Raw genomic sequence first — 288358 nt, 5'->3', positions numbered from 1 at the left:
GCACCTTCATGTGGTCATTGGCAGCATCGCATCTGACAGGCTACTTTGTTTAGAGAATCACAAATAATTGAATTTGTGAATGCTAAAGCCGCAAATACAGGGGGATGGGGGGGAGACCTTTACAAGATCCATTATCTGAAATCCTTGGGTGCGAGCATATTTCTGTTTTGGGGATTTTACAGTTTTGGGAATTATAATGGTAAGTCAGCCCTCCAACCTTTTCTGCTTCTCACTGCCACCCTGAGTGGAATCTGCTGCTCTTGGAAATAGGAGACTGGGCTAGAGGGGCCACTTGTCTGACCCAATAGGACTGTTTTATGAACTAGCAGGCAAGCCCTTCTCCCCTGCTGGGCACGGGCAGGTGAACACTGCAACAAGCCCTTCACCTTCTCTCTCCCTCCCCACACCGAGGCACCCTCCATGCTGGATGCTATCCCTGGCCAAACAAGGCTCCTTGGTGCTGTGGTATTCTTCCATTTAGGGGAGATTCTGTGTTCACTCAGAATCTCACAGATGGTAGATTCACCCCATTGACTCCTTAGCCAAGCATATACACCAAATGTCTAAACCTGCAATTCCTCTCATACTAAGCAGGATTACTATCACAATAACACATCATCAGTAGGGTAAAACTAATGTCTCATGATTATCTAACCCAGCTCACATTCCCTATTAGTGGGTGAACAATCCAATGCTTGGTGAATTCTGTTTCACAAGGATAATCAGAAAGATTGAGGCCCCACTCTGTATTCATATTGAAAATCATGATCAAGCAATCTTTTGCCCTTCTGCTCCGTGGGGAAGTTTCTGTCCTCCCTGAGCTTGCCTTAGGACACCTGTGTTATGGTTTGACAGATGTACCACAAGCCCATAGTGGAAATGTCCAATACAGACTGGTGGACTCAGATGTATTTCAAAAAGATCCTTTAATTCATCAAAAAGTAACTCAATAACTCGACATGTACATGTTTCGGCCAAGATGGCCTGCCTCAGGAGTCTCACAAATCACGTAGTTGATGCAAACAGATTGGTCCACATAAAGGCATCCACTCAAGTCGTGGGTACAAAACTATGGATAATTGGAAGCTCCGTACTGAATGCTAGAGCTTCCAATTATCCATAGTTTTGTACCCACGACTTGAGTGGATGCCTTTATGTGCCCTCATTCCTAGGCCTGCCTAAGGTCTCCTAAGGCCACTTCCAGGCGAAGCCACACCCAAACCTGGCCTTAGGCGAGGTGGGTAGGCCTACGCACCATCCTGGGCTCCCAGAAGTGCCTACAATGTAGGCGGCCTTCCTCAGGATGGTTTTATTTTTTAAATGTGTGTCCTGATTGGTTGGTTAGGCAGCAGTAGGTCACCTACAATTGGAACATCATTTATAGAATTTGCCCCTAAGCGCATTAGCGCATGCAATCACATTAGCATATGCTAACTGCACCCATTAAATTCTTATGGACATCTTTAGTGGTTAACATGAACTAACGTAATTGCAAATGCTAATGCACTTAACACCCTTTCATGAACTTCCCCCCTTAGTGCCAGTTTCCATGCTCAACTCTGAGTGCCAGACTTACGCCTGCTGAAACCTGGCATAAAACTCAGAACCCAAGTTGGGCATAGAGTTCCATTATTCTGTAGCATTATGCACAACATTTTGGAAAGCTCATGACCCACCCATGCCCTTCCCCTAGCCATGCCCCCTTTTGGGTTGAACGATATGGGATTTAAGCACCTCGCGTTAGAGAATAGCATGAAGCCAGATGCACATACAAATCTTAATTGGTGCCATGTAACATCAATAATTGATTCTTATCATCCAGTTGTCCAATTAAGTTGTGTGTGCATCTCAGCAGCACCTTCAAATTTGCGTGCCCAAATCTTGGTGCCACATATAGAATCTGGAGGTATGTGTATAGTTTTATCAGCAAGGAGTAGAAGTGTTTCTGGAAGTGGCAAAAGGGGAAGAGTGGCCTAGGGATTAGAGCTACTGTCTCAGCACCCTGAGGTTGTGAGTTCAATCCCAGCCTGCTCCCTGTGACTCTGGGTAAATCACCTAATCCCTCCATTGCCCCACATACCACAGTCAGAATATGAGCTTGCCACGACACCTAGGGAAAATACTTAAAAGTACCTGATTTGGGTGAATCTCTTCATGAAAAGGCAGTTAACAAATAAATACTGTAGTTGTACATTTCCAAAATCACCCATGCCATTTTCAACAGGTGTAAATTTGGGTTGGCGTATGTGGTTACTTCTTTCCTTAAGCAGTTTACCAAACTGAATGTACTCGAGCACTTTCACTTTGAAGATAGATGCAAAAAAGCTAGAGGAAAAGAGACCCCCCCTTCCCCAGGGACTATGCAGCAATGCAGACAGTGTAAAAAGTACTACCCTCACAGAGACTATTGGGCTCATTTAATAATTTAATGTATTGATTGAGAAAGTCAGATTAAATCAATTTCTGCACAAGGTCACAGCCCAAAGCTTCTGAAGGATAGTACAGTTTAGACTAGAGAGTAAAACAGTAATGAAAAAAACGAGTTCCCATCCCCTGGCTGCCCACACAATATTTCCCCTATCCCCATGCATTCGGCCCACATTCCCATCCCATTCCCATATAGAAAGATTTTCATGACCCAACCCTATCCCCACTAATTTAAGCACAGAAATAAGACACTTAGGGCTCCTTTTACTAAGCTGCGTTAGGGCTTTAACGCACAGAATAGCGCACACTACAATGCCACGCGCGCTAGATGCTAATGCCAGCATTAAGCTGGCATTAGTTCTAGCCATGTAGCGCGGGGCTAGCGCGCGGCAATCTTCTGCGTGCGCTAAAAACACTAGCGAACCTTACTAAAAGGAACCCCTAGTTTGAAGAAAATAAAAACTGTTTAGCTATCAAGAAAAATACTGATTATATATAGTTCAGCATGTCCTAAAATTTATATAAAATAAGAGTCTCTCAACTGTTTCAGGCTTCTTTGTACATTTATAGAAAGTCCTTTTAGATGGTTACTGGAACAGCTCAAAGATATTTTGTAAAAGTGAAATGCCAGGGGGGGGAGGGGTGATCTGCCCCGGGTGCAGGGAGCTCAGGGGTGCTGGAGTGGTTGCGGATCTATGATCCGGCTGTGCACGGCTGTTGACTCCGCCAGCCCCCACCCCTTCTGATGTCAACTGCCTGTTCCAGGGCAGAGGACCCACAGAGTCTACAGCCGTGGGGGGTGCTTTGGTCAGAGGAAGGAGTGCTCCACCCTGGGTTCCCGCTCTGCCAGGTACACCACTGCTTTGTATGACTTGGTTTAAGCCAAACTATTTTGTTGCTCTGCCAAAATATTCTCAAAATTTTCCCACATCATAAAGTAGCTGTTCTTCCAAGTCAGTGCACTGGCATTTTGGAGGTGTAACTGCTTTAACAATTCTCATCTCCTTGGTAAAACCATGATCATTATTACCATTGCCATGATAATACCATGCAGATCTCCCCCTCCCATCCCTTTGGGAATTACCATGGCTACCATGAAATTACTGTTTTTCTCATTACCATGCCACACTCTAAATGCCATACTCTAAACTATGCCACTCTCTAAATCAGGTGTATTTACAACCTTTCCTGGAGATCCCTAGACAGACGGTTTTCAGAATATCCACAATGAATATGCATGAGATAGCAATGCATGTATTTCCTCCATCATATGTGAATTTATCTCTTTCATATTCACGTCTGGTATCCTGAAGGTTCCCCTGGAAAAAGTGTAGCCTCTGGGGCTTTTCTGCACCATTCGTGTTGGTGCTGGAAAAATCCTCACAGACACAGCCAATTAGAGCACAAATTATGTATGCAGTGACATCACCTGTCACTGGCAGAACTACAGCTCTGATGATCTCTCTACCATTTCCTTTAGTTTAGTTTATTTCAGGCTTGATATATTTTATTTATTCAATCGTCCATACCAGGGATCTCAAAGTCCCTCCTTGAGGGCCGCAATCCAGTCGGGTTTTCAGGATTTCCCCAATGAATATGCATTGAAAGCAGTGCATGCGCATAGATCTCATGCACATTCATTGGGGAAATCCTGAAAACCCAACTGGATTGCGGCCCTCAAGGAGGGACTTTGAGACCCCTGTAATCTATACCATTCTCCCAGGGGAGCTCAAAATGGTTTGTATGAATGTATTCAGGTACTCAAGCATTTTTCCCTGTCTGTCCATGAGGACTCACAATCTATCAAATATTAGGGTTACCAGAATTTTGGATTTACCCGGATATGTCCTCTTTTAGATGACTGTCCAGGCGTCTGGAAGGCTTTTCATAACCCGGCACTTTGTCCGGGTTTTTGAAAACAGCTTCGAGCTCGGGGCTGCATTGGGAGGGCATCTGCGCATGCATGGATGCAACGGGTGATGTCACGCAAGCGTGTGACTAGGGTTACCGGACGTCCAGATTTCCCCTGGACACGTCCTCCTTTTGAGGACATATCCAGGAGGTCTGGACGGCTTTTTAAAACCAGGCATTTTGTCAGGGTTTTGCAAAGCTTCCAACAAATCGCCGTCGGGCTTGAGGGCATCTGTGCATACGTGGATGCCCTCCTGCCCGACAAGAGCAGGCAGCATGGGGTGGGGTTAGGGAGGAATTGGGGGCAGGACTGAAGCATAACGTGGCAGGGATGGGTGGAACTGGGTGGGCCTGGGGGTGGGTTTAGGGCAGGAGTGTCAAAGTCCCTCCTCGAGGGCCGCAATCCAGTTGGGTTTTCAGAATTTCCCCAATGAATATGCATAAACAAAATACTCAAATAAGAGCTATGTTTCACACTGCTTCTTATGCTTATAAATAATTCATCATTTATTATAACTAGTGTTTAAGCCCGTTACATTAACGGGTGCTAGAATATATGTCTGTCTGTCTTTCTTTCTTTCTGTCTCTCTCCCTGCCCCTGTCTCTTTCTTCCTTTCTTTCTGTCTCTCTCCCTCCCGCTGTCTGTCATTCTTTCTGTCTCTCTCCCTGGCTCCCTTTGTCTGTCTGTGTTTCTGTCTCTCTGTCTCTCTCCCTGCCCCTGTCTCTTTCTTCCTTTCTTTCTGTCTCTCTCCCTCCTGCTATCTTTCTTTCTTTCTCTCTCTCTCCTGCCCCCTGTCTGTCTCTCTCTCTCTCTCTCTCTGGACCCTGTCTGTCTTTCTTTCTGTCTGTCTGTCTGCCTGGCCCCCTTTGTCTGTCTATCTTTCTTTCTGTCTGTTTCTCTCCCTGGCCCCCTGTCTGTCTCTCTCCCTGCCCGCTGTCTTTTGCTGTCGAGCGCTGCCTACCTGTCTTTCTGTCTCTCTCTGCAGCCCCCTGCCTGCCTGCCTTTCTTTGTCTTTCTCCTTGGCCCCCCTTCTGCCTCTCCCCCCAAAGCAAACCAAGTTTGCTCCCTGGCCCCATTTCCCTCCCCACCACTTCCCTGTGCAGCAGCAGCATTCCGTCCCCCTCCATTTCCCTGTGCAGCAGCAGCAGCATGCCGTCCCCCTCCATTTCCCTGTGCAGCAGCAACATTTCCCTCCCCCCACCCCAATTCCCTGTGCAGTAGCATTTCTGTTTGTTTCTGGCCGGCTCCCTTACCCTTGCCAAAGTTATTTTTGAGTTTAAAGCTGCCGCGGTGGCTCCTCTCACAATCCACGCCTGCGTCGGAAGCTTACTCTCTGACGTGACATCAGAGACGCTACCGACGCAGGTGCAGCTCATGAGAGGAGCTGCCGCGGCGGCTTTGAACTTAAAAATAACTTCAGCAAGGGTAAAGGAGCCGGCCAGACCGCGGGCCGCAGAATACCTCCCTGGGGGACCGCGAGTTTGACACCGCTGTTAGACGGAGTGTGCGTGGACGGGGGGAGTCGCCTCTGTGCATCCCTGCTTAAGGTACCTCCGCATACGCAGAAGAAACCACCGCTGACTCCTTCTACTGCGCATGCGAAGCCATGAAGTTACAGAGCACGGATCACGCAGGTAGGAGTGTGCATATGCGCTTAGTGTTATTATTACTGATATAGCACCATCAAAACCTTTAAAACATATTATAACATTGTTTCATACTAAACATACGCTCAATTATTCTCCCAAACAGTGAAGCTCCTCCAATCTATCCAACACCTAGAAAAAGTTAAAATTCATGAAAATTTCATCCTTTCAATAAAACAGTGTTCAGTGCCTAATCTTATCTGTATCAATTCTCAATTATCTTCTGCATGCCGTTGTCTACTGGTTTTGCCTCCACTTTCATTCAATCAAACAAGATCCTGGAATTGGAAACAGAAATAAGGAATGCCGACCTGGATGTGGTGGCGATATCCGAGACCTGGCTCACAGACTCCCACGGGTGGGACATGGTCATACCGGGTTACAACTTGCTTCGCCGGGACAGGGAGGGCAGAATGGCAGGAGGTGTAGCATTATATACTAAAGATGACATTAAGGTCACCAGAATCTCAGATGTCCAGTATACTGGGGAATCCCTTTGGGTTAATTTGGCCAGAGGGAAGGACAAATGCTTGTATCTTGGCGTAATTTACAAACCCCCAAGACAACTTGATGACCTGGATATGGAAATAATCAGAGATATAGAAAATATCACCTTGCGTGGGGACACAGTATTGCTAGGTGACTTCAACATGCCTGATGTGAATTGGGTTACACTTACCTCTGCTTCCGACAGCAGCAGGAGGCTATTAAACTCTATGAAAGGAGCAAGACTCAGGCAACTGGTGTTGGAACCAACAAGGGATCAGGCAATACTGGACCTGATACTTACCAATGGAGAAAGTGTCACAGAGGTCTCGGTGGGCGACACATTGGCCTCCAGTGACCACAGCATGGTATGGTTCAATCTCAGGAAAGGTTTCACTAAATCTACCACACTGACCAAGGTCCTCAAATTCAAGGACACAAATTTCAAAGAAATGGGAGACTTCGTTCACCAGGCGCTACAAAGCCAAGCAGAAACTGATAATGTGGAAGAAATGTGGTCGACTTTGAAAGCAACCATACAAGAAGCAACAAACTGCTATGTTAAATCAGTAAGTAAACGGCGAAGGAACAATAAGCCACAGTGGTTTACTGCGGAGATCTCAGACCTCATCAAGGAGAAGAAAAAAGCATTCATCTTTTATAAACAATCGGGGAAGCAGGACTCTAGAGCAGACTACCTGACCAAATCAAAAGCCGTCAAAACAGCAGTCAGGGAGGCTAAATTCCACATGGAGGAGTCTCTGGCAAAGAACATCCAGAAGGGAGATAAATCCTTCTTCAGGTATATCAGTGATAGAAGAAAAAACTCAGGCGGGATTGTACGTCTTAGGAATCCAGACGGAGACTATGTGGAAAAGGATTTGGAAAAAGCCCAACTATTAAATGAATACTTCTGCTCAGTCTTCACCCGAGAAGCGCCGGGGCTCGGCCCTCAGCTACAGACAAGGGTTGGCTCAGTTGACCCGTTTAGTAACTTTGAGTTTACGCCCAGTAGTGTCTACGGTGAGCTGTCAAAGCTCAAGGTTAACAAAGCAATGGGGCCGGACAACCTGCACCCCAGGGTGCTGAGGGAGCTGAGTGATGTCTTGGCGGAGCCACTGTCCACGCTCTTCAACCTCTCCCTTAGTGCAGGCAGCGTTCCGTTGGACTGGAGGACGGCTAACGTCATTCCACTCCACAAGAAAGGCTCAAAGATGGAGACAGCAAACTACAGACCAGTGAGTCTAACATCGATAGTGAGCAAACTAATGGAAACTCTAATCAAACACCAATTGGATAAGATCCTGGATGAGGAGAATCTACGGGATCCCCGACAACATGGATTTACTAAGGGGAGATCATGCCAATCCAACCTGATCAGCTTCTTTGATTGGGGACGGGGAAGCTGGATATTGGGGAGTCCCTGGACATCGTGTACCTGGACTTTAGCAAAGCATTCGATAGCGTACCACACCGCAGGTTGCTGAGCAAGATGAGTTCTATAGGATTAGGTGACACATTGACGCAATGGGTTGGGAACTGGCTTGGAGGTAGGCTTCAAAGGTGGTGAACGGCACCCCCTCCGAAATGACGGAGGTGATCAGTGGAGTGCCACAGGGCTCAGTCTTGGGCCCAATCCTATTCAACATCTTTATAAGGGTCTTGGCAGAAGGGCTTCGAGGTAAAATAACATTATTCGCCGATGATGCCAAACTAAGTAATGTAGTGGGCAAATGCACAACAGACGAAGATTCAATGCCCGACAACATGATGCACGACCTACTCCTACTGGAGCGATGGTCTAGGACATGGCAACTCAACTTCAATGCCAAAAAATGCAAAGTTATGCACCTGGCAGCCAAAATCCATGTAAGTCTTATACCCTTAATGGCGAGATCCTAGCAAAAACGGTAGCAGAACGAGACCTGGGGGTAATCGTCAGTGAGGACATGAAGTCTGCCAATCAAGTGGAGCAGGCTTCGTCCAAGGCAAGACAAATCATGGGCTGCATACGAAGGGGTTTCGTCAGTCGTAAGGCAGAAGTCATTATGCCATTGTATAGATCCATGGTGAGGCCCCACCTGGAATACTGTGTGCAATTCTGGAGGCCGCATTATCGCAAGGATGTGCTGAGACTGGAGTCGGTGCAGAGAATGGCCACCCAGATGGTCTCGGGACTCAAGGATCTTCCATACGAAGAACGGCTTGACAAATTACAGCTATACTCGCTCGAGGAGCGCAGAGAGAGGGGAGACATGATCGAGACGTTCAAGTATCTTATGGGCCGCATCGAGGCAGAGGAAGATATCTTCTTTTTCAAGGGTCCCAAGACAACAAGAGGGCATCCGTGGAAAATCAAGGGCGGGAAACTACGAGGTGACACCAGGAAATTCTTTTTCACTGAAAGAGTGGTTGATCGCTGGAATAGTCTTCCACTACAGGTGATTGAGGCCAGCAGCGTGCCTGATTTTAAGGCCAAATGGGATCGGCACATGGGATCTATTCACAGGGCAAAGGTAGGGGAGGGACATTAGGGTGGGCAGACTAGATGGGCCGTGGCCCTTATCTGCCATCTATTTCTATGTTTCTATGATCTTTGAGAACATTTTAGCTCGACACAGTTCTGTGTTTCACCCTAAGGCTTCATCAGGAGCTTAAAACTGAAACTGGCTCCACTTCATCAGTTTCTGCAATATATAAAATTACCTTCACCCATAAACTATAATATACACTAAATAAAATTAAATCTATAATAAATCTTTAACCCCAGTCATATAACATCATCCCTGACATTTCATCATATATTGTTTGCTGGCCTCAACCAGGACTGAGAACTCCAAATCCAATTAAAACATTGTATGCAAATAGATCTCATGCATATTCATTGGGGAAATCCTGAAAACCCAACTGGATTGCGGCCCTTGAGGAGGGATTTTGTCAGGGGTGTCAAAGTCCCTCCACGAGGGCTTTCAGGATTTCCCCAGTCAATATGCATGAGATCTATTAGCATACAATGAAAGCAGTGCATGCAAATAGATCTCATGCATATTCATTGGGGAAATCCTGAAAAACCTCGACTGGATTGCAGCCCTTGAGGAGGAACTTTGACACCCCTAAGGCCCCGCCCACAGGAGGGGCCTAAGACAACTGGGCCGATTCTGGTTGGCCCAGGCCCCTCAAGCCCCACCTGTGGGCAGGATTTGAGCCGCCTGGGCCAATTGGGCCTGTTGGACGAACGGGCTTGGCAACCATCTGTCCAACCAACTATTTTTAAGGTACGGGAAGGGGGGTGGGGGGGTCGTGGGTTCAGCGGGGGGGGACACGGGTCAGCGGGGGGGATGATCGGGGGTTCGGGGAGGGCGGTCATGGGGGGTTGCGTCGAGGGCAGGAGGGCTTGTGATCCCTCCTGCCCGTATTTTAGTGGGGGGTGGGGGTTAGGGGATATTGCCGGGCCAGGAGGGCTTGGGCTCCCTCCTGGCCCCATCGGATTCAGCGGGGGGGGGGGGGGTGTTGGGGATCGCAGGGCAAGGGGGCTTGGGCTCCCTCTTGCCCCGAACGTAGTCGGGGGTTCGGGGTGCTGTGGGCCAGAAGGGCTTGGGCTCCCTCCTGGCCCCATCGGACTCGGCGGGGGGGGGGGGGTGTTGGGGATTGCAGGGTAAGGGGGCTTGGGCTCCCTCTTGCCCCGAACGTAGTTGGGGGTTCGGGGTGCTGTGGGCCAGGAGGGCTTGGGTTCCCTCATGCCCAGATCATTGTAGGGGGGGGGGAGATTCTGTATCCGGTGTTGTTTTTGACAGACACCAGTTTACAGAAGGACTGGCTCCTCCTTCGCCTAAAAGTCCTTGTTTTGGGCGTTTGTGACTTAGGATTTTTGTAGGTTGATTATATGGTGTAAGTTTAGACGTAGTGGTGGTCTGGGCGTTTAAACAGCTGAACGTAGAGGCAGGCCATTATCAAAAAAAAACCTCCCTTTGGATGTTTTTTTGATAATGGACATTTTCCCTGCTTCTATTTTCAACGTTTAAGACCTTAGGCCAAAAGGGGACTTAGACGGTTTTTTTTATTATGCCCCTCCACCTGCATAAAATCCAAGGAACAGGTATTCTCAACCAGGATTGACATTGGTAAAACAAATTAGGTAAGTCTAAATGGAAAGGCTAACATAAAAAGGTTTTAAGAAGAGGCTGAAAAAAAAAAAGTTTGATCAGAGTAGGGGAGAGCATTCCAAATAATACGGGCTATGCAGAAAAAAAGTTGAATGAAAGAGTAAAGGACTCAGTTACGATACATTAATGACCGGAGGATTTTTCCTTGGAGAGAATTTTGCAGGGCTACGAAGCCTAGAACACAATTCAAGCCTTTGATCTCTTGGTTATCCCTCCTGCCAGGACCCTCACAGCTAGGATGGTCCTCAGATCTAATGCCTTAAGAGCTAAAGCAGCACAGAAATTGTTAACTGGGTTCTTCCTTGCAGTGAATCTTAAAAATAGCTGACAATAAAATGAAAGCTGTCAAGTTACTGTCATAGAAACATAGAAAATTGACGGCAGAAAAGGGCCTTAGCCCATCAAGTCTGCCCACACCAATGACCCACTCCCTGACTTTTATTCCCCTAGAGATCCCACGTGAATATCCCATTTTCTCTTAAAATCTGACACGTTGTTGGCCTCAATCACCTGCTGAGGTAGCTCGTTCCAATGATCGATTACCCTTTCGGTGAAGAAGTACTTCCTGGTATCACCATGAAATTTCCCTCCCCTGACTTTCAGCGAGTGCCCTCTTGTAACCGAGGGCCCTGTAAGACAGAAGATAGCATCTTTGACCTCTATACGTCCCGTAATATACTTAAAGGTCTCAATCATGTCTCCCCTCTCTCTTCGTTCTTCCAGCGAGTACATCCGCAGTTTTTTTAGCCTTTCTTCGTACGTGAGTTCCCTGAGCCCCAAGACCATCCTGGTAGCCATTCGCTGAACCGACTCAATTCTCAACACATCTTTCCGGTAGTGCGGTCTCCAGAATTGAACACAATACTCCAGATGAGGTCTCACCATGGATCTGTACAACGGCATTATGACTTCAAGTTTTCTGCTGTCAAAACCCCTACGGATGCAGCCCATCATTTGTCTTGCCTTGGACGAAGCCTTCTCCACCTGATTGTCAGCCTTCATATCATCACTAATGATCACTCCTAAATCACGTTCTGCCTTGGTCCTGGACAAGGTTTCACCATTTAGTGTGTAAGTTCTGTGTGGATTTTTTTTACCTAGGTGCATCACTTTACATTTTTTAGCATTGAAGCTTAGCTGCCAAGTTGACGACCACTGTTCCAGCTGCCGTAGGTCCTGCGTCATAATGTCAGGCACACTGCTTTTACCTACTATGTTGCATAGTTTGGCGGCGTCGGCAAACAGTGATACTTTTCCTCTAAGCCCTTGGGTCATATCTCCTATGAATAAATTGAATAGAATCGGCCCTAAGACGGAGCCCTGTGGTACTCCACTTGTCACTGCTGACGTTTTGGAGGGGGTACCATTTACCATCACCCTTTGAAGCCTACCGCTTAGCCAATCCCTAACCCATGTAATGAGTGTATCCCCTAATCCCATAGATTTTAGTTTGTTTAACAGCCTGCGGTGTGGGACGCTATCAAAAGCTTTGCTGAAGTCCAAATAAATCACGTCCAGGGACTCCCCAGCATCCAGATGACTAGTCACCCAGTCAAAGAAGTCAATCAGATTAGATTGGCAGGACCTTCCCCTGGTAAATCCGTGTTGGTGTGGATCACTTAGATTTTCTTCGTCTAGTATTTGGTCGAGTTCCTGTTTGATCAGTGTTTCCATGAGTTTGCACACTATGGATGTGAGAATCACCGGTCTGTAATTTTCTGTTTCTGTTCTGCAGCCCTTTTTGTGGAGTGGAATTACGTTAGCTGTTTTCCAGTCCAGGGGTACTCTTCCCGTGCGCATGGAAAGATTGAAGAGCACGGATAGTGGTTCAGCTAGAACTTCACACAGCTCTCTGAGCACCCTGGGGTGTAGATTGTCTGGTCCCATGGCTTTGTCTACTTTGAGTCTTGAAAGTTCGTAGTAGACGCTACTGGGTGTAAACTCAAAATCTTGAAACAGGTCTTTTTGACTGTCTCTTATCTGTAGTTGCGGACCAGCTCCCGGTGCTTCACAGGTGAATACTGAGCAGAAGTATTCGTTTAGTAGTTCTGCCTTGGTAGAATCAGATTCCGCGTAGTTTCCATCTGACTGCCTAAGGCGCTCTATCCCATCCTTGTTTCTCTTCCTGTTGCTAATGTACCTGAAGAAGGATTTATCCCCTTTTTTAATGTTCCGTGCTAGATCTTCTTCTGTTCGTAGTTTGGCCTCCCTGACTGCCTTTTTGACAGCTTTCGATCTGACCAGATAGTCTTCCCTTGCCTCCCTCTTCCCAAGATGTTTGTAGGTGATAAATGCTTCTTGTTTCTTTTTAATGAGGTCCGAAATTTCCTTGCTGAACCATTGTGGTCTTTTGTTTCTCCGGCGTTTGCTTACTGTATTAATGTAGCGGTTAGTTGCTTCGTTCAGGATGGATTTCAGATTTGACCACATAGTTTCCGGATTGTCAGTTTCTGCATGGTTTTGCAGCTCTTGATGGACAAAGTCTCTCATGTGGTCGAAGTCTGCGCCCCTAAATTTGAGGACCCTCGTTGCTGTGTTTGATTTAGAGAAGCCTTTCCTGAGGTTGAGCCATACCATGTTGTGGTCACTGGAGGCCAACGTGTCTCCTACTGATACCTCTGAGACACTGTCTCCATTGGTGAGTACCAGGTCCAGTATTGTCTGTTCCCTTGTGGGCTCTAATACCATTTGTTTGAGTTGTGCACCCTTAATGGAGGTTAATATTCTTCTGCTACCACTCGTAATCGTGGAGAGTGTGTTCCAATCTGCATCTGGCATATTGAAGTCCCCTAACAGTACTGTGTCACCACGCAAAGTGATGTTCTCTATGTCTTCAATCAATTCCTTGTCTTTTTCTTCCTGTTGTCTTGGGGGTCTGTATACCACACCGAGGTAAAGGCATTTTTCATTCCCTCTGGCCAGGTTTACCCAAAGTGATTCCCCTGTGTATCTAACCTCTGTGATTCTGGTAGTTTTTATATTATCCTTAGTGTATAGTACTACCCCCCTCCTAACTTGCCCTCTCTGTCCCGACGAAGTAGATTGTAGCCTGGTATAACCATATCCCACCCATGCGAGTCTGTGAACCAGGTCTCGGATATCGCTACTACGTCAAGGTCAGCATTCCTTATCTCTGTTTCTAGTTCCAGGATTTTGTTGCCCAAGCTGTGTGCGTTAACATACATAGCTCTCCAAACCTGTGAAGAGATGTCTGTCCCTTTTAGTGTGGTTCCTATTTTTTTGTGTATACTATGGGTACTTACCCTAGGCTCAGAAGTATGGGTGCTACTTGCTTCCCCAGGGTGGATCCTTGTTGTTCTGGAATGTGTGTATGTACCCTCCCCCAACTTACCTAGTTTAAAGCCTTCCGAAGTAGGCGGGCTAGTCGATGTCCAAATACTTTCTTTCCTTTCTTGGTCAGGTGTAGTCCGTCAGGTCCCTGTAGTCCTTGTAGCGCCTCTCCGTGGTCCAGGAATCCTGTCCTGCAGGTTGGGTAAACCAGGGGCACAGGGGAACCCCTACCCACTTAATAGAATTAGGAAGAGAGGACGAAAGCTGCTGTATTTTACTGGCTTAGCCTTCAGCTAAGTATTTTACCCAAGGCTAAGGAAAGGAACCCTCACACCATCATAACAATGCCCTGCCCTGGCAGATCACAGAGGACACCAGCTTAACTTCAGGCAGGGGACTGGGTAAAATGCAAACCTCGTGAACCTCGCAGATCCTAACCGCACGGCTTAAAAATCTGCTCATCTCGAAGGTGAGCAGGATCCGTGAGTCCGCAAGAGTTAAAACAAGGATTTCGGCAGACCCCTCATCACGACTGCTTTCTTTAAGGCCGTGCACTTTAGCTCCGTGGGATCCTCTGGGCCTCCAGGTAGAAGGCATTTGGGACACTGGAGTATAAAAAAAGCTGGGCACCACAAAAGGGAGAACTAGGGTGAGACTCCAGTATTCAGTACCAGCAATCCCAACCAACAGAAAACAAGCCAGCAAAGGTAGAAGTTAGAAAGAGGATCTTGTGGACCCCACAGAACTAAAAGCGCATTGCCTTAAAAAGAAAGCGGTCGTGGCATGGGTTCCACAAAGGATCCTCATTTTTTAACATCTGTGAACCTGACTGATCTTGTTCACTCTACAGACCCATGTTTTAACTTCTGCAGACCTCATGGATCCCACTGGAGAGGGTTTAAGGTAAGGATATGCGGGGTGAGCAGGATCTGTGAGGTCCACGGGATTTAAAACAAGGGTCCGTGAACAGGACCCATGAGGTTTGCAGGAGTTAAAAACAAGGATCCCTGTGGGTCCCCCGCCACATCCACTTTCTTTTTAAGGCCATGCGCTTTCAGTTCTGCGGGGTCCGTAAGATCCTTTTTCTAACTTCTACCTTTGCTGGCTTCTTTTCTGTTGGTAGTTGGGATTGCTGGTACTGAATACTGGAGTCTCACCCTAGTTTTCCCTTTTGTTGTGCCCAGATTTTCTGCACCCCAGTGTCCCAAATGCATACTACCTGGAGGCCCCACAGATCCAAAGTAGCTAAAGTGCATGGCAAAAAGAAAGCAGCTGTGACATGGGGTCCATAGAGATCCTCATTGTAACTCCCGCAGACCTCACGGATCCTGCTCACCCCCCAGATGAGATTTTTAAGGGCATGCAGTTAAGATCTGTGAGGTCCGCATTTTACCTAGTCCCTTCAAGCATCAGGAGACACACCATTTATAGACTTCCAGGTACAAGAGAGATCATCAAAATCATGTGATTGTGGTTCTGTTATCTAATATAATAAAGAGCTAGCCGCGCATGCGCAGTCCTATTTGCGTGTTCCGTGCGCTGTAGGTCTGTGGCCGTAGGACTGCGCATGCGCCAGTCCCCAGCTTTACTTCTCTCTGACTACGGACCCACAAAGCCACCACCGCGACTCCTCTCTCATCTTCCGACGCAACTGCAGCTCATGAGAGGAGCCGCGGGGGCGCCTTTGAAAACGGCTCCCTTCTCCGAGTGCCCACCCCCTCCTCCTTTTTTTGCGATCCATCGAGCGGCTCCCCAGCCTTCTTCCACCACCTACCGAGCCCCCAGCCCTGTTTTCAGCTCCTTCTGCACGGGCCCAAAACAAAAAAGGAACCGCGACTCTTCCCCACCCGAAACACTATGCCGGCTCCTCACAAAACCAAAACTCCCACGCAGCCGAACTTGCAATATCGCACGGGAGCCCCAGCTCGATCCACTCCTCCAGACCGACGATGCACACAACTTGAACCACACGCCCGAACTCACAGCCAAACGGCGTATGCGCCAGTTAGCTGCATCGCGCGACAGGAGCGACTCTGGCAGCGGATGGCGGGAGGAGGGCTCATGGTCCTGCCGCTCCTGTTTACAGCAGCCTGCACGTCGCCGCCTCCCCCCCTCCCGCAACAACCGCTACCGCTCCTGTTCTTCCCCTCCCTCCAGTCACCGCTGCCATTCCTATTTAAAACGGCCTGCTGAGGTTCGCGGCCGGCTGTAGCGAACCTCGCAGGCCGCTCTCCACGTGGTAGCACGTTCCCTCTGACGCGATCGCGTCAGAAGGAACATGCTACTGAGGTGAACAGCGGCCTGCGAGGTTCGCTACAGCCGGCCGCGAACCTCAGCAGGCCGTTTTAAATAGGAATGGCAGCGGTGACTGGAGGGAGGGGGAAGAGGAAAAAGAAGGGCCATGGAGCAGGCAAGAAAGGGGGCTGTTTTGGTGGGAGGGTTGTGCAGATAGCAATCATGGGGGGGGGGGCGAACAGAAAGGGGCCATGGAGCAGGCATTGCAGAACAGGGGGAGAGGGAAAGGAGGCTGCTTTGGGGGAGGGGTGTGCTGGGGGCCACGGAGCAGTTAGGCATTGCAGAACAGGGGGAGATGGAAAGGGGGCTGCTTTGGCAATCAGGGGGGCCAGGGAGACAGACAGAAAGAAAGACGGACAGACAGGGGACCAGGGAGAGACACAGACACAAATAATGACAGACAGACAGCATCCAAGGAGAGAGAGACAAATAAAAAAAAACCCAGACATACAGACATCTATTCTGGGCGGCGGGAGGAAGGCAGTATGGAGTGCTGCTGGGAGGAGGACTTCGAGCCGCACAAGCCTGTCCCCAAAGCCCCTGCGGAGAGTTGGGCCAACTTCTCCTTCCTCACCGACGCCAAAGAAGCTGCAGGCCCCGCTCCCTGTCGCGCTCTGAGCACTCACGATTGGCTGAAGGGTGTCATGCCAATGCTGCAGGTACAGGGGGATGCTTTTGTTGCAGAAGTGTGCTGGGGGGTAGACAGCTTTGCTCGCGGGGGGAGGGGGAAGACACAAGGGGGTTAGGGAGAGGGAAAGGGGTATGCTGGGGGCAGACAGCTTTGCTCTGGGGGCGGGGGAATGACACAAGGACACAGACACAAAGAATGACACACACGGGGCCAGAGAGACAGCCAGTGTCCAAGGAGAGAAAAACAAATAAACATAGACAGACAGCGGCCAAGGGGAGAGAGAGAAAGAAAGACAGACACACACATCTATTCTAGCACCCGTTAATGTAACGGGCTTAAAGACTAGTTATACTATAATTGTACTCTGTGTGACTCACTCACCATGACACCCCACTCCTTGACCCTTCCGCCAAGCATCCATTTCCCTCTTGAAGCACCCCTGAAATTTCAAGTTCATCCATCCCTCTCTTGAATGCCCTACTATTAAAAACATCCCTCTGGAAGGCCAATGAAAGTGCATATACTCCAGGACTACTACAATAGTCTACCCAGGCCTACATGAAGATTGCCTCTTCCAGTCCAGAATCTTCACCTCTTCCCTCACTGCCAATCAGGTTTAACCTCTCTCTCTTCAAAGTTTACTCCCTACCATGCTCCTTTACTTATTCAGGCAATGGCAGCAAGAACAGAATTAAAGAGGAACATTAAAGTGCCCCATGAAGACTTCCAGTGCCTAGGTGTAGCATGGCTCCACCAGTATCCTGGTCCCCCAAAGGATATCAGGGGACTAGGTAAAGGAGCACCACAAGGAGGGAGCTTTTAGGGGAGATGTGTCAGCATGGGAGGAGACTGGTGAAGAATTATGAGGGTGAATTGCAGACAATCCCTGAAAATTGTGAACATCAGCTAGCCACCTTGAGGAGCACAGGAAGGAGAAAAAGATGATGGCCAAACAGCAGAGGAAATGAACAGGATATAATTTTGTTGTGTCTACTTCCCTTCCCTTCCCTTCCCTGAGCAGCTACACCTTGGCCCAGGACAGAAACTGGAGAAGGCCTCAAAGCCCACTTTCAGGCCACACTTCCTTCACCTTGAGGCAGGCTTGGAGCTCCCCTGTGGCATGGAAGCCTAGAACAATTGCCCTGGTTGACACCTTGGCCCTGCCTTCATGTGTCTTCTTGATTTTGGACACTTCCCCCCTTCCACTTGTCTCCATTAGGATCTATCTCAAATACTTCCTTAAATATTATATTATTGACCCAAAATAATAAAGAGAATTAAGAAAAAAAAAAAACACAAATCTTAAAAATAACTAACACTCCATGACAAACCGTAAAGAAATAAACAAAAAAGTAAAAAACCCAACACAGACCGAACCACCATTGCAACATATTTCATCGGAAAGGGGTGAAGGTTCACTGAAAGGAAGGCAAGGAAAGCTGGTGAATCTGATAAACTGTCAGATGTGTTATAATGAACATGCTAATGCTTCCAGAAAACAGACTTTCTGTTATTAACTGTTCCCATGTCCCTTCCTGTCTGGTATCTCTTCTTCTCCAGATGGCATTATTACAGTACATAAAAACACTCAGGAGACTTGACTCTTCCAGAAGAAGTTTGAAGTTTCCTACCTTTCTTTTGTGCTTGAATTCAGATTATAAGTCTGCATTAATTCAGGCCTGTCTTCATAAAATTAATGTAAAAAAAAAAAAACCAACAACCTGCAAGAAAGAAATTAAACCGAATAGGAAGGCATCACCCAAAGCTGCCAAACAAAACAAAACCTACAGAAAAATAAAAATGTTTAAAGCCATTGATGACCTTCTGAAATCTACAATTTTCCTTTCATAAACTGTCAGGTGAAAACAAGTCTGATTTTATTTTTTTTATTTAAAGCCAGACACCTCACTGGGGGGAAAAAAAATCCAAACCACCTTGGGATGCTATGCCTGATAATTTTCTACCGAAAATTATGCATACCAGGAGAACTTAACTGCATTTATGACCTGTTACCAACAACTTCTGGGAATGAAATACAAGTCATCTGGCTCACACTGAAATCCAGGAGGGGGAGAAAAAGAAAGAAGGGGAAAATGCAGTAAAACCTCCAGAATTAATCACATTAAACCACTGACATTTGGAAAAGAAGCAGCCTGGCAGTTACCACTCTACTATCAGGAGCTGTGCTGAAGGTCACTGTGCTGGAAGCATAGGTGTGTGTATTTTCAGCATCTCTCCTGCTTTTTCCATCTTAGGATGGCTTGTGCTTTGCATTTTCTATTTACATTCTCCGTGCATTTATGAATCACAGGTTCAACAAATATTGTTTTCTGCAACATAATCAGAACAAATATATCATAAACATCTCATAAAATTTAAAAATATAAAATTTTAAAATTGCCTGTGGTCTGCATAAGACAATGTCAGCCTTGCAAAACACTATTGGATGAAAGTTAACCGGACTGGTCCTGCACAATCTTGTGTTTAGGGTTTTACATCCTCAAACCCAAATCAGACAAGGGAGGATGAAACGGCAAAAACAATTTTGGTTTTAAAAATTGAATTTTTTTTTCTAATATCTAAGGTTTTAACTAGCTCATTGATAAAGTTCAGCCTAGAAATCCATTATTACGTCAGCTTTGGAAAACTTTGGACTGTTAGCACCAGGCAATTTATCCCAAGATTTTTTTTTATGACCCCCAAAAGAATGTGTCATCCTTCTGGAACACAAGATAGAGAGCCATTCATTTCCCATGTGGCAGTCGGTCACATGTCTAGCCATTCTCCCCAGCATAATAGAGTCATACAAGGACAAGAGGCCTTAGACTAGCAATAATTACCCTACAGTCTTAATGTTCTGGAATGCTATGCCCGGAAGGCAGCAAAATGTGCCATTAGACACCAAAATCACGAGTTTCTTTTTGAATTTTTTTCCTATATGACTGTAAGGAATCCATGTACTAATGTGATCTAACATTGGATGTCAATACACATAAAGGGGTGTTTAACATGCACATTAAGGCCTAAATTCTAAAATCAGCACCCAAAAAAGTGCTATTCTTAAAGCTGCACTTAAAATTAGGCATGATTTATAGCACTTACACCTTGGAAGTGCAACTATATTTATTTATTTATTTTATTTTAAAAATAAAACATGCATAACCAGCATAGAACTAACACACAAATAAATAAATACTTCTAAAATATTTACAATCAGAATCTCAATTCAATCAAGAGAATACCTCCACAAACAAAAGCTGTCTTCAGTAGTTTCCCAAGTTCTCAAATATCAGAAAACAGCCCCATCTGCCCTATTAACATACTCCACATTAAAGCATATGCTACTGATATTATAGATGAACACATAATAGCATCTATAACTAAATCTGAAGCATTTACAACCAGAATCGTAATTCACACAAGAATAGGGTTACCAGATTTTGAGTCAATCAGGGCCTTCAGCTCCTTCCAGTGCATCCAAAGATGCACTGGGAGGGGGAAGCCCCATCATTTGCAGCACACGACCCTGTAGGCAGGAGAGAGTGAGCTTCCCTCTTGCCATTCGTTCTTCCGAAGGTACAGGGGGTTCCGGGGATATGGGAGGGGGGCCCAGGAATGTCAGGATGTCAGGGGGAGGGCTGTAGGGCTCCGCAGCTCAGCTGATTCTGAGAGGGGGCATCCCCATCAGCTGAACCGCCAAGAATCTCTGAAACTGGTTCAGCTGATTGGAATTCCTTCTGCCACAATCAGCTGATGGAAAGCCTATGGGGTTTTTTTTTCCGCTCTTTGGATGGTGGGAGGGAGTCGTGACCACTGGGGGAGTAAGGGGAGGGGGGGGGTCATGCCTTAAATCCTCCAGTGGTCAGTTTGGGCACCTTTGTGGAACTTAGACGCAACTCAAACAGATCTAACTGCTAGCATCTAAGTTCCCTCTAGGAAAGCTTTGATTATGGCTGGGTTACAGCCCGCCCGATTCCCGCCCATAACATACCTCTCAAAATGCCCCTTTGCTCTCTCTCAAAATGCCCCTTTGCTTAGAAGTGCTGCTGCACATCCAGAAAGTTGGTTTTGATTATCGGCACTTGGACGTCCCTGCTATTAGGATGTCCAAGTGCCGACTTGGGCTGGTTTTTTAACTTTCTAAAGTTTTGATTGTGAGCCCCATTATCACTGGAATAAGAACATCCATAGATAAATTAAAATATAAAAATATGCAAATAAGTATAAGATATACAAACAAACATTTAGTACAACAAGAACTAAAGTGATATCATGGTGTGCCTTCCATAATTTTAATCTAATGTTGCTTGGTAAACTATGCCTAATGAACCCAACATTGCTGTTGGGACCACAATATCTAGATAGAATCAATTGTTTTTACAAATGTCTCCAAAATATTATAAAAAAGGGAAAGTTCACTCAGCTGTTTTACATACGTTACTCCTCTCCAAAAGTCACTTCATTGGCTTCCCATCCGTTTCCAAATACAATTCAAACTTTTCTTACTGATCTACAAATGCACTCACTGAGCTGCGCCTCACTGTCTCTCTTCACATCTCCCCTATGATCCCTCCCCCCCCCCCCCCGTGAGCTCCGCTAAGCTGGTAAGTCCCTCCTATCTGTGCCCTTCTCTTCAACTGCCAACTCCAGAGTGATTCCATCTCTTCTACACCATATGCTTGGAACAAGCTGCCCGAATCCCTATGGCGGGCTCCGTCTCTGGCAGTGTTCAAGGCCCGTTTAAAAGCCCACCTTTTTGAGAGTGCTTTTGACTCCTAACTCCTCTCACCTTGGGTTCTGCAACCCCTACCCTCTATGTCTGTCCAAGTTAGATGGTAAGCTCTTCCGAGCAGGGACTATCTATAAATGTCCAAATGTACAGCGCTACATATAGCTTTCAGCGCTATATAAGTGATAAGTAGTAGTAGTAGTAACAGCAGAAAAAATTGATTAAAAAAAAAAAATACATTATAGGACCTTTCTAAATCTGAACCCATCAAACACATACCTGCAGCCATTTATTGGCTGTATGAACAGGACCAGAAGGGGAAAGAATGTCTTTGGACACCGACTAGCCCGCCTACTTCGTAGGGCTTTAAACTAGGTAAGTTGGGGGAGGGTACCCACTCACGTGCTGGCGCAAGTAACCAACTTGGAGAAGTAAGTTGCCAATCCATTTCTGAGTCCGAGGTAAATACACACTGCATTTCCGAGTCAGAGGTAAGTACACACATTGCAAAAAGTATTATAGGAGTCAAATTAGCTCAAGCAGGAATATCTACACAGAAACATAGCAAACATAAGGTATGTACGTTAATGCCCACAGTTTGGGCAATAAGATTCTGGAAATAGAGACGGAAATGAGGAACGCTGACCTAGATGTGGTGGCGATATCTGAGACTTGGTTCACGGACTCCCATGGGTGGGATATGGCTATACCAGGATACAACTTACTTCGGCGGGACAGAGAGGGCAAAATGGGAGGAGGGGTAGCACTGTACACTAAAGAGGACAAAGTTACCAAAATCGCAGATGTCAAGTACACCGGGGAATCCCTCTGGGTGAATTTGGCTAGGGGGAAGGACAAATGCCTGTATCTTGGTGTAGTATACAGACCTCCAAGACAACAGGAGGACATGGATATAGAATTAGTCAAAGACATTGAGAATATCACTTTGCATGGAGACACAGTATTGTTAGGAGACTTCAATATGCCTGATGTGGATTGGAACAATGTTTCCGCTACGACCAGCGGCAGCAGGAAGCTATTAACCTCTATAAAGGGAGCGAGACTCAGACAAATGGTATTAGAGCCCACTAGGGATCGGGCAATACTAGACCTAATACTCACCAACGGAGAAAGTGTCACAGATGTCTCGGTAGGTGATACGTTGGCCTCCAGTGACCACAACATGATATGGTTCAACCTCAGGAAAGGTTTCACTAAGTCAAGCACATCAATCAAGGTCCTCAACTTTAAGGGCACAAACTTCGAAAGCATGGGAGATTTTGTCCATTGGGCACTGCAAAACTATGCCAAAACAGATAATGTAGAGGTAATGTGGTCAACTCTGAAATCAACCTTACACGAAGCTATGTCAAATCAGTAAGTAAATGGCGAAGAAACAATAGACCACAGTGGTTCTCTGCGGAGATCTCAGACCTCATAAAAAAGAAGAAAAGAGCGTTCATCCTCTACAAACAATCAGGGAAGCGAGAATCCAAGGAAGACTATCTGGCAAAGTCAAAAGCGGTCAAAACGGCAGTCAGGGAGGTCAAACTCCGAATGGAGGAGAACCTTGCGAAGAACATCAAGAAGGGCAATAAATCCTTCTTCCGGTATATTAGTGACAGAAAAAGAAACACAGATGGGATAGTACGCCTTAGGAAACCCGACAGGAACTAAGTAGAATCGGACTCCGACAAAGCCAAACTTTTAAATGAATACTTCTGCTCGGTCTTTACTTGCGAGTCGCCGGGATCCGGCCCTCAGCTGCCGACGAGGGAAAACTTGGAAGACCCGTTTCAAAATTTCGAGTTTACGCCCAGCAGTGTCTACGAGGAGTTATCAAGACTCAAGGTGAACAAAGTTATGGGACTGGACAAACTACACCCCAGGGTGCTCAGGGAGTTGAATGACGTCCTAGCGGAACCGTTATCCGCGCTCTTCAATCTTTCCCTAAGTACAGGAAGAGTCCTGTTGGATTGGAAAATGGCTAACGTCATTCCACTCCACAAAAAGGGATGCAGGACGGAGGCTGAGAATTATAGACCGGTGAGTCCCACATCGATAGTGAGTAAACTTATGGAAACACTAATCAAACGCCAATTGGATACGATCCTGAACGAGGAGAATCTACGAGATCCCCATCAACATGGTTTTATGAAGGGAAGGTCCTGCCAATCAAATCTGATCAGCTTCTTTGACTGGGTAACAAGAAAGCTGGATATAGGGGAGTCCCTGGACGTCGTGTACTTGGACTTCAGCAAAGCGTTTGATAGCGTCCCACACCGCAGGTTATTGAGCAAGATGGGTTCGATGGGACTGGGTGAAACATTAACCGCATGGGTTAGGGACTGGCTTAGAGGTAGACTTCAGAGGGTAGTGGTAAACAGTACCCTCTCTGATACGAAGGATGGTGATCAGCGGAGTGCCGCAGGGCTCGGTCTTGGGCCCGATCCTATTTAACATCTTCATAAGAGACTTGGCTGAGGGGCTTCGAGATAAAATTACATTATTCGCCGATGACGCCAAACTATGCAACATAGTAGGCAACCGCACAACAGATAAAAGCACAGTGCCCGACAAAAGCTCAATGCCCGACAGTATGACACAGGACCTACTCCTGCTGCAGCATTGGTCAAAGACTTGGCAACTAAGTTTCAATGCCACAAAATGCAAGGTCATGCACCTTGGCGGCAAAAATCCATGCAGGACTTACACCCTAAATGGTGAGATCCTAGCAAGGACTGTAGCAGAACGTGACTTGGGAGTAATCATTAGTGAAGACATGAAGACTGCCAATCAAGTGGATGACCAGGGCTAGACAAATCATGGGCCGTATCCGTAGAAGTTTCATCAGCCGTAAGCCCAAGGTCATAATGCCGTTGTACAGATCCATGGTGAGACCCCATCTGGAATACTGTGTACAATTCTGGAGGCCGCATTATCAAAAAGATGTGCGGAGAGTTGAGTCGATTCAGCGAATGGCCACCAGGATGGTCTCAGGTCTCAAAGATTTCCCGTATGAGGAACGACTGGGTAAGTTGCAGCTATACTCACTCGAGGAACGCAGAGAGAGGGGAGACATGATTGAGACGTTCAAATATGTCACAGGCCGTATCGAGGTGGAAGAGGATCTCTTTTTCCTTAAAGGACCCACGGCAAAAAGAGGGCATCCATTGAAAATCAGGGATGGGAAATTTCATGGCGACACCAGAAAATATTTCTTCACCGAAAGGGTGGTTGATCGCTGGAATAATCTTCCACAACAGGTAATTGAGGCCAGCAGCGTGCCAGATTTTAAGAAAAGATGGGATTGGCATGTGGGATCTCTTCATGGAGGTAGTTAGGGGGTGGGCCATTAGTGTGGGCAGACTAGATGGGCCGTGGCCCTTTTCTGCCATCATGTTCTATGTTTCTATGAACATTGGATTTTATACTACCTAACAACTGCCAAAGCAGTGAGAAGCAAGACGAAAAAGCACTGCTATTAAAATTATTACTATCCAAGCAAAGTGTTCCACACACCAGTGCTGCTGCAGATACAACACTTATAACCCTCACCCTCATGCATTTATTTTCAAAAAAGAAAAATCGCACACGTAGCAGATGGACTTTTTTCATGGCAAAATGTCCAAGTTGTAATTTCTGGAACTCAGATTTGAGATAGTTTTCTCCACAGTTTGTCTAAATCACAAGGGTCGTGTTGGTGGCATGTTTTGGGTGAAATATTGGTGGGCCCAGAAATAGATATTTTTCAGGGATAATGGAAAAAGATAAAAATGCTTGGGGGAAAAAATTGGCACGTTGTTATCTGGACCTTTTTCATTCACGACTAAGGGCCTCTTCTATTAAACTGTGCTAGCAGTTTCTAGCACAGGGAGCCACGTTGAATGGCCCCCGCTGCTCCCGATGCTCATAGAGTTCCTATGAGCGTTGCAAGCAGCACGGGCCATTCAGCTTGGCTCTCTGAGCTAAAAACTGCTGGCGCAGTTTAATAGAAGAGGGGGGGGGGGGGTAAGTCACAAAAAGGTGCCCTAACTTACCAGCTGACTGTTGGAAGGATTAAGGCCTGATCCCCTCCTTAATCCCCCAGTGGCTACTAACCCCCTCATATGCTCCAAAGATGTGACACTGATAGCACATACTAGGCTCTGTGACAACTTCAGATATTATGGCCAATCCTATTGGAGCAGCAAGTTAGTCTCAGGAGTAGGCTAGTGGTTAGTGCAGTGGACTCAGGTCCATATTCAACTCTAACTAGTACACTTGCAGTAGAAATTGTGAGCATTCCAAACCCCCAAAATACCAACTATACCTACAGACCAGAGGGCTTTTGTAGTGGTGTAAGAACATAAGAATAGCCTTACTAGGTCAGACCAATAGTCCATCAAGCCCAGTAGCCCATCCTCATGGTGGCCAATCCAGATACCTAGTACCTGGCCAAAATCAAAGGCGTACCAACATTCCAACATCTCAAAGAATAGCAAGATTCTGGAACTCCCAATGAGAGCAACACTCCAGAGCTGAGATTGAGATAACATAACATAACTTTATTTTTCTATACCACCACAAAGATGTCATAATGCCTCATTCCACAGTGCCTCAGAGCCAGCCTTATCAGTGATGTTACAATGGTTTAATTGTCCTATACTTGACTCATGTAAGAACATAAGAATAGCCATACTGGGTCAGACCAATGGTCTATCTAGCCCAGTAGCCGGTTCTCCCGGTGGAATCCAGGTCCCTAGTAACTGGCCAAAACCCAAGGAGTAGCAACATTTCATGCTACCGATCCAGGGCAAGCAGTGGCTTCCCCCATGGGTAAAGTTAGGTACAGTGTTTTGGGGGGGCTCACAATACAAAGCAAGGGTGTTAAGGTGGGATGTGTACCTGGGTCCCTTTATGTAAAGCCTACTGCAATGACCACTAGGATGTCTGTGTGGCCAGTTTACTAAGAATGGTGCCACACAGCCAAAATCAAAACCTTTCTCTTTAAAGATGCCTTCAACACCTAAGGTTAGACTCCTTTAGCAGAGATTGATCAGCGCTTCAGTGGAGACTGGCAAATGCTTCTTCCTCCCCCCCCCCCCCCAACCTTTTCTTTTATTTTTATCTCAATGCAATTTTACTTCTTAGTGTCCTTTTCCTAATGGGCAATGTTAGTGTATGTTGGTCCTTAAAACCCAGCTATATTATTTTATTGTATTTTATACTGCTTTTATTTCTTTTTTAGTTATATTTTACTACAGAACTTATTGTGTAAACTGTTTAGTTATTGTTTGATAGATAATATATCAAATGATTAATAAACTTGGAAACTTTGATCCCTGTGGCTTGTCTTTGTGGGTTTTTTTCAATGGTACCTATAGAAATATGTACTGAGCACAAAACATCTGGATAATAGCAATTTTCAAAACAAACAAACAAACAAAAAAGGCATTTTCCAGCTCCAAAAAATTGCTATGTGGTCTATTAAAATTAGGGAAAATCCGTGGAAATGTTTTAACAAAGACACATGGTGCTGGAATTGAGAACCATTCTAGCTGAGCTGGAAGAAAGGCGAAGTACCAGACCCCCCTCCCCCCCCCCCCAATATAACAGTTGTCTTATGCAGATTCCCATTAGAACCATTTTCAGTAATTTAGTTACTTGTCAAACATATTTTAAACAGGTGGTCTTGCCATTTGCCTCTTCTTTATAGATAATTATGAGCAACAAAATGATTTAGCGGTTATGTCTGACTTTTTCTCCCACACCGAAATCAAATAATGTTGCTACGACAAAAAATAAATGAAAGCAAACCTACTGTATGTAGCCTGCACTGAACATTGAATTTGATGTGCAGTTTGTTCTGGTGCACATTGCTTAGAAAAGCTGTCTTTATGCTAAAAAAAGCACCAAAACTGTCAATGAGAAAATAAGCATATCAAAGTTATGCCATACAGCATAATAATAATAATGTAGATGTGTCTGCCTGCAGAATCCCTCATCCGTTAGCATTGCAAATGCAATACTGTATTTATTTGTCAATTGTACTCTGCCAATAAAAAAGATAGTAAGTACGGATGTATAAACAAATACATTACAACACAAACCATGTTTTGCAGGGAAGAGGAGGTTGAGCAGGAGGAAGAAATCCTAACTTTTAAATGTTGCAAGGAAAAATGGTACTAGACGCCAAGGAAATGACTGGGGTGCCGTTTTCTGAGAGACCTCCATGTGGATTTTGATTACACTTTACTGGGACAGTTTTCAGACACCAAATCTACCGAGGCCTAATATTCCAATGCCTGAAATTGATTAGATTATGCCCAGAAATTTTGCCCCAGGACTATAAAATAAATTATTTACATTGTCCAACGTGACACGGACAAGAGGACATGGTTTGAAGCTAAGGGGGGACAAGTCCAGGACAAATGTCAGGAAGTTCTGCTTCACGCAGCGAGTGGTAGACGCCTGGAATGCTCTCCCAAAGGAGGTTATTAAGGAATCCACTGTGCTAGGATTCAAGGCAAATTAGATGCACATCTCCTTATGAGAGGCATAGAGGGATATACCTGAAACTACATCAGGTGTATACCTGACTGTGCCTCCGCGTGTGCGGATCGCCGGACTCGATGGACCATGGGTCTGATCCGGAGATGGCAGTTCTTATGTTCTTATGACTATTCTAGAGCCCCATGGGTAGATTTTCCTCACTCAGATTACAACTGGATGCAGGACAATTTCCTGCTATGAATGTAGCATGCTAGCATCAACAAACTGTACAATCTCTCCCTCCCCAAACAATCCCTTACAGAATCCTTCTAGCTGCTAGCAAACTCAGTTCATAGCAAACCTCATGGCTGAAAAGTATCTGTCCCCCTCCCTCCAATCTCAACCCAACACAAGTGTCTCTATCTTCTTTCTTCCTTTCTGAACCATTACTTACCCTTCAAATATCTCAGTCAAAAAGCTGGTAATCCATGGCGCCATTTGGAATTTGATGCATCTAGGGTAAGATAGATACATTCTTCCTCCTGCTGCCAATTCTTTGACAAGGACCATTCAATAGTAAAATAAAGGCAGGGGGCAGGAATACTAGGGCAGTAAAGTTCTGGTTTTGGGTTGTGGGTTGGTGGGAGGGATCTTCACCAGTCAAATCTTGTATGGGGTGAGGGCTCGGGGAAGGTTTTGCCAGCAGTTAAGGAAACAGCTCAGCTTAGTGGAAACAGTGGTAGTATCTGCATCATTTTCAACGGCTTGAGGCTCTGATAATTACTGATAGCCATTTGAAAAGGTTAGCCATTTGTTTACAGTTTGTACAGGATCAGATTGTGAGTTACTGTACCAACCACGGATCCTTATTGGAGGAGCCATGGGAAGTGATAAGACTGAAAAAGAATTCCTGGTATATACATAATGTACCACAACTTGAGGTGTGGTTTATAATGGATCCGAAAGCTTACACGCAGACTATCCAGCACCTACCCCCGTCCGCTCCCCCACCAAAAGACCAGAGCCTCGGATAAATGAATCAAAAGAGATGATGGATCGAGAGACTTAACCCCTTCACACAAGTATACATCTTTTATTTGGCTGGATTCGTTTGAATGCAGCTCACCGGTCTCTTTTGAGAGGCATGCCAGGCGCTTGGCATTGCCTCGTGGGTGCTTTGTGCAAGTAATTGGGCTGCATTCGGATGTGATGTGTGGGGACTGCTGCAGCACCAGTGGACACGGGCTCTGGCAGGTGAATCCCTCTCCTGCCAGGTAAATGGTACTTAGTTCACATGTGAAGTAATAACAGGGCAACTCACTGGAACAGGGTTTCTTGCTTCCCAGAGCATTTAGGGAATGTGGCTTCAATCCATAATCTACAGCTACAAGACCTTTCCTGACTTAGAGCTGACTTTATTAAACATTGAAGCAACAATTAAGAAAGCATTAAACTTTTTTTTCTTATCGCAATCATTGGTTAAACAATCATTGGCTCTAAACAAGCAGGAGGCATGCAATTTGGGGGAAGGTGTAAAACAAGGATCTCGTGGACCCTTGAGGTGGGATCTGTGAGGTCCGCAGGAGTTAAAAGGGGGATCTGTGGCGTGAGGTCTGCAGGAGTTAAAACAAAGTTCCCCAAAGACCCCATGCCATGGACACTTTCTTTTTAAGGCCATGCGCTTTAGATCCATGGGATCCTCATTTTACCAACTCCCCGTATATACATGTAAATTGTGCCTGTATATCTTGAAAAGCAAATATTCCGACTAAACCAAGTCTTGGAGTGTCTACATTTTAGTTAGCTAAATATAGCCACCAAATGAACAATGGAATTTATATGTAGTAACTCTTCAAGTGAAAATTGCCTGCAGTTAGATACTTTTGAAAACTTATTCCTAGATTAGAACAGTCTAAAATAGAAGTGGAAGGTAGATATCTTCCCAATGTAAGACAGAAGACAAAAAAGGTAATAAATACATGAAGAAGTGTTTGAAGATGGAACAATGGGAGATGTTTGAGAAATATATATTTTTAGTGTAATGAATTTAACAACATAAGAAATGTGGGTCCCTTTAACTAAAGGGTATTATAATCTAGGCTTAGCATGTTATAGCTCAGGCTTTATTGCGCACTAAGTTCAGATTCAGTACGGCCATTTCTAAAAATAGTTCCCTTTTTTTTTCAGGCCATGCATTAGTGCATATTGCCTGCAAAACATTAACAGAAGAGCACCTACGACTCCTCTTATTGAGGATGGTGGCGCTATGGTGTTAATGGTAAGGTATGGCCAACCTTTCTAAAACCTTGGGGAGTGTGCAGGGAACATTTGTTGGTATATGCAAACATAAAAAGAAATATAAACCTTTATATATGTAAACAAGAGTATGTGGCAAGCAGATGAACAATAAAACTATGAATAATGAGGGGTAAGAGAAACAACATAAAATATGTGAGTTTTTGCTGGGTTTTCAATAAGAATTCAGGTAATAAAAGTTGAATTAGAAACTAAAAATTGTAGAGGCAGATATTCAGAGCTTTGTCTTATAACCACAAGACTTTTTGTCCCTTCTTTACTTCTTGTTCTTAGCTCTGGACATGTGAGCTGAATCCAGTTTTTCTGTTTTTGCTCTTTGTTGCTTCCCCTTTGCTATTTTAATGCTTTAGCTTTATATTTAGTTAGATTTCAGAGTTAAAGAGCCTTGTTTATTTACTAAGATTGTGTTGTATGAATTATCTAATCTAATCTAATCTTCTATTTGTGCGTCGCACATACCTATTCAGGCTCAAGGTGACTTACAAAGGGAAGGAAAGAGAGAGATGGGGAGAGGGGGGAGGAGGGAAAGGAAAGGCAAGGAGGAGAGAGTGGGAAATTGAAGAGAAAGAAGGATATCAGGAGACTTTGGGGCTCATAATCGAAAGGGAAAAACGTCCAAAAACCGGCCTAAGTCGGCACTTGGACGAACATTTCCCAAATACGTCCAAGTGTCGATAATAAAAATGGGTTTTAGACATATTTCTAAACGACCTAGGCCTACATAGTGCCGCTGAATGACCAAAGCTAAATGGGGCGATTTGGGAGGAGTGTCGAGGGCGGGAGTTGGGCGGGATGAGAGCCGGCTTAGACTTTGTCGTAAAGCATGTATAACCGATACAGGCTGGGATCGACGGAACTTGGACGTTGTGACTTAGAGCATGTAAAACATGGTCTAAGTCACAAAATGCCACCTAAAGTCACCAGATAAGCACTGCAAACACATAAAACAGACCCCTACACACTACTGCAATGATCACCTACCTCCCCACCCCCATAAAAATATTAATCACACCTTTAAAATTCAGCCTCCAGACCATCATCACCTGGGCGCTTGGCATAGGAAAGCCTAGTCGTCCAGCACAGAGGCGGCTTAAGTCGTCTTGGGGGTAGGTTAGGGATAGAGAAGAGGACCCATGCCCATAAGCCTCTGTAATCACTGCATTGATACTTAAACATGTGCACTCCCCTATACACCCCAAACCCTTTTTTACTGGCATATAAGTGGTTCCTGCAGCCATAAGGGCTATTAGGGTGGAAGATAAGTAGGTCTAGGGGATTCTGGTGGTGGTTTTGGGGCTCACCATGACCTATAAGGGAGCTGTAATAAGGAGAAGACATGGCACCCTTTTTGTGAAGTTCACAGCAGTACCCTGTAAGGTAGGTGCCATGTCTGGGTGTTCAGTCCATCACTTTGCAGACCCCTCCCACGTCCAATAGGGCTTGTTCTAGGCGTTTTTGACTTGGACGAAAAGTTAGACGAAAATGTGGTATAAAGATGGACGCTTTAGCGACTTGGACGATCAGACTGGCAGGATGTATAGTTAGACGATTTTCGAAATAAAAAAAATTTTGGACGTATTTTTCGAAAATGTGTCCTAGGCTGTTTTTTACTTTGGACGACTTGCGACTTAGACGAAAATGGACTTAAGACGTCCCTTTCGATTATGCCCCTCTTTGTATGTATGCAGAAAGAATGCATATATGTAGGAATTGGAAAATATTGTATGCAACATTTAAACAGGGTTATAAAAAAAATTTGTTTTACTGTTCTTAGACTTTAAAAGAGTGATGTAAGAACAATTTGGCAGAGGGCCATTTTTATATTTATTACACAGGCATTACTTGCAGAAGGCTGAAAGGAGCCTTCTGTGCCCTGTATACTGTACTAAGACACAACTAAAAAAAAAAGCAGGATTAATTTTGGCATTAAATTTCAGAGTATACCATATTGTGACTCTTTATATTTTATAGGGTTATTATTGTAATATCAATCATTTAAGTTTAATGGAGGAAGCTGCGGTTATTTAAACTTAATTGTATTATATAGAACAGGGGAGCCCAAAAGGTTGATCGTGATTGACCAATAGATCACAAAAGCAATACGAGTTGATTACGGAGCCCATCCTGGGCTCTGCGATACTCGTGTTGCCTTTGCATTCTTTTCTTCCTGCTTCCCCGATGCCAAGCCAGGCAGGTACAAGCGCTGGGCACACAGCCTTTCCCCCCTCCCCCCGATATAAATTCTGACATCAGAGAGGAAGTTCTGGGCCAGCCAGGTAGCAATTGGCTGGCTCAAAACTTCCTCTCCAACATCAGAATTGACGTAGAGGGGAAGGCGTGTGGGCCCGGTGCTTGGCCTGGCATCAGGGAAGCAGGGAGAAATGTGAAATTTTGTTTTTTGTTGCTTAATATCCTTTCTGTACAACTTTTATACTTGGTATGTATATATAAAATCAATCAATAAATAATAATAATAAAAAAAGAAATATTGGATTTACAGTCAGAAGAAAGAAGTGCAACCAGAGACTCATGAAATCACCAGACAGCAAAGGTAGGAAAAATGATTTTATTTTAAATTTAGCGATCAAAATGTGTCCAAATTTATATCTGCTGTCTATATTTTGCACTATGGCCCCCTTGTACTAAACCGCGATAGCGGTTTTTAGGTCAGGGAGTCTATGAGTGTCAGGAGCAGCGCAGGGCATTCAGCGCAGCTCCCTGTGCTAAAAACCACTATCATGGTTTAGTAAATTGCCCCGCGCGCTAGCCGCTACCACCTCCTTTTGAGCAGGTGGTAGATTTTCGGCTAGCATACGCTATAACGTGCGCTAATCTGGTGCGTGCGTTAAAAATGCTAGCGCATCTTTGTAAAAGGAGCCCTATAAGTACCACGTTTGAAATACCATCTCAGGCCAAACTGCCTTTGGTTATCTAGAGCAGTTCCCCTGTACTGAATTACTTTAAAACGCAGTCAAACCTCGGTTTGTGAGTACCGTCATCGCTCCCCCCCCCCCCCCCCCGCTTGCAAAGGCCCCCTCGCTACCACTGCCCCCCCTCCCCGCCTGAACAACTTAAACTTACCTCCCCCCCGTCTAGCACAGGCACAGATCGTGTGCCTAGAAGATCTTCCGGCTTCCGCTTCTGCCTGCCTGCCTGCCTTGAGCAAGCATCTGCGCATGCTCAAGGACTTCTAATTCTCCCTCTCGCCGAGAATCTCAGTGAGAGAGAGAATCAGAAGTCCTTGAGCATGCGCAGATGCATGCTCAAGGCAGGCAGGCAGAAGCGGAAGATCTTCTAGGCACACGATCTGTGCCTGCGCTAGACGGGGGGGGGGGGGGTAAGTTTAAGTTGTTCGGGCGGGGGGGTGCCAGTTGGAGCGAGGGGGCCTTTGCGAGCGGGGGGGAGCGATGCCGGTTATCGGGGGGGGGGGGGGGGGAACGTATCAAAGCGAATTATAGAATTATTTTCTATGGGGAAATTCAATTTGATAAACGAGCATTTTGGATTACGAGCATGCTCCTGGAACGGATTATGCTCGTAATCCAAGGTACCACTGTACTACTTTGGTGTACTTTTATTATTATTTTTCAGAACGCACACTGATACTGTTTTTTTGTGCTTCACTTAAGATCAGTACACAAGAACTATTCTTCTTATATATACATTTTCTGTTAGTTTTTGTGTGGTAGTGGTAATTGACAGGGCCACTGAAGTTAATTGAATAATAAAAAAAAAATTAGGGCTGCACGTCGATTATTCGTGATTATGCGATTAAAAATTTTAATTGTGATTAAAGAGTCCATCCCCCCGCCTCACATTATGCAATTAAAAATTTTAATTGTGATTAAAGCGCCCAACCCCCCCCCTCACATTTCCTTCTATACTCGTACATTGGCAAATATAGACAGAAGAAGTAAATTCTCAGAACCGACATGTTTTAATTACTAAAATGAAAATAAATCATTTTTTCTTACCTTTGTTGCCTGGTGATTTTAAAGATGGAACAAAATGATTAGAAAAATAAAATCACCAAGCAACAAGGGTAAGAACAATTGATTTATTTTCATTTTAGTAATTAAAGCATATTGGTTCTGAGAATTTACTTCTGCTGTCTACATTTGCCACTGTATGAGTATAGAAGGAAATGTGAGGGGAGATGCTTTATGCAATTAAAATTTTTGATTGCGATTAATTACAATTGATCAATGTGCAGCCCTAAAAAAATTAAATTAAAATTTAGGCGTAGAATTCTACATGGTACCTAGTGACACCTAAGTGGAGGCACCTTCCAATGCCTAATGATACCTACCTGAAAAGTAGGTGTGGTTAGGGGGTGGAGAAGAGGTGTGGTTGACTTAGGCAGCGCTAGGCATCCCAGTTAGGTGCCGGTAAATTAGGCCCGATAAAACTGGGTCTAATACATGGGGCTGCTGAAAAGTTCTCATCCCAACCAACAAAGTTGGGGCAGTCTCCATTGAGAGTTATACATTTATTCCAATGATTTTCCCCTTTTTTTGTTCCGTTGGAAAAACATGGAACAAAAAAAGTGGCAAATTGCTAGACTAAGGGCTCCTTTTACGAAGGTGCGCTAGCGGTTTATTGCACGCACTGGATTAGCAAACGCTAGCTGAAAATCTACTGCCTGCTCAAAAGGAGGTGGTAGCAGCTAGCATGCGTAGCAATTTAGCGCGCGCTATTCCGCGCGTTAAGGCCCTAGCGCACCTTTGTAAAAGGAGCCCTATGTGTGTAGCCCTCGATGGAGGCTGCTCAACTTTGCTGGATGGGCTGAGAACTTTTCAGCAGCCCCTCATATAATAACGCCTACCTCAAGGATACCTAGTGACAAATAAGCACGCCAATGCGCCAGTAGGCGAGATTCCATAAATGGCACCTAGTGGTTGATTGACAATCACGCTGAGCAGTGCCTACATTGTAGGTGCTGTTAAGTGCCATTTAGAGAATCAGAAATCGTGCCTAACTTTCGGCACAGCCATTTACACCAACTGAAACGGTGTAAATCCTTATGCCTAAATTAGGTACGGATCCCCCTTATTCTGTAACTATGGGCGTAATTTGCAGGAACGCCCCCAATTCACCCATGACTCTCCCATTCCTGCATCCCCTTTTGGACCCATATGTAAAATTTGGTCCAGCACCTAAATTTATGCGCATAAATTTTAATTAAATACAAATGGCACCAATAATTTCTTGTTAAGAGCCCAATTATTGGTGATAATTGGCTCATTATTCAATTAAATTGCCTGCGCAAGTTGGGCACAAAGAATTTTTAGCGCTTTTTTTGTGTCACAAATCTTCCATGTAGGGATATAGTCAATTACATCTTTCAGTCAAGATGTTTAAAGTGAGGATATCAAACCTGGAATCTAATATTTAAGGCCACAAGATATGAAAATTAGCTAGTTTCTTATTGAATGAATATTTATAATGGATGCCCAGTAACTCAAATCTGCTTGTGGATCTGAGGATTAAAATTGAAACACTCCTGGTTTTAAGCTTCATTAACTTGTCTTATGCTTTTATGCTGACCTGCTTTTACTGTCAGTAATTTTGCATTCGTGCAGATTTCCCATGAATATGAATATGATCCCAGGGTCACGATTATGCACTAGTGTCTCAGAGGTACTTGCAGTGTGTGCCTCTGTGAAACAGAGTTTTGTGTCCTGGTTAGATCACAGAATACCTAGGCTAAAAGTATGATGGGTGAGGAATTGATTTCCCCATATGGAATATCAGGGAAGAAGTTATTAAAGCATTTAATTTATGACTTTTTGCAAGGTGAGTTATATTTGGATACAAGAGTATTTTCCCTGTTTCTAGTGGACTCACAACCTAAGTTTGGACCTGAGGCACTGGAAAGTTAAGTAACTTGTCCTTCACAAGGAGCAACATGGGATTTGAACTAAGCCCCTCTGGTTCTCTACCCACTGCTCAAGACATTAAGATACTTCTCTACTTCTGAGGCAACAATGCTATTACCTAGAAAGGCTTGAGAGGGAACAATGGCGCAGTAAGGGGCGGGGCGGGTGGTCCACCCCAGGCGCCATCTTGGTGAGGGCACCATCACCCCTCCTCACCACTCCCCCCACCCGCTACTACCCACTTCTCACCCCACCCCCTCCCACCTTACCTTTAACTCTTCGAAGGTGCCAGCAGCAACTCCAACCTGCTGCTCACGCCAGCATCAGCTCTCCTTCTGATATCACTTCCAGGTCCCACACCTAGGAAGTGAAATCAGAGGGCGAGCCGATGTGGGTAGCAAATTGGTGATGCTGCTCACTTTGGGAAAGTTAAAGAGGTACAGGGGAAGGGAAGGGGCATGTGTGTGCGACAGGAGGGGGGGCAGGAAAGGAGCAACAGAGCAGAGAAGAGGATGGGGAAGGGCGCCACCACCCAGGGCACCTCATTCTCGCTAAGCCATTGAGAGGGAAACTTGTCTTTGTTGCCCAAAGATTCCATCCCAACCACTTTTGAAGGTAAAAAAAAAATGAAGGTTTGAAAGTGCAGGGAACTTTTGAAAAAAAAAAGGTCACCAACAAGATAGCCACTGTCAAGAAATTCACACCTAAAATTGTTATTTAAACAAAGTGCAAAAACGGCAATTTGGGGATTTTTATGAGGGAGACCCAGGGACACATGCAAGGACCCTCAAAATCCTGTTTTTCAGACACCCCTCGATTCACCTCAGTGGCTGTAAGACCCTTACTCACTGTGCCCTGTGTTGGTAATGTGCTGCAGCCTGCCTTAGCTCTTTTACAATAGCTGGAAATGAGAAGAATCACTGCCTCAATCTGGAAATGACTCTCCAACGCTGATCTTCGGGCTGCCAGTCAGACATGATGCCTAACTGCACCTCCACCCTAGTAGACCGAAGGGCGTGTGAACAAAGAAGTATCTTTCTGAGGATTGTTTGCATGTTTATTTTATCATATGTCTATTTTATTATGTATTTGTTTTATCATAAATACTCACGTATGTAAATTATGTAAACCGCTTAGTTTTAAACAGTATACAAATTTTTTAAATAAATAAATAGGGAAGCAAAAAGCAGCCGGCACCCCACGAGACACTACGGATGCCAAACAGCCTGCCCTCGAACCCCTACAAAGCAGTAGATGAGGATGAAAAGCAGGGAAGACCCAAGCTCCAAAAGGGGGTTGCGGACGATTTGCCTCGGGTACCATCTTGGTGGCAGCACCAGCACCCATCCTCCTCTTCACCTCCCCACTACTTCACACTCCTCCCCCTGCTGCACACGTGCCTTTACTTCACACACACACACATAGTACCTCTAGCTGTTTGTTGGTGCAAGCAGCAACTCCAACCTGCTGCTGGCGCCATCAGCTCTCCCTATGAAGGCACTTCTGGATCCCGCGCCTAGGAACTGATGTCAGAGGAAGAGCCCATGTGGGCAGCAAGTTGGTGATGCTGCTCATGCCAAGAAAGTTAAAGAGGTATGGAGAAAGAGGGCTCTATGGGGGGGGGGCACCACCACCCCGGCACCTCTCACCCTCACTACTCCACTGTGTCTACTCTTTCCTTCTTCATTTCCTGTGCCACCCTCAGCACTTCTCCCCCCTTTCTATAGTAATTCAAAGACAGGAATCCTATCTGACCAACACAGGTGCTCTCCTCTGCTCCCTGCTATTAGCCCATTACTCAGATATTCCTTAGCCAGACAATAAGCTGCAGAGGAGTCAGGACCAATAGTTTAGGAGCCACCAACCTTCAGTCCTGCTTTCCCCTGCAGCCTATTGGCTGGCTGATGAATGTCTAACCAATGATGTCTCCTAAGCTACTGCTTCCTTTGCAGCTAATTGGCTAGCTACGGAATGTCTGAACAATGGGCTGCAGGGGGAGCCGTAGCTATAGGCACACTGCCTTCCTAATTTCCTCTGCAGCTCTGAATCGGGAAGATTATAGCTATGATGTCTGGGCAATGTTGGAAAGAATATTGGGGGGTGCTCTAACATCCACACCACCTACAGAGCTGGTCCTAATGCCCAAAATCAAGCACAAATCCAACCCCTACCAGTTTTGTCAATGGAATCAAGTTTCAAGTTTATTATGTATTTGATATCTCACCTATCATTATGCCTAGGTGGTTTACCATAGGTAAAGCAGAGTTATAAATATAGGGATTAAAAATAAAACCAACACACTGGGACATATAAGCAAGAGACACAAAAGGGGGGAATGGGAAGGAGAGAAAATTAAATTAAAAAGAGAGAAAGGAGAAGAGAAAAAAAAATACAGAGAGCTTACACACAGGAAGAGGAACGGGTGAAGTACTTCACTACCTAGGAACGAAGAATTCCTACAGAGCAAAGGTGGCCTTAAATAGAAAGGTCTTTAAATTCGTCCCATATTAGGGTAAGGAGATTTCATTCCTGATATGGCTTGGAAGCGCCATAAAGTAGGGGGCTACAACAGAAAAGATTGTTTTACCTTACAAAATACCCAGTCCTCCAAAGGTTCGCTCATACTCTGCATCTTCAGACAAATTCATTACCATATAAGCAGGCAGAAATGGGGAGGGGGGGAGTGCAAGCCCCAAGCACACAAGTTAAAATAGCAGACTTCTGTGACTGTATTGTACTTCACGCAATTGTAAAAGTGCCAGACTAGCAGAAAAGCAAACATCAGACACTGTACGATCACACTACTTTTCCTAACAACAGTAGCAGCTTGTGAAACTTTCTGTTTTCTGATTCACTGAAATCCATAAGGAACAGATGAATTTCCAGAGATTGGGGAACATGATGAAAATGTTCTTGAACTGATTTGATCACAAAGAGTTTGCAAAACAGTGTCAGGAGTCAGATATAAGTGAACTGCAAATAGTTGCCCCCTCGTTTACTAAGGCGCTCTAGCCGATTTACCGCGCTCTAAACGCTAACGTTAGCATTCGGCGTGCCTTAGTAAAAAGACCCCTTTGCGCGTTAAATCTACAATCACGTTTCAAGTAGAGTTCCAGTTATCAAGTGCAGCTTGGTCTCTGCTGATTCCTTGATAAGTGATGAGGTAGTGGCCGAGTGTGGTGATAGAACCCAAGAAAGTGATCCTTTGGCCTACCGGATCATATCCGGCCCCAGCCTACACCCAGCTCAAGAGAAAAGGAAACTTTTCTTTTTGTAAGCCCTGGTCGTGGATCTCCAACCCAAAGAGCTAGCAGTGTGTGAGTGAGACTAGGGTCAGACGATGTTTCAATTGGCCATTTCCAAGTTTGCCTCATTGATTGTATTTACTCATATTTTATATTCGGTCGTTTTACTATTGTCATGCAGTTAACAGAATTGTAAGTTTCATGTTAAATTGTTCCTGCTGTACACCACAGGGTAATAAATCCCAATAAAGAAATAAGAAATAAAATAAGGTGGAATTTCATTGAGAAAAAAGGAAACTGAGTCACTATTGGGGGCAAAAATTTGACAGATTTTCTTTATTCTGACCTCAGAATAACAAGCTGTTCACAAAATGCACTTAAATCTGGCACTGAAATTAATCAGAACTTAAAACAGATCATATCCCACCTCAGATATTTACGACTCATTCATTTTTAACTATTTCAATTGTGTTGTTTTTGTACAACCTTTTTCAAGTATGTTTCACTGTAGGCATTGAGGGTAATTCCATTGTTTGTCTCATCCATATGTGCCTGTATGTTTGTTTCCATATGTGTGAATATACTGTATGTATACAGACTTACAGGAGTAGTGAGGTGGCAGGAAGGTCAGGCTCCACACACACGCACACACACTTGAAGGTCAGCAGCAATGATAGTGATGGTAGCAAAGAAAGTCATTGTCGCACAGCCTCCAACCCTCGCCGATGAGGAGATGGTAGTGAATTAAATGAGGGGAGGGTGAGGAAAAAAGGAAAGAGAAGGAAGGACGGGAAGAGTATGAGGGGGAGGAAAAAGAAAAGGGAAGAAGAGAAAGAAAGATGATAGAAAGGCTGATTCATCCCCTATCCACATACACACACAGCTACTTTCTGGAGCTCAGAGCTACCTTCCCCCCTCCACGCACATGCCCTCCGGCCAAATCATACACAACTCCCTGTTCACATTCCCCACATACACACAACATTTCTCACATATAAAACACCCCTTTGCATGCACTCCCTGTGCAAGCACCCTCTCCACAACGAACAGCCTGCCACTCACAACCCTTCTCTCCCAATAAATGCAGCTGGCTTAATGTTTAATGTATGTCTCAGTATTAATCTGAGGCTGACAGCTTATTCTCTTCTACTGTACGCTCCTTTCTGATCACAATCCCTGCATTTGAACACTCGTCACCCCCAGCCATTCCACTGCCACTCAAATCCCACCACTTGCATACCACCCCCCCTTCCCCCAGGCATTTTACCTCACCAATCACACACCAGTAACCCCAACCACTCCACCCTGTGACCCACACTCCACCACCCCAGCTACTCTACTGCACCACTTGTACCCAACTAACCCTAGCCACTCTACTCCGCCACTCACACACCACCACACCAGCTGCTCCACCTTTTCACTCACAGGGTACCACCACTGACCACTCGCACACCATAACCTTCAGCCACTCTATCCCACTACGTACACCCCCTTCCCCAGACACTCTACCCCACCACTTGCACAGGGCCACCCCACAACTCGCCCAGCACTCACTATCTGTGCAATCACATAGTCACACCGAAGCCATCCACTCACACAGCAAAATGAGATTTTGTACAAAGCTTAGAGCGGTGTATCACAAAGATTCCAGATGTGCCGTGAGATGCCAGCCAGAGTGTAGGAGAGGCAATGGCGCCAACTGACTGCTTACAGTACGTGCCTCTCATGGTGAGAGGCACATCCGACAGTCAGCTGGCACTAGCACCTCTCCTACTCTCCGGCAGCTCTCCTCCTCCAGCACCCCCCAACGGCGTAGAAGTAGCAGGCTCTGTGCATGCACGCATGTCAATGTGTTGATGTCATGCATGCATAGGGTTACCAGATTATACATGAGTAAAATCCGGACATATGGCCCTGCAACCTCAGTTCCGTCCAGTTCCACTCAGCCCTGCTCAGTTCTGCTCCAGCCTCACCTCTAAACCTCCTCTTCTCCAGCTCGGATCTGTATTTGGAGAGCCTCCGAGCATGCGCAGGTGTGACGCTATGACACACGCATGCGTGCATAAGAACATAAGACATAAGTTTTTCCAATCTCTCAGCGTATGAAAGGCTTTCCATCCCCTTAATCAGTCGTGTCGCTCTCCTCTGAACTCTCTCGAGTAACGCCATATCCTTCTTAAGGTACGGTGACCAATACAGGACGCAGTACTCAAGACGTGGACGCACCATTGCCCGATACAGCGGCAGGATAACTTCTTTCGTTCTGGTTGTAATACCCTTCTTGATTATACCTAGCATTCTATTCGCTCTCTTAGCGGCAGTTGCGCACTGTGCCGTCGGCTTCATTGTCATGTCCACCATCACCCCCAAGTCCCTCTCCAGACATAGCTCAAGCTCAAAGCTTTTCAAAACCCAGACAAGTTTGAAAAGCCGTCCGGACGCCTGGACAGTCCTCTGAAAAGAGGACATGTCCTGGTAAATCCAGACGTCTGATAACCTTATGCATGCATGTAACATCATTGCGTCAACGTCCACACGTTTCCGGATGCCCTGCAGCCGCGGTACTGAGTTTAGTGTGCCGCGGCTTCAAAATGTTTGCGGGGGAAACTGGCTTAGAGGAAGTAAATTTGAAATGATTCTTTCTGTTTTGCCCCCACCTCTGAAAACACATGGGGACCATGTGTCAGGGCAAACAGTAAAACTTATCCTGCAAAGCAGCACGGTGGCTTTCCGAGCTGGAAATTATGTTGCTGCCCATTTTCATTCTATGCATCTGTACTGCAATATGAAAAAAATGACACATAAAATTTAAATCATCCTGAAATCGTTTTGATGCTAAGGGCAGTATATTAAAAAATAGAAATTTAAATAGACTCTAAGGAGTGAATGCTATAAGCGGGCGCTTCCTTTTAGGCAACCTGATGCTGCACAGTAACCCACAAATTCTGTACATGGTGCCATAGGTGGTGAATGCAAATTAGTGTGCATGGCAAATCTGCATGCAAAATTTGTGTTTAACAACCTAATCAGCGCCAGTAATTAGCAATTAACACCTAATAATTGATACTAATTAGCGCTAATTAGAGTTTACATGCACAATTTTCTTGGCATATTCTATAAAGTGATGTGCATAAATTCTAGTGCATGAAGCTCAAAGGAGGCACATGGGCATGGGAGGAGCATGAGTGGATCATGGGCATTCCTAAAGGTTAGGCACAGTGTTATAGAACGCGCCTGATCCACGCACAACTTAGGTGCAGGCATTTAGGCCTGGTTTTTCTTGGCCTAAACAGGTGTACCTAAATGTTATGCCGTGTATAACTGGTAAGTGTGATTCTATATATTTAATAATAATAATAACAACAGTTTATATGCCGCAGGACCGTGAAGTTCTAAGCGGTTTACAATGATTATAAATGTTACAGATTGAGTAGTACTAACAGAGTTGAAGTTTAGCGATCAGTTGTGGGGAAAGATTGTGCATCTGCCTACGTACTTTAGGAACAGATATGTTTTTAGGTGTTTCCTGAATTCCCCATAGGTATTCGCAAGCATGAGTAATTGTTTCAGATCTTTACCCCATAATGCTGACTGATATGAGAAGAGATGTTGATGATGTCTTTTAAATTTACATCCTCTAACCGGTGGGGAAATGAAATTCATGTTTGAGCTTCTCATATGTTGATTGGTTGAAAAAGAGAAAAGGTCAGATATATATATCTGGGGGCTAGGCCGAAAAGTACCTTAAAGCAGAAACAACCGAACTTAAACTTTACACAAGCCTCCATCGGCAACCAGTACAGGAGTCGGTAGGAAGGAGTTACGTGATCGAACTTCTTCAGCCCAAAAATCAGCCTGGCCGCCGCATTTTGCGCCAGTTGTAATCGCTGCGAGTTCTTCTGGGTAATTGCCAGATAGGCGATATTGCAATAGTCAAGTTGGCTTAGTATAAGGGATTGTACCTTCATAGTAGATTGGATAGGGTAACTAAGTTTGTTGATGTGCAGCGATGTTTTAGTATCTAGTGGGTGTGGCGAGGCTACGAAAAATTTTGTTTTTTTATGAAGCCTTTTATAGAATCACACTAAATGCCATGCTGATTTTTGGTTCCATTTATAGAATTTGGCCCTAAGCACATATTCTATAAGGGCATCTGGGTGCCCAGTTTCTGTTATAGAATACTAAATTAGAAACATAGAAACATAGAAATTGACGGCAGATAAGGGCCACGGCCCATCCAGTCTGCCCACCCTAATGACCCTCCCCTGCCTTTACTTTGCGAATAGATCCCACGTGTCGATCCCATTTGGCCTTAAAATCAGGCACGCTGCTGGCCTCAATCACCTGAAGTGGAAGATCATTCCAGCGATCAACCACCCTTTCGGTGAAAAAGAATTTCCTGGTGTCACCACACAGTTTCCCGCCTCTGATTTTCCACGGATGCCCTCTTGTTGCCGTGGGACCCTTGAAAAAGAAGATATCCTCCTCTGCATCGATGCGGCCCGTGAGATACTTGAACGTCTCGATCATGTCTCCCCTCTCTCTGCGCTCCTCGAGTGAGTATAGCTGTAATTTATCTAACCGTTAGCACACTTTCCATTTCAGTGCCCGCAGTTACATCGGCTGTAAACCTGGTGTAACTTTAGATGTCCAAATGCATCAAAGGTACAACTGGGAGGTCCGCCCATGTAACCCCATGCTCTGCTCATGTACACACCCCTTGCAGTTCTGAGCCCTTATAGCATTTACACAGATAAGTTCTACTTTACCTTGCATTTATGCATACAGAAGATGTGTAACTCAGTATTGTAACCACGTGGAGGGGACGGGGTCAGGTGCCTGGGCCCCCATATTGTGGACTGAGGCCCCCTCCAAAATTGTAACACCTGTGGAGTGGCTGGAAGGGATGCATAAGCACTGCCAGCCAAAGTGGTCTGCTAACTGTGCTCCCTCCCATGCTGCCAGAGCAGCGCAGAAGTTGGCGGTCTGCTTCAAATGCTGACAAAATCATTCTGGCACATGCTCAGTTCAGCAGCATTAACTGAGCATGTGCAGAAGTACTGGCATCAGCATCTGAAGCACATCACTGACTTATCAGCTGCTTCTGCTACTGGAGTTTGGCCATCCCCACCAGTAAAGGTAGGATTTAATGCCACCAGGGATGGGTGGGCAAGAGATGAGACAAAATGCATGCCCCCTTTCCATTCTGAGCCACCTCCCTCCCCCCCCCCAAAAAAAAATGGACTTCTGCCTTTGCCCCTGGTGTAATTGTGAGCCCCCGGCCTAGTTATTTAATTGCCCTTCATTCTATTCTAGATTTATAAAAACATTTTCTTAAGTAAAAAAAAAAATTCTCTACCTAAGCTTGCAACCATATTTGAAAAAACATAGGGGAGGGCTTCCAAAATTCAAGGGTTATCTTACAAAGCTGTCCTCGGTGCGGCAGAGCTGTGGGACTCCCCTCTGGTTAAAGGTTCAGAGGATAAAATCATTTCTCAGCCTTTGGCCAGTATCAGAGTCACTGGTACAGCTCCTTTTAAAGAGTGCTGCATTCCCTGAATTACCCATTCCCTCTCATTCCGTTTGAGGAGGCACATTTAGAACCTCATGTAAACCCACAGTGTTCTAGGCTGCACAGGGCATTCACCGTAATAAACAAGCCCCATTATTTTCAAAGCAGAGGATGAAAGCAAATAGATTAAATCAGGAAAGGTTGTTTATGAGAAATTGGCTTCCATCGGTCACAGAGCAATGGCAAGGAAGGTCTTCTGACTGTGTGCCGTTACACAGTCAAAGGTTAATTTATAGCCATTGGCAGCTCTCCTCGGGTTATTTTTAGTCAGTGGTCAAAAATCTTTTAAGCAAGAGTGGGCAATATTTAACAAGTGACACGGAGATTAGGTTGCAAGGAAAGAAAAAATATTAATGTCAGCATTGTAATCAATGTTTTCCAGCATAACAAAGAAAAGATATGTGCAAGCCAGAAGTACTGTACAGGACTGTTCAATATCCTGTATGATCAATGTTTGCCCGGTGCTACCTCCTGTTTCACTAGAGATTATATAGTTCCAGTATCACACACATTTTTTTTTCCAGAAAATGAACTGAAGAGCAGGGCTAAAGGGTGTGATTTTTGAAAATCCATCTTGTTCCTACAGCTCACTGGCTTGTTGCTGCAGGTCCACATTCTTGGGCTGTATCACACGTGTAAGGACCAACAATACGAGTATTTGATAGCCAGAACGCATCATATAGCCTTCAAATCTGACTATGAAGTTAAGATCTCTGCATATTATTTCTACCACTAGGGGCAGGAGCCAGATGACATGAACATTCAAAGAAGGTTACACAAGATCTGATATTCAAAAGCATTTATCCACTATCACCTAAAACCTATAATCCTGCAGGCCCATTTTTGCACTCAGGACCCGATTCTACATATGTAGAATCGCCGCACCCGATTAGTGCGGCGATAAACGCGATTCTCTAAAAGTTAGGCGCTCCATACAGAATTGTGCTTAGCTATGCCTAAGCGGTGTTAGACATTGCTAGTCATCCTTTTAAGCACAATGGGCCAGATTCTGTATAGGACGCCCAGTTTCAGAAGCCGCCTAAGCTGCTTTTGAGAATCATACATGGGCGTCCAATATAGAATTGCATCTGTCCTCACAGAGAGATGCCTAAGCCCACCTAACACCATGATTATCTAACATGCGTCCATGTCACAGACGCCGGTTAAAGAATTGGGTTGCCGCTGAGCTGATTAAGGCAAAGGAATCTCCCTGCCACAATGTAGCAGCAGGGAACCCGCTCCCCTCCCCAAATAGACTACCAGCAGGAGGGATGCCCAATCCCTCCTGCTGGACCCCCCGTAGCTATCTCCCCTATCCCCGAACATCCACGGCAGGAGGAGTGCCCAATTTCTCCTGCCGCTGCCACCCCAAGACATCCCCAGACAGAACAGTGCCCAGTTCCTCCTGCCAGAAACCCCACCCTGAGACATCCCCCAGCAGGAAGGATGTCCAGTCCCTCCTGCTGGAAACCCCCACCTGCCTGACATATCTCCCAGGAGGAATGCCCACTCCCTCCTACCGGAACCCCCCTACCCCCGAGATATCAACCCGCCCACCCCCCTGACATATCCCCCCACAGGAGGGATGCCTAGTCCCTCCTGCCGGAAACCCTCCACCCCCCAAGCCCACCTGGACCCCCCCCAAGTTCCTTATTGAGTTAGCCAGTGGGAGGGATGCTTACTCCCTCCAGCCGGCAGGCCCGCCTCTGCTGAATGGTGGGCCTTTCCCTTCCCAGTGCATTGTGGGAAGCACTGGGGAGGGACCTAAGGCCCTGATTGGCCCAGGAGCTTAAGACCCCTCCCATAGGAGGTTCCTTAGGCACCTGTGTCAACTGGAATCTTAGGCCTCTCTCACAGTGCATTCTGGGATGCATTGGGAGTGGCCTAATATTCTGATTGGTCAGATCCTGTAGGCCACTCCCTTGGGGGGGGTTGCTTCTGGCAGGAGGGCCTGGGCATCCCTCCTGCTGGGAGATGTCTTGGGATGATTGTGACAGGAGGAATTGGGCACTCCTCCTGCCATGGACATTCGGGGTTGGGGGGGCAGCTTCACAGGTTTCAGCAGGAGGGACTTGGCATCCCTCCTGCCAGTAGTCTTTGTGGCGTGGAGGGCACGGATTCCCTGCCGCGACTGCTAATCTGATTACAGCAGGGAGATTCACGGCCGTAATCAGATCAGAAGCCACTTCTATCTGAAATGTAGACCAGCATTTTGCTGTCCTACATTTGTGGCCCTAGGGAGATGCCTAGGGCCACCTAAGCTCGCCTAAGGCCACTTCCGGGCAAGACCATGCCCATGCCTAGCCTTAGGCGAGCTTAGACAGCCCTATACACCTCCCTAGGCTTGTGAAAATGTCTACAATATAGACAACCCTCCTCGGAGCTTTTTTTTTTTTTACATGCATCCCGATTGGCTGGCTAGACAGCGGTAGGATGCCTACCACCGCCTACAATCGGGACGCCATTTATAGAATTTGCCCCAATGTGTTTATGCTGGGGTTTTCTTGGCCTAAATGCCTATGCCAAAGTTTGCATGCACAACGGTGCCAAAGTCAAAAACAAGTGCCTAACTCAAAAACACATTCACAATCCACCCCCTAACCATGCCTACTTTTAACTATGCACTTTGGACTAGGCACACACAACTTTGTGGAAGGTGCCTACCAAGTTAGGTGTCTAACTTTCAATTAAGTCCAATTAACACCAATTATAAGATGTTAATTATTGGCATCTATTTAGCCTATTAATTTAGGCAGACTTTATAGAATTTGGGAGTTAGCATGTAAAATTGTGCAAGTTATAAAAAACTGTCTTTATACGCGGATCTTAATTGTTAAATTACGTAGTAATTGGCATCAACAATCGATAATTAATTTTAATTGGGTTTAATTGGCATTAATTTGGACTATGGACTTGGTGTTCTGTAACCGTAGTGCATGAGTCCTTTAGCTCGCAGTTGCTAGGGGGAGTGGACATAGAAGGGGTATGGGTGCGTCAGGAGCATGCTTAGCACTGTAGCCTTAAGGTTATGCCTCAAGGAAAGCAAACAAAATGTTGGGTATCATTAAGAAGGGTATCACGATCAGAAAAAAGGAAGTCATCCTGCCACTGTATCGTGCTATGGTGCGCCCGCACCTGGAGTACTGTGTTCAATTCTGGTCGCCGTACCTCAAGAAGGACATAGAGGTACTTGAGAGAGTTCAAAGAAGAGCAACTAAGCTAATAAAGGGCATGGAGGACCTCTCATATACTGACAGACTGAAAAGGCTAGGGCTTTTTTCCCTGGAAAAGCGGAGACTTAGAGGAGACATGATAGAAACCTTCAAGATCATGAAGGGCATAGAAAAAATAGACAGGGACAGATTTTTCAAATTAAGGGGATCAATAAGTACAAGGGGGCACTCAGAGAAATTGAAAGGGGAGAAGTTTAGAACAAACGCTAGGAAGTTCTTTTTCACACAGAGGGTGGTGGATACATGGAACGCGCTACCGGAGGATGTGATAAACAGGAGCACGCTACAGGGGTTCAAAGAAGCTTTGGATAGGTACTTGGAAGACAAAGGGATTGAGGGGTACAGATAAGAGTAGAGGTAGATTATAGGGATGGGATTAGAGGTAAGTTATAAAATTAATCAGGGATCACTGTTCAGGCACTAGGCCTGATGGGCCGCCGCGGGAGCGGACCGCTGAGCAAGATGGACCTCTGGTCTGACTCAGCGGGGGCAACTTCTTATGTTCTTCTTATGTTTTTATATTATCAACTGTGTGCCTGACAGCAGACAAGGCGCAAACACTTCCAGCAGCCACTGAGCTAGCTTAAAGGCCCACGACTAAATTTCGGCACGTAACTGCAGACTTAGACTAGTAATCGAGAACAGCAGTTATGCTATACTAAAATTTTTCTCTTAGCGCACACACTTTAGGAACCAAATTGTAGGCCAATCGTCTGAGGTGTGGCTCGCTGGTAGAGCTGCTGCCTCTTCACCCAGAGGTTGTGAGATCAAATCCAAGTGCTGCTCCTTGTGACCCCTGGGCAAGTCACTTCATCCTCCAGTGCCCACCACTTTAAATGTCGGCTTTGAATTGCCAAAGCTACCAAATAGCAGTATACAAGTTCCGTTCGCTTCCCCTAATTAGTCAATTTTCTAACTGGGTGCCAATATTGAGGTTCCAGTTGTACAAATGATGTACAAAGGTGGGTATACTCCTAAGCACTTAAATGGCAGCAAAACCTCTAAGCATAAGTGTCATAGCGGGGGTTGGGGGGGGGCATTCACATGGGCACAGCATGCCTATTATATCATTAGCTTTGTAAACCGCTTAATACTTACATACTAGCGGTATTTCAAATTCAATAAATATAATATAATAATGCCACTTACACATTCCATGAACAGAATATGTAAGTTACATCTACCATTGCCACATTTAGACATCTGCAGTTACGTCACATCTATGACTGGTATAACTAGGGCCGGATTCAGTAAATGGCGCCGAATATTAGGTGCCAGAGAGATCATATTCTGTAAAGGGCTCTCTGCGCCAAGCACCATTTATAGAAAATAGTTCTTAGCTCCAAATCCCTGTGACCAGCTTTGGGTGCGCGGACTTACAGCAAATGAAAACCTAGTGCAAGTTCGGGTGTGCAAATTGAACTCGCAACCCTGGAATTCTATAAAATCTATGCCTAAATTCTGGGAACACCCCTGACCTGCCTCTCTTGGATGGCACGTGAGCCTAGTTCAGCGCACAACAATAATAGATTAGTGTGCAGGCAGAAGCACATATTAATAATTGCCAATTTGGTGTTAACTGACTCATTTTCTAATTATTTTGCACACACATCTCAGGATTGCATGCAAAATTAGGCAACCTGTATAGAATCCAAAGGCTATAGATTTTAGGTGGCTCAATACCAGATTGCACTAGCATCCTACTGTATATCAGAATCTGGACACCCAAATGCCATTATCACCATGTGCCCACCTATACAAATAAATGCCCTATCTGTGACTTTTCAGCAGCACTATTCAGATAGCACTGGGGCACAGCAAGGGTGGAACATGGACATTCTGCATTTCTCTATCCATGTTAACAAATGGCTTTTCTAGCCACTGCTATCTGTTAAAACCAGCAGCAGTCGCCGCTGTCCACATATATTCAGTGCTGAATATTTGTAACCAGGTCAATATTCTAATGCTGTGATTAGCAATTGATTTATTTTTTAATGCTGCAGACCATGGTGCTTAAATATAATGCATGGGGTGGTGAAGGTCACTGGTTTTGTGGACAGCAGTAATATTCAGCCACTATCCATACAACTATGTAGTTTAAATTAGGACAGCCTAATTTAAACTACCAAATATATTTAAATGCGATGACAAGAATTTTAGGGGAAAATCCCACTAAACACAGCATTTACATACTGACTCAATAGAGTGTAGGGTATCATATAAAGAATATACTGAAATCTGCCAATATATTATCAACACTCATAAGATACACTTAATTCAGCTCTCAGCATATAATGCCATCTCTGGAATGTAGCTCCTGTTTGAAAGAAAATGCATCTACAAGAACTCAACTGTCCTACATCTCTGCACTGCCTTCATGCCCCACCCCACATATGTCTTCATCCATCACCAATTCCCTGCTCCTGGCTCCTATCCATCCATCTTCTATCCATTATTTCACCCAGCTAAAAGGGTTCTTCCAGCTGCAGTGCCACACACACATAAGCTGAGCAAAAGTCTCTCAAGATCACTGCTTCCCTTCCTCATTCACCCTCTGTTCCTGCCTTTATCCTTCTTGCTTTTCTATTTTCTCTCTTTTTTTCCCTTTCTTTATGTAAAGTTCATTTCTGACATGAGCACTGCAGTGTTCGGCCCCTGCCTTCCATCTGTGCACTGCTGGGATGGGCTCATGGCAGGTCAGAAGAGTGCACCCATCAGTGAAGAGCTGATGAATGCCTGCTGTTCACTGAGTTAATTGAGTTTTCAATTTACAGTGCGAAAAACTGAGCCCACCATATATAAAGCCAATGCAGGAATGTAGCTTCTGGCTGAAAGAAATTGGTAAAACTGTTAGAGTGGCACTCAAAAAAGTCCATTCTGCCCATTGCTCCTACATACCAAACATGCTGTCAAATATCCAACATTAGAGAAGAGCCTGAGAAGAACTGGAGGAAGGAGAATAAAAGGACGGAGAACTAGAGAAAAAGAAAAGGAGAAAATGTGTCCTATTTTAGTAATACAGGTCTCATAACAGGGGCTTCCTTAATTCTTTGCCAGGTTGGTTGAATTAATAATCTGAATTCATAATTCAGTCTGAGGAGGACAAAGCATGGCATGTGTGCCAAAACCAGTCCAGGGACTCCTTTCTTCCAGCCCACAGGGCCCTTCCCCTTCCTGGTGCATCCTGGGAGGGGCCTGAGACTCTGATTGGCCCAGGTTGTTTAAGGTCCCTCCTATGGGTGGGGCCTTATGCGTCTGGGCCAAACAGAGTCTCAGACCCCTCCCCGGTGCCATACTTGGTCAGACCAATGGTCCATCAAGCCCATCTGTTCCCTACAGTGGTTACTAGTACCTAGCAGAAACCCAAATAGTAGCAACATTATATGTTACTGATCTCAGGGTAAAATAGTGGCTTCCCTCATTGGCTAGTTCATATTTCCAGCCCCTAATACACAAAATCATTTTAGGCATGTCTGTCTCAATATCAGACAATGGACTTTTCCTTCAAGAACTTATTCAAACCTTTTTCAAACCCAGCTATGCTGACTGCTGTTACCACATTCTCTGGCAACGAGTTCCAGAGCTTAATTATTTATTGAATGAAAAAATATTTCCTATTTGTTTCAAAGGTATTTCCATGTAACTTCATTGAGTGACCCCTGGTTTTTATACTTTTTGAAAGAGTAAAAAAAATCAATTCACTTTTACCCATTCCATACCACTCAGGATTTTGTAGACCTTAATCATGTCCTCCCTCAACTGTCTCTTTTCAAAGATAAAGAGCCCCAACCTCTTTAGTCTTTCCTCATATCACAGGCGTTTCATCGCCTTTATCATCTTGGCTGCTCTTCTTTGATCCTTTTCTATATCTTTTTTTTTTAGCTACAACGTCCCGAATTGAACGTAATACTCAAGGTAAGGTCATACCATAGAGCAGGGGTAGGGAACTCCGGTCCTCAAGAGCCGTATTCCAGTCGGGTTTTCAGGATTTCCCCAATGAATATGCATTGAAAGCAGTGCATGCAAATAGATCTCATGCATATTCATTGGGGAAATCCTGAAAACCCAACTGGAATACGGCTCTCGAGGACCGGAGGTCCCTACCCCTGCCATAGAGCAATACAGAGGCGTTATAATATTTTTGGTCTTATTTACCATCCTTTTCCTAATAATTCGTAGCATTAAGAACATAAGCAGTGCCTCTGCTGGGTCAGACTGGAGGTCCATTGCGCCCAGCAGTCTGCTCACGCGGTAGCCCATCAGGTCCAGGACCTATATAATAATCCTCTATCTATACACTTCTATCCCCTTTTCCTTCAGGAAATCATCTAATCCCTTCTTGAAACCCAATAGCGTACTCTGTCCTATCACACCCTCTGGAAGCGCATTCCAGGTGTCCACCACCCTTTGGGTGAAGAAGAACTTCCTAGCATTGGTTCTGAATTCTGTTTGCTTTTTTTGCCGGCTGCCTCGTACACATTTGTAACCTGCTGCCATGCTTAGTATTAGCTGCTACAACATCCCTGGGCTGCTTTGAAGAGATTAGTTTGGAGAGAGGGAGACCTGAGGAGATAGGAGAGGTCTGTTCAAGAAGAAAGGGACAAAGGAGTGGAAGCAAGCAGACACTGAGGGAAGATGCAGATTTAAGGGGCCTGGAGATTGGAGCCATATGGAATGGGAGAGGAAGTGGGGCGGGGCATATCTACTACTCGATGCAGATTACTGGCAGATAGGGGGCTCTTTCATTAAGCTGTGCTAAGAAATAGGTCAGCATGTCCTCATGCAGGTCTTCCCCCTGCATTAACTCATTTCTTTCACAGCTGTAAAAAATCTTTTTTTTGTATTTGTTTCATTTATGGCCATGATCTAATGTTACAAGAAAAAAATGAAGCAAACTACAATCACATATACTTAATGAATATAATGAAATACAGTATAAATATATACACATACAATAATAATCTAATATCAAAGCTGAATACACAAATCCAAGCCCAGAACCGTTCACCCGTTGTAAAAAAATGCACAAGTACAATCATCCATAAAAAGTGTATACACCAATAAAAGATATTGGATTAATGCTTTGATATTAGATTATTATTTTATGTGTATATATTTATATTCATTATATTCATTAAGTATATGTGATTGTAGTTTGCTTCATTTTTTTCTTGTATTTATCAAAGTATTGAAGCAACCAATGATAGCTGGTTTCCTACGTATATAATTTCATGATCTAATGTTATCATTATTTCATGGCTATTAAAAGAAATCAATGTGGGAGCCCCTCCCCACCTCCTTATTTTGGAAGACAGTAAGGGCTCCTGTGTTAGGCCTGCATTAACCAGTTAGCATACACTAATCTAATCTAATCCAGAATTTCTTTAATGGCAATTCTGCAGAACAAGTTCAAGGTGATTTAAAAGATAAGAGGCCCGTGCAACATCATGGGGAAAAGTTACATCACATAGAAGGAGAAGATAGAACTGGTACAAAAGGGAGAGAGTTACAAGGGAGGGCATTGTTGCACGAGGGGGGGGGCAGGTACAATACATTTCAGAGGAGACTCAGGTAGCATCAGAAAAGTTTCAACATATTGAATTAGCATTAGCTAACTGGTTACTACTTCCATGCCGACTCTCCGCTCCCGACATGCGCCTTTACAAAAATGACAAAAATAAATGTTGCCTGCTTAGTGTACATATATGCTAAAAGTAACATAGGATGCTCTAGTGCAGGGGTGTCCAATGTCGGTCCTCGAGGGCCGCAATCCAGTCGGGTTTTCAGGATTTCCCCAATGAATATGTATGAGATCTATTAGCATGCACTGCTTTCATTGTATGCTAATAGATCTCATACATATTCAATTGGGGAAATCCTGAAAACCCGACTGGATTGCGGCCCTCGAGGACCGACATTGGACACCCCTGTTCTAGTGTAACCTGTGTTAAGCCATTTTTGCTGCATTAGTGCAATTTAATGCCTAACATGGCAGAGTAAAAAGGCCCCTATATTGACAGTTTAAAATGGTTCTGCCAGCCAACATCCTCCCTTAATTGAAACACCAAATTGGCTATCCTTCCTTGGCCTCTAGGTCCTCACATCTTTCTCAGGTCTTGGCTATGGTCTCTAGGTATATCGCTGGTTTTCCTGTACATTAATCCATCAGGATCACGGTGTCCTATTCTCACAGGCAGAGTTTTGGTGAGCACTTGCTTACATGCTACAACCCAGCAAAAACCAGTGTAATCTGGGAGAAAAGGCTAAAGAAGGGCAGCAAAGGGTTAAGAAGTCATATTGGTTGTGAGAGAAAGGGACAAATTCTGAATTATAACCACATTTGTATTTATTTATACCCCGCCTTTCCCAAGGCAGGCCACAATAGAGTACATACACAAATAGAATCACATACAGTACAACAAATCGAACATGAATAAAACAAAACATTGATAATGTAAAGCCTCCTAAAATTGCAAAGAGGCTACCAGTGCCTCGCATCAAAAAAAACTATAAATCAAGTCCCATGTTTCATCTTACAGAAGAGGTGTTTCTTCAACATTTTCTTAAAACTACTCAAACGTATTCGCTGTCGTAAATATCCCGGAAGCTTATTCCACTCCCGAGGACCCACACACGAAAACATGCTAGCTCTAGACCAGGGGTGTCCAACCTGCGGCCCAAGGGCCGCCTGCAGCCCCGTGAAGGTTTTTGTGTGGCTCCGGTCGAGGGCGATGCAATGTTTTCCTCTGCTGCCCCTGGGTGTTTACTGTCTTGCCGGCTCCCTCCTCTGTCTTGCTGCAGCGTTTGCGCATTTGTGCGGCCCCAGAAACATTTTTTTCAGCCAATGCGGCCCAGGGAAGCCAAAAGGTTGGACACCCCTGCTCTAGACAAAGCTTGCCGCAACAGTTTATTGTCGGAATGTGTAGGACGTCGTGAGTCACCGAGCGCAACGTGCGCTGTGGTTCATATGGCAGAATGCTATCCATCAAATGCTCCAGTGCCTTACTGTGTATACAAAGATGGACCAAAAACAACCCCACTGTGGAGTGGCGATGTTCCTGAAATGTATTTGAATGCTTAATTGATAAATGTCAATATTGTACTTGATTTAAGATTTGAAATGAATAAAGATTTAAAAAAAAAAAAAAAGAAATATTTTTTTTTTTTTTTTTTAATTTTCTTCTCTATGGATCTCCTAGGGTCAATTTTTTTTTTTGGTTGTATACAAAGATGCACCATGACCAGTATTTTATAAAGGATTCGGTGTTCTAATTTTAACCAAAACAAAAGATAGATAGAATTCTGTCACATAATCATTCTTTCTTAATTGAAACAGAGTTCGAACAATCGTGCTCTGGGCTACCTGCAGCGCACTCAGTGCTGATGCAGGTATACCCAGAAGCACCAAGTTTCAAGTTTATTAAGTTTTAATATGCCGACCATCGACGGGCACCTGGCCGGTTTACAACGTTAAAAATAAAAGGTTAATGCTTGGGTCTTAGCAATACATTTAATAAAGTATGGAGACCATCGACTGCATTTGTTAACATATAATAATAGAGTGGGGTGGGGGGAGGGGAGGGGAAAGTATTTGGAACAGTTTAAAAATATTTAAATATAATAATATTATAATAAATAATATGATTTAATATATTAATAATTGGGAGGATGGGGAAAATGGATGTTTTCTTTAATAATGTATGTAATATGGTGTATTTTATGCAATCTGTTAAAATTATATTAATTGTAATACACTGTCAAAGCTTGAAAATTAATAAAGAATTAAAAAAAAAGAAAGGTTAAAAATAAATCATTATAAAAAAGGGGGAGGTGTAAACATTAATTAGTCAAATTACAAGTACAAACGTGAGCTTGAGGATAAAGGGAAAGGAAAGTTAATAAATACATTGATAAGAAGGAAACAACAATTTAAAAGGGAGGGAAGGTGGGGGAAGGATATAACATCAGGGGAGGGGATTGCAGTAGTCTAGGCATGATAACACTAAACTCTGCAAGATAGTCCTAAACATAGAGACAGACAAATATGGGCGCAAACTGTTCAAGTCGCAATTAAAAAAAAAAATACCTTTTTTACCACTGCACATACCGTTTTCACGAAAATAAGCCCTAGCATGATTTTTAAAGATGCTCCTAATATAAGCCCTACCCAAAAAATAGTTAAGATCAACCCCCGAAGTTTTTTCCCCCCCCCCCCCCGAATGTCCTCAACACTCCCTGGCTCCATCCCTGCCCGATTTGCCAAAAAAAATCAGACTCGTTGATTCAGCAAACCCCCCCCCCACCCTGGCAAGACCTGAACATACCTCTGCATCCGAGGCCTCCTAAAGCAGCTGTGGTGGCAGCACTCTGAACGGGCTGCTTCACGGCCATCCCCGCTGGAGCCTTCCCTCTGTTGCATCATTGAGCGCTGCCGCCGCTGCTGTTCTTGGAGGCCTCAGAGCGGAGGAATATGACAGTCTCACAGTGAGAGGGTGGGGGTTCTGCTGCACAGGGGGAATGCAGGGAGGGATAGAAAGATACTGCACAAGGAGATGGGTGAGAAAGAAGGAAAGATGCTACACATTAGGGGGGAGAAAGGAAAGAGGAAGAATTGGAGTGGGATAGAGGAGAGGAAGGGGAGAGATGATTGTTTGTACATAAAAAAAAAAATAAGACATCCCCCCCGAAAATAAGCCCTTAATGCATTTTTTGGACCCAAGGGGGGGGGAGTGTGATGTAGTGGTTAAAGCTACAGCTTCAGCCCCTTGCTCCTTGTGACCCTGGGGAAGTTACTTTATCCCCCCATTGGCCCAGGTATATTAAAATAGATTGTGAGCCCAAAAGACAGACAGAGAAAAATGCTTGAGTACCTGAAATTCATGTAAACCATCTGAGCCCTGGGATGAACGGTATTGAAAATTGAATGAATGAATGAATGAATAGATGAATAAAATTAATATGACACTGTCTTATTTTCGGGGAAACACGGTACATGCCCCCTGAACATCAGACAAGACGCATTTGGGGGCGGAGTAATACCACGCGCTAAAACATTAGCCGCTACCCGCCTCCTCTTGAGAGGCAGTAGTTTTTAGGCCAGAGCGGGAGTTACCGCATGATGAAAAGTCATGCGTGTTAACCTCGCTAGCGCGTCTTGATAAAGGAGCCTAAAGGCTCCTTTTACAAAGGCGCGGGTAGCGGTTTAATGAGCGTAATACCACACGCTAAACCGCCAGCCACGCTAGCCGCTACCACCTCCTCTTGAGCAGGCGGTAGTTTTTAGGCCAGCGCGGGGGTTAGCGCATGATGAAAAGTCATGCGCGTTAAACCCGCTAGCGTGGCTTTCTAAAAGGAGCTCTAAGTTCCTTTGGCTAGGACCCACAATTGACCCATGTTACACTCCAAGGATTACAGTAGATGACACAGACTTTCCACTACAACTACAATCCCGAAACTTAGGAGTAGAAATTGGTGATCCCCTATCCATGAAGAGCCATGTACAATCAATAATAAAATAATCTTTTCTTGTGATGAGAAAGCTAAGAATCCATCAAAAATACTTTGAAACCTCTTAGTACAAACCTAATCCTATCTCGACTAGACTACTGTAATGTAGCACTAGTTCTTTGCTCTAACACAGGGGTTCCCATGCTTTTTTGGCTTCTGAGCTACTTTTAAAATGACCAAGCCAAAATGATTTACAAACAATAAAATAAAAAAACACAAAGCATACTGTACACAGAGAAAATGTTAATTATCATTTTTTCAAAGAGGTCAGGGCAGATGACTTTAAAATATGCAATGGACACCTCAGTAACAGCTATACAAAATAGACAAATATACCCCTCCTTTTTGTTAAACCGCGCATAGTGGTTTTTAGTGCAGGGAGCTGCACTGAATGCCCCGCACTGCTCTCGACGCTCATAGGCTCCTTGCCGCTAAAATCCCCTACTGCGGTTCTAGTAAACGGGGCCATAATGCAAAATATAGACAGCAGATATAAAGTCTCAAACGGACACCATTTTTGATCACTAAATTGAAAATAAAATCATTTTTCCTACCTTTGCTGTCTGATGATTTCATGAGTTTCAGATTGCACTTTATTCTTCTGACTCTGCATCTAGTATTTCTTCCCTTCTTTCTGCCTTCTGCATGCTTCGTTTCCTCCAGACCTCATTCCATTCCCCAGCCAACATCTCTGTCCATCCATGAGTCCAACTTTTTCTTCCTCTCTCCCTGCCCCCTTCCCTTTCTTTCTTTTTGTCTGTCTCCCAGCCCCTTTCTTTCTTTCTCTCTCTGTCTGTCTTTCTGTGTCCCTGCCCCTTTCTTACTTTCTTTCTTTGTCTTTCTTTCTGTCTCCCTTCCACCCTTTCTTTCTTTCTGCCTCCCTGTCTTTTCTGTCTCTCTGTCTGTCTGTCTCCCCTTTCTTTCTCTCCATGACACTGTCGGGGATCGTCTGCGAACAGGCCCCCAAGCCACCGCCGACTTCTGGGAACACTGCCGACTTCTGGGAACAATACCAACTTCTGGGCCCCCAAGCCACCGCAGATGCCGCTGTGGCAGAGTTCTTCATTTTCCAGCAGCCTTCTCCCTAACTTCAATTCTGACGTTGGAGAGGATGTTCCGGGCCAGCCAGGCAGTGATTGGCTGGCCCGGAACTTTCTCTCCGATGTCAGAATTGACATCGAGGAGAACTCTTCTGCAGGAAGTGCTTGGGGCCTGCAGTAGGGGACATCGGGGAGAGGAAGGCTGATCGGCCCGGTAGATCGCGAAGGCAACGCGAGTCTATCACGGAGCCAGGATGGGCTCCACAATCGACTCGCATTGCCTTCGAGATCAACCGGTCGATCGCGATCGACGTATTGGGCACCCCTGCTCTAAAACATTGCTATTGTGTCAACAACTATGCAGCAACAAGACTCATATATGGACTATGGAAATCAGAACACTTTCAGTCCTACTATATGAAACTACATTGGCTGCCCATATCCACAAGGATCAAGTTTAAATTCGGTGCCATTGCCTTTAAGATCTTGACAGGCAAAGCCCCCAACTACCTAACAGTTGGTCATCCTATTCCTGGGCGCCCCCAACAGATATTCCACCAGAAATCTTTTCCACTTAATCTTTTCCCAGCCTGCAACAATATAAAATCTACCAGACAAATTACCTTATCCATTCAATATCAATTAGCAAAATGCTGGAACCACTATCTCAGATTCAGAAAACTTTTAAAAGCATTTCTGTACCAAGACAGGGAGCTAACCCTGAAGTAACTGAAATGGTAATTGTAAAAGCATATTTCTAGACGACTGCCTAATGTAACTCCTGGGACATAACGATGAACCAACAATGACCTACTTGTTGTAACTATGTATTTGTAACTTGACCTAACTGCATTAGTAACTTCTGATCTACCTGTACTAGCAACTCTATTAAATGTCCATGTCAAACTGTCCATTGTAACTTCCTGGGTATCTGACCCAACCTCTTATTATGTAATCAGACCTTGAACTGAATAGGTAAAGGCAGAATAGAAAACCTGATTAACATAACGTAACATAACATACGAAAAGCCAGTGAAGAAAATGGAAAGCAGAGTGAAGAAAGAAGAGAAAGGAGATGGGATAAAGAAATTGAAACATGGTGAGTGGACGGTTTTATCTACAGTAAATTTACCGTCATCTTTTTTTTCAGTAGCCTCTTGTAAATGCCTCATTTATTGATGCTGTAACTGAGAACACAGTACCAACTCTACATTTATAAATGTGCATCTGTGATAGAGGTCAGTGAGGTGTCCTTACTCTCCCTTCTGTCTACACAAGGTCCCCTCTACCCATAATGCTGATTCAGTTAATGAGAAGTAGACGTATCTACATATCAGAGCAGGACAAGGCCCTGCCAATGTGAGATTTCTGGAATATGTTATTCTCATTTAAAATGATGGTTGTAAATTTCACAGGAACTGTCAGTAAAAGTTAAATAAAGGTTGTGTGATGGTCAAATGTCTTCAAATACTGCAAATATAATCTATGTATCTATTATAATCAACAAATTCTAAATTAACATCTTAGAAGTCTGTTATTTTTTTTTTTTTGGGTGGAGCAAAAAATGTAAGGACCCTTTTACTAAACTGCGGTACAACTGGGACTAACTGACCCCGATATTAAGTCCACGGGAGGCAGCCTGGCTATCTCCTACAGGCCGCAGCAATCTCCAGATATTCAGGCTGGGGCCACATACGGTGTCTGGTGTTTAATATCCTGGTCAAAGTTCACCGCCTTGGACCTAGCCAAGCTGATATTCAGCAGCCAGCCCACTAAGGCAAAACAGTAAAAGATAGATCTACTTCTTAGATGGTCTATCTAGCTGCTAGCCTTAGCCGTCCAGCCGCTGAATATTTGCTGTGACCAGTTATGTCACCGACCAATCTGGCAAGTGGGAGATAACTGGCTATATCCCTCTAAATATTGGGGTTTAGCGAGCCAAATGGCATTTAACCAGCTGGGAGCTAGTCTCAGTTAGAGCGCTGGTCTTTGACCAGAGGGCCGCCGCGTGAGCGGACTAATGGGCACGATGGACCACTGGTCTCACCCAGCAGCGGCAATTCTTATGTTCTTATGTACGGGAGCAGAGAGGAGGAGAGGCCAGGTACTTCGAACTGGATTGGCCAATATTGGAAACAAGACACTGGGCTAGATGGACCATCGGTCTGACCCGGTACGGCTTTTCGTAAAACATGTTGTCTGTTCTTGAGCACCAACCCCACATTAAGGGCTTAACGTCCTTTAGTAAAATGGCCCCTTATTATAGTCTACTAGTGTGTTCCAAAGGTTTCTTTTGGTTCTGTGTCCCAGATCCTGTTTCTGCTTTACATAAATATGATCGTAAATTGTTCACCTGTAATCTTTAAGAAGACATGAGAAAAGTAGCATACCCCTCCCCCCACCTTTTACAAAAACCGCAGCACAGTTTTTAGCACCAGGTGTGGCAGGGACAGCTCGGACACTCATGGAATTCCTACGAGCGTCAGAGCTGTTACTGCACGGCCAGTGCTAAAAAACCGCGTTACAGTTTTATTTTAAAAAAAGGGGGTGGTGGATAATATGGTATTCATAATACATTTGCAAATACCATTTTCTCTTTCTTCTAGAAAACTGATAATGTCCATAATAAATTCACTGTACGCCTGTAAAATCCTTTGCTTCTTATTTAAAAATGCATTCAAAAGCCATCTGCCTCATGATAAACACCACAAAGAAAGCCAATGCAAAACGAAAAGAAATGCGGTTTTAAAGCGAAAGTTAAAGTCAAGCAAAAATGTTAAATTCAGATGGAATAAAATTCTGCTTAGCATTCCTGTGCCCGTCTATGACTGAGTATGTGGATTATTCAGCTTACATTTTCCTATATTGGGATATTGGACTACGACTACTACTATTTATCATTTCTATAGCGCTGCAAGGCGTATGCGGCGCTGTATATTTAGCATGCAATAAACAAACATAAAAACAACTTATAGACTCGCGTTAGAATTAAGTTTACACTTGTATTTTTATCTCTTCCTGACGACGCTAACTCAAAACTCGAGTCGAAGGGAGGCTTTTTGATTCTATATACACGGGGACTTTAAAGGGTGTTATTGAAGTGGATACAAGTGCGGGAGATTTTCGATCTACCGCCTTCTTATTTCATCTTGAAGATAAGTGAATTATTAATCGTGCTTATGTGCATTTATCATTGAAAGTTATTTTTCATCAAGAGTTGAAGGCTGGATATAAGGGATGTTTAAAAGTGCTATGATGATCCCTTAATACGACCGGCGCTTGTACTTTCATTAGTACGTTGAAGCACTTCTTGGTTGGTGACTGAACACTTTAATTTGCACACGTTGCACTTTATAGAAATTTTTAATTGTTCTGTTGGAAATACTATGTAAGTATCAACTTGTGGAGTATTTTTTTAGTGTACAGTACACATTTTAACACATATATTATATTAAATAACTCCTTAGTAAATTGAGTTCTTTTAACGTATATTTATTCCTGTGCCTAATTTTTTTTGCTCACCTCCACATTTTGCACAACATGGACCAAAACAGGTGAACATTTTTTAGGAAAATCCTAGGCTTCAAAGTTTCTTATTCTGAAAAATTCAAACAAAAAAGACATAAAGCAGAGCAAAATAGCAGAAGAGATGCAACCAGTCAAACACTGAAGAATAAGGGCTCCTTTTACTAAGGTGCGCTAGCGTTTTTAGGGCGCGCTGAAGATTAGCATGCGCTAAAACCGCTGCTTAGTAAAAGGAGCCCTAAGAGTAGCCACAAAAACAGAATCCAACCTACAGAGCTGGAGCAACAGTGTCCAGTCCATTAGCCACGAAAGAGGAGAACTCAAGCCAGTCACAGCAAAGGAGAAATTAGAGGAAGGCAGCAACAACCCATCCTATACCACAGATCCAGACTGAAGACGAGACAGAGTGAAAGAGAAGCAAAGGAAAAATAAGGGATGTGGAAGATTACTCCTGAGCCTATCACCCTATCACCTTCATCCTATACCCTCTCATTCCGGAGCTTCATATCAAAATGAAAGAGGCTCAACTCAAGCACACATTTATCATGTAGGTAATTAATCATCACTATCATATATGTTCTCTCCCGCCGTTCCATTAAACTATACATATTGAGAGATCTTTAAGTCTGTCTCCATACGCCTTATGATAGAAACATAGAAACATGAAACAGTTGTACGTGGTATATAAATTTTTTAATAAATAAATGATGGTAGATAAAGGACAAATGAGCCATCTAGTCTGCCCATCCGCAGTAACCATTATCTCTTCCTCATCCGGAAGACTATTCCACACATCTACCACCCTTTCTGTTAAAAAGTATTTCCTTAGATTACTCCTGAGCCTATTACCTCTCAACTTCATCCTATGCCCTCTCATTCCAGAGGGCATGAAGGAGACTCAACCCACATGCATTTACGCCATGTAGGTATTTAAACGCCTTTCCTCCAAAGTATACATATTGAGATTAGAGAATGACATGGGGGAAAAAAATCTGTCCTCGTCACTGCTCCGGCCCACCATCCCTTTCACCGCCCCGTCACCACCATTCCCTTCACCGCCCCGTCACTGTCACCATCATCCCCTTCACCGCCCCATCACCGTCACTGCCATCCCATTCACCCGCAGCATCCATAGAAGCCTCAGTACTGCAATATTTAGCTTATTCCTTCCTTATAAATCAAAGTTCTGGCTACTGAACTGGAGAAAGAGATGTTCAGCTGGCAGGGCTTTGTTTATAAATTTTTATCAACACAACTAATATACTACTTTATCCTAAAGCAAAAAAAAAAAAAAAAGAAATATAATTTTTTTTTTTCTACCTTTGTTGCCTGGTTTCTGCTTTCCTCATCTTCTCATTCAATTCCTTCCATCCACTATCTCTCTTCTCTCTGCATCTTCCATTTGCTCTGTTACTGTGCCTCTCCCTTTCTACCCCCCCCATCCAAATTGGTCTGACACCCATCTTCATCCCTCTGCTCTCCTATAGTCTGGCATCTCTGTCTTCTTCACTGCCAGCATCTTTTCCCCACTCTCTCTTCCCCATTTCCCTTCAGCGTCTCTCTCCCCACTCTCTCTTCCCCATTTCCCTTCAGCGTCTTCTCCCCACTGTCTTCCCATGTCCTTTCAGCATCCTTCTCCGCACTCTGTTTTTCCCCATGTCCTTTCAGCGTCCTTCTCCCCACTTTGTCTTCCCCATGTCCCTTCAGTGTCTTTTCCCCACTCTGTCTTCCCCATTTCCCTTCAGCATCTGTTTCTCTCCACTGTGTTTTCCCCATTTCCATTCAGTGTCTGTTCCTCTCCACTCCACCTTTCCTCCCTTTCTCCCTCCCTGCCCCTTACCTTCGTGGCGCTTTCACTCCCCCCCCCTGCAGTGAGAACACCTCTTAGCCACATCCACTATGCACCCGCGCCCCCCCTCCCAGGCAACAGGCCCGGTCCGACAGGCAGAAGGAGTGTTTCCTGCTTGCAGCGCACAACTGTGCCGACAAACCTCCCTGTCCTTTACCTTCGTGGCCAGCGATTTCTAAACTGCCTTCTTATAAGAGCCGGAGCGTTGAAGTTGCATATGGCTGCCGGAAAGGTCATCTCTGATGCAACTTCCAGTTCTTCTGTCGCGCACATAAGTCCTTCACCCCCTAAATCAGTGTTTCTCAAACTTTCTCAAGCCGGGGCACACTAAAAGTAGTAGCCACGGCTCGAGGCACCTGGAAGTGCATGGATGTCACCGTGATGACATCATATGCATGCATGACATCATCATGTTAACATCCGCACATGCTTAGAGGTCCTTCAGATGGGCCCTGAGACGCCAGTAGGGGGTGCCAGCAGGAAAGAGGGCCAGAGAGAAGGAGAGGCGCTGGCACCGGCTGATTGCCTACAGCTGTGTTTCTCAACTACTTTGAGCTAAGTACCTTCTAAATCTAATAAATATCAACTGAGTACCCCAACCACAGACTTGCCAAGCTCCGCCCTAGCTCTGCCCCAGATCCCACCCCCTTTACTAATTGTAAATGCAATTTTTTTCCATTCATTTTTCATATACACACAATATACACAGCAGATATAAATTCTCAAAATTGGCACATTTCAATCACTATATTGAAAATAAAATCGGGAGGCCATGGGGGGAGCCGGAGGATGCTGGAGAGAAGGGGGAAACACGCAGGCCTTCGTCAAATTGGGCAGGTCAGATGGCAGGTGCCTCTTTTCCTCCTCAGTGTGCCACGGCACACTTGGAATCTCAGGAGGCACATAGTTTGTGATACATTGCCCTAAAATGTTCCTTTCCTTCAGGTTTTTGCAGCCCAAATGTATGACCTTGCTCTTCTTAGCATTAATTTAAGCGTTTGTTATAGTTTATCTTTTATGTTTTAAAATTCAATAAAGATACTTGAACAAACAAAGTAATATTACTTTACAGAAAACTAGAATCTTGAATAGCCCAAAAAATATTAAATTGCATAGTTGAGTTTATTTTTTTGCAGACAAGTAGTACAAAACTTTTTTATGGACTGGTCCCTGCAGCAAAATTTCTCTAAAGCAGAACCTGTAGAAATGTTGATAGACAGTGCACCTTACTATAGATAGAACCAGCTGTTACAGCAGAAAACTGCAGTTAGAAAAGGCCCTCGTTTTAGTTAAAAAAAAGTGTTTTGGGGGGGGGGGTGGAGGAACAGAGATAGGGCTGGGAGAAAGAAAGAGGAGAGATGTGCGAGGGAAGAGGGTCTCCACTCCAGTTTCCTCTGGAGGATGTCCCTTTGAAGACCTCCTCCCGCCCTGGACCCAATAGGAAGTGTCCGGATCAAGCAGTTCTCTGCCCCTCTTCCCCCCCCCCTCCCCTCCAGGTCACTCACTCGGAGCTCGCTCTCCGCACAGATCCAGAGCTCTCACTCCCATCGCACTCCAAGCACAGCTTCCTCGTTTGGCGATCTGCGCTGCGCGGTGGCAAACGACTTCTACTCCAGTTTCAAGCCTCCCCCTCCTGAAAGGGGTAAAACGCGGACCTCACGGATCTAAAACCGCACGTCCTTAAAAAAAATCTGAGGTCCGCGCCACTTTTAGTCTCTGGCTCTGACAGACCTCTCTGCTAATACTTATGCTTGGCACGTCGGGGCATTTCTTTGCCGGTTGGGCCAGCACAGTTCACCCTTTCATCGGGGCAGATAGGTCCAGTGCACGCTCTCGGATCCAGGTAAGCAGCTGCGCCGGGTGAGGCCGCGCAGACATCGATCCGCCAGGACACTTGCGCGCCTATCCAAAACTACTCCCGGACTCAGTTGACGTGGATTGGGATTTGTACGGGTGACTGAAAGTTGGGATGATCGGATAGACGCATAACAGGAAAGTGAAGCCGACGGGACTTTTTTTTTTTCTTTGGTAATCATTTGTGGAAACCTTGCGCAGCCGCCACAAGAGGCTGCTTCCCCACTTCCGTGTGTGTTTTCGCCTCTGGGATGAAGGAATTTTGGAGATCCACTGACGTGGTCTGTGGTGGGGTGTTTTGTTGTTTTTTTTTCTATTTCTTTTAGTATTCTACGTCAGAAATATGTGGAAGCTGTAGAAAACAGCACAACTGTAACACTTTTTTTTTTTTTTTACTAACCAAGGCTACAGTCAAGATAAATACTGGCCTCATTACTTTTAAGGGGGGAAAAATCGTAACCTGATTATAAGAGCCAAACAAAACAAAAAAAATAAGGACTGTTGTGCTTTTCCTGTCATTTTGACAAATGTAGTCAACATCCTCCCCTCAGCTCCCCCTGCCAGTGATTCTTTAAGAGCACAATGAATTGGTGCATTGATGAGTGGGTTTTTTTTTTTTGTTTTTTTTGAGAGCACACAAACTGGCAGTTTTAAGCTCTCTTGCTGCTTGATTACAGAGAAGAACACAGCCTAGATTATCTCATTTTTTCCTGTATTTTTGGAACGCGGGGGGAGAAGAAAAAAAAAAAAAAAACAAACCCTGGTGTTACAGATGCATTACGCTGGGACGTCAAATGGGGGGGGGGACTTCTTCTTATAGGTTGAGGCGTGTGCTGATCTGAAGAGAAAAAAAAAAGGGGGGGGGGAGAGAAAAGCCTTGGCTTTAGTCCCGGCTCTTTGCTCTTCCTAGAGTGAAAGCGAGGACACAGGAAGGCAGAAGGGGCTGCGCTGCTGCACTTGTCAGAGGCGCCTCCAGTGACTTTCTGGACAGTGGTCGTCAGTACCGGCAGGAAAACGCCAGCCATTTAGGAGGGACTGCTCTCCCCACATCTGGAGGGAAGGCGAGAGTTTCGGCTGCTCCTCGTTTGCGTCTTCTTTAAAAAAGATCAGGCGCCGGCTTAGCATTTGCCATGGGTCTGGTAGAAAAGGCCCCCGATTTCCTGCTTCTGGAGAGCAAAAAATCCTGTTCCACGCAAGGAAGTTGAATGGTGTTTTTTTGCCTTTGGCCAGAAACCAATGTGACAAAAAACAAAACAAAACCCACAACAACAACAACAAAAAAGCCAACAACATTTGGGCAAAGGGAACGACAAACGCGCAGCTCGACTAAAATCTGTGGATCTTACACCCGGCTATAAAGGGATTTTGGATTTTTTTTTTTTATTTACTGTTTGGAAGAGGGGGGGGTTGTGGAGCCAGAGACGTCTGTGCGTTTTTACCTGCCATGGGATTGGAGATTTCTTAGGTGTTCTGGGATCCAATTGAATCTTCCTTGCCTTTTGCGCGGAATTGGGACATATATGAGATGGAAAGGCGAGGGCTGCTTCGCGCCCTGTGTTACCTAATGCTTAACGCGCCCCTGCTCTTCAGCGTAAACGGTGAGTAGAAAACTTTCCCGCACTCTAGATCCGGCTGGAGAGGATATGTGCCCAGTTGCAAGTTTATTCGCAAAAGAACGAGAGTTGTGTGTCTAATCCGTGCAAATCCCCCCTCCCCCTCCCTCCTTTTCAACGCATGGAATGTGATAAAGCTGTCTCGTGTGTGGTATGTGTGTAGTTTTGGGGTTTTTTTTTTTTAATTTGCTGTGGTAGAAACCTTGATCCAGCCGCAACAGATAATCACAACTGAATTTAGAGGGTCTTGAATCTTTTCCAACATCGCTCAGAAATTATGAGCGCGTTATTTCGCTTCAGTGCTGCGTTTATTTCATAAGGTGACGTGTATTCTTTTAATAGTTACTCTACTCTATACCATGTATTTTCATAAACCTGGTTTTGCTTTATTTGCAGCCAGATGAGGGTTTTTTTCCCTCCATACTGTTCTTCCAGGGGAAGAAAAAAAAAAAAAGGGTTAAAGAGTCTGAGATCTCCAGCCATCTGCAGGACTTGGTTGCCACAAACGTGTGTGTGTGTGTACACAGACACACAATTGAATGATGCTCAGCATTGTCCAAATAATCTTGAAGAGAAATGTCCTCTTTATCCTCTTCTAGCATTAAAATATTGTTTATAAACTCCTGTCCTTGTCCTTATTAAGGTTTATTAAATTATCATATAACAGATGTCTTTTATCTTTGGCGTCCCTGTATTTCTGATGAATCTATTGTGACTCGAGGTAGGCTTGGGATCTCCTTGATATATCAGAACCAGGGAAGAAATTGATTTCAGGGAACCCAAGGAGAGACAAGCTGCTTCGGTTTCTGTGCGTTTTGGGATCTCAGCACCAGGGCTAGTGGAAAGTTATTTAGGCGCCCTAAATCCATTATTACCCTCCCCCCCCTCTCCCCCGGAGATCATGGTCTGTGCGTGTAATAATAAGAGCAATTTCCACATTTACCCAGGTAAATGGTTTATATAAAAATCCACCGCCTTTCCTGCAGTTAGAAGTATGTATTGAGGGTCTTTTGAGTTTGTGCAGCTATCAGGATCCATAGGTTTTGCTGTAACTGCTGCTGCTCTTTGCTGACATCCCCCTCCCCCTTTCCGAAGCTGCTATCATAGGCAATAGCCTAGTCGGACTGGGCCAGATCAGATTATACTGAAACAACTCGGCTGGTCTTTTAATCTCTCTCGTTAACCACTCCTGTGATTCTTATCTTCTCCCCTCAGCCACATTCACGGAAGTCCCCAAAGATGTGACTGTCAGGGAGGGAGATGACATTGAGATGCCGTGCGCGTTTCGGGCCAGTGGATCCACTTCATACTCTTTGGAAATCCAGTGGTGGTACCTAAAAGAGCCGGCCAGGGAACTAGCACACGAGTTAACCATCGGTGCTGGCAGCAGAAACAAGGTAACTTACCAGCTTTTTTTTGTTTGTTTTTCCAGACACACATAACCGTGTATAATATGCATGTGGACACAGGATATACTTGGCACTAACCATGTTTACCTATAGACCAGGGGTTTCCAACTCAGTCCTGTGACACAGGAAGCCAATCTAGTTTTCAAGTTATCCACACCGAATATGTATGAGATAGATTTGCACACAGTGAGGATAAAGCATGCAGATTTATTCATGCTTATACATCGTGGATATCCTGAAAACCTGACTCGCTGGGGGTATCCTGAAAACTGGGTTGAGAACCCCTTCTGTAGTCAGAAAATAGAACACATTTACTAATACAATAAGGGTAGATGCATAGGAATATGCTATAGGCTTTTGGAAAGTACACGTCTACCTGGTTTTAGTGGTGTGAGATTCATGATGAAAGGTATCTCCAGTCACTGGAAATGTGGTTTGGAAATTTCAAAGCTCTTTTTTTCAGAACTGAAACATATATTCGTTAATAGCTATGTGTTTTAGACACTAACGATATATGAATTTTTCCATTTGTAGTAACCCTGAAGAGTTAGCTGTTGTAGTAAAAAAATAAGTCATAAAGTAGGTAGCACACCGTTTTTGTGTTCTAACCTTAGCCAAAAGCAGACTGGAAAAATGCAAACAAAGCATCGTTGAACATTTCAAGTTTTGTTTAAAAAAAAAAAGACTGACTCCTGGCAAAAGCAATAGTGAAAAGCACTTTTTCACAAGCTACTGAAGAATTTCGTAGAAGCAGGTGTAATCATCGTGCCCGTAGAGTTCAGTAGAAGCTCAATAGCCTGTTGATAAAGCAGCCCCTTGGGGCTGAAAGCAAACGCCGTGTCGCTGCATTTTGGCAGGCCCCCTTGCTCCTTGCAGGGAGCAGCGGCTCTTGCTGGCATGCAGTGTTGATCTGCATATCAACAAGGTCAACCAGCTGAAATACGGAGCGCAGAAGTTTAAGGGGCTTCCTTCCAATCTTTTGAGAGACGTCTAGCTTAGAACTGGAAGCCTGGAAGGCGCTCCCTGCGGAGCTATGCCTCTAATGAGCATTCCGGTCCAGCCCTTTTGTGAGCAGTGCTGTCAGCGGGGTTCGCAAAGGGAGGGCGTAGCAGGCTGGGGGCTTAGTCGGGCCTGCTGGCTGCAAAGAAAGCAATGTCAGTCATGAAAAATGCTGAGTCCCTTTGCCAGGGATCGAGCTGTTTCTCAGGAAATGGATGGGGGTGCATCAAATCGAGAAGCGGGGGGGGGGGAAAGGGAAGGACCAGTGAATACCTAAGACTTGTTTCCCCACAATAATAATTATCTAATAAATGCATGATATGTGAAAGCCCTCCAGTTGATTGCGCCCGTTTTTGGGGTTTTTTAATTAGAAGGCAAAGATCTCATATCACAGTTCAAACTCACATAACACGCAGATAGCAAGTTACCCCAAACCTGTGCAAAATGATATATCAAACACAGTTGCAAAATAGTTGCTTATGCGGCTTCCAAACCAGGATTGTTTGCTACAAGTGCATTGTCATTGGAATAGTATTGCTGCCAGTTAATCTCTGTCTGTATTGCTTTTCAGGTAACAGCAAACAAGGATGCAACCAAAATTAGTGTAAGTGCAGATTTAAAGACGTTTTTTTCCACATGCAGAATTTTTTTTTTGTTAATTTAGTGCGGAGGGAGAGGGGGAGGAGAGAGGAGCGAAGGGAGTAATATTTCCATCTGTTTTGGAAGACCAGAACAACCAATTGTGAATCCCCTGACGATCTGGAATCACTTAAATCCATACTCATTTTGGAACTGGCATCACATTTGGCCCATCTGCATGAAGAACTGCATACCTAAGCCCAGGTTTTTGGATAGTTGTCTTGTTAGGCCTGTGACAAAACTTCTGGCTTTTGGTAATATACAGCAGCTGTCTCAGACTATTACATCAGAGTATTTGAGCTTCTTGATATTGGTAATTTGATGCACATCATGCTGGGTGAATGGAGTCCTTGTCTTCAGTTCTCTCCACTGGCTTTACACTATATAGAACCTTCCTGATCTGGTAACCCTATTTCTCTGTCTTTCTCCTCTAGTGTTTTGGTCTTGATTTTGTTAGGGCTAGAGAAGGAGAAGAAAAAAAGAATGATGTATATTTTTTTTGTTTTGCTGTTTTAGGTACATTTTTATAGCATTTAAAGATGTTTCATATTGATCCTTTGTTTGTACTGCATGTGTGTATATAATGCTGGAAGGAAAATAATAAATGTGATCACCCCCAAACATTTATATATTTATATATATATATATATATATATATATATACAGTGTTCTCCCCAGGGCCTTTCAGCCGGGCGCTCCGCCCAGCTAATTTAGATGAGCGCCCGGCTGTAATCTCGATCGCAATCCTGCTGCCGCTGCCGCCTTCTGCTCAACATTTTAAAAAAACCCTTCTCACCGGCTTGGAGATTTACCGGGCTGACTCGGCACAGCCTGAATCGCAGGAGCCTGACTTTTTTTTTTTTTAGTTTTTAACGCCAGCAAGCGACTTGAACTCGTGCTCCGGGGCTCTAACATGTGCATGCCGCTTCTCTCCGAAACCGGAAGTCACGTCCTGAGGGAGGAAGAGAAGGGAAGTCGGCATGCACACGCCCCGGAGCATGGGTTCGTTATAGGAGACAGGTCAGCTTACAACTTGCTCTTGCTTGCTTCGGGCTTTCTTCGCTGCCGGATCCTGCCTACTTTCTGTTTCCGAAAGTAGGCAGGACCCGGCAACGAGGAAGGCCCGAAGCAAGCAAGAGCAGCGAGTTGTAAGCTTCCTTCCGTTGCTGACTTATGGAAGATAGGTCAGTGATGGAAGGAAGCTTACAACTTGCCTTAGTCCAGCCCTGCACAACATGCGGCCCAAAACGGATCTCACTGCCGATATGGCTCTCACTCCGCTCTCCTTTGAAGATTAGCTCAGGAGGCAAGATTTAGCCCGAGATCAGACCAACATTAAAGGGCATCTGAGCAGATGTCCTGTTTTTCTTTACCTAAAAATACCACCTTGTCTAATGTAATCTCTGATCAGATCCTTAAGAGTGATGCAACTATGTATGCTGGACAGTCTCCTCCAGTAAACAGAGCTTTAAAGCCTGCAGCCATACAGAACCAGATGGTCAAAGGGCTCCGAAGTGTAGTATTGCCAAGGGATCTGTCTCACAAGTTTCTGCTGCTGGCAGATGTAAACACAGCACAAGAAATAGAGACTTGTGGCATTCTGTGTGGAAAGCTGATGCATAATGAATTTACTATTACCCATGTAATAGTACCAAAGCAGTCTGCTGGACCAGACTACAGTACAGTGATATGGGGAATATGGAAGAATTATTCAGTGTTCAAGATCAACATGATCTCCTCACAGAAGAAAGACGGAGAGAAAGAGAGAGGCAGATACTGAAGAGGGGGGGAGAGAAGGGAAGGAGATAGAGATTCCAGACCATGGGGTGGAGTGGCAAGGAAGGAAGGAAGGAAGGAAAGGAGAAGAGAGAGATGCAAGAGCATAGGGGAAGGGTGGAGACAAAAAATGGAGAGGGGTTGAAGCTGAAATAAATCATGTTCAAAGGAGAGAAAGGGCACAGGATATGGAGTTTACTGAAGAGACATAGAAAGAGGGAAGATACCATATGGAACAGAGAGAGGGCAGACACTGGATGGAAAAGGCAGAAAGGGTGGACAGTGGATACAAGGGGCAGAGATAGGGTGGACAGTAGATGGAAGGGGTAGAGAGAGGGTAGAGGCTGGGTGGAAGGGAGCGAGGACAAATGCTGAATAGAAAGAAGAGAGTGAAGAGAAGATGACTAAAGCAGAAACGACAAAAGGTAGAAAAAAAATATTTTTGTTGCTTTACGTAGAATCAAGTAGTATTGTAACTGTATTGATTAAAATTTATCAATAGGAAATGGAAATAAGGCAATTTTGGGAGGGAATAAACCCCTTTCCTCAGGTCAGGAAAGAATTTGGCCTCTGAAAGCTAATTGAAAAATGGATTAGTCCAATAAAATGGTATTTTCATATTTCTCATTATTTTATTTCTATTTGTTAATTTGTAAAGTGGTGACTGTTATGTAGAAGTTTTTTTCAAATTTACATCTACTGTCTTTATATTTTGCACAGTATTAGGGGACATGTGTCATTGTTTCTGTGGTGTTGCATTGTATGCAGAGTCTGGTTTCTTGGTTCAGTTTAACTTTTGACTACATATTTCTATTTTTAGTTTGTGATTATTCCATATTGGGCGAGGGTGTATCTGTGTTCTGTGTGTATGAAAAGGACATGGCTTTCTGTTAGCATCGACTACAGGATCAATTGACTGTGTAGGATCTGGTTTGTTTAGTTTTACAATGCGTGTGTTGGTGTTCTAGTGCTCACTGCAGTGTTTAAGATGCTGCCTTTTCCTAGATGCACCCTTATTGTGTGACTCATATATTTTTTTATATAGAGGAGGGGGTTGTTAAAAAAATGATTAGCACTGGCTATCATATATACTAGGTACACCACTGGATTTAATGACTCTATTCTAACTTTACTGTTGACGTAGGTGTTGTCCCCCCCAACACACAGACACACATTATAAAGAATTAAATTAAAGTTGTATTATCAAGTAGCTTTCAAAAGACATTATAAGCAAATAAAAATAAAATATTTTTAATACATTGCTAATTATTACCTGCATCTTTACCTATTCTGTTTTGCCCTAGCTCTTACTTTGCACTATAGCAAAATAAAAAAGAAGCAGATAAAGATCAATCACACAGTGCCCTTCAAGGCTCAGTAACACCTCTCCATAAATTATGTGGAAGAGGTCTGGAAGTGGGGATAGCATCTATTTCATATCCTCAGTGAGACCTCAGGAAGGAACCTAGTGATCAAAACATTATTAGAGGTGTTGTACAGCCATTTCTTGTATGATTGGATGAGCTATATTTATCTTTTTTTTTAGTTGTTTAAATTCATGCAGAAATAAATGGTTAGATTGAACCTAATGACTTCATTAACGCATTTCCCTTTTTTAAACCTCTATACTATTTGAAAGAGGGTGAATATCTAATTATTCACTTCTAGAATTGGATACTTCTTAAATTTAGTAAAAATATTATCCCAGGACAAGCAGGCATGATATTCTCACATGTGGGTGACGTCATCTACGGAGCCCCGATGCGGAAGCATTTTCAAGCAAACTTGATTGAAGATTTAAGTTTGCTCTACTGCTCCACGCATGCGTGCCTTCCTGCTCCACTAGGGGGTGCATCCCCTCGTGGTCTCCAGTTCAAAATTTTCCGCGAGCCTAGAAGACGTGTTTTTCAGGCTCTGCCCCAACTGCCTTCTAGCACCGCGATTTTTTCTTGTTTTTTCACGATTAAGTCGCTGTGCGCGAATTGCTTACCTTTTTACTTGATTCCTGCTTCGTTTTCAACGACCCGGAGGCTTCCGGGTCCCTGTGGCCGCGTGGCTAATCGAGCCGCGGCTACTTTCGATTTAATGTCCCGGCCTTTGACCGGCTTTAAAAAGTGCACCCGGTGCGAGCGGCTTCTCTCTCTCACAGACCCGCATCGCCGGTGCATCCTTTGTCTGGGGGCGACTCATCCAACCGACTCCTGCCCCCAGTGCGCTATTTTCCAAAACCGGGCCCTCCGCCGAAGAAAAGCCCGCATGGCGGATCTCTTCACCCCGGACCAACCCTCCACCTCGGCCTCGAGGTCGGCCCTGGCCTCGGCCCCGGCCTTGACCTCGGCCCCGGAAACCTCGGCATCGCCTCGAGACTCGACCCCGAAGTCCTCGGGACAACAGAAAGCCTCGGCTCCGGGTAAGTCCCCTCTTCCCTCTTCAGGTTCTGTAACAGCGAAGAAGCCAGCCTCGGGGACAACGGCGACGCATGGCGGAAGCCCCATGCTTACAGCTCCGTCTAAGCCCTCCAAGCCTTCGGGCCGTGCCTCCACCACACGGGAATACTCTGATACGAGGTCGCCCCCGGTGGAGCGCACCGAGGCAGTGGACATGCCTTCGATGCTGTCCGTGCCCGTCTTCCAGGACCTACTCCGAGCGATGATCACGTCGGAGCTGTCCGCTGCAATGGCCCAGTTCCAATCGGCCTCGACCTCGAATGTGCCAGACCAGCCTGAGCCTCACACCGAACAACCTCGAGGAAAGGTGCGCAATCCTCGCCGCATCCCATCCTCCTCGGACTCCTCGCCGAGACGCCCGAGACGTTCCCCCTCCGCGGACCGCCGAGGGGCAAAACGTCGGGCTAGAACGACAGAAACCTCGAACCGCCGTACCTCCAAGAAGGCCCGAGGTTCACCAACCCTACGAGGCCGTTCTCCCACACCTCGTACGGGACCACTAAGGGTGGCTGAGTTATCACTCTCCAACCCGCGCATCCTCCGAACTCCCCCTCGGACGTATTCTCCGAGGGAGTCCGGATCGAGGTCACCAATCCGACATCGATCGGTACCCCTAACCCCGGCATCGTCTCCGAGGGGCTCCTCGAGACGCCGAAGATCGACAACCCCGGAACACTCTCACAGTGCTTCCCCAACCTCGGAGCATGGATCAGAGCAGGAACCTCGATACTCGAGGGAAGCCTCCCTATCCTTCTCCACCCGACGAAGGCCTCGCTCCCCGACCCCGCACGGGGCCCCCGGGGACATCTCGCCCATCCTTCACTCGCTTTGTCCAAGACATGGGACACGCATTGGACTTAGACCTCCAGTCCGACTCCAGATACTCGAAGGAGTACCTGGCGGAGCTGGATATGCCATCACTGCCCAGAGAGTCCCTTCGCTTACCACCTAACCCGGTACTCCAACAGGCCTTCTTCAGGAACCTGGAGACCCCCTACATGGTCACGGCCGTACCCTCCAAAATGGAGGCCAAGTACCGCACAGTACCTTACCCGGGATTCGAGCAACCACAGCTCTCCCACCAATCGCTGCTAGTGGAATCCTCCTTGAAAAAGGCTCACCCGTCCCGGGTCTCAGCAGCGGTCCCCCCAGGCCGAGAAGGCCAAACCCTGGACAAGTTCGGCAGGATACTATACTAAAACGCAATGATGGCCTCTAGGGTGCAAAGCTACACTTTCACCTTCACATCATACCTCATTGGACTATTGAGAGCCTTTGAGACTGACCTACCGGCCTCCCGGCAGGGAACGTTCAGCCTGCTTTTAGAGTCCCTCTCCAACCTGCGCCTTCATCTATTCCACGCGGCCTACGATGGCTTCGAACTCTCCTCCAGAGAAGCAGCCTTTGCGATCGCCATGCGCCGACTAGCTTGGCTGCGCCTGGTCGACATGGACCCCAACCTACAGGACCGGTTGGCTAACCTCCCCTGCGTGGGAAAGGAATTGTTCGATGACACTATCGAGGCGGCGACAAAACGCCTCTCCGAACATGAACGCTCGTTTGCCTCCCTTGTCCGGCAAAAGCCCAAACCGCCAGCGCCCAGGCCATACAGGGCCCCTCCGCGCCGCTACCCACAAAAGTCCACCCCTGCTTTCTCGCGGCCCCCACCCAGACGTCCGCAAGCCCATCACAGGGCCATGCCCAAGTCTCAACCGCCCGCGACCACCAAACCATCCCCGTCCTTTTGACGGGACACGCGGAAGGGGGCGGGCCCCCTCCGCCATAGTCCCAGGCCGCCTTCCCATCGGAGGTCGACTCAAAGCCTTTTACCCTCGCTGGGAACAACTCACGTCGGACGCATGGGTCCTTGGCGTGATCTCATCAGGGTACTCCCTCAACTTTCGGGCCATTCCCCCGGACAATCCCCCAAGGAATTGCCCTCCCAACCGGACTCAGCTACCTCTACTCCTCTCCGAAGCTCGAGACCTGCTTCGCCTAAGAGCAGTGGAGAAGGTCCCCCCCGACCAACGGGGGAAGGGCTTCTACTCCCGTTACTTCCTGGTACCGAAAAAAACGGGAGACCTATGCCCAATACTAGACTTGAGACGCCTCAACAAATTCCTGGTACGGGAAAAGTTTCGGATGCTCTCACTGCCAACACTCTACCCCCTGATCGACGAGGGCGACTGGCTCTGCTCCCTCGATCTCAAGGAGGCGTACACACATGTCCCAGTGCACCCCGCTCACCGCAAGTTTTTGCGTTTCCAAGTAGGGGACTGGCACCTACAATACCGAGTCCTCCCCTTCGGACTAGCATCATCACCTCGGGTCTTCACCAAGTGCCTCGTGGTGGTAGCAGCAACCTTACGCTCCCAGGGCCTCCAGGTATTCCCCTACCTGGACGACTGGCTAATCAAAGCCCCGTCCAAAGAAGGGGTTATCTCAGCGACCCAACAGACTATTACCTACCTACAAAGTCTGGGGTTCGAAATAAACTTCCCAAAATCTCAACTACGCCCCTCGCAGTCCCTACAGTTCATCGGGGCCACGCTGGACACGGTTCGCCTCCGTTCCTTCCTCCCCCCTCCGCGCCTGGAGGCGTTGGTAAGTCTGAGCCGAAGGATCTCTCGGCTGACCTCAGTATCAGCCCGACAGATGATGACCCTCCTGGGCCACATGGCCTCCACCGTCCATGTCACACCCTTCGCCCGCCTCCATCTGAGAATCCCTCAATGGACCCTGGCGTCTCAATGGCGTCAAGACCGGGACCCGATCGACCACTCCGTGACAGTGACTCCTTCATTGCAACGATCGCTCCGCTGGTGGGCCGACTCTTCAAATCTTTCCAAAGGTTTGCTCTTCCTCACCCCACTCCACAGCAAGGTACTCACCACGGACTCGTCGGAGTACGCTTGGGGAGCCCATCTGGACGGCCTACGCACCCAAGGAATGTGGTCAGCACAAGACCGCCGCTGCCACATCAACGTGCTAGAACTTCGGGCCATCTACCTCGCAGCTGTAGCCTTCCAACATCTGCTCCGCGACCGAGTGGTTCTCATCCGAACCGACAATCAAGTAGCGATGTACTACGTAAACAAACAAGGGGGCACAGGGTCTTGGCCCCTTTGTCGGGAAGCCCTGCGCCTCTGGAAATGGGCAATCTCCAAAAACACCTTCCTTCGGGCGGTGTACATACAAGGAGAACAAAACTGCCTGGCGGACAGACTCAGCCGCCTCCTCCAGCCACACGAGTGGTCACTACACTCTCAGGCCCTACGAGGAGTGTTCGAACGGTGGGGGACGCCTCAAATAGACCTGTTCGCGTCCCCTCACAATCACAAGCTGCCTCTCTTCTGCTCCTGGATATACTCCCCGGACCGGCTCGAGGCCGACGCCTTCCTCCTCGATTGGGAGGGAAGGTTCCTGTACGCGTTCCCGCCGTTTCCTCTGATACTGCGGACGCTTGTCCACCTGAAAACAGTACAAGCCACCCTGATCCTGATTGCCCCTCGCTGGCCACGCCAGCCGTGGTTTTCCCTTCTACTTCAACTCAGTGTCAGAGATCCACTGCCTCTGCCTCTGTTTCCCTCTCTACTGTCACAGGGTCAGGGTTCACTGTTACATCCCAATCTTCAATCTCTTCATCTGAATGCTTGGTTTCTCTCCCCCTGACTGCTCTCCCCGTGTCTCAATCAGTCAAGGAGATATTGGAGGCCTCTAGAAAAACCTAGACGAGAACCTGCTACTCCCAAAAGTGGACCAGATTCTCAACCTGGTGCTCCTCCCACAGCCAGGACCCGGTGTCGGTCCCCGTCCCCCTGGTCCTTGACTATCTACTTCAACTATCTCATTCCGGCCTAAAGACCAACTCCATTCGAGTACACCTCAGTGCGATTGCGGCCTTTCATCAGCCCCTGGAAGGAAAAGCCCTCTCGCTCCATCCCTTAGTCACTCGCTTCATGAAGGGCCTGCTGAACGTCCACCCCCCTCTCAAACCTCCCCCGGTGGTTTGGGACCTTAACGTGGTTCTGGCTCAACTAATTAAACCTCCATTTGAGCCCCTAGACAAATGCCATCCAAAATTCCTCACTTGGAAGGTAATTTTCCTACTCGCGCTCACGTCCGCACGGCGGGTTAGTGAGCTACAAGCTCTGGTAGCGGACCCACCCTTCACGGTATTCCATCACGACAAGGTGGTACTCCGCACCCATCCAAAGTTCCTACCTAAAGTAGTGTCTGATTTCCATCTCAATCAGTCCATTGTCTTACCTGTGTTTTTTCCCAAGCCCCACTCTCACCCCGGAGAAGTGGCGCTCCACACTCTTGACTGCAAAAGAGCGTTGGCCTTTTACCTCCAACGCACTCAGCCACACCGGAAAGTCCCACAACTGTTTTTGTCCTTCGACCCAAACCGGTTAGGTCACCCAGTTTCCAAACGCACCTTGTCCAACTGGTTGGCCGATTGCATCTCCTTTTGCTACGCTCAGACTGGTCTCGCGCTGCATGGTCGAGTTACGGGACACAAAGTCCGAGCAATGGCAGCCTCCGTAGCCTTCCTCAGGTCCACACCTATTGAGGAAATCTGCAAGGCTGCCACATGGTCTTCGGTTCATACCTTCACCTCCCACTACTGTCTGGACTCCCTGTCCAGAAGCGATGGCCGGTTCGGCCAATCGGTGTTGCGAAATCTGTTTGCTTAAATTGCCAACTTCCCTCCATCCCTCTTCAGTAAGCTTGGAGGTCACCCACATGTGAGAATATCATGCCTACTTGTCCTGGGATAAAGCACAGTTACTTACCGTAACAGGTGTTATCCAGGGACAGCAGGCATATATTCTCACAACCCGCCCACCTCCCCGAGGTTGGCTTCTTGGCTAGTTAAGTGAACTGGAGACCACGAGGGGATGCACCCCCTAGTGGAGCAGGAAGGCACGCATGCGTGGAGCAGTAGAGCAAACTTAAATCTTCAATCAAGTTTGCTTGAAAATGCTTCCGCATCGGGGCTCCGTAGATGACGTCACCCACATGTGAGAATATATGCCTGCTGTCCCTGGATAACACCTGTTACGGTAAGTAACTGTGCTTTCTGGCACAAGTGTCAAACCTTAAAAAAGGAAGTCATATCGAGCATTGGAAAATAATAATAATTAACTAATAAAAATAGTATACATTTAATTTTCCCCACTACCAAATTTCCCCGCCCTGCCCCACCCGGCTACTTTTTCATGCCACCCGGCTGGAAAAAATTTCTGGGGAGAACACTGTATATATATATATATATATATATATATATATATATATATATGTATATATACATACATGTATATGTATATATATATATATATATATATACAGTGTTCTCCCCAGAAATTTTTTCCAGCCGGGTGGCATGAAAAAGTAGCCAGGTGGGGCGGGGCGGGGAAATTTGGTAGTGGGGAAAATTAAATGTATACTATTTTTATTAGTTAATTATTATTATTTTCCAATGCTCGATATGACTTCCTTTTTTAAGGTTTGACACTTGTGCCAGAATATTTTTACTAAATTTAAGAAGTATCCAATTCTAGAAGTGAATAATAAAAAGAGCCTGTAAGAGCTCTGTTTTATCCTTACTGTTTAATTTTTAAAAAAATACAAATTTCAAAAAGAGTTACCGTATTTTTCACTCCATAAGACGCACCAAGAAAAAAATTCTGAACCAAATGGTGTGCACTGTACCCTGTCCCCCTCTGGTGGTCTAGTGGTAGGTCGGAACAGGGTACAGGGCACTTCTGGTGGTGGGCATGTCTAATAGTAGGCAGTCTAATGGCAGCCAGCCAGCCAGAACCCCCCCCCCCCCGGGAACTTTTTAAATCCCTCTCTCCCTCCCTAGACAGCTGTCTCAGTATTTTTATCATCCCCCCAGGTACCTTTCTAAAACTCCCCCTTCCCCCGCAAGTACAATTTTTTTAAACCCCCCATACCATTTAAAAATCCCTCCGCCATAAGCCCCTTTTTAAAACATCCCCCACATGCCTGCTGCCGCACCTTTTTAAAACATCCCCCCCCGCAAACACCCACCGCCGCACCTTTTTAAAACATTCCCCCCCCACAAACACCTGCCGCCGTCGTACCTTGTTAAAAACATCCTGGTGGTCAATCATGATTCCTCCTCGCTAGCCATCTCCTATTTCCCTGATAGGAGCAGCGGCTCGAGCTTTCCACCTGGCCCTGCGCTGCTTTCTGATTGGTTTCCGCGGGAGTTAAAACAAGGATCTCTGCGGCAGTGACCTAGTAAGCGTGAGCGGCACCCAGGGCAATGACGCCCCTCCCCCGCATGCTCCCTTTCCCCATACCTTTTTTTTTTTTTTAACTTCTCTGGCTTGAGCAGCGTGCACACATTGGCGTCCGCTCGCCCTTTGATGTCACTTCCTAGGCGTGGGTCCTGGAAGTGATGTCAGAGAGTGCGCTAATGCTGACGCAGGCAGCAATCTCGCACTGGGGAAGTAAAAAAGGTAGGGGGAAGGCAAGAGGTGCACGTGTGCACCAAGGAAAGCAATGGGGGTGGAGTGGAACACCCCCCCACACACACACACACACACACACTGCTCCTCCCAATCCCAAACACAAAGAGAAAAAAAAATCACAGACCCCCACGGAACTAAAAGCACATGGCCTTAAAAAGAAAGTGGCGTGGCGTGGCGGGTCCCCAGGTTATCCTCGTTTTTGTAACTCCCGTGGACCTCACGGATCCCGCTGGAGGGGATAAGATGAAGATACATGGGGTGAGCGGGATCCGTGAGGTCTGTGGGAGTTAAAACAAGGATCCTTGCAGATCCCATTCCATGGCCGCTTTCTTTTTAAGGTTGTGCGGTAGACATCTGCGTGGGCCATGGAATCCTCATTTACAGGTCCATTAGAGATAAACTGCAGCTGTCAAAACCGAGGTGGGCAAGATTTTTAAGGGGGGTGTGGTTAAGATCCACGAGGTCCGCGGTTTACCCAGTCCCCTGAAATCTTAGCTTCAACTCAGGAGTGGTGTTGAATGCTTTGAGGAGAGGATTTCGTCTAAAGTTCTGACATTAAACTGCTGGTTTTTGTGTTGTTTTGGAAGCAGAAAGAAGATTGTGCAATCTGTAAGCGCTGATAGTGACATAAAAAACAACAAAACATGCGAGTCCCAGCAGAAGCGAAAGTGAAAGCCTATTTTCTGTGCTTAAAAACAGTGGCATAGCGAAGGTGAAAGGCGCCCTGGGCAGTGTTGCCCCTCCCCTGTCCTCCCCACTCTACCCCCCCCCCCCCCGCACGCTTTCCCTACCCTGTACCTCTTTTAACTTCCCTGGCACGAGCAGCATCACCAACTTGCTGCCTGCATCGGTGTCGTTTCTCCCTCTGATGTCACTTCTTAGGTGCGGGACATCAGGGGGAGAGCTGATGCTGAAGCTTGCAGGCTCCAGCCAATTTTAGCTTGGCAGTATTTTACCGCCTGATTATCAGAGCAGCTCACTGTGGTCTTTTTTAAGCTCCCCAGCAGCTTTGACTCTGCCATGCAAATGTATTACAACAAGATCATTAGTATTAAAACGGTAGTCAAATGGGCTCATTAATATTTAAATGAGCACTCTGGGTGATTCTCCAAGTGTGGCGCAAAAAATTACTGGCTGGTAAAAGCACATCTCAGGAGTGTGTTTCTGGCTGTGGCTCATGATAATACTTTTTTTAAAAATACACCATACATATAAATTATAGTAGTATAAAAGTTTGGGTGAAAATAAATCTTATAAGCTTGCATGGCAAGACACATGTGACACACGCCTATGATGTGTGCATATATTGCTCTCCAATAAGGCCTGTCCATGAAATGCATGCCTACGGCATAGCTTTTCCCAGCACATGCGCACATTTATGTCTCTTTCCGTGGGCTATTATGCGCATGTGCCAATCGCTATCAGCAGCGACTCGTCTCATGTAAATTTGGTGACCCTCCGTGAACCTCTGCAAACCTCATTTACATGTGTGGTTCTCTGAGGATGTCTCATGTTTTTGAAATTATTACATTTACGGCCATGACAGCGGCTCGGCGGATTTTGCTGGTGATATTAGAGAATCTGGCACCTAGTCTTCTGTGCTGTTGTTGTGATATGGGATTTACACTGTTGGCTTAGTACCAGAGTTTTGAGCATCACCCTCCTCCCTCTCCTTCTCCATCCCCTGCTTCAGTAGTCCACAGAACCATGGCTAAGGGCTAGATTCACTTAGCCCACTGATCAAGTTCCGACCACTTAGCAACCCCTTTGCGACTCGATTTCCCTCCTACCTGATTCACTAACCTCATTCCCGATCATCCTCTGATACACCCATGAAAATGAGGGGGAACAGCATTCAAATGTAGGCAGGCAGCGATTCACTAAAAAAAAAAAAAAAAGCAATATCGACTGGGCTGGCCGATCAGCAAACAAGCGACTGCTGGGGACCAGTCATTCAGTGATTTCCGACTGCATATCCTGCTCTGTGCCCCGAAGCCGCAATTCTCCTGCTGCCCTGCTCTTCCTCGAAGCCACGATTCTCCTGCACCCTGCTCTGCCCCGAATCTCCTGCTCTGTGCCCCGAAGCCACGATTCTCCTGCCGTCCTGCTCTGCCCCGAATCTCCTGCCCTATTCTCCTCGACTCTCCTGCCTTTCTCCGCTGTGCAAGCCTGTGGTTTTAACCCACGGATTTAAAGTGGGTTAAAACCACGTGCTCGCAAAAAGTTAAAAAAAGTTTTAAAAAAGTAAAATTTAGCTCTGCCAGGCGGTTGGGGGCGTGTTTCCTATCGCTCTCATTTGCATGAGGCGATTCTTGAATCAGCCCCCCCCAGACACAGATTGGATCTTATCCGTGCCCTTAGTGAATCTAGGCCTACGTCCTAGCTGTCTCTTCCCTTCACCTCCCCCCATGGTGAAAGTATATCTGGAAATTTGGAAATGCCACAGGAAATGTGCTACATTTTTGGTTGATGTCTCTGAGGAAATATTAGTTTTGATCTTAGATTTCAATGTTAGACATAGTGGTGGCTGCAAAAAGCCCTAAGGATTGTCATATTTAATATTTTGATCTCTCATGGAGTACATTGCAGGGATTCTTTTGAGAAACAGGAAAATTTGGAAAAAGGGGTGGGGGGTGGGAAATACCTGCACATATAGCAGACACTTGAGTGCATTTGTAGCTGAAAACGGTTAATATTAGAATCTAAAATAGACCACTATGCTGTTTTCCGCAGACCATGTCCAGTTTTGCAATTTGAAAATTATGGCTTTGAGGGCCAAAGAGGAGCAGTGTGGGAAATCACTCCTGTAACTTCCTAGTGTTTGCTATAGTAGAAAACAGTCAGGAGCAATGAGTAGTAATACATTTGGACTGCTTAAATTAAGAGAAGCTAATCTGTTCTAATAATCTGGACTGGGAAGGGCTGAGCTGCTCTTTGAGACAGGGCCAGAAATTGTCTTTATAGGCAGAAGAACTGAGTGAACTCGACCTGTCTGGTATATAAGCATTGTTAGAAGCCGAGCTGTCCTCTATACAGACAGGTGACAGAAACTAATTTGTCCCATATAGACAGAACAGAGAGGCAAATGGAACTGTCCCCTTTAGGTAGGGTTGACCAGACAGGAAGAACAAAGAGAAATTGAGTTGCATCCTTTAAGTAACGTTTAGTTGTCCCATATAGGGAGAACAGAGAGAAATGGAGCTGTTGCTTGTAAGTAGGACAGGGCTGTCCCGTATAAGCAGAACAGAGAGAAACAGAGCGCCCCCCCACTCAGTCCCTTCCCGTACCGTAGGCAGGATTAAGCTGACCACTTAGGACGGACTAAAAGATTAAACGAACTGTGTGCCTCTTCTCGAGACAGCCTGGGCTGACCCTTGTGTGTCTGTCCCTTGCAGACGGTGCGTGTCCAAGGCAATGATATCTCCCACCGGCTGCGGCTCTCAGGCGTCAGGAAGCAGGATGAGGGCTTGTATGAGTGCCGGGTGTCGGACTACAGTGACGACGAGACCCAGGAGCACAAGGCACAGGCGATGCTGCGGGTCCACTCCCGCTTCAACCCGCCCGACATGCAGGCAGCCGAGGCGGTGTCTCATATCCAGAGCAGCGGCGCCCGCAGGTTCAGCTCAGGCGGCCGCTCTACCTCCGAGCCTGCCGGCGACAAGCGGCCCAGGCCCCCGGGACCAGAGCCGGCTCCAGCCTCCACCACGGCAGCAGCCTCCTCAGCCTCCCCTCCACCAGGCAAGGCAGCGATCCTGAGGCAGCAGCACGGGTCAGGTAAGCGCTGGCTGAGTTGGGTGTGCAATGCCACCTAGTGTACACACTGGATTATTACAGAAAGGAGGGTGTGGGGCAAAAGTCTTCAAAAATCACTTGTAAAAATAAGGCTGTGCATTGGAGCTATGGAGATGAGGCTGGTTTCTGTTTGTTGTTGGGTTAAGTCTGGCAATTATAATTAAACATCTTTTAATAATAATAATAATAATATTTTTAAAAACCCCAGAGCATATAGACATGGATCTAGATACCTATAAAGATGGACCCCTTCATGATTTGCTGGTCAAGGAAAATTTCCTTTTCCAAATGCAGCCTCACACTGTCAGTTGCTATGTCACAGCTCAGACAATACTGTGAGTCAAATGACTATCTCTTCTTCACAAAATCAAATCTGGCCTTTTTTGAATTTCCAGTGTTTGAAGTTGAGAATTTGCAGACTGATTTTATTTCTTCAAAATAATTTAAGAGGACAAAAATTCCCATAGGCTTCAAGCACCTACTAAAGCAGTGCTTCTTAATCCAATCCTCCAGGCACACCCTGTCAGTCAGGTTTTCAGAATATCCACAATGAATATGCATGCGATAGATATGCATACCAAGAAGGCAATGCATGCAAATTTATCGGTGCTATCCTGAAAGCCCTACTGAGGAGTGGGTTGAGAAGCACTGTGCAGAAATAATCTTAATTATGCTTTATCATTTTCTTATCAAAGGAGTTAATCCTGCTTCATTGGCGGTGGTGCGGTCTAGTCTTGCTAATGAAGTTGGATGGCAGAGCCTTAACTTCTGGTATTATATAGCTCCTCCATCTCTACTGAAAGACCCATAAGGGACCATCCTCAGCTCATGACTCTTTTTTTTTATATACTTAGGTCTGAGTTAAAAGGCATTTGGGACCTCAAAGCATCCATTTATTCTACCCCATCAGCCTTCAAAATGTGATCAGTTAATAATATTACAGTTCTCACTGAGAATACTTTTAAAAGCTACTGTTTCAAGTTTTCTAAAGCTTGATATGTTTTTTTTCTTATTCTATAACATATGGCTATTGTGGAAGATGTGTTTCCATCTTAGACAGAGAATGTGCTGTAGTTAGAAAGTAATAAAGAATAAAAGCGTTTAAGAGGCTTAAGGCAGTGATCTTCAATGCACAGCCCCAGGACCACATGAGGCTCTCAAAGTCCTCCATTGTGGCTCTCAAACAGTGGCTGAAATGCTCCTCAAATCCTGTAAATTTGTTATTTTAAATGTTGCTCACTTGAAATAGTAACTGCAAACTGTGGCATAGTGAGGGTGAGAGGCGCCCGGAGCGCCCTCTTCTCTGCCCCCCCCCCACCTCCTTATACTCCTTCCCCGCCCCTTCCTGCCATGTAGGTGCCATTCCCTTCCCCGGTACCTCTGTAACATTCCTGGCATGAGCAGTAACCTCCAAGCTGCTGTCGCGCCAATATCAGCTCTTCCTCTGATGTCACTTCCTAGACACGGGTCCAGGAAGTGACATTAGAGGAAGAGCCGATGCTGGCGCAACAGCAGGTTGGGGGTTGCTGTTTATCACAAAAAGAAAAAAATATATAAAAGAAAAATATGGGAGAGAGAGAGAGAGGGAGGAGAAACAAATGATTAAATGACTTGGATCGTTGGAGCGAGCACTGAAATAGATGTGCGCTATAGGAGGTCCCATGATCATTTATCATCTAAGGGCTCCTTTTACAAAGGTGCGTTAGGGCCTTAACGCGCGGAATAGCGCGTGCTAGCCGCTACCGCCTCCTTTTAACCACTGTGTACTTGTTAAGCAATATAGGGTAAACACCAAAAAGCTTGGAAATGTTTTACCATTCAATAGTTACAGTCCTATAGGTAAAGCAAGTTCCTCCCTATTTACCCTGGATACTTTGGGCTCCTTTTACTAAGCTGCACTAGCGGTTTTAGTGCACGCTAGACGCTAACACCTCCATTGAGCTGGCGTTAGTTTTTCCGCGTTGCGCGGGTGGCAGCGCGCGCTAAAAATGCTACCGCAGCTTAGTAAAAGGAGCCCTAAAAGTCTGATGTTTGAGTATTCAATGATTATTTGTGCCAGATTATGAGAGTTTTTAGATATTGTTCTGGATTGTGATATAGGGTGAATAAGCAGAAAATCTTTTTTTAATATCCTGATGAAATTGTAATCGAAGTGGGTAGAAGGTCTCTGCTTAAGGTATCAAAGAAATCCATACTACCCTTTTTTTTGCTATATAAACATAGAAACATAGAAGATGACGGCAGATAAGGGCCATAGCCCATCAGGTCTGCCCACTCTACTGACCCACCCCCAAGTCTACTATCCTAGGGATCCCACTCCCGGTGACAGGTTCCCTTGGCTTAATCCTCTAAGGGATCCCACATGGGCATCCCATTTGCTCTTAAATTCTTGCACGCTGTTTGCCTCGATCACCTGCACCGGGAGCTCGTTCCAAAGATCAACCACTCTCTCGGTGAAGAAATATTTCCTGGTGTCGCCATGAAATTTCCCGCCCCTGAGTTTGAGCGGATGCCCTCTTGTGGCTGAGGGTCCTTTGAGAAAGAGAATCTCTTCTTCCATCTCGATACGGCCGGTAATATACTTAAGCGTCTCGATCATGTCTCCTCTCTCCCTACGTTCCTCGAGTGAGTACAGCTGCAGATTTTTCAGCCTTTCCTCGTACTATAGATCCTTGAGCCCTGAGACCATCCTGGTGGCCATCCGTTGCACCGACTCTACTCTCAGCACATCTTTTCGGTAGTGTGGCCTCCAGAATTGCACATATAGTACTTCATCCTGGGAGCATGAACATTTGTGACAGAGAAGCGGAGGCAGTGTATGCAAAGTTCTCTCGTACATATTCTTTATGGAGATCCTGAAAACTAGACGTTAGTTTTTCCACGTTGCGCGGGTGGCAGCGCGCGCTAAAAACGCTACCGCAGCTTAGTAAAAGGAGCCTTTTGCCACTCTGCTGGATTAAATGGCTCTTCTTTTTTTCTTGAGAACCAATAAAATACATATATGTGGTTTACATATGAACTTAGAAGACCATTCCAGGTGTATACTATCCAAGTTAAGGTAAAACTCTCCACAGTTTGAAGCAAATCTATAGTATATGGGCTGGTTTATTTCCTGAGAGAAGGAAAGTGGAACAAGTGGATTCCGTGCCTGTTAGTCTTCTAATTTTTTAATTTTATTAATTTGGATTTTACTCACTCTTTTTTCAGTACTAGCTCAAGGTGGGTTACTTTCAAATACACTACTACTACTACTATTTATCATTTCTATAGTGCTGAAAGGTGCTGTACATTTAATATAGATGGTCCCTGCTCAGAAGAGCTTACAATCTAATTTGGACAGACAAACGGGACATCTCAGGGTTGGGGAGATTTTGGTAGAGGAAATGATACAATGGGTATATGTATCTGACAGCAGTGAGTGGGAGTTAAGAGTTGAAAGCAGTTTCAAAAAAAGTGGGCTTTTAGCTTGGATTTGAATACTGCTAAAAATGGAGCATGACGTATCGAATCTGGCAGCCTGTTCCAGGCATACGGTGTGGAAAGAAAGAAGGGACAGAGTCTGGAGTTGGCAATGGAGAAGAAGGGTACAGATAAGAGGGACTTGCCCGATGAACGGAGTTCATGGGGGAGCATAGGGGGAGATAAGTGAAGTGAATTATTGGGGGGCTACAGAGTGGATGAACTTGTAAGTCAGTAAGAGGAGTTTGAACTGTATTCGGAAACGGATGGGTAGTTCCTTGATCCGGAGGGCTCACAATCTAATTTTTTACCAGGGTAATGGAGAGTTAGGTGATTTGCCCAAGATCACAAGGTACAGCAGTGAGATTTGAAGCAAGCACCCCTGGATATCATGTCTGGGGGCTCTAACCACTAAACTACTCCACTGCTCCTCCACTCTTCCTAGGGTTACCATATGGCTCCAGAAAAAGGAGGATGAATTGAGACATCCGGGTTTTACTTCCATTGCTTTTAATCCATTCTCTTTTTTTCTGGAGCCATATGGTAAGCCCAACTCTTCCAACCCTGGCTCTACCCTCAACCAGTCCAAATAAAAAGACTTTTGTGTAGACCACCAATGCTTTACCCAAACCAAAATTTACACCTGCATATTTGCATGTATAGGGTTACCATATGGCTCCAGAAAAAGGAAGATGGATTGAGACATCCGGGCTTTACTTCCATTGCTTTCAATGGCAGTAAAATCCGTATGTCTCAATCCCTCCTCCTTTTCCTGGAGCCATATTATAACCCTATACGTATCTCATGCATATTCGCAGGGCAGGAAACAGACAGCAGATCCCAGAGATCAGGATGTAGAGAGATGTAGGGATCAGAGAATCCAAAGATTGGAGAGCCAGGGAAGGAGCAGAGGAGCACAGTGGTGTCCATTTGAAGCAAAACATGTGCTTGGCCTAGAGTTGCCCAACTAACACAAGCCCAGTTGAGGAAAAACAATAATATCAAACCACACTAAACTAAACCTTAAGTTTGTATGCTGCATCATCTCCATAAAGATAGAGCTCGGCATGGTTTACAGGTAAATTCAATAAATGAGGGAAGGACATAATAAGAAATTAGAGGTTATGAAGAGGATAGCTAGCTTTACATTTAAAATAGATAGCTTTACATTTTGGAGAAAAGCCAGGTTTTCAGATGCTTTTGGAATAATTGGGATGAGCCTAGGTTCAGCAGTGGGACAGGAAGGTTATTCCAAATCTCAGTGAATTTGAAGAAAAGGGATTTCCCTAATTTACCTGCATACATGACGCCTTTTAACGAGGGGAAAGATAGTTTGAATTTGTGGGCGGATCTGGTAGTGTCAGGTCTCGAAGAATTCCAGGATAGTGGGATTAGGGGAGGAAGAATGCCATGTAGGATCTTGAATATTAGGCAGGTACATTTAAAGTGAATCCTAGAAATCATTGGAAGCCAGTGAAGTTTTGACAGAAGCGGGAAAACATGATCAAATTTACTTTTTGCGAAGATCAACCTAGCCGTAGTGTTCTGGATCCGCTGAAGTCTTTGAAGATTTTTCTTGGTTAGACTTAGATAGATGGAATTACAATAGTCCAGTCTGGAAAGAATGATTGATTGTACAAGGATAGCAAAATGTTGTTGGCGGAAGCAGGATCTCACTTTCCTCAACATGTGAAGACTAAAAAAACATTTTTTTACCAGAGAGTTGAGATGATCATTAAAGGAAAGTGTAGAGTCAATAATGATGCCCAAAACTTTGCTTGAGAATTCGATCTGCAGTGTGGGACCAGAAGGTAGTGGAATGAGAATGGGTAACTGATCTAATTTTGGGCCAAGCCAGAGTAGTTTTGTTTTGGACTCATTCAGCTTCATTTGTACAGAGAAGGCCCAGGATTGAAGTTTCGTTATGCAAGCTGTTATATTTTTGGTGAGGTTCGAATCTATTTTGAGAAGGACAAGGATGTAATCTGCATATGTAAATAGAGTTTCAAAGGGAGATAGATGGAAGAATTTCAAAGAAGACATATAAATGTTGAAAAGAATAGGGGACAGAGGTGATCCCTGGGGAACACCACATAGCTGACTCCAAGGAGAAGACATGGTTCCATTCATGTTAACAGTGTAAGAGTGGGATCGTAAAAATTTCGAGAACCAGTCTAAGAATCAATGCCTATCTCAGAAAGTTGGTAAATTAGGATATTGTGGTGGACAACATCAAAGGTCGCAGATAGATCGAATTGTAGAAGGATAGCAAACTTATTACGAGATTGAAATTGTTGGATCTTTGAAATTAAAGAGGCCAGCAGGGATTCAGTGCTGAAATTGGGTCTAAAGCCATATTGGCAAGGTAATAGAATGGAGAATCTCTCCAAGTAAGATGAGAGCTGAGTGGATATAATAGCCTCGAGCATTTTGGTCAGGAGAGAAATATTTGCTATAGGACGATAGCTGGAAGGGGAGGATGGGCCTAGATCAGCTTTTTTCAGAAGTGGGGTCAGGGCACTCTCAAAAAGTTTACAGCACATTAAACACATAAATCATGCAAAACACGTGGGGCTGTTTGAAAGATACTTATATTTTCACTGGGAATATGGCAAACGGAAACCTCCAAGCGAACAACTTAAAAGGCTTTTACAGTGAAAATTACAACAAGGTAGGAAAAAGCCTCAGATCCCCTCCTCCACCAAACCAACTGCCAAGGTTGTAAACAAGGGGAGGCTAAGCGGGGTTAAACTTAAATCACTGGCATAAAAAACATCTTCGTTTAATATTTCACTAAGGGAAAGCCTTGAGCAATGCAAAGGGGTCTCCAATTTACCAACAATTTACCGGGAAAATAAATATCTGTTGGCAACTAATGCTCAAATAGTCACAATGGAGCAATGCTCGTCTGAGTTGGAAAAAAGCAAACCACACATCCTATTGGGAAAATCTGGACCCCTAGCCCTGCCCTGCCCCCCCCCCCCCCATGCTCCCCACTGCCTGCTCTTGTCCGCCAATCGCATCGTGCAGGGTGGCTTTTCAAAACCCAGACAACGTGTTAGGTTTTGAAAAGCCATCCGGACCCCCAGACATGTCCTCAAAAGGAGGACATGCCCTGAGAAATCCAGACGTTTGTTAACCCTAGCTTGGCCTAGGTATTTGGTTCCCTCGGTGTCAGGTCAAAAGCGTGCCGGGACAAAGGCGCGCCCAGACAATTGAGCGCAGCGCAGAGGCGCACACCGCTCAAAATTACTGTTTTTAGGGCTCCGACGCACCGCATTGTGGGGGCGTTGTGGGGGGAAAAAGTTAAGTTTACAGTAAAATGTGGAGGGTTACAACCCCCAAACCCCCCCATAACGCCGGCGCGATGTCTATTAAGTAAACTGGGGGAGTTCCCCAACAAAACCCCCCCGTCGGAGCCCCTTAAAACAGTAATTTTGAACGGCGCTGCGCTCAGTTGTCCGGGCGCGCCTTTGTCTTTCGCGCCGTTGTCTATGAACCGGTTCCCTCAGCAGTGGCTAGTGTAGCCTATACCTAAATCCTGGCCTTCATATTCATTGTGGATATTCCGAAAACCCAGCTGGCTGTGGGAACATTAAGACAGGCTTGGAAAGTCCTGATACTAGGGATTACTGAATGAGGCTCGATATCACCAAATATCTTTTGATTCCTTCTTATTCCTATCTTATTTCCTATTTTTAATAATTTCAAGGCCTGATTTATTAGAAAAAATAAATCCTTTCTCTATAGAACCAACTGGGAACAGGTTCTTTAGAGATCAGCCTCCCCTCCCCTCCCCCCAATTAAATTGCTCTGTTTAACAGGTGTTTCACATTCTCTTGCATACGATGCATGCTGTCAGCTCTGTAAATCTACTTCAGTCCCCACAGTCTTGTGGTAGTTACAAACTCTAGCAGATGGTGTTCCATGCACTCAGCTCTGTCAATGGCTGACATGAAAGCACATATTTTTCAATAAGAAATGAGCAGAACATTATAGTTCCTAGGAGGGGGGGGGGGGTTGGCATTCATTGTTTGTTTTATAAATCTTCTCTAGAAAAAAATAGCTCTTTGGCCTGGATTTTGCTCTGTATCTGTGAACTGTAGGATTCATGATTTGCTCTGTATGAAGATTTCCTTTCTTCCAGCAGACCGTAAGAGGGCTTTCCAGTCCTGACTCATAGAATACTGGGCATGAAACAGCTGCTGTCTCTTGGTGACCCTGATACGCATTTTTTTTGTTGTTTAAGATTAGGAAATTAGAAGCTGATTATATTGTAGGCCTCAAAGGCATTCAGGGAGACAAAAAGGTTATGCAGACAAGAAGCTTGATTATATTGGCATAACAAAGGGAAGATTGTAAATGGGACAGGAAAGACATACTTCTCGGCAAAACAGTGTTTCTTTATTATGTTTATATCTGACAGTTGAGGGTGTAAGCATTTTATTGCTAGGGGTATCTATTCATTTGAAATGATGTCTTAAAACCAAAACAAGAAAAAAAAATGTTGGGAGTCAATGTTTAGCTCATGGGAGTCAGTCCCTCCTCGAGGGCCACAATCCAGTCGGGTTTTCAGGATTTCCCCATTGAATATGCATGAGATCTATTTGCATGCACTGCTTTCATTGTATGCTAATAGATCTCATGCATATTCATTAGGAAAATCCTGAAAACCTGATTGGATTGCGGCCCTCGAGGAGGGACTTTGACACCCCTGGATTAGCTGGTGGCACTGAGCATCTTTTTAGCCACTGCTGTCATTATTCCTGGATTTTGAATGCTGAACCGTGTTTGGTCATCTGGGTTTATGCGGCCGGCTACCTTTTTTTTGGTGAAGTGTGAAATTCAGTACTTACCTGCAAAAGCGACACCACATAAAGATAGGATTGACCTTTATGTGGTCCAATTTAACCGTTAAACCTAGGTAGTTAAATGCTGAATATCGGTACACAACCACAGAAGTACTGACTTGACCCCCCCCAGATCACCCACAAAATATCTAGTTTTGAGTTTAGTGGTTTGTGGTAATATCCAGTGGTACTAACTGGCTAAGTGCCTGCGGGTTAGCTTCAAACAATGCCCTGGAACCATTTCTGGCTGATTACATTGCTTTGAATATTGACGCTGACATTTCTGTTTTTATCCAGTGTCATTAAAAGTGCACAGTCTCTGGAAGTATGGAACTGGCAAAACTCTCCAGCCCCCCCTCCCCCATCATAATGCCAACCTCCTCATCACAATTCAACACCCCCCTCCCCCCCGAATCTTCACCAAGCCTATTTCTGAACCCTCTGTGATTTTACCCTTCCTCACCCACTGCTCCAGGTGTCAGCATCACCCCCCATGAAAGAGACAGCCAATTCTCCCCCACCCCTTAGTCCTAGCTCTTACCAGTGTTCCCGATGCTTGCACCTGAATGTAACTTGTCGTGAGGTACAACTGAAAAAGGTGTGAACTAAATCCAAAATTCCTTCCCTTCCCTAGTTGTCCTATTCATTGCCACCGAGTTCAAAATGGCACTCTTGACCCCTAGTGGTAATCTTGTGGTACTACCAGTACAGCTGAAACTGCCAAATAAGGTCATATGACAAGAGTGAGAAAGCATAGTCCCTTAATAATTACAAGCAAAAAACAAAAGGAATTGACCCCAAAATATCCACAAATAAGAAAATCCAGAGAAAACCCAAAACCTCTGTGGAGTGACGATGTTCCCAAATGGACTTTATTTGAAAGTATCAAAGTTCCAAAGGTACACGAAAATCATCCACATAAAATAATTCCATCCACATAAAAATAAATCATCCACATAAGAGCCTTAAAGGACCTAGTCCGCTAGGGATACAGGACCCAACAGGGTCCGCGTTTCGACAAAAAGTCTTCTTCAGGGGTCCCTGGGGGTCCTATAAAAGTGAGTACGTGGGAAACAATTGTGTGGTGAACCGGAAGTGAGACACTGCTTGCATTTGCAATGGAAAAGCTTTTATGTGGATGGAATTATTTTTTGTGGATGATTTTAGTGTACCTTTGGAACTTTGATACTTTCAAATAAAGTCCATTTGGGAACATCGTCACTCCACAGAGTTTTTTTGGTTTTCCCTTAATAATTACCATAAGTTGCAAAGGAACCTGAGAATAGATGGGATCACACTGGATACCTCTCTGCAGAGAGCAGTTCTCATGAAGAACATTCAACCCACATGGTAAGTGGACATTAAATACCCAACTATGAAACCGACAAATTAGTGAGTGCTGAAGATATGTTTTACATCTAAATTACTTAAAGCACATTAATGTACCGTATTTTTCGCAGTGATGGGACAATCGAGCGCCAGACACCAGCACGCCGATAATCGAGCGCTAACAATTCGGCACAAGACACAAGCGCGCCGTGGGAAAACTTAGTTTTAAAGAGCTCTGACAGGGGTGTGTGGGGGGAACCCCCCCACTTTACTGCATACTGTTTACGCTCCCCCACATTATAGAGAAAATGGAACTTTTCCCGAAAAAATTAGAAAAAGTTCCGTTTTTTCTCTATAATGGAGGGTTCAAACCCCCCAAACTGCCCCCCCCCAACAGCAGCACGAACACTATGCAGTAAAGTGGGGGGTTCCCCACTCATACCCCGCTTCGGAGCTCTTTAAAACTAAGTTTTCCCGCAGCTCGCTGGTGTCTTGCGCTGAATTGTCTGCCCTTCATTGCCGGTGTGCTGGTGTCTCGCGTGCGACTGACTATGAACCATTTTTCGCTCCATTAGATGCACTTCCCCCCCAAAAAAAAAAAAAAATTGGTGGAAATAAGGGTGCGTCTTATGGAGCGAATACTCAAACCCCCCCCCCCCCCCCCCACTCCAGTTACCTTATTTTAATTCTGATGCCCTCCCTTGCTGGACGCGGCTGCCTCTAGTGGCAGAGCAGCGCACACAGCTGCCTGCTTGGTCAGCTGACACGACTGCCTCCTCTTCCTTTCTAGAGCGGCACACAAGGCTGCCTGCCTGGTCTTGCACCATTTCTGTTCTCGCGGGAAGCGGCACGGGACCAGGCAGGCAGCCTTGTGTACTGCTCTGCTGCTCGAGAAGGAAAAAGGAAGCAGCTGCTTCAGCTGACCAGGCAGGCAGCCGTGCGCGCCGCTCTGCCATTAGAGAGGCAGCTAGAGACAGCGAGTCCTGCTTCTCACACGTGCAGCAGCTTTCCCGCAGGCCGGGCGTGAGCAGCAGCCATCGGAACTGGAAGCTGCTGAGAGTCCCGGCATGGTGGCACAGCCCTGACAAGACAGCGAGCAGCTTAATTAACAGCAGCAGCAGCGGCTGGTTATCCCAGGACAAGCAGGCAGGTATTCTCACTAGTGGGTGATGTCATCCGACAGAGCCCCGATACGGACGTCTCACAAGCATGTCTTGCTTGAAGAAACTTAGAAGTTTCGAGATGCCCACACCGCGCATGCGCCAGTGCCTTCCCGCCCGATAGACCGGGCGTGTCTCCTCAGTTCTTTTCTTTCCGCGGAGCTGAGAAGTTTTACTTCAATTCTGCGCTGACTGAATTCCCGTTTTATTGCCTTCTAATTCCGCGATTTTGGATTTCTTTTCCTCTTTTCGTGTGTTTTCTTTCTTTTATTTTTAAAAAAAATTTTTCTTCCGGCGAGTCGGCCGGTTCGGCCACGTGGCTCAGGCCCAGCTCCTTCGATCTAGCGGCGGAGCTTTTTCGGCCTATGTCCCGGCCAATCACCGGTTTTAAAAAGTGTAGCAAGTGCCAGCGCGCGATTTCGCTGACGGACCCGCATCGACGCTGCCTGAAGTGTCTTGGTCCAGAACATTTCCCAAAATCGTGCCGGCCTTGTTCTACTCTAACAGCGCGAGCGTTTAAGCGGCGCTGCCTGTTGTGGGAGTCGATGTTCAAGATGGAAGCTGCTAAAGAACCTTCGGCTTCGACTTCATCGGCCGCTTCGCCTGTCCATGCGAAACCAGCGACTGCTCCTGCGACTCCGGGCCTTTTGAAGCCGGCTTCGTTTACCCCGACGTCGGCCACGAGTTCGACGTCGGTGCCTGTCCCCATCTCCTCGGCTCAGCTACCGCCTTCCACTATTCCACCTGTGGTCATTAAAGTGCCGAAAGCTGCCAAGCAGAAGCACTCGACCACGAAGGAGCGCGAAGACCGTGCTGGAGGACCCCTTTTCGGTACGGATCCCTCCATATCGGCTTCGCTGTGGTCCCTGCTGGAAGCTCAGTTTGTCGAGCTCATGCAGACTATGGGGCCCAGATTAATCGCCTCCATCCAGGGTGACCTCCCAGTCCCGGTCCCAGGGGGCGGACCGCCCCCTCCCCCTCCTCCTCATCGATCGATCTCGTTGCTTGACGAGGAGGAGCGGCGAAGGGCGGCTGGTCTCTCGAGGCGGGCTTCCTTTAGCGATATGCCTCCTTTAGAGCCTATTACGCCTCCGCGCCATCACGGTGCCGTTCCCCCGACTGATGATCGAAGCCCTGGGCATAGTAAATCACAGGAAGAGTTCTTCCGCACTCCATACCAGGCCTGGGCTGCAACACGGGAGGCGGCCTCCATTTCGCCCCTTCGCTCTACCGCTTCCAGTCCCATACATTCACTGGAAGCTTCGGGGGACCATGCGAAGTATAGATGTTCTTGCTCTCCCTCCCGGCACCGGGAGGGGCATCGATCCAGACACTCCTCTCGGCACTCCTCGCGCCACTCGGAGGTTTTGCCACAGAAGAAGCTGCCACGTCTGGGGTACTCCTCATCGGATTTATCTCCCCAGGAGGGGCCGGAGTACGAGGAGCCATCTACCTCTTATTCTCCTTGTCGCTCCCAAGTCTCCCTGGATCCTGAGGCTTCTACTTCCTCCAGCCCGTCTCGGAGGCCGGTACTGGCGGACCAGTTGTCTTTTTCTTCCTTCCTCCGGCAAATGGCGGATGACTTGGATGTGACTTTGGACACTGGGTCTCGGTATTCTAAGGAGTATCTCGACACCATGCACTTGCCTAATCCTCCTGCGGAGTCTCTTCGACTTCCTCTGCATAAATTACTGGATCAAACATTCATGCGATGTTTCGAGACGCCGTACTCCATCCCTGCGGTCCCGAGCATATTGGATGCAAGATACCGCATTGTTCATCATAAGGGGTTTGAGGGCGCTCAACTCTCTCACCAATCCCTGCTGGTCGAGTCCTCTCTCAAGCGTTCTCATCCCTCCCAGGTCTATGCCTCTGTACCACCGGGACGAGAGGGGAGAACGATGGATAAGTTCGGTAGGAGAATCTACCAGAATTCTATGATGGCGTCTCGAGTGCTCAATTATAATTTATTTTTTCTTCATATTTGGAGTTCTTCTTGACGGTGCTCCGCAAGTTTACTCCTTACATTGATGCTCAGGCTCAATTCGAGTTCGAGGAAGTGGTAGCCTCCCTTTCCCAGCTATGTCTTCAGCTGATGCAGTCCTCGTACGATGCCTTCGAGCTCTCGGCACGTGCTGCCGCCTGTTCCGTGGCCATGCGTCGATTAGCATGGCTTCGGACAATTGACATGGATCCGAACCTCCAAGACAGACTTGCCAATGTGCCTTGTGCGGGCGCTGATTTATTCGACGAGTCTATCGAAACTGTTACCAAGAAACTTTCGGATCATGAAAAGTCTTTTCAATCTATCCTTCGGCCTAAGCCCAAGCCTCAGCAGTCTCGACCTTCTAGACCGCCTTTGATTTATCAGCGGCGCTACACCCCTCGTCAGACTCCTGCTGCGAGACAACTGGCGAAGAGACAGCCTCCCCAGAAGGCTCAGCAGAAACCTCAGCCGCCGGCTGCACCGAAGGCTACTCACCCTTTTTGACTCTCTTCCAGGGAGCATAACCGACCTCGTTCTGCATCCCCCTATTTTTCCCATCGGGGGTCGCCTCCATCATTTTTACCATCGATGGGAGGCTATTACCACCGACCTCTGGGTCCTTTCCATCGTAAGAGAAGGATACTCTCTTCATTTCCATCGGGTCCCCCCGGACCACCCTCCAAGAGAGTATCCTTCCAACTTAACGCGGACCGCCCTTCTCCTTCAGGAGGCTCAGGCTTTGCTTCGACTTCGGGCCGTCGAGCCGGTCTCGGTGGACCAGCACAACCGGGGTTTTTACTCCCGGTACTTCCTCGTCCCGAAGAAGATGGGCGACCTACGACCCATCCTGGACCTTCGAGTCCTCAACAAGTTTTTAGTAAAGGAGAGGTTTCGCATGTTGACCCTTGCTTCTCTCTACCCCCTCCTCGAGCGGAACGACTGGTTATGCTCTCTGGATCTCAAGGAGGCCTACACTCACATTCCCATTCATCCGGCCTCCCGCCAATTTCTCAGATTTCGGGTGGGACATCTACATCTGCAGTATCGAGTGCTTCCTTTCGGCCTGTCCTCGTCTCCCAGAGTCTTCACGAAGTGTCTGGTGGTGGTGGCCGCTGCACTCCGGAACAGGGGTCTTCAGGTATTTCCCTACCTCGACGACTGGCTCATCAAGGCCCCCTCTGCTCCAGAGGTCATTTCGGCGACCTTGACCACGATCTGCTTCCTGCAGAGCTTGGGCTTCGAGATCAACTTCCCCAAATCTCATCTGCAGCCTACCCAGTCCCTTCCCTTCATCGGGGCGGTACTGGACACCATTCAGCTTCGAGCATTCCTTCCTCCTCAGCGCATGGATGCTCTTTTTCATCTTTGCCAGTCTGTATCTTCTCGCCAGTCCATCTCAGAGAGACACATGATGGTCTTCCTGGGCCACATGGCCTCTACAGTCCATGTGACACCCTTTGCCAGGCTCCATCTCAGAATTCCTCAGTGGACCCTAGCTTCTCAATGGACTCAAGTGTCAGACCCGTTGACTCGACACATCATAGTCACTCCTGCTCTTCGGCAGTCTCTACTTTGGTGGATGACCTCTTCGAATCTATCCAGAGGTTTGCTGTTTCACACTCCTCCTCATCAGAAGGTTCTCACAACCGATTCCTCGGCCTATGCCTGGGGGGCTCATCTGGATGGGCTTCGCACTCAGGGATTCTGGACTAGTGCGGACCGCCTCCATCAGATCAATCTTCTGGAGCTCAGAGAAATCTTCTATGCTCTTCAAGCTTTTCAACATCTGCTTCACGACATGGTGGTCCTCATCCGCACAGACAACCAGGTCGCCATGTATTATGTAAACAAGCAGGGGGGCACGAGATCGGCCTCCCTCTGCCAGGAAGCTCTCAGAGTCTGGGATTGGGCAGTTCGCCACAATGCCTTCCTCAAAGCTGTCTACATTCAGGGGAAGGACAATGTCTTGGCAGACAACTTGAGTCGACTCCTCCAGCCTCACGAATGGACTCTCCATTCCAACCCCCTTCATCAGATCTTTGCACAATGGGGGACGCCTCAGATAGAGGCCCCCCACAACTTCAAACTGCCTCAGTTTTGCTCCAGGATTTACACTCCTCATCGCTTCGAGGCAGATGCCTTTCTGCTGGATTGGAGGAATCGATTTCTGTATGCGTTTCCTCCATTTCCTCTCATTCAAAAGACTCTGGTCAAATTGAAATCAGACCAAGCCACCATGATTCTGATAGCTCATCGGTGGCCCAGACAACCTTGGTTCTCCCTTCTGCTTCAACTCAGCAGCAGGGCACCAGTCCTTCTTCCAGTGTTTCCTTCTCTGCTTACTCAACATCAAGGATCACTGCTTCATCCCAACCTGCAGTCTCTCCACCTGACAGCTTGGTTCCTCTCAACGTAACTCCTCATCAGTTTTCTCAAGCGGTGAGGGATGTCTTAGAGGCTTCCAGGAAGCCTGCTACTCGACAATGTTACGCCCAAAAGTGGACTAGATTCTCTTCCTGGTGTATTTCCAATGCCAAGGAGCCTCAGCGAGCTTCCCTATCCTCTGTGTTGGACTATCTTCTACACCTGTCTCAGTCTGGTCTCAAGTCTACATCTGTAAGAGTCCACCTGAGTGCTATTGCGGCTTTCCATCAGCCTCTACAGGGGAAACCTCTTTCTGCTCATCCTGTGGTTTCCAGATTTATGAAAGGACTTTTCCATGTCAATCCTCCTATCAAACCTCCTCCTGTGGTTTGGGATCTCAATGTCGTCCTTTCTCAACTCATGAAGCCTCCGTTTGAACCTCTCAACAGGGCTCCACTTAAGTTTCTCACCTGGAAAGTGGTTTTTCTGGTGGCCCTCACGTCTGCTCGCAGGGTCAGTGAGCTTCAGGCCTTAGTGGCGGATCCACCTTTCACAGTATTCCATCATGACAAGGTGGTCCTCCGCACTCATCCGAAATTCCTGCCTAAAGTGGTCTCTGAATTTCATCTCAACCAATCCATTGTACTTCCAGTATTTTTTCCAAAGCCTCATTCTCATCATGGAGAATCAGCTCTTCACACTCTGGACTGTAAACGTGCTTTGGCTTTCTACCTGGATCGCACCAAGCCACACAGAACTGCTCCTCAACTTTTCGTCTCCTTTGATCCGAACAAGTTGGGACGACCTGTACGAAGCGTACCATCTCCAACTGGATGGCGGCTTGTATCTCTTCCTGCTATGCCCAGGCTGGATTATCCCTTCCTTGTAGGGTCACAGCCCATAAGGTCAGAGCAATGGCAGCCTCTGTAGCCTTCCTCAGATCGACACCAATTGAGAAGATTTGTAAGGCTGCCACTTTGTCCTCAGTTCATACCTTCACCTCTCATTATTGTCTGGATACTTTCTCCAGACGGGATGGACAGTTTGGCCAAACAGTGTTACAAAATTTATTCTCTTAAGTTGCCAACACTCCCACCATCCCATTGAGGTTAGCTTGGAGGTCACCCACTAGTGAGAATACCTGCCTGCTTGTCCTGGGATAAAGCAATGTTACTTACCGTAACAGTTGTTATCCAGGGACAGCAGGCAGCTATTCTCACGTCCCACCCACCTCCCCTGGGTTGGCTTCTCAGGCTAGCTACCTGAACTGAGGAGACACGCCTGGTCCATCAGGCGGGAAGGCACTGGCGCATGCGCGGTGCGGGCATCTCGAAACTTCTAAGTTTCTTCAAGCAAGACATGCTTGTGAGACGTCCGTATCGGGGCTCTGTCGGATGACATCACCCACTAGTGAGAATAGCTGCCTGCTGTCCCTGGATAACAACTATTACGGTAAGTAACATTGCTTTCCGGCCTCCCGCTCTCCTCCCTCCCTTCCTCCATGGTAGCACTGGATGGCACATCCAGGCCTCAGCCGCCTCCACCACTGTTCCTCTGACTCCCTTCATGTTTGCCTCAGCCCCCGCGGCAGGCGGGACATGGAGGAACGAGCCCATCAAGCTGCGCCGGAGGAACTAAAATAAGGTACGGGGGAGAGTTTGGAAGGGCCCTTCCTGCCTGCCTGCTTGCCTCGGGGGTGGGGTGCCCTGCCTGCCTGCCTTGGGGTGGGGATGAGGAGAACAGGAGGAAGGTAATGAAGTTTGACATGGGGAGGAAAAGAGACAAAGCAAAGAAATGCTGAAGGAGGAGGGAGCATAGGGACAGGAACATGGAATAATGCTGAAATGGAGAGGAATAAAGATACAGAGATGTGATACTTAATGGAAGGGGAGGAAATGGTGCACATGGATAGTGAAGAAGAGAAGAAAGATTATGCATTTTGGGGGGGCCCTGCCTGCCTGATTGTCACTAGGCCTGCCTGCCCTGTGCCTTGTCCCTGCCTATCACTAGGCCACCAGAAGGGGGACAACGTACAGAGCCTGGCAGGGAGAATTTGATTCAGAATGGGTTTTTTATCTTGTTTTCCTCCTCTAAATCTAGGGTGCATCTTATGGAGCGAAAAATATGGTATTTATATATCGGCATGCTTAAAACCTTATTTAAACAAGTTGGCTGCTATAAGTTCATTATATCATATGTCTGAATATCTCAACTTCTTCAAGCCAAGTACCCCCTAACAAATATCAACCAAGTACCCCATCCAAGTTCCACTCTAGACCTGCCCAAGCTACACCCCAGACCTGCCCAAGCTCCGCCCTAGACCCCACCCCCATAGTAGTACTAATTGTAAAGCAATTTCTTCCATTCATTTTTTATATAGTGTACACACAATATAACCTTATTAATATATAATGGTAACCACAAAATTAAAAAAACACAAAGCATACTGTACGCAGAGAAAATGTTAATTATCATTTATATTTTTTTGGGGGGGAGGGGTTTCCAAAGAGGTTAAGGCAGATGACTTTAAAATATGCAATGTTACCTCAGTATAGAAAAATAGACAAATATACTGAAAAATATAGACAGCAGATATAAATTCTCAAAACTGGCACATTTTGATCACTAAATTGAAAATAAAATCATTTTTCCTACCTTTGTTGTCTGGTGATTTCATGAGTCTTTGGTTGCACTTCCTTCTGACTGTGCATCCAATATTTCTTTGTTTCTGCCTCCTGCACGTTTCCTCTCCTCCGGACCTCATTCCCTTTACCAACCAACATCTCTCTCTGTCCCTCCATGAGTCCAACTTTTCTTCCTTTCTCCTCCACCCCTATTGGAAGCATGTCTTCCTCTCTCTCTCACTGTCCATCTGTCTTTCTCTCATTCCCTAAAGGGAGTGGGGAAAAAGAGAGAGTGAGAGATCTAGGGTGCATCTCTCCCACCCTCCTCTCCTGCTACATTCAACATTTCTCCCTTTCATCCCCCAGATTATGTGCAGCATTTTTTCACCACTGCCCACCAGCCCCATGCACATTTCTCCTTCTATCGCCCCTCTCCAGCATCATTCCACATCTCTCCCTCCACCACTATGTCCAACATTCCTCCCCCTTACATCCCCTTCAATCTGTCCCTTTGTTCTCTCTCCACCACCATATCCAACATTTCTCCCTCTCATCCTTCTATTTCCCATGCATCTCTACCTCACTCCTTTCTCTCTGTCTATGTCCAACAATTTTTCTTTCTTCCTTCCCCATGTGCTCCATCTCTTTCCCTTTCACTCACACACTCATGCCCAACAATTCTCCCTTTCTATCCCCTTCCTCCCTGCCTTCTGTGTCCCATGTTCATGCCCCTCCCTTCCTTCTGTGTCCCAAGTTCTTGCCCCCTCCCTGCCTTCCAGCCTTTGTTCCAAATTTGTGCTCTTCCCATGTCCCAATGCACTCTTTCCCCCCCCCCTCCTCCCTTTGTCCCACGATTGTTTCCTTACTTGCTCGCTCCAGGGCCACACTTGCTCCCTTCAGGGCTGCCCAGCTGGGCTGCTCCTTCCTGCCTTCGGCCATACAGGGACGTGGGCAGCGGCTTTTACATGCTGCACCTGGCTGACCCAGAAGGCTTCCGGGTCAGCCACGTGCAGTGTGCAAGAGCTGCCCGCGTCCCTGTGTGGCTGAAGGCAGGAAGCAGCAGCCCACCTGGAAGGAGGTAACTGGGATCCCCCGCTGACCTGGAAGGCTTCCTTCCAAAGTCATCTCTGACAGAGGGAAGCCTTCTGGGTCGGTTTTGGGGGAGGGATATGCAGCTGAAGAGCAGGAAGGAGGGCATGGGATCCCCGGCAATGGCCATTAAGGAGGAAGGAGGCGAGGGACCTGCGCAGTGTCATGTACCCCCAACAAGTGACTCGCGTACTGTTTGTCATATATCATATCATAAGAGGAATTCCTCTTTCAGAAAACTTATTTTACAGCTTGACCCCGTACTGGTTGTACCTGCAAGATTATTGCTAGGGGTCAAGGGTGCCATTATGAACCCAGCATAGCAATGAGCATTAGCAACATGTGGGATTCTCTCCTGCTCCCACTACAAAAGGGACCCCGATAATAGGTGGAACTGGGATCAGATACAGAGAAGATCAGCTGCCTCTTATGTGTGTGCTGACATGGGGAGTATTAGAAGAGGCCAGGGAGGTTGAGTTGGGATTAGAAGAAGATTGGGAGTATGATGGTGGGCTGGGATAGTTTACCGCAAGATTTTTTTATGGGACAAATGGCAGCCATTAATGAAAGTACAACTTTAGAAAAATAAAGCACGGTAAAAAGAACATAAAACAGGAAACTGAATGAAAGGTTATTGTTTTTGCTTACACCTGTGAAGATTAGTGTTGCAAGAGACACTAAACAGCATATCTTCTTTTCTTCAGATCTTGATTTTTTTGTATTTGAACAAAAAAAACCTCCATTAAACACTCATAATCATAAAGAGGATTAACACTAATGTAGAATAGAAGAAAACTGATTAACACACATTTATTTGGACAGCTTTAAAAGCTCAATAATGTATCCGTGATGTGGATATGATTTTTCAGAAAGAGGTATCTCATGCAGAGAATAACGGGAGGATATATAAAAATATTAACATGCTTTAAGTTAGGAGTCCTTTTATTAAGGTGTGCTAACTGATTTAGTGCATGCTAATTGCTAAGACATCCATTATATTCCTATGGGCATCTTAGCATTTAGCGCGTGCTAAATCAGTTAGCGTACCTTAATAAAAGGACCCCTTAGGGCTCCTTTTACTAAGGTGCGTTATGCTTTTTAGCGCGTGCTAACCACACGCTAAACGCTAATGCGTGTATGTTAGTCTATGGATGCGTTAGCAGCTAGCGCATGTGTAGATTTAGAGCACGTTAAGCGCTAAAACTGTTAGCGCACCTTTGTAAAACAGGGGGGCTAGTGTCTCTCAAATTGTGTGCCATGACACAGTGGTGTGCTCCAAAAGGATTCTGGGTGTGCCATGAGAGAGGAAGTGTGTGGCGCAGGGGCTAGAGCTACAGCCTCAGCCTCAGCTCCTTGTTACCCTGGGCGAGTCCCTTAATCCCTTCATTGACCCAGAAACACTAGATAGAGTTTGAGTCCACCGGGACAGATAGGGAAATATGATAAAGTACCTGAATATAAACCACTTAGGATATAGGTGGTATATAGATCTATAATAATAAAATGCTAAGCGCGCATGCGCACTCTTACCACGTGCTTCTCCGATCCCTGATCTGTCGGGCTGTGGCGGTAAGAGTGCGCATGCGCACGTCTAAGGACCGGCCAGGTAACACGCCGCGACTCCCCCCCCCCCCCTTCCGCCGCTGACCCTACCCAGCACACCACTAACACGCTATGCTGTAATGTACAGTTCCCCCGACCTTGAGAAAGTTCGGCGAAACGCATCAGGAAGGGGAATGGACTTTGAATAAGCTAAGTCTATTATTTATTTATTTATATTATATAAAATAATTGAAATAAGTAAATAGTTGGGAAATAGTACTTGGAATCATGAAGAATCCTACCACCTGTATCTATTGATAAGGGTGGATATCTGAATTCCTAAGATGTACAGTTGTAAAGAAACTGGACTAAGAAAGAATATGTTAAAAAGTAGGCATGATTATGGGTGAAGAATAGGTGTGGTTGACTTAGGCAGTTAAGTGCCCTGCATAAGCATCGCCAAATTAGGTGAGTGAAAAGCTGGCCTAATGGAGTGACGCCTGTGACTAGGATGCCTAAGTCTGCTTAGGTGTTACATGGAATGATTCTATAAACAGTGCTGTTTTATGGATTGACAACCACACCAAGCGGCCCCTACAATGTAGGATTTACACACAGGAGGGAATTCATCAATAGGCTCTAAGCCAGTGGTTCCCAACTCTATCCTGGAGGACCACCAGGCCAATTGGGTTTTCAGGCTAGCCCTAATAAATATGCATGACAGAGATTTGCATATAATGGAAGCGACAGGCATGCAAATCTGCTCCTTGCATATTCATTAGGGCTAGCCTGAAAACCCGATTGGCCTGGTGGTCCTCCAGGACAGAGTTGGGAACCACTGCTCTAAGCAATTTAGTGCACGCTAACCACGTTAGCATGCACTAAACACTAAGGGCTCCTTTTACTAAGCTGTGATAGCGGTTTTAGCGCACGCTAAATTGCCCCGTGCGCTAGATGCTAACGCCAGCATTGAGCTGGCGTTCGTTCTAGCTGCGTAGCATGGGTTTAGCATGCGCAGCAATTTTGTGCATGCTAAACACATTATCGCAGCTTAGTAAAAGGAGCCCTAAGACATCCATAGGAATATAATAGGCATCATAGCGTTTAATGCACACAAATCGTTTGCATGTGCTAAAGAGCTTAGTGCCTGTTGATATATTTTGCCCTAATTGATATTGGTGCTATTTGGCTCATTTCTCAATTAAATTGCATGTACAAATTTGGTGCACAATGTTGAGCGTCATATACAGAATCTGGGGCATAACTGCTAATTAAGATCAAATAATGCCAATTAACTCTAATTATCACTGTTAGTGACAATTGGCATTTAATTTACCAATTCACTCACTCATATAATTGGCGCTATTCTATAACTTGCGCACACAATGTATGTACAAGATTATAGGATGAGGGGGTTGACATGCTATAAATTAAAGCTCTGTCCTCGCATGGCCTTTAGGTCAGCCATGTGGGGATTTTCCAGTAATGACCTTTCTTCAAAATATTGGTGGAAATGGGCGAAATCCAAGAATGCGTAGAGAAAGCATTAAAACAGAAACTACCCTCAGAGTTACTTAGGATTCAGAGTGATTTCCTGCTTTGTCAGCAGAATGGCTGTCCGACTATTGTTAAAAGGCTCCTCTACCACTGTGAAGGGCTCTGATGACCTTGTAAGTGGGCAGCATGTTATTGTGCCAGAAGGTATAAGTCAAGATGGACAGCTAGAAAGAGGTGTTGTTCCTTTACAGAAATTGTACAGGTTTGGACATACAGAGGAAATTGAGAGAGGACATGATCAAAACATCCAAGGTACTGAAGGGAATAGACTTAGTAGATAAGGACAGATTGTTCACCCTCTCCAAGGTAGGGAGAAGAGGGAACTCTCTAAAACTGAAAGGGGATAGATTCCGTACAAACATAAGGAAGTTCATCTTCACCCAGAGAGTGGTAGAAAACTGGAACGCTCTTCTGGAGTCTTTCATAGGGGAAAACACCCTCCAGGGATTCAAGACAAAAGTTAGACAAGTTCCTGCTGAACCAGAATGTGTGCAGGTAGGGCCAGTCTCAGTTAGGGCGCTGGTCTTTGAACAGAGGACCGCCATGTGAGTGGACTGCTGGACACGATGGACCACTGGTCTGACTCAGCAGTGGCAATTCTTATGTTCTTATTGACACAGAAGACACCAGTGTAGCTTATCACCCTGAATAAACAGATGGAAGTAACATATATGATATTTTTGGTTGCCAGTATTCAGACTATTCTAGACTGTTCTATGTGTCTGTAAAGAATTGTATTCCAGAGATGGGCAACCCAAAATCTTTCCTTTCCTTTTCTTTCCTATGTTATATGCAGTATTGCTTATTTTTTCATGTTTTGGTTAGACTTCATTAATATTTTGAGGGCAATGTCATTAAGAACGTACCTTCTTGGCAAAAAGTGTACACAGGGCTGGTTTAACCTATGGACCAGGTGAGGCTCCGGTCCAGGACGCTGGCATTAAAGGGTGCCAAATGCCCAGGGCTCTAATGTCATCGGCCCATAAGTTAAGTAACCCTTCAGCTTCCCTCCTCCTCCCTCTTCTGACACTGCTGTCCTGTCCTGGCAGGGCACGGTTCATAGGCTGGCTGCCATGAGGGGGTGGAGAGCCAATGTCAGAGGAGGAAAGTGCATCATTTCCCTCCTCCGATGGTACTACTTGACACTGACGCTGGCCTGTGAAGCCGCATCCTGCCGGGAAGGAGGAGGGAACAGGCCAGGGGGTGGGGCATGAACTTAGGGGCAGGGCCTGGGCCACTTAATCTCCTGAGCCAGCCCTGTGTGTGCACTGACTGCAAAGAATGCACACTCATTCCTGAAATGTGCATGTACCGATGGTTCGCATATGCACGTATTTTGGGGAGTGTGCACTATTATTAGTGAACAAAAAAAACAACAAAATGTGTTTTTTTTCTGCTCATTTTTATTTGTTAATGACATGCAATGACATGGGATATGTCATTGTAAATAGTATCCCATCCCTTCAAACAGGGAGATATTGAAAAGAAGTTACTATACATATTCCCTGTGGCCAATGAACATTTGGTCCTCTTACAAGGGTAGTAACATAACATAACATAAAAACTCACTTGTATACTGCATATACAATTAGGTTCTATGCAGTTCACAGAGATTAGCAATACAAATGAATAAACAACCAGTATCTAGTGAAAAATCTGTCTGAACAAGCTGATAGTCTTTGTATTAGTTGGTGATATTCAGATATGTTACATACATTAGTTTAGGCCTGGCATGGGTCTAAGCTAAATGTATAGCACCAGCATGGTGACTGCATTGTATGTACATTCAGGACCACTGATTATATGAATAGCTGCAGTGAACACATGGAATAAGTTAAACACTGCGGCCGGTATTTAACTTATTCCAGTCTCAATAATAATAGTAATGAAAAATGTTTGCCTAATGGTTTAGTGCAGTGGCCTATGAACCAGGGGATCCAGGTTCAATTCCCACTGCAACTCCTTGTGACTTTGGGCAAGTCACTACAAAAGTACCTGAGGCAATGGAGAAAGTGCCTGCATATAATATGTAAACTGCTTTATTTGTACCACAGAAACTAAACTAAACTAAACCTTAAGTGTATATACCGCATCCTCTCCATGGAAGTGGAGCTCGGCATGGTTTACAAGAACTTAAAATATAAGAAGAGAAAGGAAAAGGTTTACATGAGCTTATATATAGAATGGAAGAGTAAGGGGGAAAATAGGCACAGAAAGGCGGTATATCAAAGTGCCTAATAATTTAGGGAAAGGAATTGGGACTTGTATACTGCCTTCTTGTAGTTATGCAACCACATTCAAAGCAGTTTACATACAGGCACGTCAAGCATTTTCCCTATCTATCCAAATGGGCTCACAATCTGTCTAATGCACCTGGGGCAGTGGAGGATTTAGCCCACATATATGATCAGAGATCATAGAGTCACAGAGATAAGCATGGGGTTTGAACCCAAAACTTCAGGGGGCTGGGGCTGTAGCTCTAACCACTGCACCACACTCTCCTCCAATACAATATCAGAAGTGGGCCAAGTATAGAACAATGAAGCCATTGTGACATCACTGATGAGGTTGGCTCTTAGGTATTGGTGGAATGAGGCATTATGACATCAGGGAAAGGGATTGGGACTTGTATACTGTCTCTTTGTAGTTTTACAACCACACTCAAAGCAGTTTACATACATGTACTTCAAGCATTTTCCCTATCTGTCCCGGAGGACTCACAATGTATCTAATGTACCTGGGGCAGTAGAGGATTAGGTAACTTGCATAGGGTCACAGGGAGCAGTGCAGGGTTTGAACCCACAACCACAGTGGTTAGGCTGTAACACTAACCACTGTATACTAGAAAACAAATCACTCCATTTGATCAATACACACCATCGCCAGAAAAAGTATTTTAAGGCGAAAGAAAAGCCTCAGGTATGGAGAGGTGTTCCCACTCTCTTCCACCCAAGCATCACTGGCAAAAAACCTTTGCATATAACATTACTGGCAAGTGGGAGCCTGAAAATAGTCAAAACTAACTAGAAAAACAAGCTAGTTAGGAAAGAACCAGGCTGACGATTGTTTAGTGGCTTTATATCTATATCTATATATCTCTATATATATCTTTATTCATTTTAAAGCCAAAAATAAGTGCAACATATTTTACAGACATTTTACACTTTAACAGCACTTAAAATCAGTCAAAATTATATTCTATGACAAATACATATCACCCTCCCCTCCCCCGTCTACATATCCAAAAATTGCACTCTAAATTAAAAAAATATCATCCCATCCCCCTCCCACCCAACCAGGACCTGTATTATCAAAGGGGAAAATCAACAAGCACTTCTTACAGAATTTTGTCAATGGCTCCTAAGTATCCATAAACTTCCTATAATGTCCCTGTTGTATGGCCATCATATGCTCCATTTTAAAAGTGTAACACAGAAATTCCCACCAAAAAGTATAATTTAATCGATCCCAATTTTTCCAATTCCTCAAAATAAGTTGAATAGTAACTCCTGTCTTTATAAAGAGAAGTTTGTTATTCCGAACAGATATTTGGCTTTTAGCCCTCATTAACATACCAAATAGAATGGTATCCTACATCAATTCCACTGGATTTTCCAATATCTTGTTCACTTGATCCCAGATGGATCTCCAAAATTTAAGTATCAAGGGACAATAGTACAATAGATGATCCAATGTCCCAACTTTGAGATGACAGTGCCAGCATCTGTTAGACTTGGAACTATCTAATTTCTGTAATCGAAGCAGGAGTTTGACTCTGTGAATCGATAGTCTGGAGTAGTGCTAGCCGATTCAGGAAAAAAAAATTGATTCGATTCAATTCAGTCTATTAAACTGGTTTTTCGATTCGATTTTCCTGCCCAATTGGGTGTTTTTTTCAAACATCCTGGTGGGTTTATTTTATAGCTTCTTCACCCTCTTTGCCTTCTCCTAACCACATTGGCACTGTGGTGTAAACAAAATAAAGAAACAAAAAGGACTTTTCCTCTCTCTGTTAAATCCTAGCTCACATTTGTGGTCTAACACCAATTCTGGCAGGATACACGTTTCAAATCTGACATATTGTAATCACAAATCAGAAAATAAAATTAGTTTTTCTACCTTTTGTTGTCTGGTCAATATTCAAATCTTGTTGGTCCCAGGCTCTGGTTTTCTTCTGAACTTGCTTGCCAGGGTCTCCTTCTTTTCTTCTTTCTCTGTGCTAGTCATCAATCTTCTATCTCTGTCCTCCCCTTCCATTTCCCTTTCCTCCCCCAGAGGTCTAGCATCTTTCCTTTTTTTCGTCTCCATCCATAGATCCACCTTTTCTTAACTACCCTTTCATCCAGCATCTCTCCCTTCTTCCCCATCACCCCAGGGTCCACCATCTCTCCCTTTCTTTTCCCAACTACCCTCCTATCTAGTATCTCTATCCCCCCTCCACACCATCCCTGGTGTCCAACTTCTCTCTCTTTCTGTTCCTTCCCTCCCTAAATCCCATTGTCCATCATCTCTCTCCCTCTCCTCTATTTTTAGACCCATTATTTCTTCCCCCCAGAGTCCAGCATGTGCACATCTCTTTTTAACGCCCCTTCCCTCCCTCCCTCCGTGTACTTCTATATACCAGGTCCCCCTCCCCTGAAGGTCTGTTCCCCCATGAAGGCCTACATCCTACCCCTTGAAGGCCTGCCTGTACCTCCTGAAGGCCTGTCTCCCCCTTAAAGGCCTGTCCCCCCTGAAGGCCTGCACCTCCCCCATGAAGGCCTGCCTGCCCCCCCCTCCTTTGAAGACCTGCCTGCCCTCTCCCTTGAAGGCCTGTCCCCTCCACCTTGAAGGCCTGCATGCCTGTCCCCTCTGAAGGCCTGTCCCACCCCGAAGGACTGCTCACACACAAACACCCCCGGAAGGCCTGCATGTTCCCCCTAGCCTCCTACTGGTGTCCAGCTTCCCTCCTGTCCTCCCCGCACCGTTTACCTTATAGGAGCAGCCTGCAGAGAAGATTGCGGTACTAGCGATCTTTGCAAACTGCTTCGAGCAGTTTCCTCTGCAGCGGTCTGAGCAAGGGACATCAACGCCTTTGTGAAAGCTTCAGGTTTGAAAATAATAATACATGCAAAATGACACCAGCGCAAGGTTTTTAAAATTATAACCAAGATTTATTGAATTATTGTTTCTATTTTTCCATTATTAGATCAAAAGAATCCAGCATCATTGCTTACCAATTGCGCTAATGGGAGATCGTTATAGTGGCCAAAATGCTGGCCTTCTCCTAACGGTCTCGTTTTCATATCTCATTTCATTCTATTATATAACTTTTGGTTTAGTGACATCATCAAGTTTGACACCAAAAGCATTTCCCCAAAGAGGTGGTCTTAAAAGTTTAGACAAAGGAAAATAAATCCCTCCATGTTTCCATGTTTAAAGTTTAGAACAGTACATTTGATTTCTGAATTAACATTATAACATATTCAAAAGAATTCTATAATTATTAACATGGTGCTGAGAAATGCTCAGCCCTAAAGGAAAAAACTCTTCCTAAGCTGACAGGTTCAAACTGCATAGCCTTACACAGAAACCTTACTCTGGAGGAGGAGGGGGGGTAAGTCCCCCTCTCCTCTCCCTGAAGCGTGGGCTTCCAATGCCCCCCTTCTTCCCATTCTTGAGACTGACTCTAATTACTTCCAGATGCTGCCTTAGGATTTTCCTTAGTGTTTCTTCAGGTTTAAAATATATAAAATATTAGAAATTAAGTACACACCATTCTTTCATATATCTCTCATATATCAATCATTCCTTCGTTCATTCGGGGCCCCTTGCACACATTCATACTTAATGCATTTTATCTCTTAGTTTAGGACACGTGATCTTCCTAGCCAGTCTACAGCAAGCACATGTGGTATTAATTAACACCACGCTGCTGGGAGCGGGAAAACTCAGAGGACAAAGAAGACAGAAAACTATTTACTGGCCCAAAATGGATTCCATGTAATCATGTAATCATGATTTCCACCATGATTTGGCTCAACCGCAAAGTACATAAACAGATATTATTATGCTTTCCCTTATATTAATCCTTAGTGTATTTTTCTCTGGCCTTAGCTACATTATTATTTAAATTTTTACTCACCTGTTTTTCCGTACGCTTCTATTTGGGCGTGGTCCTTAACTAACACAGAATTGTATCTAACTAGAATTACCCAGAATCATATGAAAAACTGGCGCTTTTGTAGAAAAACTTCACAAAAATACTGCACTATCATGCTCCGACATCCATTCCCATTTTCGTCCCATAACCAGCACCCCCTGCTGGCCACGAGCCACTACTCAGGTCCCGCCCCTCCTCTAATGTCAGAGGCAGGATCGCAGCGGAGGAAACAGCTGCGAAGCAGTTTGAAAAGATCACTAGTACCGCAATCTTCTCTGCAGGCTGCTCCTATAAGGTAAATGGTGCGGGGAGGCCAGGGGGGAAGCCATACGCAAAGGGGGGAAACCGGACACCAGGAGGGGGGGGGAACCGGACAGCAGCACTTTGCGACTGATCTTCCCCCCTCGCCCTCGGAAGCAGGTGCGGCAGCGGCTGGCCAGCAAGAGCAGCACTGCCGCCCCTGCTTTAGGGGGCAAGGGGGGAGGGTCAGCCAAATCGGGAAGCCGATTTTTTTTTATTTTTTTTTTAAATCAATTCGAATCGATTCACCCGAAGTGAATCGGTGAACCGATTCGAATCGTGAATCGGGCAGCACTAGTCTGGAGCGTTGGTGTCACGGCCCTGAAGCAGAGGCTTAAAAGCCATAAAACGATTGTCAGCCTGGCTCTTTTCTAACTAGTTTGTTTTTTCTAGTTAGTTTTGACTATTTTCAGGCTCCTACCTGCCAGTAATAAGTTATATGTAAAAGTTTTTCGCCAGTGATGCTTGGGTGGAAGAGAGTGGAAACACCTCTGTGTCTGAGGCTTTTCTTTCGCCTTAAAATACTTTTTCTGGCGTTAGTCTGTACTGATCAAATGGAGTGATTTGTTTTCCAATATATTGTATATTTTCCTTTTTTTTTTTTTTTTTTCGTTATTTGCGCTCTAACCACTGTGCCACACTCTCCTCCCTAAAAATTTTTAGTCTCTAAAATTCAAGTTTTTGCCACATCTTAGTAAGAGAAATGGAACTTTGTTATAGCCTGAGGCAGAATGTCGCAAAGTGCAATGAAGCGTAGATGTTAGAATTTGTTGTTTGAGTTAGTGGAATTGCTACCTCCCCGAGAGAGATAGGGGGCTTCTCCACTTCAAGACTCAAGTCATACTTCTTCTAAGCTAATGGGGACACCTCAGGCCAGAGTATGGTGTTCCAAAATAGAAGTATTTACTGAATAATATTTTCTCAAGGTAGACAGTGAATACCAACAGAATCCAAAGCAAATTCTTATTGTACAAATATAGAATGTAAATGGGTTCAGATTCTTTTCCCCACACGCTTCGGGGACGTGCTGCTTCCCTTCCATTGAACCTTGGTTTCCCACCATGTCTGTACTGGGCTCCTTGACTCCCCAGAGAAATGATCCTATTAATATTCGATACTCCTTCTGCTCAACCTCTTGTTCATATAATTTCTTCTCTACTCTCCTAGCTTTTAAACACTGGATGGATAGCTTTCTCCTTTTCTTTTTTCCTGGATTCCTAGATACTGGTTGGTTTTCTCTTCTTTCCTCCTGTATTCCAGGATTAAACATTGGTTGGGTAGCTCTCTCCGTTTTTCTTCTCGCCTCTTAAATTTCTAAGTTAACCATTAGGTCAGTAGCTCTCTCCTGAATTTCTGAATTAAGCACTGACTAGCTAATTTTCTCCTTTTTCTGTTCTCCCCTCCAGGATTCCTGGAATAGACACTGTTTTGGTTGTTCCCGCCTTTTCTTTTCTCTCATGCTGGTCCTAGATTGGGTAGCTCCTTTCTCCTGTCATAGATTGCTAGATTAAACACCGATTTGGGTTACTATCTCCTTTTCTCTCCTCCCTCATCAATTCCTACAGTAGATTAATCACCTGATGGGTAGCTCTCTCCTTTTCTCACAAATGGAAACATTCAGAAACAGCTTCAACAAATGAAAAGCCAGAAGCACCATCACAGATTCTCTTCTGGGTAGTTGTGTTTATTGCAGTGGTCCTCACTGGTCAGATCATGGAGCTCTAAAGAAGTGCCCAAAAGGTTGCCCTAGCTTTGACATAACTCCAGGCCTCTTGGTTGGTGCCCCACATCTGTGTATCTTTCCTTAGGAGCAGTCCATGGAGTATTGGGATGTAGTCTCTGAATTCCTGGTCCATTGTTTTCCGTTGATCCCATGCAAAAAGGAACCCAAGAAAATATGACGAGTTATCTTCTGCTCTGCAACCCCCCTGAGTAGTGCCTGTGCACATAGAGAACTCTCATGTGCATTGTAGGTAAACCACCTTGTATGATCATCCCGTGAAATCTTTGTGCCCACTCACAATTACACTAGATGAGATTCATTTATTTGATTTATTATTATACTAGTCTTTAAGCCCGTTACAATAACGGGTGCTAGAATAGATGTGTCTGTCTGTCTTTCTTTCTCTCTCTTTCCTTGGCTGCTTTCTGTTTGTCTGTCTTTCTTTCTTTCTGTCTCTCTTTGGCCGCTGTCTGTCTGTCTTTCTTTTTTTGCTGTCTGTCTCCTTGGCCACTGTATGTCTGTCTGTCTTTTGCTGTCTGTCTCCTTGGCCACTGTCTGTTTTGTTTTTTTTCTTTCAATCTCTCTCCCTGTCAATTATCGTGCCCCATTCTACCTTTTTTTAATCATGCGTTGTGTTGGGAAGGGCAACCGGCTGCTGGATTAGGTTAAACCGCCACTCGAAGCAAATCGCCATGCGTGCATGCACCGAACGTGCACATGTGCTGAACATGCATGCACCGCACGCTTTAAAATTTCTCTGCCGACCACGGAGCTACAGACGCACGGAGATTGAAGTGCGCATGTGCACTAAGGGTATTATTATATAGGATTATTTACACATTTGAATGCCTCAGTGCTCTAACCCCCCTCTTTAATTAAGCTGCGCTGACGAGCAGTATGAGCTAAATGCTGAGCCGCTCATCCTATTCCTATGGACAGCTCGGCAGCGCAGCTTGATTAAACGGTGGGGTGGGTGGGGGAGGAGAGGTAAGTGATATTCTGTTACATCATGATGCAGGTAACTTCTGCTAGACTGGTTACAATTTCCATGATGTCCTTTGCTCAGATCTACTGCTGGCGATTCCTTCATGAACGGCGCCATTCTCTCTTTACCTTAATATTCATTGGTTCTGCTTCTTCTTACCTGGCAGAATGCTTCGTGCAGTCTCATTGAGCTAAGGTTCAGTTCCCACTAGAGAGTTGCGCGGGGACAGAAATCCCACCCGTCCCCGCAAGGATCCTCTCCGTCCCCACCCATCCCCGTCAGGATCCTCTCCGTCCCCACCCACCCCGCAAGGAATTACCTCCATCCCCACCCTCCCCATAAAAGGCAGCAATTACTTCTGAAAGGATCATCAATTCCACAGTTTCTTTTGTGTTTGCGCTGCTGTTTTCCTTGTGGAATCTCTTTGGTGGAACCCTTTATCTGTCTTCTGTTTGGCTAATTAACTTATAAACCCCCTCTTTTACTAAGGCTGTCGTGTCCATTATATTATATGGACCAATCCTGCTTCCAAAGCCTTCCATCCCTGTGGGAGTCCCGTTGGCTCGAGGGGGGTCCCCGTGGGAGTCCGGTGGGCCAGAGGGGGGTCCCTGTGCGAATCCCATGGGTTAGGGGGGGATTCCTGCGGGACTCGCGGGATTCCCACGATCCCCGTTCCGTGCAGACCTCTAATTCCCACTTCAAGGACCCTTCTGACACTCCGTATGGCCTTAGGCAAGTTCCTTTGTCTCTTGTTGCCTGATGTACTCACTTAGATTAGAAGCACTTTAGAGAAGGAACTTATTGTAACTGAAAGCTAATAGCACCATAAAACACTTTAAAAGTTATTTGAAAAAGCTAAACAATTTTTTTTTAATCCAAAACTCCACATTTTAAATGTTGGTGTTTTGTAAATGAGCTTAATTCTTTCTTTCCTTCTCCGGGGACAGGGAGCATAAATAGCTGTCATTTCTTCACACCGCCTGTTGTGCTGTAATGCTCAAAAGTAATATGGAAAAAATACCAAAGCAGATCTTGAACAGAACGCAAGAATTCAGGATCTCAGTTCCTTCCCTGGTGGAACCTAGTCTTTCTGTAGAATCAGGAGACACGGTCTATTCAGTAACTGATTTTGTAGTCCTTCACACAGCAGTAGTAAGGAAATAACCTCTAACCTGCTCCCATATCTATTTAATGTCAGCAAACTGGATCTGAATGGGGAGGTTTTGTGTTAGGAGTTTACATTCAATCTCCGTTTGTTTCGTCTGTCAACAGTAGCTACCACGGGCTTTGATAATTAGTTCTTTTACAATTCTGCAGTCCCTCAGAAAGCTCCTCTTACAACCTTCTTCACCATGCAATGATGTCCCTGAGAGGTGGTGGTTGTGTGCTCTGAGACTCTCTTGACTCACTATGTGTACAAAGCCACTCTGCTGAAAATTAAGTTGGTGTATTGGACTGTACCAATGTGAATACAGCTAACACAGAAACTTGAGAGGGGAGGGGAATGAAAGAGGTAAGCACATCATGCCCAGTGATTCTGTAGCAGTGCTTCCTATTGACTCGTAGAAGATCTGGATTGGATTACTGAGTACAATTCCTGCTCCTGGGGTTGGCTGGGACCAGGATGCTTAAGAAGCAGTCCTGAGAGCCATGGAAGAGGGAAAAAGCAGGGAGGCTTATCCATTGTAGAACTGTGACACCTAGTGATCATGCCTAGGAAGCACATGTGAAGGGCAATTCTATATAACTAGGCCCCTTCTGTATTGACTTTTATTGTCTCTCTCTCTCTCCTATTGTAAATTGTATTTCCCCTCCCCCCCAATCCTTCTTGTCTCATTATGTCACTTAAGTCTGTTGTCTAATTTTGTTCCCCCTTGATTTTATCTGTTCATGACCTTGTACACCGCTTAGACAATCTTTTTAAGCGGTATATCAAATTTTAAATAAAACTTTGAAACTTCGATGTGCCCTTTTGAACATGTAAGTGCTCAGGAAGGTAGCACTTATTTATCTAAGTGCCCTAAGCGCTTTTCTATAAGGGTGTGCGTAAGTGATATAGCACATAAGAGCAAGGGGGCATGCTAGGGTTACCAGATATCCTTTTTTTAAATGACTGTCCTGGCATCCGGACAGCGTTTCAAAGCCCGGCACGATGTCTGGGTTTTGAAAAGCTGTTGAGATTGGGGCCGATTTTTTTGTCTTTACAAATATGGTAAGCCTCCTATGCTGATTTTTTCTTCTGTTGCTGTTATTCTTTATTCTTTCTTTCTTTCTTTCTTTATTTATTCAATTTTCTATACCGTTCTCCCAGGGGAGCTCAGAACGGTTTACATGCATTTATTCAGGTACTCAAGCAGTTTTCCCTCTCTGTCCCGGCGGGCTCACAATCTATCTAACATACCTGAGGCAATGAGGGGATTAAGTGACTGGCCCAGGGTCACAAGGAGCAGCGTGGGTTTGAACACACAACCTCAGGGTGCTGAGGCTGCACAGCTGGTGGCAGGTCTGATTGGTAACATAGCACCTTCAGAATTTGGCACCATAGGCAGTAGCCTCCGTTGCTTCTGCCAAAATCTTGGCCTGCAAACAAATTACCCCTAGTTCTGGAAATAAGGGCAGATCTATTTTGCGCATAGTCATTGTTCATATCATTAGAATCATAATCTTAACAAAGGGGGAAAAAAAGGAATAGTGCCAAATAGATCAGGACTGCAAAGGCCCAGGGGTAAATTGTGCATGCAACCAAGCAATAATTACTTCAGCCAGTTTCAGGATATTTTCTCAGGCTAGATTTTGAAGGGGGGTGATTTGTGATCACACAAGGTACAGGGGGCACCTTCCTTATACTGCTAGCATGTCTGCAGTAGGACCTCCAACTGTAGGGTTACCAGATTTTGCATCTGGTAAAGGAGAACACGTGGCCCCACCCCTTTCCACCGTCTGGCCCACCCTATTCCGCCCCATTCCACTCCCGGCCACGCCCCATTCTGCCTCCCAGCCCCAGCCCCACGCAAACCTCATCTCTTTGGGCCAGGTCTGGAATGCAGATGGGATGGGATGATGTCACAGGCACGCATCTAAGGTTACCACAGTTGGTTTCTCTGTTCTCATCACTCCAGAGCTATCAGGAAGGACTTTCTCCTCTCTTACAGACGGTACAGTACTTTGTGGAGTAGAAATCTTCATTGTTAATCCTCCTAAAGGGGAAAAATCCAATGGAGTTAAGTTCTCTGAAAGCAAGGAAAAGGATGAGGCTTCTCCTGCACTCTTTCGTTGCTGCTCACTCCAGTGGGGCACTTCCAGGCTGTGGAGGTACCGTGCGACTCTTGGGACTTAATGAAATCCCGTTTCCACTGCTGCTGTTTGCCGAGGCCTGCTACATCAAAGTGGAAGATGCAGAAGACATGGATTCAACTGGTGTCCAAAAATCATCCAGGCTCATTTGTCTAATCGGTGCTGCTTGGCTAGTCACCAAGATTCAAACTTTAGCCATTCCCTTCCTCTTACCCATGATCCAGGTAAGAGAAAACTAACCGGCAGACTTAGGCTTCGGTGGTCAGGACAGAACGGTCCAAGCAGTCTTCCTATTCAGGCGCCATCTTGAATCCATGTCCCAAGGCCTACTATTTTTGTCAGGCATTCTGTTCTTAGAACAGATTGGGCTCATAACTGCAGTGCACTTTTTTTTCTCCCAACCCTGTCTTTTCCTTTTCCCATCTTTGGAATTTAAATTTTTTTTAATTGTAATTAATCTTACTTCTTTTCCTTATATTTTGTATGTAATATATATATATATATATTGACATTGATTAACTGACTTGTTCCATCTTCCCTCCCCTTTTTATATATTTATTATATTGTGAACCGCTTAGATTTTAACTTTGGTTTTATATTTGCGGTATATCAAATAAATTGAACTTCAGCTTGAACTCCAGAAAAAGGAGGATGGATTGACACATCTGGGGTTTTTTTTCTTTCATTGAAAGTAATGGAAGTAAAACCCGGATGTCTCAGTTCATCCTCCTTTTGTCTTGAGTCATATGGTAACCCTGTCCTTAAATCCTGTATCTCCTGGCTGCCTAGAGGGATCTTATCAGCTTCTGACACACCGGGAAAGACCATGGTCTGAGCTGACTCTGATCCCGAAGGTCATGTAGCAAGTGAACTACCATATACTGTGCATATGTGTGGAAGTATGAAGAGAAATTGCACCATGACATTCTGCTTTATCTTACTTCTCAGTGCTACCACGCACGAGTTGGCAGAGAAGCTTTAGTACTAAGCACAGGGTGTGATCAAATGCCTGTACTTGTAGGCAGCCTGCCCTTGGCTTTGACTTATTGGATACTTAACACAAGATTCATCTGGGGCGTACTAGGGCAGTGCAAAAGCCTGGTAGCTCCATAGCAGAGCTTGTTTTAATCCCAGATCTGATTGGGGGAAGCAGTGGCATAGTAAGGTTAGGAGGTGCCCGGGGTGGTGGCACCCCCTCGCCCCACACCCCACACACCCTCCTCTCCACACCCCCACTCCTTCTGAGCCCCTCCTCACTCCCCATTCCACACTTGTGTTCTCCCTCCACCCGTACCTCTTAATCTTTGCCAGCACGAGTGGTTTCTGCAAGCATGCTCCTCGTGCCAGCGTTGGATTTCCCTCTGATGTCACTTCCTGGGCCCATGACCCGGAAGTAATTCAGAGGGGAACCAGGCTGGCGCAGAATATGCGCTAACGAAGATAATACAGAGGTACGGGGTGGGGGGGGGAGGGATGGCGCGAGGGTGGTGTGGTGTGACAGGGCGGGCTGGAGAGGTGCTAGCACCCCCACCGACTTGGCGCCTGGGGCAGTCCGCACCCCCGCACTCCCTTACTGGGGGGAAGGGATGTGCCATTTTTCGCTCTCATACAGGGTGCTGTCGACCATAGGACTGCCCCTGACATCAGAATTCACAAAAATATTTTTCATTGATCTGCAGGAGACAAATGGGTGCTACCTAACTGACAATATAAGAGTGCAGAAAATAATGGAGGATTATCTGGATGTGTAAATTAGTATAAAATGCCAGTGTCACAGTCTAATGGGATTGTAAAAGATTATAGGTTGTCTGCCACTATGGTGGATTATCCAGAGGGCCTAAATCAATGTGGAAATTCTCAACTAGGTTGCATGAGCTCAGTTAGCTTAAATCCTCCTGCAGCTATCAGACATTTAATGCAGTGTAAGAGATTGGTGGGACTTGAGGGGTTCTATAAAAACCACATAACCCCCATTTCATAAATTGTTTGCATGGGCCATTAATTCTTTTAGATGTGACAGATATACAACAGAAACTGTAACTGGACTGGGCAAAGCAGCAGCTCTCAGTGCTGCATTAAGAGATATTTATGCAGGAATAGATATATTCAGACCGACTGGATCAGTGGTTTTTAAGCCGCTTATAGCCAGTCAGTGACTGAATTAACCTGAGGTTCAATGCCTGGATTTGCATTGACTATCTGTGTATGTGCAATCCCCTGTAAGTTATCCAGGCACCAGCCAATATTCAGACCAGTGCCTAGTTAGTTCAGCAGATAAAGGTTGTCCTAGGTTTATCCACTTACTTCACCAGTTAGCGGATTGAATATTGCCACTGACTGGTTAAGTTCTAACTCTGCCCCTAAACTAGGGTTACCAAAAGTCCGGATTTCCGTGGACATGTCCTCCTTTTGAGCACATGTCTGGGGGTCTGGACGGCTTTTTAAAACCCAGCACTTTTGGTTTCGAAAAGCCTCCTCTAAATCGCATCGGGCACATGCGCGGATTGCCTCCTGGCTGACCAAAGCAGGCAGAGGGGGGCGGAGCTAGGATGGGACTGGGGCAGAGATGGGCAGGTCTAGGGTGTCCGGATTTTCCAATCGTAAAATCTGGCAACCCTGCCCATAACTGCCTTGGCACTAGGATGCTCACAAGCAATATTCAGAGGCACTAATCACTTAAGTTCCATTGAATATTACCAGATGGCCAGCTCAGTAGGGTTTAACTGGCAGGAACCTCTCCAGATGGGTTTATTTATTTATTGGGATTTATTAACCTCCTTTTCATGAAGAGATTCAACAAAGTGGTGTACAATTCATTGAATAGTAATAAGGTACTAAGTATTTTCCCTATCTGGCCTGGCTAGGATTACTAAATGTCCGGATTTCCCCGGGCATGTCCTCCTTTTGAGGACATATTTTGGAGTCCGAACAGCTTTTCAAAACCCGGCACTTTGTCTGGGTCCGGTTTTTGAAAAGCATCCCTAAAAATCACCGTTGGGCAAGAGGGCAACGCGATGATATCACGTGCATGCAGCAGGGGGCAGGGCTAGGGCGTTATTGGGGCATGATGGGGCAGAGATGGTAACCCTAGTCCTAGCAGACTCACAATCTAACTGTGGTACCTAGGGTGATGGGAGTGTTAATTGACTTCTGTAGAGTCACAAGGAGCAGGCTGGGATCAAAGTCACAACCTCAGGGTGCCGAGGCAGCAGCTCTACAGTAACCACTAGGCCTCTCCTCTCCTCTCTTCTGAATACTGGGCCTGCAATGTTTTGCCCTCTGACATGCTTCTTGAGTTTCTCCAGTGTTGCCAACCCATCTAATTACAGGCGAGATTTATTAAAAAGTGCTACCACATACCACCCATTAACGCAGGGGTCCCCAAAGTCCCTCCTTAAGGACCCAATCCAGTCGGGTTTTCAGGATTTCCCCAATGAATATGCATTAGATCTATGTGCATGCACTGCTTTCAATGCATATTTATTGGGGAAATCCTGAAACCCGACTGGATTCGGCCCTCAAGGAGGGTCTTTGGGGACCCCTGAATTAGGCACTCACAATTATTGATGTTTATTGGCACCAATTTAGATTGGCGTGCGCATCATGGTACGTGCTATACCAGTGTCTCGCAAACTTTTCCAGGCCGTGGCACAAACTTCTCCAGGCCTGTGGCTAGAGGGTCTCCGCGCATTTGCAGATGTTGACGCAATGACATCACGCACATGTGTGATGTCATTGCGTCGACGTTCGCACATGCGCAGAGGCCCTGAGCTTGTTAACCTTAAAATGTCTATGCCAGAAGAGAGGTGCGGAGAGCAGGAGAAGCGCCTGTGAGGAGGAGAGGCGCCGGTGCTGGCTGACTCGCCTACACGATGTGCCTATCGCAGCGCACCCGGAATCTTGCCACAGCACACAGTTTGCGATACATTGCGCTATATACTATAAAACTGTGCATTCAAATTCCATAGCATGCGCCCCAGAAGGGGTATGGCCATGGAATGGATGTGGGCAGGTTAAGGGCATTCCAGGGATTGGCACACAGTGTTATCAAATATTGCAGATATGCTCCTGAATTGGGCACCAGAAATTACACCTACTTTCAGCAAGGGTAAGTCCTGGTGCCCAGAGTTTGGCACTGGAATCGTCACTACATGCTGATGAAAATCAGATGAAGATAAAAGCATGATTTCTTTATTGTTGTTTAAGTCGATTTAGCTCATAGCTCTTTATTGGAAGCTTAATCCGAGCTACATTCTGTTACTGTTTATGTTTTCCTCCCTCCTAAGAACTTAAGATCTAAAGGCATGAAACTGAGGATGTCCATGGTTTATCCGAAATGGAGTCAATACGACCAGTGGCGTACCAAGGGAGGGGCGGTCTGCCCCGGGTGCCAGCCCTGAAGGGGTGCTCCCGGCCTGGCCGTTCAGTCCCCCCACACCCCCGAAGGACCGCTCGCCCCACTGACCTTCCTGCACCACCTGTGAAGCAGCAAGCAGCAGGATCGCGAGGTCAGCTATCCCTGAGCTGCTTGGGCGCTGCTTCCTGCGCCGCGGTCCCGCCCCTCCTCTGACATCAGAGGAGGGGCGGGAATGCGGCGCAGGAAGCAGCGCCTAAGCAGCGCAAGGATAGCTGACGTCGCGATCCTGCTGCGGCTGCTTCATAGGTGGTGCAGGAAGGTCAGTGGGGCGAGCGGTCCTTCGGGGGTAGTGGTGGTGGTGGGGACTGAACGGCAAGGCCGGGAGCATAGGTAGTGCTGCTTCATAGGTGGTGCGGGGAGGCCAGGGGGACGAGCGGTCCTTCGGGGTGGGGCGAGTGGGCAGGCAGACAGGCATTCAAGGGGGAGGGGGGTAACAGGCAGGCAGGCCTTCAAGGGGGGGGGGACAGGCCTTCGGGGGGGTGCATACCTTCAAGGGGGAGGGACAGGCCTTCAAGGGGAGGGGCAGGCAGGCCTTAAAGGGGGGACAGGTCTACAAGGGGGGACAGGTCTACAAGGGGGTGGGCAGGCCTACAAGGGGGTGGAACAGGCCTTCGGGGGGGTGCAGGCCTTCAGGGGGGGTGCAGGACTTCGGGGGGGTGCAGGCCTTCAAGGGGGGGACAGGCCTTCAAGGGGGGGGACAGGCCTTCAAGTGGGGGACAGGCCTACAAGGGGGGGGACAGGCCTACAAGAGGGTGGGACAGGCCTTCAAGGGGGGGACAGGTCTTCAGGTGGGTGCAGGCCTTCGGGGGGTGCAGACCTTCAAGGGGGGGACAGGCAGGCAGGTCTTCAAGGTGGGGGGACAGGCCTACAAGGGGGGGGGGACAGGCCTACAAGGGGTGGGACAGGCCTTCAAGGGGGGTGCAGGCCTTCAAGGGGGGACAGGCCTTTGGGGGGGACCCTGGTTTAGAAGTACACGGAGGTAAGGGGGTGTTCAAAGAGACGTGCATATGCCAAACTTTGGGGGGGGAAGAAATAATGGGTCTGAAAATAGAGGAGAGGGAAAGAGATGATGGACCATGGGATTTAGGGAGGGAAGGAACAGAAAGGGAGAGAAATTGGACACAAGGGATGGTGTGGAGGAGGGATAGAGATACTGGATAGGAGGGTAATTGGGAAAAGAAAGGGAGAGATGGTGGACTCTGGGGTGGTGGGGAAGGAGGGAGAGATGCCGGATGAAAGGGTAGTTAAGAAAAGGTGGATCTGTGGAGGGAGATGAAAAAAAGGAAAGATACCAGACTTCCTGGGGAGGGAAGGGAAATGGAAAGGGAGGGCAGAGTTGGCAGATGGATGGTTAGCACGAAGAAAGAAGGAGACCCTGGCAAGCAAGTTCTCAGAAGAAAACCAGAGCCTTGGACCAACAAGATTTGAAATATAACCAGACAACAAAAGGTAGAAAAATTAATCTTATTTTCTGTTTTGTGATTATAATATGTCAGATTTGAAATGTGTATCCTGACAGAGCTGGTGTTGGACTGCAAACGTGAGCTAGGATTTAATAGAGAGAGGAAAAGTCCTTTTTGTTTCTTTATTTTATTTACACCACAGCGCCAGTGTGGTTAGGAGAAGCCAAAGGGGGTGAAAAAGCTATAAAACCCACCAGGAGTTTTGAAAAAAATCACCCAACTGGGCAGGAAAATCAAATTGAAAAACCAATTCAATAGGCTGAATCGAATCGAAATTTTTTTTCCTGAATCTGGCAGCATTAGTTTGCGCTACTGTCTTAGACTTTAGGACCTGGGATTGGGGAGAGATGGCATCCTCAGTACTTTATAATGCAAGTGAAACGAGGATTTGGTCAGACTTTTGAAGGGTCTGCAGAAAAAAAAATATTGTATAGGCCGGGGACATGAAACAGCAGGAAATGGGAACTTTTCTTCCTTCTATTTTTGTGAATGGAAAGGCTGAGGATGTCAGAGAGTTCAGTTAAAATATGTGCTTTATAAGAATCAATAATAATGTATTTTATAAAGTTTATAGCATAGCTGGCCTACCCAGTGAGGTGTTTCTAGTGGTGGTGGTGGCAGCGTGTCAATGTGTTGAGAGGAAGAGGTGGTCTGGGAAATTCTGCTGAGCAAACTCCGGGCCCATTTCCACCCCCCAGTTAGTCCACTCCACTCAACTGGTTCACACACTGAGTGGGTCTTTGGGTGTTGTGTTGGGATCTCTTCCAGTGGTTTATCAGTATCTCCTTCTGGTCAAAGGAAGGAAACTTTGTTATCCTTAGCATTGACCTACAGAATATGTTTGTAACAGCGCTGCTTGTGTGGCATTAGGCTATGTAGTGATCGAAAGAAAAAAACAGACCTTTGCACATTTTTGCACTATATGGTGGGTGTATGAGGAGATTCACATTTCCTGCACAGCTAAGTCCATGTGAAGTTACCTTGTGCTGTATTTGGCATCTAGCAAGGTCTCTATTTGAAAGGAAAGATCTAAACTGAAAAATGAAGTGGCCAGAAGTTATGGTAAAAGCAGATAGTGTAGCTGGTTTTAAGAAAGATTTGGACAAATTCCTGGAGGAAAAGTCCATAATCTGTTATTAAGACATGAGGGAAGTGTCTGCTTGCCCTGGATCGGTAGCATGGAATGTTGCTACTCTTTGGGTTTTGACCAGGTATTAGTATCCTGGATTGGCTACCATGAGAATGGGCTACTGGGCATGATGGACCATTGGTCTGACCCAGTTAGGCTATTCTTATGTTATGTTCTCATCTGTAGGGGCCTTTGTTTTCACTTCTTATTTTAATGTATTTTTTTTCTGGGAACTTATCAGTGTTTTTTATAATGGGAACAAAAATGGAAGAGAATTAATGTGTGTGGGATGAGGGGGTAACTAATTTCTTCAGCTAAATAATTCAATCCACTTCAAACAGATATAGGAGAACTCACGCACCATTCACATACCCTCCAACCAAAAACATCAAAAGAAAAAAACTGTTCGACAACCTCCTAGCCATTCGAGCTGCAACACTCGACCCCCAACTCTACAACCAATTGACATCGACCATAGACTGCAAAACCTTCAAAAAGAAATAAAAACCCTTCTATTCAAAAAACACATAAAACCGAACTAACACAATCAGAACTGTCCCAAGCATCACCTGCAACTACTCCATATGTACTTCTGATGTCATGACAATTCAGACATAATTTATGTTATGTTATGTTTGGAATATAAGAACATTTTCACTGCCTGTTTCTATTCTGACCATTTATTCCGTTTCATGGTCATTACAAAAAATATTTTTTTACATGGGGGGGGTATCAAAAAATGATGGGCCCCGGGTGCCACATACCCTATGTACGCCACTGAATACGACATATAGCCGTCCAGGTGCTTAGAATAATAGGATTCGATTTCGCAGGTTGTGAAAGAGCAATGCATGGGGCAAATTTAATGGGGTGTTTGTACTTGTTATCTTTTTTTGTGTCTCCTTTTTTAGGAGCACTTCTAATGTTGATGCTGTTCTTTTATTATAAAACTCAATAAAACTAATGAACTTAAAATAAAAAAGATCTAAAGGCTTAATTTTAAACAGGGGTGACTAGTTTTAGACACTCACTAATTCTATAAACATACGTGCACAATTATACGTTTAGGCCCGGATTCTGTATAGTTCGCCCCCAAGCTGCGTGTGCAACTTGTTTAACAAGATAATTTACACCAATAATTAGTAATTAACACCTAATTGACACAGATTGGTACTAATTAGAAGTTATGTGCACAGCTTTCTAAGCACATTCTATAAAGTAGTACGTGTAAATTCTACTGTGTGAATCTCAAAAAAGGGACTTGGCCTGGGAAGGAACGTAGGTGGATGATAGGCACTCCTAAAAATTAGGTGCACTGTTATAGAATACGCCTGATCTGGGCACAACTTAGGCACAGGTATTTAGGCCTGGTTTTTATTGGTCTAAATGGGTGTGCCTAAATGCTAGGCATGCGTATGGCAACTAAGCGTGATTCTATGGCAAGTGCCTTTTATAGAATCACACTAAGCGCTGGCTAACACTGTTTGTAGGCACCATGTTTAGAATTTAGGGGTTAGTGTGCAAAGTTGCACAAAGAAGTTACAGAACAATAGAAGAATAGCCTTCCTGAGTCAGACCAATGGTCCCTATAGCTCAGTATCTTGTCTTCAGGGTGGCCAATCTAGGTCATAAGTATCTGGCCAAAACCCAAATAGTAGCAACATTCCAGAATCCCAAAGAGTAGCAAGATTCCAGGCAGAATCTCAAGCAGTAACAAGATTCCATGTAGAATCCCAAAGAATAGCAATATTCCATGCTACCGATCTCGGAGCGAGAAGTGGTTTCTGCCATGTCTGTCTCCAGTAGCATAGTAAGGGGGGATGCAGACCGCCCCAGGTGACAGGTGGGTGGGGCGCTGGCATCTCTCTGCCCCGCCCTACCACATCACGTCACCCTCGCGACATCCCTCCCCCTCTACCCCGTACCTCTGTATTATCTTCGTTAGCGCAAGCAACTTCTGCCTGTTGCTCACGCCAGCCTGGTTCCCCTCTGAATCACTTCCAGGTCACGGGGCCAGGAAGTGACATCAGAGGGAAATTCGATGCTGGCATGCTTCCAGAAGCCACTTGTACTGGCGAAGATTGACAGGTATGGTGTGGGAGGAGGGAGAGCACAAGTGTGGAATGGGGGCAATAAGGAGTGAGTGGGTGCGGAAAGAGTGGGGACACAGAGAGGAGGGCACGGAGGGACGCCACCGCCCCTTACTGTGTCACTGTCTGTCTCAGTAGCACAGTCTCTCTCAAACTTTTTTTTAGCTCTGGCACACTAAATGAAGCAAATGTTTATCACGGCACATTATAACTGAAATTATAAAATTGCAAAACCAACAACAAAAAAATTAAATCAGAGAGTTATTTATTTAAAGTTCTTTAAGCTATGAATTTCTTGCTGGGTTTCATCTGAAGGGTGACTATCCATGGGCAGTAGTTAGAAAATTTATCTTTGTGAGAGCCTGGATTTACAGGACTATATAAGTCTCCTCAAGGGCAGAATGGGGAGAGGCTGGACAGAACTGGGCGGGCCTGGGGGCAGGGCCATGGGTCTGGTTTTTCGTTCCCAAAAATCTGGTAACCCTACTCATATGCACCTTTAACCTGGTAGTGAGTGTGTCTGCTATGCTGCAAGGTTTATGATGCAAAGTTGGAGGTTTTTTGATGCCTATGACTGACTTTATGGCAGTACAGCAATTATTGTGATTATGACTGCCACATTACTCTGAGACTTTTTTCTCCATCCTGTTGTAGTTGCAGCAGTGGCTGTTATACATTCACTCTGAGGTTCTCCATTTTCAACAGTATTTCTTTGTTATATTATAGAATACTACAATTTATGTGCCATTTATGATGCAAGCTTCTTTGGGAGGTTTTTTTTTTTTTAGTTCTGATACATTATTTTATGTAGTATAAGATTTTATGTTACGTTTCTTTATGAACATTATAGGCCAGATTCTATAAATGGCGCCTAGCAGCCATTCGGCATGGCTGCCAATCAACCGCTAAGCGCTGTGTATGGAATCACGTCTAGTGGTGTCTAAGCAGACTTAGGCATTGCTAGGCTAGGCCTAATTTACCGGTGCCTATCTCGGATGCTTAGTGCCTCCTAACTCAACAACGCCTATTCTCTGCCCCTAACCATGCCTACTTTTAATGTGTATGTTGTTAGGTGTCAGAAGGCGCTTTGCAGAATTCCACCTCTAAGGCCTCCCCTGCCCCCCCCCCCCCCCCCAAAGCTACCTACATGCTTGCTTTGGCTAGTTTCACTTTCAAAATTAGTTACAATAAAACTACTCATATTCAGGGCTGATGCAAAGATATTAGGGCACCATTTTTAATCTAGCACTCTGGCTCCTGTTCCCTCTTGAAATGTACCTACCGACTGATTTGGCCCTGGCTCCTCCATAGATTCTAACCCAGCACTGCCCTGATTGCTCAACCCCTATGGCTTGAAGAAATAAGGTTGCTTAAAGAGCACATCAGCGCTGGGGCAGAATGTGGTGGAGCCAAAGGTGGAACTGGGCGGGGCAGGCAGAATGGGATGGGGCCATGTGTCCAGGTTTTTGCGGCCCAAAAAATGGTAACTCTATGAACCTCAAGGTTGTAAGATCTCATGAAGCATACTTAATGTGACCATACGTTCCGTTTTTAGATCCCCTGTCCCGTTGTCCCCACGCACAGCTTCAGGACGCCGAAATGTCTCGTTTTCAGAGAGAACGTCCCGAAGCTGTGCATGAGGACAATGGGACAGGTGATTGCGGAGCCTGGGCTCTCTCCCTGCTTCCCTGCTGCCGACGCAGCAACAGGGCCTGGGCAGACGAGTGCAGCGACTGCACAATGGTCGGCCCAGAAGCCTTCTCCCCGATGTCAATTCTGACGTCAGAGAGGAAGTTCCGGGCCAGCCAGGCAGCGATTGATAAAATATTGGGAGTCCTTTTTGATTCCCTCTTTCCTTTAAGAACCAAATAAATTCCTTGGTCAAGAAATGCATCTTTAGTTTGCGAATGCTGAGGAAGGTTAGGCATCTTTTTGTCACCGTCATTTTTCTATCTTAGTTCAATCTATTATATTATCTTGTCTTGATTACTGTAAAGCTATCTACCTCGGCATTACAAAAATTTGTCTTCATAAATTACAGCTAGTTCAGAATACTGCTGCGCAGCTGATCTTTTGAAAACGTAAATTTGACCATGTGACCCTCCTTTGCTTCAGAGTCTTCATTGGCTCCTGGTTCATTTTAGAATTCAATTTAAATAAATGTGCTTGTATTTCTTTTAAAATTCTTCATGGTATCTTTAATCCTCTTATTCCTTTATTTTGGAATGTTTACCAATTCTTCTATGCAAGTATCCAACAGTTTAAACTCTCCCTTCCTTCTAAAAAAGGGATTAAAGGAGTGAAGATCTTCAGTCAATCTTTGGTCTTTAAATTTTCTCAACTCTGGAATGATCTCAGAGGGTGGTGGATACATGGAACGCGCTTCCGGAGGCTGTGGTAGGCAGGGGCACGTTACAGGGCTTCAAAGAAAGTTTGGATAGGTTCCTAGAGGACAAAGAGATTGAGGGGTACAGATAGGAAGTAGAGGTAGGTTATAGAAATAGGGACCACTGCTCAGGCAATAGGCCTGATGGGCCGCCGCGGGAGCGGATCGCTGAGTGAGATGGACCTCTGGTCTGCCTCAGCGGAGGCAACTTCTTATGTTCTTATCTCCCTTTTTTTAAGGAGTTCCAGTTCATTTCAATTTTTCCATAAATCTTTAAAAACTACTCTATTTGCCAAACATTTTGAAAATTAACTCTTTTGAAATTCTGCTATTATCTTCTATTTATCATTTGTAAATCAGTCCCTGTTTATTTAATTGCAGTAAACCGAGTCGAGCCTTCTTAGAATGATGACTCGGTATACAGAATTAAGCTTTAGTTTAGTTTAGTTTAAGATATTGTGTGTACATGAAAAATGAATGGAAGAAATTGGGGGTGGGGCTAGGGCGGGATTGGGGGGCGGACTGAAAATCAGTAGATGTGTCGTTTTGATGAAAAAAATAAATGGTCACATTAAACAAACTGCTAAACTGACCTTGTGCTGAAGAAGAAACTACACTATGAAGCACCCTCCTTTTCTACGGCAGTAAAGGGCAAGCCACTGGGTTAAGTGCTATGGTAGGGCCTCGAGGAGGGAAGGAAATTAAAATACCTGTCCGCTTCCTTTTGCCAACCCTGAAATCTCAGCTGTTTATGTTTATTAAAAACTTTATATACCGCATAATAGCCATAAAAGGATCCAAGTGGTTTACAATCAATTATTTCAAAACAATTTAGAAAAGAACTCTATTCAAAAATAGAAAAAGAAGGAAATAAAGAGAAAAAGAAGAAAAATACATTTTTTTCATACTTAAAATTCTATAACAATCAAGAGGATAGATTCCGTATGAACATAAGGAAGTTCTTCTTCACCCAGAGAGTGGTAGAACACTGGAACGCTCTTCCGGACTCTATCATAAGGGAAAACACCCTCCAGGAATTCAAGACAAAGTTAGACAAGTTCCTGCTGAACCGGAATGTACATAGGTAGGGCTAGTCTCAGTTAGGGCACTGATCTTTGAGCAGAGGGCCGCCGCATGAGCAGACTGCTGGGCACGATGGACCACTGGTCTGACCCAGCAGCGGCAATTCTTATGTTAAATATCAATAATAAAATTTAACCTTATTAATACAAACTAAAAATATTCTTTAAAAAAAAAAAAAAGCAATAACTACATAGAACAGACTGCAATCCCAAGCTCGTTTCTTCAATTTGAAAAAACTAATTGAAAATAATGTGCTTTTAGATGTCTTTTAAAGTTTATATACGATTCTTCTTTCTCAAGTCTATAGGCAAATTATTCCATATCCATGGAACTAGGGAATCACCTGGTATGTCTAATGGAAACGCTAGTCCACACATACTTTGCATCTACATAGGTTAATTAACACCCACCCCAAAACATTTTTTAAAAAGATTATTAGTGTAAGTTTAAGGCTAGGTAGATAATTGGTTCATGGATTAATTCAAACAATGGCCTGTAGTTTTCTATGGTTGGAGTTGCAGTGCACAAGAAATTAGTCAGCACATTTTCATTGTGAAAAGCTTTGTTTTTTATCAACGCCTGTCAACCACTTCAGACTAAGTAGAGCCTCTGTTACCGGAAAAGACAATCAACCAAGAGCTTTTAGTCTTCAGACATCTTAGTCATGCTTATTAATAGAACAGTACTCTTTGCAGGAATTCATAATTTTTTCAAGACTTGCATATAAAGTGGAAAAACATTTTCTTTCAGGGGTAAAAGTGATCCAGGACCACTGAGAGATAAAGTCAGGCCTGGGGCAACAAACAGTCTTTCAGAGACCCCTCTGCCCCCACCCACCCACCAATCCTTCAACAATTTAGAATGGAATAACTACAACAAGTTATATAACAAATACTCTCAATCATACTGTGCCCTGGACTCATGTCCCCCAGAAATTATGAAAGCAGCTCCATTAGACTTTAAACTATCTTTGATAAATTATTTAACCAATAACCTAACCAATGGAAAATTCCCCACTAATAATGGTCATATCATAATAACCCCAATTCCAAAAAACTGCAAAGAATCATCAACATCAGTAACCAACTATAGACCAGTATTATCCATTCCATTCACTGTAAAAATCATGAAAGGATTGGTACACACCCAACTGATGGAATATCTCAACCAGTTCTCTCTTTTCCACGAAACTCAATCTGGTTTTAGGCCTCTGTTTAGCACTGAGACAGTAATTGCGGCTATCCTGGATAATTTGCGCTACTTGTTTAGTAAGGGCCTCAATGCCCTGATCATGCAATTTGACATGAGCTCTGCCTTTGACTTGGTGGACCATGGGAAACTGTTACAATGTCTAGATGTAATTGGAATCAGAGGAGAGGTATTAAACTGGTTTCAAGGTTTCCTCATATCCCGCACCTACCAAGTCAGTTTTAATTACGATCTCTCTGATACATGGAGCAACTCATCTGGCGTGCCACAGGGGTCACCATTATCCCCTCTGCTCTTCAATGTTTACATGTCCTCATTGGGTGCGCAATTGTCCCAGCTGGGGATAAAACTATTCAGCTACGCTGATGACTTCACGATAATTATCCCATTCACTACCTCTATCTCTGAAGTCACCCCCAAAGCAACAGAAGTACTAAATCTGATGGAGCAATGGATGACTGAATTCAGACTAAAGCTAAACTCAGCGAAAAGAAAATTTTTTCTAGCATCGCCACACCCACTTGACACTAAAGCATCAATGTGCATCATTAACCTTAGTTATCCCATTCAACCCACTATGAAGGTATTGAGAGTAACACTGGACCAGAGTCTGACCATGAAAGACCAGGTAGATTCCTTGATTAGAAAGATCTTTCTCACCCTCTGGAAGCTTCGGTCCATCAAAGCTTATTTTGATGTCCCATCATTTAGAATTCTGGTACAATCCCTTATACTGAGTCAACTTGACTATTGTAACATCGCCTACTTGGCACTCTCCCAGAAGAATATGCGGCGATTGCAACTGGTACAAAATGCAGCGGTTAGGCCACTTTGTGAATTGCAAAAGTTTGATCATGTAACACCTTCCTATCGACTTCTACACTGGCTGCCGATGGAGGCACGTGTGAAATTCAAATTTGGTTATTTTTGCTTCAAGGTACTTTACGGCTTAGCCCCTAAATATATAACAGACCTTTTCTCTTTCACAACCAACAGACTTAGGAGAAGCTCACATTCGAACTTTGTTTCTCCACCGGCTAGAAGCTGTAAATTTAAAAGTCATCACCAACATCTCTTCTCACATCAAGCAGCATTATAGGGTAAAGATCTGGAACAACTGCTCGTGCCTACTACTTATAGGGAATTCAGGAAACGCCTAAAAACACATCTGTTCCTGAAGTACTTAGATAACGGACCTATACAATCTTAGTCCTCACAATCTTAGTCCTCAACAAATGATCTTTAGAACTGTATTTCACTAACTCTGAACTATGTTTATTCCACTCAATCTGTAATGCCTTTTGATCATTGTAAACCGCATAGAACTTTATGGTCCTGTGGTATATAAACTGTTATTATTATTATTACTGTTATTATTATCTCTTGTAGTTTGAATGCAAATGAACTACTTGTTTGTGAAACAGTAATTTACTCAAGGCCAGTGTTAGATATGCTGGAACCCAGGGCAGATATTAAGAAGCCATCCTCCCCCCCACATACACACACAATTTTTCTCCTCCCTGCCTCCTCCCCCGATTTCCCCACCCACCAAATGCCTTTCCATCCAGTATCTCTCTCTCCCTCCCCATTACCCCTCAGTCTACCATCTATCTTTAACTTCCCAAATGCTCTCACAACCAGCATCCCTCCCTTCCTCCTCCTTCCCTCCCTCCCACCACATTTGGGTCCACCAAATACCCTCCCATCCAGCATCTCTTCCTTCATTTTAAAATCAGTTGCTTCAGGGGACTCTCACAGGTGCAGTGTTCTTCCCTTCTCTCCACCCTAGTCCAAAGCCCCCATCCTCTCACCTTTTAAAATACAAGGGGGATGCTGACACAGCAGCTGTTCTCTGGTACTACCCGTGACCTCCTCAGTGTTCTTCCTCTGCCGTGGCCCAACCAAGCAGAAACAGGAAGTTGCATCAAATGGGATGGGCCGCTGCAGAAGAAGAGCACCGAGAAGGCCACAGGCAGTGCCAGAGAATGGCTGCTGTGCCAGCAAACCTCCAGCATTATAAAAGTTTAAGGGGTCTTTGGAATGGGGTGTGAAGAAGGGAAGGACATCCCACCCACTGGACCCCCTGGAGCGGTAAGGCACAGGAAAACTGCCCTGTTTGACCCCACACCCCTCCCAAACGCCAGCCCTGAACTTAGTGCTTGGCTTCCTGCTCCTGTGCCAGATCCCCTGTTGCTTCCATACGTATGACAGAGGTTGGCCTGATCTACTGCTCCTGTGCCAGGTTAATTCTGCTCTGCCAGTCATGAGTCCTTCTTCCTGCTGCATCCCACCTATGTGGAAACAGAAAGTTACTTCACAGGAGTTAGGTCTCGACCCCTCCTCACCATCGAACTACCGCCCCATAGCAAACATCCCCCTCCTAACCAAACTGCTTGAGTCCATAGTCGCTACCCAGCTATCTTCTTATCTAGAGAGATTCTCTCCCCCTATCAACATGGCTTTAGACCCAGCTTTAGCACCGAGTCCCTCCTTGTCTCCCTAATATCAAAGGTGCAACAACTACATTCTCGAAACAAATTCACTGTTCTGTTACAATTCGACCTCTCTGCAGCTTTTGATGTCGTCCACCACGACATACTACTTTATCAACTTTCCGAGATAGGAATTGATTCCACCGTTCTTAATTGGTTTTCAAACTTCCTTCGCTCTCGCTCCTACACTGTCAACTCTAATGGAACCATGTCCACCTCTTGGTCTCCTTCTTGCGGTGTCCCTCAGGGATCACCCCTTTCCCCTATCCTTTTTAATATCTATATGTCCTCATTGAAGCTCTTCCAGCTTTCCCCCCTTGAAACAATCTACACATTCGCTGACGATATCCTTGTCCTTCTTGAAACAGACCAGAACCTCACCAACCTCCACAATAACATAACATCCTGCATAATGAGACTCCACTCCTGGTCCCTCTCGGTTCAGATGAAACTAAATGAATCAAAAACAAAAATTACTCTGGCTCGGCCCAAAGTTAGAACACCTGCCCATCCTCTTCGCACTGTCCTCAGGCACTGCCTTACACCTTGAGTTCTCAAGCAAGGTCCTTGGCATCATTATCGATTCCTCTCTCTCAACGACCACCTCAACTCCTTGACAAAATCATGCTTTTTCAGCCTCCACATGCTAAGGAAAGCAAGACCTTGCTTCCGCCAAAAACATTTTGCCGTCCTTGTCCAATCCATCATCCTCTCCAAACTTGACTATTGTAATGCCATTTACTTATGCTTAACAAAAAAAAAGCCTCCAAAGACTCCAGCTTATTCAGAACACGGCAGCCAAGCTGATCTTTGCAAAACGTAAATCTGACCACGTCTCCCCACTCCTGGCCAATCTTCACTGGCTCCCAGTGATTTCCAGAATCCAATTCAAATGCTCTTGCCTGGCTTTTAAGATTATTCACGGCATCCTTCCTTCCCTAATCCCACTTTCTTTCAACTCCCCGTGCCCTGACTCCACCAGGACCGCCCATAAATTAAAACTATCCTTCCCCTCCCTACATGGTATTCTCCACGCAGGTAAACTGGGAAAATCACTTCTTTTCAAAATCACAGGTCTCTTGAATGACCTTACTATCCCGCTGCGGAACCTGAGCTCCCTCCATTTATTCCGCAAGCAACTAAAAACCTGGCTCTTCTCTAACATGTAATTTCTTTTCCCTTACTTTTCCACTCGATTTATAAACTTATGTAAACCTTTTCCTACCCTTTTTCATTTTAAGTTCTTGTAAACCGTGCCGAGCTCTACTTCCGTGGAGATGATGCGGTATATAAACTTAAGGTTTAGTTTAGTTTAGTTTAGGTGTGGCAAGAAGAAGGACCAATGGCCTACTGCTGGATGACTTTCTTCTCTCTCTATTTCTGCTGCAACAAGTAGAGGGCGGGGGGGGGGGTGAAGGGGTGTTAAAAGTGATGTAAATATGCTGACATCACTGAAAAAAACCTTTTCTATGGAGGTCAGGCCCAGGGGAATCTTACCTCACCCTTGCTCTAAACAGGTCTTAATGGAAGAGAAAAATCTGAATCCAACAATATACTTCTCCCGAATCACCCTATTTATTAAGTAAATAAATCAATTTAATTATAGACTGCTTGATTATACAGGGAAGGCCTCAAGTCCCCGCACGCCACCAGAACAAATCTTGTGGCAGTGCTAGAAAGGGACGTTATTTCATAGGCTCAAAACCCCTGCGAATGTTAATCTTAGATTTTAGCAAAATGAGTGTTCTGAAAAATCCTTAATTGAACATATATTCAAAAAAGACAGTAAACCAGTGAACTTATCTGGCTACGCTTTGTTGCCGGGTATATGCTGCTGTGATTCGTGTGTATGATTACAGTCTCCCTTGTCCAAACCTTAAAACCAGCTTCGCTATCCGCTCTTACCACAACCTATGGCAATGCATTCCAGAGCTTAACTATTCTCTGAGTGAAAAAATATTTCCTCCTATTGGTTTTAAAAGTGTTTCCCTGTAACTTCATCAAGTGTCCCCGAGTCTTTGTCATTTTTGATGGAGTGAAAAATCAATCCACTTGTACCTGTTCTACTCCACTCAGGATGTTGTAGACTTCAATCATATCTCCCCTCAGCCATCTCTTTTCCAAGCTGAAGAGCCCTAACCTTTTTTAGTCTTTCCTCATATGAGAGGATTTCAATCCCCTTTATCATCTTGGTCTCTCTTCTATGAACCTTTTCTAGTGCTGCTATACCTTTCTTGAGATAAGGAGACCTTTATCATCTTGGCCGCTCTTCTATGAACCTTTTCTAGTGCCGCTAAACCTTTTTTGAGATAAGGAGACCAGAATTGAACGCAATACTCCCGATGAGGTCACACCATGGAGCGATACAGGGGCATTATAATATTCTTAGGACCTCTTCTATCAAACTGCACTAGCAGTTTGTATCGTGGTGAGCTGCGCTGAATGGCCCGCGCTACTCTCAATGCTCACAGAGTTCCTATGAGCGTCGGGAGCAGCGTGGGCCTTTCAACACGGTTCTTTGCGCTAAAAACTGCTAGCGCAGTTGGATAGAAGAGGCCCTTAGTCTTGTTAACCATCTCATTTTTAATAATTCCTAGCATCTCGTTTGCTTTTTTGGCCGCCGCCGCACTTTGGGCAGATGGTTTCATCATATTGTCTACAATGGCACCTAGATCCATTTCTTGGGCGCATGCTGTTGTTTTACTGGAATTAGTATCAGCCCTCCAAGAAATTCCAATTTGAGATGCACTAAAGACGCTAGTAATTTAGAGAAACCTTCCAACCATCAGGGCTGTGGAGTCGGTAGATAAATGTTCCGACTCCGACTCCTCAGTTTTTTGTACTTCAGACTCCGACTCCAGGTACCCGAAATTTTCTCCGACTCCTCGACTCCGACTCCGACTCACAGCACTGGTTAATTTTCAGATCGTTAAAATGGAATGTCAAGTTGAGAGAAATTAGCATTTTGCTTTTAATCAAGGTTCTAAGGCCGCAGAAGCTGCTCGCAACATTTGTGCTGTGTATATAGTGGGTGCTATAGCTGAAAGAATCGTTCGTGATTGGTATGCCAAGTTCAAAAATGGAGTCGGTAGATAAATATTCCGACTCCTCAGTTTTTTGTACTCCGACTCCGACTCCAGGTACCCGAAATTTCCTCCGACTCCTCGACTCCGATTCTGACTTCACAGCCCTGCCAACCATATAATTTTTCTATGGCAGTTGCTTTTGTGACCCCCACATAGTGTAAATAGTGGTGGTAGTTACTGTAACAGCAACGAGGTGGTTATGATTCTCAGGCCAGCAGTGAATGTGCAGTTTCATTTTTCAGTTTTATCAGGGAAAGACCAGCTTGGGTCAGGCATTTCATTTGTTTTCTGACACAATCTGTATAAATGCTCCCTTGGCTCATTCATTCTCATCCTTCGATTCCTGGAGATGTTCCACAGTCTTGGCTCACTCACGTCTGTGATTTCCTCTTGCTTTTGTCTCTTTTCTCTTCTTGCCCCCTTTTTTCAGATCAGGCACTGAAAGAGGATCCTCCTCCCTAGCCTTTTCAGAAAGAGCTACGCTCTTGCTTATTCACATCACTTTACCCATGTAGTAATGTTGGAAACGCATAGAGAATTTGTTAGCAATTTCAGTGGAGCTTGAAATGAAGGTGAATCCCACACAAGCCCGTATTGGAGGACAAAGGCATGCTGCCAGGGCTAATGCAACAGCATCGGGTGCCCTATGTGAAACTTAATTTGAAGCAGAGAAACATAAAAACATGATGGCAGATGGAAGCCAAATGGCCCATCCAGTCTGCCCATCTGCAGCATCCACTATCTTCTCCTCTCCCTAAGAGACCCCATTTGCCTATCCTATACTTTCTTGAATTCAGACACAGCTTTTGTCCCCACCACCTCTACCGAGAGTTTATTCCATGCATCTATCACCATTTCTATAAAAAAGTATTTTCTTAGATTACACCTGAGCCTATCACCTTTTAAGTTCATTCCATGCCCTCTCATTCCAGAGCTTCCTTCCAAATGAGATTTGCCTCATGCACATTTATGCCATGTAGGCATTTAAATATCTGTCACAGCTTTCCTCTCCCACCTTTCTTCCAGGTTATACATATTGAGATGTTCAATTCTGTCCTCATATGCCTAATGACGAAGACCACTGACCATTTTAATAGCCTTCCTCTGGACCGACTCCTTCCTGTTTATATCTTTTCAAAGGTGCGGTCTCCAGAATTGCACACAATATTCAAAATGAGATCTCAACGGAGTCTTATCCAGGGGCATCAAAACCTTCTTTATCCTACTGGCCATACCTCTCTCTATGCACCCTAGCATCCTTCTAGCTTTCACTCTCACCTTTTCAACTTGCTTGGCCCCCTTTAGATAATCACATACTATCATGCCCAAGTCCTGCTCCTCTTTCCTGCTCAAAACTTGAATGACCTCTGAAAATTATTGATGAAATAAAATTTATACTTAGGGCTCTTTTACAAAGGTGCGTTAGGGCCCTAACACGCGGAATAGCACGCGCTAGCCGCTACCGCCTCCTTAATGTTAGAAAGAAGGTAGGGAGGATGGGTTCAAGCCAGTGATGTGAATGTGAGTAAGAGAAAAGGAATGTCTTTCTCTTTGAAAGAATCCTGAATGACTGGGAGCGGGTGTTCAGTCGCCTGCTCCGAGTATCAATTGCTAGTTCTTTGGTGGAAAATGGATATAAGATGCTTTATCAATGGTACCTCACACCTCAGCGTCTTCATCTTATGTATCCTCAAGTATCTAATTTATGTTGGAGACGTTGTGGTCAGTTGGGTACCTTTCTTCACATTTGGTGGGACTGTCCGAGGGTGATACCATATTGGGATATGGTTTTTGAGATATTATCTGATATTTTAAGCATTACGCTTACTCGAACTATGGGTAGTGCTCTTTTACATCTCCCCTTGGTTCCATTGACTGTTAATGCCCATAAATTGGCCTGTTTTATTTTTACTGCTGCTCGACTTTTATTGGCAGCTTCTTGGAAGCAGTCTTTTCCTCCAGGGCGGACTCATTTATTACGAAAAATAGATTTTATTTTTCGTATGTCTAAATTGACGGCATTGACAAAGACTTGTCTTACTCCCTTTTTTTAAGGTTTGGAATCACTATATTCGGTGGTGTGAAAGTCCCTCATGACCTATGATTAGCTGTATTTTTGTTCTTATTCTTTATGTATATCTTATGTATATCTTTTAGATAAGTTAAGTTTTTTTGGGGTTTTTTTTTTATTTTGGGGTGGGATGGGGGGGGTTGATTTTGCTGTATGTGATCTTATGCATTGTACTGAAGAGTTACGGTACAACTTTATATTTCAATTTTTACTTTGGATTTGGGGGGGAGGGGTTCGGGAGAGTGTGTCTTTTTGTGAATTTTTGGATTTATATTTGCTGTACCTCTGAGCTTTTGTATTGTATTTTGAAAATCTTTTCAATAAACAAATTATAAAAAAAAAAAAAAGAAAGAATCCTGAATGGGTGAAAATTTAATACTCAGTATTCTGAGGCTTGTTCCCGTCTATAAATAGAGAGGGGGGAAAAAAGAGAAAATAAATTATCTCCAGTGTCATTTTGGTGGTTCTATATTTAATTGATTTGGTTTGTTTTGGTGGTTGTATTTAATTGATAGGTAACCATCAGGTTTTTTTCTACTTTTGTTATATAACATACCCCTCGTATGGCTATAGCTCCTTTTCAGATATGCGCTATGAAAGTTAGGCGCCTTGCCTCATAAAATAACATGCAGCTAGATGCTCAAGTAAATTCTAAGGAGTGCCAATTAACCTAAATAACTAGTTGTTAGCACCTAATTATTGACTATTCTGATCTTGTTATTCAATACATTTTTGCACATACATCTTGAAAGTCCACCTATAGTAACATAGTAAATGTCAGCAGATATAGACCAGCACGGTCTATCCAGTTTGTCCATCAATGTGGCCAGAGCTGAATCTGCTTCTTCATGATTAAAAATTAATAGACGAGTATACTTTATTTCAGTCTCTTCCTGCCAGTTTTGGGGCACAGATTATAGAAGTCTGCCTGGCACTGGTCCTACTTCCCAACTACCGGAGTTGCCCTCAAAGCCTACTCCAGCTTGGAATCTGATCTGTGTTATTACCGTGATATTACCATGTAGTTTTTAAAAATGTCCTCATTACCAAAGTAATTACTGCAGGTATTGTGGTATCACTATGGTAGCCTTTACCATTCACTATTGCCTAGTGGTTAAGCTAGCGTTCCATAGAGCATGTGTGTTTATTCCACACACCAATATACTTTTCATAGCTCTAGGTTTCTAATCGGGCTTTGATGTGAAACATTATGGATCATGTTCAACATTATTGTATGTTAGAGAGAGAGAGTGTGTGTGAGTGTGTGTGTATGGGAGTGGGGGATGGAGGCTGTAACTAATAGGAAAACAACTGCATATGTCAAAATACAAATTCATTTTCCAGGATCTGGTTTGACAGGAAGGGTTTATTTGTCAGCAAAATAGTGCAATTTGTCATCAGAGCATTTTGCAATGGCAGGCTCTTATCAGTTCTGAAGCACTTGTGTGGGCTGGCAAGTTGAACAGCTTTGGTTGTGTGGAGGGGGATGGTACCTGCGCTCTCTATAGAAACCGCTATGTTTGCAAAGGAGGTGACAGTGGTGTCACTGTGAGAAAGGACTAAGGAAACAGCTGTAGGCTTTGGCAGAAACTTGATTTGATTTCAGAGTTTACAGGTGGGTAGAAAAAAAAAGATTTTTCTGTTGGCTACTAGCAGCGTAATGCAGCAGCCAGTGGCGTAGAAAGGGGGCCCCCCCGGGTGCCATCTTGGTAGGGACGCTGACACATCTCTGCCCCCACGATACACTCACACACACCCCTCCCCCATACCTCTTTAAATCTTCACCAGGTCAAACAACTTCTCCAGCCAGCTGCTCGCGCCGGCCTGGCACCCCTCTGAAATCACTTCCTGGTTGTGAGGCAAGGAAGTGACATCAGAGGGAAAGCCAAACCTGGCGCAAGCAGCAGGCCAGAGAAGCTGCTTGCACTAGTAAACATTTAAAGAGGTATGGGGATGGCATTGGGGGGCAGGGGAGGGGGGGGCGCCACCGCTCCTGGTGCCTCCTACCCTTGCTAGGCCACTTGCAGCAGCAAGTGAAACCTTGGCCATCTTTTATTGGGTGGCCTTGAGCAGGTCACAAAGAGGGGATACAATTAGCACTGAGGAATGAGAATGAGAGGTACACACTTGCACGAAGACACTGACTAAGCCACAATTTCAACAGCAGCTCTCTTGCAACTTGCTCAACAACAGAACAGGCTCATCGTGTTGCTTCAATTTGCATATCGTTGCTGCTGCACCAGAGCTGTAAGCTATAATCAGCTACGGATGGGCAGCCAGGAAGCAAAATTTTTGAGTTCACACTCTTTTGAAAGAGGATGTGCTATTTCCAAAGAGTGTTAGTCTTTCAGAAAGAATGCACTTTTCCCCCCCCCCCCCCAAAGTGCACACATGTGCAGTAGTTTGAAGGAATGCACTATCAAGAAAATAGTGGAACCAGTGTACATTCTTTCTGTATTTTTTTTGCTCTCTTTTGTTGTGTTAACTTAATGCAGCCAAATGATAAATGGGGTTTCGCATATCATTGCATACGACAGTTCATCCCTCTTATCAACTGTTGTGGTAGTTCAAGAGGCCCTAAAGCTTAGGGTTGCCAGATTTTATATTCATAAAATCCAGACCCCCCCCTAGACCCACCCCCCAGGCCCGCCCATCCCCACCCCGTTACGCTCCAGTCCAGCCCCTAATCCCACCTTAGCCCCACCCCCGCTGCTTGCTCTGGTCAGGCATGAGAGCATCCACACATGCGCGGATGCGACGTGATAGCCTCACGCTCACTCACACGTGCGCATGATGTCATTGCGTGACATCCGCGCATGCACAGATGCCCTCTTGCCCGACACAATTTCGGGGGAAGCTGTTCAAAACCTGGACAAAGTACCGGGTTTTGAAAAGCCGTCCGACCCCCGGACATGTCCTCTTTAAAGTAGAAGATAAACTAGTCACTGAAAAGAGTGAAAGAAACGTAGGGGGTCAATAATCATACACCTCACATGCACTTTGGCCCTGATTCTACAAAAAGCACTTATTGTTAGGCACCTTGATCAGTGTGTCTAGCTGATTGAGGCGCCTAACTCAAAGACCACACAGCGATTTAAGATCCTGTTTCCATCCTCTCAAGGAGTATGTCGGAAGAGGATGTTTAACTCTACCTACGAGTTCCTAGAACCACATACCTGGAACAGTCTACCTGCCTATCTGCAATGACTAGCTTCACATTGCCTGTTCAAAAAAAAAGATTAAAGACATACCTCTTCCCCTAGTAGACTCAACTCTTCCCTCCCCCTCTTCATCCCACAGACTGCCACCCTTTAAACTAACTAGGCAATATTAAACTAGCTTATCAATAACACTATGCCACAAATTTAACCCATCTTGCTGTAAGCCGCAATCATTCCCTGTCGAAAATTGTGGGCTATAAGAAATTGTATTGTATTGTGTTGAACAGTGTCATTAAAAACCAATAAAAAAATAATAATTTTCAGGTAGACCCTACATCATGTAGACGTCTACAAGGTGCCTACCAGCGCCTAGTGGCACTTACCTGGTTGGGGGGCAGAGTTTGGGCATGGGTAGAGATGGCACCAGTATTTTAGGCCAAGGAAACCCTGGCCTAATAATTATGACGCCTAGTGGTGCCGCTAAGTGTGATTCTATAAACAACTCTAGGTGCTGTTTCTGTAGGCACCTACTGATTTAGGCACCATTTATAAAATCAGTCCCTTTTTGCTTGGTAAAGTTGACATTTCTAATCAAAGCAAACCTGAGTGCATAGTTTGATTTGATAAGTGTCAAAGATCAAAGCCCTACAGGAATTTGTTCCTGCTTTTTGTTCTTTTCCGCATCCTAAACACATCCTTATAAATGCCCCCTGACAGAAGCTATAAAACTGTATAATTTTAACTGCATCAAGATTAGGAAAATTCCAAAAGCTGACTTAACACAGATAAAAAGTCTTTTACCTGTGAAAATTGACTTTCAAAAATTGCCATACCCAGATATAAATAAATACAATAGGGTGCCGAAAAGTTCTCAGCCCACCCGACCAACTTCCTAAATTCTGAGCGTTATTTTGCCTCTGTAGCTGAAAAGAATGTTATCTTATTTTATTAAGTGCCAATTTGCAGAAACAAAATTCTCTGTTTTGACATTGTTTCAGATCATCAATTGAACCATATCCACATCATTCTCTTCGTGGTTGGGCTGAGAACTTTTCAGCACCCCCTTCATATGTGGCAGTAGAATATGATTTGTCTTTTACATTTTTTAAAAATTGTATTGTTTATATATCTGTAACCAACTTTACAAGAAATTTTGACTTGAGAAATTAGTTATCTTTTCTCAATTCTGTTTTCCCCAGTCCTCAAACATTCCCTTTTAATATGCCTTTGTTCAGCCTTCATTTCTATGGGAAAAGAATATAATCACCATATGAAATATTTTATACAGCACAGTATACAAAGAGTAGCAAAATCTCTGTAATTTAACAAATTTTTCATGCTATTTAACCCTTGCTAATCTTTGTCTCTTCTTCTGGTGAATTTCTCCAGTTTAAATTGAGTCATTCCTCACTGGAAAGTCCCTGAATTGCATATATGACACAGAGAGACATTTTTCCAGACAGATATTGAATTCAAAATAGAAAAATAAGACTCACATGTATGGCTTGTTCAACATTTTTCTATTGGGAGCTGCAAAATATGCACTGTCATATTTTGCTATATGATTCATCAAATAATGGCAAAATATTATGATGCATCATCCCCTCCCCAGCCTGCGCATACAAGTGTCATTGCACAATATGTACCTATTGTGCATTATCAGGGTGTCTCACTGAAGACACTGTTACAGAATTGCCCCCTAAGAGGGTAATTCTATAAAGGGGTATCTGTTTAGAGCCTATTCTATAATGAAAAGTATCTATTTCCCTTTGTAGAATATTAATGATGGACCCCTGGTCTGACCCAGCAGAGGCAAAGCTTATGTTCTTATGTTCTTAATGTAGCAGCACATATATGCACATATTATGTAGACCTGACCAGCCACAGAGATGGTGTAACTAGTCACACCTGGTTGGATAAGAAACACATTTAAATTATAGTATTCTATAATTATGCATGTAAGTGTATGCCCTACCCATTCTCCACCAAGACTCCACCCCATGTGCATACTCACCTTCACACTTTGGGGCCCATTCCAAGGGCACACTCACCTTCAAACTTTGGGCCCCATTCAGTTTATTTATTAGATGCCTGTGTGGAACACTGTCATAATCTTTGCTAAAATCTAAATATACCACATCTAGCGCACTCCCTCTATCCAATTCTCTGGTCACTCAGTCAAAGAAATTGATCAGATTTGTCTGACGAGACCTACCTCCAGTGAATCCATGTTGCCTCCAGTCCTGTAATCCACAGGATTCCAGAAACTTCACCATTCTCTGCTTTAAAAGCATTTCCATTAATTTACTTACCACAGAAGTCAGACTTAAGGGTCCCTACTTCTTTACTTCCACTTTTGTGGAGAGAGACCACATCCACCCTACTCTATTACTCCGGGACCGCTCCCAATTCTAGAGAAGCATTGAAAAGGTCAGCCAGAGGAGCCATCAGAACTTCCCTAAGTTCCTTCAGTAATATCAGATGTACACCATATAGCACCATCGCTTTGTCCACCTTTAGTTTAGCTAGTCCCTCACAAACACAATCATCTGAAAATCAATCAGGGTCTACCTCACCTCCATCCCTATTGTGTTTGTATTCTGGACTCCTTCTCCCGGCACTTCAGCTGAGAATACAGAACAGAAATGTTTGTTAAGCAATTCAGTCTGATCTGTATCAGCTTCTACATATTTCTCCCCTTCACCTTTGAAATGCCACTTTTGCACTTCTTTCTATCACTAATATACCTAAAAAATTGTCTTGTCTCCCCCCCCACACACACACACACACATTTTACTGTGTCAGCTATTTTTTTTCTTCCATTTGCTTTTTTTTTTTCTTTCCTGACTACTCAACCAACCTCTCTTAATCTTTCCAGATATTTTAGCCTGTCTTCCTCTTTCTGCAATCTTTTGTAGTTTATGAACGCTAACCCCTTTTTCCTACCTGTTCGGTTACTACTTTTGGGAACCAAAGAGGCCTTCTTTTCCTCTTAAGAACATAAGAACATAAGCAATGCCTCTGCTGGGTCAGACCTGAGGTCCATCATGCCCAGCAGTCCGCTCACGCGGCGGCCCAACAGGTCCAGGACCTGTGCAGTAATCCTCTATTTATACCCCTCTATCCCCTTTTCCAGCAGGAAATTGTCCAATCCTTTCTTAAACCCCTGTACTGTACTCTGCCCTATTACTCCCTCTGGAAGCGCATTCCAGGTGTCCACCACTCGTTGGGTAAAGAAGAACTTCCTAGCATTCGTTTTAAATCTGTCCCCTTTCAACTTTTCCAAGTGTCCTCTTGTTCTTTTATTTTTCGAAAGTTTGAAGAATCTGTCCTTCTCTACTCTCTCTATGCCCTTCATGATCTTATAAGTCTCTATCATATCCCCTCTAAGTCTCCTCTTCTCCAGGGAAAAGAGACCCAGTTTCTCCAATCTCTCAGCGTATGAGAGGTTTTCCATCCCTTTTATCAAACGTGTCGCTCTCCTCTGAACCCTCTCGAGTAACGCCATATCCTTCCTAAGGTACGGAGACCAATATTGGACGCAGTATTCCAGATGCGGGCGCACCATCGCCCGATACAATGGCAGGATAACTTCTTTTGTCCTTGTTGTAATACCCTTCTTGATTATGCCTAGCATTCTATTTGCTTTCTTAGCGGCTGTTGCGCACTGTGCCGTCGGCTTCATTGTCATGTCCACCATTACCCCCAAGTCCCTTTCTTGGTTGCTCTCATTCAATAATATCCCTCCCATCGTATAGTTGTACCTCGGGTTTCTGTTTCCAACATGCAATACTTTACATTTCTCAACGTTGAACTTCATCTGCCATCTCGCCGCCCATTCCCCCAATTTGTTCAAGTCCCTTTGCAATTCTTCGCATTCCTCTTTAGTCCCAGCTCCACTAAATAGTTTTGTATCGTCCGCAAATTTTATTATCTCACACTTCGTGCCTGTTTCTAGATCATTTATGAATATATTAAATAGCAGCGGCCCGAGCACTGAGCCCTGCGGAACACCACTCGTGACCCCCATCCAGTCCGAGTAGTGGCCCTTCACCCCTACCCTCTGTTTCCTACCCGCCAACCAGTTTCTGATCCATCTATGTACGTCTCCGTCCACTCCATGGTTCTTCAGTTTCCGGAGTAGACGTTCGTGAGGCACCTTGTCAAAGGCTTTTTGGAAATCAAGGTATATGATGTCTATGGGGTCTCCTCTGTCCATCCGTTTGTTAATTCCTTCGAAGAAGTGCAATAAGTTCGTTAGGCACGATCTCCCCCTGCAGAAACCATGTTGGGTTGTTTTCAAAAGTTCGTTTCTTTCCAGATGTTCATCGATGTGTTCTTTAATCAGTGCTTCCGTCAGTTTCCCCGGAACCGAAGTCAAACTCACTTACTTTTAGTTACTTTCCTTACAAAATGTTATTTTGCCCTAACAATAGCTCCTTTCAGTTTTACCCACTGCTTTCCTACTTCTTCCAGATGTTCCCATCTAGACAACAATTCCCTGATGCAATCCCCCATCTGAACAAAGTTAGTTTTTTGAAGTGTAGAATCTTTACTTTTTGAAAGAGCCCTCTCTATACAGGTACTCGTCGACTTACGACCGTAATTGGTTTCAACTGACAGGTCGTAAGTTGATCGGGGCGTAAGTCGGCCTATGTTAGACTAAGGTAAGAATACTGTATTAGACTGGGTAATGATATTGTAATCATCTTAAAGTAATATTTTATCAACATTTTCTTACTTTCTAAGTCACGCACAGCACAATCCCTTTGTGGTGAACATTCGTTGTGGCGCCTCCTCCTCTTTATATTATTACTGCTGCGTAGCGAGACTTGGGAGTGCGGGAGATTGGGGCTGCTAACAGCTGGCGGGGGAAACTATAGTAAACACGTCGTAAAGTCGAACAGTCGTAACTTGAATAGGTCGTGAGTCGACGAGTACCTGTACCTGTATTAATATTAACAATGCCAGATGATTATCCACTGTAATATCCAAAACACTTTCTCCATTTATAAGTACTAAGTCCAGTATGGCCCCGTCTTTTATTAGAGCTGCATAAGGTATCTTGTTAATAGTGAGGAAGACTGGGAGAGAAATCTCTCTGCTTCCAAGTCCCCCTGAAGTCTAGCAGTACAAACACTCAAATTTATACCCTCAACTACAGATGAGGTAATCGATCCATCTACACAGAAATCCATAGTGCCAGCAAGACATCTTTTTAGAATGCCAAACTTAATCTAAGCAAATATGCTAAAAGTCTAAAGTATAAGGGCAAAGTACGATGGAAAAAGCCTCTTATGTAGTGTTTCTCGACTCCATTTAATAATAGGCTAACATTTATAACCTGTTTTTCTTAAGGTAAACACAGCATATGATTTGCTTTTTCAAAAGAAAGCATCTCATAAATACTAGTTAGTTTCAGAGCTTCTTTCACTTCTCTTATCAAAAGGCCTTTCTTTGTCAATATAGATAAAGAAGGCTGTAGTAAACAAAGATTTTTGTGTACACAAACTGGCCGCCTTTTCACAATGTGAAGTGGAATCTGCTAAGGTAGCGTTTGTCAATAGCTCTTGCAAGACAATTTCTTACCATTTTCTAGATCCACATATCTTTGGGAGCTTTTTTTGTCCCCAGTTTTTGGATTTTTTTTTTCAGCTCATTTCATATATTAATATGAATAAAAAATATTAGCACATGTTAGAACTTTTTAATTTGAAAATATCAAATTTATGAGCATTAATCCACAGGTTAACACACATTAAATTGATTTTGCTTATAATAATGGGTCCTTTTTACTAATGCGCATGCTAAATGCTAAGATACCAATAGGAATATAATGGGTATTTCAGTTGATAATTGCCTTTTAGAATTTTTCTGACATCAGTGTATGATTTAAAGCTTGTTTCTACTTCTGAATTGATTGAATTTGTGCTCTATCCCTATTATAACAGGGACGATTAACGATGTTGTCTTGACATGTCTATGTTATATGTGACAATTGGAGGGAAACAAGATTTTATGTAAGTGATATGGAAACTGCATATTGTATGCGGTATGTAAATTTTTTAATAAATAATTAATCTTAGCATTTAGCATATGCTAATCATTACTGTGTGCTAAATCAGTTAGCACACCTTAGTAAAAGGACCCCCCCCCTTTTTTTTTTTTTTAGTTCAATAATTTTATTGAATATTATAAGAAATATACAGAAAGCAGTTCAAACACATAGAATCAGAGTAAGAGGCATTTGGTGTAGAAAAAATGCATATCTACAATCATTTGTATACAACCATGATAGTGAAAGGATCCAGAGTATTTGGAACTGCTGATGAAAGATATAGGAAAGACAGAAAAGCAAGAAGAGTGAAGTAAAAGAAGAAAGAAGTAAAAGGACCCCTAAATGTCTTAAGACGCATTTATGAACAGAGTTTGTGCTAACAAGTGCAAATTGTTTATTGCATTCAATTCTGAGAGAGTTCTTTTTCACAGAATCCTCTTTGAATTTCAATGATGTGCTCCAAGAGGCTTTCTTTAAGACCAGAATTCCTGAAGCACATTTGCCTATATTTGCCAGACTTGAGAATCCAATTCTTCAGATAGAAGCAGGTCATCTCCAATGCAGACAGAAAGTATAATGCTTATTCCATTCCCCTCCTGGACCCCATTTCCCTCTCTTTTAAGATCAGGGGACTACATTCTTTAGCCTTGGCCACTTTGGCCAGAAATGAACAAAAGAAAGAACAGGAAACTTTACATATTCTGCAAGGCATCTGCCAATGGAGAATTGGTCTACTTTAACATATATCTCAGTTTTAAACTCATGGATACATACATGTCTGAGAAGACACATCTTATTAGTAAGGTGCAGGGACTTTTAAGACCCCCCCCCCCTTGTGCAAATTACCGTCAGTGCTGGGCTGCATCCACATTCTGTTTTTAGCATCTGACCTGCTGGCTGTTATGCTCATGAATTTCAGTCTTTGCTGTTTCTTTCTCATTAGAGAACAGGTCAGCATCTTTTCAAAAGTCTAGAGCTGGAGTCAATCCAAGAACTTACAAGCGAGGTCAGGGTAGGATGCTTGCTGAAAGCAATAGCACCTTATGCTCACTGAAAAAGTAAAGTTTGCAGTGTTACCAAGTTCAAGACATAGAATGAATGGAATTGATGTTTCAAACTGGATCCTAGAAAATGGCTGCCCTTGTTCCTTCACGTCTTGTTGTACGCCTGGACATTAGAAGGGCAGTTCTATAACCTAGTTGCCCACATTTGCATGTCCTTTCTATATGGATTTACTCACGAAAGTGCAAACAGCGTACCTAAGCACTATTCTCTGCCAGCGCTCCTAACTTACATACCCTCAAATTCTATATATTGCACCTAAAAAAATGGCACTGACAAGAATGGTGGCTAGCATAATTCTCTAAAAGGCACTTGCCATGAACACCCGTATGTGTGACTAACATTTAGGCGCACTCTTGAAGGCCAGTGAAAATCATGCCTAAATACCTGTGCCTAAGTTGTGCGCAGATCAGGCATAGTCTATAACAATTCGCCTAACTTCTAAGAACACCCATAATCTGCCCGAGCTCCTCCCCTGGCCACACCCCTTTTTGAGATTCGTGCTCTTGAATTTATGTGCACTTCTTTATCAAATGTGCATTTAAAGTTTTGGGTGTAACTTCTAATTAGTTCAAATTGTTAATTGCCACTTAGTGACAATTAGCTTGTTCAACAATTAAGTTGCGTGCACAAATAGGCAGTGCGCATCAATCTGCATGCGCAATTTTAGCCGCACCATAGAGAATGTATAAATGCAAAGGGATGTCTACATGAGTGAAGCATGGGAGGAGGGGGGTGGTTCTGTGTTACACATGTAATTTTCAGAATATGTGGCTCTGCTATATTTAGGAAACCACACTTATGATGGCTTTTATTTACACTTTACACGACCTTTTGTTTTAACCTTAATTGTTTCTTTCCTATCTAAAATTGTAGTTCTCCCTTCTTATCCTATTGTACAAGTAAGTCAGTATGTCATTTATTGTCTTTAAATGTATTCGTTATTGTAAAGCTACCTTTGAACTGTAAACCACCTAGAAACTATGTATAGGCAATTTAACAAATTTTAAATAGGAACAAAAGAACATAAGAATTGCCACTGCTAGGTCAGACCAGAGGTCCTTCGTGCCCAGCAGTCCGCTCACGAGGCAGCCCTCTGGTCAAAGACCAGGGCCCTGAGACTAGCCCTACCTGCGTACGTTCCGGTTCAGCAGGAACTTGTCTAACTTTGCCTTGAATCCCTGGAGGGTGTTTTCCCCTATGACAGATTCCGGAAGTAAACTTGCATGGCTGGTATAACTGTGGGCACCTAAATACCGTGTTTCCCTGAAAATTAAGACACTGGCTTATATTAATTTGGGGCCCAAAAAAGGCACTAGGTCTTATTTTCAGGTATGTGTTATTTTTTTCATCTCTCCCGTCCTCTCCTCCACCCCAATTCTTTCTATTTCCTTTCTCTCCCCCACATGTGCAGCATCTTTCCTCCCCTCTCACCCATCCCCTTGTGCAGTATCTTTCTATCCCTCCCTCCCATCCCTTGTGCAGCAGAACCCTTACAGCTTCTATCCCTCCCTTCCATCCCTTGCAGATTTTATCCCTCCCTTCCTCTGATCCCCCGTGTAGCATCTTTCTATCCCCCCACCGCCAAAGCACACCTATCCTCCCTCTCCCAGCAGCAGCAGAGGAACACCCAGGAGATAGAAGGCCGCGAAGCAGCCTATGTAGATTACTGCTGAGTGCTGACACTGCCGGTTTGTTATAAGGTATTCCTGTCTCGCGGTTCAGATGGGAGGGAGAGATAGGTCGGGGGGGGATGCGCTGCGGCGACAGGGGGAAATGCTGCTGCTGCCGGTGACTAGGGCTTATTTTTGGGGGTAGGGCTTTTAAGACTTACCCCGAAAATCATGCTAGGGCTTATTTTCGGTGTAGGTCTTATTTTCGGGGAAACATGATATTAGCATTCCAATACCAGTTTACACTAATATCCCATAATAGAATCTGGGTGCCACTAGAGAATAGGCTGCTACTGTGCATCCTTGATGTGCCTAAATGAAGATACCCAGTTCTACAATTGCACCCAATGGTGTAGTAAGGGGGGTGGGGTGGTCCGCCCTGGGCATCATCTTGCTTGGGATGCTGAAACCACTCCTCCTCTCTGCCCCTTGAGCAAGGGACATCAACGCCTTTGTGAAAGCTTCAGGTTTGAAAATAATTATACATGCAAAATGACACCAGCGCAAGGTTTTAAAATTATAACCAAGATTTATTGAATTATTGTTTCTATTTTTCCATTATTAGATCAAAAGAACAGCATAATTGCTTACGTTGCGCTCATGGGAGATCATCATCGTGGCCAAAGGCTGGCCTTCTCACAATGGTCTCGTTTTACTAGCTCCAAAATTCCTATTATATGCTGTTGGCTTTTCGTGACATCATCATCATAATCAACCAATAACAATCCTATGGGTGGTCTTAAAGTTGGACAAAGAAACATTCCTCTACATTTAAAAGTTATACAAAGTTTTCAGAAAATTACTTTTGATTTCTGAATTAACATTAACATATTCAAAAGAATTCTACAATTATTAACAGGGTGCTGAGAAATTCTCAACCTCTCCTTAAATTGACAGTAACTTTAGTCTGGAAGAGGAAAGCTGACAGCTTCATGTTACACACAGTGATAAGCATGGGCTTCCAATGCCCCCCCTTCCTATGCTGGAGACTGAAGCAACAGTCTCTGACTCTAATTACTCCCAGATGTTGCCTCAGGATTTTCCTTAGTGTTTCTTCAGGTTTAAACTATATAAAATATTGGAAATTAAGTACACACCATTCTTTCACGTATCTTTCATACATCATTCATTCGTTCGGGGCCCCTTTCACACACAACACAATATATTACATTCATACTTAATACATGTTATATCTCAGTTTGGAATATGGAGTCTAATATGCTCTTCCTAACTGGCCTAAGCACATCTGTTATCAATTAGAACCACGAGGCTAAAGGCGGGAAGCTGAACAAAGAACCAGAGAGGACAAAGAACAGCAGGGAACCAAGATGGAGTTCTTAATATCTCTATGCATGTATGTTACGCTTTACCTAATTTCCTCTATGATCTGGCTTAATAGCAAAGTACATAAAGAGAATATTATTATTCTTTTTCTTAATATTTATCTATAGTGTGTTTTTCTGGCCTTGGCTACATCTATATTCAGATTTTTATTCACCTGTTTTTCCGTACGCTTCTATTTGGGCGCGGTCCTTAACTAACACAGATGTTTGTCTAACTAGAATTTACCCAGAATCATACGAAAAACTGGCCTTTTGTAGAAAAACTTCACACAAAAAAATACTGCACTATCATGGTCTGACATCCATTCCCATTTCCGTCCCATAACCAGCCACGAGCCACTACTCACCCCCTCCCACTCCTCCCCCTTGCCTTCCCGCATACCTTTTTAACTTCTCCAGTGCAGGCAGCATCGGCGCACTCTCTCTGACATCACTTCTGGGTCCCGCACCTAGGAGAAGTGATGTTAAAGGGCGAGCCGATATTGACGCAGGCATGCTGCTCACATCGGAGAAGTTAAAAAGGTACGGGGAACGGGATGGGGCGCAGCTGTGCGCACACGGCAGGGAGGGGCAGGGAAGAAGGTGGAGGAGGGGCACCACTTCCCCAGGCACCTCTCACCCTCACTACCCCATTGTTTGCACCATAACTGGTTACTTTTGAAGTAGCATCTAACTGATGCTTTGGAAGCTGCAGAGACCAGGAACACTTATCTACATAAAAGTTGTAAAATTTATTTCACTGTGAGCTCAACATCCGGATTAGCCACTCTTGGAAACAGGATACTGGGGCCGATGGACCTTCTATCGGTCCCAGTATGGTGATGAATAATAATAATAATCAGTTTATATACCGCAGGGCCGTGAAGTTCTATGTGGTTTACAAAAATTAAAAAAGTACAATTAAGAGGACAGTTTTAATGAAATTAGAGAAGGTTAGATAACCAAATAATTAAAAATAGTACTATAAAGATCTAAATAGTTCCTTACAAAGTCCTTGCCAGTTAGCTACCTAAGTGTTTCATGAACAAATATGTTTTTAAATGTTTCCTGAATTCCACATAGGACTCAAAGCATAATCAGATGTTCCAAATTCTTACCCCATAATGCCGCTTTATATGACAAAAAATATTGATGATGTTTTTTAAATTTACAGCCTCTAACAGGTGGGAAAACAAAATTCAAATGCGAATTTCTCTTATGTCTATTGGTTGCAAATTATATATTTAGGGGATTATATATTTAGGGGATAGACCAAACAGAGCCTTGAAGCAGAAGCAGCCAAACTTAAACTTCACCCGCGCCTCCATTGGCAACCAGTGCAGTATTCGATAGGAGGCTGTCATTATTTTTCTTGCATCTCTATATGAGCCTGGGCTAACATCATCATGTTTTGGGATCAACAAAAGTTCAGTCTGGTAGAACAGGAAAATGAAAGTGAACATGTCATATCTGCTCAGTATGTGTGATATCCAAAATAAAACAGAAGAATTTCCCCTCGGGTGCAGACGATGGGACCCTTTTATTAAGCTGCACTAGAGGTTTTTATCGCGAGCCGGTGGTGTCAATGCTCCGACGCTCATAGAATTCCTATGATCGCCGGAGCACTTACCTGGCTGGCCAGCGCTAGAAACCTGTCGCGCAGCTTGATAATAGGGGGGGTGGAATGTACGGTAAGATATAGGTCAATATTGTACAGTTATATGCTTTTGATGAGCCACTTTATACAAGAAGAGTGATTCTTAAGATCCACATTTAACCATTCTTTACTTTGACCTTGTCAGGGTGTATTTTCCATTGTAGGATGCAAGATGCCATGTTCACGGGGGCTGGGGTTACCAGATGACTCTAGGTCACATGGCACAGGTTTCTCCACTTCTGGGGTTTTTCCCCTTGCATGTGCATTCACCGAGGGCTCCCTAGGACAGCAAACAGGCCATGTCTTCAGGCATTCAGTGCATATTAATTAGGAATAGCCTGGAAATCTACTCATGTGACCATCGGTGAATGCAAGAGACTTAGGCCCTCTTTTAAAAAGGTGCGCTAAGCGTCTTAACGTGCTTTTAGCGCACGCTAAATCAATGCGTACGCTAATCGCTAATGCGTCCATAGGACAACATGCATGCGTTAGCATTTAGCGTGTGATTAACGCGTGCTAATATTTATCGCGCGATAAAAAGCATAACGCACCTTAGTAAAAGAGGGGGTTAGGTATGGGACAGTGAGGTTTAAAGTTTACTTTGATTTGATAAACTGCGTGCTATCACAGATATCAAGGCAGTGTGTATACAAAACCTAATGCTTAACTAGGAAAGGTGGTGTAAGTTATGACATTCAGTATAGGGAAGACGTGAGGGAACAGGCTTTAGAGGAGAGACTAACAGTATAATAATATATATAATAAATATATAAATAAAGAAGTATAATAATAAATATTAAACAGTTTAATCTATATATATAAAATCGGAGGTATGTATGTGTGTATGTATGTGTGTGTGTATGTGCCGCGATCACGCAAAAACGGCTTGACCGATTTGAACGAAACTTGGTATGCAGATCCCTCACTACCTGGGATGATATGTTCTGGGGGTCTCGCGGCCCACCTGCACATGTGGGCGGAGCTACAAACAGAAAATCAGGTTTCACCCATTCATGTCAATGGAAAAAATGTAAAAAGCTGCCATTCTCACAGTAATTCAAAAACGGCTTGACCGATTTGAACAAAAATTGGTATGCAGATCCCTCACTACCTGTGGTGATATGTTCTGAGGGTCTCGCAGCCCACCTGCACACATGGGCGGAGCTACAAACAGAAAATCTGATTTCACCCATTCATGTCAATGGAAAAAATGTAAAAAGCTGCCATTCTCTCTGTGACCAATTTGGACGAAACTTGGTATGCAGATCCCTCACTACCTGGGGTGATATGTTCTGGGGGTCTCGCGGCCCTCCTGCACACGTGGGCGGAGCTACAAACAGAAAATCAGATTTCCCTCACTACCTGGGGTGATATGTTCTGGGGGTCTCACGGCCCACAACTCTATTTTACTTGCTCAAGGGTGGGTTCACCCAAGAATTTATATGTTCTTGCTCCAGGAGGTGAAACTAAAATTGTTGTTTATAATCACGTTTTGCGTTAGTTGTATTGTATTCATTTTGTCAAATATTTCACTTTTTAATTTGAATATTGTACTTTTTATTAAGCTGTAAAAAAATACTTTCATTCACCACTATAAAGTATCTTTATTTGAATCCATTTACAGTGTTATTGCTATAATTAAATACCCGTGCAACGCCGGGGCATCAGCTAGTAAATAATAATAACTGTAAGTGACAATCACAAACTTAATATTTAAATTTGCATGGAAAGGGTAAAGGGTAGGAGATAAGAATAAGGGAGGGGAAAGGGTGAGGAGGCCCAACTTTAAAACAATTAGTAAAGAAATAGTACAGGTAAGGTTGCCAACTTCTTGACAGAGAAAAACCCGACACCTGCCCCATTCATGCCCTTCTCTTACCAGGGCCTTGATCTTCCTTTGTCCCACCTTATGCACTGCCTCAAGTCCCTTGCCATATATTAGAAACAAAAATTCCATATTGGCCAATCTTATTTACATACATGAAAAACGCAAGCAATAAGAAATATCGTTAATACTGTAAACATAACTTTAATATTTCAAGGACTTTTGGTTTGACACACTATAGCATTTCTTGTGAGATAAATATAAATATGATCTGCATTTAAACAAAACAAAGTAAGTCAGAATTTCTTTTGAAATTTCAACGCCAGCAAAGATGAAACAAAGCAAAGAAACAGCACTTAGTTCATGCCCGACAGGGGCATCCGTTTCACTCCCACTATCATAGTAACATAGTAAATGACGGCAGAATGGTCCATCCAGTATGACCATTAGTTATACCCATTAAAAATACATGGTTAAATTAACATTTCTTTGATATTTCTGGGTTGTCTCTAAAGTCCACCTGGTATTGTCCTAGGTTCCAAATGCTGAAGTTGCCATCCAAGCTCACTCCAGCCTATCCAACTATCCTGTTTTCAGGGGTACCAGGATGTATTTTGCTTCAGTGTTTCTGCTTCTCAAACCAAATGGCACGTCGGGCATGAGCTAAATGCTGTTTCTTTGCTTTGCTTCATTTTTGCTGGCATTGTAATTGCAAATGAAATTCTAACTTATTTTGTTTTGGGAGCTTATGGCCAATGATAGCGATAAGACCCACGTTTTGAAGTGATTTTGAATTATTTTGTCCTTCTGTGAGGTCTCTGAGGTCTTTTCTTCTAGCATCCTATTGAATTTGATTTATACCCGTTGTATCTCATTCACTTAGAGTTAAAATTTCCAGGCAACTTTGTCAAAGGTTGTTAACCTTGGAAAACTCCACAGAGAACAGGATTGGGAGTCGAGACTTTTGAGTTCCACTCAACCAGAAAGAAGCAATCACTGAGATATAACTGAAAGTACTCAAAAAACATGACTTGCCATGGATTAGACTGTAATAATCAACCAATTCAAAGGCAGCACCTAGGTCCTTTCAAACATTTGGGACTCCTTTTACAAATGCGCATTACGGCCTTAACACGTGGAATAGCCGCGCTAAATTGCCTTGTGTGCTAGCTGCTACCGCCTCCTTTTGAGCAGGCGGTAGATTTTCAGCTAGCAAGCGCTAATCTGGTGTGTGCGCTAAAATGCTTAGTGCACCTTCGTAAAAGGAGCCCTTGGTTTTCTTTCTCTTAGATTTATATTTTATCATTCATTTGCGATATTATATTCATTTAAGTCCCAAATACAGGTGTGTCTATGGTATTCACTTTGCTGTCTTTATTGCTCTTTATTCCTCGTTTGTGTTTAATTTTTTATTTCTGGTTATCTAGGTATTATACAATTTTGTTTTACTGTATGTGTATTTATGTTTATTAGATTGTTAATTTGGTTTTCTTTGTTTTGATTATGTTAGTGGCCCCTGATGTAGGTGGTTTGTCTCACCGAAACACAGTACTGTGTCAGGTCTACTTTACTTGGACTGAAATAAACAAGCTTTGTTTTATCCTGCTGGCGCCTGTGGATTGCTCATTGTCCATTCCCACTTGTTTCCATGGCTGCTCATCTCTGCCTACAGTGTCATTTAGCCTGATTCTATCACACAAACTAAGGAGATTTCTGCGCTGTAGTTTACTCTAACACATGGGTGTCCAACCTTTTGGCTTCCCTGGGCCGCATTGGCCGAAAAAAATGTTTCTGGGGCCACACAAATGCGCAAACACTGCAGCAAGACAGAAGAGGGAGCCGACAAGACAATAAACACCCGGGGGCAGCAGAGGAAAACACTGCATCGCCCTTGACCGGGGATGCACAAAATACTTCACGGGGCCGCAGGTTGGACACCCCTGCTCTAAAACCTATTTAAAATGGATAAAATGAGTTTGTTTGGTTTTTCTAAATAACCAGTTGACTCTCGAAGGACCATTTTCTCAGTAATTTTAGAAATGAAAGACAAATTGGAGATTCAGTGGTAGTCAATTGACAGATTTTTGCTACCTTCAGTAGCAAGGAAAGAGGTTTTGCGAGAGATTACTGTCTGTTAAACTTCATCTGAATAAAAGGCAGCAGTCCTTTTTTGATATAGCTTTCAATCCTTAACCCTACTCCTCTGCCCTCCAGCCCAGCCCGTTGATTACCGTATTTTCACGTAGATAACGCGCACCCGTGTAAAACGCGCACATGGGTATAGCACGCGGAAAACACAAATTTATGTACAGAAATTTTTATATACCGCGCACACCCGTATACCGCGCATGCTGCCCGACTCTCCTGTCGCCGCCCGACTCTCCTTTTGCCCACCCCGACTCTCCTCTGGCCACCCCAACTCTCCTTTCACCTGCCCCGACTCTCCTCTCCCCCTTGAAGTCCTGTCCCCACCCTGAAAGCCTGATGCCCCCCCCCGACGTCCGATTCACCCCCCCCCCCCCGCAGGATCGCTCGCACCCCCACCCTGAAGGACCACTCGCACGCACCCCCACCCTGAAGGATCGCTTGCACCCCCACAGCCTCCCGACCACCCCCCATCATGTAGAAGCTCCTACCGGTGTCCTACTGCTTCCTTTTGGCGGTCCCACCCTTTCTCTGACGTCAAGCCCTCTTGCCCCGCCAATTCCCCGACACGATTGGGGCAAGAGGGAGCTCAAGCCCTCTTGCCCCAGCCAACCGCGGCACCCCCGACACGATCGGGGCAAGAGGGAGCTCAAGCCCTCTTGCCCCCCGACTCCCCTACACGATCCAAGCCCTCCTGGCTCTGGCGACACCCCCCCCCCCCAGCTAGTTGTTCGGGCCAGGAAGGAGCCCAAACCTTCCTGGCAACGGCGACCCCCTACCCCCACCCCGCACTACATTACGGGCAGGAGGGATCCCAGGCCCTCCTGCCCTCGACGCAAACCCCCCTCCCCCCAACGACCGCCCCCCCAAGAACCTCCGACCGCCCCCCCGCCGACCCGCGACCCCCCTGGCCGACCCCCACAACACCCCCACCCCCCTTCCCCGTACCTTTGTGTAGTTGGCCGGACAGACGGGAGCCAAACCCACCTGTCCGACAGGCAACCAACAACAGAATGAGGACGGATTGGCCCATCCGTCCCAAAGCTCCGCCTACTGGTGGGGCCTAAGGCGCCTGGGCCAATCAGAATAGGCCCGGGAGCCATAGGTCACTCCTGGGGGCGGGGCCTGAGGTACATGGGCCCAACCCGACCATGTGTCCAAGGCCCCGCCCCCAGGAGGTACCTAAGGCTCCCGGGCCTATTCTGATTGGCCCAGGCGCCTTCGGCCCCACCAGTAGGCGGAGCTCTGGGACGGAAGGGCCAATCCGGCCTCATTCCGTCGTTGGCTGCCTGCCGGACAGGCGGGTTTGGCTCCCGTCTGACCGGCCAACTACACAAAGGTACGGGGAAGAGGGTGGGGGTGTCGTGGGGGTCGGCCAGGGGGGTCGCGGGTCGGTTGGGGGGGCGGTCGTTGGGGGGAGGGGGGTTTGCATCGAGGGCAGGAGGGCCTGGGATCCCTCCTGCCCGTAATGTAGTGCGGGGGTGGGGGTAGGGGGTCGCCGTGGCTAGGAGGGTTTGGGCTCCCTCCTGGCCCGAACAACTAGCGGGGGTGGTCGCCAGGGCCAGGAGGACTTGGGCTCCCTCCTGGCCCGAACAACTAGCGGGGGGGGGGGTCGCCAGAGCCAGGAGGGCTTGGGCTCCCTCCTGGCCCGATATTGTCGGGGAGTTGGGGAGTCGGCGGGGCAAGAGGGCTTGGGCTCCCTTTTGCCCCGATCGTATCAGGGAGTCGGGGGGGCAAGAGGGCTTGAGCTCCCTCTTGCCCCGATCGTGTCGGGGGTGCCGCAGTTGGCTGGGGCAAGAGGGCTTGAGCTCCCTCTTGTCCCGATCGTGTCGGGGAGTCGGGGTGTCGGTGGGGCAAGAGGGCTTGATGTCAGAGAAAGGGCGGAACCGCCGGAAGAAGCAGCGCAGGCGCAGGGCTCACAGAAGGGCCAGGACCGCCAAGAGGAAGCAGCAGGACACCGGTAGGAGCTTCTACATGATGGGGGGGTGCGTTCCGGAGGCTGTGGGGGTGCGAGCGGTCCTTCAGGCTGGGGGTGCGGGTGGGAGTGCGTGCGAGCGGTCCTTCGGGGTACGGGTGCGTGCGAGCGGTCCTTCGGGGTGGGGGTGCGAGCGGTCCTGCGGGGGGGGGGGGTGAATCGGACGTCGGGGGGGAACTATGTAAAAAAAATTTGTACAACGCGCTCACGTGCATAATGCGCAACGGTATGCGCGGTTTGTAAAAACCACGTATAACGCGTGCGTTATATGCAAGAAAATACGGTAACCATTCCACTTAACTGTATCTATGACATCTTGTTTGTCTGTTTTGGCTGTTTAGATTGTAAGCTCTCACGAACAGGGACTCTGTGCAGCGCTGCGTGAGTCTGGTAGCACTATAGAAATAATTAATAGTACTAGCAGTCCTGACTGTGAGTCCTTCACCATCCTAGAAGTAAGTGGATCAAAAGACAATCTAAATGAACTCATCAAGGATAAGGATGTTTTGCTAGTCCCTCCTGAAGGGAGGATTAGATTGCTAGCACAAATGTGGAGAATCTGAGGAAGGGTTAGAAATCAAGTTTCAAGTTTCTTTATTTTTGATATGCCGTCTATCAAACATGTGTCTAAACGATGTACAATAAAATGAGATTAAAAAGAAATAAAAAGGGATGAATTAAAAGAAATGTCTTATCAAATGTTAAAAATACTGGACAAGTTCGCACTGATGTACATGGAACGAGAGGGAAGTAGGGGAGGGAAAGTTTTTAAATACATCAAAGTAAAATAATAAAAAAGGGAGGTAAATGGAGAATGGAGACACATTAGGGAGGGGATCACTTCATGAGAAGCGTTTTGGTGTTTCAGGGCAATTCAGCGTATTATTTTTGAAGGAACTTCACGAGAAATAGGGCATTAGAAGTGAGAATTGGAACTAAAGAGTATAAGCTTCTTTAAAGAGAAAAGTCTTAAGTTTAGCTTTAAATTTTTCAAGAGAGGTTTCTAATTGAAGATCTAATGGAAGGGCATTGCACAGAGAGGGAGCGGTAACTGAGATGGATTTGCGAGTGATGTCATAGAACAATTCACGGATTGATGGTATGGAAAGTAAGTTTTGATTATTAGATCAGAAGGCCCTGGATGATGAATATGGGATCAGTAGTTTGTCAATGAATGCTGGTTGGTTGGAGTTTTTTGTTTTGAAAATGAGGAGTATTTTGTAGGTGAGGCAATGAGTGATGGGTAACCAATGTGCTTTACAAAGGAGAGGAGTGACATGGTCAAATTTTTTTACATGATAAATTAATTTAACAGCAGTATTTTGTAGGAGTTGTAAGCAACGGATTTCTTTCTGGGTTATGCCCTGATAAAGGGCATTGCAGTAGTCTATAGTCAAAATAACGAATGAATGAATCAGGATGTTGATTGAGGGAGGATCAAGAAAAGAGGAAATGGAGCGGATGAGCCTAAGCGTATGAAAACATTTCTGCGTAACTGCACTAATTTGTTGATGGAAGGTAAGGTCAGTGCCCAACATTACTACATTGAAGAAACATGGCCTCAGAATAATGGAGTTAGTGTATTAAAACGCAGTGAGAGGAAATATTGGAAATTCCTGAAAGCTCCTTACCTCCTCTTACAAGAGTGTATTACCTTCCTGCCAAGCCCCAATCCAAAGAAGAAGGAAAAATTGAGGAACCCCGGGAGAGATCATTGGACATTTCCGCAATACTGGAACAATCGGATAGAGAATTGGCTGTTCCAGCCACTCTCTTGTTGTCTGTCGCTTTGGCTCCAGACAAGGATTGGATATTAAAACTTTTCTTTAAAAATAGGTCCAAAGACTTCCTGGGACACCATATTCAGATTTTCCCCGATGTCTCTAGAGTGACTCAAAAAAGAAGGAAAGAATTTCTACTTTTAAAACCTGGAGTGACTCAAATAGGGGGTATTTTCTTTCTGAGATATCCATGTAAATGTGTGGTTAGATATTTATCATTGAAGTATATTTTTACAGAACCGTCTCAACTGATTAGTTTTCTCTCAGCGAAACGTCTTGAAAAAGGAATAACAGCGCCCATGGAAGGTTAGCTCCCCGCACTGTAGTAAGACATGGATTTTCTTTTAATTAATTTGATTTATATTTGTCCTACTCTTTAAATCTTGGATCCAATATATGGAGGACTAGTGAGTGATCAGCTAGATCATTATTACCTTATTTATCTATTTTTATTTTCAACTGAATTATGATTGTGGTATATTTTAATTTTGGAAATTTAGTTCAGTATGTTGTTTGATCTCACTTTACTGTACAAGATGTATATGCTTGGTAATATTGTAAAATTCTATAAATAAATAAAAAAAATAAATAAATAAAACGCAGTGAGAGAAAGCAAGCCCTACCATATGAAAGAAGGTGAAGGAAACAGATCAGGCAGAATTAATGTGTTTCCTCTTCCTGAAACCAGGTTTCTATGGAAAAGGATAGTTGCAAAGTTTTTTTTCGGTATTAAGAATTACTTTACTCCTTAGGGAACAATAGCATAAAATATCTACCTGTTGATGAATAGCATGACATAGACAGTGGTGGTATTGTGGCTTCTAGACTCAGAGGAGGTAAATGGAATAGACCCCAAATGATGAGTCAAGGCCGTTATGAGATGGGGCCTGCAACAGAGAATCTCAGACCCTATAGAGCAGAAATGGCACAACAGGTTCTTTAGAGGCCATGAGGGATACATTACCAAACAAACTAGAAGATGATAGTGAAAGAAGATAAGGCCCGAAGAGCTTAAAAATCTTTTGTTTTTACTCTATGTATGGTTCTGTTAGTCAAAAGAAGAGCAATTCTACATCCTAATAGTGGGGTTTTCTTTCCATCCATTATTAACTGAATTTGCTTAAAACTTGCCACAGAGGCAACAGCAATCCAAGATATAAAGAGTGGTATGAAGACCCCATAGCGTCAAAAAAAGGGGAAGGCCACTAACAATAGCATTGAAAGCCCAAGCCACCATGAGTGGGGCAAAGCAGCACAACAAAGGCACTGGGAGAGAGCGGCTCCTACATTGGCAGGAAGACTTTAAATCCTCTGGGTATGGGGCATAGAGCAACAACAGGCTTAGATTAGGGTTGAAGTTTTGTTGAGAAATTAGCTAACAGAAGAGGTGCATGAAGGAGTTTTGTTGTCTCCACAGATAGTTTTTCTCAGGAGAATTTAATGGCAAGAACCTATTTTGTCACACTGCCAGAAAGATCATATGAAAGCACTTAGAGCCCTGATTTGAAAGGAATATTGGTAAGCAGCCAAAAGGTTTATCTATACACTTCCTGTTTTACAAAGAAGGGGAGGGAATGGGGCACTTGTATACTGCCTTTTTGTGGCTTTGGCCCTTCAAAGCTGATGTTCAAAGTGGACACGGAGGATTAAGTGACATGCCAAGGGTCACAAGGAACAGCACCAGGATTTCATCTCACAACCTCTGGGTGCAGAGGCAGCAGCACAACCAGTGAGCCACATCCCTTAAGCCAGGGGTGCCCAATAGGTCGACCACGATCGACCGGTAGCTCGCCAAGGCAAAGTGAGTCGATCACCCAGCACTCACTTTGCCTTGGCGATCTATCGGGCCGATCAGTCTTCCTCTCCCCGACGTCAATTCTGCCATCGGAGAGGAACTTCGGGCCAGCCAATCGCTGCCTGGCTAGGCGGAACTTCCTCTCCGACGGCAGAATTGACGTCGGGGAGAGGAATGCTGATCGGCCCGAAGCAGGGAGAGCATGAGGCGGCATCGGTGTCGGCTTTGGGGCCTGTTATCCATTGGTGGCGTTTTGGCTCCTGTTCCCCGATGGCAGTGACAATGGCTTGGGGTAGGGCAGGGAGAAAGAAAGAAAGGTCAGGGAGAGAGGAAGTAAAAGTTGTGGGAGGGAATGAGGTGTGGAGGAGAGGAAGCAATACAGGCTGAAAGAAAGATTGGATGTACAGTCAGAAGAAGAAAGTGCAACCAGAGACTCATGAAATCACCAGACAAGGTAGGAAAAATGATTTTATTTTAAATTTAGTGATCAAAATGTGTCTGAATTTATATCTGCTGTCTATATTTTACAATATGGTCCCCTTTTACTAAACCGCAATAGTGGTATTTAGCGCAGGGAGCCTATGAGCATCGAGAGCAGCGCTGGGCATTCAGCGCAGCTCCCTGCGCTAAAAACTGCTATTGTGGTTTAGTAAAAAAGGAGGGGGTATATTTGTCTATTTTTGTATGGTTGTTACTGAGGTGACAGTGCATAGAGTCATCTGCTTTGACCTCTTTGAAAAACCCCGGAATAGGAATGATAATTAACAATTCTATGCGTACAGTGTGCGTTGTGGTTTTTTTTTATTTTATTGTTGGTAGATCATTTTGACTTGGTCATTTTTAAAGTAGCTCGCGAGTCAAAAAAGTGTGGGCACCCCTGCCTTAAGCTGCTATTGATCATTCTCAAATACAGCTTTTAAGACTATAGGGCAAATTCTGTAAGAGGCGTCTAAAGTTAAACGCCTATCTCAATTAGTAAATTGGCTTCAATTATAAGTTTTAACAAGCTCATAATTGAAACTAATATTAATTAATTGGGCAATAGACGCCTATCTTTATAGGCGCGATTCTACAAAAGATAGGCACCTATTGCATGGTGCCTAGTGGTGCATAACACTAAAGTAGACGCCACTAGGCATGATTTTCTAAAGGACGTAGGTATCTATAATGTAGGTTTTTAAAACTCTGTCCTGCATTACAGGTGCCTAAATCTTAAACCCCCCAACCCCCCCACTCTTTTTACAAAACTGTAGCTCATTTTTTAGTGCCAGCCGCAGCGGTAACTGCTCCAATGCTCATTCTGTGAACATCAGAGCTGTTACTGCCGCGGCTGGCACTAAAAAACATGCTATGGTTTTGTAAAGGGGGGGGGGGAGGTAGTTAGGCACCGGTATGTGCGACTGTGTAAAAAGTGCCTAAGCGTGATTGACATGTGCTAGGAGCTAGAAAAGGTTCAAAGAGCGACCAAGATGGTAAAAGGGATGGAACTCCTCTCGTATGAGGAAAGACTAAAACGGTTAGGGTCTCTTCAGCTTGGAAAAGAGACGGATGAGGGGAGATCTGATCAAAATCTACAAAATCCTGAGAGGAGTTGAACGGGTACAAGTGGATCGATTTTTCGCTCCGTCAAAAATTACAAAGACTAGGGGACACTCGATGAAGTTACAGGGAAACACTCTTAAAACCAATTGGCGGAAATTTGTTTTCACTCAGAGAATAGTTAAGCTCTGGAATGCGTTGCCAGAGGTTGTGGTAAGAGCGGATAGCGTGGCTGGTTTTAAGAAAGATTTGGACAATTTCCTGGAGGAAAAGTCCATAGTCTGTTATTGAGAAAGACAAGGGGGAAGCCACTGCTTGCCCTGTATCGTTAGCATGGAATATTGCTACACCTTGGGTTTTGGCCAGGTACTAGGGACTTGAATTGGTGACTGTGAGAACGGGATACCGGGCTTAATGGACCATTGGTGTGACCCAGTAAGGCTATTATTATGTTCTTAGATGCCATTTACAGAATTTCCCTCTAGGTTTCTAACATTAAAATCAGCTTTTACTTTGGAAGGTAACTTCTATATTTATGAATCCTATTACATTAGAAAAATGTTCTATTTGAGAAATCAAGTGGTTTGGGTACTTCATGATTGTTTACAGTCTTCCTTTCTAGTTTGCCTTCCTTTGTGTTAATTCAGCTGATTTATTCCTCTTGACGTGGACAGGTGTCATTTTGGTGTGGGAGGATTTCTTTTTCTCTGTTTTGTGTTTTTTTTTTCTGCCTATTCTTTAATGATTTAAAAATGTGCAATAAAAAAAAAAAATCAATAAAGAAAGAAACTGTGGCATAAAAATTTCAAGGCACCATTAGTAGGAACAACCCAAAGCAATGAGAATGAAACATTTTGGCTTCATTGTTCAGTATGTGTTGGCTCCTGCCCAAAGATTTGGCTGCAGAGGTTCAATGGGAATGTCAACATTAGACATGGCCCCAGTACCCAAAAGTGTTCTGAGATACGTGGGTACACAAAATTTACAGGCATGGTAAATGTTATCCAGGGGAGCACTAGATAGATTGGGGGCTAGGTAGTATAGCATTCGCTTCCCCAATGTACTGTGAAGGGAAGAACACCCCAAGGCATCATAGAAGCATTAAATCAGCAATCTAATAAAGACACAAAGCATTAAGAAAATTACAGTTCTAATTTTCTTTAAAAAAGGAAAATGCATGGGGCAGATTTGCATGCCTGTCACTTCCATTATATGCAAATCTCTCTCATGCATATTCATTAGGGCAATCCTGAAAACCCATCTGGCTGGTGGTCCTCCAGGACAGGGTTGGGAACCACTGCTATAGAGAAACAAAAAGTAAGCGACATGTTTGAATGTGTGAATGAAAAAAAAAAGTCAGAAACAAAATAGCAGTAATTAAAGGTTAAGGCAGAACAGATATTCACAGAAAAGAGTAGCTGTTACTTCAAAGATAGAAAAGAAAATTAGGAGCCTGTTTATGCTAGCATTCTTGTGAGATTACTCTGATCTCTTTTCCACCTCAGAGCCATAACCAGTCTACCTTCCCCAATTAGTCCATCCAGCTAGATTTCTCAAATGTCTGTAGGTCACATGGTTCTTCTGCAGGATCTAAGCCAGGGGTAGGCAATTTCGGTCTTCGAGAGCCAGAGCCAGGTCAGGTTTTCAGGATATCCACAATGAATATGTATGAGATGGATTTGCATGCACTGCCTCCTTGAGATGCAGATCTATCTCACTCATAGTTATTGTAGATATCCTGAAAACCTGACCTGTCTCTGGCTCTCGAGGACCGGAATTGCCTACCCCTGATCTAGGCCACAAAAATTGAATATGGCCAACCCTGTATTAATATTCTCTCTCAGCCTGCACTTTTGTTTTGTCCATTTTTTTGTCTGAACATGTGCACAAGAGCCATGCTTACTTCAGAACTTTTTGCACACGTGTCAGACGTACTTTCCTCTGCGTTTGGTTTACTAGCGTAAAATAAGCGTGCGTAGCATTTGCATAGAATTTCTTCTGAGCATTGCTTCATTATGTTTCTGCTTTCATTGTACATCATAAGCTTTTGTGTTATGTGCTTTAGCACTAACACAACCTAATAAGAACATAAGAATTGCCGCTGCTGGGTCAGACCAGTGGTCCATCGTGCCCAGCAGTCCGCTCACACGGCGGCCCTCTGATCAAAGACCAGTGCCCTAACTGAGACTAGCCCTACATGCGTACGTTCTGGTTCAGCAGGAACTTGTCTAACTTTGTCTTGAATCCCTGGAGGGTGTTTTCCCCCACGATAGACTCCAGAAGAGCGTTCCAGTTTTATTCCGCTCTCTGAGTGAAGAAGAACTTCCTTACGTTCATACAGAATCTATCCCCTTTCAACTTTAGAGAGTGCCCTCTCGTTCTCCCTACCTTGGAGAGGGTGAACAACCTGTCCTTATCTACTAAGTCTATTCCCTTCAGTACCTTGAATGTTTCGATCATGTCCCCTCTCAGGTTTCTCTAATCTTTCACAGTACGGCAACTCCTCCAGCCCCTTACCCATCTAAGTCGCTCTTCTCTGGACCCTTTCAAGTAGTACCGTGTCTTTCTTCATGTACGGCGACCAGTGCTGGACTCTTTGGGACTTTGGGAGGCTTAATGCAGGACATGAAGATCCTTAACACTGAAGCTCTGATCATTCAATGCCAATTAAGATGGTGTTGAAAGATATGATGCCAAAACAATTGTTAAATGCTCAACTTTGTAAGGTTTCTTCCTAAGATGGTCAATTTTATATGAAAGGCCGGTGACGATTTAACACCCGAAGTTCCCCGCTAAAGGAAAATGGTTATGCGGTGGAGGTGGTGTAACTGAGGCCTTGAATAATATGTGAATATATCACGTTAAGCTATATGAGTTTGAAACTAACTCGGAGCATACTTCATATGAACTGATTGACAACTTTGTAAGGGTAACATAAACCTAGCACGTTTTTAAAAAAAAAAAAAAATGTACTAAAAGCACGCCTTAAGGGATATAGCTTCAATCCTGTGCACTGGGAACTAGTATTTCAAGATAGGGGGTAGCTAGCGAAAATTTGTCAAAGACACCATTATCTTCATAGACACCTGAATCTCCCGAATGCACAAAAACACAATCAAATGAAAGACAGGCAACTGCTAAGGAGAAAACACGGCTCAGCTTTTCTCTCTGCTATTTCTTTCTATTCATTTACCGTTTAAGAATTGGACTTTTCAGTCACTTGAGATCTAGCTGAATGTAATTGTTTTGTGGAAGCAAGGTATTGCTTTCTCTCTCTGGAGAGAGATGAAATCCATCGTGCTAAACCACCTTTTTGATTTCAAGCTGATTAGCCCAAGAGACTTCAAAGGGCAGCTAATGAGTATGCTCTACTTTTGGGGTTAATATGTATGCTATCGAAGCGATGTTCTCGATGCTTAAATTTAGGGCATAGACTTCTAAGTGGCAATTTTGCTTACATAGCTAGTTTTCTAGTGGATATACTGTACATGCAGAAGGATAGTTCGTGAGCCCCATAGATTGGGGAAAACGGCAGCAATATGCATGCGTTTGGATGAGACTGAGAAAGCTTCTCTGTTAGACACTTAATTGGCCATGACTGCATTGCACAACCTTGACAAGCCTTCCAAAGTTGATGGTATAAGTGACACATTTCTTAAGTATTCAGATACTCTTCCTGGAAGTACGGTGAAGTAAGAGGAAGAAAATGTTATATGTAGGTTCCCTTTTCAACTTCAAGGAGCCCAAATTACCCCACAGTCCCCCGGATACTATATTATCATGTGCCAAATTTCCATGTCCACCTTTGTGTACAAATTGGAGATGCGCACACAAATAAATTGACTAATTAGTTTGGAAATTTCAATAATTGGGTGCTAACAACCAATTATTAATGGTAATTTGAAGTCCTAAATATCTGAACATACGAATAGCCATTCTGGGTCAGACCAATAGTCCATCTAGCCCAGTATCCTGTTTCCAGCAGTGGCCAATTCAAGTCACAGGTACCTGGCAAAATCCCAAATAGTAGCAACGTTCCATGCAACCAATCCCAGGGCAAGCAGTGGTTTCCTCCCTGTCTGTCTCTAAAGCTATTCTATTATGCATGGTGCCTAACTTCAATCATGCATATTTGAAAAGGGGCGTGGCCATGGGCATTTTGGAGGTATTCCAAAAAGTCATATGCAGATTCACGACAAAAAATAAATGGCAGAAATGTAAGCCTGGAAAATCCTGGCCTACATTTCCAGTGCCTATCTTTCACGGGGGTGCAACTTCTGTACAGTACTGTCACATAACTGACACGCAATCGGCAACCGCTTTTTAGGCGGCCGCCTATATTGGCACCCTATAGAGCAGGGCTGCCCAAGTCCGGCCCTCAAGATCTACTGGCAGGCCAGGATTTCAGGATATCCAAAGTGAACATGCATGAGAGAGATTTGCATACCAAGAAGGCAGTGCAAGCAAAGCTCACTCATGCATATTCATTGGGAATATCCTGAAAACCTGGCCTGCCAGTAGATCTCGAGGATCGGACTTGGACAGCCCTGCTATAGAGAATCCGGGCCTTAATAAATCCAAATAACAAATAAACCATGCACTGATTCACACACATATAATTTCTACAAGGGATGTGCTTAGGGAAAACATGTTTGATTTGTTTTTAGATTTTTCTAAATTTTTCCTGAGTGCATGTTTTTTAAAATTCTTTCAAGTATTCATATTAAAAAAAAAAATTAATGTGTTTCTAATGTGAATGACACCCAGTAATACACCCTCAGGTAATTCTTATATTTAATGAGTATTGGGAGTTCAGATTCCACCAATTCAAACGAACTGGAATGGAGTGGTGCTCTTCATAATTCCCTTTTATAATTTTTGTTCCTAGTTTTGTTCCATTTCTCACTGCTGTTGACGTTCTAAGAGAAATGGAACATGCTTTTGCTTATCCTTAGTTCCCCCGATCTTTGATAAAGCTACTCGAAACGCGTCGGGAAGGGGAACCGGAAGGACTAAAAAGATAAGTTAAATTTTAAACTACATAAGTTATAAAGAAAATTAAGTTATAAACTAGAAACAAAAATTATAAAAGGGAATTATGAAGAGCACCACTCCATTCCAGTTCGTTTGAATTGGTGGAATCTGAACTCCCAATACTCATTAAATATAAAAATTACCTGAGTGTGTATTACTGGGTGTTTTTCACTATATTGGTGTGTGAACAAAGTTAGTCTAATGTGAATGAACATCAGGAAAAAGAATAATATGAAAACAACTTGTTACTGAAACTCAACATTGATTCTGTGAGCAGGTGAACTTTAGAATCCTAAGCATTAAAAAGAGAGATTTAAATTTTACAACCCTTCCTACTCTTTTCCAATTCAGGATGGCAGTGATACGAACCCCCTCTTTTACAAAGGTGCGCTAAGCTTTTTAGTGCGCGCTAAACACTAATGCATGCATTTTATCCTATGGACGTGTTGGTGCACGCGTTGATTTAGCACACGCTAAATCTATATATATAAAATCGGAGGTATGTATGTATGTATGTGCCGCAATCACGCAAAAACGGCTTGACCGATTTGAATGAAACTTGGTATGCAGATCCCTCACTACCTGGGGTGATATGTTCTGGGGGTCTCGCGGCCCACCTGCACACGTGGGCGGAGCTACAAACAGAACATCAGATTTCACCCATTCATGTCAATGGAAAATATGTAAACAGCTGCCATTCTCACAGTAAATCAAAAACGGCTTGACCGATTTGAACGAAACTTGGTATGCAGATCCCTCACTACCTGGGGTGATATGTTCTGGGGGTCTCGCGGCCCAGCTGCACACGTGGGCGGAGCTACAAACTTAAAATCAGCTTTCACCCATTCATGTCAATGGAAAAAATGTAAAAAGCTGCCATTCTCACAGTAATTCAAAAACGGCTTGACCGATTTGCACGAAACTTGGTATGCTGATCACTCACTACCTGGGGTGATATGTTCTGGGGGTCTCGCGGCCCACCTGCACACGTGGGCGGAGCTACAAACATAAAATCACATTTCACCCATTCATGTCAATGGAAAAAATGTAAACAGCTGCCATTCTCACAGTAAATCAAAAACGGCTTGACCGATTTGAACTAAACTTGGTATGCAGATCTCTCACTACCTGGGGTGATATGTTCTGGGGCTCTCGCGGCCCACCTGCACACGTGGGCAGAGCTACAAACAGAAAATCAGATTTCACCCATTCATGTCAATGGAAAATATGTAAACAGCTGCCATTCTCACAGTAAATCAAAAACGGCTTGACCGATTTGAACGAAACTTGGTATGCAGATCCCTCACTACCTGGGGTGATATGTTCTGGGGGTCTCGCGGCCCACCTGCACACATGGGCGGAGCTACAAACAGAAAATCAGCTTTCACCCATTCATGTCAATGGAAAGGATGTAAAAAGCTGCCATTCTCACAGTAATTCCAACTATAAAACACTTTCTATGACACTATAACCACTAGGGACATCGTTTCTATTCTACCACGCACACCATACATATAGAGTTTGTATGTTCTAACTTTGTTTGTAACTGTTTCCTTCATGCACCCCAGTTCATAATGTTATTAATTACATGAGTACTCACATATGCTGAACTAGGAACACAGGTTCCATTCTGAACCGGGAAAAAACTGCATGGAGTTTCTTTTCAACCTGTGTTTCCACATATTGAGTTGTTTAAATCAATACTGAAACTTTTGGATGCCACTTATTCCAACAGATCTTCCTTTTCAGTTTAAGAGATTGCAAATTCCAGTGAGACTTGCATTCTCTATCACAATCAACAAATCACAGGGCAGACTATTACATACTGTGGAGTGGATTTAGGATCCCCCTGTTTTTCCCATGGACAACTCTATGTTGTTTGCTCAAGGGTGGGTTCACCCAAGAATTTATATGTTCTTGCTCCTGGAGGTGAAACTAAAAATGTTGTTTATAATCAAGTTTTGTGTTAGTTTTATTGTATTCATTTTGTCAAATATTTCACATTATAATTTGAATATTGTACTTTTTATAAAGCTGTTAAAAAATAATTTCATTCACCACTATAAAGTATCTTTCTTTGAATCCATTTACAGTGTTATTGCTATAATTAAATACCCGTGCAACGCCGGGTCATCAGCTAGTCATCTATATATATAAAATCGGAGATATGTATGTGTGTGTGTGTGTATGTGCCGCGATCACGCAAAAACGGCTTGACCGATTTGAACGAAACTTGGTATGCAGATCCCTCACTACCTGGGATGATATGTTCTGGGGTCTCGCGGCCCACCTGCACATGTGGGCAGAGCTACAAACAGAAAATCAGATTTCACCCATTCATGTCAATGGAAAAAATGTAAAAAGCTGCCATTCTCACAGTAATTCAAAAACGGCTTGACCGATTTGAACGAAACTTGGTATGCAGATCCCTCACTACCTGGGGTGATATGTTCTGGGGGTCTTGCGGCCCACCTGCACACGTGGGCGGAGCTACAAACAGAAAATCACATTTCACCCATTCATGTCAATGAAAAAAATGTAAAAAGATGCCATTCTCACATTAATTCAAAAACGGCTTGACCGATTTGAATGAAACTTGGTATGCAGATCCCTCACTACCTGGGGTGATATGTTCTGGGGGTCTCGTGGCCCACCTGCACACCTGGGCAGAGCTACAAACAGAAAATCAGATTTCACCCATTCATGTCAATGGAAAAAATGTAAAAAGCTGCCATTCTCATAGTAATTCCAACTATAAAACACTTTCTATGACACTATAACCACTAGGGACATCGTTTCTATTCTACCACGGACACCATACATATAGAGTTTGTATGTTCTAACTGTGTTTGTAACTGTTTCCTTCATGCACCCCAGTTCATAATGTTATTACATTACATGAGTACTCACATATGCTGAACTAGGAACACAGGTTCCATTTTGAACCGGGAAAAAACTGCATGGAGTTTCTTTTCAACCTGAGTTTCCACATATTGAGTTGCTTAAATCAATACTGAAACTTTTGGATGCCACTTATTCCAACATATCTTCCTTTTCAGTTTAAGAGATTGCAAATTCCAGTGAGACTTGCATTCTCTATCACAATCAACAAATCACAGGGTCAGACTATTACATACTGTGGAGTGGATTTAAGATCCCCCTGTTTTTCCCATAGACAACTCTATGTTGCTTGATCAAGGGTGGGTTCACCCAAGAATTTATATGTTCTTGCTCCTGGAGGTGAAACTAAAAATGTTGTTTATAATCAAGTTTTGTGTTAGTTGTATTGTATTCATTTTGTCAAATATTTCACATTATAATTTGAATATTGTACTTTTTATAAAGCTGTAAAAAAATAATTTCATTCACCACTATAAAGTATCTTTATTTCAATCCATTTACTGTGTTATTGCTATAATTAAATACCCGTGCAACGCTGGGGCATCAGCTAGTCCACTCTAAAATGCTTAGTGCGCCTTTGTAAAAGAGGGCCTAAGAATCAATCCGGATCTGAGCAATGATTTCTAACAGGCTAGTCTAGGAAATGGCTTGTTCGACAGCCGTGTGAGATGTTCACTGGAATGTTTCAGAATCTGTTGATTGAGAAAAGGATATTACACTAAAAAAAAATCATTATTAGAATCACTGTTTTACACAATAAAAGAAGAATTACAGTTTCTCTTATCTTCATTCTGGGAAAATGTTTCTGCATGGGATAGTTTTGTGCATATCATGATAGTAATGAACTATACTAAGCCATGGTGTGTAGAGAATGATCTCAGTCTCAGATTTTCTGCTAATGCTCACTGTAATACTTGCATCATGCCAAACGGAGCTTCTTTTTTGGCGTTCATAAGATGTATAGGCAAACTATTAAGGTGTGCTTGAAAATTCCTGTTGTACCTAAATTAATGGGAAATCTTTTTCTGTCCTTATGCCACATTTTCTTGATCTCTGACTGCACTTCTTGAAGATCTTCTCTCTCTCCACATGATTCACAGAATAATCCCGTTGTGCTGGCTGACACCTCTCTTATCAATGCAATTGTTGCGTTTTTCTCTTCACCACTGTGTCTGGTTTTCTTGCATCCAGCTTTTTATCAGTTGGAATTGGAACGTCCAAAGTAATTATATAACCTCTTCATTTTCAATCATTCTCTCAGGGTCAGGATCCCAATACTTCTCTGGTATAGCAGTGTTATAAAGTTTCCAGTGGATAAAAATATTCTGCCTTCAGAACTTACAGATGAGTAATTATTTCTAGCTCGTTCTTACGGAATCTACAGATGTCTGTTACACTAGGTTGTTTTTTTTTCTATGCTTGCCATGAACCATTTTGTTCATAACCTGTTGTCCTGAAGTGCAACTATCAATTTTTCATCCTTAAGATTCAATTTGAATCTCCTTAACCATTCACGTGTGTCTGGTATTGATCAACAATTTGCTCCTGGAGTAACGGTTTGTATTTACCAGTGTTCTTAGGTATTTACTACTTGTTTTTCCTCATTTGCTAATCCAGTTCTTTGAAGAGTATTTTTTTCCTTCCTGTGCAAATTATGTCACTTCCTTCCCTTCGTGGACTGGTCGATTCTTATTCATTCCTTCTACTTGACAGAACACTTAATCATATTTATCGATGGAGATAGGCTCTGAACATTTTGGGCAAGTTTCTATAAATTACACCTAAATGCATCTACATTGTAGGTGCCAATAGGCACGGTTGTCAATCAATCACTAGGCGCCACTTATAGAATCACACCTAGCAGTGCCTAAGCATGCTTAGGTATCACTAGGCATCCTAGAGGTAGACACCAGTATATAAGGCCAGGTTTTACCTGGTCTAATTTACTGATGCCTAACAAGGACACTTGGCGACACTGTAACAGCCATAGCCCGGTTACCCAGAGAAGAGTCACACAAACACTAGCAAGCAGTCTGGGGAGGTAGAAGAATAAGCTTTTATTTACACAGAATTAGGGGTCTATTTTCCTCACAGATCTCCCCTCACAGAAACCAGCTGCTTTCCCAAAATGCACTGCCCCTCTCAGTTTAGTTTAGTCAGTCCAAAGTTCTGGGTGACAGTCCTATACGTCCAGCCAGGAGCACAGTTCATGCAACTCTGCCTCTGAGAGAGTTCCTACCTCAGTTGGGAATAAGTTACAGTTTTCTCCTGATCCTCCAAGTCTTTCCTTCACTCTGGGTCCCCTGGTTCTGAACCTGGCTCATCCTTTTAAGCTCTCCTCTTCTACTTCCTGAATCTGTTTCCCTTTCTGAACTGTCCTTGCCTTTCTTCCAGCTGGCCAGGAGGGGGAGTGCTGGAGGTTCCTCCAGGAAACCTTCTGTCTGAGGAGCTGAACTAACCTGAGGAAGGGGCAAGGTTGCAAAGCCTCTGTCACAGACACCTAAGTCAACCATGCCTATTCTCCACCCCAACCACACCTACTTTTCAGATAGACGGCATTAGGCGCTACTCTGAGTTGCGCGCAAAACTCTTAATTGGTTGTTTAAAATGTTTTGGGGGGGGATTTTCAATTAGTTTCAATGGCATGGTCAATTACCATGCCATTTAAGCTAATAAAGCAATTTGGGTTGCATGTTGATTTTAGTTAGGCATCACTAGGTTCCGCAATTATGGCGCCTAGTGACACCTAACGCAGATACCATATATAGAATCTGGCCTTTCATGTTTCAACACCTTTTGTATATTTGGATCTGATGATACTGTTAAGCAAATCTAGAGGCCCATGAGAGTAGTTCAATGGATATAATCTGTTTCCATAAAGCTTATTCCTCTTGGAATGCAGGCATGAATAACTTCATAGACATGGAGGAGTTTTCTTGTTCATAAATCTGCTTTTCAAGATCTGTAAGATGGCAGTCTACAATTCCAAAAATGTATGAGAGCATGAGAATTGCCAGCTGATTAATGGTTTGTATCTTATTCCATAAAGTTTATGCACTTTTCAAGACTAATTTTAGTCTCCTGCAATATTTGTCACTGATCTTTTTTCTCGGTGATTTATGCTTGATTGTCACTCCCAGACACTTATGTACACCTTTCTGTTCAAATTCCTTTCCCTCCACAATCAAGTCAGAAAGTTGCCTTAGCGCATTTTTCCTGGCCAAAAGTCATTTTGATGTCATCTGAAAGCTTTTTATTACATGGAGTTGTTCTACTAATTGTTGATCAGTGGAACTGAACAGCATTAAGTCATCTACAAAAAATATCATTTGTCCTTTATTAAGCTTGATATACCGCTTTAGTTGCTACACAATTCAAAGTGGTTTATAATAAAATAATATATAAAAACAGAAATAGAATGCCATTAATAAAAGTTTTTTCAAGTTTTCAAGTTTTTATTAGTATTTGATGGATCGCTTATTTAATTTACTAAGCGATGTACAATTTTATAAAAACAGGGTTGTGAATACAGAAAAAGTAACATCAAACTTACAAAATAAGACTAACATGAATCGTGGCGGATAGGAGGGAAAAGTTACAATTCCTTGTTAGAGCGAAAGAAGAGGAGGGGAGGGGAGTAAACAAGAGGAAGGGTAAAAAAAGAACAAAAAAAGCCCCTAAGACTTCTGGTTATTGGTCAATAAGTGAAAGATTAAATGCATCTCTAAAAAGATAAGCTTTTAAGATTTTTTTAAAGTGTGAAAGGTCTTTTTCGTTTCTGATGTACTGTGGTAGTGAGTTCCACAGTTGAGGGGCCATGACCGAAGAACATATCGTGTCTTCTGGTGCCTATAATTTTCAGGATAAACAGGATAATTCTCCACATTCATACTAAGAAAACATAAAGCATTCAAAATCTGATACTAGGAAAAAGCTCATTCAAAGAGATAAGTTTTTAAGAGCGTCTGAAACTTAGTATAAGAGGATTCTAAATGTAAATTTGAGGGTAATGAGTTCCAAAATGTTGGTGCAGTAGCAAAAAATGTTTTCTTATTCTCTCCCATTTCATTTTTAAGGGATGAGGAATGACCGTTAATGATTGAAGAGACCAAGGTGGAGAATAAGGAATAATTAGATTTGCCAAATAACTTGGAACACCTAAATGTAATATCTTATAAGTCAGAGTAAGAATTTTAAATTGTATACAAAAGTAAAATGGTAGCCAATGTAATTGTTTCAACAAAGGCATTATATGATTGAATTTTCTTGCATTACTTAAAATTCTAATTGCAGTATTTTGGAGTGTCTGAAGACGTTTTAATTGTGATTTCGGCAAACCTGCATAAATCACATTACAGTAATCTGATTTTGAATTTATAAAAGCATAGAAGAGTTTAATTCATGATTCTTTAGTAACAAGATTTCAAACTGATCTGAGTCTTTGAAGGGCGTAAAAACCTGATTTTATCACAGAGGAAATCTGTTTAGAAAAAGTTAGTGCTAAATCAATAATTATACCCAAATAACAAAATTAATCAACTGTCTGAATTTGTTTATTAAAAATATTAGGAATCAGAGATGGAATGGAATCCATACCCTGTAATCCAACAAGTAATAGTTTTATCTGAATTAAACTCTGGAATTCATTGCTGGAGAATGTGCTGAAATCAGTTAGCTTAGAGGGGTTTAAAAAAGGTTTGAATAATTTCCTAAAAGAGAAGTCCACAAGCCATTATTGAGATGACATAGGGAAATCCACTGCTTATTCCTAGAATAAGCAACATAAAATCTGTTTTACTACTTGATCTAGCTAGGTACTTGGGACCTGGTTTGGCCACTGTTGGAAACGAGATACTGGGCTTGATGAACTTTCAGTCTGTCCCAGTATGGCAATTCATAAGTTCTTATGTAAACCTTTTGGTATATTGACTCCTGATTGTTTTTCCTTGATCAGGAGGTCTTCTCAAAACATCACATCTGTGAACTATAATAAAACATTGCTTAAAGCAATAATAGCCACTGAAATTGCTCCGTGTGACTCAGTGCTGAAAGTGATATAATATATACAGCGTGTATGGCTGTTATTGTGCAGCATGTACAGGAAATGGACTCTTCCTGTGTACGATTGTAATTATGCACTTACCTAAGAACCACATACTGTACTTTTAGCTCTTACAAAGAATGGAGAACTGGATGTTAGTCTAGTTCTACACTGATAGGTAATGAACTGTGAAAGCTTTAAAATCAGGAGGTGGCCCCTATGAAGAACGGATTAATGCTGTTCGACAGATTTTCTGATCTTCTATTGCAAAAACATTTTCTATTTGCACCTATTGTGTAAAGCTGTCTTTAAATAGATACATGTCTTAACAACCAACTTTCCGATAAGCTGACTTAATTTAATGAACACCAGCTGGTGATTGCACTGTCCTCCATGGTCACCCATCAGCCTCTGAGTGTCTTGTAGTCATATTAAGAGACCTTATAAGAACATAAGAGTTGCCCTACTGGGGCTGACCAAGAGTCTGTGTAGCCTAGGACAGTGGAACCTTGGTTTTCGAGCATAATTGGTTCCAGAAGTATGCTCGTAAACCAAATTGCTCGTATATCAAAGCGAGTTTCCCCATAGGAATGAATGGAAACTCGCTTGATTCGTTCCCCCCCCCCCTTCGAGGCCACCGGCGCTGCTCCATACCCCCCCTCCCTGAGAACTGGCATCGCACACACTCCCGCCAGCGAATGCCCCCCTCCCCGTGATCTTGCATCCCCCGCCGATCACCCAAATAGCATCCGTTACCCCGATTTGGCACCAGCACCAACGCACAGCACTGCCGGTGCCGGTGCCCGAAGATCCTCCCTCTTGGCTAGGCTGGGCTGGGCTGGGCCTTGAGCATTTGCGCATGCTCAAGGCCTTCTGGTCTCGCTCTCTCCGCGAGCGGGGGGGATGCCAGATCGCGGTGGGGGGCACTCATAAATCGAGTCAAGCTTGGTTTCCGAGGCACCGATTTTGCGTATGTTTTGCTTGTCTTGCAAAACACTCGAAAACCGGTGCACTCGTAAACCGAGGTTTGACTGTATTTTGTTTCCAACAGTGGTCAGTCCTGGTCACAAGTACCTGCCTTTTGCTGAAGGCATTTTTCAAATCTTTAAGGTCCAGACTCACTAAAAATTGCAATTCAATCGCTGTTGAACGATTCTCTGGCCGATTTAAAAACAATGATTGATTCACTATCTTTTTTGCATGCAAACTCCCCGACTCAATCTCTCAGTGAGCGATTGAATCAGGGCAGAGCCCTGACAGTAATGACAGGAGAAGCAGCCTCCTGCCACTGCTTTCAGGGCTCCTATCAACCACCCTATGGCAGGAGGGATACCCGGTCCCTCCTTCCATCGGCCCCCCCTCCTCCCACGCCCACCCGCGGCCGGCTGAACAAACCCACTGAACACCCCCTCTTCCAGCCACCTGCCAAACACCCGACCCGCGCTTAAAAATATGACAGAAGGGATGCCCACTTCCTCCTGCCATCAGCCCCTCTCTTCCCCTCTCCCCCCCAAATAAATGGTAGGAAGGATGCCCCCCTCCCTCCTGCCAGCGGGTACCCCCTCCCACTCCCCGTACCTTTAACAGTTGGAAGCAGGAGGGTTGCTCAGTCCCTCCTGCTCCTCCAGACTCCTGCATAGCAATGCAGGCCTTAGGCCCTGCCCCATGTATCACATGATGCATGGGGAGGGGCCTAAGGCCCTGATTGGCTCAGGTGCCGCGGGCTCCTCCCTTGGGAAGGATCTGAGATGCCTGAGCCAATCAGGAACTTCCTTAGGGAGGAGTCTAAGGAAGTCCATGATTGGCAATTGTTTTGGCTGACTTTAGTGAATCTAGCCCAAAGTTAAACTACGGAGTTAATTACTGAACCCGTATGTGCCATTCACACATATAAAAATCAAAGATAGAAATGTGTGAATTAGCATAGACGTGTAAATAGCAGGTCTGGGAAACATATTACTTAAATGTATAGGTGATAATTGTGTATAAGACTTTTATAGGAATAAAAGTCCTTTAATAAAATTATCTCATGATATATGCCCATATATATAAGAACAATGACAAACAGCATCTAATGATATGCGATATTGTCTCAACCCACGGGCTCCTGATCACCGCAGCGAGCTGGGTTCCCCGCGACCGTAACTGCTCCCAGCGCGTTCCCTTCAACCAGGGAATCCTTCAGGCTATCTAGGCAACCTCCTAGGGTGAAAACAATAAGGTCCAATGTTCACAATGAATACAGGCAAGGTAAAACGCACACACCCAGGAATGTCCAAAAGTAAAGGTGTACTTTTATTTTTGATCTCTGGTTAAACTGCCTGGTATTATTAGCAGTTTGCAGTACTTTTCAATACATTTTGTATAAGAACCAAAACATAGAGCTCTGGGCCAACCTGGCCACACTGGCTTCACAAACAACAGCCTGGCTCCAATTTAAAACACAAAATCATACAAGACTTTGGCTGGACTTTAGTCTTTTTACCTCAGTCCTCTTCACCAGCCCTCAGAGATTAGGATAGTCCCAGCAATATTCCATCACCAGGAAAGAGCAGGAGAGAGGAGAAAATAAAACTCTTGCACTATGCAAAATAAAGTTTTACAAAACCAAAAAGGAAAACTGCTAACATTGAATATCTCCCACCGAATACCTGCAGATAGGGAACTCATTCACATGGAGCTCCTCTGTGTCTTACGTTCCTTCAGTATCTTATCTTCAACTAATTAGCCTCCAACTGAGCTGAGAGGGAAGAACACAAATGCTGTTTGGAATGTTACACAGTCCAAGGCAACATTTCAGGTTCTTGAGTGATTCAGAAGCTAGCTCTGGGAAGCTCAAACAATTCAGCATACAAACAAACTTAGTCCCAAAACTTTCAGACAAAAAGGTAAGAAACAAAAATAGCAAAAACACTTCCAACCTTGCATCCAGTCTCCATCCAGGAATAATCGGCACACTAATGTCCATAGGTTCTCAGCCTTCTAGCTGCCTCTCAGCTGTAGTCTCAGGCTCGTCTGAAATGTCCACCATGTCTCAAACCTTGCCCAGCTTATCAGAATTCAGCTGGAGAGGCAAGCCTTGCTGCCTCTGAGGCTTTCCTTGCAGCCCCCTTTGCTCCTCCCCCTCTCTGGGTCTCAGCTGCCCTGTTTTAACAGCCTCCAATTCGCCCCTCCCTGCTCTGAAGAGAGGAAAGGGAGAAAACTCTCTCTGCAGCTGTGTCTGCCTATGTGACAACTTCCTGCTATGACTCTAGCCTTCTAGGAGCTGTAGTTTCCTAGCTTCTGAGCTCCTTTGAGATCTAATAGCAGGCTTGGGAGAGTAACCTGCAACTGGACTGAACTCTCCCTGGAAGTCAGTGTCTGGCTCATCAAAGTTAGTACAAGGGAAGTCAGCGCTTTCATAATCAGCAGGGCCAACCTGGTCAGCTCTCCTGCATAGGGGTTTACTGTTCCTTCTAGTTAAACCTGAGACAAAGCTAGGAGGAGAGCTAGATTTGTCACAATATGCCCATGCCCAATTCTATAAATGTTGCTCAAAATTAGACGCACAATCGAGCACGCAATTATAGAATAGGACCGATAACATGATTAACTAACTGTCGAGAAAATTTGTATTAAGAAGCATTAATATGCTTATTTGACGTTACCAAGTTTATTTAATCTTTGATATACCATTTATCAAAAACATACCTGAACATTTTACAATTACCAGAATATTGTTAAGATAAAACATAAACTTAAAAGTAAAAAATGGAGGGGACGACAGATCAAGTAGACTTACTGGAACAAAAAGGAAAAATGGGAAAAGCTTAAATAAAATCTTAAAAGGGAGGGAAGAAACAGAGGGGCTTTAGCACACTAGGGTAGGGGCCGCTTCAAGAGAAGCGCTTCAGTTTAGTACTGCCGACTGCGTAGAAGCTGTTAGGGCTCTAAGTGAATGGAATCAAACTGAGTAGGCATCTTTGAAAAGGAATGTTTTTAGTTTCATTTGAATTTTTCAAGAGATGTTTCTTGCCTAAGATCTGACGGAAGGGCATTCCATAACGCAGGGCAGTGACTGAGAAAATGGTTTTGCGGGTAGAATCGAGAAATAGTTCACAAATAGAGGGGACAGAAAATAGATTTTGAGTAGTGGAATGCAGATTCCGGGAAGGGGCATATATGGAATGAGAAGTGCGGGTGAATTGGACTTGTCCCATTCTATACACAGCATGCCTAACTTCTCTCACATGCAAAGGGGGGCGTTAATGTGGGAGGGGCATAGTTGTGTCAGGAGCATTGCAACTATTCTTGCGTGCAGTTTGTAGAATAGTTGCATCTACATGCCCAGCTGAAACATTTAGGTACCATAATTTACATCATAGATATGGCGTAAGTGGTCACGCCTAAATTTTGATGCATAACTTCAGGCGTAGTCTATAAAAGATTTGGTGCATAACTCTGATGCTATTGAATACTAGCGTAGCGCCCATTTTTGGAGTGCCCAACTTTTAGCGACCTATATTGAATTTACCCCACAGTGCATAGGTGTGGTCAGAGCAGGGGCAGAGTTGTGATCTATGGCCTTGATTCTAAAACGGCAGCTAGGCACCACTCGACACAGCTGTCAATCAACCGCAAGGCACCATTTATATAATTGTGCCTAGTGGTTTCTAACTCAGGCGCCAGTAGGTGGCGTAATGTTAGTCCAGGCTTTTCGTGGCCTAAGTTATCGGCATCTAACAGAGATGCCTAAGTCAATCCACACCAAACTCCGCCCCCTAACCATGCCTACTTTTCAGGTAGGCACCTCGTTTAGACACCTACCCAAAATTAAAATTTTTAAATTGTTTTTAATTAGTTTTAATGACACTGTTCAATTAACAGTGCCAATTGAACCAATTTAAAAGCAATAGCTTAGGCGCCTACATTGGTAGCATCCCAATAACGGCGCCATTTATAGAATCAGGGCCTATGTGTGCATTTGGAGTACATGTAAATGTGTCTGTTGCTATTTACCTACTACTGGGGTTGGCTGCAGGATCCCATTTTATAAAGGCAAATAGGCACTTGCATTCCCTTTATAAAATAGATTTGAAATAGGCACCTTTTAGAAATTACATTACATTAGTGATTAGTCTTTACCTTGCGGTTCAAGGTGGATTACATAAGAATTGTTATGATATTAATAATTACATATTGTCAAGATAATAAGAAGTACTTAAGGAATAGTTTGAACATTTTCTAATTTGCTAAGAAGTAGATAGTATTGCAGGAGGAGATTGGGACATGTCTGGTTGTGTTATATTGGTTTTATGTATTTTAGAAGAGTAGGGTTTTTGTTTCATTTTGAAGGTTTTGTAGTCTGTGGTCGAAGTCAGCAGATTGGTGAATTGTCTGTCCAGTTTCGCTGCTCTGGTGGCTAGTAGGTTGTCATAGAGTTTTCTTCGTTTGACGTTTTTGGTTGGCAGGTGTGTGAATATTGTGTGGGTTCTCCTGTGTCTGGTTGAGGTAGATTGAATTAGTCGATTGCATATAAAATGATCCCATTATAAATTTATAACATCCCGTTATAAATTTAGATCCACAGAGACTAAATTTGTGTAGGATTTAAAATCATAAAATAACCCCCTCCCCCCTATATTCATCCGGCAGCAATGAGCCTTTTGCTGATCGCCACCAGTTATTCCTGGATGTTCAATGCTAGGCGCTGTCTGGGCTTTGGCATTGAATATCCAGATTTTGTTTTTTTGGTTTGTGTTTTTTTGAGCCAGCTAACATTTAGACAGCTCAGTCAATTTTCAGTCCTTGACCGCATAAGCTATCCATCTCTGCCCCTAGAATACATAAGAACATAAGAATTGTCGCTGCTGAGTCAGACCAGTGGTCCATCGTGTCCAGCAGTCCACTCCTGTGGCGGTCCCCCAGGTCAAAGATCAGTGCTCTAAATGGGTCCAGCCTCACCTGCATATGTTCCAGTTTAGCAGGAACTTGTCTAACTTTGTCTTGAATCCCTGGAGGGTGTTTTCCCCTATGACAGACTCCGGAAGAGCGTTCCAGTTTTCTACCACTCTCTGGGTGAAGAAGCACTTCCTTTTCTATTCCCTTTCGACTTTAGAGAGTGCTCTCTCGTTCTCCCTACCTTGGAGAGTGTTAACAATCTGTCTTTATCTACTAAGTCTATTCCCTTCAGTATTTTGAATGTTTCAATCATGTCCCCTCTCAGTCTCCTCTTTTCAAGGGAGAAGAAGCCCAGTTTCTCCAGTCTCTCACTGTACTGCAACTCCTCCAGCCCTTAACCATTTTAGTCGCTCTTCTCTAGACCCTTTCAAGTAGTACCATGTCCTTCTCCATGTATGGCGACCAGTGCTGGACGCAGTACTCCAGGTGAGGGCGTAAGTTAGTCGCTTTTGAATTCAGCACTAACTGGTCATTTCAGCGAAGATAAACCAGTTAAGTGCTGCTGAATATAAGCGGATAGCTGCAAATGATTTAACCAGTCAGTGGCCATTTCTGGCTGGTTAAACCATTTTGAGTATTGAATATTTTGAATATTGGTAAACATTTAGAAGGCAATTCTATAAACTGGCACTTAAGAGGTAGATGCCACTTATGCACATCAGTTGCGCTATTAATTGACAAACACCTGTGTGCAGTAAGTGTTATTCAATAATGTACTGCCTAATGCAAGAGGGGCATACACATGGGTGGAGCTTAAGCAGACTATGGGTGTGTCTCCTAATTGTGCGTATAGTCAATAGAATTTTATAGATTACTTGTGGCACTTGGCACACAAGTATGCCATCTTATGCCTCCCGTGGCCATGTTCTTGGAAATCTTTTGTATGCCAACATAGACAGAGGGAAAGAAGTTTTGCTGATCTCATGAGGTTTCTCCACGGCATTTAATCTCATGGACCATTCCATCCTCATTCATAGGTTTTCAGATCATTTTTCTACCAAATAAATATTGCTTGCATTTGTAAACATTTATGAAGCATATTAGATAGAGGGAAATAAATTTTGCTGATCTCATGGCGTAGTAAGGGGGAGCACCATCATTTGGGTTTGCTGGCACCCCTCCTTCTCCGCCACGCGTATGCCCACCTTCCCTTCCCTCGTACCTCTAGTTCACTGCCGTGAGCAACAACTTCAAAGTGCTCCTGGCGACCGCGTTGGCTCCTAGTGACGTGACTTCCGGGTGCCGCGCATAGGAAGCGACATCAGAGAGAGAGCTGACGCGGTCGTGAGGAACACAAGGTCGCGTCACCCCTCCCCCTCACCTCTTCCCACTCCTCCTCCTCCTCCCATACCTCTAGTTGTGCATCGCTGTGAGCAACAATGTCAACGTGGTTCTCGTGACCGCGTCGTCTCCCGCAGATGTCATTTCCAGGTGCCAGGCATAAGAAATAACATCAGAGGGAGAACCAACGCGGTCGCGCGGTACGGGGGAAAGGCCACAAAGAGGCCTGGTTTTTATAGCGACCATAATAATGCAAATCTACCAGCTCTTGAACCACATCTATGCTGATATAGCTGATGGGATCCTTAATGGGCACTGGAGAAAACAGGTTTGTTGGTGGCCCTCAAGGACCAGATTTGAGAACCCCTGGACTTTAATCCTTCTTCTGTTCTCCTAAGTAAATTAGCATGAAAACTGTTGCGCCACAGACATTTGTAATCACCGAGAGCTATCCACCAGAAAGAAACCTAATTTTCCCTGTTCTGTTTTATTTTTCCAGGTACGGAGCCCATTTGTGGTACAGGACCTCTCCTGTACACCTTCCTCTTCATGCTACACAGGCTTGTTCACTTATTAGTGAACCACTAATGGACCTGCTTCCCCAATACTCCTCAACTAAACCAACAAGAACATGCCACAGACCCTCAGTCTGAGCTGTGGGCTTAGAGATGGACAGGAAAAGACTGAAACAAAAAAGCATGAGAAATTCCACACTGGAGGGAAAAAGACAACAATATTTTTGGAGACACCACACATGATGTACAGTAACACAAGCCTAAAATAATTCATCCAGTTTCCGAACAGTACTATCTAAAAGCCCTGCTTTCTGCATGGCATCTGTGGATTCTACACTTAATTATAGCAACATTTTCTTTCCTTCTGATTATTCGTTTTGCACGAACTGTTGAGCAGTTACCTATGGAAAGAAGTTAGGTCAAAGACCTTCCAAGGAAGGGAAAATATATTTTAGTAGGTTATTGTGGCTAGGACTTATTTTTTTTCTTTTTCTTAAGGGGGGGAATGTTTCTTTTTTTATTAAATTATTTTTCTTTTCAAGACATTATCTTGATTAAAAAGGCACATCTTATCATAATTAATAATCACTGTCAATAATATTTATTTTTAAATAAAGACTGGAAACAGGTAAGACATTTGTTTATAAACTGTATTGTATATTGCTGAATAACAGTTGAATAAAAAAAATGATTTTGAAATAAAGTTTTTAGTTGTATTTGCTTTAAATGAGGCAATAGGAAAATAAAAGTTACTATTTATTACTACTACTACTTATTATTTCTATAGCGCTACCAGACACATGCAGTGCTGTACATCAAACACACAAGAAGTGGTCCCTGCTCAAAAGAGCTTACAATCTAATTATGAAAGACACAATAGACGAAAATGGTGAATCAATATATGCTGCTCATGTAGGGAAATATAAAGGGAGAAGAGGTAGAGAGGTGGATAGTAAAATTTCAGGCTATAGGTGAAATCTATACAAGGTGGTCTAACTTGTTATCTCTGACTAGCTTTTGAGAAATAGGTGTTCCTCGTCAAAATGCAAAGTTCTCAAAAGCTAACTTGTACAGCTTGTTTTTCACCCTCATTTCTATGTATTTAAGTTGGACTAACAGAAAAAGCACTCTAGGTTATTCACAAAGGGTTCCTTTTACAAAGGCGTGCTAGTGGTTTTAGCGCGCACTAAAATACCCCGCACGCTAGCCGCTACCGCCTCTTTTTAAGCAGGCGGTAATTTTCCGGCTAGCACGCACTAATCTTGTGCGTGCGCTAAAAACGCTAGCGCACCTTAGTAAAAGGAGCCGAAAGCAATGTAGAATCAAATTATATCCCTGGTCCCCTCTGTCCTCTTTATGAGGGGGTGCTGAAAAGTTCTCAGTCTAACTAACCAACTTCCTAAATTCTGAGTGCCATTTTGCCACTGTAGCTGAAAAGAGTGTTGTCTTATTTCATTATGTGCCAATTTGCAGAAACGAAATCCTATGTTTTGACATTGTTTCAGTTCATCACCTTAATTGGGCTGGGAACTCTTCAGCACCCCATCGTATATTCTATAGCAGTGTTCTTCAACCACCGGTCCATGGACCAGTGCCGGTCCACAGAAATTTCCTGCCGGTCCACAGGGCCAGCAAGTGCATCAGGCCCAAAACAGTGTTCTTCAACCGCTGGTCCACGGTGCGATCGATGCGGCGTTATCTTCGAGCCAGCTCCCTCTTCCTAACTGATTCAGTGCACAAAGCCACGGGCAGTGGCTCCTACGGGCATCCTGCGCCTGAACTGGAAGCCTTCTCTCTGACGTTGCAACGTCAGAGGGAAAGCTTCCAGATGAGGCACGGGACATGCAAGGTGCAATTAGTACTATTATGGGGGCGGGGGCTGGGGTGGAGATTGGGTAGAGATGGGCGGGGTCTGGCCCATGACTCAGCCCAGTGTTCTTCAACCGCCGGTCCACGGACCGATGCAGTCCACAGAATAATTCATGTATTTCTGCCAGTCCATAGGTGTAAAAAGGTTGAAAAACACTGTTCTATAGAAAATTGAAGATTCTCCATCGCTATAATTAGAACTACACTCAGGTCAAAACTGAAACATACCAGACCTGAAAAGCTTTGCCTCTCAATGAAGAAACTTCAAGCATGAATCATGAATTTGGGCTTGTACTGTAATGAATTAAAGAAGGGTTCCAAACTTTGGATTAGATTTAATGGGCACTAACACCATCAGTGCAATACATAATGTACCTTAATGTGTCAGCATTAGATTTTACCTCTGTAATAGCGGTATGATATGGGCTCCTTTTATCGAACCGCAGTAGAGCTTTTTACTGCGGGCCAGCAAATTAAATTCTCCGACACTCAAAGGAATTGAATGAGCATTTATCTTGCCAGCCTGTGATAAAAAGCTCTACTACACTTTAATAAAAGGAGCACTATGATTTTCACTTCACCTTATCAGGAACTGAATTACTAGTAACAAATATCTTAGAACATGGAAGTTCAAGTTATAGGTGTGAATTTCCAGTTAGCTGCTTAGTGGCAAGGGGAAGTTTTACTAAGCCGCAGTAAAAAAAATTGCCTTTTTGTATTAATGGCCATGTGTTAATTTTCGAGATCACAACTCAATATTTAAATTCCACTCATCTAGGAAAGGTACATATATTTGACAAAAAGAACCTTTTCAGGTTTATACAGGGAAAGGCCTCAGAAATGGAGCCCACGCACAATCAAGATTGTTCAGCGTAGTTTGAATGCTCCTTGCTCCAGTCATTGACCAAAATCCCGTTCTGTAAAACCCTAACTTTCTCAGCAGTAATACTAAACTTATTTATAATTTTTTTTATGAACAAATGCTCTTAACTGTGTTGGTGAGCAAAAAAATATTCTTATTAGTCAAAAGGCATTAAATATCATCACTTCCTGTTCTGTAAACATCACTTCTTATCTGTAAGCGAAGTGGAGGAAAAGACCTCATAAAACCAAGCAGTTTTGCAACTACTCATGACAAGAACTCATCATACTCCAGTACAAAGAACGTCAGATTCATCTGGTGTGATAAAACATTAGCTGAGCTGATGTCACCTGCTGGCAATATTTATTGGATGGTGGTGTGGGTGAAATGGGGGGAGGGGTTTCAGAGGGTAAGGGGAATATTGGAGATGATGTCAAAAGTCTGTAGAATAAGGATTGACAAGTTTATAAGAGGAGGTAAGAAAGGGTTAATAGCTTGTAAGAAAGAAAAAGAATTGGGAAGGTTTCTGAGGTGATGGAGGTGGAGCAGTCATGGGATTGGTTGTATGTTGTGGAAGGTTGGAGGGAGTTCTGTGAAGAAAGGGGACCCCCTGAAAAAGGCTATAGCTAGCCGAAACATGGACCGCGTTGGGTCCGCAACCAACTGTCATGTCAGACACTCTGTGAAGTGGAGATTTTATTGTATTCTAATAAACATCACGGCAAGATCATTAGATTCCACCGCTTCTGTTTCTCTTGTTTTGGACTTCCACTTCTGACTGTGGAATATTTGGGCATTTGTTCTCGTAAGGGGGAACAGCTCATGAGCTATCCATATGCTTATGTGACTGCACTGATTATTACTACTGCTTATTTGTATAGCACTACTAGGCATGAGCAGCACTATACTTAAACACTTAAGAGTCAGTCATTCCTTGACAGAACTTAAATCTAATCAAGACAAACAAACAGGACAAATAAGGGACTATGGAATTACTTATGGTAGGAATGATTAAAACAGACATGGATGCTTTACAAGTGAGTAGGAGTCAGGAATTAAAAACAGCCTCAAAAAATGGGTTTTTGGTCTAGATTTGAATATGGCCAGAGACAGAGCTTGACGCACTGACTTGGGAAGTCTATTCCAGGCATATGGTTCATAGTCGCGCGTGAGACACCAGCGCGCCGACAATGGAGGGCAGACAATTCAGCTCAAGACACCAGCGCGCTGCAGGAAAACTTAGTTTTAAAGAGCTCCAAAGCAGGGTGTAAGTGGGGAACACCCCCCAACACACACTTTACTACATAGTGTTCGCGCTGCTGTTGGGGGGGGGGGGTTGGAACCCTCCATTATAGAGAAAACAGAACTTTTTCTGATTTTTGGGGGGAAAAGTTCCGTTTTCTCTAATGGCAGCGTGAACAGTATGCAGTAAAGTGGGGGGTTCCCCCATACACCCCCCCCCCGTCAGAGCTCTTTAAAATTAAGTTTTCCCCGCGGTGCACTTGTATCTTTCGCTGAATTGTCAGCGCTCGATTGTCGGCGAGCTGGTGTCTGGCGTGCGATTGTCCCGTCACCAGGCATTTGGTGCAGCAAGAGAAAAGGAATGGAATTTGGAGTTGGCAGTGGAGAAGAGTACGGATGAAGGAGATTCACCCGATGAACGGAGTTCCTGGGGAAGAGTATAGGGAGAGATAAGAGAGGAGCTGCAGAGTGAATACACTTTTAAGTGCAAATTATCACCCATTAGCACCAAATATAGCCAATAATTGGTTGTTAATACCAATAAGCAGCTAATTATTAAATTATTACATGTGCAACTCGCACTACTCTATAACTTGTACAGGCAACTTTGCACTAGGGGCCAGATTCTATAAACAGCATCTATGTTAAGCATCACTAGGTGTCCTAATCATAGATGCCTAGCGACATCTAACTAAAATCTGTGAGGAATCCCAATTGTAATTAGCTTAAATGGCTTGGTAATTGATATTTAATGAAACTTTTTTTTTTTTTAAAGAAAATTACACAATTAAGAGCTCCGCGGGAAACTCAGAACGGCACCAAGCCATACCTAAATCCAGGCACCCGCCAACACCAAAGTAGGTGTGGTTAGGGACCGAGAATAGGTGTGATTGACAGGTGTAGATAGGCATCTGAGGTAGGTGCTGGTAAATTAGTCAAGGTAAAACCTAGGAGTGATTCTATCAGCGGTGCCTAGTGGTTGATTGACAGCCACGCCTACCGTCACCTACAATGTAGATGTGCTTAGGCACTGTTTATAGCGTCTGGCCCTAAGGCACTCAAAAGGAACAAAAAAAAGTCTAAATGAAATTTTTGAAAGACAGAATTTGATCGTTTTGCACTGCAGTTCATTTTTGAGGGCCCATTATAGAATAGTGTTGAATTTATTTTTTTATATGTTGATGTTTAAGTACTATTTACTGAATCTAGCCTTAAATGCAGGCATTTGCTCTGTCCCTAGTGGACTCACAATCTAAAGTGTTCTTTTGTACCTGGAGCAATGAAGGGTTTAGTGATTTGCCCAGAGTCACAAGGAGCTTCAGTTTGAATCAAACCCAGTCGCAAGGATCGGAGCTAACCATTAAGCTACTCCTCCACTATGATCATATTTTAAACATCTCTACAGGGGTACTGTCTGTGCTAGATGCATATTTTTATTTTATTAGAGCTGCACCTAATTTTTTTGGGGGTAGGAGATAGTCTGATGATCAGCGCATCAACACCCCAATTTACTTTCATTATTGATGTTGGGAATATTTTAGAAAAATGAACTTTCCAGATCATCAAACACTAGTATCTCTTCAAAATCATAAAAGCAGCTTAATTATTTCAAATGCCAACTGAACTATCCAAAAATAATATTGTTAGCTGTGCTGCTATAAGGGAAAGATATGCAAAGAACGACAATTCCCAGTAGCGTTGCCAACTGTTGGCATTTCTGCAGTGATTAGTTTTTATTAAGCAAGGCCAGCAATCTACAGGATCATTAAACTGCCAATATAATTACAGAAAAACCATCAGCTCTTTGCTTCTCTGTACCCTCCCTAGCCTAGCCCATCTCACCCAAAGGCTAACTGTGATCACTGGACAGCAACTCAGTGAGATTATTGCTATTTTCCAAGACAAGACTTTACTCCAGCATTAAAAAAAAAAAATACAAAAGTAGAGTCTATGTTCTCTTAGGTTTTCGTGGCTGTCATCATGATTGTTGAAGTTGTCTTGCGAGACCCAGTCAACTGGAACAATCAAAAGAGGAGTCATCTGACAATATGCTCATGTAGCATCTATGCTTCACAGAATGCAAAATCATTTTCCAAACAATCTCTCATACACAGTTCAATTGAATGAGTCAGTGCAACCATGTCTCTTCTGTGTGATTTCTGCAGGCAGTGAGTCAAGAGGTTATACCACCCCAGGAATTCTAGAGCGTTAGTGGCTTTAACAAAGGATTTCTTTCCCATGCAGTTACCTTTACACAACTGGTTCTTCCAAAGATACCAACAACTAAAGAGCTTCACTCCCCTTCTAAACCTTCCTACAGGTATTATGCTCATCTTATTATACCTGGTTGGCACGGAGAATGTAAATTAAAGAGCTAAGGCCGGTACTGGACAGACTTGTACAGTCTGTGTCCCATATGTGATGATTTGGTGTAGGAATGGGCTGGGGCAGGCATCAAAGGGAACTCCACTAACTTGGAACATGAGGATGTTATTGGCAAGACTTTGTAGTAGATATCCTGCAAACAGGACGGTTGGATAGGCTGAAGTGAACTTGGATGGCAATTTCAGCATTTGGAACCTATGATAATACCAGGTGGACTTTACAGTCTATGACCCAGAAATATCAAAGAAGAGACAAGTTAATTTAATAATGTATTTTTAATGGGTATAACTAATGGGCAGACTAGATGGACCGTTCAAGTCTGTATCTGCCGTCATTTACTATGTTACTATGAAGGGTAATTCTATAAAGTGTGCAGTGAATATGCACGTAAATGTTTGGAATAATGCCATTGACTCTTCCTCAGCACTATATGCAGGTAATTAAAATCCTAGAGATCCTCAAGTCGATTGGTTCTGGTGTCAATGAACTTCAGAGGAATCACCATCAGGATGTGTGGTCATAATCCCTTTAAGATGGGTACCAACTGCTTGATAAGATCAAAAAAACCATAGAACTTATATATATATATATATATATATATATATATATATACCAGGGGTCTCAAAGTCCCTCCTTGAGGGCCACAATCCAGTTGGGTTTTCAGGATTTCCCCAATGAATATGCAATATGTGCATGCACTGCTTTCAATGCATATTCATTGGGGAAATCCTGAAAACCCAACTGGATTGCGGCCCTCAAGGAGGGACTTTGAGATCTCCGATATATACAGTATATACCATATATATTCAAAATTCTTCAGACTTTTCTCCTCTTTTCTTCAAAGGACAAACTTAAACTCAAGGAGACACTTGTTCCCAAAATGAATCCATGTTTTGCTGCTCAACTGAATCATGGAGATCTCCTAAAAAAACACACACACACACACACACAACAGCTTCAGTGATAATTCCAGCCACATCATTTGAATTCAAAAACCATCCAACACGAAGCATCTCCAAAAGAGGTACATACTAAATGGTTGTGGTGTCTTTACAGATTTACACACCTTGTCATGTGGATGTGGGCAGCCAATCACAGGTTCTAGATTAACATCATTCATTCAACTTTTTTATTCTCTATCAGTGATTGAACAACATTTGGAAAGAAGACCACCACCCATCTGGATTTCTATAGAATTTTTTTGAATCATCTAGCCAAACTTGTGATTCAACAGAATTATTTTTGGCATGCTGGAAATTTTATCAGCAGATTAGTGGAGTTACAATGGGTGCTATTTTAGCAACTTCAGTGGCAGCCATGTACGAGTAAATTTTTTGAAATGTTTTTTTGGATGATATTTTTTTTTATGGGCAGGTACTGAGACACAATTACAAGAGTTTGGGATCTGGATGAATTCTTTAAATCCTTGTTTGAAGTTTACAATGACCTACTCGCATAACTTCTGTATAGATTTTTTAGATATGCATTTATGGAAGCAGAAATATTTGCTATGCACTAGATTATTTCATTAAAAAAAATGACACTTAACACATTTTTACACTTTGGCAGTTTCCACCCATACAAATTATGGAGCAGTCTCCCAATTAGCCAATTTTTGTGCATTAGGGGCTTGATTATGTATAGGATGCCGGTCTCAGTAGACGCCTATGAAGTGGCTGAGAATTCTGTACTGGTATTCTATGCTTAAGCCCTCCCTCCGACGTCAGCGCTGACATCGTGGAAGACTTCCGGTCGGCTGTGTGCTGCGGCAGGGCAGGTAGGGAAAAGAAGATGAGCCTCACGGCTCGAGTGCATAGAACTCTTCAGGATCCCCGCGACCCTAGGAGGTGTCCCCACGGGATCCCCGTGACCCGAAGGGGGAATCCGCGGGATCCCCGCGGGTCCCGCAGGATTCCCGTCGTCCCCATTCCCATGCAGCTCTCTACTCTGGACCCTTTTGAGTAGTACTGTGTCCTTCTTCAAGTACAGTGACCAGTGCTGGATGCAGTACTCCAGGTGAGGGCACACTATGGCCCGGTACAGCGGCATGATAACCTCCGATCTGTTCATGATCCCCTTCTTTATCATTCCTAGCATTCTGTTCGCCCTTTTCGCCGTCGATCAGAACTCCCAAGTCTCTATCCTGGGAGGTCTCTCCAAGTACCACTCCAGACATCCTGTATTCATGCATGAGATTTTTGTTACCGACATGCATCACTTTACACTTATCCACGTTGAACCTCATCTGCCATGTTGATGCCCATTCCTCGAGCCTGATTATGTCACGTTGCAGATCTTCGCAATCCCCCTGTGTCTTCACTACTCTGAATAACTTTGTGTCATCCGCAAATTTAATCACCTCATTCGTCATACCAATGTCCAGATCATTTATAAAGATGTTAAAGAGCACAGGTCCAAGCACCAAGCCCTGCGGCACCCCACTGGTGACGCTCTTCCAGTCCGAGTAATGTCCATTTACCCCCACTCTCTGTTTCCTATGTTCCAGCCAGCTTTTAATCCACGTATTTCACCCTCAATTCCATGACTCACAATTTTCCGAAGTAGTCGTTCATGTGGAACTTGTCAAACGCCTTCTGAAAAACCAGATATGCAATGTCGACTGGGTCGCCTTTGTCTATCTGTCTGTTTACAGGTTCAGTGACAGAGAACTTTAGTTTGAGGTTTAATCTCTTTATTCTTCCAATTTGGATCAATATTTTGTAAAGCATATTTAACAGCACCTTTGACATCTCTGCAAGATTATCATTAAGGGTTAACCATCCATAACTGGGCCTTTTGCAAAAGAGCACAAAAATATTTTGCATCACTATAGCAAACAGGGGCTAGACAAAGATCAAAGTTGAGCAAGATACTCTTAAGGAACCATAAAGAAGGTAATTGTATAACTGCCTGTATTAGTGAAAGGTACATTTATCATTTTCCACTGTGGATTCTGCCAGAGTTTCAAAGCATGAAAACAGTGCACAGATATTTAGATCTGCTATTTGGGGTATACAGTATTTCTGGATTTAAATGTATGCATTTGCATGAGTGTTATCTCAACCCCACCCTGCCCTCTGGAGCACCTCCTCAAACAGCAGGTAAAGTGCTTATAGAATGTAAACACATAACTTCACTGACATATTGGACAGGCTGTGTTATAAAAGCTATATTCAACCCACTGAAATGCCTTTGAAAGTGCAAGAGGTCCCTACCAAAGTATGAATAATATATAATTTGGTTGCACGCCATCTTTTGATCTAAAGTTCTTTTAATGGGGTAAATTGTTATAGAGTGCCATGGCTTACAGCAGGAGGCTGGGACATCTCTCTTACTCAGGACACAGTCGGAAAAGGAGTGATGCAGATAGAATTACTGCAGACCACAGAGTGCTTTACAGGTCAGCGGTTTGCTGTAATTTTGCTGTGTTATGCAGTGGAGACTGCGAGCAGCAGCTGCTTCCTTTATTCATTTTATTTTTTTTCACAAGCGCTGTATTTGGGCGGCTTCAAGTTGTCATTCACTCATGAGTCCTTGCAGAAATCCCTGAATTAAATCATACTACAGACTACGGTGACTTCCATTCGGCCAGATTTGGGGCTGTGTGAAAAATCATGCCAATAGTCTGAAGTGCGGTTTTATTATTATGGCCTCAGCATAGTGACATTCATCAGCAACAGTGATTATACCAACAATCCAACCCTGTTGCTAATTAACAACATTTTACTCCCTGATTTCAACCTTAAGATGTCTTCCCCTTGCCCAAAGAGATGCTTAACACCCACACTCATAGCATATGATATCAATGTGATATAGAACATGCCCACATGATCCTGACCTGCCTTTGCTATTTTTGGAACGAGTGAAAGGTCACTTGGATACACAAAGTCAGAGGCGTGAAGAAAGTACAAGAGTTTTTTATTCACAGCATGCCGGGACTCTAGTGCAGTTAATAGCCTGCCTACTAGAGTGTCAGAAACAGGAAATACACAGACTTTTATGCCCTTTTCGCAAACTAATATATGCAAAAACTACAATTTTCATTTGTTACTTCTATAACTTTCTACAATTATTATTGGTCCTAAGCCAGCACTTATGATAGGCTCAGGGATACAACTTATAGTCCTATAGGAAACTAGCTCATTTCTCTGCTTATCTAAATGTTACAGGTCTAAATGCTACATGTACAGAAGGGCAGGGCACATCATGGCTCAAACTCTTATCTATTCAGCTTACAATGTGGTAAGGCAAGGACATACATTTCAGGCAGATGCAGTCAATAGATTATACACTGTTTTCAGCTATGTAGGCCAGAGCAATATTTTAAACAACAGTTAACTATTTCATGACCCTACATTCCCCCCTTTCAGGCTGGCGTACCTAAGGAGCCAAGCCTGACAAAATAAAGTTAGGGGTCAGGAAAGTCGGGGTTCCCAGTGGGTAAGGGACGATACTGGGAGAGGGCAAGGGCCAATGCAGCAGTGGAACGGTTGACAGCAGAGTCCACAGTGCGGTGAAGAAATTTCATAGCCAGTGGAACTAAACAAGGTAGACAACATAGTACCAGGGAGGACAAAGCAGTTATCAGCAGAATTGTTTTCAGGGTCGTACCAGACGGTAACCAAGAGCCCAGGGAACCAGAGAACCAGTCTGTATTGAGGCCATGCCAGGTTTGAATAGGAACATGAGCCAGCTTGGTGATACGATCCACAACTTCCTCAATCACTTTACCATCATCATCAAGTTCAAGGCAACAGTTGGAAAGGTTGAATTTACCACAGACACCCCCTTCAGCAGCTAGTAAATAGTCCAAAGCTAGACGATTTTGATAAATAGCAGTGCGCATTTTAGCATTCGCTCTGCCAATGGTACTCAAAGCTCGGGAGGTCTCATTGGTTATCAGTTCAAGTACAGCTTGTAGACGAATAATGCGGTTCAGCATGTAGATTGGGGTCCGATAGCCCCAGGTGCCATCTTCGGCCCATGTGGCAGGTCCGTAAACAGCAATGATCCGTTCTGCAGGCCAGTCATCATCCCATTCACCTATTTTAAGGGAATTGGTGGAAGTAGACCGCTTTTGGCGACCCCTGGTGTTGAATACAGGGGCTCCCAGGTGTTCACCATCGGCCAGCGGTAACAGGAAGAAGCTGGGACGGATCATGCCGAGTACACAAGTTCCAGTCCAATTTGCTGGCAACCAGGAGTATGCAAATAAGCCGCAGAGCCAGTATCGACCATCAGGGGCTGGCCAGTGATCATAGGAGATACCCTTGAGCAGATTCTGGAGGGGACTACCTGGCAGAGTGGAGGTGAGGTTAGCAGGCCAGGGAGTCCAGGTAGCTGTTGTGGCATTGAAGGACCAGAGCGAGGTACATTTGAGGTGTCCAACTTGAACATTGAAGGGACCATCAATCCGCTGCAGGCAGTGAGAGGCAATAATGGAGGTCCGCAAAGTCCATCGAGGAGGCCGAGGAGTGGAAGCAAAAGTAAGGTTCTGTGTAGATAAGCTTAACATGTCTAACTGCTTTGCCTCCCATGGCCATTGCTCATATTAGTGCCACCACAAACAAAACAATTGCTAATATTAAGGGTTTGTCCAATAGCCTCAGCAAACTGTATAAACAAGTTTCGAGTAACTGCTGGAATTTCAATGTCTACTTTCATGTTTTCATAAAACTGTGGAAATACAATGGAGTGATGTACTGATGCTCGGGGTCGGGTCACTACGTGGATGTATAGGTCTGCACCTGGGTCAGACCCTTTGCCTGAAATTCTAAACCCAATACGCCATTTCACATACTCTAATTTCTGATTCCAATTTTGGGGTTTCATGATAGTGAAGGAAACTGGGTTGTAGGCCCCTATCGGGCAGGTTGGGCTAGGCATAGGGCCTAAACGTAGAGTAGCAGAAGCTGGGGGCGGCTGGCCTTTTTCGTGGGTTAGGGGGTAAGTAGCCCACTTAATCTGGTGTTCATATTGACAGGCAAAGGCACCATACTTTCTCTGCCTGTACAGTGGAAGGATTATGAAAGGGCACATGTATTTATCACATGTGGAGTAATATCTCTGCCAACTGAGGGACCCACAAGTAACAGAATACTTAGAGTTCTCCAGACCTGCAGCCCTATCAGCAACCCCACATGCATCAAAATACACAGTTACTGGCTTCCTGGGATCCACTATGGGAGTTTGGTTAACAAGCGGACCATCAGCCCCATTAATGCGGACTTCTACCCATTTTTCATCTTTAATACTAGTGGGTTGGTAACATATGACTCCATCAGTGGTTTGGCACTTGCGATAATTGACTCCCTCATAGGAACAGACATCAGGTAAGGGAGCAATATGACAACGGAATTGGGTTCTATACAGGAGGGCCATTTCTACCTGATTTCCATTACGGACCTCAGAAAGACATGGTTTACAGGACTTAAGGGGTTGTGCCTGAACTTCTGGCACAACAGGAAACAAATACAAAAGGAAGAAGCATAAGACAGTAAGAAGAAAACAACAGTCGGATATAACACATAGGAGCATTCGGCAATGTATACACAGAAAACCCATTTGTCACAGAGTGACTCTCAATGCACATAGAAGAAGGTTCAATTGGGGCAGTGGTTAACCACAAACAGTCAGTTAAACTCAAACACTTATGAAAAGGTTATATTCAGAACACTTGTTAAATACAGTGGTAAATGTTCAAAGCAATTTTGAGGTTTTAGAAATCTTCAGCTGGAGGTCTGTCTTGCCTGGGGTGTCTTGCCATACAGCAGCAGGCTTGACTCTGCTGTAATGAAACCAGGTTTCGTGTCCGGACACCTTGACAGCTGTAGGGGAAGAAATGAGGATAGTGAAAGGGACTGTCCACCTAGGTTTCAGGGGGTCTGACTTCCAAGTTTTTAGCCATACCGTATCCCCAGGGATGTATCCATGGACTTGTGTAGCTATCGGTAGTGGGGCCCTTTCCAGGACCCATTTGTGGAGCTCTTGAAGGGCCTTAGCTAAAGATTGGACCTGACTCTGGAGGATACCTGATCCCAGAGTAGCAAAGGAACCAGGATCTGGGTTCACAATGGGTGGTGGCCGGCCGAACATGAGCTCAAATGGGGACAATTTAGTGGGTTTAGATGGGGTGCATCTAATCTGAAATAGGACAGAGGGCAGCAGGACAGGCCAGGACAGATTGGTTTCTTCAATTCATTTCGTGAGAAGGGTCTTAAGAGTTCTGTTCATTCTTTCGACCTGACCAGAGCTCTCAGGATGGTAAGCAGCATGTAATTTCCATTCAATTTGGAGAGCCTGAGCAGTTTGTTGGACAACATCGGCAATGAAAGCAGGGCCGTTGTCACAGCCTATAGAAACAGGGAGACCAAAGCACGGAATTATGTCGTTTAGGAGGTGCTGGGTTACTTCTCTGGCGCGTTCAGTGCGAGTAGGGAAGGCTTCAACCCATCTAGTCAGGGTGTCTGTGAAGACTAGAAGGTGACTGAAGGAACGGGAAGTGGGCATGTAGGTGAAGTCTACAGACAGAACCTGCATCGGATATGTTCCAATGGGTTGGTGTCCAGGAGGTGGCAGTCGTCTGATTGGGGAATTTATTCTAGAACAGACAACACACTGTCGGACCATATTCCGGACTAGCTGATCAAGGTGATTGATAAAGAAATGTCTCTTGAGAGTCATTTTCATAGCGGATTCTCCAGAGTGTGCCAAATCATGGCATCTTTTGACAATCGTGAGGGCCAGATGTTGAGGAATGAATATGAGGGTACCCACTGTGCTCGTGTTTGAAGTATCAGTGTGTGGGTCTGGATTGGCACTTGAATTGGCGCATATTTGTATCCACTCCCCTTTCAGGACAGACTGGCCCGAAAGAGTGCGGGCCCAAGTCTGTTCCTGAGAAGTGTATTGGGGTGTAAGGGAGTCCAGAAAAGGAATGATGGTGTAGAGAGGAGCCGAAGGAGGGGGGCAGAGGCTGGCAGCTCGGGCTGTGCGGTCGGCAAGGGCATTGCCACGTGAGATGAGATCAGTGACACGACGGTGGGCACGACAGTGCATAACCGCGACACGGGAGGGCAATTTAACGGCCTCAAGGAGGTCAAGAATGAGGGGAGCATGATGGATCAGGCGGCCGGAGGCTATAATGAAACCTCGATGTTTCCAGATGGCCCCATGGGCATGCAAGGTAAGGAAAGCATATTTGGAGTCAGTGTAGATGTTGCAAGACTGAGAGGCAGAGTGGTGAGGGCATACAGCTCAGCTTCTTGGGCGGAAGTGCCAGAGGGCAGAGGGCCCATGAGTAAAGGGGAAGTGGCAGAGACTACTGCATAACCAGCAATACGAGTACCAGAAGGGGTGACAGACGAACTGCCATCTGTGAAAAGAGTGAGATCAGGATCCCGGAGGGGGATATCAGTGAGATCAGGACTGGAAGAATAAACTAAGTCAACAGTGTCAAGGCAGTTGTGCACGACCGACTGGGAGGAGATAGGGAGGAGAGTGGAGGGGTCAAGGAGTGAAGAGACAACAAGAGAGACCTGAGGGTTTTCACAAAGAAGGGCTTGGTATTTAAGGAGGCGCTCATTCGTGAACCACAGGGAGCCTTTATGTTCTAGAAGAGAGGTCACACAGTGTGGGACAAAGAGGTCAATATGTTTGGCCAAAAGTGAGTTTATTAGCGTGCTGTAAGAAATCTGATACGGCGGCAATTGCCCGAAGGCAGGGAGGCCACCCAGCAGCAACAGGATCCAATTGTCGAGAGAGATAGGCAATGGGCCTATGCCAGGAACCAAGGAACTGAGTAAGGACTCCGGCTGCGATACCAGATTTTTCATGAACATAGAGCTGGAAAGGTTTGGAGGGGTCAGGAAGGCCAAGGGCAGGAGCCTGAGTCAGAAGGTTTTGGAGGCAGTGAAAAGACCGCTCCTGAAGTTGGGTCCAGACAAAAGGGGCTGAGTCAGCGCCTTTGGTGGAATCATACAGAGGACGAGCAATAGTAGAGAAATCAGGGATCCAGATACGACAGTATCCGGCAATACCGAGGAAGGCGCGCAGGGCTTTGCGAGTATCAGGAACAGGGAGACTACAGACAGCCTGGACACGGGTGTGGGGAAGGGACCTGGTACCCTGGGAAATATGAAACCCAAGGTAGGTGACACGAGGAAGGCACAACTGAGCCTTCTGGAGAGACACACGGTATCCGCAATGGAGGAGAAACTGAAGGAGAGAGCGAGTGTCCTCCTGACAAGCAGAGATAGATAGAGAGCAGAGAAGAAGATCATCTACGTACTGCAGGACTTGGGAATCAGATGAAGGGGAGAAATTAGCAAGGTCTGAAGCAAGGGCGGTGCTGAATAGAGTGGGGCTATTTTTAAAGCCCTGGGGTAGACGGGTCCAGGTTACTTGGGAGGTTTGTCCAGTGGAAGGGTTTTCCCATTGGAATGCAAAAATTGGCTGACTGGTAGGGGCTAACCGACAACAAAAGAATGCATCCTTGAGATCCAAAACAGTGAAGTAGGTAGCTCCAGGGGGAACCAATCCCAACAGGGTATAAGGATTAGGGACAGTAGGATGGATATCCTCTACAAGACGGTTGACAGCACGGAGGTCCTGGATGGGGCGGTAATCAGGGGGATCACCGGGTTTCAAAACTGGAAGGAGGGGGGTATTCCAAGGTGATTTGCATGGAACCAAAAACCCACAACCTAGCAAAACGAGACAAATGGACGTGTATTCCCTGGAGAGCAGACTGGGATATGCGGTACTGCTTGATAGAGACCGGACTGGCAGAAGCCTTGAGGGTAACAACAAAGGGTGGGATGTTACATGCTAGTCCGGGGGACCCAGACTCAGCCCAAACAGTTGAATCAAGGCCCTCAAGAAAATCAGGTACAGAAAGTGGGGGTTTGCTTGCCATGGATTCTGACAATAGGGAACAGAGGAAGCTTGGTGAGGGGGCAGTGGAGCGGTTAGGAATGGGTGTGAGGTTTGCAGAAGGAAGGTCCATAGTCAGACCGTGAGAGGACAGACGAATAGTGGCTCCCAAGTGCTGGAGAAGGTCCTGACCAAGCAAGGGGACAGGACAAGAGGGCATGTACACAAAAGAATGTGGTATGGAATGACCACCAATGCGAACCGAAACTGGTTCAAGGATAGGGACAGAATCAGAAGAGCCAGTTGCACCCATAATGGAGATAGATTTGGAAGAACGCTTACTGAGAGGGTGGGTCAAAACTGAGTGTTTGGCGCCGGTGTCGACCAGCATAGAGATAGAATGGTCCCCTATACGGACATTGACCAAGGGCTCATGGGAACCGAGCGAGTAAGTTGGGAACAATCCGGAAAGTCCCTGGTACTCACTGCGAGCCGGTCTGTCTCAGTAATCAGTTTCAGAGTCAGACTGAAAGGATGCCAAACCAATAGTAGGTTGGTCCGTAGTTTTAGCCTGACAGGTACGGGGCTTGCTTGGACACTCGTTCTTCCAGTGACCCCTCTCCTTGCAATAGGCACACTGATCCCGTTCCAAATTCCTACGGGGTCCTGTCCTATCAGGCTGGGACCCCGTAGGTTTTGAAGGGCCAGAAGAATAGGGGGGACGCTTGGAAGAGCGGGACTCAGAGTTTCGGGTAGGGGGCCGGTTACTTGGGAACGTATTTTGGAGGGCTACAGCAAGGAGGTCCGCTTTGCGCCGGAGAAGCTTATCAGCTTATTGCCGGTTAGCGCTGTCCCGGTTCATGAAAACTCGCTGGGCAATCTCAAGGAGCTGGACAGTGTTCATGCCTGCGAACCCATCCTGCTTCTGGAGTTTCCTACGGATATCAGGTTGTGTCTGGCTCACAAACGAGGTATTAACCATACGGAGGTTTTCAGGTTTTTCTGGGTTAAAGGGAGTAAAGGTACGGTAAGCGTCACAGAGACGTTCATAGAATGCGGCTGAGGATTCATTAGACTTTTGGAGGACCTCAGATACTTTAGAAATGTTGGTGGGTTTCCGAGAAGCCAACCGGAGACCCTCAAGGATATACTGGCGGTATCGCATAAGGAAAGTATTATGAGTGGCATCATTGGGGTCCCAATTAGGGTCCTGAGAAGGGAAATGATTATTGATCCAGTTGGGGTCGGCTGCATCCGCATCCGCCTGGGCCTTTGTAAGGGATTCTTGCAGAACCCGTTTACGTTCTTCGGTATTTAGGAGACAGAGAAGTAGTTCCTGGCAATCTGACCACGTGGGGCGGTGTGTGCGAATGATGGATGTAATTAGATCAATAGTTGCCTGTGGCCGCTCTGAGTAAGGAGGACAATGGGATTTCCAATTGTATAAATCAGTGGTGGTGAAGGGCTGATATACAAGGCTAATAGTGGGTGGTCTAGGATGCCCGGCGGCATCCGGTGGATTGGCAACAGGAACCTGGCGAAGGGGCATGGCCAAATTTGTAGCCTCCAGAGTCCCCTGTTTCATTTGTCTTCTCATGGGAACTATTTGAGGAGGATCAGGTCTCAAGCGATGGCTGATAGGAGAATCATCGGAAAGAGAAAGAGAGTCCAGAGGTGGATAAAGGACTGGGGAGGATAGAATGTCATGAGCTGGGCTATCAGCCAGGGCTCGGGAAGGGGAAGCTGGAAATTGGGCAGGGAGTTGTACAGGCTGGGAAACAGAAGGCTGAGCAAGAGAGACAGAACTGGGATTGGGTATGGGCTGTGGTGTTACCGAGTAAGAAGGAGGAGCAGTAGGTATTTCAAGTATGTCAGTTGAAGGGTCAGACTCAAAAACATGAGTAGGACAATAATTCTCATTGACAGTCTTCCTGAGGGTGAGAACTTGGGACTGGAGTTTCTTGGGTACAGAAGGGAAAAGTCAAGAAGGCTTGCTGCGGACTAAGTCTAACCAACTAGCTATATAGGGGAATTGATCAGGATGGCCAGTCTTAGGGTGAGTTACTATAATAAAAACCTGACGGGTTATGTCCTCTTCCAGGGGGCCAGCCCACACCAAACATTGGCCATTCTAACTGGCACAGACGAATAAGGGTTGATTTTTTAAATCTAGTCCCATAATCAGAGCCAAATCCCTTTTTAAAATTAACTAACATTGTATCAAGGGGGTCCCCATAGGTAGACTGACATCCCCCCATTGTGCAATGGAGGACAAAAACACTTCCCTGTATTCCTGGCCCTGCCCGTCTCCGGACTAGGGAAACGCAGTACTAACAGGTCCGCACTCGCTTTGTCCTCAAGGACGTCTCAGACACTCTCAAACACACAAAACACAACAGACTTCAGTTTAGTTACCCAATCAGAAAATAACAGTTCCTATAATCCCTCCCAACGACTTCAGCGACTGATCAAGTGGCTTACTAGGCAGGAGAATAGAGACAGGATAGGAAAGATCAATTCCTACTTACCAGATAGTGGCCACTCCAAGACAGAATTAAACTGATACAGATTCTTGTACTTTAAACTGAGACTGGATAAGTCAGTTGAAGTGGTCAAACTTCCTGAGGTCTGCCAAACCCAAAAGAAGGGATGCCGGCTAAGCAGACTAGTCAGCTGTAGGACCAGAAACAAGTGACCAATCGAGTAACCAGTGGTCAAGAGACCTTCAAGTCCCTGTTCGGAAGCCAAATGAAAGGTCACTTGGATACACAAAGTCAGAGGCGTGAAGAAAGTACAAGAGTTTTTTATTCACAGCATGCCGGGACTCTAGTGCAGTTAATAGCCTGCCTACTAGAGTGTCAGAAACAGGAAATACACGGACTTTTATGCCCTTTTCGCAAACTAATATATGCAAAAACTACAATTTTCATTTGTTACTTCTATAACTTTCTACAATTATTATTGGTCCTAAGCCAGCACTTATGATAGGCTCAGGGATACAACTTATAGTCCTATAGGAAACTAGCTCATTTCTCTGCTTATCTAAATCTTACAGGTCTAAATGCTACATGTACAGAAGGGCAGGGCACATCATGGCTCAAACTCTTATCTATTCAGCTTACAATGTGGTAAGGCAAGGACATTCATTTCAGGCAGATGCAGTCAATAGATTATACACTGTTTTCAGCTATGTAGGCCAGAGCAATATTTTAAACAACAGTTAACTATTTCATGACCCTACACGTGGCCGTAGAAGTCTGCCCAGCACTGGCCTTCCTTTCCAACTATTGGAGTTGCCTTTGAAGCCCATCCATGCATAGCACTAGGACACCACAGAAGAAAGACTCATACCTAATTAATTTTTGCAGCATGATAATAAAATGCTGTAAACTGAATATCTACAGATATGTGGTCATAGATATGGACTTGTAGAGCTGCGGCCAATATATGCACCAGGAGAACAAACATCAAATACATTCAGTGGTGTAGTAAGTGGGGGGGGGGTGCGGATCGTCCCGGGCACCCTGTTGGTGAGGGCACGGCACCTCTTTACTCTGACCCACCACACCATGTGACATTCATGCCATCCCTCCCCCCCCCCCATACCTATGTAGATCTTCACTAGTACGAGCTTTCTCTTGCCTGTTGCTCACACCAGCCTGATTCCCCACTGAATCACTTCCAGGTCCCAGGCCAGGAAGTGACATCAGAAGGAAATTCAACACTGGCATAAGAAGCATGCTGCAGAAGCCACTCGTGCTAACGAAGATTTAGAGGTATGGGGGAAAGGGAGAGTACAAATGTGGAGGGGGGGCGCAAGGGATGCCTCCTACCCTTACTATGCCACTGAATATATTTGCTCCAGTAACACAGCAGGCTAAAAACTGCTCTCCACACAGGGAGTAGTTTTCTACAGGTTACCTAAATTTAGTGTGCTGCATGCTAAGTGTGAATTCTACATCAGCAATTACGTGTATAATTGCCATTGTAGAATACTAGTGTAGCCTGCAGTTATGTGCCTAACTTTAAGTGTGAACACTTACACTAGCCCAATGGCTGGTGAAAATGCTTGTGTCTAACTGCTGTCAGGAGCATTATAGGTAGTATTCTATACCCTGTGCGCACATGTGCTAGGCACGTCCCTGACCTGATCCACATCTCCTCGAATTTGCACACAATGGATTTTGCATGCTCAAGATCTAGAATCTTGACTAAGGACAGTTAGGTGCGTAACTGCAAATTAGTGAAAACTATCACAAATTAACCAATGAATTTTGTACACACAATTTGCAGAATCCTGACTAAGGGCCAGGAGGGAAGGGTTAGGATGTTATGCATGTAACTAGCACAACCTGGGCCAATCAGAGCCTCAGGCCCCTCCCCGGTGTATCCCAGGATGCACCGGGGAGGGGAAGGCCCATTTTGAAGAGGCAGCCAGCTGGCCGGAGGGAGTAGGCATCCCTCTGGTCAGCTATCTAATTCAGGGTACAGGGGAGAGGGGTCAGAGACGGGGGGGGGAGGTGTTGTGTGGCAGCGAGAGAAAATGGGCTGCCTTTTTTTTCGGGGTGGTGGAGGGAGGGTCTTCATGGCAGGAGGAAGTGGGCATCCCTCCTGCCATCTTTTTGGGGTTCGGGTGGGTCACCACAATTGTCGAGGGGGGGCGCAATTGTTGGGGGTTGTTGGGGAGGGCCTGTGCCTAGGTGACTGTGTCCTTAAAGAGGGACAATGCGTGCTCTAGCGTTTTTACAGTGCTTATCCTCTTAATCTTCTTCCCCACCATGAGTCTCATCGCTTCGTAATTCCCTTTTCGGAAGTTCAGTGCTGTGGCCGTCGTTCTGGATCGATGTTTTGCCCCTATGTCCAGGTTGAAGCAGATCATATTATGATCACTGCTTCCCAGTGTCCCTTCTAATTCTAAATGGTCCTCATAGTCCATTTAGAATTAAGTCCAGAATTGCATTTCCTCATGTATTTTCCTTGACAAGTTGTTCCAGGAAGCAATCGCCTACAGCATCCAGGAACTTGGTCTCCTTACCGCAGCCGGAGGTGCCTAAGTTCCAGTCTATCCCCGGATAATTGAAGTCACCCATGTTAACTGTGTTGCCTGCCTTGCAGTTGTGTTTAATCTGTTTGCCAGTTCCAACGTTGATGAGTGTTTCAGTAAACCAGTGTTTCAATAAACACCAACGTTGGAACTGGCGAACAGCCATTTAGATAAGTGTTGCTGTTTCTTCTTATATATACACAATTTTTTTTTCCTTTTTCGGACTTGAGGTTGTTGTCCTTTGTTTTTTGATATGAAAATTAACTTATAATTCTGGTTAGACATAACTAAAGTTTACATGTAAGGGTGGGACGGAAGTTCGACGTAAATGATTATATGGCAGTTGACCTATTCAGGATAAGGACCTGAAATAACATAAATGTTATAAGAGGTTCTATGTACTGAACCTTTTGCCTCTATATGAAACTTCAACCTCCTAGTAAACTTATTATTAGGGAGAGTTTTCTTTATACCAGGTTGTCCGTATCAACGGTTTTGAGCAGGATGTCATCTATATTGCATTGATTTATGTATAAGTTACTACATTTGTGTGTAATTAAAAATTTCTTTAATCATTTCTCTGTGATCCAAAGAAACTCCCTCTTTTCATGATATAATTTCATTGTGGGTTGGATATAGTTTAAAAGTGATCCGTGTTTTTCATTTGGTAATACAGTTACCGACAGGTCTACCTACATCAGTCAGGTTTTAGGATCATAAAACCCAATGCAAAATAGCCAAGCAATATAAGTGAATCAATAGCTTGGCTATTTTGCATGGGTTTTTTACTAATTTGTATGGCCAGATTGGAAGATGAGTGATCGAGGGGAAAAACATGTGGTGGGCCATTTTGTGAAACGAGTTGGTTAGCAGTGATCGTTGCTAAACCTGTGAAAACAGGTTTAGCGACAATCGCTGATTTTAGTGAATCGGGGCCTTAGTGTACATATTCCATATCCTATAGAAACTTAACAAAGAAATCACCAATATTAAGATGCAGGAAGTAGTCCAGCAACAAGACGGGGACTATCCAGTCTTTTGCACTAAGTGTCACATGTTTGATTATCTCCCAGTTGGTGAGAGATCTTATGTGTGTGCTCGGTGCAAAGAGCTCCTGGCACTCAAGGAACAGGTCCGATCTCTTGAAGCTAGAGTAGCAGACTTGGAGGAGTTGAGGGAGACAGAGAGGTACATAGAGGAGACCTACAGGGAAGTTGTAAAAAAAAGTCCCATCTCCAGTCTGGCAGTCTCTGTGTTGCTTCAGAGGAGGGAGGTCTTCTTAAAGGAGATCATCACCCTGGTGAAATAGGAGGAAATCCTGTAACCAGGACCTGTCCACCAGGAAATGCAATGTCTTCTCGCACTGAGGATGTGTCTCCAGAGGATTCTGGCCAGGAGGGAAGGGTTAGGATAGCCATTACAGTGGGAGATCCAATCATTAGGCATATGGATAGCTGAGTGGTTGATGGACGTGAAGGTCACTTGCCTGGTTGATGCAAAGGTGGTGGACCTCACATGTCACCTAGATAAAATTTTTAGACAGTGCTTGGGAGGAACCTGCTGTCTTGGTACAATGACATAGTTTGGGAAAAGTGGTAGGGAGATTCTGGAAGTCAAATTTAGATTCTTAGGTAGGAAGTTAAAATCCATAACCTCCAGGGTAGCATTTTCAGAAGCGCTCCCTGTTCCATGTGCAGGACTCAAGAGACAGGCAGAGCTCCAGAGTCTCAATGCATGGATGAGGCGATGGTGCAGAGAGGAGGGTTTTAGATATGTTAGGAACTGGGCAACATACTGGGGAAGGGGGAGCCTATTAAGCAAAGAAGGGGCTTCACCTTAACTAGGTTGGAACTAGGCTTCTGGCATCAACATTTTCAAAGGAGATAAAACAATTTTTAAACTAGAAATTGGGGGAAGGCCGTCAGTCACTCAAAAAAGCATTGTTCGGGATATCATAATAAAAGAGAAGACAGAGTATTCCAATAGTGAGATTGCAATATAGGTCACTCAAGACCAGGTTTCCTTAAATACACAGCAGACTGATTTTAAAGATTTCAAATTATCCATGCCAACTGCTGGGCAAATTGTAAATACTGTAGATTTGACATACATTGTTTGAAATGCCTGATCCTGGCGCTTCAGCTGTGAACACAGAGCAGAAATATTGTTAAGCAGTTCAGCCTTATCTTTATCAGCTTCTACATATTCCTCCCCTTCACCTTTAAGTCTCACAATGCCACTATTGTACTTCCTCTTTGTATCTAAAAAATGTCTTATCCCTCTGTTTTAATATTGGCTATTTTTTCTTCCATTTGCATCTTTCCTTTCCTGACTACTTGACCAACCTCTCTTCATTTTTCATGATATTTTTAACTGTCTGCCTCTTTCTGCGATCTTTTGTAGTTTATGAAAGCTAACCTCTTTTTCCTTACCTTTTCTACTACTGCTTTTGAGAACCAAAGAGGTCTTCTTTTCCTCTTACTTTTACTTTCCTTACAAAGGGGGAAATTTTATAAAGGACTCCGGTTGCCGCCTAAGAAGGAGCTGAGAATCACACACTGGTATCCTACTGGCCCGATTCTCTAACCAGCGCCTTTGCAACAGGCACCGGTTAGAGAATCACGCCTGATCCCTTTTCATCAGCTGATCATGGCAAGGGAATCCCCCCTGCCGCGATCAGCTGAGCGGCTGTGGCAGGGAACCCCCAATCTCCCCTCTGTGAACTTGGCCAGCAGGAGCAATGCCCAATCCCTCCCACCGCCACCCCCAGAACCCCAACCTGACAATGTCTGCAGTAGGAGGGATGCCCAATCCCTCCTCTTGCCAAGCCCAAACCCCTCCTCGAAGTCCCCTGGCAGGAGGGATGCCCACTCCCTCCTGCCAGCAGACCATCCCTGAAGCCATGACACCACCCCCAAGACCCAAACCCCCCACCCCAGCACTCCCTCAGACTTTAACCCCCCCACTCTGGCACCCCAAAACTTACCCCATCCCCCAGTACCTTCTGTAGTTCAACCAGTCAGAGGGATGCCTACTTCCTCCTTGCCGCCAGGCCCGCCTCTTCACAATGGTGGGCCTTCCCCTTCCTGGTGCATCCTGGGATGCACCGGGGAGTGGCCTAAGACTGCAATTGGCCAAATACCAAAGGCCACTCCCATGGGTATAATGCCCTGAGAAGGATGTTTATGAATGCACCAGAAAGGGGAAGAGCCGCCACTGTGAAGAGGCAGGCCTGACGGCCGGAGGGAGTAGGCATCCCTCTAGCCATCCGAACTACAGAATGTACTGGGGGGTGTTGGGGTGCCAGGGTTTATAGAATTTGCACCAAAATGCTCCTTTCAGTTTTGCCCGGTGCTTTCCTACTTCTTCCAGATGTTCACATCCAGACAACGACTCTTTGAGATTATCCCCCATCTGATCGAAGTTAGTTATTTTAAAGCCTAGAACCTTTGCTTCCAATGAGCCCTCTCTACATCCGCCTTAATATTAAACCATAACATGTGGTGATCACTGGCTGCCAAATGATCACCCACTACAACATCAGAAACACTTTCCTTGTTTGTAAGCACCAAGTCCAGCATGGCCCTACTATACAACCTGTGTTCTGTTACCAAATGCTGAAACAGTTCTCCTTGTAGAAAATCATGGTTCTCCCTGTTGGCTTCCAGAGCTGCAGTGTCGGGTTCTTCCATCCCTTAGCATACAGCAAGAGATTTCCACTCCTGCTCTTACTTCCCTATGCATACAGAGGAGGATTCCCAACTCCTCAGGCTTTTATTGGCCTAACTTTCTCTTTGGTGCAGGGCAGTTGCTGCAATTAGCATCCTGCTTCTCTCTATCAAGTATTGATGTATCTGGCGAGCAGTCAGGATGGTTCCGGGTTGGTGACCCAGCATGATCCTGCACAACACTCACCACGGTTTCTAAGAAAAATAACTCCAGCCCAGGCAATCAGTCTTTCATTGCCTCTATTAGTGTTCTGGCATTCTGTTGGCTTTTACAAATCAACCATTTTTTAAGAGGTTACTTTGACATCATGAGCAAAGCATTTCTTCACTTTTCTCTATAAAAAGTCTGAAGAGCTAAACAGTTCTCATATAAACACAAGGGGAAAACTCTTTACTATATTTGACCCAGTGGAAGCTGTAAGGTAATTTGAAGAAGGCAAAGTGGGATGGACCACTGAGTCTTCTTTTTTTTTTTAAGGGGTATAAGATCTTTATTGCAAGTTGTGTTCTGATAGAGTGTTCAAGAAAAGACTGGAAGTATACAGAGTTCCATTTATTCCTCAGACTCTGACTCTTCTTCTTGGCTGATCTGGAAGTAATGCAGCTCATAAGTCTCCTTGTCAGCTGCCACCACACGCAGCCAGTCACAAAGATTATTCTTTTTGAGGTATTTCTTTGTGAGGTATTTCAGGTACCTGTTAGAAAACTGCTTCTCAGACATCACTGTAACCTTGTTCTTAAAACGTTCAATATGAACAATGTTGCCCAGGTTTCCTGTTTTTCCGTTGACCTTGACCTTCTCCTTCAGAAACTGCTCCTATTTCAGCAAACAGAAAGAATGGAACACTAGGGAATGGTACCCTAGACATCAACTAGAGGAGAGAACCAAAATTTCCAGATTTTTATGTTAGGTAATGTAACTGACACAATTTAAGTTTTGTGTGGATTTTAGTTAAGTGCCCCTAGGCATCTGCAATTAGGGTGCCTAGCAACACCTGATGTAGCTGCCATTTATAGAATCGGGCCCTGACTGCACATTGTTTGAAGATGGGTGTACCTATGGGCACAGTTTGAATGGAGTGTGAACAGGGTACATAGCAATGTACAGTGGCATACCAAGGGGGGGGGGGGGAGGGGCGGTCCGCCCCGGGTGCCAGCCATGAGGGGGTTGTTACCGGCCTGGGAGTCATGGTCTGGGAACTTCCCTTCTCACAGCCCGGTGCCAAGGCTCTGGATAGTCCCCGTGGCCCAGCATATTCCCAGCCTTCTCTCCCTTTATCTTCCGTGAAGCTGAAAAAACTGCCGGCCTCAGCAGTGATTCAGCTACGTCGCTCGCGGCTCCCCTTCCTGCTTTCTGCGTCTGCCAATGACGCAACTTCCTGTTTCCGCCAGGGTGGATTGCAGAGGCATGGCAGGATTAATTCGTCGAGGACCCCTAGGCACACAAGTACACTGGGCCCCCTGCCCAGCCCCATCCCACCATGCGCCCAGGCGGAAACAGGAAGCTGCATCAGAGGGAAGCTTTGGGCAAGCAGCACCGCTTGCACAGTTACAGCTCCCGTTGCCTTTCTTACCTACCTTGCTTGCTTGTCTTACTTTCCGTCGATGGGGGGGCCACGTTGAAGATCGGGGGGGGGGGGGCCCATCGTCGTTTGGAAAAAACAATGTTGATGCCCTCCTTCATCGGGCCCCCCTGACCATTTTGAGCCCTAGGCACGTGCCTACTTGGCCTATTGGTTAATCCTGCCCTGTGCAGAGGCAGACGCTTAAAGACCGATTAAAAAGAAAATGTGATGTTTTACATCTGTAAAAAGCCTGAAAATTTAATTGGTGGACATATGGAGATGCAAAACTGCTCCCATTAGTTTTCCAAAAGTGCAACCAGAAGGGCAAGATCCAGGCTGCTCAGCATCTTTATTCAAACTTTAAATCACCAACAAAACTGCATGAGAGAAAAAAAAAACATATAACAGGGTTGTTGGAATGGGGTTGTTTTGGGGTTTTTTTTGGTGCAGCAATGTTTCTGCTGTACCTGCACATTCACAAAACTAAATTCAATGACATGATGGCTAGAAAAGTTTCTGTAATGTTGCAGATGGATTTCTGCCTGTGACTAATTGCCATTTTTACACTTGGTTCCAGGGTTGGCTAAAGGTGAACCTGCATTCTGTGCAAAAGCTGAAATTGGTGCTGCTCCTAACTTCGGCTGTGATGGAAAGTCCTTTTGCTTTTTCCTTCTGCCCAGTAACCCAGGACCAGTGCAAACCTTCAGCTCTGTGCCTCCCTCAATTAAATTCTAAAATCATGATTTACCTGCAATAATTCTATTAAACTGTGTTTATCTGTTCTTGAAGTATTTAGGTAACTGGCCTATACAATCTTAGTCCACAACAAATGATCCCCAAAACTGTTAATCACTAACCCTTAACTTAGTTAATTCTACTCAATCTGTAACATCTTTTAATCATTGTAAACCGCATAGAACTTCATGGTCCTGCAGTATATAAACTGTTGTTATTATTATTATTACGCCAATACCTTGTGGTTCTAGGCGGATTACAAAAGGATGAGATTCTGGTCATATCTAGAAGATTACAGGGAAGCTATTGGTTGGAACATTTAGAGTCCGGTGATGGGGTGAGGTTATTGGTTGTATCAGGAGTTTATATTGATATATTTCTTGAACAACCTGGTTTTTATTTCCCTCCTGAAGGTTTTGTAGTTTGGTGCTGAGATCAGTAAATTGGAGATGTGGCTGTCTAGTTTCGCTGCTTGCTGCCATCGTGTATTTTTTTTAACGCTAAATGCCTTTGATTGGGCAGGGTGCAAGTTAATATAACTGTCAGAACTTATTGCTTTGCTTTGACTGCAGCTGCCTTTTGCTCCCTCTCACCCCCTCCCCACCACCACAGCTATCAGAAGCTGCTGCTGCCCTAGGTGATTGCCTAGTCTAAATTAATAGGTCGGCTCTGATTCTCTGTCCCTCGCTTCCTCTTTCCTCCTGATCACATGATGTGGAAGTGTAAAAGGATATGATGGTATGAAAGCAACTGTACAGCGGGTCCCCCTTGTGCATGATATCTCATGCAATTGGACAGCTTACTCCTGCCACAATGGCGCAATGAGTGAAGTTAGCGCCCTGCATCACTGCAGTGCATGCCCCCACCAACTCTTTCACGCTGCTCGAGTGCCCTCTCCCTCTTTCCGCTACTTGAGCACCCCCGCGTACCTCTTGAAATGTTCGCTGGTGACAGCAGCATCTTCCACCTGCTGCTCACGCCGGCCACAGCTCCCTTCTGACGTCACATCCTGATCCCGTGACCAGGAATTGATGTCAGAAGGAAGACGAGGTCAGTGCGAGCAGGAAGTGGAAGATGCTGCTAGCGTCGGCGAATGTTTAAGGAGGTGTGCGGGGGGGGAGGGGCAGAGAGAAGGAGATGTACTAGTGTCCTCCAAGAAGGTGGCGCCCGGGGTGATCCACCCCTTCCTCCCCGCCCCCCCCCTTACTATACCACTGCTTGCCTCCTTCCGGCTGTCCTACCTACCGATGAGGTTGCTTGACAGACACTGGCAATGTTTTCCACATAGTTTAATCCCCATTACTCTATCAAATCTTCTGCTTTTGACAACACACCAGCACCTGTTTATGATGAGCAGGCTCACACTACCTGACATTCCTGTTTCATTTATTGGATAGATAATGCTGCAGCAGATGCTGAATGAACATCTGGGGAGAGCTATTGCTGGGCAATGTTTTTCGTAGCAAGACACCTACTTTTTTCATCATTTTGCATTGCTTGTTTCCTCTGAAGCACACAGTAGAATCACAGATGTATACAACACTGTAAGGCTGACAAAGAAATGAAGCAGACTTAGGGTGGGGGCCTTTTTCTCTTTCTTAATGATCCATACACTCTGCTTTCAAAATAGGTCTTGCATTGGCTGTAAAATATAATACGGTAGGGTTTGCCTATAGCTTGTTTCATGGCACCGAGGCATAGGTGGAGGCCCACCTTTAATACAGGAAGAGGCAGTCGGAGCATTCCGTGAGTGATTTCCTTCACTCACCAGCGCTCCGACTGCCCTCTCCTGCCTCCCCTGCTACAAACCGTATTCGTGGTTTTTCAACATTCGCGGGGGTTCCTGGAATGGAACCCCTGCAAATATCGGAGGAGTACTGTAAACCATTCTGAGCTCCCCTGGGAGAACAGTATAGAAAACTGAATAAATAAATATTTGATGGTCTACACATCATAAGGCATACGTGGACAGACTTAAAGATCTCAATATGAGGAAAGACAGGAGAAGGGAGATATGATAAAAACATATACAGTTTACAATTTATTTAAAATTTGATAAAACGCATATAAAAACCTTCTAAGCGCTGTTCACACTAAAATCGGGGTACATAAAAGTAGAATAATACAAATAAAATATCCCATAGCTAACAGAATACTTACATAACATTCAATAGACAGTGACTTACTGGCACATGGGGTAAGGAAGGGAAGAATTACAATATTGTAAAGAAAGATTACATTAAAGGGAAGAATGAGAGGAGGTGGACAAGCCTTGGTTGGGATAAAATTTTTGAAGAATGGCAAAAGGTAGGATGAGAAACCGAAATGGTAGGATTCATATACTAAGAGAAACAGAATCAGGTTTCAAATGCGTCCTTAAAGAGGAAGGTTTTAAGAGACGACTTAAATTTACCTAATATGGATCCCACTCTAAGATAATTAGGGAGTGAATTCCAAAGCTGGGGCGCAGTGACTGAAAAAAAATCTCATTGCGCCTTGTACCAATGGCTTTTAAAGAGGGGACTGTAAGGAGATTATGAGCATTTGAACGTAGCACTTTGGTTGTGGAGTATGGAATTAACAATTTATCAAGAAAGATAGGGGAGTGATTAAGACGGATCTTGAACGTCAAAAGTGCAATTTTGTATGAAATTCAATGCTGCATTGGCAACCAGTGGGCATTTCTTAGGAGAGGCGCAACATGGTCATACTTCTTGGAGTTTGTTATGATTTTTATTGCCGAGTTTTGTATTAATTGTAGATGCTTTTCAACTGAAAGGAAATTCCAGAGTGAGAGGGCATAAACTAAGGTTAAGAGGTGATAGGCTCAGGAGTAATCTATGGAAATACTTTTTTACAGAAAGGGTGGCAGATGCGTGGAATAGATTCCCAGTAGAGGTGGTGGAGACAAAGACTGTGTCTGAATTCAAGAAAGCATGGGACAGACTAGTGGGATCTCTTAGGGAGAGAAGATTGTGGATGGTTAGACTGGATGAGCTATTTGGCCTTTATCTGCAATCATCTTTCTATGTAAGTTTTGTGCTAAGCTCCACCTGCTGTACACTGCTTTGAGTGAATCTCTTTGTAGAGATGGTTCATATATCCAAATAAATAAATAAGTAAAATTTTAAAAATCTGCTTGTGCCCAGTAAATAAATACTTACATACATAGATTATAGGTATGTATTTCTCCAGTTATGTTAATATACTATTAAGGAAAGTAGGTATCATTTTAGAATTACCCCCTACTGTCACCTTAGAGCACAGGTGTCAAAGTCGGTCCTCGAGGGCCGGAATCCAGTCGGGTTTTCAGGATTTCCCCAATGAATATGCATGAGATCTATGTGCATGCACTGCTTTCAATGCATATTCATTGGGGAAATCCTGAAAACCCGACTGGATTACGGCCCTCGAGGAGGGACTTTGACACCCCTGCCTTAGAGAATGCAGGCTGTCAAGAACTCATATAAGAATGTATGCAAACATACTAGAATATGACAGATCTCTTAATACTTTGTATAACAAGCAACACAACTGTACACAGACTTGTCATTTTAACAGGCTTCGTTTTCTGGAATGCAGATAAGGATCTTACACAGGATTCTTATTTAGGTAGTCTCAATTGCACATATGCATGAATGCTGGACTTCTTTTCACGTTTGTTTCTTAACACAGGGAACGAGAGGCATCAAGTGAATATGCTCCATTCACATTGCTTATGTATATATATTTATGTTATAGTGCCATCCTGTGGCCTGTGTTGTACTGATTAATTGAAGTCTCTTGCTAGAAGTTATAGAAACATGCATGGGGTGCAATTTTTAAGTAGGGGTTGTGTCGCTTAACCTTTCAAACAATGTGAAAACAACAGGATGGTCCATAAACTAACAACTGTGGTCATTGTCTGTTATATTCTGTAACAAAAATATTAATAAAAATGATTGAACTGAAATCTACCTCCATGGATGTAGTCAACGCTGGCACTCAAACCAGATATTTAAAGTCAGGCTGTTTCCGCATTTCTGCATACAGATTAAACAGCGGCTATTGCAGCCATGATTGTAATGTATGGATTGGACAACTGTTCAACTAGCAGTTGTGACTAAATGCTGCTGACTGCACAAGTGCTCCAAAGAATGAATCAAGCCAAGTTCATTGAAGGACAATAATTATCTGTGACTTGGTGGCACTATTTAAAAAAAAAAAAACAAACCCCAAAAAACCTGACAAAGCAAAAAGTGGGATTTTTTTTCATCTAAAGATAAGTTGGGCACTTGCACTAATTGAGTCATATATATTTTTGAATTTAGTATTTCAAGTTGTTTAAAAGTTGCACTTGTGGTTTTTGGTGCAACTTTTCACTAAGGCTTTCTGGTTTTTGCGACCAATGACTTTACATACAACCTGAGCTGCAAGCTTATGCCATTATGAACCAGATATCTCAGGTCTTTTCCTAGTTAAGAATTAATCATCTTGAATTAGCATAATCATTGATTAAGCTGTGTGGTGAGTTATACTTGTAAGATTGACCAATGTTAGAGGAAGGGTTATCATATTTTGAAAAAGAAAACCCCAGACATATAATCCCGCCTCATTCCATCTCCAGCTCCACCCCATTCTGCCCTCAACCCCGCCCTATTCTACCCATAGTCCCACCCCCGGCAAGCCTCCTCTCTTCTACAACCAGCTCCAGCTGTGTCTGGAGGGCCTGGAGCATGCACGGATATATGTGACATCATCCACGTATGCTCAGAAGCCCTCTAGATGTGACCGGAACTGGTTGGGACTTTCCAAAACCCAGACAAATGCCGGGTTTTGGAAAGTCCGTCTGGGAGCCCAGATGGTCCTCTAAAAAGAGGACATGTCTGGGTTTTCCCAGATGGCTGGTAACCCTAGTTAGAGCAGTTGACCATATGGATTCTAATGCAAGCTTTCTACAAAAAAATTATTGCCAGGATGCAGTAATCAATGAGCATGCAAATTACTGCCTTGTTAAAATTATGGCAGCAATCCACAACTCATTGCAAAATGTCCTCCTTCCTGCCAGTGCACAAGCTTTGGATGGCTCACACACTCCTGGAAGGGGGATTTTTTTAGAAAAAAAGTCACCAGCAGTCTGCATCGGCACCAACATCCTTGACAGTCTAGTGGCCCTCTCCCTCCCTCCCTCCCACCAACTAACTCAATCCAACCCAACTTCCTGCCAGCGATTTGAAAAGAAATCCCTGGTATTTAACATTTCCCCCAACATCTGGCATAATCCCTCCTTCTTCCTCCTGATTTAAAAAGAAAATCCCTGGTATCTAGTGCCACCCCTCCCTACCCCCAACCTGACCTCCCTTGGGAGAACAGTATAGAAAATTGAATTAATGAATAAATAAAGTCCTCCAACAAGCCCCCTCCATTTCCCCATCTTTAAAAAGTCCTGGTATCTAGCAACATGCTCAATTCCCCAACTCACCCAAAGTGGAGATTACCAAATAATGGATTACACACCACCATATTCCAAGATGGTGCTGCAGAGGCAGAATCAAGTGGGCACTACTCCTACCTCATTAAAGTACATTCTGAGAGGGTCTGAGAGGTTGGGGGTGGCACTAGACACTACGAAGTTTTGATAATTGGAAAAGGGGATCAAATCGGGGGGGAGGGAGGAGTGCCACTAGACCCCCAGGGATGTTTTTTTAATTGGGAGGAGGAGGTTGGTTTGGGGGGAGTAGGGATGCCGTTAAACACTAGGGAACGTTTTAAGTCAGGGGATAGCGGTCAGGTTGAGGGGATGGCTATGCCACTAGGGACTTCTTTCTAAGTTGTGGGTAGGAGGTTTGGATCAGGAGAGCAAAAGGGGCCGCTAGACTACCAGAGATGTTTTGGGGGGGGGGGGAATGTGGAATCGGGGGTGGGTGATTGGATCAGGATTGAGTGATCAGAAAATTGAAGGTCATTTCAAGAGGGGGAAGAATCCAGCAGAAAGCCAGCTAACCCTGCTATGCCACCTCAGACCTAGTGACAATTTTTCCCTGATTATGCTTATGCTGTTTTCTATTAAAACTTCGCTGCATCAAGGCAGAATAGCTGATAGTATTCTTATCATATGCTGTGTACCAATGTCTACTATATAAGAGAACTCCTGAGTCAAATCTGTTCTGCATCATTCGCCTGCTAACATTTGTATACACATTTCATTAATCGCACATTGCTGCCTGATGTAGCTTTCTGCATTGGCCCCAGAATCAAATTGCTGGACTTTGATCTTACTTCATATGGCTTATCTTACATTCTTATGCAAACTTTGAATCCATAGGTCTTGAATACTGCAAGTGGTCAGTGTGTCTAATTCCCATCAGAGTCTTCCTGTTCACATTTCCTAGCGTAGATTATAACTTGTACCTCCTTAGAGACCCTTCGTCATTAGGGATAAGTTATTGTCCCCTCTGGGCCATAGATCTCTATTTTGGGCATAAAGAGTCTAAGCCAGGGGTGTCAAAGTCCCTCCTCGAGGGCAGCAATCCAGTCGGGTTTTCAGGATTTCCCCAATGAATATGCATGAGATCTGTTTGCATGCACTGCTTTCATTGTATGCTAATAGATCTCATGCATATTCATTGGGGAAATCCTGAAAACCCGACTGGATTGCGGCCCTCGAGGAGGGACTTTGACACCCCTGGTCTAAGCCAAGGCACTAGAATGCCTCTCTTTGTAACTTTGTAGGCATCATTATCTTTTCATCTATATTTAATCAAAATATTTTCAGGAAGACTCGTTTTGTCTGCCTGAGTCAGATTCTATAAAACTCCCTTAATCCCAGCTATCTACAGTAAGTTCATTGTTCACTGAATTGTAATGAAGTTGTTGTAAATTTGAAAAAAATAATAAGTCTCCACATACTGGAGTTAGATTTGATTTAACTTACTGCCTAGCGATAGAGCAAATTCATATAGTGAAAGCAGGAAAGTGAGAAGATGCAAGTGCTCACTTTTAACCTGGAACCAATGAGAAGCTCTCCATCAGGCGGACTTATTGAAAGGACGCTGATTAAAGACTTGGATGAAAGTCAGCAATCAGTGTGATCATTCTCTTCAAATCTGGGAAGGAAGAGGCTGTTGCATATTCTGGGGATGGGATGGGAGGGAAACAGATGCTACACATGGGGAAAGGAAGAAAGGGAGAATTGTTGGACATGGTAGTAGAGAGGAGGGAGAAATATTGGATGTTGTAGTAGAGAAAGAAGGGTGGGACAGATGGAAAGGGATGGGAGGGAGAGATGTGGCATGGTGCTGGAGGAGAAATGTTGAAGATGGGGTTGGTCAAGAGGGGCAAAAGATGCTGCACAGGGGTCAGGGGGGAGAGAGAAATGTTGACATGGCAGTAGAGGGGGTGGGAGATATGCACCCTGGATCCTCCTTCTGTCTCTCTCTCTTTCTTCCCTTTCAATTAGACTTCAATCATTCTCTTCAAATCTGGGATCCCTTGACTACTATCTCACCAGCACAGCATTTTTCAGCAAAGTTTTTGGCATACTACCATCTTAAAGAGACAGATCAACAGTCCTCATCTCCTACTCCCTCCAGAGTTCCTCAGCAATGGGTTCAGTGATACAACACACTAAGGCCCTCTTACTAAGGTGCGCTAACCGATTAGTGCGCGCTAATCGCTAATGCGTGCCTGTTAGTCTATGGATGCATTAGCGTTTAGCATGCGCTAATTTCATTAGCGCACGCTAATCGGTTATCGTACCTTAGTAAAAGAGGGGGGGGGGGTAAGCTTCAGACCATATGAGCAGATTCAAGACCCAAAGGTTATATTTGCATTGCCAGCCACAGCTCCTTAAGGGTAAGAATAAGGGTAAAGCATTTAATATTTATTTAGGGGCCCTTTTACTAACCCATGGTAAACATTAAAAAAAGTGTTTACCTTGGGATGTGCTCAGGCATCCTGTGGTAATTTCTACATGTGCATGCATTTTATTTTTTAGCACGGGGGGGGCAGGTCAGGGCAGAGAGTAGGTGTGTTCTGTGCTAATCAGCACAGCTACATTGCCGCAACCGATTAGCACATGGTTAGCTTATGAGCCCTTATAGCCTACAAATGGGAACATTAGTACATGGCCATTAATGCTGGAAAAAGAAAAATTTGGCCATTTTACCCACGTGGTATAAATGGCCTTAGCGCGGGAAGGACCACAGCTTAGTAAAAGAGACCCTTAGCTATTTATTAAAAAATATTTATATTCCACTTCAAACCCAAAGCAGTTTACATACAGGTTATTTCTCTGTCCCTAGTGTGTTCACACTCCAAAATACAGTGGTGCCTCACACAACGAACTTAATTCATTCCAGGAGCAAGTTTGTTATGCGAAAAGTTCGTTATGTGAAACGCGTTAAGCGCAGTGACTAATGACTGCCTGCAGTGCCTGCGCGGAAGGATTCAATACATCGGCAGCGATCGTGGAAGCTCGGGCGACTTCGTTGTGTGAAACGAAGTTCGTTGTATGAATCATGACATGAAGTTCGTTGTGTGCAGCGTTCGCTGTGCGAGGCGTTCTTTATGCGAGGCACCACTGTAACAGCATGAGATCTGAGCACAGGTTGCTGGCTTATGTAATCTGATATTACAAGTCTTTATCTCAACTCAGAGACAAGATACCTAAACTAATAGCAGAATTAAAATCATCCGAAATCTTTGCTTTGTGTCTCATACACTCAAGTCTTAACCCAGTCTCAACAAGTCTCAACAAGTGTACCAGAATAGGGGCGCACGTCGAAAGCTTCGTGGTAGAGCCTATATTCTACCACAAAATTAGCACTAAAAAGTTACATGGGGTTTTAAGCGTGTGGTTTTTCCTTTGCTTATTTTGGTTTGATTAAAATGTTTAAAAGTAGACTTTATTAAAGGTGTAATAAGTTCTTTGGCGCTTCTTGATTGGATTTATTGATTTGTTTGCTAGGGTTTATTAAAAGGGTCTGCTTGAAAAGTTGGGGTTATTCATTAGTAGAGATAGCAACACTCCTTAAGGAATCAAGAGCTTCTACATCTCTGGCTTATGTTTGTGTCTGGCATCTTTTTGAAGTATAGTGTAAAAGGTGTAAGCTGTCTCCTTGGCAGATGAATGTGGCATCCATTCTGATCTTTTTGTGATCTTCACGAAGGATCGTCCCTAAGTTCACTTAAGTTACAGCATTTTCCTTTTGTAGATGTTGAGTAAAAAGGGACTAGTTAGCAAGCCATCCAAATATTTATGTTTCAGCAGTGGCTTAGATAGATTTGATCTCCCTTCAGCCAAGTTTTCCACAATGGAATTTTAATGTGGTCCTCAATACCCCAGCAAGTCAGTCTTTTGAGCCTTTGAAACACAAATCCCTAAAAGACCTGTTTTTAAAAACAGTCTTCCTGATAGCTATTTACTCAGGTAGGTGCACCTCAGAATTGCAAACTCTACCATGCAGGGATCCCTTTCCTTTGATATGGATAATGGTGTGTGGTCGTCGTCATAAAGCATATGGGGACAGACTTGAAGATCTCAATGTGTATACTTTAGAGAAAAGGCGGGAGAGAGGAGATATGATAGAGACGTTTAAATACCTACATGGCGTAAATGCGCATGAGTCGAGTCCAGTGTTCCCGCTAAGGTGCGCTGGCCTGCGCGCGCGCACAAAATATTACATCGCAGCGCAAAGTTTCTCTTCACAGCGCACACACGCGTCGCAAAGGTAAGGGGAGGTAAGGTAAGGGGACGCATTGGGGGGATTGCACTTCCCCACAATTGCCATGCTTCGGTTCCTCTTCTTCCTTCCTTCCTCCCCCCCCCCCCCCCGCGGGACCCTGCGGCACCATCAACTCTTACTCCCTCTAATGTCGGCCCTGCAGCTCCAGACTTCCTCGCACCTTCTCCCCTCCCCCTTTGGATCGCTATTATTTTAAATGTTATAGCCGCGGAGCTGTATCCATCAGTGGAGATGTCTAACCTCGGCCTGCCCCGGAACTCTTACTGCAACAGTGACTTCCTGTTCCTGCCTAGACGGGCGTCTGCTGCAGTAAGAGTTCCGGGGCAGGCCGAGGTTAGACATCTCCACTGATGGATACAGCTCCGCGGCTATAACATTTAAAATAATAGCGATCCAAAGGGGGAGGGGAGAAGGTGCGAGGAAGTCTGGAGCTGCAGGGCCGACATTAGAGGGAGTAAGAGTTGATGGTGCCGCAGGGTCCCGCGGGGGGGGGGGGGGGATGAAGGAAGGAAGAAGAGGAACCGAAGCATGGCAATTGTGGGGAAGTGCAGAGCTGCAGGGAAGAGTGTTGCGGTACCCAGCTGGAGGGAGAAGGAAGATGAGGGAGGGAATTAAAGGAGATGCCAGGGCTTGGAGCATAGGAGGAAGGTATGCCAGTCTAAGGGAAAAGGAAGGGGGAGATGTGAGAGCATGGAGGGGGAACGAAAGATGGAAGAAAAGGAAAGGAGAGAGATGCCAGAGAATCAGGGAAGGGGAGATACCAGACTATGAGGAGAGGTGTGGGAGAGGGAAGGCGAGGAGAGAGATGCCAGACCAATGGGGTGAAAGGAGAGATGGAAGGGGGAGGCATACAGTTTCTGGAAGGGGCATAGAAGGAGAGAAGATGCCATATAGGGGAAGAGAGACGGCAGACAGTGAATGGAAGGAAGAGAGTTACAAGAAGATGAGGAAAGGAGAAACCACAGAAGACAAAGGTAGAAAAAAATTTCTATTTATTTATTGCTTTAGGAGACATGTGTCACTGTTTCTGTGAAGCATTGTATGCAGAGTCCAGCTTCTTGCTGGTTCAATTTAACCTTTGTCTATGTATTTTTATTTTATCCCCCCTTTTACAAAACTGTGAAGCGTTTTTAGCACCAGCCTTGGTGGTAGCAGCTCTGATGCTCAGAATTTTATGAGCATCAGAGCTGTTACCTCCGTAGCTAAAATCCACACTACAGTTTTGTAAAAGAGGGAGGGGTTAGTTTGTGATTACATATTCCTTACTAGGCGAAGGTGTTTTCTGTGTTCTGTGTGTTTTCTGTTAGGATTGACGGTGTAGGATTGATCTGTGCTGGTCTGGCTTGTTTAGTTTTACAATGGGTGTATTGATGTACTGCTCACTGCAATATGTAAGATGCTGCCTTTTCCTAGGTACTCATGTGTGACGTGTGGTTTGTTACTAAAAATCATGTTTTTCTTACAGATGGGGGGGGGTGCCAAAAAATGATGGGCCCCGGATGTTACATATGCTAGGTACGCCACTGTATGTAAAGATACCAGAAAGCTGGCGTAGCAAAAACTTCTAAGTTTTGAGTATTTAACCCTCCCACAATCTCACGGGCACTCGTTTCAAGTTTATTGAGATTTTGATTTAAACGCAATATCAAATATTTTCAATGCGTATAACAAAAATAAATTTGGGGAAATAAATAAAACCATTTGAACCAGTGTTCCCGCTAAGCTGCGCTGGCGTGCGCTGGTGCACAAAATATTACATCGCAGCGCACACGTTTCTCGTCACAGCGCACGATCGGAAGAGGCGTACGGCAGATGGCAGGGCGGCGAGAGGAGAATCGGGCGAGTTGGCTCATAACTTGCTGGCGCCCGATATTTTTGGCTCACGGTGAAAAAAGTTTGCTCACAACACCCGCCCGCTTAGAGGGAACACTGGTCGAGTCACTTTGGGACTATCCATATCTTATGTTTCTGTCTAACGTCATTTATTCTTTTCATATATATCAATCTGGCTGCCTTTTCAAGAGAACAGAATGCAGTCACTCCACTGTTTGTAAGTTAGATGTTTACAGGATCTTGTTCCATTACTTGAAGACCATTAACCCTTTTCATTAGGCAGATTGGCTTCTGGTGTTGTTTAGCGGCCGACATAAGGGTAAGGTGGCTCTAAACCCTCCATGACCCAATGGTCAGGGAGATGTTTGGCTCTGCATATCAGCTGAATCAAAGATTGATTCCAGAGGGACTTCAAGCTTATTCTATGAGAGCTTAAATGGCATCCACAGTGGAATCCAAGGTATTCAAGTCACAGAGTGCATTTGTAGAAGGACAATATGGTCCTCTCTGCATTCCTTTGTCAAGCACTATAGACTGGATGTGCAAGCAAGAGAAGATGGCACCTTCAGAAAGATGATTTTTGAAGGATCCTTGTATTACTCCTGCCTCAAAGCTTGTTTATAGTTCATCAGTGTAGACCTAGCAGAATGATAAAGGAGACAAAATTTAGTCTTGCCTGCTAATTTCCTTTCCTTTCCTTGTTCCTGCCCAGTAAGGCTGTGACTAAAAGGGATTTCCCTTTCTTTGGATCTTGTGATCAAAAGTAACATAGTAACACAGTAAATGATATCATATAAAGAGACCTGAACAGTCCATCTAGTCTGCCCATTAGTTATACCCATTAAAAATGCATGATTAAATTAACTTGTCTCTTCTTTGATATTTCTGGGTCATAGACTGTAATGCTCAGGTTTAACTTTGCTCCACTGACTACCTTTTCAGTGCTTGTCGGGAGTGGTACCTGAGGACTGGAGAAGGGTGAATGTCGTCCCTCTACACAAAAGTGAAAATAAGGAAGAAGTAGGGAATTACAGGCCAGTAAGTATGGCTTCTGTGGTAAGCAAATTAATGGAAATGCTTTCAAAATAGAGAATGGTAATGTTTCTTCAATCTGGTAGATTACAGGACCGGAGGCAACATGGATTCACTAGAGGTAGGTCTTGTCAGATAAATCTGATGAATTTCTTTGACTGGGTGACCAGAAAATTGGATAGAAAGTGCACTAGATGTGGTGTATTTAGATTTTAGCAAAGCCTTTGATAGTGTACCACACAGACACCTAATAAATAAACTGAGTGCTCTTGGAATGGGCCCCAAAGTGATGGGCTGGGTCAGGAACTGGTTAAAGTGGAAGAAGACAGAGGGTAGTGGTCAATGGAGATTGCTCTGAGGAAGGGATGTTACCAGTGATGTACCTCAAGGTTCTGATCTTGGGCTTGTTCTTTTTACCATTTTTATAAGCGATATTGCAGAAGGGTTGTCAGATAAGATTTGCCTCTTTGTGGATGATATTATAATCTGCAATAGAGTAGACACCCAGGACGATGTGAATAACATGAAGACCTGGCGAAGCTTGAAGAATGGTCTGAAATTTGGTAGCTAAAATTTAATGCTAAGAAATGCAAGGATGCAATTGGGCTGCAAAAATCCAAAGGAACAGTACAGTTTAGGGGCGAAGAACTTATGTGCATGACAGAAAAGCAGGACTTGGGTGTGATTGTATGTGAGGATCTTAAGTTAGCCAAACAGGTTGAAAAGGTGATGGAAAATGCTAGAAGGATACTAGGGTGCATAGGAAGAGGTATGGCCAGTAGGAAAAAGGAGGTATTGATGCCCCTACATAAGACTCTGGTGAGACCTCATTTAGAATATTGTATACAATTCTGGAGACCACATCTTCAAAAAAATATAAAAAGGATGGAGTTGGTCCAGAGGAAGGCTACTAAAATGGTGTGTGGTCGTCGTCATAAAGCATATGGGGACAGACTTGAAGATCTCAATGTGTATACTTTAGAGAAAAGGCGGGAGAGAGGAGATATGATAGAGACGTTTAAATACCTACATGGCGTAAATGCACATGAGTCGAGTCACTTTCAATTGAAAGGAAGCTCAAGTTTCAAGTGCAATGAACATATCTTTAAAATTACAAATAATACAGGGGATAGCAAAAACAAATAGACACTAGGCAAACATAACAGATTAATGACTAACAATATAAACAGTAAAAACATAGGGAAAGAATGGGTAAAGAAATACAAAATTGTTAATAGAAAAGAAAACAATTATGGTAAAAAACAATAGGGGGGGAATAAACAGTATCCTTGAGAGAGGTTATAGAGATAAACTAGAACTCCTAAGTATCAAAAGCATCTTTAAAAAGAAAGCTTTTTAGTTTTCTTTTAAATGTATCTAAGTTGTGTTCTTCTCGTAGATAAATAGGGAGGGAGTTCCATGTTTGGGGAGCTGTGATGGAAAAAATAAAATGCCGCCGTGTGTTAATAGCTTTGAGTGAGGGCGTAACTAATAAATGTTGATCGATAGACCTCAATGATCTGGTTGGGGTATAAGGAATCAATAATTTGTAAATGAAAGCTGGAGTTTTATATAACAGGGACTTGAAGGTAAGCAGACTTAATTTATACAGTATTCGATGCGCAACTGAGAGCCAGTGCGCTTTCTTAAGAAGAGGGGTGACGTGATCAAATTTCCTTGCTTTCATTATAAGTTTAATTGAGGCATTTTGAATGATCTGCAAACGTCTAATTTCATTTTGAGCTATTCCCTTGAATGAGAGAACATAGGATAAAGGTGATAGGCTCCGGAGTAATCTAAAGAAATACCTTTTTACAGAAAGGGTGGTAGATGTGTGGAACAGTCTTCCAGAAAAGTGGTGGAGACCGTGACTGTGTCTGAATTCAAGAAGGCATGGGATAGGCACGTGGGATCTCTTAGAGAGAGAAAGAGATAATGATTACTGCGGATGGGCAGACCAGATGGGCCATTAGGCCTTTATTTGCCATCAAATTTCTATTTTCTTTGATGGGGGTGGGGAGTTGATCCCTAGTTTGGGTTCTTTTTCAAAACTATTTTGTTAATCGTGTACTGGCAAGTTTCAGGACTGCACCACTCTTTTCATATATATCAATCTGTCTGCCTTTTCAAGAGAACAGAATGCAGTCACTACACTGTTTGTAAGTTAGATGTTTACAGGATCTTGTTCCATTACTTGAAGACTATTAACCCTTTTCATTAGGCAGTTGATGATGTCACTGAAAAACCATGACCTCTGCCTCCATCTGTTGACAGGAAGACAAAACCCATTTGTTTGGACTGGTCCATCAGGAATCAAGGAAAGTAAATTAGCAGGTAAGAACAAATTTCACCATTGCTGGGGAATACAAGGCCTCAGCAATGTTCTCAAAAACCTTGATACAATAGAAAAAAAAGCTTCATATTACAGTAGGCTGCACCTGGTGCACACACTATTTCCTTTAAGAACGTGAAGCAGAAATTATTTTGTGATCAATACTCCTTAAGGATTCGGTTCTTGTGTGAGTGGACAGAGTGCAAAGCGGAGCTGCCCTTTGACAAAACTGAGCTTTCACGTCAAGGAAAAAGAGAAATCTGTTGGGCTTAATTGATGTAGGTTTTTCTGTGTGAACATGGAATATTAGGAGGGAGGCATATAGGCGCCTCTGTTGCCTCACAATTGTTTCGAATTTACAACTTCTACCCCGATATCCTTTAGAAGTATAAGACATAACTCAAATCCACAAAACTAAATTGTTTGTAGACCTTCCAACTGAGGAAATAACTATCATGTTAAATGTTTCAACAAAAGCAGTCATTTGATTTATGAAGCCAATATTTTGCTTTCTCTTTCTGGAGGTCCCACACACCCCAGTTCTCTACACACATCAGTCACATGCCACCGATTGTCCTTATTGTACTTCTAGAGCAGTGGTCTCAAACTCAAACCCTTTGCGGGGCCACATTTTGGATGTGTAGGTACTTGGAGGGCCGTAGAAAAAATAGTTAATGTCTTATTAAAGAAATGACAATTTTGCTTGAGGTAAAACTCATTATACTTTATAAAACTTTCCTTTAACAGTTAAAAGGAAAGATATATAAACTATAAAGAGTTTTACCTCATGCAAAATTGTCATTTCTTTAATAAGACATTAACTATTTTTTCTGAGGCCCTCCAAGTACTCTATTTTTTTCTGCAGCACTCACATTTAAAGTTCAATATCTTTTCTTTCTCAAAACTGGCACATTTCAATCACTAAATTGAAAATAAAATCATTTTCCTACCTTTCTTTGGTAATTTCATCAGTCTCTGGTTGCACTTTATTCTTCTGACTGTGCATCCAATTCTTCTTCCCTTCTTTCAGCCTCCTGTATGCTTCCTCTCCTCCAGACCTCATTCCCTCCCCCAACTTTTTATTTCTTTCTCTGTCTGTCGTTCTCCGATTCCGTGCCCCATTTTTTGCTTTGTTTCTGGTTCCCTGTCCCCCCTCCTTCTTTCTTCCTTCCTCCATGCCCCATTTTTTGCTTTTTTTTCTGGCTCCCTGTCCCCACCCCACCTTCTTTCTTTCTTTCTTCCTATCTTCCTGCCCTCCCCCATGCCACCGCCGCCGCAGAATAGGCTGCTGCTGCTGCTGCTGCTATCGGGAACAGGCCATCTCCCTGCTTCTCTTCTGCACGGGGCCGACCAACTCTCGCTGCCCGATGTCAATGCTAACGTCGGAAAGGACGTTCCGGGCAGCCAGGCAGCGATTGGTTAGCCAGAACGTCCTCTCGACGTCAGAATTGACATCGGGCCACCTGAGTTGGTCGGCCCTGCAGGGAAGAGAACAGTGGACCGCCCCCCCCCCCCCTTGGTACGCCACTGGAGCAGCAGCGTGTCTGGCCGGCTCTGATGTTGTGACATCAGAGAGGCTTCCGATGCAGGAGTGGATAGCGCAAGGAGCCGCCAACCCGCGGCTTTGAACGAACAAGCCGGCTGCTGCTCCAAAAGGAAGAGAATGATGGCCTCCAGACCGCGGGCCGCAAATAAAACCTGGAAAGCCAGATGCGGCCCACGGGCCGCGTGTTTGAGCCCGCTGTTCTAGAGGCTGCAGATATCCCCTGTGTAACAGGAACAGCTGTTAGCATACAAATTGCCCTCTTTACTAAGATAATATAAAGTACTTTTACTCTCTTCTCAAGCACTACAGTCTAAACAGTACTTTGGGGATCTTACAAATTCAAAAATATAAGCACAGCAGATCTGTTTGGAGATAGGTCTAATTGTTTGATTCTTATCACATTAAGTTCTAACAGAACATCTTAATGGGGGAAGTATTAGATGAAATAACTTCCAACAACCAATAAGCAGACCTAATGGGCTGTAGAAGCCAAACAAATCTTGTCCAGGAGAGTGTGGAGTAGTGGTTAGAGCTACAGCCTCGGCACCCTGAGGTTGTGGGTTCAAACCCTGTGCTGTTCCCTGGGCAAGTCACATAATCTAAGGCAAGAAGCAGGTGCAGAAAGAAGCAGGCTCACAAGGAACACGTAGTCTTAAGTGTTATATTAAAGTAGGAACAACTATGGAAGCAGAGGGAAACCAGAAGATGAGCTTTCCAGTGTTCTGCACCGACTGTCATATGTATGACTACCTCCCCTCGGGGAGACAGTCGTATGTATGCGGTCGGTGTCAGGAGCTGGAAAGCTTGAAGAAGGAAGTCAAGCGACTAGAGGACAGGATACAGGAGCTAGAAGGACTTTACACCACGGAGGACCCAATCAGGACAACTGAAGACTTCATGAGCGAGAGGCACATCGAGGAGGAAGTCAGGGAACTCGAGAAATTCATTGAGGAGGCATACAGAAAGAGGGTGGAAGAGAACGAACTTCAGATGAAAGAAGAAGTTACAGCAACATCGAAGGGAGAGCAAGAAACAGAAGACCACAAAGAAGACACCGACGGAGGAAAAACGCAAGAAGGCGAGAAATTGACCAGTCGATGCCCAGAGGAAGAAAGAGAGAAACATACCGAGGACATCGACCTGAGACCGAAGCGAACATTGAAGAAGGGAAGGTCAGCGATCCTAGTGGGGGACTCGATCCTGAGGCAGGTGGACAGCCACATAGCAGGAGGGAGAGAGGACCGACTGGTGACCTGCCTCCCGGGAGCGAGAGCCAAGGACATCGTGGACAAAATTGGAAAGATCCTGGAAGGAGCGGAGACGGAAGAGACTACAGTAATGATCCACATCGGGACAAACGATGTCAGCAGGAGGGACTATAGAAGAAACACACTGATAGAACAGTTCAAGATTCTGGGAATGAAGCTGAAGATGAGGACCCAGAAGATAGCGTTCTCAGAGATCTTACCGGTGCCGAGGGCAGATGTGAAAAGGCAAGAGGAACTACAATCAATAAATGCATGGATGAGGAGATGGTGTGAGGAAGAAGGATTCCACTTCGTGAGGAACTGGACGACGTTCTGGGGCAAGAGCAAGCTCTACAGGAGAGATGGACTGCACCTGAGTGCAGCGGGAACTAGACTTCTAGCAAACAACATCAAGAGAGGAATAGAACAGGCTTTAAACTAACAAGAAGGGGAAAGCCGACAGTCGACCAAGCGTCGATGATTCGGAAAAAGGTATCTTGTGAAGATACTAAGGAGATAAAAGGCTGGGATGGAACAAGGGACAAATTACAGGAGTCGACTAACAAAGGAGAGGAGATTAGAAAGATCATAACCAAAGAGAAGAATCTAATGACCAAAGAGAAGAATCTAATGACCAAAGCACAGGGAAAGGAATTGAAGGCAACAAAATTCCAGGAGCTGAATTGCATATATACTAATGCAAGGAGCCTAAGAAACAAAATGGGAGAATTAGAAGCCATGGCCATTGCAGAGAACATAGACATCATTGGAATCTCCGAAACATGGTGGAATGAGGAAAGCAGATGGGATACCGCACTGCCGGGGTACAAACTCTATCGCCAAGACAGATTAGGACAGAAAGGCGGAGGAATAGCACTATACACAAAAGAAAACATACAATCGACAAGAATGGACATAGCAGAGACGGCCAACAAGCTAGAATCGCTATGGGTTAAAATACCAGGAAGGAAAGGGCCTGAAATAAAGATAGGTCTATACTATCGTCCACCCGGACAAACCGGAGAAATCGATGAAGAAATGGAAGCCGAGATGAAGCGAGAATGCAAAAGCGGTAACACAGTTATTATGGGAGACTTCAACTACCCTGGGATAGACTGGAGTCTTGGAAGCTCAAGATGCGCCAGGGAGGCAGACTTTCTAGAGGCTGTACAAGATTGCTTCATGGAGCAGCTTGTTAGAGAACCGACGAGAGGAAATGCCACTCTCGATCTAATCCTAAATGGGCTAAGGGGACCTGCAAAGGAAGTGGAAGTAGTGGGACCGTTGGGAAACAGCGATCATAATATGATCAAGTTCAAGGTGGAAATAGGAATACTGAAAGGAAAGAGAACCATAGCGACAACTTTTAACTTCAAGAAGGGAAACTACGAAGCAATGAGAGGAATGGTAAAGAAGAAACTTAGGAACACTTCCAAAAAATGGCATACGGTAGAACATGCCTGGTCCTTTTTCAAGAATACAGTGAGCGAGGCGCAAAATCTGTATATCCCCAAATTCAGAAAAGGGTGCAACAAGAGTCGAACAAAAGACCCGGCGTGGATAACTAAAATAGTGAAGGAAGCGATAGGCAATAAGAAAAACTCATTCAGAAAATGGAAAAAGGACAAATCTGAGGGAAACTGGAAAGATCACAGAAAGTATCAAAAAGAATGTCATCGTGTGGTTCGAAAAGCCAAAAAAGAATATGAAGAGAGGCTAGCCAGGGAAGCACGAAATTTCAAGCCGTTCTTTAGATATATTAAAGGGAAACAGCCGGCTAGGGAAGAGGTGGGACCACTGGACGACGGAGACCAGAAGGGAGCGGTGAAGGAAGAGAAAGAGGTCGCAGAAAGACTTAACATGTTCTTTTCATCGGTATTTACAAACGAAGACACAACCAACATACCGGAACCTGAACAAATCTTCAAGGGAAATCAAGCACAAAAGTTAACATCCATGGAAGTGAGCCTTGATGAGGTGCGCAGGCAGATAGAAAAACTAAAAACTGACAAATCGCCGGGTCCGGATGGAATCCATCCAAGGGTTCTGAAGGAACTAAAGGAGGAAATAGCAGAACTACTGCAGCAAATTTGCAACCTATCTCTGAAAACAGGTGTGATTCCGGAGGATTGGAAGATAGCCAACGTAACGCCCATCTTTAAAAAGGGATCAAGAGGGGACCCAGGAAACTACAGACCGGTGAGTCTGACCTCGGTTCCGGGGAAAATGGCGGAAGCACTGATAAAAGAAAACATCGATAAACATTTTGAAAGAAACGAACTTCTGAAAACCAGCCAACATGGTTTCTGCAGGGGAAGATCGTGCCTGACTAACTTACTGCACTTCTTCGAAGGAATTAACAAACAAATGGACAGAGGAGACCCCATAGACATCATATACCTAGATTTCCAGAAAGCCTTTGACAAGGTGCCTCATGAACGTCTACTCCGGAAACTGAAGAACCATGGGGTGGACGGAGACGTGCATAGATGGATCAGAAACTGGTTAGAAGGTAGGAAACAGAGGGTAGGGGTGAAGGGCCACTACTCAGACTGGAGAAAGGTCACGAGTGGTGTTCCGCAGGGCTCGGTGCTCGGGCCGCTGCTTTTTAACATATTCATAAATGATCTGGAAACAGGGACGAAGTGTGAGATAATAAAATTTGCGGACGACACCAAACTATTTAGTAGAGCTCGGACAAAGGAGGACTGCGAAGAATTGCAAAGAGACTTGGACAAACTAGGGGAATGGGCAGAGAGATGGCAGATGAAATTCAATGTTGGGAAGTGTAAAGTATTGCATGTGGGAAGCAAAAACTCGAGGTATAATTATGTGATGGGAGGGATGTTTTTGAATGAGAGTGCACAAGAAAGGGACTTAGGGGTGATGGTGGACATGACAATGAAGCCGACAGCACAGTGCGCAGCTGCCGCTAAGAGAGCGAATAGAATGCTAGGTATAATCAAGAAAGGTATTACAACCAGAACGAAAGAAGTTATCCTGCCGCTGTATCGGGCAATGGTGCGTCCACATCTTGAGTACTGCGTCCAGTATTGGTCGCCGTACCTTAAAAAGGATATGGCATTGCTCGAGAGAGTTCAGAGGAGAGCAACACGACTGATTAAGGGGATGGAAAACCTTTCATATGCTGAGAGATTGGAAAAACTGGGACTCTTTTCCCTAGAAAAGAGAAGATTAAGAGGGGATATGATAGAGACTTACAAGATCATGAAGGGCATAGAGAGAGTAGAGAGGGACAGATTCTTCAAACTTTCAGAAAATAAAAAAACAAGAGGGCATTCGGAAAAGTTGAAAGGAGGCAAATTCAAAACTAATGCTAGGAAGTTCTTCTTTACACAACGTGTGGTGGACACCTGGAATACAATTCCAGAGGAAGTTACAGGGCAGAGTACAGTACTGGGGTTTAAGAAAGGTTTGGACAAATTCCTGCTGGGAAAGGGGATAGAGGGGTATAGATAGAAATTTACTGCACAGGTCCTGGACCTGTTGGGCCGCCGCGTGAGCGGACTGCTGGGCGCGATGGACCTCGGGTCTGACCCAGCGGAGGCATTTCTTATGTTCTTAATCCTCCACTGCCCCAGTTACATTAGATGGATAGTGATCCCACCGGGACAGTTAGGAAAAATGCTTGAAGTACCTTTATGTAAACCACTTTGAATGTGGTTGTTAACATTGGTGGTGGCTCTCACAAGGCATTATCAGATAATTTCTCTAGTCTACTTAAGAAATATCCTCAGTGGAGGGTTGGAACATCTACTATCCACTGGCAGTAATTATGTGATGAAAAAACTCACCACCACAGCAGTTGTCTGTCACTATCTGCAGAATTCTGTATATAGCACTATAGGTTGTGAGCTTAAATCAGTGCACGCAGCCAATTTGTGCGTGCAACCTAATTGTTTAACAAGACCAATTGGTGCAGATAATTGGCACGCAGCAGTTCTAGCGTGCAAATCTCAAAAGGGGTATGGCCATAGGAAGAACATGGGCGGGTTGTGGGCATTCCTAAAAGTTAAGCACCCTGTTATAGAATATGCCAGACCCACACACAACTTAGGCGCAGGTATTTAGACCTGGTTTTTCTTAGCTAAATGTGTGCGCCTACATGTTAATGATGCTTACAACCGCTAAACATGATTCTATATATGGTGTGTCCCTTTTATAGAATTACACTAATCGCCATTATGATCAGTATCAATTTTTTAGGCATTATATAATGAATCAGGCCCTAAAGTGGCAACTCTATGTGGGTAACTTCGTTTAGCTGCTCTAATTCCTTGCTCTGAAAGCCTATCCTATAAAGGATTTGGATGCCCAAATTCCATTATAGAAAGATATCACAATATACCATCAGCGTACCTACCTACTAGACCTGATGTAACTGCAGTCGAATTAATGTGGCAGGAGCAACGTAACTGACAATATTCTGTAAATTATACATGTAAATGGCAGCCCTAACTGTGCTCCACCCATGTAAATGCCCTCCTTTGTATTTACACACTGTCCCCTGGATTATATATATGGTGCTCAAAATTGCACATGCAAATTTGGGAGGGTATTCAATTTGCGCTTGCAATTTTAATTGAGTAATGAGCCAATTACTACTAATACCGTAATTGTGTGCTAACAATCAATCATTGGTGTTAATTGGCAACAATTTGGATCTACACATGCATCTTGCTAAGTTCTATTCTAGAAAGATGCACACGAAGACCTGTCCTTGAGGCACCTGAGCCAATCAGGGACTTCCTTGTGGAGGAGCCTAAGAAAGTCCCTGATTGGCCATTGTTTTGGCCAATCAGAGACTTCCTTATGCTCCTTCCTAAGGAAATCCTTGATTGGCTCAGATGCCTCAGGCCCCTCCCAAGAGAGGAGCACAAGGTGCCTGAGCCAATCAAGGCCTTAGGCCCCTCCCCATGCATCACATGATTTACCGGGGACGAGCCTATGGCACACATTGCGCAGGAGAAGGCCGGAGGAGCAGGAGGTTCTAACTGGGCACTCCTCCTGCTCCCGATTTAAAGGTACGAGGAGGGGGCCGATGGGGGGGTGATGGTGGGCGTGGGCATCCCTCCTGCCATTTTTTTCAGGGGGAAGGGGGGTATTTGCAGGTAGGAGGGATGCCTGTGTGAACATTTTTTTTCCTTTGGGGAGCAGGTGGGCACCTTCGGGGCAGAAGGGCATGGGAATCCTTCCTGCCTTTTTCTTCAAGGGGGAGGGCCTTCATGGCAGGAGGGAGTGGGCATCCATCCTGCCATCTTTTGGGGGTTCGGGTGGGTCACCGCAATTGTTTGGGGGCATTTGATTGTCAGTGAGTCAGTGGGGAGGGCTGCCGGCGGCGGGGGGGGGGATTTTTTTTCATTGGGGGGGACAGATATTTTGTGTGTGTAATACACGCATAATATCAGTGCCATAAAAAAAAAATTGGAAAAAAAATTCCCAGCAGAAGCCCTGACAGCAGTGAAAGGAGGCTGCTTCTCCTGTCACTGCTGTCAGGGTTCTGCACCAACTCAATCGCTCACTGAGCGATTAAGTCGGTGAGTTTGCATGCAAATGATTTGCACCTCCGTTCAAATCATTTGCATGCAAACTTGATGGTGAATCAATCGCTGTTTGAAAATTGGCCAAAGAATCGGCCAACAGCGATTGAATCACTATCTTTAGTGAATCTGGGCCAAAATTTAGCTCAGGGGTCAAGTGACTTTCTTTTTTAGAATAGGAGGCATTGTCTGGATACTTATTTGTAGACTCCCAGTTAAACTATTGACTCCTTAGACAGAGTCAGTATCCACCACGATTGTGACAGCAACTGGTGTACCATATATAATATCTCAAAGAGCAAAAGCAAAATAGGTTTGCATGATTGGAGTCCCATTCATTTTGTTCCTTTTAATTGGTTTCCATCATTTAAAATTATTTTAGTTGACAAAAAATGTCCCTAAAATCAAGTAAGGCCAATCTTTAAAACGCCATTGTAATATCATATATCATGCATTTTTAAAGGCAGTCATTCATGCTCCTTGCTAAATACAGTTTAATTAAGACATCTGTTAAAAAATCCATAATATTAGCTTAATAGGGAGAATCTAATAGGAATTTATTGGAATCGTGCACTTAATTAACATTATGTGCCTTTAATGGATGCCTGAAGTAGGCATCATTAGCAAGAATGCTGTGCACACATTAACATCAAGCCTACCAACATTCTTACCAATTTCAGTGTGCCGTGAAGGGCGTTCTCATACCTGAAAACATCAACTATAAAGCTTATGGTGAATTACATGAAAATAATTTGAACAGGGTTTTGCACAGTTTTCTTACTATTACTATCATGGTTGTCTTGCCGGGTTTTTTTTATATATACTCTATGGAAACCTATTCCAGAAAAGACATAAATGTGTGACCTTCATCTCGTTCTCTCCAATCCAACTGGCAATGCAAATATTTATTGATTTACTGCATCTGGTGCTCAATACAAGGGTAATGAATAGCAAATTAAACACAGAGATAATGGGAGAGAAAAGTGGCCTCCCCAAGCCCATAGAAGGAGGTAAAAGCAAGGCCATTTCCGTTATGAAATGATCTTTTCTGAGGTCAGCTGCACTTTTGATGCTGCAGATTCAGCAGATTACAACGGTGTAAATATTTTCAGCCAGCTTTATGGCTCAATACCACTATAACAATTTTTTTTTTTTGCTGTTCCTGGGTAATAAGTGTTCTTTCTTAATTGCCTATGCCACAAAAGTATAGAAAATAGCTACCATTCCCCTCAAACTTTGTCTGACCAAGACATTGAAATTTATCTCTTTTGCAGGTTTATCTTGCGGCAATTCAGGTGGCCAGGCTCACCGCAGCTGTGGGTGGAGGAAGGGGCATTCCCAGAATGTTCCGGCACTGCCAAAATGCTCTGGAAGATAAGACAATTTTGTTTCTCACTAGGATGGTGGAATTTTCTGCTATAAAATTTCTTAGAATGTTTAATTTTAAAAAATATTTAAATTTTATATGAAAATATGTTATATGAAAATATATCATATATGAAAAATGTTGCCAGAGGTGAAATAATTTTATTGTTTACAATTAATTTTGTTCTTCTTCAAGATAATATAGAAGGGAAAACAGCGATGACGTTTGCTTTCCCAAGAATTTGGTGGGAACCCACTGACCACTCAAGCAACTACTACTTCTATTTGGTGGACCCTTGCAAACGTTAAACCAGCAAGCTTGAATCTGCAATCAAATATCCGGACATTCCTTCATCCATCACCCCAGTGCCATATTGCCTTGAGCTTCCCATACTCACTCCCCCAGAGAGAATGCAGCTGTCTTCAGAAGAGAGCAGCAAGTCAGAGAGTGAGGGAGACATTGTAGATCCAGTTTACAATATCAGTGGTGCAGTTGATGAGAGAAACCCATACTATCCAAACCAGAAAGACCTCAATGACTTGATGAGAGATATTGGTCTCACCAAGTCTAATGCCAAGCTTTGACATCTAGGCTCAAGCAGAGGATCCTGTTAGATTAAATCATAGGAAGCATCTCCAAACTTTTTCCACCTTCTTCATCCATCAAGATGGTCTCTGCTTTTGGCACAATGTGACCAGTTTATATGAGGCCATTGGAATCATCTGTAGCCCAGAAAAAGTAGCATCTCTTCATTGACAGCTCATACAGGAATATCAAAGCCATGCTGCTCCATGTACCTACAGCATCTCTTCCAGTGGCTCACTCAGTTTACCTCACAGAGGATTACAACAGCATCAAGACCTTTAGGCACTTTGAAGTATGGCTGGTAGGTCATCAAAAAACTTCAAAATGGGTTTCCAAGGCAGTTTTAACAAGTTTTGCTGCTATCTCTGCCTTTGGGGCAGCAGGGACACAAAGGCGCACTACCATAGGTGGGCCTGGCCATAGCAGACCAAGTTCTCTGTGGGGAGAAACAGCATCAAATGGAAACCACTGGTGGACCCCTGGAAGATGCTGATGCCACCGATGCACATCAAATTGGGCCTAATGAAACAATTTATTAGAGCTCTAGATAAGGAATTGGCAGCCTTCAAGTACCTTCAAGATCTTCCTTAATTTGTCTGAGGCAAAGTTCAAAGCTGATGTCTTCGTCTGACCACAGATAAAGAAGATCCTGAAGTGGAAGGAATTTCCCAAGAAGCTAACTAGGAAGGAGAAAGTGGCTTGGAACAGCTTTGTCGCAGTAGTTCAATATAATGAGAACATGATGGCAGACTACTTCTGGGAACTGATTTGTGAAAGTGACTTACAGTATAATTGCAAATCTCGAAAAACTACTCACTTCTAAATCTATAATTATCTTTGTAGAACTTCAATATAAATACATGTTAATTGTGATTCATATGCTGCTTTCTTTGACTTTATAAGAATGAAAAGATGAGAATTTAGCATTGTCACATTTTAAATAGGTAAATTGCAAAATTTGACTATCCTTGTCACATAAAAGTAAAGTTTTATGGAAATAGCAGGCATTTTCTATACTTTTTAAGCATGACCAATTAGGAAATTACACCATTAGGGCCAGATTCTGTAAAGGACGTCTAAAAATTAGACAATGTTTAAATGTCCAGCAGCAGAATGCTGACCACGATTCTTTAATGTGTAGATGCACTGTAGAAAATTGTGCTCAGCGGCACTGAGAGAATCTAAGCGCGTCTATATTATTAGATGTCCTTTACAGAATCACTATTTAGCCTTTGCATAGGCGTGCTAATAAAGTCTATAACGTTATCATGTGTTAGAGTTATGACATCATTAGAATGGTGATTTTATGCTGTGTTTTTACATTAAAATTGCATGCAGTAAAATGCTGGCACCACTATTATATTTTAATTATTTATATACCACTTCTATCCTATGTGGTATTTACATTTTGCTCCTGATTCATATTTCTCTTCTGTTCCGGTTGCCAAGGGTCACAAGGAGCAGAGGGGGATTTGAGCCAACAATGTTAGGGTGCTAAGGCTATAGCCCTAACCATTGTACCATTCACACTCAGATAGTAAACTGGATGTCCATTCCAAAGGCAAGCTGATATTCTCTTGATTTACAAGCAGTCATTTCTCTAGGACAAATATCAAACATGTACCTTCAACACTTGTCCAATTCCTCTTTTAGCTTCTATGTTCCTCAGTATATATATATATATATATTGCATATATATATTGCATACTAAATCCTCTATTTTTTGATAAGAGGACAGATTGCAAAAGCAGGTCTACTTTTGAGCGTGAGTTAGGCTTCAGTTAGGTGGACGTGACTTAGGTGTCTCCTAGACTTGCTGGAGGCATCCGCATATAGGTGAATGGGGCTTCTATTTTTTGGATGTTTGGACTCTTATTTTGGGTTGCTAGTCTCACGGGCCACTCTAGTATCCGCTCGGCTGGGCTATGTTGAGGGTAGGGATCAGTTCCAGCTGACTCTGCACCCCGCCACAATGTGAATTTCAGTTTTACTTTACCTTCCAGTTCAAGGTGGATCCCATAGAGAGTAGACAAAGTCAAACAATTGCATACATTCCATTTACATTTCCTCTAAAACTTGAAGAAGAAGAATTATTCACAACTATTCAATCTGACTTCAAATATTTTTTGAAAGAGCCATGTTTTCAGTTGTTGTCCACACAACCTATTGGATGAAATCATCCTATGTTGTTTAGGCAGCAAATTCCACAAGACCTTGACCAAGATAGTTTTGTGCCTTGTGGATTGCAAATGGATCTCAGATAAATTTGGGACATTTACCCCCCTCTTTTACGAAACGGCGATAGCAGTTTCTAGCGCGGGGAGCCACGATGAATGGCCCGCGCTGCTCCAGACACTCATAGGAACTCAATGAGCGTCAGGAGCAATGTGGGCCATTCAGCGTGGCTCCCTGCGCTAGAAACTGCTATTGCAGTTTCATAAAAGGAGGCCTTAGTCAGTTGAGTGCTGAATACAGTGGCTTAGTAAGGTGGGTGCAGGGGTGGGGCACCCCTCCTTCTTTCCACCACCACCACCACCACCACCACCACCCCTGCTCTTCTCCTTGCCGCGTGCGCCCCTTGTCTTCCCCCATACCTTTTTTAGTTCCCCGGCGTGAGGTTGCTGCCCACGTCAGCATTTGTGCTTTCTCTGACGTCACTTCCGGGATCCGTGCCTTGGAAGTGACATCGGAGAGAACGCCAATGCCAATGCAGGCATTAACCTCACACTGGGGAAGTAAAAAAGGTACGAGGGAAGGGGTGGGCAAGAGGGAAGGAGAGGGGCATCACCGCCCCGGGTGCCAGGGAAGGGCATGGGTGGATGTCATTGGCATTCCTAAAAGATAGGCGCACAATTTAGGTGCAAGCATTTATGCCTGGTTTTCATTGGCATCAATGGCCATGCCTAAATGTTAATATAACCTGTAGCGTATCACCTTTTAGTGAACACTATTTTTCAAGCCAATCAATGTGTTTCTGGAACCTCAGAACACCACTCCGGGCTCACTACATTCATAGCCCTAAGCTTCATGTGTATGTTCTTCACCGGATCCAATAATTTAATTTAAATCCTGGTGGAACCGTTATCCGCGCTCTTCAATCTTTCCCTATATACAGGAAGAGTCCCATTGGATTGGAAAATGGCTAACGTCATGGGATGCAGGACGGAGGCTTAGAATTATAGACCGGTGAGTCTCACATCGATAGTGAGTAAACTTATGGAAACACTAATCAAACGCCAATTGGAAGAGGAGAATCCACGAGGAGAATCTACGAGATCCCAATCAACATGGTTTTATGAAGGGAAGGTCCTGCCAATCAAATCTGATCAGCTTCTTTGACTGGGTAACAAGAAAGCTGGATATAGGGGAGTCCCTGTCCCTGGACTTCGTGTACTTGGACTTCAGCAAAGCGTTTGATAGCGTCCCACACTGCAGGTTATTGAGCAAGATGGGTTCGATGGGACTGGGTGAAACATTAACCGCATGGGTTAGGGACTGGCTTAGAGGTAGACTTCAGAGGGTAGTAGTAAATGGTACCCTCTTCGATACGACGGAGGTGATCAGCGGAGTGCCGCAGGGCTCGGTCTTGGGCCCGATCCTATTTAACATCTTCGTAAGAGACTTGGCTGAGGGCTTCGAGGTAAAATTACATTATTTCCCTATGACGCCAAACTATGCAACATGGTAGGCAACCACACAACAGATGAAAGCACAGTGCCCGACAAAAGCTCAATGCTGACAGTATGATGCAGGACCTACTCCTGCTGGAGCATTGGTCAAAGACTTGGCAACTAAGTTTCAATGCCAAAAAATGCAAGGTCATGCACCTTGGCGGCAAAAATCCATGCAGGACTTACACCCTAAATGGTGAGATCCTAGCAAGGACTGTAGCAGAATGTGACTTGGGGGTGATCATTAGCGAAGACTTAAAGACTGCCAATCAAGTAGAGAAAGCTTCATCCAGGGCTAGACAAATCATGGGCTGTATCCGTAGAAGTTTCATCAGCCGTAAGCCCGAAGTCATAATGCCGTTGTACAGATCCATGGTGAGACCCCATCTGGAATACTGTGTACAATTCTGGAGGCCGCATTATCAAAAAGATGTGTGGAGAGTTGAGGGTTCAGCGAATGGCCACCAGGATGGTCTCAGGCCTCAAGGATCTCCCGTATGAGGAACGACTGGATAAGTTGCAGCTGTACTCACTCGAGGAACGCTGAGAGAGGGGAGACATGATCGAGACGTTCAAATATGTCACAGGCCCTATTGAGGTGGAAGAGGATCTCTTTTTCCTTAAAGGACCCACGACAAGAGGGCATCCGTTGAAAATCAGGGGTGGGAAATTTCATGGCGACACCATAAAATATTTCTTCTCCGAAAGGGTGGTTGATCGCTGGAATAATCTTCCACAACAGGTAATTGAGGCAAGCAGCGTGCCAGATTTTAAGAAAAGATGGGATTGGCATGTGGGATCTCTTCATGGAGGTAGTTAGGGGGTGGGCCATTAGTGTGGGCAGACTAGATGGCCCTTTTCTGCCGTCATGTTCTATGTTTCTATGTTAATTTCTATTTCAACAAGCTGAAATCGATAGGATTAGGAGACACTCTAACTACATGGGTTGGGGATTGGCTGAGCGGTAGACTTCAGAAGGTGGTGGTGAACGGTACCCCATCCGAAGCATCGGACGTGATCAGTGGAGTGCCGTAGGGCTCGGTCCTGGGCCCGATTCTATTTAACTTATTCATAAGAGATATGACGCAAGGGTATCACTATTCGCCGAAGACGCCAAACTTTGCAACATAGTAGGCAAAAGCTTATTACCTGATAATATGGCACATGACCTACTGTTGCTGGAACAATGGTCAACTACTAGGCAGCTAGGCTTCAATGCTAAAAAATGCAAGATAATGCACCTGGGTAAGAGAAACCCGCGTAGAACTTATGTACTAAATGGTGAGACCTTGGTTAGGACCACGGCGGAACGCGACCTAGGGGTGATCATTAGTGAGGACATGAAGGTTGCCAATCAAGTGGAGAAGGCTTCCTCCAGAGCAAGACAAATGATGGGGTGTATCCGCAGAGGTTTCGTCAGCAGGAGACCTGAAGTTATGATGCCGTTGTACAGAGCCATGGTGAGGCCTCACTTGGAGTACTGTGTTCAGTTTTGGAGACCACACTACCGAAAGGATGCGCTGAGGATCGAGTCGGTTCAGCGAACGGCCACCAGGATGGTCTTGGGGCTCAAGGATCTCACGTATGAAGAAAGATTTAAAAAATTGCGGCTGTACTCACTTGAGGAAAGAAGAGAACGGGGAGATATGATTGAAACATATAAGTACATCACGGGACGCATCGAGTCAGAAGATGATATCTTCTGGCTCATGGGACCCTCGACCACCAGAGGGCATCCACTGAAAATCAGGGGAGGGAAGTTTCATGGCGACTCCAGGAAGTACTTCTTCACCGAAAAAGTAGTGGATCATTGGAACAGACTCCCACTCCAGGTGATAAAGGCCAGCAGCGTGACGGATTTTAAGAGAAAATGGGATACTCACGTGGGATCTTTAAGGGAGTAAATTCAGGAGAGGGGATACTTGGAATGGGCAGACTTGGTGGGCTATAGCCCTTTTCTGCTACTTTTTTCTATGTTTCTATGTTTATATGGGAGTTCAGACTTCCACCTGAGTCATACAGCTCCAGGTGGTGTTGTTCTTCATCATTCCCAGTGAATATGTGCTCCATTCTTAAAAATGTTTAGCTTTGGGTGGTTGCTAGGTTGTACGGTGGTGTCATAACATCATAATAAGGGAGGGTCTACTTTAGCGCTGTTACAGAGCACCGCGGGCATCTTATGGATCGCCAGTGGCTAATTTAAACAGGAGAAGCTCAGCTTTAACTTTAGGGTAAGAAAAAAAAGGGGGGCTTATTTGGTTGGAAAATTTTAAAACTTTAAACTATTTCACTGAATTGTGGTAAACTAATCTATGGGCTCCTTTTACAAAACCGCACTAGGGCCTTAACACGCGGAATAGTGTGCACTACATTGCCGCGTGCGCTAGCCGCTACCGCCTCCTTTTAAGATTTTCGGCTAGCACGCGCTAATCCGGTGCGTGCGTTAAAAACGCTAGCAGACCTTTGTAAAAGGTGTTTTTTATTTATATTTTTATAGTTCCCCCGACCTTGATAAAGTCATGCGAAACGCGTCGGGACGGGGAATTGCTTATTAAGAAAAGCTAAGTTATGAACTTATTTATACACTTTATCTACTCTAAATGAAATAAGGATAAAATGAAATAATTTAATATTAAAAGTTATAATAATAGTACCAGTACTGGGAATGATGAAGAACAACACCACCTGGAGCTGTATGACTCGGGTGGAAGTCTGAACTCCCATATAGTACTTATGATTTGATGTTGAAATAGAAATTAGTAATGGGAAAATGCATATTTTGTACCTTCAGCGCTCTTGTGGAAAGAATATTGTGGTTTATAGAATAGCAATAAGTGCAGATTTTTTAGGCGACACAAAGAATTTGGTCCCCAAGTTCTTCAACAGCCCAATATTTCTAATGTTTACATTTTAATTTCTCTTATCCGTTATTCTTATAGTAAAATGATTTTTCAATGTAAAGCATTTGGATTTATTCAGCCTTGCCAAAATACTCATTTTAAAAATTCAGTCAGCATGGGAACTAGTTACAACTTAATGAACATTAGTCATGAATAATAACAAGCAATCTACAAGCCCCTTTAGTGCAACATTGACAACAAAAACAATATATGATTGCTGATATAAAATGCAGAATTATAGAGGAGCACCCATTATAGAAAAGCACTGAGTGCTGATGTCAGCATCCAGATTTGGGCACCAGGACTTATGACTGCTAAAATCGAGGTGTAATTCCCGCCGCCCAATTTGGGCACACATCCCAGTATTATAGAGGGTGCCCACAAAAGCACTCCTTGATTATAAATGGTTACAAAATCAAAACTTATTGGACTATTGGCCTCTTTTTCAAAGCCCCGCTAGCGGCTGCCGCGCGGCAACAGCTCCGAAGCCCTTTAAATCTCTATGGGCTTCGGGGCCGTTAGCACAGCTCAGCCGCTAGCGTGGCTTTGTAAAAGAGGCCGTATGTTTATAAATAAGATGACAGCAAATACAAGTCCCAAAAAGCACGGTTAGCAAGATACTACACAATCGCTTGCACGTTCACCCTTATAAGCTGCAATTGGTGCAGAAGTTACAACCTTCAGACAATGCAACGTGACAAAATGACCAGGTGTTCCTCACATGGCCCACGAGATCACCAGACATTACTGTTTGTGACTTTTTCCTTTGGGGGTACGTGAAAGACAGAGTGTACTTACCTTCACTACCCGCAACTATGGATGATCTGCAGGAACTGAAGCTATAAATGCGATCACCCCAGAGAGTCTGGGGGTCCAATCTCGATTATCGCATCGATGTTTGCTGAGTAACAGGTGGGACGCCCATCGAGTGTATGTAATCAACAGATACCATATGAAACTTTATGAGTTGATGAAACCATAGCCTCAAAGGTGAAAGAATATTCCAATCAATTTTGGTTTTGTAACCATTTAAAATCAAGGAGTGTTTTTGAGGGCACCCTGTAGAACACTGCATGCAAACTTTAGGAATGCCCCCAACCAGGCTTGAATTGTTCTGCAATTAAGGCGGTATATCAAGTTTAATAAACGATAAACCTGTCCTTGCGCTTCCCTTTTCAGTTGGACGCTATAGGATTTAGGAGCACATCGTGATTGAATAGTGCATATCAAAATGTACATATAAATTCAGATTGTTGCTGATTAATTCCAATTAGCTCCTCTACTAATTTAATTAGGTATACATCTTAAATCGACACCCAAATATCAGTGTTCCATATATAGGATCCAGGGGTTCATCCTTTAGTCTACTTCAGTAAATGCTATTCTAACTGCTATTCGCTTTAGGGCTCTTTTACTAAAGCCGTGGAGGGGCATAATCGAAAGGAACGTCTACGTCCATTTTCGTCTAAGTCGCAAGTCGTCCAAAGTAAAAAACAGCCTAGGATACATTTTCGAAAAATACGGCCAAAATTATTTTTCTGCTGATCTGATCGTCCAAGTCGCTAAATCGTCCATCTTTATATCACATTTTCATCCAACTTTTCGTCCAAGTCAAAAATGCCTAGAATGTGGGAGGGGTCTGCAAAGTGATGGACTGAACACCCAGACATGGCACCTAAATAGTGGGGTACCTTACAGGGCACTGCTGTGAACTTCACAAAAAGGGTGCCATGTCTTCTCCTCACTACAGCTCCATTATAGATCATGGTGAGCCCCCCCAAACCACCTCCAGAATCCCCTAGACCCACTTATCTACCACCCTAATAGCCCTTATGGCTGCAGGAGCTACTTAGATGCCAGTAAAAAAGGGTTTTTGTGGGTGTATAGGGGAATGCACATGTTTAAGTATCAATGCAGTGATTATAGGGGCTTATGGGCATGGGTCCTCCTCTCCATGAGTCCCTAACCCACTCCCAAGACAGCTAAGCCGCCTCTGTGCTGGACGACTAGTCTTTCCTATGCTAGGCTGCCAGGTGATGATGGTCTGGAGGCTAAATTATAAAGGTGTGATTATGATTTTTATGGAGTTGGGGGGTCGGTGATCACTGGGGTAGTGTGTGGGGGGGTGTTTTATGTGTTTGCAGTGCTTATCTGGTGACTTTAGGTGGGTTTTTGTGACTTAGACTATGTTTTCAATGGTCTAAGTCACAACGTCCATGTTCCGTCGATCCTGGGCTGTATAACTTTCGGTTATACATGCTGTATGACTAAGTCTAAGCCGGCCCAAGTCCTGCCCAACTCCCGCCCTCGACACTCCTCTTGAAATGCCCCATTTAGCTTTGGTCGTTCAGCAGCACTATGAATAATAATAATAATAATAATAACAGCTTATATACCGCAATACCGTGAAGTTCTATGCGGTTTACAGAAGATTAAGCAAAGGTAACAAATTGAATTGACTTTAAGAGGGGAGGAAGAAAGAAAATTAATAGGACAGGAAATTCATTGTTGAGGAGAGAGAGATCAAAAGGACAAGTTAATCGCTATAGAGGGGAGAGAGAAGAGAGGATCAGTTGTCTAAATGCTTTAGGAACAAGTGTGTTTTTAGACGTTTCCTAAATTCCCCATAAGTAGTAGGCGAAAGCAATTGTTCTAGGTCTTTACCCTAAAAATACGTCCAAAACCTGTTTTTATTATCGGCACTTGGACATATTTTGACAATGTTCATCCAAGTGCTGACTTAGGCCGGTTTTTGGACGTTTTTCTCTTTCGATTATGAGCCCCTTAGTGCGCAACTTATGCAGGTCTTTTCCACACACTAAGGTCACTTGGGCCATGGCCCTAAAATAGCACATTTTCCTATTTTCTGAATTAATAGCCACATGCTAATTTTGCCTTGGGTGCATAGCCATTCTAAAAACTTACCATGTGAGCCCCACCTACCACCATTTTGTAGGCAGTAAGGGCCGCCACACTACCCCCATGCTAATCAATTAGAGTGCAGCAGTGCTTCCTTTACTAACTGGTTACCACTGTCACAACCACTCTCTACCCCCTAACATGTCTCCATTCGAGGAAAATAAAAAAAATATTGTTTCGTGCCTGGGGAAGGCTACTTTACCACGAGAAATCAGCGCACAGCCCACGGTAAAGCTTTTTATATGCAGTAAATTTAAGCTAGCGCTTAGCACAGTTTAGTAAACTAATGAGGATGTCACTCTTCCTGTACCTTCACACAAAGTCCAACTCCACTGTAAATTTCTTTGATAATTTCATGTACCTCAGCCACCAGTAGATGGCGCAGCCTGCACGTGCTGTGGTATTCTGAAATAAGTGAGCAATGACAAGCCTGCAGGTATCAGAAAATGGTCTCTCAGCTATGCACACTTGTTAGATCTTTGTGAATTCCCTAAGATAACTGATAAAAATGGGTTCACAGAGCATTCCTTAACAAGAAATTATTGCTAGCTCACCAGAAAGCACTTTAAAAAGATACATGTGTGAAAAGTCTCTCATTCTACCTTAGGAGTCCGTGCCAGTGGGAGCATCCAATATTAAGCAGCTCAAATGTTTGCATATCTGCATACTTAGGTTTACCATATGGCTCCAGAAAAAGGAGGATGGATTGAGACACCCAGGTTTTACTTCCATTGAAAGCAAAGGAAGTAAGGCATACAGATGGAGACATCTGTGTTTTACTTCTATTGAAAGCAATGGAAATAAAACCCAGATGTCTCAATCCATCCTCCTTTCTCTGGAGCCATATGGTAAGAACATAAGCAGTGCCTCTTCTGGGTCAGACCAGAGGTCCATCATGCCCAGCAGTCCGCTCACGCGGCAGCCCATCAGGTCCAGGACCTGTATGGTAATCCTTTATCTATACCCTTCTATCCCCTTTTCCTTCAGGAAATTATCTAATCCCTTCTTGAACCCCAAAACCCTACTCTGTCCTATCACGCCCTCTGGAAGCGCATTCCAGGTGTCCACCACCCTTTGGGCGAAGAAGAACTTCATAGCATTGGTTCTGAATCTGTCCCCTCTTAATTTTTCCGAATGCCCTCTTGTTCTTGTAGTTTTCGAACGTTTGAAGAATCTGTCCCTGCCCACTTTCTCCATGCCCTTCATGATCTTGTAAGTCTCTATCATGTCCCTTCTAAGCCTACACATGGCCCCGCCCCAGCTCTTTTCTCTTCACTGTGGCTGCAGTTCCAGTTCTTTTCTTGAGCTGGCATATGGATCCCAGTTAGCACTCCTCTCCACTGTAGAGACAGCTCTGATCATTCTCCAATATCGGCAAGCATTGGATCCCTGTCGGTGCTCTTTTCTTTTTATGCTCCTCTTGCTCAAGTCCATTCTCCCTGCCACCCGCTCTTCACCATATAATTGCAAACAAATGGACTTTAAGTAATATCAAATGTCCAGGAATGTACTTCTATTTTTATGCTTTACTGAGAAGTACGGCAGTACTGTCCACTTTTATAATATCAAGGATGCATTACAGGTATTGAATTTAACCCCCAAGTGGTACAGAGTGAACGGGAAGTTAATTGCATCGCCAATACATCATTTAATAAGCAGATTTTACAAATTCTATCAACTACTATGTTTTTATGAGAAAAGGAAAAAAAATGAATTACCTAGTAATTTGTTTTTAATTAAGTGCTAAGCATCACAGGAATAGTTTGATCATGCAGTTAACAAAATCCTGGAGCCTTAAGATGCAATTGGTCCCCATAAATGCCTGAAATTGCCCTTGGACTGTGATTAGATGTTTACTACATAGCTAATGTGGGTGTTAGTGCATGGTAGCTTTTAGCATAGACCCAGGATAGTGGCAACCACATTCTAAAACTAACCAGCACTCTAAAAATCCCAAGCTAGCTGCTTAGCATAGGTAAGGGCAAAACATGGAAGGCGACAGACAAGTAGCTTAACAGTTAGTGTAGTGACATGCCTCTGGGCCTCCTAAACCAGCAGCAGCAGTGGCAGTGACTGGCCAGTAGAGGCAGCACTCTGAACAGGCTGCTTATGGCTTGCCCCACTGGGTCTTTCCTCTGACATGTCACTAATGACATAACTGATGATGCAGCAGAGGAAAACCCTGTTGGAGTAGTCTGCGAGCAGCCTGTTCACAGTGCTGCCTCTACCAGCTGCCCACCACCACCACTGCTGCTGCTGTAGGAGGCCCGGAGGTATGTCAGGTCTCAAGGTGGAAGGGGGGGCGGATGGGAAGTGCTGCACATGGGGAATAGGAGGGAGGGATGGAAAGCTGCTGCACATGGGGGGAGAGAGAAGAATTGTTGGACACGGAGTGGAAGAAAGGAAAGGAGAGATGCGACAAACAGGTACAAAAGAACATAAGAATTGCCATACTGGGACAGACCGAAGGTCCATCAAGCCCAGTATCCTGTTTCCAACAGTGGTCAACCCAGGTCCCAAGTACCTAGCTAGATCCCAAGTAGTAAAACAGATTTTATGCTGCTTATCCTAAGAATAAGTAGTGGATTTCCCCAAGCCATATCAATAATGTGTCACAGTGGTTAAAGCTACAGCCTCAGCACTCTGGCAAGTCACTTAATCCCCCATTGCCCCAGGTACATTAGATAGATTGTGAGCCCACTGGGACAGACAGGGAAAAATACTTGAATAAATACCTGAATAAACTCATGTAAATCATTCTGAGTTCCCCTGGGAGAACGATATAGAATTTTAAATAAATAAATATGGACATCCCTTTTAGGAAATTATCCAAGCCTTTTTTAAACCCCGCTAAGCTAACTGATTTCACCACATTCTCTAGCAATGAATTCCAGAGTTTCATTTACACATTGTGTTAAGAAATATTTTCTCTAGTGTTTTTAAATTTACTACTTAGTAGCTTCATCTCGTGTCCCCTAGTCCTAGTATTTTTTGAAAGAGTGAACAAGTGATTCACATCTACCCTTTCCACGCCACTCAGTTTTTTATAGACCTCTATCAGATTCCCCCCCCCCCAAGCCATCTCTTCTCCAAGTTGAAGAGCCCTAGCCACATTAGCCTCTCCTCATAGGGAAGTCATCCCAAACCTTTTATCACTTTCATTGCCCTTCTCCGTACCTTTTCTAATTCCATGATATTCAATTTGCAACCGCACCATGGAATAATACAAGGGCATTATAACATTTTCATTTTTGTTTTCCATTCTTTTCCTGATAATTCCTAATATTCTGTTTGCTTTCTTAGCCACCACCGCACATTGAGCTGAAGGTTTCAACGTAACCTCTATAATGACAACTAGATCCTTTTCCTGGGTAGCGACTCCTAACATAGAACCCAGCATCACATAGCTTTAGTAGAAAGGGATGAGAGGGAGAATCCTGCATATGGTGGACGGGAGGGAGACATACATAGAGAAGAGAGAGGGAGAAATGTTGGACATAGAGTAGAGGGCAAGAAGAGATGGTGGATGGGAAGAGAGAATGAAATGTTGCATATGATAACAAGGGGAGGAAGGGAGAGATGTTGCATGGAAGGCAGAGAGATGATAGTGGGAAAGAAACAGAAATGTTGGATATGGCAGTGGAAGAGAAGGCACAGAGATGGAAGTTGGATGGTGAGCAAGGAGAAAGAAGAAAACATCAAATGGGCAGGAGACCCTGGCGAGCGAGTTAAAAGAAGACAAACAGGAACCAGAGCCCGAGACCAACTTGATTTGAATAATAAAATGACCAAATAACAAAAGGTAGAAAAAAAAATAATTTTATTTTCTGTTTTGTGATTATAATATGTCAGATTTGAAATGTGTATCCTGCCAGAGCTGATGTTAGACAGCGAGTGTGAGCTAGGACCTAACAGAGAGAGGAAAAGTCTTTTTTATTTTGTTTACACCACAGCATTGGAGAGGGCAAAGGTGGGTGGGGTGGGTGAAGAGGCTACAAAATAAACCCGCTAGAACGTTTTGAAAAAAAAAAAAAAAATGCCCAATTGGGCAGGAAAAGTGAATCGAATCGAAAAATTTTTCCCTGAATCAGGCATCACTAATGGGAGCAAGTGGATTCAGACAATAGATGGTAAGTGGGGGTGGGAGAGGGAGCTGGTGGGAATGGCTGGACCACAGCTGCGGGGGGGGGGGGGGGTTTGAAAGTGTGCTTGGTTTAAAGTAGATGAAATTTACATACTTCTAGCCTCAGAGAGAGACTTGGGGTGATGGTTTTGCAGTCTACTAGGACATTAGGGAACTTCAGTCTAGCTGGGGGAGAGGTGTTTATGTGTGTGTGCTGTAAGTCATTGTCCTGGGACAGGGCGTAATCTGGGCTTCTGGAAAACCAGGGCATTGAAAGCTCCTATAGGGAAGGGTTGCTGAATCATGACCTATGGGCCCTGTACAGCTCTCCCTCCTTATTAGGGGTGGTTAAGTGCAGAGCCGGCCCGCAAAAAGGGAAAAATCGCAAATAAGTTTTTGGGCTGGCTCTGACCCACGCCCGCCTCCATCCTATGTCCCCAGACCCTACCTAGTGGTCTACGGTGACACGGGGCAGGAGCGATCTTCCTATGCTCCTGCCCCTTGCAGAGCCGTCATCAAAATGGCTGCCGTGAGTTCCTGTTGTAGTCTCGAGACTACAACGGGAACTCAAGGCAGCCATTTTGATGACGGCTCTTTGGGCAGCCTGCAAATAGAAGAAAAATAATCACTAATAATCGAATCTGCAAATAGGGAAACCGCGAATAGTGATGAAGAGCTGTAAACTGAAAGCCTCTGCAAGTCAAAAGGTCCGGAGCTGTTCAGTAAAAAAATATCCACACCTCAGTGAGGTGTATTTGTTTTTGTAATAAGGCACACAAGTCTTTCACATTAATGAGCTGTGTTGAATAGAATTGCATTGCGGTATCTCAAGGTAAACTTTAAATAAATGTTCATACACAGCAGGCTACATGCAAAGTTTATTATAAAGCTGGCCTAACTTGTAATATTTAACTGCAAAACACACTTCATGTGATAAAAATGCATAAAAATGCTGGTATTATCAATAAAATATTGCAACTTAGTCCACCAGCTTCAATGTGTGTTTTGCTGGGAGGAGCAAAGATCTTAGTCAAGGCTCCAAAGATCCCTTTTAATATGTAAAGATATACACAGGCTAAATATTTCCTTGTAAGATAGCACAATAAAACAAGTCATCCAGATAGATATTTAACCACTTAATGCAGCTCACAATTTGAGCCCTTAAAGCGACAACCTAAAGCACTAACACCTGGCAGGGATCAGGATCCACTGTATGTACTCTGGTGTTAATTACAGCAATTGACCAGTGGCGTACTAAGGAGGGGCGGGGGGGGGGGAGGTCCGCCCCGGGTACAGCCTTAGGGGGGGTGCACAGCTGGCCAGGTCCGGAAAACTCTACCGGGCCGATCAGCCTGCCTCTCCCCGACGTCAATTCTGCCGTCGGAGAGGAAGTTTGGACCAGCCAATCGCTGCCTAGCTGGGCGGAACTTCCTCTCCGACGGCAGAATTGACATCGGGGAGAGGAAGGCTGGTCGGCCCGACACAGGGAAGACGAGCTTGGGGTGGCGGCGGCTTTAGAAGGGCAAACAAATGTGTCACTGAAAAAAAAACGAGGCCAGAACTGGGTCACTGAAGGCAGCATGTTTACTTCATTCGTGCTGCCGGTGGCCCAAAGAGTTGCAGCAGTGCTTGGACTTTTTTGAAGCGTTTCTTTTCGCTCTTTACAAGGTACGTTTTGTATTGTTATAAGAAAGAAGTTTAAACTTATTGTGAAACTGCTAAGCTCCTTTGTTTTTCTTCTTTGTTTTGTAGACTGATCGGTCGGGTCACACCCTGATGTAGCCTGTCGGTGAAACGCTGGCCTCCGTCGGTGTGCCGATCAGCCCCAAGATAAGTGGTTTTTTTCCTCTATCAGTGATTTAGTACATGAGAAGCACAGTTTTTTGCTCTAGTGCTCACTCTTGAATGAAGGTTTTGCCTGTGAGGTTATCGTTTAACCACTTTATATCCACCTTTGTGGCGGTGGGAGGGTCTTTTCTGAGGTTTTTTCCTTCTTTTTGAGCAAATTCAGAGCTGTTACTGGTTTCTCATTGTTTCTGCAAAAATTTCACTACTATAACATCTTATGACCACATTAGTTTCCAATTGAAAGAGTTGGTTTCACATATGCTAGGTACGCCACTGCAATCGACAGAAAATTTATCAACTGATGTGTTGGGGGGGGTTGCCATTCTTTTCTAAAGAAATAAAAACTGATGAATTATATTCTTGTTCTGAATAGGGCAGGGAAAAAAAAAGCCAAAGCACCTGCACCGATCTATATATCTAATAAATCCATTACTCCTGCCCATCATATCCCCTAACCTTTAATATCCTGCGTTTACCAAACTGCAACACCCCAGTCTCACACAACAGCTACCAAAAGAATTCTAATATTTTGAAGGTTTTCCTCTTAAATGTCAAGTAATGGAAATGAAGGAATAAGTTAGAGGTTATAGCAATGGACTGAGTCAGGGAATCCCACTACGGTTCCTTGGTGACCTTGGCCAAGACACTTAACCTTCTGTTGCCTCTGTAAGCCCTCTGGGGACAAGGAAATACCTACTAGGTTTGCATTGCATTATTTCTGATATTATACTGTACCCTGCAGAATTTATTTTGCTGAAGAAGCTTTGTCATCCCCACCAGTAAAGGTACTTTTAACATGCACATGGGGGAGGAGGGAGTACATTCACTCCTAAGTCCACCCCTGGACACCCAAAAATCAGAGGCTTGGCTACACCCCAGGTGTAAATGATGGAAATACTGACATATATGTGCACAAACCTAGGTAAATGCCAATATTCTGGCTACTTGCTTCACTATATGTGATGGCATGTAGCTTACCGCTGGGCATACACATGGGTAGTGTACGGGCAGAACACACACTTACCTGTGCTTATATAAACTACAGAATACTATGTATCTATTTCTTAGCATCTGAACCCACTCTATGGCTGGTATAAGTGGTGCAGTGGTTAAAACTACAGTCTCAGCACCCTGAGGTTGTGGGTTCAAACCCATACTGCTCCTTGTGACCCTGGGCAAGTCACTTAAGGGAAAATTCTATAAGAAGCGCCCAAAAGTTAGGCGCATAATTAGGCACTGTTCAGTGCGATGCAAGTAAAATTGGGTGCTGTTTAGTGAATCACGCTGAGCGGAACCTATTTTGGAGGCACCCAAGAAATAGGCCAGCTCTAGGCACAACTAAATGTTAGGCGCCTAGCTGAGCGCTTAAGCACGCTTAAGAGCAGTGATTCTGCAACAAGGCGACTAACATGTAGCCACGCCCATGCCTAACATGCATAGCGCTTATTTTTTTTGAAGGCCGTCTAAATTTTTAGAGGTGCCTTGTTCCAGAATCGCGCTTTCTTGATAGGCGCCTAGGTTTCAATCAGTGCTGATTAAAAAGCTTAATTGAGCTTGTTATTCAATTCAGATAGGCGCCTATCTAGTTGGGCGCCTCCGAAATAGGTGCCTAACTTTAGGTACTAGTTACATAATTTGGGCCTTAATCCCCCAAGGACAGATGAGAAAAATGCTTCAGTACCTGAATAAATTCAGGTAAACCATTCTGAGCTCCCCTGGGAGAACAGTATAGAAAATGTTGAATAGGGATTAGAAAATGACGCGGGGACAAATTTTAAGATTTCATCTTGGATATTCACCATGGAGTTGATACTCCCACAATCATTCCTCAAAACCGAAACAGCTTTTTTCAGGATGGAGTCCATAGTTTATATAGCTTTCCACAGAGCTTCCATATTAACTAACGCAGGTTTCACCATCTCTCCATATTGCAGGATCTCTTTCCTGGGTTCTATTCCTTCCTTAGTCTCCAAACAGGGTTTCCGTTGGTAGGGTCTAAGCTGGGCTATGCTCCAAACAGGGTCCCCATCCGCTCCTCCAGGGCTAAGCACTACTGCCTCCTCTTTGGAAGGCAAATTTGCCGCCTTCCCTATGGAGCTAGAAGGGAGCTTGCCTTTGATCAGGGCTCAACGAAGCCCAATTGATGCTAAGATCCGCCGCTTGATCCAGCATCTCCTGAAGCTGGAAATGCCTCCTGCGCACAACGGGAAATTATTCCTTGAAGAGTAGTTTGAACGAGACACCTCGGTATCATGGTTGCTGGAAGCCAGTCCATGACATCCCGTTACGCTTCCCCATCTCGAAGGTTCACTTAGGTTCCACTTCATACGCTGAGTAATTATAAGGTGCAACAGAGACAAATTCCAAAATCTTTTTCACTGCCACATGAGGAACTTCTGGAAAGTACTGCTGCCTCTAAAAAGCAGGGGTAGAGAAAATGTTGAATAGGGATTAGAGAATGACATGGGACAAATTTTTTCTCATTCCCACAGGAACTCAATTTTCCCATCCCATCCCTGCGAGGTGGCAGCATTCCGATATTTCACCTCAAAAAGAGAACTCCCCCTGTGTGTCTGCCCCCGACGCCATCTTGGCCTCCTCCATCTACTGTGTCATTCTTTAGTGTCTATCTCAACCTCAGTCTTTCTACACCAGCATTCTTCAACGCAAAGCTTGAGGGTCAGTGACTGTGCCCATTCATACTCTGATTCTTATGTGAGCCAAGTATAGGATAATGAAGCCATTGTGACATCACTGATGTGATTGGCTCTTAGACATTGGTGGAATGAGGCATTATGACATCACAATATCTGCTCTGGATACCAGAGACTGTCATTCTTTAGTGTCTATCTTAACCTCAGTCTTTCTACACCAGCATTCGTCAATGCAAGACTTGAGGGGCAGTGGCTGTGCCCATTCACACTCTGATTCTTCCCGCACTCCCTACAGAATGACATGGGGATGGTTTCCCACTGTTGTCCACAGGGACGGGGACAAATCAGGTTCAGTAAGTATAATCTGAGCTTATTGACCAGAAATATTTCCCTTTCCTAGAACAGCACTTTTTCCCTTGCAACTTACTCTAAAGCAGAAGCAACTGCATGCCAAAGAAAACAGAAATCTATTTTTAGGAGCTGTAGCCACAGCGATAATTCATTCCCAACCAATCCCAATCTTTCAGGAGAGGCGAATCAGACCTGGTTTTACCCCAATGCACACATGGACCTGCAGCTCTGAAGTTGCATAAGATAAAACCCAGGCATACAAGTTCATTCACATGAATTGTGCCTCACCAAACAAATTAAAAAAAAACTAAAACACCAAAATCCCTGAAAAATAAAAAACAAGGGATTGAGTTAGAAAGTTTCTCTATCATTAGGAAGCCTGAGCTGGTCTATCATGATACCTGAAAAGCTCACCAAGCTACTTTTGAAAAACCCTGCCTTTGTGTAGGATTCAAACCATTTTCCAGGTACATAACCCCATCAAAACCTTTTGTTTCCTCTTATTTGTGTGTTTTGACTAATCCGTAAGTTCCATGGAGAAGGGGTTTTCTGAAGAATCCTGTGTATGACTTATAGCATCATATGAATAATTATTATTAGCAGTAAGATAGAATGTGCACATTGGAAATACATATGCAATTCACTGTGGAGAGTCATCATTAGGACAGCCTTAGGAAGCCCTGCTGCAGAGTGGCTTGGAAATCCATGAGGTTTCCGCTGGGACGGATTCTTTCCTGGCTCGGTTTCTTTGGTATTCTCCATTAGTCATAGAAGTCACCACCAACTGCTTAAATGTTTCCATTCACTTAGGTTCCACTTCATAAGCTCAGTAATTATAAAGTGCAACAGAGGCAAATTCCAAAATCTTTTTCACTGCCACATGAGGAACTCCTGGAAAGTGCTGCTGCTGCCTCTAAAAAGCAGGGGTGGAGAAAATGTTGAATGGGGATTAGAGAATGACATGGGGACACATTTTTCCCCATCCCATCCCTGCCCCATTCCTATAAGCTGTCTTAACCACACAAGCCTCGAACACTCGTTGGGAGGGTGTTAGTGGGCATTTGTGCATCCGTGGGGGGGGGGGGGTGATTCCTCCAAATGGGTTGGTGTTGTGCATCAGATATATTTAAATTGTTACTAAGCCGGGCAGTGGAAGGAACCCACAGAGGATCTAGCAGTCACAAACATGTGGAGAAAAAAGCCTCAAACTTAAGTAGCAGCATAAATAGAGAAACTCTTAGGGCTCCTTTTACGAAGGCGCGTTAGCGGTTTAACGCACGTAATAGCGTGTGCTAAACTGCCAGCCGCGCTAGCCACTACCGCCTCCTCTTGAGCAGGCGATAGTTTTCCAGCTAGCGCGATAAAACCACTAACGCGGCTTCGTAAAAGGAGCCCTTAGCCGCCTTAAATCTTATCACTGGCATTGGAAAAAAATAACACTCTTTCGCTGGTGGGTGGGAGGGTCGGCGGGGGCACGAGAGTTTACCCTCTTTTTTTTCCTTTTTCATTATCATACTCTGTCTGGGTTGGGGTTTACTTAATCCCCCGTTCCTTGGAACTGAGGGAGCTGTATCTCAGAAGACTATAAGAGTCCGAAGTTTTCCGAGTTCTCTGTTGAAGTTACGATTTGGGGTGGGTTTGGGGAGGGGTACGCTATGTTAGGGTTATTTGCAGTGTTATTTTTTTCATCTTTCATACATGGTTTATTGATGCTGTGAAGCTACCATACCTTTAGATTTGCTCAGGTTGATGTCACATTACTTACGCGATGTGTTCTAATATCTTGTTATTATTTGTTTCATTGTTCTGCATACTGGAGGACACTCGCTGCTCCTGGGGTGTGTGTGTGTATGTATGTGTTTTTTGGGGGGTTATGCTATTTTTTCTCTTGATTATAGTTCCAGTTCTGCATGGAGTATTGTTTGTATATTGGGCCAGGCGAATGTATGAAGGTTTGTACTTTGTTTTGAAAATCAATATAAAAATTGTTGTCCATTAAAAAAAACACTCCACAATGACGCAACTTCCTTATTTAACCTGGATGGACCGCGGCACAAGGAACACGGGAAGGGAGACCGCAGGCTGTGTTTCAGAGTCACTGCCACAGCTGGCATTCTCCTGTAACAAAAATGCGAGCGGAAGTGAAGGGGGAAGACATGCCGGGCCAGGAAGCCCCCTGGACTGTTTTTTAATTTTTTTTAAGTAGAATGGGGGATGGGTTCAAAGACGTGCCAAGTGAGGAGTGAAAGGGAAGGACTTATAGGGCCAGAAACATGGGGGAACTAGAGATAGAGATGGTGGTGGGCAATGGTCTGGAGGGATAGATAAGGAAAGTAGACAGGCATGGTGAGGGAGGGTGATTCTGGAAGTGGTGATCCACATTGAAGAGGTCCAAAAGCAGATGATAAGATGAAAAAGAACACTGAATACAGTGGTAGAAATGTGGTAATGAGTAGATAGAAGGAAATAGGAAGCTGGGAAAGGAGTGAGATGGGAAATTGGGGAGCTACAGAATGAAAGGAGAAGGAAAATTGATAAGTAGCTGAAAATTTATAAAGAAGGGTGAGAAAGAAGGTGAGATTTGAGTGGACAGAGGCAGTAAAGAAAATAGGGAGGAAAACTGAAAGGGCAAAATCTATATGTTGGAGACAGGCATAGTGAGGGAATGGAGCAAAAGGGAAGAGGAGGAAAAAATGGACAGCAGGCACTGGAAAAAGAATTAGTAGAAGACAGACAAAAGCAGAAAGAGAAACTGGGACCAAGATGATGGAAAAATAAAATGTCCAGACAAGGTAGAAAAATGTGTTTTATTTTGAATTTATTAACTGGAATATGTTGGCTTTGGGACATGTGCATCACAAATATACTTGTATTCTATTCAATGGTATAGCCACACAACTAATTGGGGGAGGGGAGCTGGAGCCCAAAATGAGTGGATGGGCATCAAATTTTCTCCCCACCAGAATGCAAAATATAAATGCTTGAGCTGGTGGGGATCCCCAAGCCCTGCCAACTAAAGAGTTCCTCTTCCAGTCTAGCAACCAGAAATCTCCAAGCTTTGCAGCTAGTGGCCATTATCCTCAAGCTGCCGCTGCTTTCATGCATGCATGAAAGCCAAGGGGTGAGGAGGCAGCAGCAGATCTGAAATACTATTGCAAGCTGCAGAACTTGGAAAGTTCTGGTCTCTGGACCTAAGGAACTGATCATTAGCAGGTGAGGCTTGGGGATTCCCGCCAGCTACAGCAAGGGAGATGTCCATTTTGAGGGGGGCCTAAGCTCAAAGTGGGAGGCCCAGCCCCCTCTCATGGTTATGCCAATTGTGTTTAGTACAAAATGAAGTACAATACTTGCTGAGTTTGTTTTTGGGTTTCCAGTTCACTTTTAGTATTCATATTCTATTTTTAATTTGTGATCCATTGTTCTGTATTTGGTGAAGTCTGTGTGTTCTATGTGAAGAAGTCATTTAAAATTGTTTTATAATTATGTGGTAGTAATGGTGGGCATGGAAATTGGGAGAGGGGTTTCCAGGATATCTAAAACCGGCCTTGAGTGGCATAGTAAGGGGGTTGGAAGAAGAGGAGCTCCCCGAGTGCTGCCTTGGCATGGGCGCTGGCACCTCCCTTCTTCCCCCATACCCCTTCTAATCCTTGCCAGCAGCGATCTGCATTTCTTGCCCACTGTTCATGCCAGCTTCATTCCTTCTTCTGGTGTCACTTCCTGTTTGCAGAGATAAAGAAGTAATGTCAGAGGGAAGGATGAGAATATTGGCTAACTGTTAAATTGTACTTTGCAAGATCGGCAAATTTCTCACTATTAGACTTTGCTCAGAGGGAAGGATGAGGCCAGCGCAAGCATCAGGTAAGAGATGCTGCTTACTGCTGGCAAAGAATTGAAGAGGTGCGATGGGGGGGAGGGCATGAGGAAGAGTGCATCGGGGGGAGGGGGAAGACTCATAGCATGGTGAAAGGTACATTTAGAAAGGTACATGACATGATGATACTGGGCACCTCCACCCCAGATGCAAATTTCCTTTGCTATGGCACTGTCCCCAAACACATTTCATTTCTAACAATTTCAAGGTGCAAATCTTATCTTGCTCAAGTGCAAAAGTTGCAAGTTGTATTCCTCTAATCTAGTGCAAACCTCAAAACTGGAATCTTCAAGGAGGGCGGACACAATACCAGAACTGTTCCCTCCACCATGGTCCTATCTAACAGATTGCTGGAACGGTCCCATGTTTGGCAAAACAGATCAGGATGGACTGGAATGGACTTTTACAATGACTCCAGTAGTTGGGAAGCAATGCCAGTGCTGGGTGGACTTCTACTGTCTGTATTCCAAAAATGGTATAAAGACAGATCAGAAACAAATATACATGTTTTATACCACATTTATATTGGATTTTATTTCTATGTCTAGGTAAACCACTGAGACCTGTATTTGGACTGTCGGTACAGCAAATATTTTTTATCATAAACATCAAAAGCTATGCTGTATATCTCAGTTGGGGGAGAGGAGGACATCTTAAAATTGAACTTAGCCAGTAAAATGTTGTTGGTCAATAACACTGTTGGATTGTTGGTTTAATCACAAACCGATAATGAATATGATTGTTGGGCAGACTGGATGGACCGTTCAGGTCTTTATCCATTGTCGTCTACTTTGTTACTATGACTCTCCAGAAATTTTTAAAAACTTACTCATGGAGGGGCATTTTTGAAAGAATATTCAAGTTAGGATCGGGATGTCCTGCTCATAGCATCCAGAAAAACAGGTCTCTCTCACAGCCAATTTCAAACAGGAAAAATGTCAAGGAAAAATGGCTGTGAGGTGGACATTTTTTGTGCTGAGAACATCCAAAATGAATAGCCATTTTCCAAAATGAAATGTCCAACTTATGAACAGAAAAAAAAACCCCATAGGCATAGGGCATCATTTTGAGAAAAATGGCCACACACACACACACAGGCAAAGGAGAGGGATAGTCTAGTGCAGGGGTAGGGAACTCCGGTCCTCGAGAGCCGTATTCCAGTCGGGTTTTCAGGATTTCCCCAATGAATATGCATGAGATCTATTTGAATGCACTGCTTTCAATGCATATTCATTGAGGAAATCCTGAAAACTCGACTAGAGTACAGCTCTCGAGGACTGGAGTTCCCTACCCCTGGTCTAGTGGTTAGTGGCATGGGCTTTAAACCTAAGGACTCTAGTTCTAATCCCATTTCAACTCTTTCATTTTTGTAATTATGAGCCCTCCAGGAACAGAAAAATACCTAATGTATCTTAATATATACCACTTCAATAGCCTTCAGGTCTGCACATGGCTTTTATATTTAGATATAGAGGGGTTGATTCTATATAGGGCACCTAAAGTTTGGTGTCTCTTAGGAGCCTAACTTAATTGGCAAAATATCCTTAATAAGTTCAGTAATTGCTTAAAAATATTTAATTGAGCACTTATCTGATTCTATAAAAGATAGGTGCCTATCACATGGCGCTTAGAGGCACCGTCGCATACCAAGCAAACAAACAACAACACTGGCTAGACAAATACATTAATAAAGCTAGACTGACCTACAACGCTTTTAGAAAACTCATAAAAACTGCCCTATTCGACAAATATATCACCTAAACAGAATTTTCACCGAACACTTATTTCTTTTCTCGTTCCCAAAATACCCCCCCCCCTCTGAAATCCTAATCAAACCGTATTGTACAATTCAGAACATGTCTTCTAATATGTCCCTCCTGAAAATTCTTAAACTGTACATTGTAATTTTCGATGTATTTTTTGTAATTCGCGACCTTTTCCTAACAGGTCCTCTCGGAAATGTATTAGCGTACTGTACTTTTTTACATTTTTGCATTCTTAAAGTTGATGTACTCTGTATTTCCTCTATCTGCATACTGTAACTCGCTGAATGTCCAGCTCTCTTGAATGTAAACCGCCTAGAAGTCGCAAGATTGTGGCGGTATAGAAAAATAAAGTTATTATTATTATTATTATTATTATTATTATTATTATTAAGTGAGCATTTCTATTGATGGAACATGACTTAGGTGCCGCTAAAAGCAATTCTCCAAAAATTTAAGTGCCTGAAATGTAGGCCTTTAAAACCCTCACCTACATTTCAGGTGCCTGTTTTTAGAGAATCGTGTTTAGTGGTGCCCAAGTCCATCCAGCATCTGCCCTCTTTCTCTACCCCTTCCATCCAGCATCTTCCCCTTTCTCTATCCTCTCCACTACCATCCAGCCTCTGCCCCTTCTCTCTCTCTCCATTTCCATTCAGTGTCTGCTCCCCTCTATCTCCTTCCCACATCCTTTCAGCGTCTGCCCCCTCTCCCCTCCCCACTTCCATCCAGTGTCTGCTCCCCTCCCTCCCCCTTCCTCATTAGCATCCAATGTCTGCCCGTCTCTCTCCTTCCACCCCACTGCCCCAGTCTCTCTTTCCACTTCCATCAGCATTTGCCCCTTTTCTCTCACCCTCCACCCCACTTTCATCATCTGCCCCTTTCTCTCTCCCTCAGTTCCATCCTGTATCCTGCCCCCTTCTCTCTCTCTCTCCACCCCAATTCCATTCAGTATCTTGTCCCCTTCTCTCTCTCTCCACCCCACTTCCATCCAGCATCTGCCCCTTTTCTCTCTCCATCCCAGTTCCATACAGTATCCTGTTCTCTTCTCTCTCTCCCACCACCCCAATTCCATCCAGTATCCTGCCTCACTCCCCACCTCCCCCACTGTTGCTGCTACTTTCCCGAACCAACAGCAGCAACAGTAAACTTAAATGCAGCCATCATAAGACATTCATGCACCTTCCCACGCAGCCAGCTCTGCTCCGGAACAAGGAAGTGACAGCAGAAGGGGTGGACTGGCAGTCATGGGAAGATGCCTGAAGATCCCATGATGGCTGCATTTAAGTTTACTACTACTACTGCTGCTGGTTCGGGAAAGTAGCAGCAGCAGAGGCAGAGAAGGGTGGGAGGTCCCGGTATGCCGGCTGCACACCCCCTTAGTGCTTGTACCTAGGGTGGACAACCTCCCCCACCACCCAAGCACATGGTACACCACTAAGTTTCTTCATTTACAGTGAGTAGAAGATGCCTGGAATATGAATTGAGGGGATGTGAAGCAAGAAGAAACTGTTGTTGACAGAGGCATAGAAGAAGTAAGGTCATGTGAGCAAAGAAGTACTGAAAAAGCCCTTGTGAAATCTGGGAAAAGGTACACTTCAGCAATGAAATTACTTGCTCGCTTTTTGGAGACCAAGTACACACATATGTAAGGTGATTTCCAGATGAAGAATACAAGCCAGAATGTTTGAATGTGTCTGTCACACATCCATTGAAGATCATGGCTTTGGATTGCATAACAGCAAGTGGTGTTGAAATATCTACAAATCATCAACAGCATGGTAAATGCCAAAGAATACACTGAGATACTGCAAAAGCACATGATTTCATCAGCAAAGAAACTTTTTCCAGGTAACTATATATTCCAGGACAATGCCCCATACTGTCAAGCAAAAGCAGTTGTGTGTAAAGATCTTGGATTTCTTCCAGTCAATGGGCCAACTCAGTCACCAGACTAGAATCCAATCCAGAATTTGTGGAATAAAATAGCACTTGAAATATCCTAGCACAGGGGTAGGCAATTCCGGTCCTCGCGAGCTGGAGCCAGGTCAGGTTTTCAGGATATCCACAATGAATATGTATGAGATGGATTTGCAAGCACTGCCTCCTTGAGATGCAAATCTATCTTGAGATGCAGCTTAGTAAAAGGGGTGGGGGTGTATAATGTCATGGACACAACAACAGAACAGAAGCTGAGTCACACTGAAATTATAATGAATAGATCAGTGCCTATGTTTTACACTTTTTCATGAATTTATAACTGAAAGAGCATTAAAGAAGAATTTTGGTGTTTGGTTGGATATGGAATTGCCTTTTGAGGTGCCTTTTTGAGATTTATTCAATCAATATTTTATTATTTGAGAGTGATCCATCAGATTACAAGGGGGTGTGCTGAAAAGTCCTTAGCCCAACCACCCAACTTCCTAAATTCTGAGCATTTTTCTAGCCACTGTAGATGAAAAGTGTGTTTATCTTATTTCATTAAGTGCCAATCTGCAGAAATGAAATGCTATGGTTTTATACTGTTTCAGATCATTGATTGATCCATATCCACTCATTCTCTTCTTGGAGGGGCTGAGAACTTTTCAGCACACCCTGGTAGTGTGAACAGTTTCAGTCTCTGGTAACTAGGGTTGATACTGTGATGTCATAATGGCTCATTCCACCAATAAAAGCCATCCTCATCAGTGATGTCACAATGGATTGATTGTCCTTTACGTGGCTCTTTTATTACGTACAAGGGGGGTGCTGAAAATTTCTCAGCCCAGCCAACCAACTTCCTAAATTGCCACTGTAGCTGAAAAGAGTGTTATCTGTACATTTAATTGATTACCAGTTCTTGGTACCATCTTTTAAAAAGTGGTGGTGGTGGGTGTTAGATTATAGTATCAAGGTTTTTCCAGAGCCTTGGAAGCTAGAACAGCTGCCCTGTTTGCACCTCCCTAACGCCTGGGCCCTGGGCAGCTTCTCTGCTCCCCCCTAAAAACGGCCCTAAAGCAATACACCGAACCGAGCTCCCCCCCCCCCCCCCGATGTTTTGGAGCCCGAGGCACGCGCTGGGCCTACTCTTTAATCTGGCCCCAAAAAACACGTCTTAATTTTAATTACTGCAAGTTTCAACAAGCCACTTCTAGGAACACTATCCAAACACTGTGGATTTAACCATTCCTAGGCATTTTGAAAATGATTATCCAGCCTCGTTACTGCAAGGTTACCAATTATCTCCACTTTTCAGGACAAGTTTATTTAGTCCTGCCTAGACTTAAGCCTTCCAATGGCTATGATCTTGTTTTTCTTCAAGACAACAAAATGAAAATAATTGCAAACACAGCGCGCACTTGGGATGAAACTAGAACTAGATCCACCTGGTCTGAAAAAAAAAAAAAAAAAGCCTGAAGTCAAAGTAGCGCCCTTCCTAATTATTATCAGTATATAATACAGGACTCCATAGCCTAGTATAGGTGGAGTTGAAACGCTAGAACCGGCTACTCCAGTTGCCGCCAGATCCTTGCACCCGAACTCTCATCCAGCCGTGAGACTCCACCCCCTCCTCCTAGCCGCGCCCTTGCTGTGCGTCGATTGGCTGGATTTCCCGCGAGTAGGCGGGATTGGAATGTTGGGGTGGGATTGGGGTCCGGGCTCTGGAGGAGGCGCGTGATCTGTCGGGATGATTGTGTGGCTCGAGGCTGTTGTTTCGTTTGAACTGCCGGGTTGCAAAGCGTAGGAAGAACTTGCATTTTCGCTTCGGCCTTTGTACTTGGAAATCGATTGCACGGTCCCGCCAAAGTGGGGGAAAAAAAAAAGCTGTTCCGTGTTTCGAGATGGAGTCTAAAGTAAATGATCGATGACGATAGAGACGCCCCTGTTCACTTTGATGTTCTTCTAGCTGGAGTCGCAGGTGAGCGTGCCCTGTCTTGTTTGAAGAAGACGGGCTTAGCTGGAAAATAAGCAGATACTGCTGTACAAGTTAGTCGATTGAAATAAGAGATCTGATCGTTTGGGAATTATAGTGTGATGTTGAAGAAGTGCCCGAGGAACGTTTCCTGATACTTCTTTACCAGGGATGTGACTGGAAAGTTTTGTTTATCTCATCTACACTCCCGGACACAATGTATGAAATGAAAATTGGGGGGGGGGGGGGGGGGGGGGGGGGGGTTCTGTTCGCATTTAACTAGTAAACATAGTTGAATTTGTTGTTTTCGATATGCTGCTTTGTAACCTGCCTAGAACTCGGGTTGGCGAGGAGTTGGCCGGATATAAACTTGCACACTGGTAACCTAACATTTCAGTCTTCACCCAGAAGGGCTGAAATAACCAAAGGAGAAATTTTAGGTGATGTCTTCAAAGTGGTATAGTAAGGGTGAGTGGCACCCCATGCGGTGGCGCATCCTTCCCTTTCCCCCCTACCTTTTTAACTTCTCCAACGTGAGCAGCATGCTGCCCACGTCGGGTCGGCTCGGCTCACCCTTTGACGTCACTTCCTGGGCGCAGGTCCTGGAAATGACATCAGAGAGAGCACCGATGCCGACGCAGGCAGCAACCTCGTGCCAGGGAAGTGAAAAAAGGGACGGGGAAGGAAGGGGTGCAGGTGGGCAGGGTGGAGAAGAGGAGGGGTGCTGCCACACTCAGGTGGACCGCCCCCCCCCCCCAGCACCCCTCTTACTATGCCACTGTGTCTTCTTATTGGATTACTAAAGTGCACTAGATATCTGGGCTTAATGTGGCACTTTCCCAGGGCAAAGCCTTTATTTTGTATGGCATGATTTTAGGGTATATCCTCTTTTTCTTCCAGGTTGTATACTAATGTTCCCATTAACGTGATGCCAACAAAAAAATTAACACAGGAACACTTAAGTCTGGACTCGGTAAATGGCACGGAAAAGTAGGTGCCAGGAAAAATTTGTCCTGGGCACTGTCCTATACCAGCTGAAACCTGGTGTGCAATTTGAGCACACACAGCTCCAAAATTCTGTAACACTTTGCATAACTTTTGGGAATGCCCCAGACCTGCCAGTGCTCCTTCCATAGACATAGCCCCTTTTGGATTGCATGCAAGAAGGTTCTGGGTTCGGATCTTTACAGTTCTGCACACAGCCAAATCTGCGCACAAACTCAATTTGGAACCAGTTAACGTCAATTATAGATTGTTAATGGTTCATTAATTTATTTGTGCATGGATCTCAGGATCACATGCAAATTTGTACACCCAAATTTGACACCATTTATAGAATCTAGGGGTTAGTACCTCCTATTCAAGAGGTATTAAGTACTCCTATGAATTAACCAGTTTGCGTGCATTAAACATACACCCCTTTTTTTTTTTTTTTTTTTACAAAAGCACAGAAGAGGCTATTAGCACCAGCTGGTGCTTTGAATGCTCTGCGCTGCTCATAGAAACTATGACTGTCGGAGCAGCGCAGAGCATTTAACGCACTGGCCGGCGCTAAAAACCTCTTTTACGCTTTTGTAAAAGAGGGGGGGGAATAATGTGCTATACTCCTAGTAGAATTCTGCACAAAAAATTCAAAATTCTGCACATAAATTTAGCAAGTTTATTTGTTAAAATTTATTTGCAAGTTTATTTGTTAAATTTTTGCTCTTATTCAGAATAAAATGTTTTTTTCCTACCTTTCTTGTCTGGACATTTTATTTTACCAGCATGTTGCTTCCAGTTTCTCTCTTCTGCTTTCCTGTCTATTGTCCACTAATTCTCCTTCAAGCTGTTGCCGTCCATTTGTCTTTTCTCCTCTCCCCTGTCTATTCCCTCTCTACACCTGCCTCTAATGTAATAATCATTCCTTTTTAGCCTCTTACCCTTCTCCTCTTTTTCACTTTTCAACTACCTGTCAGATTTCCATCTTTTCTCCCATTCTCCATCTTATTCTCTCCTCAGCCCTCCATTCCTTTCAACTTCAAGGTACTCCCCATGTCCATATTTCTACCCTTTGAAATAACTATCCTCTCATCCGTTTCCTTACCACCCCTTCCTCCCCCTCCTGGCCTTTCCTACATGGTTCTACTATTCTCAGGGTCTTTTTCTCTCCCTCTATCCACTGCCTTGTGCCCTGAGTCAAACCTCTTTATAGTCCAACCCCCCTCCCCTTCTCTGTTTTTCTATTTTGAAGTTAATTATTAGCTTTCTGGCTCATCCTCTTAAGCTCCTTCTCCTGGACTAGTCTGCTGAGATCCTTGAGTGTGTTTGTCCTGGATGTCATCTGAATCTCCTCCTGTCTTAGCAATTACCACACTTAGGTCCTAGTCAATAACCGTTTTCTCTGCTCGCTCCCCACTAGCTTTTGGGGTTGGATCTACTACAAGGTACCAGTGTATCACTGTGCTCTGACATGGATTAATATCCATTATTTACAACAGTTGGGTCCTATTTATTTGGAATGGGCATTCATTTGTAAAGATACGATAAATGTGAAAGAAAGACACATCCTGTGGCATCAAATGAAAACAAGCAGAAAAAAGCCCCATAAAAATTCATGCTTTTTATCATTTGCTGATCATAGTTTGCAAATAATCAAATACAGTGGTGCCTCGCATAACGAACGCCTCGCACAGCGAACGCTGCGCACAACGAACTTCAGGTCTTGCTTCCTACAACGAACTTCGTTTCACACAACGAAGTCGCCCGAGCTGCATCCTTCCGCGCAGGCACTGCGCTTAACTGCCCTCTCTCCGCCTGGCTCCCTGTGCAGTGGCGGACCGTCGGCTCGCAGGGGCCCGGCGCCTACTGCTGATGCGTTGGGGGGGGCGGAGCTACTCTCGCCGCTTCCCCGATGCTAGAAAAATAACAGCTTTGTTCTCTCTCACCATTGGCATTCTGTTTACATATTGAAAGAAACAGGAAAAAAAAAGCTTATCCATTAAGACCATTTTGTAATACTGTAAGTATAAACTAGTATTATAGACAGAATGATCTGCCCAAGGAAATGGACAACATTTTCAACCATGCAGGCATTTAAAAAATGAACAGTTAAGTCCCAGTTTTTGCCGCTGAGACTCTGCCCTCTCTCACTGTAAAATTAGACTCTACTTAGTCTGTCTTTAAATTTAAAAAATGTGTGTTGTTTTAAAAAACAATTATGTTTTTAGATGTATCTAAATAAAAATAATAACAAAAACTTTATCTTTTTTTATGTCATCTTAGCATATTTTATGCTACAGAACTAATTATTTTTTTTAACATGTATTGTTATGGGAAAACGCGTTTCACACAACGAACTTTTCGCATAACAAACTTGCTCCTGGAACCAATTAAGTTCGTTGTGTGAGGCACCACTGTAATGTGCACTCTTTTGAGAGTGTGTTCTTTCCAAAATATGCACACTCGACAACTTTGCTCCCATGATGAAAAAAGAGCTAAGTGAAAATGAATAAAGTTCCGGGAAACAGCACGGGAAAAACAAACCAACTTCTGCCCGCCTTCCTACTATTTGTCAATAAATTATGTCAATGCCTATAGCATAATTTAGTAAATGTTAGTTTTGGTGTTCTTCATGGGTTCATCTCTGGTCCCTTTCTTTTCATTTTCTTGTTCTTGTGTTGCTTCCTCTCTTCCTATGGCTGTATCATGAGTTGAAATTGTCACTATTTTTTTCCTGTACATCTCACATCCTCTCTTGCCTCCTGGATACACTGATACTTCATCATAGTGAACACACCCGTAGCTGAGGTTAGAGAATGACACGGGGACAAATTTGTCCCCATCCCCGCAGGAACTCAATTTCCCCATCCCGCCCCCGTGAGTTTTGTCGCTGTCTCTGCCCCATTCTTGTAAGTTCTGTCTTAACCGCACGAGCCTCGAACACTTATGATTTTAACGTGTTTGAGGTTTGTGCAGATGAGGACGAAACTTGCAGGAATGGGGCAGGGACAGGAAAAGAACTCATGGGATGGGAAAATTAGTTTCCGCAGGGATGGGGGAAAAAATTTGTCCTCGTCATTCTCTAGCTGAGGTGCTGTTGCTCCCTGTACAAACACACATTCCTTGTCTAGCTCTAGGATTTCTTTCCACTGAATCTTCACCTTTCCATCTTTCAGACTCTGCCTGGAACCCAAACTTCATCTTTGGCCTTTTCTTCTCATATTGCTGGCCTCTTTCCTTAGTCATGAATTTTATAACATGCATCGTAGTTACAGGGGATAAGAGGAAACTGCTCTCTGGGCTCCCCAGCTGAGGACCATCACTGCAATGGCTGGGCTAGTGGAGGGAAACGTCGGGGAATCATGAATAAACAGTTAAGGTGCATTGAACCAACCATAGGCAGTCCTAACTGAGTTGCATGTCCAAAAAAGGGCAAGGCAAATCTTCACATTAGTAATGTAGTTCAACGCTGTTTCCACCGACTGAGAATGATAAGATCTCTCGCAAAGTTACTGGAACCTTCTTCCTTGAATACACTCATCCACTCTTTAGTGATCTCATGCATAGATTATTGCAACACCCTTTATAAGGGCATAACAAAAAAAGAAATAAGATGCCTTCAGATAATGCAAAATACGGCAGTAAAAATCATACAATGCAAAAAAATATGATCATGTTCCCCCCCCCCTTTTGCGTAAAGTGCACTGGATACCGGTAGAACATAGAATTAGTTACACAATCCTTCTACTTACATTTAAAACCCATCTAAATAACCAACCAGAATTCTTTAATAGCCTTCTCATCCCTTACTGTCCATCCAAAGTCCTCCACTCAATGACTCCAAATTTCCTTACAATCTCATCCTTAGCATATATAAACATTATGAGATCAAATGATTTCGCAGTAACAGCACCATCCCTCTGGAACGCCACACCCAATTTATTCCATTTTAAGACGAAATTAAAAACATTTCTATTTCAGGATGCTTTCGAAATATAAATACCCTTTTAAGGGCTAATCTTCTCTTTCTCTCCCTAGAGAGCTCATTTCCACACCTATTGGTTGACCCTTATTTGTTTTCTTTGAAAAATTTTGTAGTTCTCCCTTTTGCCTTTCGTTCCTGTTTATCTTGGTTTCTTGTCTTTTATACTAACTCCCCCTGTCGTCACCTGTTGTTATGTTTTAACATTGATTTTTATATATGTATGATGTTGAGAGATTTTATTATTGTACACTGCTCAGAAGTCTGATGAGCAGCATAAGAAATTTTAAATAAACTTGGAAAACTTACCATCAAAGAAGAGAATGGTTAAGAAAACATTGTCAGGAGTAAGGACTCGTAAGAGGTGCAAAAAATTGTTCACAGCAATAAAAAAAGAATATTGGCATGGCATGTTTGATAACAGGATGTGCTGCTAGCAATAGAAAGAGAATAAAGAGAACAATATAATCGCCAAAGAAATGGAACAAAGGTAAGCACAAAATAAAACACACAAAAAAAGACATAATTGGAAGATAGTCATAGAAGGAAGAGGATAGGCAGAGTATGGCAGGAAGGTCAATCAATATAACAAAAGCTGAAATGAAGAAGTGTGTTTACCGATCTCCACTTTTTTTAAATACCAACAAAAAAAAAGACTAAACGGGGAAAGTGTTACTGTACTGGTGTCTTGAATAATTTGTACACGCTGAGGACCATTGGTTACCTCGCATATGGAATTACTAAGAAGGTCCACTATCATTTCGTTGACTTAACAAGTCCATACTTTTGAGGACTATTTAATTCATTTTCAAGACTCGTAAAACTCCTGAAGCAGGTCGTTTTGGCCGAAACATGTACATGTCGAGTCATTGAGTTTTTGGATGAATAAAGGACTTTTATGAAAAGGTTGAACTCACCAGTCTTTATAGGACATTTCCACTCCATACCTTGCGCCTTTGAATTTTGTAGATTTGGTTCTCCTAGTTTTTTGTTCTAATGTGTTTATCTCGCAATCCTTTATGCCATTGGTTGCCAAACTGGTCCTGGATGCACCCTAGCCAGTCAGATTTTAAGGATATCCACAATGTTCAAGAGAGAGATATGCATGCAGTGGAGGCGGTGCACGCAAATCTCTCTCATGAATAATCATTTTGGGTATTGTGACCGGGTAAGACCTGAACTGGAGTAGCCCGAGCCCTAACCTGGGTCATCCAAGCCTCAGCCAAGCAGTTGAATGAGGCATGGAGGGATAGAGGGGTGTCTGCATCAAAATAAAAAGGTCCAGTACAGGTGTTTAGTGTGAATTTTAAGATGACTTTATTTTCTGCTCTTATACTGTTGTGCAATTCCAAAAACATACACACAAAAAAAAACCTCTCATTGGTGACTAAACAGCCTGTTAGCCCACGATGCTTAATTCACTAATAAAGTTCAAGGAAAAACACAAAAATAACTTTTCAGTTTCAGGTCCTGGAACCTGCAACCTGCTTGCACTACTTGGACAGGTTCCCTACAGTACTCCTGTGATTATGAAAATTCAGAAGCAGTGATTCATAACTCTTCTGTTACCCTTAATTACATCAGAAGCCTTCTGGTATTCTTAATTCAATCAGAGGCAATAATTCTTAACTCTTCTGATATTCTTAGTCTTGTGAGGCAACACCACCTTATCAGAAACAGCATTTTTACTTTCCCCAAACTTTACTCTGTAATCATGCTCTCAAACAAGCATGACTCTTCAGGTTCCATTTCAACATCATTTACAAGCATTTCTTCTGGCATTTCTGTATCAAATTCACCATTACCTTCAGAAGAATGATTAGACATTTCAGACCTGAGGTTTACTCCTTGCTTTCTGTGGGGAATGCTGGCTTCTGTCCTCTGAATCCTGGCTAGCACAGGTCTGCTTCTCTCCAAGGATTCAGGTATTCGGTAAGCTTGTGGCTGCCTCTGCCTTCCTTGGCCTAGAGAACACACCCTTTTCCCTAGCTTGGGCTGATTGCCCCTCAAAACACCTGTGGTTCTCTGGTGCTTTGCTAATGAGCCTGGATAGCTTCCCTGCTCATTAACCCTGCCTCCAGCAGAGCTGATTGCAGGAGCTAATCCCTTTGTGGGTTTCGCTATCACCTGCCTGGTGCATGCTGGTCATTGTAGTTCTTTGCTTTTAGCATTCCCTACATTAGAACTAGGCAAATATAACCGGGTCCCATTTAGGTTGCCTTTCACTGGGGATAAATTCTGCAGGGCAGTTTCCCTAACCTGCCTGCTTCTAGGGGTAGGTTTAGGGATAGTTTTAGAGCACTGCAGGGTTTCTTCCAGCATGACAGGACTCTCCCTGTCACAGTATCCTGAAAACCTGACTAGCTGGGGTGCCTCCAGGACCAGATTTGGGAGCCACTGCTTTACGCCTTTACTTTTTTGCTTTGGTCTGTTGTCAGTATCCATCTGCTTTCTTCGCATTCTCCTCTTCAACTCATTCTCCCTCTAAATTCTTACTTTTGGAGCCATCCATCTTCCTTCCTTCTGTTCTGTTAGGCTCTCGGCTCCATTGGAACTAGGACTGAGGTTTAGTGCTCTGAAACATTCACAAAGTTCAATCCAGGAATTATCCCCTGAATACCAGCTTAGCATGGATTTTGCACCTAACTTTGAATGCCAGCAAAACTGGTGTAAATGCTGGCGCCCAACGTACAACAGTTGGGTGGACATTTTATAGTATTCTAGAGGAATGTGCCTAACTGTTGGAAATACCCCCGATCCACTCGTGTTCCTCCCACAGCCTTACATTTTTGGGGCTGCGTGCTATAAGATTTTAGGGAGGTAAGTATGCAAATCCAAACTGGTGCCAAGTAACATCAATTACTGATTTTCATACCTCATTAACCCCCCCCTTTTTTTTTTTTTTTTACTAAATTGTGATAGTGGTTATTAGCACAGGGAGTCATGCTGAATTTCTATGAGCGTTGGGAGCAGCGCGGAGCACTCAGGACGGTTCCCTGTGCTAATAACCACTATCACGGTTTAGCAAAAGGGAGGGAAACTTAATTACTTTGTGCATGCATCTGGGCAACCTATAAAGAGCAGTTCACACATAATGAATATGTACGAGAGTGGTTTGAAAAGTTCAGTAAAAAAAATGTTAAATATATTTTTTTTAAACTTGGTTATATTTCTCAACATTGTCTTCTTCGAGAGCTATACACTTAAAGTGATTATCCAGTTTTTGTCTAATTTTTTTTTTTTCAAAACTCTTTAAACCGCCCTCATATGTAGTTTATATATTTGGGTAATTAAATGTTTTTTTCGTGTTAGGATCCCTGATGCAGACACATATCGGGTCATACAAATTAGAGAATAACACAGTGACAAAATTTATCACCGTGGTGGGCTGAAGCTGGGACCCAAAGTGGTGACCTGGATTAGAAATTGGTTGAGAGACAGATGACGGAGAGTGGTGGTGAATGGAAGTTGCTCGGAGGAAAGAAAGGTGAGTAGTGGTGTGCCTCAGGGATTGTTATTGGGGCCCATTTATATTCAATAAATTTGTGAGTGATATTTCTGAAGGATTATAAGGAAAAGTGTGTCTCTTTACAGATTACAGGAAGATTTGCAATGGAGGGAATAGAAAACATGAGAAGAGATTTTGCAAATGTTGGAAGAATGTTCTATAGTTTGTCAGTTAAAATTTAATGTGAAGACATGCAGGATGATGCACTTGGGGAGTAAAAATCTGTAGGAGCTGTATATGCTTGGGGATGAGAAGCTGATATGCATGGAGAGGGATCTTGGTATGATAATGTTATAAGGATCTCAAGCCTGCGAAACAATGTGACAAAATGGTGGACTTAGCCATAAGGATACAGGGCTGTAGAAAAAGAGAAATGTTGATGCCCCTTTACAAATCGTTGATGAGACCCCATTTGGAATATTGTGTTCAGTTCTGAAAGCTGTACTTTGCTAAGGATGCAAGAAGACTTGAAGTGGTCCAGAGGAAGGCGATGAAAATGATATCAGAATTGCGCTGAGAGACTATGAGAAGAGGCTCGAAAGAGGATAGAAGAGATTTGATATAAACATTTAAATACTTGAAGAGTATTAATCTACAAACACATCGATTTTAGAGAAAGTGGTAAAACTAGAGAACATAATATGAGGTTACAGAATGGTAGACTTTGAAGTAATGTCAGAAAATACTTCTTCATGGAGAGGGTGGTGGATGCCTAGAATGCCCTCCCTATAGGGGTGGTGGAGGCAAAAATAGTGATGGAGTTAAAAAATGTGTGGGATAAACACAAATGATCCCTAAATAGAAAGAGGATAATACCAACACAAAACTTATCAGGCCGCACCTTCAAAAAGATATAAAAAGGATGGAGTCGGTCCAGAGGAAGGCTACTAAAATGGTGTGTGGTCTTCGTGTTAAGGCATATGGGGACAGACTTAAAGATCTTAATCTGTATGCTTTGGAGGAAAGGCGGGAGAGGGGAGATATGATAGAGACGTTTAAATACCTATGTAATGGAAATGCGCATGAGTTGAGTCTCTTTAATTTGAAAGGAAACTCTGCAATGAGAGGGCATAGGATGAAGTTAAGAGGTGATAGGCTCCGGAGTAATCTAAGGAAATACTATTTTACAGAAAGGATGGTAGATGCATGGAACAGTCTCCTAGAAAAGGTGGCGGAGACAGAGATTGTGTCTGAATTCAAAAGGGTCTGGGATAGGCATGTGGGATCTCTCGGAGAGAGAAAGAGATAATGGTTACTGCGGATGGGCAGCTCGATGACCTCACAATGCAGGTGCACAGAGCCTTAGCCTAAAGGAAGAGGAGATGCAAATGTTAAGAGCCTTAGCCAATAGGGAGAGGAGGAGATAATGGTTACTGCAGATGGGCAGACTAGATGGGCCATTTGGCCTTTATTTGCCATCATGTTTATATGTTTCATTTATGATGCGCAGGATGGTGTTTAAACGGAAGCCCCAGCAGCAGGGAAGTGAAGACGATGTTGGATGGAGTTTTACAGTCTTTGTCCCTTATATGGCAAGATGGATTGGGAGGGGCTGGTGTTACCTTTGACGATGACTCCAGCTATGAGACAGTGTAGCTGATGCTGGACATACTTCTACAGTCTCCATCCTATATGGATCGAGCAATTTTGTGTATTTTATATTGCATTCAAATCATCTTGAATACAGGTCTTGTCTTTCTTGGGGGGTGGGGGACTTAGCAAGTAAAATGAATAATTATATGTTGCTTCAACATTACCATGAGAACGAATGTGACTGGATGGGCAGACTGGATGGATCTCGCAGGTCTTTTACCTGCCATTATTTAATATGTTACAAAGTAATAGGTTTGTGTCCCACAGTTCCCAGGAAGTCTGAGAGGAACCGTGTGAGTTCTCACTCGCTAGTTTTGATTAGTTCATATTTGACTACCATTGATTGATTGGTTTCTGTCCATGTGCAAGGTCATTGGTGATGTCATTGTACATTGTGACCTTAATCTGTCTACAACTGTTAGCATACAGGGAATTGAAGGAGAGCAATGTGGAAGCATAATTTAAAATCAGACTTGGTAAGTGAGCAGTTACACGTCTAATTGACACAGCATTTTACCGTTCATGTTAAAACATTAATGGAGATAGCTTTTTTGTCTAGCGATAAATCTTGGAAAGCAAACTGTCCTGTCTGGTATATTGTGTCATCCTTTGTGGGGGGTTTTTTCTCTTTGCCTTACCAAGTACAGGTGTGGTGGTGTAATTGTTTCTTTATTAGAGATATCTGAATGTTAATCTTTCTAATAAAAGCAGAGAAAAGTTTTGGTGTGTCTGGTGCTGTAATATCTTCCAGCTCCTTGGAAGTTTAAGCACTTGAAGAGGTATCTAGATAAGCCAATGTGTCGCCTGCTTTTGTTTCCCACCTACAACCTTGGAGAGCACTGTAAAGATCCTAGATTCTTTGAGCAATTAATGTTTTGATTTTGAATGCCCTGTGCCAGGGATAGTGTCATTGAGGTATATATTTACATTTTCTTGTGTTGAGTTTTTAACCTGTTTTCTAAAATCGAGATAAGAAGCTTCTAACACAGTTTTGGCTAGCCATAAATTCAATTTGGCCACTTGAAAAGAAAAGGTTCTCTCAAGAAACCTTTTATATTGACATAATTTTATTGAGGGGTATGCAAACAACATTGAACATAGTAACAAATATAAAGACTAAAATAGCCGATTGATATCTTTTCTTGTAATGTTGCATAGCCAAATACCTCCGGTACTCAGCACAAACAGTGTGCATATAATTTACAAGCTATTTGTGCTGAGCACAGCCCAGCAAATGAAGATCGCTCCCAACCCAAGTGTTTTCCTCTGGGTTGCTGCAGCCCCGTGCATCCTGCCCTCAGTACTTTTAATCATGTTCCTGATCACTGGAGCTTTGAATGGCTGGATTGCTTCTCTTAAGACCCCAGCTTAGAACATTTGCCCTTTCTCTTTTAGACTGCCATACCACTGCTTGACTATTGCTCAATTTAAAAACTGTGCTTTCAAGTTCCATAAAATATTTCCAGCCACATACTCTTGTTTCCATTAGGGCAAGACCAAGAATATGCAAAGTGGTAGAGATATTTAGTGACACAAATAAGGTCCACGAGGGACTGAGTCACTTCCTCAGACTGGGCAGACAGGAGGAGTCCAAACCAAACAGGTTTGAGTCTTTCTGCCTTTCCTGTGCCTTGTGAAAAACTCTACCCATCCTTGTACATATCTCACTTTCTGCTGTTGAAAATCTATAGTTCAGAATGCTTAAAAACAGGAGTTTGTCTCACTGATTGATCTACACAAATATACTTCACACTTTTAACATGAAAAACAATAATAGACATTTGTTTCTTATTACTATATAAATTGTATATATCTCAATTATGTAAGTCTTTACAACTTTTTATTATTTAATTGTTCTACTCTCTTTCAATTTTATATATTAAAATCTTATTCCAAGAGAGTGAAATAAATAAATAAAAAATTAGACCGATGTTGGAAGGTCTTTCCAGGTTCTCATCATCTATAAGAACAGAGATGAATTACCGTATTTTCACCCATATACCGCGCACCCGTGTAAAATGCGCACACGGGTATAGCGCGCGGGGAACAGAAATTTATGTAAAAATTTTTTACTATAGCGCGCACACGCGTATACCGCGCATGCCGCCCCGACTTTCCTCTCGCCGGCCCGACTCTCCTCTCGCCGCCCCGACTCTCAGTTCGCCGCCCTGACTCTCCTCTCGCCGCCCCGACTCTCCTTTCCGAAGGACCGCTCGCACCCCCACAGCCTCCCTCCCCTCCCCCTCCCGCATTGAGAAGCTGCCTACCGTTGTTTCCGGATGCCAGTGAGCCCAGCTGCTTCCTCTGCCGGCAGTCCCGCCCCTTCTCTGAGCCCTGCGCTACGCTGCTTCCTCTGCCGGCAGTCCCGCCCCTTCTCTGCACGCGTTAGCATTTAGTGCACATAAATTTTAAGCGCCTTAGTAAAAGGACCCCTTAGTGTACATTCATTCCTTTTTTTTTTTTTCTTGTTACAATCATTTTGACAGCCTCAGTTTCTTCTGTCACAAACAAAACAGCTCAAGTCTGTTCATATGAACTCCATGATCTTGGAATGACATGTGTTTGTTTTTCTATGGTTTCCCCCCTCCCCCCTCCCTCCCCCGACATGCTTATCGAGCTTGCAATTATATTTTGGAAAACGTTCCCATTGCCTTACTTTCTCACGGCTTGCTGCACTGAGGCTTTATGGAATCTCTACTCCAAATATCAGGGCAGCATCTGCTGGTCAGAGCACTTTGTGGGTTTTTTGGGGTTTTTTTTGCTCAACTCGCAGCTTGAATGTGACTCAGTTATCTGAGAAAGCAGAGTAAATAAATGAATGGAAAATTGTGATGGGGCATGATTTCACACCAGCTTTGCTATCGGCATTCGTACATGTGTGTGATGTCATCGTGTCACATTTTCGCACGCTCGGAGGCCCTTCAGACATAGCCCAGACTCGGGGGGAAAAGAGATGAGGGTTATATAGGGGCGGGGCTGGGGCAGAACGGGGGCAAGGCCACCTGTCCTTTTACAAGAAGAATCTGGTAATCCTACATTAGCTGAACTTCTTTCCCAATTCAGTGTGCTATTTGCAGTCTGTGATAACTACCAAGTGAAATCAGCACTTCCCATCCCATAATGTACCTGGAGAAATGAACCTGCATAAATTCAGAATCTCCCTTCTGGAACTGGGTAACTTGGTAGTTCTTCAGTTCTAACCATTAAGCCTTTCCATTTCAGGTATGTGGTCATTCACAAAGTATTACACTTCCCCCTCCCCATTCTCAGTTTCTGCACTCGCGATTTCACATAATCGCGATTTTTTTCTGGGGAGGAGGAAAATTTAAAAAAACATATTTTGTACCTCCCTGCCGCCTTCCCGGCCTTACCTGGTGGTCTAGAGGGCTTTCAGGGCAGGAGCAATCTTCCTACGCTCCTGCCCCGTGCAGATCGCCATGAGGAAATGGCTGTAGGGATTTCCCGTCGTAGTCTCGAGAGACTACAGGAACTCACAGCAGCCATTTCCTCATGGCGATCTGCACGGGGCAGGAGCGTAGGAAGATCGCTCCTGCCCCGAAAGCCCTCTAGACTACCAGGTAAGGCCGGGAAGGCGGCAGGGAGGTGGGGGTGGGTCAGAGCCGGATAATCGCGGTTTTTCGTCATTCGCGGTTGGCTCTGCCCGTATCCCCCGCGAATAATGAGGGAGAAGTGTACTGCCACCATGCCCACAGATAGGCTCTATATTTTGCTTGCTACTTCTGGAGAAGTGAAATGTGGGAGGGAGGGGGCAAGTATGAAAAAAGAAGTAAATCGGAAATAAGGGAGCTCACAAATATATGTTTGCACAAGATCCAATATAGTGTTAATCTAGCCCTGCCACTTCCCCAGGCCTTCTTGCAACTCTGGTGGCTAGTGGTGAGCTGGGGCAGGAGTGATCCCCATACTCTTCTGCCCATGCTGTCTCCATAGTGAATAAGGCTGCCACAACTTCCAGCAGTGGTCTTATGTTGTATGATAGACCTGGGAGGGGGGCTTCATCTGCTCAGTAGGAGAGAGGGAAGAAGGAAATGGGAGTTTTTCTGGTTGGGGAGGGGCATTGGTTGGTAGTAGCAATGAGTGAGAATGGAAGGAATGCTACACACCAGGGGGAGGATTGGCAGGCCTGAATATAAACCAAGATGCAATTTTGGATTGCCTTTTTTTGCTCCATAAAATCTCTGTTTATATTTGAGTATATGCGGTAATTCCATTTTTATGTTTGAAAGTTGATATTTGAAGTACAGTTCTTGGAGACTGATCTGCTGGCTGAAATTAGATAATGCTCATTTTCATTGGGCATATCCAGTGCAATCTGGAACCATGTTTCGAACCATCCCTCTTATTTGGATGCTTCTTTGGGATTGGGGGTAGGGAGGGAGGATGTGGCACAGGATTCATTGGATTGCCATTTCTCTCCCCCACCCCCAATACAAACCCAGTAAACAGAGCTATAAAAAAATTATAATATTTAAACGGATGATGGGCTGACTAATTACACATTTTGTACAATTTCCTTTTTAATCTTTTTATATATTTTCAACATAGTTTGATGCCACTGATTTGCTATATATATTTTTCTCTTTTTAAAATTGTTCCTTTTATTGCTTTTATTTTTAGAACACAAATATGGTGGACAATTTGGCCAACAGTGAGATCAACCTTCAGCGTATCGCTGCTGTTGAAAACTGCTTTGGCGCATCTGGACAACCTCTGGCTGTGTCCGAAAGGGTTTTAGTAGGGGAAGGCATTCTGACAAAAGAATGTCGGAAAAAACCAAAACCTCGTATCTTCTTCCTTTTCAATGACATCCTTGTCTATGGGACAATTGTGATAAACAAAAGGAAGTACAACTCGCAGCACATTATCCCACTGGAGGATGTCACCTTGGAGGTCCTCCCAGACACAAACCAAGTGAAGAACCGCTGGATGATTAAGACATCAAAAAAGTCCTTTGTGGTTTCTGCAGCCTCCCTCACAGAACGTAAGGAATGGATTGGCCACATCGAGGAGTGTGTCAGACAGCTACTGGAAAAGACAGGGAGGCAGCCCACCATGGATCATGCTGCCCCTTGGATACCAGACCGAGCCACCGATATCTGCATGCGCTGCACGCAGACCAAGTTCTCCACACTCACTCGGAGACACCATTGCCGCAAGTGTGGCTTTGTGGTGTGCGGGGTCTGCTCCAAGCACAGATTTCTAATGCCAAGGCTGTCCACTAAGCCACTGAGGGTCTGTGGCCTCTGTTACAAGCAGCTTCTGGCAGAGAAAGAAGAAGAGGCAGAGAAAGAAAGACAGAAATCGGAGAAATTCCATTTGGAAAGACCGGTTTATGACCCTTCCAGTGAAGAAGACAGCGACAAATCTGACGATGACTCTGAAAAAGCAGAGCAATTACCAATGGGTAATGAATTCTATTCATCTGATGTCTCATGGTCTGCTTTTCATCGATGACCTCTTCCCCCACTACACTCAGTTAACACTGCCAAGGACTTTTTCATGCTTTTTTTTAGTCTGTCTTGCTACTCTAAAATTGAAAGGGGTTAATTTTAAATGCCTAACATAAGTACCTGTTTACTAAGGTGCATTATTCCTAATGTGTGTTTAGCATGTGGAAAAAAAGACTTATCACAGAATGTGCTAAAGCATCTTGCAGTAATTTCCCTGTTTTGCATGCAGTAATCTTATAGAAACTATTTTACTAAAATTTTGTTTGAGGGGGCAGGGAATAGGTGTGGAAGTGCTTAACCAGCTATCATGTTCACCTTAGAGGAGGGGTGTCAAAGTCCCTCCTCGAGGGCCGCAATCCAGTCGAGTTTTTAGGATTTCCCCAATGAATATGCATGAGATCTATTAGCATACAATGAAAGCAGTTCATGCAAATAGATCTCATGCATATTCATTGGGGAAAACCCGACTGGATTGCGGCCTTCGAGGAGGGACTTTGATACCCCTGCCTTAGAGCGTGCTAACTGCGTTAATTTTTTCATTAGAACACAGGACTTACAAAAATAGCATTCATAGCCCTTTTCTAGGGTTCAGCTTATGGAAAAGTCTGGCATTAGGTCAAGCTAAGCTGAGTTGCCACAGTTTGGTATTTTAGTATCTGATCAAATGTTTAAAAATATGTGAAAATGACAGTGTATAATTAAGAATGATGTAATACTCTTGTATAATTATGAGGACAGTTTCTCATAGAAGCAAAAACATTATGTGACAAGTTCAGTTATAATGAGGAGAAACAGAAAAAGGAGTATATATATTCTTTTTTGTGTGTGTGTTTGTGAAGATGGGGAAAACAAATTGAGAAGGAAGAGAAGAAAAGTAATGGAAAGGGAGAGGGGAGAGAGATACCAGAGCATTGGGGAAAGGGGTGGAGACAAATACCAGATCTGAAGGGAGGAAAGGAGGAGAGAGATGCTAAAAAACCACCTGGGGGAAGGAGTGAGAGATAGAAGAGAAGAAGACAGGGATACCAGACTATGGGGGGAGCAGAAGGAAGAATATGGATGCCAGCCCAATGGGGGGGGGGGAGTTAGAGATTGAAGGGAGAGGCAGACAGTTTCTGGGAGAGGCATAGAAATAGAGCAGATGCCATATGGAAGAGGCAGATAGTGAATGGAAGGAAGAAAATGACGAGAAGATGAAGAAAGCAAAAACCAGACACAAAGGTAGAAAAAAATTTGTGTATTCTTTTTTTTTTTGCTTTAGGATAAAGTAGTATTGTAGCTGTGTTGATAAACGTTTATAAACAAAGCCCTGCCAGCTGAAGATCTCTTCCTCTAGTTCAGCAACCAGAACTCTTGATTTATAAAATGACAATTGTACAGGATATTGTTTCTTTTTATTCTTTAATAAAATATAAGTTCAGTGTAAAACTTTTCAAGGCTTGTACGAATGGGATCAGATGTTTTGTGGGGATGGGGTCAAATTTGTGGGGATGGGACCGAGTTTGCGGGGATGGGAACAAATTTGTTTTCTCCGTGTCATCTCTCTCCTACTAAACAGAGGCCTTGGCTTTCTTTCCCACTACAAAGAAATTCAAACTGCTTTGTCACCTCTGTCTCCAACTATTACTGAAATGCTTTCATGAATATGTACTGATTTTGCCAACATTTGCTTATTTCTGATCTGAGGAAGAAGGGGTTACTTTCGAAAGCTAATTAAGTTAGTCCAATAAAAAAGTTATTTTTTCCTTTGTTTTTGTTTTATTTCAACATATTGTTAAAGGGGTGGAAATAAATACTATGACTAGAGTTACCATATGGCTCCAGAAAAAAGAGGACGGATTGAGATATCAGGATGTCTCATTCCATCCTCCTTTTTCTGAAAATATATGGTAACCCTAATGATGGCAGAACTTACAGTAAGCATGCTTGAGACTGGAAGTAGAGATATTAGAAAGCATAAGATCACTGTTTGGGTAAAAGATGTGGGTATGGGAAAGTGTGCTCCTGGGTGCTGATTTAACTATGGAAACATATAGACTTATCTGGCCAGAATCACAGAGACCCAAAGAGGGAAGGCAAAACTGACAATATCCTGAAGGTGGTTAGATGTATAGACTGTGGACTGGGAAATATCCTTAGCTGGATTAGCATAGATGGAAACAACCAGGCAGCCTGAATGAACCAACAGCTCCATATCTGCTATCATCTACTATGTGACAATAGCACCAAACCAGGGGAAGGGGTAAAACGCGGACCTCACGGACCTCGCGGATCTAAACCCGCACGTCCTTAAAAATCTGAGCTCCATGCCACTTGTAGTTAGTTTATGGCTCTGACAGACCTCGGTGACAATTTAGTGCTGACGGATCCGTATCAGCATAGGGAGGGGAAAGTATTAGGATCCGTCAGCGCTAAAATGTCACCGAGGTCTGTCAGAGCCGATTTTCTGGGGCTGCAGGAAACCAGTTTAAAGGATTGGTTTTAGAGCCGCTCCAGCACTAGTCTCTGGCTCCGACAGACTTCGGTGACATTTTAACGCTGACGGATCCTAATACTTGTCCCTCCCTATGCTGAGACGGATCCGTCAGCGCTAAATTGTCACCGAGGTCTGTCAGAGCCAGAAACTAACTACAAACGGCACGGACCTCAGATTTTTAAGGACGTGCGGGTTTAGATCCGCGAGGTCTGTCAGGTCCGTGAGGTCCGCGTTTTACCCCTTCCCCCAAACCAGTATATATCACACAGAGTAACTTGTTTTTCATCATTAAGGATTAGGGTTCCAAGATGTCTAGGAAAACTTAGACATGTCATCTTCTTAGAGGACTATCCAGATGCCTGGACAGACTTTCCAAAACCCAGCAGTTTGTCTATGTTTTTGGAAAGCGGCCACGTCTGGAGGGCCTCTGAGCATGTGCAAATGATTTTGCATGTGTCTACACATGCTTGGAGACCCTTGGACATGGCCTAGTGATCAAGAATGAAGAAATGAGGCTTTCTAGAGCCGTGGCCGGGGAAGAATGGGGCATGGCTGTGAATGTAATGGGAGGGGCTGGGGGCAGAACGGGAAATAGTCATTCGCCCGGGATTTTACAATGCAAAATATGGTAGCCCTACTAAGGATTATGCTTAGCCAGTGCACAAATGTATTCGAAGTAGTTAAGTGGGGATTGGTGTTCAAGCTTAGTGGTCAGAGCAGCCATTCTTAACCTAGTCCAATTAGGTTTCCAGGATATCTGTAATGAATAGTCATGCATTAGATTTGCATTCAATTGAGGCAGTGCATGCAAATCTCTCATGCATATTCATTGTGGATATCCTGAAAACCCAATGGGACCGGGTGTTCCTTAAGCACTGGGTTAAGAATGGCTGGATCAGAGCACTGGGATGACACCCAGGAAATCTTGGTTCAAATCCCACTGTTGCTCGTTGTGATTTTGGACAAGTTGTTTAACTGTAACCTCCATTGCCTCAGGTACAAAACTTGGATTGTACCGTATTTTTACGTGTATAGCGCGCCCACACGTATAGCGCGCGGGAACAAAGCATTTATGTAAAAAATTTCCTTATAGCGCGCCCACGCGTATACCGCGCATGCTCCTCATTGAACTACATAGAAACATAGAAGATGACGGCAGAAAAGGGCTACAGCCCATCAAGTCCGCCCACTCTGCTTACCCACCCCCTGTCTATGCCATAATGACCCAATTTCCTTATCTTGACCCTCGTAGGGATCCCACATGGGTATCCCATTTATTCTTAAAGTCTGGCACGCTGTCTTCCTCGATCACCTGCACTGGAAGCTTGTTCCAATGATCAACCACTCTCTCTGAAGAAATACTTTCTGGTGTCGCCATGAAATTTTCCGCCCCTGAGTTTGAGCGGGTGCCCTCTTGTGGCCGAGGGTCCCTTGAGAAAGAAAATATCATCTTCCACTTCGACACGTCCCGTGAGGTACTTAAATGTTTCGATCATGTTTCCTCTCTCCCTACGTTCCTCGAGAGTGTAGAGCTGCAATTTGTTCAGTCTCTCTTCGTACGAGAGACCCTTGAGCCCCGAGATCATCCTGGTGGCCGTCCGCTGAACCGATTCAATTCTGCATACATCTTTACTGTAATGTGGCCTCCAGAAACTCCTCCCGCCACCCCATTTGTGTGAAGGGGATTCAAATGTTCTATAAGTAACCCGCTGGACCGCTGATTAAATATTAAAATTTGCAAATAAAAACTTCTGAATTGAAAAACTTAGTCTCAACTCTATCGTAGCGGGGCAATTTGAGTTTGACCGAGTGAATAGGGGCGCTTACATTCATAAAGTCGGCCCACTGACCAAACCAGTAGAAGGATTAACAAAGACCCGGGATGAATGGAAAGACTGGTCGACTTCGGCCTACATAACTATGGGCTAAAGGAATAAATGTAAAAGGGTATCTTTGCTGCAAACTGGCGTATGTAGGTTTACTGCCCCCCACAACTGTATATTATAAAAGTCGGGCGGCATTTAACATTACCCATAT

At 44.3% G+C, this 288358-nt stretch overlaps 4 protein-coding genes across 9 annotated transcripts; 2 read left to right on the top strand and 2 right to left on the bottom strand.

Moving 5' to 3' along the window:
- The first annotated feature begins 65844 nt into the window (after positions 1–65844).
- VSTM2B (V-set and transmembrane domain containing 2B) lies at positions 65845–188488 on the top strand. 2 transcript variants are annotated; one of them, XM_033943508.1, is made up of 5 exons: positions 65845–66063; positions 68903–69084; positions 70667–70699; positions 84859–85237; positions 187776–188488. In XM_033943508.1, the coding sequence occupies exons 2-5, from the start codon at positions 68959–68961 to the stop codon at positions 187862–187864; spliced, it is 627 nt and encodes a 208-aa protein (XP_033799399.1). In that variant the 5' UTR covers positions 65845–66063; positions 68903–68958; the 3' UTR covers positions 187865–188488. The 2 variants fall into 2 exon arrangements, with proteins under 2 accessions (XP_033799399.1, XP_033799398.1); XM_033943507.1 differs by lacking the exon at positions 65845–66063 and adding an exon at positions 66939–67672.
- A 10709-nt stretch (positions 188489–199197) lies between these two features.
- Positions 199198–270459, bottom strand: ERV3-1 (endogenous retrovirus group 3 member 1, envelope). Of its 3 annotated transcripts, none has more exons than XM_033943383.1 (2): positions 270047–270459; positions 199198–200976 (listed from the first exon to the last, which is right to left on the bottom strand). In XM_033943383.1, the coding sequence occupies exon 2, from the start codon at positions 200711–200713 to the stop codon at positions 199667–199669; it is 1047 nt and encodes a 348-aa protein (XP_033799274.1). In that variant the 5' UTR covers positions 200714–200976; positions 270047–270459; the 3' UTR covers positions 199198–199666. The 3 variants fall into 3 exon arrangements, 2 of the variants coding, with proteins under 2 accessions (XP_033799274.1, XP_033799275.1); XM_033943384.1 differs by lacking the exon at positions 270047–270459 and adding an exon at positions 230967–231025; XR_004539323.1 differs by lacking the exon at positions 199198–200976 and adding an exon at positions 257693–258197.
- Positions 204855–212758, bottom strand: LOC117359174. The gene is made up of 2 exons (XM_033941476.1): positions 212678–212758; positions 204855–205982 (listed from the first exon to the last, which is right to left on the bottom strand). Exons 1-2 carry the CDS (start codon positions 212756–212758, stop codon positions 204855–204857), a joined length of 1209 nt encoding a protein of 402 aa, XP_033797367.1.
- On the top strand, positions 267896–284700 carry PLEKHF1 (pleckstrin homology and FYVE domain containing 1). Of its 3 annotated transcripts, XR_004539324.1 has the most exons (4): positions 267896–268316; positions 276586–276760; positions 283013–284172; positions 284335–284700. XR_004539324.1 is itself a non-coding variant. In XM_033943385.1 (3 exons), exon 3 carries the CDS (start codon positions 283022–283024, stop codon positions 283847–283849), a length of 828 nt encoding a protein of 275 aa, XP_033799276.1. In that variant the 5' UTR covers positions 267896–268316; positions 276586–276760; positions 283013–283021; the 3' UTR covers positions 283850–284700. The 3 variants fall into 3 exon arrangements, 2 of the variants coding, with proteins under 2 accessions (XP_033799276.1, XP_033799277.1); XM_033943385.1 differs by having other exon boundaries at positions 283013–284700; XM_033943386.1 differs by lacking the exon at positions 276586–276760 and having other exon boundaries at positions 283013–284700.
- The last annotated feature ends 3658 nt before the right edge of the window (positions 284701–288358 follow it).

This window comes from Geotrypetes seraphini, chromosome 4, assembly GCF_902459505.1.
Source record: "Geotrypetes seraphini chromosome 4, aGeoSer1.1, whole genome shotgun sequence".
NCBI lineage: Eukaryota > Metazoa > Chordata > Amphibia > Gymnophiona > Dermophiidae > Geotrypetes > Geotrypetes seraphini.
This window is presented reverse-complemented; position numbering and strand designations above follow the sequence as displayed.

Bases quoted from the DNA above. Each gene is read 5' to 3' on its own strand.
- VSTM2B (XM_033943507.1), top strand. From the start codon at position 67,600: ATGGAAAGGCGAGGGCTGCTTCGCGCCCTGTGTTACCTAATGCTTAAC. The intron at 69,085-70,666 runs GTAACTTACCAG...ATTGCTTTTCAG, and splicing joins GTGCTGGCAGCAGAAACAAG to GTAACAGCAAACAAGGATGC. The intron at 70,700-84,858 runs GTAAGTGCAGAT...TGTCCCTTGCAG, and splicing joins AGGATGCAACCAAAATTAGT to ACGGTGCGTGTCCAAGGCAA.
- ERV3-1 (XM_033943383.1), bottom strand. From the start codon at position 200,713: ATGGGTTTTCTGTGTATACATTGCCGAATGCTCCTATGTGTTATATCC.
- PLEKHF1 (XM_033943386.1), top strand. From the start codon at position 283,022: ATGGTGGACAATTTGGCCAACAGTGAGATCAACCTTCAGCGTATCGCT.
- LOC117359174 (XM_033941476.1), bottom strand. From the start codon at position 212,758: ATGGAAGAACCCGACACTGCAGCTCTGGAAGCCAACAGGGAGAACCAT. The intron at 205,983-212,677 runs GTAACAGAACAC...TCTGTACCCAAG, and splicing joins GAGAACTGTTTCAGCATTTG to AAACTCCAGTCCCAAGTTCT.